The 288,358-nt window shown below is 40.3% G+C and overlaps 7 protein-coding genes and 1 long non-coding RNA gene across 17 annotated transcripts in view; 5 read left to right on the forward strand and 3 right to left on the reverse strand.

The window, feature by feature from the left end:
• Window positions 1-18,058, forward strand: part of fam20b (FAM20B glycosaminoglycan xylosylkinase) — a 21,416-nt gene extending 3,358 nt beyond the window's left edge. For both annotated transcript variants that reach the window (XM_039811395.1, XM_039811394.1), the window contains exons 3-9: window positions 1,534-1,781; window positions 2,463-2,549; window positions 2,668-2,777; window positions 11,150-11,321; window positions 13,231-13,422; window positions 16,742-16,801; window positions 16,918-18,058. In XM_039811395.1, coding sequence (XP_039667329.1) covers window positions 1,534-1,781; window positions 2,463-2,549; window positions 2,668-2,777; window positions 11,150-11,321; window positions 13,231-13,422; window positions 16,742-16,801; window positions 16,918-17,149 — 1,101 coding nt within the window. In that variant the 3' untranslated portion in view covers window positions 17,150-18,058. The remainder of the gene's footprint in view (window positions 1-1,533; window positions 1,782-2,462; window positions 2,550-2,667; window positions 2,778-11,149; window positions 11,322-13,230; window positions 13,423-16,741; window positions 16,802-16,917) is intronic.
• A 66,316-nt stretch (window positions 18,059-84,374) lies between these two features.
• On the forward strand, window positions 84,375-90,096 carry agxta (alanine--glyoxylate and serine--pyruvate aminotransferase a). Its single transcript, XM_039811269.1, has 11 exons — window positions 84,375-84,697; window positions 86,448-86,640; window positions 87,128-87,192; window positions 87,282-87,382; window positions 87,475-87,545; window positions 87,673-87,757; window positions 87,838-87,936; window positions 88,061-88,130; window positions 88,507-88,602; window positions 88,735-88,863; window positions 88,981-90,096. Exons 1-11 carry the CDS (start codon window positions 84,539-84,541, stop codon window positions 89,086-89,088), a joined length of 1,176 nt encoding a protein of 391 aa, XP_039667203.1. The 5' UTR covers window positions 84,375-84,538; the 3' UTR covers window positions 89,089-90,096.
• A 57-nt stretch (window positions 90,097-90,153) lies between these two features.
• dtymk (deoxythymidylate kinase (thymidylate kinase)) lies at window positions 90,154-97,583 on the forward strand. Its single transcript, XM_039811270.1, has 5 exons — window positions 90,154-90,416; window positions 90,571-90,679; window positions 96,463-96,553; window positions 96,675-96,872; window positions 97,124-97,583. The coding sequence occupies exons 1-5, from the start codon at window positions 90,287-90,289 to the stop codon at window positions 97,232-97,234; spliced, it is 639 nt and encodes a 212-aa protein (XP_039667204.1). The 5' UTR covers window positions 90,154-90,286; the 3' UTR covers window positions 97,235-97,583.
• atg4b (autophagy related 4B, cysteine peptidase) lies at window positions 97,406-109,444 on the reverse strand. Of its 4 annotated transcripts, none has more exons than XM_039811266.1 (13): window positions 109,334-109,444; window positions 107,462-107,563; window positions 107,264-107,335; window positions 106,396-106,494; window positions 106,099-106,200; window positions 105,921-105,993; window positions 104,186-104,265; window positions 103,152-103,339; window positions 99,198-99,276; window positions 98,917-99,062; window positions 98,713-98,769; window positions 98,186-98,279; window positions 97,406-98,083 (listed from the first exon to the last, which is right to left on the reverse strand). In XM_039811266.1, exons 1-13 carry the CDS (start codon window positions 109,341-109,343, stop codon window positions 98,010-98,012), a joined length of 1,176 nt encoding a protein of 391 aa, XP_039667200.1. In that variant the 5' UTR covers window positions 109,344-109,444; the 3' UTR covers window positions 97,406-98,009. The 4 variants fall into 4 exon arrangements, 2 of the variants coding, with proteins under 2 accessions (XP_039667200.1, XP_039667199.1); XM_039811265.1 differs by having other exon boundaries at window positions 97,406-98,098; XR_005640256.1 differs by having other exon boundaries at window positions 98,035-98,083; window positions 98,713-98,755.
• Window positions 109,445-110,772: 1,328 nt separating this feature from the next.
• boka (BCL2 family apoptosis regulator BOK a) lies at window positions 110,773-122,591 on the reverse strand. Its single transcript, XM_039811903.1, has 5 exons — window positions 122,407-122,591; window positions 121,810-122,156; window positions 119,348-119,476; window positions 114,884-115,047; window positions 110,773-112,907 (listed from the first exon to the last, which is right to left on the reverse strand). Exons 2-5 carry the CDS (start codon window positions 122,021-122,023, stop codon window positions 112,782-112,784), a joined length of 633 nt encoding a protein of 210 aa, XP_039667837.1. The 5' UTR covers window positions 122,024-122,156; window positions 122,407-122,591; the 3' UTR covers window positions 110,773-112,781.
• Window positions 122,592-123,227: 636 nt separating this feature from the next.
• LOC120566147 lies at window positions 123,228-123,610 on the forward strand. Its single transcript, XR_005640343.1, has 2 exons — window positions 123,228-123,356; window positions 123,445-123,610. It is a non-coding gene; the product is annotated as an uncharacterized LOC120566147 (long non-coding RNA).
• An 8,913-nt stretch (window positions 123,611-132,523) lies between these two features.
• farp2 (FERM, RhoGEF and pleckstrin domain protein 2) lies at window positions 132,524-170,529 on the reverse strand. Of its 5 annotated transcripts, none has more exons than XM_039810848.1 (28): window positions 170,341-170,526; window positions 169,456-169,690; window positions 159,284-159,388; window positions 158,153-158,195; window positions 157,992-158,070; window positions 157,538-157,635; window positions 156,872-156,986; window positions 151,984-152,131; window positions 151,772-151,867; window positions 151,451-151,614; window positions 151,253-151,321; window positions 151,054-151,111; window positions 150,626-150,899; window positions 144,393-144,529; window positions 143,756-143,845; window positions 142,580-142,713; window positions 142,389-142,470; window positions 142,037-142,274; window positions 141,670-141,800; window positions 141,525-141,593; window positions 141,330-141,419; window positions 140,834-140,854; window positions 138,921-139,003; window positions 137,528-137,646; window positions 136,639-136,802; window positions 135,271-135,378; window positions 135,004-135,155; window positions 132,524-134,033 (listed from the first exon to the last, which is right to left on the reverse strand). In XM_039810848.1, the coding sequence occupies exons 2-28, from the start codon at window positions 169,657-169,659 to the stop codon at window positions 133,940-133,942; spliced, it is 3,165 nt and encodes a 1,054-aa protein (XP_039666782.1). In that variant the 5' UTR covers window positions 169,660-169,690; window positions 170,341-170,526; the 3' UTR covers window positions 132,524-133,939. The 5 variants fall into 5 exon arrangements, with proteins under 5 accessions (XP_039666782.1, XP_039666781.1, XP_039666778.1 ...); XM_039810847.1 differs by lacking the exon at window positions 136,639-136,802 and adding an exon at window positions 135,994-136,133 and having other exon boundaries at window positions 144,345-144,529; XM_039810844.1 differs by having other exon boundaries at window positions 144,345-144,529; window positions 170,341-170,525.
• A 3,374-nt stretch (window positions 170,530-173,903) lies between these two features.
• hdlbpa (high density lipoprotein binding protein a) lies at window positions 173,904-196,102 on the forward strand. 2 transcript variants are annotated; one of them, XM_039810900.1, is made up of 28 exons: window positions 173,904-174,004; window positions 176,199-176,270; window positions 181,098-181,212; window positions 181,323-181,489; window positions 183,117-183,332; window positions 183,423-183,629; window positions 183,731-183,946; window positions 184,824-185,030; window positions 185,124-185,231; window positions 185,357-185,461; window positions 185,673-185,751; window positions 185,859-185,998; window positions 186,081-186,185; window positions 187,118-187,231; window positions 187,352-187,438; window positions 187,536-187,667; window positions 187,771-187,989; window positions 188,436-188,657; window positions 188,768-188,986; window positions 189,121-189,259; window positions 189,363-189,514; window positions 190,007-190,111; window positions 190,204-190,338; window positions 192,117-192,260; window positions 192,563-192,742; window positions 194,194-194,310; window positions 194,433-194,573; window positions 194,676-196,102. In XM_039810900.1, exons 3-28 carry the CDS (start codon window positions 181,137-181,139, stop codon window positions 194,763-194,765), a joined length of 3,822 nt encoding a protein of 1,273 aa, XP_039666834.1. In that variant the 5' UTR covers window positions 173,904-174,004; window positions 176,199-176,270; window positions 181,098-181,136; the 3' UTR covers window positions 194,766-196,102. The 2 variants fall into 2 exon arrangements, with proteins under 2 accessions (XP_039666834.1, XP_039666835.1); XM_039810901.1 differs by having other exon boundaries at window positions 189,366-189,514.
• Window positions 196,103-288,358: the final 92,256 nt, after the last annotated feature.

The raw sequence follows: 288,358 nt of genomic DNA on the forward strand, positions 1-288,358 counted from the left end.
CGATTGAGGCACATATTCCGAATGTGCTGTATACATACAGTATACACTCACCTAAAGGATTATTAGGAACACCCTACTAATACCGTGTTTGACCCTCTTTCGCCTTCAGAACTTCCTTAATTCTTCGTGGCATTGATTCAACAAGGTGCTGGAAGCATTCTTTAGAAATGTTGACCCATATTGATAGGATAGCATCTTGCAGTTGATGGAGATTTTTGGGGTGCACATCCAGGGCACGAAGCTCCCGTTCCACCATATCCCAAAGATGTTCTATTGGGTTGAGATCTGGTGACTGTGGGGGCCATTTTAGTACAGTGAACTCATTGTCATATTCAAGAAACCATTTTGAAATGATTGGAGCTTTGTGACATGGTGCATTATCCTGCTGGAAGTAGCCATCAGAGGATGGGTACATGGTGGTCATAAAGGCATGGACATGGTCAGAAACAATGCTCAGGTAGGCTGTGGCATTTAAACAATGCCCATCTGGTACTAAGGGGCCTAAAATGTGCCAAGAAAACATCCCCCACACATTACATCACCACCACCACCAGCCTGCACCGTGGTAACAAGGCATGACGGATCCATGTTCTCATTCTGTTTACGCCAAATTCTGACTCTACCATCTGAATGTCTCAACAGAAATCGAGACTCCTCAGACCAGGCAACATTTTTACAGTCTTCAACTGTCCAATTTTGGTGAGCTCATGCCAATTGTTTCCTCATTTTCCTATTGTTAGTGGAGATGAGTGGTACCCGGTGGGGTCTTCTGCTGGTTTAGCCCATCCGCCTCCAGGTTGTGCGTGTTGTGGCTTCACAAATGCTTTTCTGCATACCTCTGTTGTAACGAGTGGTTATTTGAGTAAAAGTTGATCTTCTATCAACTGGAATCACTCGGCCCATTCTCCTCTGACCTCTAGCTTCAACAAGGCATTTTCGCCCCGCCAGGACTGCCGCATACTTGATGTTTTTTCTTTTTTAGACCATTCTTTGTAAACCCTAGAAATGGTTGTGCGTGAAAATCCCAGTAACTGAGCAGATTGTGAAATACTCAGACTAGCTCGTTTGGCACCAACAACCATGCCACGCTCAAAGTTGCTTAGACCACCTTTCTTTCCCATTCTGACATTCAGTTTGGATATCAGGAGATTGTCTAGACCTGGACCACACCCCTAAATGCATTGAAGCAGCTGCCGTGTGATTGGTTGATTAGATCATTGCATTAACGAGAAATCTTAAAGGTGTTTCTTATAATCCTTTAGGTGAGTGTATATACTGCATAAAACCTGAATAATACCGGCATATCCCTCGTCTTAATTGGAAAAAAATAAATTCGGAAAAAGGCCCTATTCGGAATATCCAAACGGAATATGCTGTTTACATAACCTGATTTGAATTCGGAATATTGTCATATTCTTAATAATAGTGGAATATGAGTGTGCATGTAAACGTACTCCCTGTTAGTGGGCATTTGGCAGACATGTACATATTATCATATATCATTACAGTTCTATTATCACCCACCTCTAACAGATGGAAGCTGGCCTTACTCTGTCCCGGGGAGCTCGCCTTACCCACACTCTCCAGTCTCCGTGGGAGATAGCAAGCCAGTGGGTGGGCCCGAGAGAGGTGTACCCTGAGGAGACCCCAGAGCTGGCTGCTGTGCTCTCATCCCTCAGCACTGCCAGGATAGAACGGGCAGATGTGGGCTATAAGGGCACGCAGCTTAAAGCTCTGCTGGTGCTGGACGGGGGACAGAAAGTGGTCTTCAAACCCAAGAGGTCAGATTTGTGAATAATGGGAGTACACACTTATATTTTGTAGGGGTGTAAATCACACGTTATATATCACGATACGATATTATATTGATTCTTTGGACAACGATACGATACTATGTGACATATGATATCACAAAGTCTGCCATGATAAGATTGCGATTTGATTCAATTCAGGGGCCTGTGACCAATAAGAGACAAAACTATAAGCCCCCTTAACACAATCAGTTACATTTATATACATTTACAAAAATCAACTAAAATATGATTTTACAATTTCATTACTAAGCACTTCCAAACTTTTAAATTAAAAACAAACAACTCTTTTGAATAAAAAGAATGAATATAAAGTGGGAATTTAAAAATAAAGGCGCACCTTAAAGATGGCGATATGTATCGGTATTTTCTAGATGTGTGACGAGATCTCCCGAGAATAAAACGCTACGATATTTCTCGTCGAGCTTAAAAGTTCTCGCTATATCAGTACACAATAAAATAAAAAATAGTGTTAAAATCTCGTCTAGTTCTCGTGAACCCAATCTCGTGTCTCGTCACACCCCTAACATTTTCACTTTGTGTCGATAATATTGGATCGTTACATCGATATATCAATCTAGATCGACCCCTAATATATTGTGCTTAAGAGTAACCCAGCTTTCTTATTTGTGTCCTGTCTACCCTTCGTAGATATAGCAGAGACTACGTGGTCGAAGGCGAGCCATACGCAGGCTATGACAGACACAATGCAGAGGTGGCTGCTTTTCACCTGGACAGGTGTGTAAACATCGTTATTGGAGAGTCTGAAATCCATCCTCTCTGATCTGTTATTGGAGCAGAGCTCCTGTGTAATAATGTTCTGGTATGGTGTCGTGTTGCTCCGTCCTCTCTGCAGGATCCTTGGGTTCAGGAGAGCACCTCTAGTGGTCGGGAGGTACGTCAACGTGCGAACAGAGATTAAACCTGTGGCCACAGACCAGCTGCTTAGTACCTTCCTAATGCAGGGTGAGTATCAGTCGACTCTTTTGTCTTTTCTCACACTTCTTCTCTAACTTTCTAGTAAAGTGTGATTGTTTTCAGACATCCCAGAGTGAGAGTGTGGTCTTACTGTATGAATCAATTGCCTTTCTTTTGACTCATCTGAGCACTTTGTTTCTAATTCTGTCCATCACGTTCACGCGATGTCTCGCTCGCTGTTCCGTTTTTTTTGTTTCAGGCTTACTCTGTCAGCACACTAGACGAGGATATACTCTGCCTAGTCCTGTTTGTGAGGGTGTGGCATCAGACAGTTAATACAGTATAATCAAAAAAGACGGTAGTATTAAAACCATAGATGTTCTTTTTCAGGCCTCTGCAGATTTAAAGAAATTTTAAGGATCCCTTCAGAGATAGACCTTTAAAACCTCTGAGACCTTTCTGTTACCAGAAACAGATCTGAAGTTGCTAGCGCTAAACCCACCTGACTCCGTTTAAAAAAGCAATACTTTTAGCGTGTATAGAACCAACATATTTTAACATGTAAATCGGTAAACTATGTTTATTTCAAAACTAGAGCTGTGATGGTTGGAAAAGTGGAAAGACGACCCAAAACGGCTTTTCATAGTTTTATTTTGTTTGTCGACTTGTTGTGGGTTTAGTGAATGCAATTTTGCGGATGTTTTTACATTTAAAAAAAGATCTTACTCTTTAACAGAAAGGTCGACCTCCTTAGAAATCCTTTCCATAATGTTGTCAGACACTTAGAATATTAATCTGAGCCTGTCAGTGGCAAAATGAGCACTTTTGTGAAGGTAAATACAAGCTGGACAATTGCGCTATTAACTTACATTGTAGCTTGTTTCGCCGCTGCCGACTGCAGCGACCTTGCTTAATACTGGACCAATGTCAAAGATTGTTGTTCCCATCAGCCACTTAGACACAAAAACATAGGAAAATAGGATCCAGGTTGAAAAAAAAACGGTAGTTACCCTTGAAGTGACGAGGTTACATAAACGTGAGTATATTAAAATAAGTGGATTTGGAGCGGTTGGCGTTGTTAGTTTGGCAGGTGTTACCTGAAAAACCAGATCTCTATGTACTCAACAGGTGTCACATATGAATGATGTTGGCATTAGGTTTCTTTTAGCCACTGTCAAAGGTAAATGTGGCCACTGCTCATCTCTGTTTCTGTAGGTGGGCCATTCTGTCCTAACTCCTCGGCATTATGGGTTTCTCTCTGTCACATTGCAGATTTGTCTTTGTGTGGTTGCGACTTATTCACCAGCTGTTCAAGCCACTGACATGTTTTATGTTCTGTAAATTGCCACTTTCACTATTATCACTTACCGCCAATCAACGTTGAACTTAATATGACTCAACCCTGTAACAGCCTTTGCAAATGTGGTTTACAGCAGGTAAACGGATAACACCCACTATCACATTGGCATTGTCAAAAACAGAAAAATCATTTTAACTATTTACTTATACATATTGTTGGAATGTTCAATTTATATAATAAAATGTGTATTTTTATTGGTTAATATGTTAAATCTTCTTGCATTCATGCACTTACTGCTATAACACAATATTTTTCCAGTGCGTCATTTTTCCTTTCATCTTTCTTATTCAAGATAACAGTAAGTTAAATGTAAATGAATGATTTTAAAAATGCATGGTCTGATGCAGGTCAGGTCCTTCAGTTTATCAAAGTCTTTTCAGTAGAAAAGCAAAACGAGTCTTTATTTTGATAGTTTATCAAATACATTTTAAACAACTTAAATGTAAAACTCGTCATACAACATTACACATAGCAATGCTGCTCATTCAGATAAAACTGATCAGAAATGTTTTGCTTATGAAAAAGGTATTTCAAACCCAAGACTGGTTACTTAAAATGGAGCTCATTTGAGATGCTGTTACTTGCAATGAAAATCATTTAATGCAATAAAAATATACATAGTATCACTTGCTATTCACATACATCACATACTATTTACCTATTCAAAAACTAAATCTAACATTAAGGCCGAACAATTATTTCTGTAAAAATTTTGATTTCCAACCCACCGACTCTGTAAACCTTGCACACATACATAGCAAGCAGTTATTCAGTGTAGGCCTACTAATTTTGCTCATTTCTTCATCATAGCATGGTAATACTCTTTATCTGCAAGTGGCGTGAATCTAAACATCAACTCTAAATCATTCATCTTGGCCTCAGACATGGCTCTGTTTTGGAAGCATCCTTGGCTTGGGTAGGGTGCATGTAGCGCCAAGTTTCTCCTGGTTTTACTTGGTCCTCTAAGGTCTACTGCTACCTCTAAAGCCTGTGCATGTGATGTTCTGTGTATATGGGGCACTGATCAAATACAAGCTGACGCACTGCAGAAAATGGCACCTGTTTGTACTTAAACAGTTTGGAACATGAGTAAAAGCCATAGAAATTTGGTTCTCATCTGTATAACTCTGTATGGGTTGTTCCTGTTTACTTTGAGTAACACGCAATAATGACACGGCAGAGTAGAATTGAGATGCCACTGCCTTCTCAATTTGACTGTGCATGTTATCTACCTCTTGTACAGAAGAATGGCCTGGGATAGTGTACTTAATTGTAATTTTGTGAATCTTAGAATTCCTCGTCAAGAATTCTGCCATAGCAAAAGCTATTATGGAGTTTGTTTTGGAGCACACAGCTGTCAACTCCATGTAATTACGGTATGCTCGTGGCATCTGGGGGGTCAAGAATAATTTTGTCTAAAATTTTAACAAGTGCACTTGCAATGTCGTTAGCCCCCCTGCATGACATCCCCTCTGTCCATATTGCACAATAGCCTTTCTTTGATAGAGAGCTATGAGCTGTAAGATTGTACACGTTCAATGAACTGATCACTGCACGTGGACAAGTTATAACATTGTGAAGGTCAAAACACACTATTAATGTGTTTTCAGCATCCCTGCCTGTCGCTCTTGGTGCATTGCAGTTTTGTCGGCAGTGTGTTTCTTCTGTTTGCTCTCAGCAACTTGGCTAAGAAGATTCTGGTTGAGAGATATCTGATAAGATTCACACTGATCACACCTATCTTTTTATTTATTTATTTATTTTTTTAGGAATGTGAAAACTGAGGTTGAACTCAGAGTTGAAAATGAATCTATAGAAAGACTCCTTTACAGGTGTACTGCCCTATTCAAGACATTTATGTTTGTACAGATCATACATTCGAGACACATTGAGCGAGGATTCCAGATACTGCCTCTCTGTCCTAGCCCTGCAGTAATGGGATTCAACAACAGGGAAAGACCTGATGTGATCCCGAACCTACTCCTTTTAGTTGGAGATTTATCACACCTTTTGTACTGTATGTTTCCCTCTAGAATCAGGTTTTGGCATGCCCGTTGTTTTTGTGTGTTGTAAATTGGCTTCTGACTAATTGCCAGTGTGCCCAGGTAAAATGACTTGTGCACTCTAATCCTCTCACCCTCAACATTCAGGTAGTATTTAAATGAGAGTGGCGTTTTCTTTCTTTCATTGCACATTCTTCATTGTTTTGTGTCAATTTGTAGTAGTCCAAGAAAAATTGTTCCCTTTCAGTAGGGGTTACCTTCTGTGCACATTTAAATTTACAAGGGTGGGCACAATTTTTCTGTGATCTTACTTTTTTGGCTGGAACTTTTGTATTGCTTGCATTATTGTATTCTTTGCCTTCTTGATGTAGCCTCTTGCAGATATTTGCTTTACATATAGATGAATTTGATGGTCTTTTTCTGGTCTTTTTCTTTGGTTCTGAGCTGGTAAGTGTGCCCCCCAGCTCCTGTCCTGCCATGCCCAACTCCTCTGCAGCCCCCAGCTCCTCCCCCACAGTCCCAACCACAATGTCTGTAGCCCCCAACTCCTCCTCCACAGTCCCAAACATGATGATAGCACAATAGAAAATAAATGAGACTCAAGTATAAAATTTAAAATCCTTTTAGGCCCGTGTATTCCTTCATTATCAGTTTTAGATTAGATTAGATAGATTCAACTTTATTGTCATTACACAAGTAACCAATACAACAAAATGCAGTTTAACATCTAGGCGCACACACACCATAAATGAAAATCAATTATAAAATTTTAATCCTTTTTATGTTTTCCTCCATTATCAATAGGGCTTGCCTCAAAACGATGGCTAAATTACATGTAGGCTACTAAATTAACATTAGGACACTATCAATAGCCTGGTATTATACAGTGCCTTGCGAAAGTATTCGGCCCCCTTGAACTTTTCGACCTTTTGCCACATTTCAGGCCTCAAACATAAAGATATAAAACTGTAATTTTTTGTGAAGAATCAACAACAAGTGGGACACAATCATGAAGTGGAACGAAATTTATTGGATATTTCAAACCTTTTAAACAAATAAAAAACTGAAATATTGGGCGTGCAAAATTATTCAGCCCCCTTAAGTTAATACTTTGTAGCGCCCTTTTGCCTTTGCGATTACAGCTGTAAGAGTACTGGGGTATGTCTCTATCAGTTTTGCACATCGAGAGACTGACATTTTTGCCCATTCCTCCTTGCAAAACAGCTCGAGCTCAGTGAGGTTGGATGGAGAGCGTTTGTGAACAGCAGTTTTCAGTTCTTTCCACAGATTCTCGATTGGATTCAGGTCTGGACTTTGACTTGGCCATTCTAACACCTGGATATGTTTATTTGTGAACCATTACATTGTAGATTTTGCTTTATGTTTTGGATCATTGTCTTGTTGGAAGTGTTGTTTAATTGGTATCGATGATGCGTTGCTGTGTAGAGAGGAATCTGCCGACACTGTTTCTTGATTATAAAGGTTTATTCACATTCAAAAAATCAGCATCAAATTACAAGCCCTGCAGAGCTCAGAGAGGACAGCTTCCCAGATTCTCAAAAGTCACTCTGAAGTTCTTTGTGTGTGTGCCACATGTGTTTATTCCATGAATTGGGGTGGAATCGATAACTGACCAATGGCTTCATGCCAACTGTCTCTGTCCTGGAGGGCCCCATTGATAATGCTTTTTCCAGATGTGTTTTCTGAAAGTAGCCAAAAGTTCATCTGGGTTTCTTTGTTACTCAAAGCTTAAGTACAAATCATATAGAATATACAGATACAATAAGATGGCCATATACCTCAGAAGACAAATCTCCGTCCCAGTCTCAGGTCTTTTGCAGACTCCATCAGGTTTTCTTCCAGAATGGTCCTGTATTTGGCTCCATCCATCTTCCCATCAATTTTAACCATCTTCCCTGTCCCTGCTGAAGAAAAGCAGGCCCAAACCATGATGCTGCCACCACCATGTTTGACAGTGGGGATGGTGTGTTCAGGGTGATGAGCTGTGTTGCTTTTACGCCAAACATAACGTTTTGCATTGTTGCCAAAAAGTTTGATTTTGGTTTCATCTGACCACAGCACCTTCTTCCACATGTTTGGTGTGTCTCCCAGGTGGCTTTTGGCAAACTTTAAACGACACTTTTTATGGATATCTTTAAGAAATGGCTTTCTTCTTGCCACTCTTCCATAAAGGCCAGATTTGTGCAGTATACGACTGATTGTTGTCCTATGGACAGAGTCTCCCACCTCAGCTGTAGATCTCTGCAGTTCATCCAGAGTGATCATGGGCCTCTTGGCTGCATCTCTGATCAGTCTTCTCATTGTATGAGCTGAAAGTTTAGAGGGACGGCCGGGTCTTCGTAGATTTGTAGTGGTCTGATACTCCTTCCATTTCAATATTATCGCTGCACAGTGCTCCTTGGGATGTTTAAAGCTTGGGAAATCTTTTTGTATCAAATCCGGCTTTAAACTTCTCCCACAACAATATCTCGGACCTGCCTGGTGTGTTCCTTGTTCTTCATGATGCTCTCTGCTTTACACGGACCTCTGAGACTATCACAGAGCAGGTGCATTTATCACGGGAGACTTGATTACACACAGCTGGATTCTATTTATCATCATTAGTCATTTAGGTCAACATTGGATCATTCAGAGATCCTCACTGAACTTCTGGAGAGAGTTTGCTGCACTGAAAGTAAAGGGGCTGAATAATTTTGCACGCCCACTTTTTCAGTTTTTTATTTGTTAAAAAAGTTTGAAATAGCCAATGAATTTCGTTCCACTTCATAATTGGGACCCACTTGTTGTTGATTCTTCACAAAAAATTACAGTTTTGTAGTAATGTTTGAGTATGTTTGAGGCCTGAAATGTGGCAAAAGGTCGAAACGTTCAAGGGGGCCGAATACTTTCGCAAGGCACTGTAGATAGCCTTTTTGGTAGTGATTATCTCCTCAGCGACTACTGCACAGGAATGACAATTTCCTCAACTTGAACTGAAACTAAAGGCCCTGACACACGCAGAAAAGGCAGTCGGACTGATCAGTCGGCTCCCCCAGGTCCAAAAAGTGCCTTGGAACACACCGAAGCGACGCCGACTTGAGCGTACGTTCTGTGCGTGCCCAAAACGTAATACAAAAAATGAAAACCGGAAATGACGAACGCATCATGTGGGTCTGGCTTCTCCAGCTGACCGATAATGGCAGCATGTTCGAAATACGATCTCGTATTTTACAAAAGTTGTTCACTGAAATGTGTTTCTGAAAACGTTTTAATCAAGAAATAGGCCATGCAGTTGCTGAATCTTTCTTCATTTCAGATTGACAAAGGTCAGTTTAAAAGATTTTTGTCAGATTTTGAGAGGCGTTCGTCACTCATCACCCTCGCCATTTCCGGGTTAGCACTCCACTAATCAGATTGGTCTTTGAGTCCAACTACCCGCCCTCCGACCCAGCATGTCAGGTCGGGCCGAAATGAAGGCCAACGGCTCCTCCGACGGCACGGAACACACCAAACGGACTCAAGGTACCAACCTCGCCAGACTATCCGACGGCCGGTTATCGGGTTTGTGTCAGGGCCTGAAAGCGATTTTAAGAAGAGAACTCTGAACGCTTCTGCAAACCAGAACAGTCCGGTGCAACCAGGGCAGGACAAGACAGTGTAGAGTCCTTGTCCTTGAGGACTCTGAAGATGTAACCTTACATCGAAACGTTAGTCACTGTTATGCACCTTTTAAAAAAATAAATAAATAAAATAAACTATAAATTAAGAAGACATCTGTGTTGCACCCGCGATCTTTTTACTCAGAACTCACCTGTTCTTCGTTAGTTCATCGATGAAATCTTAAAATCTTAAATTGCAGGTAAATCTGGCTTTGGTTTTACTAGACATATTTCCATCTTCTAAATACTGGGGTGAAAAAGACAACCTGGCGCCATAAAGAGACAATTGTTCCTTCTGTAAATATTCCAAAAGATGATTGGGCCACAGATAGAACCTTATAACTCCAACTCTGAGTGTAACTTTGTAGATGGAACTTTTTTGTTTTCTGAATAAATCACCCAAAATTAATTTTATTTAAAAAAAAACACCTTAAATAATGTTCACAAGTTATACCAGAGTAAGAATATGTAAATAACTCAATTTTGACAAAAATGTCAGAACCTTATTATTCTAGGGTAGCAATTTCGTCTCGAACCACAATGGAGGTGAAATAAATTTAGTTTTTGCTGCTCTCAATGTCGAAACATGACATTTGAAAATTCAACATAAACTGTGGCCCGGTATCGCTCTGGATTATTCGACAGACCTCGCTGTCAAAAGTTTTCATGTTACTAATGTGAATCAAACCTTTTTAAAGCTGCATTGACTAACAGGAACCGTGTTCACATGTAGACACTCCCCAACACAGCCTAATGGAGTCTTTATGAGATATTTACAGTTTCACAAATGATCTTTATCTTCACTCAACTCCAATGAGAGTCTCACTAACATTCAAAGTTCAAAAGGGAACGTTTGGCGGCATGTTGTTGGTAAGCAGTGAGCTCAGACACTGACGCAAGTAGCGATGACTGGCAACCCTTCTGTTTGCTCAGCTTGCTCGGTTTACGGGTTCAGCTACCATGTGCGTAATGTCTGCTTTCTGTGTTTCAAATGAACAAACAACTTCAAACAGGATCCTAGCCATGTCATTTATTTCATAGCAAGAAAATAAGATGCATTTGGGATAAATAAATTGGGAGTTTGTTAATGAGTTTATGCAAGTGACATAAGAGCCTCCAAATGGTAAAATACTGTTTTAATACCATCAGAATTCTTTCTATTTCTTGACTCCTTTGTCTGTCTTTTGTCTGACTTTGTCTGTCTCAAAGATCTCAGCAGACGGCTTCCTCCTGTACCTGCGTACAGTGCCATGTTTCAATCTCTTTCTTATTTTATCGTTACGACGCCATGGTCAGGTGGATTTATTTTTTTCATGTAAACCGTTTATTTCTCTCTCTCTCTCTCTCTCTCTCTCTCTCTCTCTCTCTCTCTCTCTCTCTCTCTCTCTCTCTCTCCAGGTAATAATACATGCTTTTATGGAAAGTGTTACTACTGTCGGGAGAGCGAGCCAGCGTGTGCAGAGGGGGAGATCATGGAGGGGTCGTTAACCCTTTGGCTGCCGGACGTCTGGCCTTTGCAGAAACACAGACACCCCTGGGGACGCACATATAGAGAGGGGAAATTGGCCAGGTGGGTTTCCAAGAACTAGTTTCAGTCAGGGTAAAATCCTCTGACTTCACTGTTATTGTTATGGACGTTTTCTTTTAGAAGGAAATGGAAATGATGTGCTGTGCTGATGCTGAGCATCAACAGCTTTTCATAAGTGATGGTATTTAAGGTCCGCAGTTAAAAAGAGTCTGACCTGTACTTGTCAGTGTGGGTAGCAGAGTGGATATTTCTGCCAATGCAAATAAAAGCTGTTATAGTTTAAAACCCCTACAGTGGTTTGAAAAAGTGTTTGCCCCCTTCCTGATTTCTTATTTCATGATGATGAAATGATAACACAAGTAAACACAAAATGCAGTTATTAAATGGTTTTTATTATTAAGAAAGAAAACAAAAATCCAAACCTACATGGCCCTGTATGAAAAAGTGTTTGCCCCCTCTGTTAAAACATAACTTCCCAGGAGTGGCCGGCTGACCAAAATTGCCACAAGAGACAGCGTTTCCTTTAGGACTTTTTTTTTATTCATTTATTTTTTGAGATGCTGTGGCATGACCTTAAAAAGGCAGTTCATGCTCGAAAACCCCCCAATGTGGCTGAATTACAACAATTCCACAGCGCTGTAAAAGACTCAATACAAGTTATTGCAAACGCGTGATTGCAGTTGTTTCTGCCAAGGGTGGCCCAACCAGTTATTAGGTTTAGGGGGCAATCACTTTTTCACACAGGGCCATGTGGGTTTGGATTTTGTTTTCCCTTAATAATAACAACATTCATTTAAAAACTGCATTTTGTGTTTACTTGTGTTAACTTTGACTAATATTTAAATTTGTTTGATGATCTGAAACATTTAAGTGTGAGAAACATGCAAAAGAAATCAGGAAGGGTGGGCCAACACTTTTTCACACCACTGTATTTGGGAAATTTGAATACCACTCAGGGTTTTTTCTCGCAAATAACACCATACACACATCATACACTATCATATGCAAATGATACACATAATATGCACATTAGTGACATCATCGTGCTTACTAGTTGTGTCGGAGAGACCACTTAAAGGTCCAATGTGTAGGAATTTCTCCCATCTAGCGTTGAGATCATATATCGCAATCAACTCTCTCGCACCACGCAGTTCAAAGTACGTATTACAGCTACGGTAGCCTTTACGCTTCAAAAAGCCGGTCTCTTGCTTTTTTCAATCTCCTTTTTTGTTTTTTTCTGGGCGAAGAACAAGGCTCCTGTTCCTGAAATTTGGATTTTGAATACGTGCGGTCCTCCATGTTTCCTTCTTCCAACTTGCCAGGGCCGGGAAGCTACGATACCCATTAGCAGAAAGGTTGAGACAGATTTTACTTTTGGAGAAACGCAACCCTGCGATGGCCAATCATGTAACCAGAGATCAGACTCGGCAGTCCGTTTTGAGGCGGTGTGAGAGTCCCGTACAGCCTTTTTTTTTTTTTTTACTGCCACAAGCAACTTTTAAAACACTGGCGTAAAAAATGAAACGCAAGCACTTAACTTGCCAGGAGTTTGTGTAGCAGCTGACTGTCTCCTGCAACAACAAAGCACAGTCCCTCCATCGCTTTTTTCTCACATTCTCCGTGAAATAAAGATGTAAAAGTAATCTATAAAAGATCTAACGGAAAAACAATTATTGTAAAATATAAATAATAAATAATAAAAAATACTAGTGCTACATTTGGGGGTTAAATAACACAAGAGTAGGTCACACACATCAGCCAGTTAAGTGATACTCCCACCAGATTGCTTTTTTCTGGTCTGAACGTGCCCTGTGTGTAGTGTTCATTTCTATTGTAACCTTGAGAGTATTTTCGCACAGCAAGTCAACTGAATATTCACTTCAAAATTCAAATATGTGACATTTGTAGCTGAAACTGAACAGCAGATTAAGTGCGCATGCGTGTGTTCCAGGTGGGAGTACGATGAGAGTTACTGCGAGGCGGTGAAGAAGATGCCTCCCTACGATGCAGGGCCGAGGCTGCTGGACGTCATCGACACGGCCATATTTGATTATCTGATTGGGAACGCTGACCGGCATCACTATGAGAGTTTCCAGGACGACGGCGGCGCCAGCATGCTCATCCTGCTCGACAACGCAAAGAGGCGAGTGATGATGTGGAGGATTTTAACAATCAATCAATTTTGTCCTTTTAAATAAACACAATCAGAATCAATACATGAACAAAAACTAGTAGAAGTAAAAAGACAAAAGCCTAAAATTGTCATTTTCAACTCTTTTTCCAACACGCCTTCTGAGGGTTTTCCATGTAACGGGAGGTCTAAATCATTACAAAATGAATTGGCTTCTTCTTACATAAAACATTGTGTTAGTCTTTCACATTCTGTAACGGCTCAGTAAAGACACATTTTCTCAGGAGCTCAGCAAACTCTCGACTCTGGGTACGTGAAGAAAGTTGGTGGGACAGAAGCATTTGGTGAAATCTCAGGACTAAGCAGTACAGTTGAACCGCAATGTGTTATTGTGGTGTGGTGTGCCATCTCAACTCTGTAGTTTCTGTTTTCCTTAAGGTGTATTTAATCTCGTTAGACATAAAGGTTAGAGATTAACAGATTAGCAGTTAATTCTTCACTCGTGTGAATATGCTATTTGATCAGTTACAAGTCACATTGTAGGCTCCCCCGATCACATGCAGCACATTCATCCGTGCCCCTCTGTGTCAAAGAAGATCTTATCCACTGTTTCTATATGTGCAGTTTCTGTGTTTATTCTGTGCAGTGTTTATTTAAATACTTCACTACTGTACTTTAGTAACATTTTCACGTAACTGTACTTTACTTTGTTATTTATATTTATTATTTATTTTATATAAACTTTTACTTTTACTTCACTATATTTCCCCTAAGCATCTCAGTTACTCGTTACAGAAGAAATTTGTTACACTGCTGGAAAAAAGCAGGTTTGGCGAATCATTGCTCCTATATTGCCAAGATAATGCACGCTCCGTTCCAGTTGGTGACCTGAAAATTTCCCGTCCAGCGCCCGTGTCGTTTCAACACATAGCAAATGCACGTGGGCGTGCTGGTCTTACAGGGAGGTGTGTTCAGGTGCGTTGTTGGCGTATTGCTATCTTGAGGCAGCAGGAAGCGATCGCGCCATTGACCAACAAAAACCTGGTCTAAAGTCGAGCATAGGGCTGGGCGATATGTTTAAAATCAAATATCACGATATTTTTGACCAAATACCTGGATATCGATACCACAACAATATTGTAGTGTTGACTATTGGTGCTTTCACAAAATATTGACACAATGAGATTTTTGATAAATAATCATCATTAATGTGGATATAATGACTAAGTGGGTAAAGGTGAATAATAGAACAGTTACAACAGTCTGGTAAGTTCAGAAAAGTACATCACTTTACTGTAATGCAGCCTTTAAAACAAGTAAAAGACAACACTTATGCCACTGCGCACTAGCGCAGCATTGCATTGTTATTTTAACAGCGAATCAGTAAAATGCGCCTAGGCTCGTGCACAGCGCGCGCACACTATGCTTGTTACGCACACACAGGGAAGCGCAGCAGCACACAGACATGCAAAAGATTACAAATAAAAATATCACGGTGCACAGCCGCCATCATAATAGCAACGCGCCAAGGTACAAACGCACCTGGCTTTTAAAGGGAATGGGAGATGACACTCTGATTTGGTTTATTGCATGTTACGCCCAAAACACACCTATGAATTAATGAAGACCCTAAGAACAACCCTTTGGAACCATGCGCCCGTTGACCGAGCCTTTTTGTTTTCGCCGTTAAATAAGCAAAAGTGGATTTGGATACGCCCTAAACGCTCCTGCGCCAGGCGCTTCACGCCGTGTGCTTACATCGTTAAAATAGGGCCCATAGTGTCATGGAAGCACCTGCTGCAGGCTCCATGGTATGCGTACGATGACCACCTCGACGACAGTGGTGATGAAGATAACGTTGCACACCTCCGGACATTAAGACTTTTGATACTTAAGTGCAGTAAATATCGGATACTTTGAGACTTTCACTCCAGTAATATTCTAAAAGGGGACTTTAACTTCTACCAAAGTCATTTTCTGGTAAGATACTTGTACTTTTACTCAAGCATTGCTTTCAAGTACTTTATACAAGACTGGTTCTGTGTTAACGTCCTCCCCTGACCTTAGCGGGATGGGAGCGCTCAGTACTTGAGTCAGCACTGTTTCATCGTACAGCTGTTACGTCTCCCGTCATCTGTGGGGACATAGAGCTGAACTACCCCTCTGCCTGAGTCAGGTTATGACCTGCTGCTGTTATGTTGGATACTGATCTGATCTGCGTACCGCTATCTAAACTGAAGTGTGATTTGTACTTGTACGCGGTGAAACGTGAAATCCCGGAGATGGTTAAGTTTTCCTGCTACAGATTTCCCACCGTGGTCAGAAAGCACGGGGGATACACTTTGTTTCTCTCACTACACCTCTAGAGTCGGCACTCGCTCTGAAGTTAATCGCCTTGACTCTCTCACTCACTCTACCACACACTCCACCACACACTGTTCATCTACTGCCCGCCCAAGGATGACGCAGCGCTTGTTTGAAATCGGCAAAGTATCCCTTTAAGCCACATTGGTACAGTACAGAAGTACTGTCTGATTTACTGTCTTTCCAACAAACCGCTATTGTCAGTGTAGAAATGAGACAGATTTGCCTACAGCATTTACAGTTCATTGAGGAATTCAGTCTACTTGATATCTGACTCATGGAGAGCAGCCACTTCCATGAAGTGAGGATATCGAGGCTTTAATCCCTCTTTGAAGTTATTTTGTTTGTGATGATGTGAACCAGCAGTGGAAAATGTTTTGCGTTTTTCAAGAATGAATCATAGATGGCGGTATGAGGTTAATTTTGGTATTCAAAGAACCCTTGACTGGGCAAATTGTCTGTGTTTGAGTCATTTCCTAACGGAGCAGACATTCCTGCCCCGTCAGTTTCACATTATACGAGCATCAGGGCTGGACAATAAACCAGAAACGGACCAAAACCAACATCGCCAGTCTCCCACTGACTTAATCTAAGCCATGTCTGTGTGTTCAGGAAGTGAATTCCATCAGACAGGCTGTTGTCCATCAACAAATCACATCCGAGCCAAAGTAACAGCTGATTGTGTCCTTTTATTCCAAACCGAGGAGCTCTCAGGCAAACGGCTGTTTAACAAACCCAATTCTCTTCAAAACTCTCTCTTCTGGTTGACTTTGCTGAGTGGAGCGTGTCATAGATGCATTTGAAAGTGTGTTCTGGAGTGCAATATGCAAGTCAGTGCCTTGGCCAGTCGATGCCTAATGCATTTCGATGGCTTCTCCTAACCGCGGTGCAGACAGTCCTCTGGCTTCAGTTGCCTTACTTGAGTTTTTATTTGTAGTTCTTTTATTAATGTTTTTATTGTGTGCAGCTTTGGGAATGCCGCTCTGGATGAGCGAAGTATCCTCGCGCCACTCTATCAGTGCTGCATGTGAGTATTCAGGAAATTGTCAAATCTCAATTCTTGATTTTTACTATCTTTTTTTTTTTTTTTTTTTTTTTTTTTTTTTTTTTTACACTGACCTCTGTTTTCCCTTTCTCCATCAGGGTTCGTGTGTCCACATGGAACAGGTTAAACCTACTGAAGGGTGGAGCTCTGAGTTCAGCGATGCGCCAGGCCCTGGCATTCGACCCCATCCACCCGGTCCTGGCTGAGCCACAACTCGCAGCCCTGGACCGGCGTCTGTCTGGAATCATAGCAACCGTCAAGCAGTGTATGGAGGCACAGGGCCCCGATAACGCTCTGATAGAGGACCGAATAAACCTCCCACACCCCTAGCTCTAAGGGACAGGAGAAAACGGTGCAACAGGAACAGCCAGGACTTTACCCCACACGTCTGGAGAAGAGGAGAGGGCCCTGGTGTTAAAGAGATGCAGAGTGAGTAAATGGATGGCCAAGGGTGGAACGGAGACTGTGTATTTCTTCCACCCTGGTCTGTTTTTTTTTTTTTTTATTTTATTTGTCACGCTGATGAGAGGTTCTCTTAAAAGGAATCGCTGGATTCAAAGTGGTGTCACCTTCTACTATATAAACTTTTTCTCAGGACTGTTGTACACTATAGGACGGTATCAGCTGTAAGAAGCCCCCCCCCCCTCTACTCCGCCTGCCTTGTGCCAAACGCTCCCTCCCAGTCCAGCTGTTCCCTTCTCGACTAAGCAGGAAGATGCAGACAGTCAGAGGAGCCGGAGGGAAGGTGAAAATGAGCCACCAACGTCTCGATGGAAGACACTGTACAGCCACGTTGCAGGCTGTTCGAAGCTTACAGTCAAAGAAATTGAAAAGTAGATTCCTGTTGAATTAACAGGAAATTGAATCCATTTTTCTTTCTTTTTTTTTTCTCGAAATGAAATTGAACTTTCACTGGAAGGAAAAGAGAATTAACTCAGCCCTTCCTCCATCATTGTGTACATATTTAACTAAGTAGTGACATAGAATTATGAGACGAAAGAATATACATTTGTGGATAATAATATTAAATAAAATTGTGTGCGTGTGTGTGTGTGTGTGTGTGTGTGTGTGCGTGTGCGCGTGTGTGTGTGTGTGTGCGCGCGAGCGTGGGTGTGTGAATGGAAGAGTGCCATATTGTGCCATATATAAGAAAAGCTACTGACATGACAGGCTTGAAGTGAGGGGAAGCAGAGGGTGGTGGTTTATCTTCATCATTAAACTATGATCTATTTAATTGCAGTTCTCTCTGTCTTATCTTTTTCCATGTGTTCACTGAAAAGCACAAAGTCTGTTTTGAAACATGTGCTGTCGTTGCTACAAAAAAAAAACATTTGCTTTGTTCATGTTGGAAGGGACTTTCACTTGAAGTTGTTTGGATATTTTTTTTATTTTAATCAGATATGTTCTGAGATGCTTTACAGGTCATATCTGGAACCTACTGGTTATAGTTGACATTTAATTTATAACCAGTTTTAACTTTCATCTGCCGTTGTCTAACTTTCCATAGAGTAACTCTTTTTAGTCAAATATTACTCGAAGATGTGCTTACAAACGGTGGGGTCGGTGTGATTTTACTGAGATTTTTTTCATTTAATGATTGATTTCTGGCCTGCAACTTTGATTAGAGGTTGGTATCATTTACAGTATGTCATCTGGAGATTTAAACAAATGGAAGCGCTGCAGACCCAACGCTGATGCAGTTTGAACATCGATACAAAATAAAATTTGTGTTATGATGTATTGGGACGCAGACTTTGATGATTGAAGTGGGCCGGTGTTTCTCACTTGTGGTTTGCACACCTGTGAGTAAGTCGGTAACATCCAGCTGTCTTCTGTTCTGATCTTCCAATCTTGTACAGACTTTAAGAGCAGTTGACTCTAAGTCAACTGAACTGTGATCAGGCACAACATGTCCGAAAGGTATTCTGATTTTCAACTGTTCACCTGAAGCAAATTAGAGAACCAAAACATTTTTTTTTTTTTTAACCTCAGCATTGCATTTTTGTTTCACATTATGTTTGCACCCCGTTTGGTTTGTAAAAAGGATGTGTGTGGGCTGATGATTAGTCAGATAACATGTTTGTTTTTTTTTCCACAAACTCAATCTTTCCTTTTTTTTTTTTTTTTTCTCTGTCTACCAGCTGAAATTGAAACATAACAGTCTGTCCAAAAAAAAAACATCCTCTGAATCTAATAACTTTGTATTCCTTGAATCAATATTTGAGGCCTGTGAAGTGTTGTTACAGTACTTCTGCTGATGGATTTCCCCTGTTTCAGCTTTTGCTTCTGTTACAGATCATCGTTCAACACAGGAGTGTATCCTTATCACTTGACATTTACTTAATCTTTGTTTACCCCAACAGTGGTGGTATCATGACTACAAAGCGTATACTCTTACTCTCTGATTTAGGTGAGCTTTGTTGTTTTTTGGCTTCACCCACAGAAGGGGAAACTCAACTGTGAAACCATGTGGCAGGTCCCCCCCTTTCCCACAGGCAGATGTTCTCTCAGCTGCCTGCTTGTCTTGCAGTCACATCCAGCCCTAAGCTCTTTGTGTGTGTGTGTGTTTGTGTGCAACAAGCCAGATGATGTGGGACACCTGTTTCGTTTCAACTAAGCAGGTGTTTTACTTGATACACCTACCAAAACATTGAAACGTTGATGAAAACCACAGTTTATCACGTTGGGATATGTCAGGGCATGATCACCGAGTTTCCTGATATCTTCATGTTGTGGTAACACAGAACTGACTTGGTCTGTAGGCCTATCAGCCGTCAACAGCATTTAGCCTTTATCATTTGACTTTTTTTTTTCCCCTCTTGATCTCTGAATATTTTTTTTGCTGCTTTTGTTAGATACATTTGTGTGCCCCTGGGTGTTAGGATGCAGAAAACACAGCAACAAAGTGGGCAAAAAAAATAAAAATACCACAAGTAATTTTAACTCTATACTATGTACCACAGACACTAGATTTCCCTCTAGGACGATGAATTTATGTTGTAGATACCATCTGGGATGGACAAAGTACCCCTAAGCATCATAATGGCATTGTAAACTCACCACTAAATATGACAGACACCACAGAAGTCCCAACACCTATTACAGGAACATGTGTAGGAGACAGAGATAAACGTCTGATATGATGAAAGTTGACTCACTACAAGTACCACAAAAACACCAACACCAAAGCACTTTTCCTCTTCGGTCCCCCTACAGGTTGGAAGCAGAATTGTCCATTACTGTTATCATTCGAACTACAGATCCGCTTCCTGATCTGGCAAACTTGCATAGTGCGGTTTTAGCAGATAGAGGGCCGCAAAGCGAATGCAGAAGTGCCATTCACCCTGTTACGAGTTGATGAACCACTGGAAATTATTTTAAGGTACAAAATAATCTTTGGTGTTGCTTTTAAAGAGAGACTGTGGCTCCAAATAAAACAGCTGCTACACTATAATCAGCTATCACACTAATGTGGCCAGACAGAAATCACCAGATTTGTTGCAAAGTAAACAAAACTTTCACTCAGCCTGACACATTATAAGGATGTATTGCAATACTTTGGTTTTTAAAGGGGAATTAACTACACTGATGAACCAGCAATACACTGATGCAAGGCTGGGTCAATGTACAGCAGTGTGTTTAGTCATGCACTATAGACAGAATGTAAAGGGCCTGTGTCAAATCCTATTTTAATCATTTGCTTTCTTGCCGAGGACTCTCAGCAAGAAAAGGAATAAGGGTATTTCTCAAAATGTTAAAATATACCTTAATATAAATTTGAGTTCTAAAAGAACGTATAACTTGGGGAACAAAGGGGAACGCTGTGGTATTAAAGGACAAATCCGGCACAAAATGAACCTAGGGGTTAAAGGTCCTGTAGGTAGATCCAGGACTTAGCCAAAAAAAATTGAACATCACTACCTTCTCAGTCCCTCCCCCGTTTCTACTAAAGCCCAAAAAGGTCTCCTAAGCCCCTCCCCCACAAGGGAGAATGAATGTGTGTGCATGAGCAGTGACACACAGTTGATTTACCTTCCTCACACAGGATGGTGCCCTTTATCATAAATTGGATTGTTCTTTGCTTACACAGTTATTAGGCCTATAAACTGGAAACAAAGAACGTTAAAAGTTCATTTAAGTTGACATAACATAAACATTCATTGTAAGCTGATAGAAGTAGCTACACTACATTTCTCTGCTAAACAGTTGGCTGCTTTTATGACTGAGAAACTCCAATTTCTACAGTAAGCAACGTCAGGCTGGTTCATTACTTCAGCTCATTCTATTCCAGAGTGACTACAATGAAGGAATACCTTTAACCCTCAGGTTGTCCTCGGGTCAAATTTGACCCCATTTCAAAGTTTCTACATCCGAACATTTGGGATTCTTTCAACCAAACTGCCCAAAAAGTATTACTATCATTGATAGTGATGTTTTATAGAGGGTGCTTTATTAAATTTTATAGCATTTTTCTGACTAAACTTTGACTTTTGACTGTCTGTGATTATCCATAAACAACCTCTGATCTAAACTATTAGTCAAAATAATTTAAACTTTCTGCTTTTCTTTAACTCAAAAATTAGACATCATTTCATATAGGTGATAGATGAGGTTTATTGGCCATACTGTAAATTCAAAAATGAGTGTAAAAAATAGTGGTAATAAGTTGGTGGTAGTGTTCACAAGTGGTAGCTTCGAAAACATCGGGAAAATGCTACAAAACTGTTTTTTTTTTTTTTAAACCGTTTAAAAGAAAGATGTGACAAAAACATCAAAAGTGTTCAATTTTGACGTGGGAGGACAACACAAGGATTAACGAAGTTATGTTCAGACATTCACTTTTTTTCTTTGGTTTCCTAGAAACAAGTTGTGGCTCGACTTCATCGACGGGTTCACGTCCCTCCCTCCCTACACACACCCCCCCCGATGAATATTATGGGAACATGACAGTGATTGAAGCGAACATGATGTGGGAGGTTTGTGTGCCAGGCAGCATCACTGCGAGTCTCTGAGCAGCAGAGCGCGCCGTCAGCCAATCAGCTCCCGGTGCGCTGGTTTCATTCCTGCCTTTCTTTCACACTTTGTGTGTGTGTGTGTGTGTGTGTGTGCGCGCACGGGCGCGCTGCAACCCCCCCACCCACACACATACACACAAACGCACTGGCAAAAAAAAAAAATATAAAGAGTCGATCACGAGCGGTTTCTTTCCAGTCACTCCCCTCCTTTCACCATACCCACTCGCTTTTTAAAAGCAAAGCTCAACTCCTGTAGGACGCTCAGAGCGCTGATGGACCAGAGAAGGATGGATGCTGACGGAGGCCGCGTGCTCCGCCGGGGCAGGCGCACGAGCAAGCTGGCGGTGGTCGTCGCCGTGCAGAACGTGCTGATAACTGCGTGCCTTGCGGTCACGCTTTACGTTTGCTGGGACGCTCAGGTGAGTAGCGAGCTGTGAGTAGAGTGGAGAGGAGCTGATGTGCACACTGCTGATTTTTCATGTGAACATATAAAAACCATTACTATGTGCAGAATGAATGAAAAACGCTTTAATGGGAAGGCTTCATGTGTCGATTCATGTAAAACACTCTCAATGATGCTGAACCAGTGTACATGTATTTCAAGTAAAAACATTTTAACAAGTTGATCTCGAAATTTGCTCATTTAATAAATACATCCAGATCACTTCATCTGATTGTACACAAAAAAATAATAATTTGAACTTAGCCTACTATTAAACCTTATTAAGCCAAACATATTGAGTGTCCTAAAACCATTGCTTTAATAATCATAAGTGGATTCTAAGTACTAGACTCAAATGTTTTTTTTCCCCCAGACCATCTTTATCAGACATTGTATCTGGCCTTTTCTTTTTTTTTTCTTTTTTTTTTTTGGTACATAGTATGGAAACTTCCCCCTCAGTGTGGCTTTTTTTCATTCATAACGTGTGATGAGATGTCTGTGTTGTGCATGCAATTGCAAATAGGCTGCAGATGCTTAAACAAATGTCACTTTAAAATGAGACCACAAAGAGCGTCCTGCCTTTTGGCTGCATTTTGAAATTCAAAAACCCCACATTACTGTGTTAAAATCCCAAATGACCAATTGATAAGGGCTGAAAGTTTATTGTAAGGGCTGTTGTTACTCTAATAAGTAGTTTTCTTCTTGTGCCTGTTCTTCTATTGAGAGCAGCTATTCTACTTTCACTATGGTAGACTTTTGAGTAAGTATTCAGCTGAACTTGTTTTGGTATTATAAGCTTACAGAGTTACATTCAATTGGTAGATATTACATTTTAAGTTTGCATTGAACCTCTTTTTCTCTTTGAGAGAGCTTTCTCATACGGAAAAGATGGTCATTTGTTAAAGGAGCACCACTTAATTGGAGATGGACTGATTGGTGCAGTACAGTGAGCTCATATTCAAATAGGATGTCACATTTGACCTTTCACTATGACCATATGAGACAATCAAATCGACCTAAATAGAGCTACAGTACTTTTACTGTGGGTTTTCAGTCTTAATCTTAAATTCTAGAGTCATATTAAAATCAAAAGTCTGGTAGAGCAGAGCTACACAAATGCCACTAGAGACAACAGGAATGGGTGTGCCCAGGGCCTCCAGATATTCTATGACCTGGATGACTGATAATCTGCCTGGACATATCACCACAGTTACTGTTTAAAGATCATTTGAATGACTAACATGTGTTCCACATTTAGGCTGTGGTGTTTATAGCTGCGATGCTACTCTCACTACAGTTATTAATCATCCCACTGTGAGACTTTCCCTAGTTTCTGTCAGCCTGCCTATTTTCACACCACGCCACCTAACCACCGTATCAAACAAACAAGTGCTTTGTGCTTCCCAGAGTCGACCAGAGGCACCGAATTTTGTAGACGATGTGCACATACAGTTTGAGCCCATTGCAGGTGAGAAAAATTCCTTTATTTCCTTTTTATCTTTTTGTTTGACACACATAATTTTCTTTTTTTTTTAAACAACAAGCTAAACAAGGTTTTGACCCTTTTTATTTTCTCACTTTCTATCATTCCCCTCTCTGTCTTTTACCCTTCAGGCATCTCAGAAAGTGGGACTCTGCCGTTGCTTCAAGTGAAAAGCAGCTCTATGATGAGTCTGGACGGCGACAAGATCAAAGTCAAATGCAATGGACCCTATGTTTTTTATATGGAAGTGTGTTACCGGACGGATGCAAAGGAGGCCAGTGGGACCCTGCAGCTGAAGGTGATGGGAAGAGAAAGTCCTGTCAGCTCTATCCACCTGAATGATCCACATGAAGTCTGCAGGGGGCTCCAAAGTATAGCCTACCTCAGGAGCAAGGAGGAGGCCTCTCTGTACTTGAGCTGCACAGGTGGGTTCAAGATTGAGAATGCGACTGTGGGCCTGAACTATATGCTGGGGACACGGTGTGAATACTGATGAGGGCGGATGAACGCTCCCCTGAAGAAAAAGACATGAAGATCAGAGCTGACTGGAACGAGGAAGGGAACTCAATATCATGTTCGCCTGCCACAGTGAGAACACACCGACTAAGCAGGACTCTCACTGATGGCATGACTTGTGGTGTGCTAATACCTCGACCAAGGGACCTAACGCTTCTGGCAGTTTGACTGTCAGCAAGAAATCTCAACAACTTGTGCATGGTGCTGGGCGAGAGTAAATCCTATGATTTTGGCGGTGGCAGAGATTTGAAATTCTCATGTCGTAGAAATAAAATAGCTTAAATAACTAAACCTAGTAAAAGAACTAACCCCTGTTTTTTTGTGCACAAGTCCGAAATTTGGCTGCTGTTCTTGAACCATTTCCATTAGCGCTGCACTATTACTTTGCTCGTTGATTCTTTTATTAACTCGATTAATCAATTAATCGTTTGGTTTGTAAAGCAGCAGATAATAGTGAAAAATGCTCATCGCCATTTCCTCATGCCCAAGGTGACATGTTCAAGTTGGTTTTTTATGTCCCAAAGATACTCAGTTGACTATGATTAGACAGCATATCATCACATTTACACACTGTTTTAATTAAATTATATTCGCCTTTTTAACTGTATTTTTGTTTGTTTTAACTGTAAGGTGTCCTTGAGTGCTATGAAAGGTGCCCATAAATAAAATGTATTATTATTATTATTATTATTATTATTTAGAAGAAAGCTGGAACCATTGAATGTTTGATGTTTTTCTTTGACAAATGCTCATGCTCATCAATTATCATAATCGTTGCTAATACTTCTGATTACAGTCATGATCCCTGTCTCTTTTAAAAGGTCTGAGCAATACTAAACCACGTTTACACAGGGCACCTTTTAAATTAAAAAATGAAATCTATTTTGTAAGCACACCTGCTACAAAATGAGCAAGTGGGGGTTAAGAAGCGGTTTGCACTCCCTAGGTGCCTTCTAGTTTTAATATATATACAGTATATAAACCATAATTTCACTTTATGTGTGTAGTACCTATTGAATGTATTTGGTATTGGTGCATTTATTGTCATGTGAAGCTCCAATCTGAGTCGCATAAACCTTCTGTGTGCTGTGTGGCTACCAAACATTGAAACAGTGTTTAACTCGTTTGGATTACCGGACTGGTGGAGTCCTCCACCACCACACCGACATGTTTACCAACAAATCTTAACGGAAGTTTTCAGTTAGGCTAGAGTAGAGCCGATGCTCCTGGAGGGTTAAACACATGTCAGACAGGTTTGATGCTGCAATCGCACTGACACACAGACAGCTCAGGGTAGAGACCAGAGAGGAGGAGGAGGGAGGAGGACGTTCACTTTTTAGATTGTATCTGCACGCACAGTGCTCTTTGAAATGTTTTTGACATGATGTTTGTGCGTGTGTTTTTTTTTTTTTAAATTATGCTTATAGTGATGAAGCAAAAACCGAGTGTTCCTTGTATATACTGTATTAGTGAAGCTATGATATTTTCAATGAAAAGCCATGTTGTAATAATGATGAATAATACTTTTTAAGTATACTGTAAGGCACATTGTACTGTACTCTTTTCAAACCATAATCAGGTTTACCATCTGATCCAAGCTTAAACAATGTCATGTTTAGTTCTGATCTCTGCTATATCCTAAGTAAAATATTTTTGTCAGGGATTATGTGTTTAAAAAGAGGAAATTTTTCATTTTTCAGAAACCCAATGAAAGATAAATATAAGTGATGGTTTAAATTTAGTGGCAACCACAGTTTCATATGCATGTGAAATGATGATGTGATATAAAAAAAGGGATTTTATAAAAAAAAAAATTTTTTTTTTTTTCCCCTTTTTTTTTTTTTTGGACTATTCCCTTTTTTGAATAAAACTTTAATAAAAATGAGTTTTCATTTGGCAATAAGCTTCCTTGTTTTCTCTGTCCTTTCTCTCTCTCTCTTGCTCTCTCTCTCTCTTTCTCTCTCAATTTTTCAATTTCAGTTTGCTTTATTGGCATGACAAAATCAATACATCTTTGTTGCCAAAGCATAAGAACATACATATAAACAACAAGGTGTAAATACATCTAAATATAATAATACAAATAAACAAGATAATTACGATATCATTGCAGATAATAAACAAATTCTGTGCATTTCCCTCAAAGGGTACGTTGAAACACTAATATAAAAAAAAAGAAAGAAAAAAAAGAATAATATAAATGATAATAAATACAATTTGCCTTTATATATTTGCCTTATATTGCAAGTTGCATGGCAGGAGAAGACATATTTAGCTGCTAGCCATGCTGTGTTTTATCTTCCCCTAATAAAAAAGGAAGCTTTTTGTCCTGGTATACAGTACAGGCCAAAAGTTTGGACACAGCTTCTCATTCAATGTGTTTCTTTATTTTCATGACTATTTACATTGTAGATTCTCACTGAAGGCATCAAAACTATGAATGAACACATGTGGAATTATGTACTTAACAAAAAGGTGTGAAATAACTGAAAACATGTCTTATATTTTAAATTCTTCAAAGTAGCCACCCTTTGCTTTTTTGATAACTCTGCAAACCCTTGGTGTTCTCTCAATGAGCTTCATGAGGTAGTCACCTGAAATGGTTTTCACTTCACAGGTGTGCCTTGTCAGGGTTAATTAGTGGAATTTTTTCCCTTATTAATAAAAAAAGCAAAGGGTGGCTACTTTGAAGAATCTAAAATATAAGACATGTTTTCAGTTATTTCACACTTTTTTGTTAAGCACATAATTCTATATGTGTTCATTCATGTCAGACCTGATACTCAGTAAATAGTAAATAGTCATGAAAATAAATAAAAAAACGCATTGAATGAGAAGGTGTGTCCAAACTTTTGGCCTGTACTGTATGTTTTTCAAATTTTTGGAAATATTTGGTTCTTAACTTTTCATATTTGGGACATATACATAGGAAATGCAATTCTGTTTCGATTTCCGGGTGGCAGTGTGTACAGACACGTTCTTCTCTTGGTCTCCACAGTTTTAAATGTCGACCTCTTTCAATTTCCAGCTCATGGTCCCTGACTCTGTATTTTGTTAAAATTTGTTTTCCTTTTGGATTTTTTGTTTTGAGATATTCGGCCAATTGGATATCTCTGTTCAGAGGTGTTTGTGTGTTTCATTTCTCCATTTTTCTGTATATTCGTCTTTTAATTTAGTTTCTCTCTCTCTCTCTCTCTCTCTGCCTGTCTGTCTGCAGTGAGAGTCAGCAGTTTCATCATCATAGCACATAACCAAAAGTGAAAGTAACCAGAAGAAGGAGCCCTCTCACGTCACCATAAGTCCCTTTGTACACTTCCACAGTTGCAGGGCTTAGGAGTGGCTGCATTTTCACACTCACTTCCAGCTGTATCTTTTTTAAAGGAGAGTATTGTCTGTGTTTGAAGATTGGAATCTAGCTTGGCTTTATTTGGGTTTGCTCTTGGCGTTTCTAATAATAGAACAACAGTAATATTTCCAGTGAAAGCCTGTTTAGGCAGATCAGGCTTTTCAGGATGTGTGTGGAAAATCCCTCTGACTTTAGGAAAGTGTTGCACAGTTTATCATCCATTTTGGTATCAGGAACCATGAAGGGTTTATATTTGACAAGAGCGTACATGTAAGCAAATTATGAAAGAGCTATCTTTAACACCCATACACATTTTCAGTGTAACTATAAAATTAAACCAGTTGCATCAAATGCTTCGGGTTATGACAATAATTGTTAAAACGTTTGAGAGCTAAAATTAGACACTTATAGTATGTTGTTTTTGGACAGGACTGTGTCACGCCCTGCATACTTCATGGGAACAGTAGGCTAGGTATTGTTCTTCTGATGACTGAAGAGCGATGTTATTTCTCAAGAACAGATTTTTCCCTTGGGCCACATCCCAATCCACTATGTCTTCATGTCATGTCAGTAAACAGACATGAATCACAGATAAAATGCTTTTAAAAAAATCAGCAGGATGGGTCGTAAAACTAAATTACATGTGACCTAATATGACCTGTAATGTGTTTGATAAACACATATATATGCTCTATAGTATTTATTTGTTAAATCTTCTGTTAAGACAATCATAATGACATGCATGAGTCCAAACACGAAAAATCCATTAGCAAGTGAGAGACAGAATATTTTCTTTACACGCTAAACTAGAGCCTAACATCAGCACATCAGACAGTCTCAACGAGAAGCATTCAAAACTGCAGGCCTTTTGTAGTATAAGGTGTTTCTGCTGTAACGCTGCATGCTTCACCCGTGTTATTTACCAAGGTTTAACACACAGCCATCCAGCCATGATGATCCAACATCATAAACTCTCACTCAGGTCAATTATTACAACGAGCTCAAAGGTCAGCTCTGTGTGTGGGCATGTTGCATGAGATATGCAAATACAATGGAAGAAAAGTATTTGTAACATACAGAAATACAGCAAATTAAGTCTTTATAGTGTGTGTCCTAAAATTAATGAACATCGTCAGCATACACAATAATCACAATATCCTAATTTGTTTTTAACACCAAGTTACATTGTGCTTCAAACAAACCAACACCATTACAAGACAATGACAAAGACAACTGTTGCAGCCTGATTTTATCATCTTTAACGACAGCTAGCGTAACATATTAAAAAAACAATGTTAATTAAGCTAACGTTAGCTCCTGGAGGTGCTGGAAAACGTTCCAGCTGATTTTTTTAAAACAAGAGTCCTGATAAAAGGAGTTTTAAAGCACTTGATGTCTACATACATATCATGCTAAAAGACTGAGGCATATAGCATGATCTCCAGTTGATGAAAAATGGAGAAGACCTAATAAAGAGTAGTTCCTTTTTTGCAGTGTAGACCTAGTGCTAGTGTTAGCATGGTTACTAAAAATGTAGGAGCAACATATCCTTGTGTGGCTTTATTTTTTTAAATTTTCAAACAGTATCAGCGATAGAGGCTAATATTTTTAAGCAATAGTCTCAACACGGACCACCAAGCCCCTCAATTTGTTGGCTAAAGTAAATTTTTGGTGGCCCAAATGTAAACCTATGTAAAAGCAATATAGACAATTAAACTATACTGTGACACTTTAATAAATGAAAAGACATGCCTCGTACACACCCTCTGTCGCTTGCTCCCTCCCAGCATTGTGCCTGTGTCAGTCGTACAGTAGGCTATATGTCTTTCCATGGGTGTATTTTTTAAGGTGATTAAACTGCGAAGTGTGCAGCTATGCACTGTAAGTGTTATCCACTCTCCCCAGGAATTGCGGTGTTTGCTAAAGGCATGGTTTCTGATAATAAACGAGCTAGACTTTTCAGTTAGTTGAGGAAACTGGTGGAACATTGCTTCCTTAAATATGCCATAGTCTAGCACTTACTGTAAATGCCATCCTAAATAGGATTGGGCATTGAGAAACCGGGTCTAAATTAGAAGTGGTTCCAAAATTCTGATTCCAGAAGAAATCATTAAAGAAACTAGAAGGGCACTGGGAGAGCGCAGTCCTCCGCCAAGGCATATCTCACAATGTTGATGCTGTGTAAATTTTCCTAGTTGGGAACTTATTTTGTACAATTATTTTGACACCAAATAAATGCAGCACAAATACCCTATCTCACAATGCTAATGCAAGTGAAAAGTAATTTGTATCCGCCCTGTGTTTCGGATCTGCTCAAAAATGAAATTGGTTCTTTCTTGGCCCATGCTGCACCCTTCTAAAAAGTTTCATGAAAATCGGCCCAGTAGACAAACGGAAAAATGGCTCCTCCTTGGCGGAGGTAAATAAAATATGCATCGGTTCCTAACACTAGTCATAATTCTAAGCCCAGCGTCTTTCTCCAAGATGCACTGATGTTATACAAGTGAACACCTTCAATGAAAAACTTTGTGCATAGGTTGTGTGCATACTGTAATGTAATGTAATGTAACATCCAAAAAGCAGCATGTCATAGGACCTTTAAGGTTAGTGTTAGGTGCCTTGAAGTCAACGGTTGCAGTGCTGCCTGGAAGGAGAAGTTGGGGGCTTAAAACACCATTGAGCAGAAAAAAGCGAGCAAGTGTGTGTGATGGATTTTGATTTGATTTATTTTGGATTTGACAGACAACATAATCCAAAGGATAACATGTTAAAGTGTGAACACTTATTTCCAACATGGTCCTTGGTGTTAGAACATTTAACACATGACAAAGACCCATTGCAGGACAAAGACAATAACATTTAACACAAATCAAGGTTCAAGAGCATTCTACTCTAATTAAAAAGATTGGTTACTCTGTTCCATAAAAAAGCCTTAACCTGATGTCTAAAAGCCCCTCTGGTATTTACAATTTTGAGGGAAAGTGGCAGATTATTCCACAGTGTTATACCTTTATAGAAAAAAGCACTTCTAGCTTCTTTGTTGAGTCTGGGCACTTTACAAGAACGGACATTGGCCCTAGTATTGTGATTATGCTGTGTATGAACCATTTTTATATGCGAGTGTAAATATTTGGGAGCAGAGCCATTTATGACATTATACATATGATTCAACTGAATTACTGTAATTGTTGGGGCTTTGCAAATTATAGTGTGGTCTAGACCTACTCTATCTGTAAAGTGTCTCGAGATAACTCTTGTTATGATTTGATACTATGAATAAAATAAAATTGAATTGAATTGAATCTCTACCAATATGAGTTTGGGGGTGCATTTAACCATAGACAGTATATAAACTGGACCAACAGATCCCGTTGCTCTGGATGGAGACCAGTGAAGGATATTAGAAGCACTTTTCCGGTGAGCGATGAACGTTACGCGCAGCCTCCAACTGAGAGAGATGGCGTTGAAATGTGACGTGAGTGTTTTGTGGGGCTCTCAGTCATTCCCAATCTTGCAGAGACGGAGAGTGTAGGTATATGTAAGGAGAAAGCATAGACATGGGCTAATTATTGCTAACTAAAATGCTAATTAACATTAGTAATTAAACATAAACAGCTAATGTAAGTCAAAACTGCCTGCAAGCTTCTCCTGTACTATACGGTAATTCCTCTACTATGCGACAGTAAGTCGCGTGGTTATGACACAATCGTTAGCCTATTTTTACAAAAACGTCTGCTACAGAGCCGTAACGTGAGATACAAGGTAATGGAGCCGTTTATACATTGTCGTGTTTCTTTAGAAATAAACAATGGACTAAAAAGTCTTTAAACGCTTAAGATGTAAAGTTATTCGCTGTCAAAGTGACATCAAAATGAATGGCAGTCAATGGAATTCTAACGTCGGGTGATCGTTTGGTAGCATCAAAATGGCGCCGTAGGAGGTTTGAGTTCTGAAGCAAAGCTTACCCCCTTGCATTTAACAGGTAGCGGATAACATTATTTTGCATCACTTGCAGTCTGTTTTTAAGTTTAACTGATAATCCACAGTACCAGGCAGAACATGCATAATCAAAATGACATTGAGGCCCTGTTTACATGAAAGGAAGACGCAGATATTTTCCTGCAGTTTGGCCTCTCATTTACACGAAAACCCCGTTTTTATCACAGAAAACAATTATTTCTAAAAACTCCGGCCAAAGTCGAGATTTTTGAAATCTTCGTTTGCACGTTTGCATGTAAACTGAGACAAACGGAGGTTTAGGCAGCCGAGAGAGGGAAAGACGACGTGATTGGTTGCTGTTGTTGCTATTGGCAGGATTCTGATTGGCTAACGTGGGCTTGAGCTTCTCGTTACACTGCCACCTACAGGTCTGGTGTGCTCTTGACTGCATTGACGGCATATATACATGGGTAAATATAAACAAACACTTTTCTGAAAAACGAGAGGTTGAAATGTCCGTTTATGAAAATAGCTGGCCACGTGTAAACGTAGCATGAATCAGTGATACAACCAGTAATTTCAAATAGAAAAATCTAGATGCCTTGTCCTGCAATACAGGAATTTCAGTTCCAAGGAAGTTAAGCAGTAGTTGTGAATGTAGCGGTGCAATGTGTGTAACATTACCTTTTTTGTCTGTAAATAAATGCTACTAACTCCTCACAGGCAGTACATGCAGTTGAATGCCACTTGACCCCCCACCCTGTAACGGTTAACCCTTTTCATCCAAATGTCCATTTGTGACTACCTGCAAAACTAACATTTCCATCAGCTAGCTGTAGCTAATTCTGTGTTTAGTGCTCATCAAAAACAAAATCAAAACTAAACACTAAAGTAAAACTGCCAGTAAACATCATACATTCTTAGTGTCTGTATGTTAGCATTGTCATTGTTAGCATGCTGCCATTAGCATTTAGCCCAAAGCACCACAGAGCCATTAACACTAAGTAGAAACTGGTGTGCAGCCCCCAACCATCACAGGCAGCATGAAGCACATGAGGCAGCTAGATGAGCACAGCTTATACTCAGAGTAAGAATGAGGAATGTCAAAAGTTTCCAATACATTCAAACCTCCTTAAAAGCTTGTTGGTGGAACAGTGTACAGTAAAAAGGGCAGAACCATGAAGTCTCTTGAAGAGAAGCAAAGAGCATCTCGAGGCGAGTGAGGGTTCAGGGTAACTCCGTGTGGGTTTGAACAATAACTCTACTGTGGTTTCAGGTCAACAGCAGTTTCAACTTTAACAGGTTTCTCTCCAGGTAGTGAAATGAAAGATGATGACTGTATATTCTGTAGTTGCATGTAGAACCTAAAAGTGCACAGTGACTATTGGTGAGAGCGCATGTCTCTGTTTCGACATCTGCACTACGGATGCTCGCTGTTGATTGTGCTTGTCTGTGGCCTGTTTAATGACATTTGTATTCATTTTAAAAGTACATTTTAAAAAAAGTCATCTTTATTTACATTATTTCCAAATGAATCGGTACTGCAATAATGTTCTTTGTGAAATTAAAAATATTTTTAATGAGTGTGCTTTAAGTTTTTTTATTATTCTGTACAATTACCCAACAAATGGCCTCTAAATCATGGTGGCAGCTGCCTGGTTGTGCAGTTTCCAGCAAATGAGTGTGGTGTGTATGAAATAATTCCTGTGCTCAGCATGTAAAATCATGCCTGCTGTTTGGTTGAAATATTTAAGAAGCTGCAATTTAATTTCTTGTTGATTGGAAATACTGCAGCTGTTCATAGAGAGATTTCTGTAAGGGACCGTTCGGTATTTATGGAATGGACCACCGGAGGAAAATTGGGGGGGTCATGTCTTTTTATTCTTTGTTGATGGGAGGGTCATCCGGTTTCTTTTAGTCTATGGGGGAGGGTCACCCAACGTTTGAATTCATGGGAACAGCAAAATTTCAAGGTGGCTTGTTTGGTGCATATGTATCCATGTAGCTCCATGTAGCTCTTTCAGTCTCGGCCCCTATCGCTAGCAGATGGGTCCCTCCTTGTTTAGTCAGCTAGACAATTTTAGCTGTAGCTTTAGAGATGAATAAATCCATATATAAACACAAAACTTCTTTGCTAGCTCCATTGTGTTGTAACTAAGAAATCTGCTGAAAAAAATATTTTATTCATTAGCATGATTGTCATACTGTTTAGTTAAAAAACATCCCAAACACCGTACGAAAACATAGCGGACCAGACGCAAGCTTTTATTTTGAAAAGTCGAGCCTCATGCCATGGACAGCACCAAGCTGCACCAAGGAGGGCATGAGACGGGAGGTCTCCAGGCTGCAGCCATACCCGACTCAAATATATTTTCGGTCAAGGTGATTCCTTGTGAAATTGTGCAAACGACAGCCTTTTCTAGGCATTTGAGAAGGAAGGAGTGGTAGCATGCAAGCTCCCAAATTGAAATGGAGTTTTGGATAATGTTCAGCTTTGGCAGCTTTACCTATATGCTAAAATATACAATGACCGAGGAAGCCTAGTGACGAGTCCATAGCAACCAGTGTTGAATTTATAATTACCCAGTGTGCTTTGCTGAATGGTCTCAATGTTTTATTGTTTTATTTCATGTGAATACTAGTGTAAGATGAGATTTATTTTGTGACTATTTAGTTAACAGATGACCTTTTTAGGCTTACTGAAATAAGTCACATATTTTCATTAATTGTAGCTTCATAATGTATTCTGTTCCTTGAGTTAACAAGGGAACTATCTAACCTGTTATGCCCTGCCTGTAATTCAGTAACAGTTATGTTGGCGAAGGGATATGATGTTGAGATGATGAACCAAGTATATATATTTAATAACGACGAGTTAATAGTTAACGCTAACAAGAACTAGCGTTACACTAGTTTACTAGAGGAGTAACTTAGTATTTGAAGAAATGCAGTAATGCAGGAAGTGTGTATTTAGTTTCCATGCTTATTGTGTTTCCACAACAATGTTAGTGAGTAAATCTACTGAAATGGCCAACAGAGGAGTGTGATGTGTAAGATGAGAATGCAGGGTTTAGTCACGTATGTCATGACTGTTAAAAAACAATGGGCATCTGTACATCTTTGCTGAGCTCAAACCAGTTCAGAAGGTATCAATAAATTGTTGGGGAGGGTCATCCTTTTTTTCCCAATCGTTTTGGTGGGCGTAATCCAAAATGTATTGTTGGTGAAAGGAGGGTCAGGTCTATTTTTACTAAAGCTCCCAAAACTCCTCCGGCAGCCCCTTTAATAAATATCGAACATTCCCTAAGAACCAACTGTTAAGATGGGTATATATGTTTTATATATATGTAGTTAGACAGATTTTTGGATTAGATGTCCACTCCTCGTGCTACAGAAGCAAGTTTGGTGATAACAATTTTGCATAGTGCACCCCTTCTGTGATTCCATGGACAGTAGGCATAAATAAAACTGAAGAGGAACGTGTCTGTAATTGTCTGCCTTGATTTTAATGACTCTCTGCCTGCCGTTGGTTCAAAGAACAGTTAACAGTTAACTGGAGTTTTTGGAAACACATTTGTAATTATGGTCATGCATGCCAAGCCCCATAATTTCACAGCCAAGCTACACTTATAATATATTTATTGAGGGGAACAGCTTAAAGAAATCTAGATTAAAACCTGTAGTTCTTATTACTTCACATCTTTTAGGTTCATTTATTTTCCAACAATGTGCTTTATCTTGAGGCTGATGTTCTGTAACATCCATCCACTGCAAGACTATCGCTACAGACCAAGTTCTCACTCTGGAGACAATGAAACTGAACACACACCCAAGTGAGATAAGAAATACGAAGGCCTGGACGGTGCATAGAGACAGATAAGCTCTGAAACGTGTCATATGACCTGCCAGGTAGGACCAAAGCCAAGACGGATATACGGTAGAACAACAATGATGATGCAAGGGTGTTCTGCTCAGGTAGTGTGGGAGGGACAATAACAGTGATGTAACAGCAGGCAGTTTCTCTTGTGGAGGAATATTCGCTAAAGGGGTCAAGGTAAGTGGGTAGACTGTAGGGGTGGTACGGTTCACAAAACCCACGGTTCGGTTCGTATAACGGTTTTAGGGTCACGGTTTACGGTTCTGTACGGTTCTTGTTATTTTTTCTTTTAATCTTTAACACTCCAGAATATACTTCAGCATATGATATATAGCTAAAATTAGCATATTGAATGCATGTTGCACAAAACATGCACACAGTGGCAGTTCTATATATCGTTTTATTTCATCATAGGTACCATGAAATCCAAAATGTTCCCACACACCAGACTATAAACGACGCTGGCGCATCCTACAGCTCTGGGCAGCCTCTCTCCCACTTGACATTTCTGCATGTGACGTGACCTGCAGCGGCACCCCACTCCACTTGAGGAGCGGTCGGCTCGGTGTCTCTCAAAAGCTGACGAAAATCTTTTAAACTGACCTTTGTCGATCTGAAATGAAGACAAAGGTCACGCAACATGTCCGGGCGTTGCACCGAGGTGGGAAGGTCGCTTAAAATGTTTTCAGAAACACGTTTCAGTGAACTATTTTAGTACAATATCAGATCGTATTCTGAACGAGCCGCCATGACAGTCTGTTTTGAAATTAGGGACCAGCCAGACCCATGTGACGCGATCGTCCAATCAGCTGCCATGGGTTGCGTTTGTCACGCCCATCCCGCTCGTCATTTCCAGTTAGTGTTTTAACATAGGTGTATAAAGTGGGCACTACGGCAGTAAGAGGTTAGTGCAGCTTAACAGTGTACTGACGAACCGTGCGGTACACACATGCTCCGAACCGAGACTAGCGAACCGAGCGGTTCGGGTGTTTTTTCATGAACCGTACCATCCCTAGTAGACTGCACAGAGACTGAGAGAGAGGGAGAGAGAGAGGTGCTGTTTGAAATGACACTTGCTTTGTTGGCTGTTTCAGTCAAGCTTGCAGTGTTTTGCCGCCCCTGCATTTGGTGCAGGAAATGCCATTCTGTTTCGATGTCCTGGTGGCAGTGTGTACAGACACGTTCCTCTCTTGGTCTCCACAGTTTTAAATGTCGACCTCTTTCAATTTCCAGCTCATGGTCCCTGACTCTGTATTTTGTTAAAATTTGTTTTCCTTTTGGATTTTTTGTTTTGAGATATTCGGCTAATTTGATATCTCTGTTCAGAGGTGTTTGTTTGTTTCATTTCTCCATTGTTCTGTATATTCGTCTTTTAATTTAGTTTCTCTCTCTCTCTCTCTCTCTCTCTCTCTCTCTCTCTCTCTCTATATATATCTCTCTGCCTGTCTGTCTGCAGTGAGAGTCAGCAGTTTCATCATCATAGCACATAACCAAAAGTGAAAGTAACCAGAAGAAGGAGCCCTCTCACATCACACAATGACATGACATAAGTCCCTTTGTACACTTCCACAGTTGCAGGGCTTAGGAGTGGCTGCATTTTCACACTCACTTCCAGCTGTATCTTTTTTAAAGGAGAGTATTGTCTGTGTTTGAAGATTGGAATCTAGCTTGGCCTTATTTGGGTTTGCTCTTGTTGTTTCTAATAATAGAACAACAGTAATATTTCCAGTGAAAGCCTGTTTAGGCAGATCAGGCTTTTCAGGATGTGTGTGGAAAATCCCTCTGACTTTAGGAAAGTGTTGCACAGTTTAACATCCATTTTGGTATGAGGAACCATGAAGGGTTTATATTTGACAAGAGAGTACATGTAAGCAAATTACGAAAGAGCTATCTTTAACACCCACATATGTACAGGTGTGCACATTTTCAATGTAATGTAGATTGCATCAAATGCTTTGGGTTATGACAATAATTGTTAAAACGTTGGTGGTATGTTATTTCTCAAGAACAGATTTTTCCCTTGGGCCACATCCCAATCCACTATGTCTTCATGTCATGTCAGTAAACAGACATGAATCACAGATAAAATGTTTTTTAAAAAATCAGCAGGATGGGTCGTAAAACTAAATTACATGTGACTTAATATGACCTGTAATAAACACATATATATGCTCTATAGTATTTATTTGTTAAATCTTCTGTTAAGACAATCATAATGACATGCATGAGTCCAAACACGAAAAATCTGTTAGCAAGTGAGAGACAGAATATTTTCTTTACACGCTAAACTAGAGCCTAACATCAGCACATCTGACAGTCTCAACGAGAAGCATTCAAAACTGCAGGCCTTCTGTAGTATAAGGTGTTTCTGCTGTAACGCTGCATGCTTCACCCGTGTTATTTACCAAGGTTTAAAGGAATACGCCCCCGTTTGTTGAAATAGGGCTTATCACGGTCTCCCCTAGCTGTAGATAGGTGGGCCAAAGCATTTTTTGTCTCAGTGCAAGTAATTAGGTTGTTTTTTTGTCTTTTGTTGGCTCATTTTTACTCACAACATGCTAACCGGCAACATAGGATTCCATTCACTACGCTAAGCTAACTAGTGGTGGCGCTGCCGGTGTTGCACCGGACCAAAACAATGCATGCACAAAAAATGCGTTGGCCCACCTATCTACAGCTAGGGGAGACCATGATAAGACCTATTTCAACAAACGGTGGCGTATCCCTTTAACACACAGCCATCCAGCCATGATGATCCAACATCATAAACTCTCACTCAGGTCAATTATTACAACGAGCTCAAAGGTCAGCTCTGTGTGTGGGCATGTTGCATGAGATATGCAAATACAATGGAAGATAAGTATTTGTAACATACAGAAATACAGCAAATTAAGTCTTTATAGTGTGTGTCCTAAAATTAATGAACATTGTCAGCATACACAATAATCACAATATCCTAATTTGTTTTTAACACCAAGTTACATTGTGCTTCAAACAAACCAACACTATTACAAGACAATGACAAAGACAACTGTTGCAGCCTGATTTTGTCATCTTTAACGACAGCTAGCGTAACATATTAAAAAAACAATGTTAATTAAGCTAACGTTAGCTCCAGGAGGTGCTGGAAAACGTTCCAGCTGATTGTTTTAAAACAAGAGTCCTGTTAAAAGGAGTTTTAAAGCACTTGATGTCTACATACATATCATGCTAAAAGACTGAGGCATATAGCATGATCTCCAGTTGATGAAAAATGGAGAAGACCTAATAAAGAGTAGTTCCTTTTTTGCAGTGTAGACCTAGTGCTAGTGTTAGCATGGTTAGTAAAAATGTAGGAGCAACATATCCTTGTGTGGCTTTATTTTTTTTTAAATTTTCAAACAGTATCAGGGATAGAGGCTAATATTTTTAAGCACTTCAAGCCCCTCAATTTGTTGGCTAAAGTAAATTTTTGGTGGCCTAAATGTAAACCTCTGTAAAAGCAATATAGACAATTAAACTATACTGTGACACTTTAATAAATGAAAAGACATGCCTCGTACACACCCTCTGTCGCTTGCTCCCTCCCAGCATTGTGCCTGTGTCAGTCGTACAGTAGGCTATATGTCTTTCCATGGGTGTATTTTTTAAGGTGATTAAACTGCGAAGTGTGCAGCTATGCACTGTAAGTGTTATCCATTCTCCCCAGGAATTGCGGTGTTTGCTAAAGGCATGGTTTCTGATAAAAAACGAGCTAGACTTTTCGGTTAGTTGAGGAAACTGGTGGCACATTGCTTCCTTAAATATGCCATAGTCTAGCACTTACTGTAAATGCCATCCTAAAAAGGATTGGGCATTGAGAAACCGGGTCTAAATTAGAAGTGGTTCCAAAATTCTGATTCCAGAAGAAATCATTAAAGAAACTAGAAGGGCACTCAGAGAGCGCAGTCCTCCGCCAAGGCATATCTCACAATGTTGATGCTGTGTAAATTTTCCTAGTTGGGAACTTATTTTGTACAATTATTTTGACACCAAATAAATGCAGCACAAATACCCTATCTCACAATGCTAAGTGAAAAATAATTTGTATCCGCCCTGTGTTTCGGATCTGCTCAAAAATGAAATTGGTTCTTTCTTGGCCCATGCTGCACCCTTCTAAAAAGTTTCATGAAAATCGGGCCAGTAGACAAACGGAAAAATGGCTCCTCCTTGGCAGAGGTAAATAACATATGCATTGGTTCCTAAACAACTACACATTGGCGCTCTTTCTGGACCAGCGCTAAGTGATGATTTTTGTTTTTGTTTTGGCACTATAGAAAGATTAATATCTTTTGCGAACACACAAGTCTCTTTAAGGTCATGTGACATGGACCAAAGGTTAGGGCTGGGCGATATGGAGAAAATCACATATCCCAATATTTTTGACCAAATACCTGGATATCGATACCGCAACAATATTGTAGTGTTGACTATTGGTGCTTTCACAAAATATTTACACAATGAGATTTTTGATAAATAATCATCAGTAATGTGGATATAATGACTAAGTGGGTAAAGGCAAATAATAGAACAGTTACAACAGTCTTGTAAGTTCAGAAAATGACATCACTTTACTGTAATGCAGCCTTTAAAACACTTATGCTATATTACAATAAATACAATAAAATCTAAGACGATATTTAGTTTAATATCACGATATCGTTATTATATTGATATATTGCCCAGCTCTACCACAGGTTTTCTTCTCTGCTCCACCGCTAACACCTGTTTGCTGTCAATGCAGCCTCCCTATCTCTCTCTCTCTCTCTCTCTCTCTCTCTATCTCTCTCTCTCTTAACCACACACTCTACCAAGCTATGATTTTATAACAGGAGTCATCATTTTCAGCCCAGTCGTCTTTCTCCAAGATGCAGTGGATGTTATACAAGAAGTGAACACCTTTAATGAAAGATTTGGTGCGTAGGTTGTGTGCATAACGTAAGTGAGTGTGTGGTAGAGAGAGAGAGAAAAAAAAGCGAGTGAGTGTGTGTGATGGAAGTTAAGCAGTAGCTGTGAACGTAGCGGTGCAATGTGTGTAACGTTACCTCTTTTTTGTCTGTAAAGAAATGCTACTAACTCTGCTGACATTAGCATTTAGCCCAAAGCACCACAGAGCCATTAACACTTAAGGCCGTTTTATGCTTCTGCGTCGAATCGACGGCGTACCCCCGCAGACCCCTCTATGTCTACGCCGGACCCTACGTCTAACCTGACGTGCACCTCTCGAAAGATTTAACTACACATCGTGGCGATGCACGTCTCTAGCCCGTGGCTTGGTAGCGTTGCATTTCCCCCGACTCATTTCTTGGTTCTTCTTCTCCATAAACAACATGAAATCAAGGAGAGGGTTAACTTTTCCTGCTACAGATGTCTCACCTTGGACAGATAGCACAGGGGAGACACTTTGTTTCTCTCACTATGACTAGTCGGTACTCACTCACTCAGTACTCACTCCGAAGCTAATCGCCGTCACTCTCTCACTTCTCCCTCTACCACGCACTCCCCTCACACACACACACACATGCCGGCTCAACGCGCACACCAGCGCATAAGTATAAACACCATACCACTACATAGGCTACAGTGAAAGCTCTGCGTGGAGCCTGCGCAGAAGAATAAAACGGCCTTAAGTAGAAACTGGTGTGCAGCCACCAACCATCACAGACAGCATGAATCACATGAGGCAGCTAGATGAGCACAGCTTAGACTCAGAGTGAGAATGAGGAATGTCAAAAGTTTCCAATACATCAGCACTGTAACTCATAATCCCTTTCAAACCTCCTTAAAAGCTTGTTGGTGGAACGGTGTACAGTAAAAAGGGCAGAACCATGAAGTCTCTTGAAGAGCAGCAAAGAGCATCTCGAGGCGAGTGAGGGTTTAGGGTAACTCCGTGTGGGTTTGAACAATAACTCTACTGTGGTTTCAGGTCAACAGCAGTTTCAACTTTAACAGGTTTCTCTCCAGGTAGTGAAATGAAAGATGATGACTGTATATTCTGTAGTTGCATGTAGAACCTAAAAGTGCACAGTGACTATTGGTGAGAGCGCATGTCTCTGTTTCGACATCTGCATTACGGATGCTCGCTGTTGATTGTGCTTGTCTGTGGCCTGTTTAATGACATTTGTATTCATTTTAAAAGTACATTTAAAAAAGTCATCTTTATTTACATTATTTCCAATTGAATCAGTACTGCAATGATGTTCTTTGTGAAATAAAAAAATACATTTTTAATGAGTGCACTTTAATTTTTTTATCAACGCGCTTCCGTACAATTACCGAACAAATGGCCTCTAAATCATGGTGGCAGCTGCCTAGTTGTGCAGTTTCCAGCAAATGAGTGTGGTGTGTATGAAATAATTCCTAATAACCCTAACCCTGCAATTTAATTTCTTCTTGATTGGAAATACTGCAGCTCTCCATAGAGAGATTTCTGTAAGAACCAACTGTTATGATGGGTATATATCTTTTAAACAAAATGTACTGTGCAGTTTTCGGCCAAAGAAAATTACACTGATGCTTTTGCAGTAGCAAGTTGTTTTGTTTCCAAAAGCATTGCTCCAAATTTAAAACATCAAATACCAGCATCTGTGTAGTTAGACAGATATTTGGATTAGATGTCCACGCCACGAGCTACAGAAGCAAGTTTGGTGATAACAATTTTGCATAGTGCACCTCTGTGATTCCATGGACAGTAGGCATAAATAAAACTGAAGAGGAACGTGTCTGTAATTGTCTGCCTTGATTTTAATGACTCTCTGCCTGCCGTTGGTTCAAAGAACAGTTAACAGTTAACTGGAGTTTTTGGAAACACATTTGTAATTGTGGTCATGCATGCCAAGCCCCACAATTTCACAGCCAAGCTACACTTATAATATATTTATTGAGGGGGACAGCTTAAATAAATCTAGATTAAAACCTGTAGTTCTAATTACTACACTTATTTTAGGTTAATTTATTTTCCAACAATGTGCTTTATCTTGAGGCTGATGTTCTGTAACATCCATCCACTGCAAGACTATCGCTACAGACCAAGTTCTCACTCTGGAGACAATGAAACTGAACACACACCCAAGTGAGATAAGAAATCCGAAGGCCTGGACGGTGCAAAGAGACAGATAAGCTCTGAAACGTGTCATCTGACCTGCCAGGTAGGACCAAAGCCAAGACGGATATACGGTAGAACAACAATGATGATGCAAGGGTGTTCTGCTCAGGAAGTGTGGGAGGGACAATAACAGTGATGTAACAGCAGGCAGTTTCTCTTGTGGAGGAATTTTAGACTACAGGGGGCACAGACACAAAAAAAAAAAAAAAAAAAAAAAAAAAAAAAAAGAGAGAGAGAGAGAGAGAGAGAGAGAGAGAGAGAGAGAGAGAAAAAAAAAAAAAAAAAAAAAAAAAAAAAAAAAAAAAGAAAAAAAAAGTGTTGTTTGAAATGACACTTTCATGTTGCTTTGTCGACTGTGTTTCAGTCAAGCTTGCAGTGTTTTGCCGCCCCTGCATTTGAGCGAAACAAATAGATCAAGTTGTGCAGGTGAAAGCACCATGTGCACCTTGTGCTAGCCAAGTCTTATCGTAAATACATTGTGCAGCCTCACTTGTGCTGCCATCTTGATAATTTGGCTGTATATAATGCACTTTACATACAATATCTTCCTGTGGAAATAATGAAAAAGCTACAAATCATAACACACACCAGAGATGACAGTGCAGCAGCTTCATATGTTTATTCATGCTCGATTATTGCTCCACTGTAACAGAAACAAAAATACCTAGGAAATATGAGATCTCCCTTCAAGAGCAGAAATGTGCCTGCCCGTGCATGTGCAGCAGAGAGGATATGACGATTACAGAGTCATCATTCGGATGTGTGTGGAAATGATTAAGTAAGGATTAATAATGAATGATTTAGTAATCATCACTCCAGGTACCACTGGAGTGTGTATGAATGGCGAGGACGTCAAGCTGATAAAATCATTCATGTGCCAAGACACTGACTGACGGGCGGAAACAGTTTAGGAGTTTCAATGCAAGATTTAACTTGACTTTCGTGTTACATTCCAGTTTCACCACATATAAATCAATGTTTTTCAGATCTTGATAAACTCTGGCAGAGACTCAGATCAAGCAGAGATCAAAGACAGAAGAGAGGCAGGTGTAATTATTAAACCATGTTGTTGTGTGTGTGTCGAGGGAATCCCTCAGCTCTTTATTGTTGCTTTTTATTGCACAAGGGCGGGAGTTAACCGAACTTGGGATTCCCACTTTCTCTTTATGTGTGTGGGAAGACATGGACTATATTAGGAAGGGCAAAGAGTCAATCTCCACAAGTATCACAGTCTGCATTATGGAGAGACAACAAGCAGGACAGAAGGAGGCACTGGTGGAGGTCAAGGTGGAGATGGACAATTTGGAAGCTGTTCATCGACCCCGAGGCTCACGTGCAGACAGCCGGGGTTGCTTCAAGTGTGCGGTTGCTTCAGCAACAGTGATGGGATTGGTCATTGTGGCTCTGTTGGCAGGTTTTATCCTGCACTGTGTCATGTTCATGCCATCATGCAAACAGGTGAGAAACCCCTCATAGCATTGATTATACAGCATCAGTACTATCACTGATGTATCGTCTCTATGTATACATGCATGTCTGTCTATAATCAATCTGTCTGTCTCTACAGAATGCCCGGCCATTGAATGATGCAGCAAAATACAACATAACCTGTAAACCTAAAAGTAAGCATTACTTATATTTTGATTGCTTCCTACATTCCTATTCAGATGTTCATTTCTCAGTGTGCTAATGGAAAATATTTCCTTTTTTCTCCATAGAGAGTGATGAACAGGGAATATATGAAATCTTCACTGTGAATAAAACGGCAACCTACATAATCTACGGAGAGATGACGCACGTCACCAGCGAAGAGGTTACTCTCATTCATACCTGGAATGGTCAAGACATACACCTCCAAAAGTTAATCAAGAGACGGGATGTGACCTTCTTTTTAGATTGGGTCAAATTGGCCACTGGCAGCAGAATAAGCATTTCTACCTGCACAGACAGCTCGTTCACTGTCTATAAACTTTGAGCAGGCTGAAATCAGACTGTCTGCATATGAGCAACACAAACTGCTGTCACGGTCCATGTTTATATGTGGCATGCTCCTGTATTACAGTAAGCTGTCAAAATGTGTTGCTCTAGATGTTATGCAATTTCTCTGGACCCACATGTGTGCACTTATCAGAAGGTAGTTTCATGAAAAGCGATGGCTGTGTTTGCTGTGGGAGAGAGTGGGTGTGGTGGCTCTCAGGTCCCAGGTCTCAGGTCTTAGGTCTCAGGTCTCAAGTCTCAAGTCTCAAGAGGACTGATGCGATTTTCCTCCGGTAAGTTTATTGTGGACGAGTGCTGACAGCGATGTGGTAGAAATGCCCATATTTGTGACTGCTGTACTAAATTCAAGTAGAAAATCCCATAAGGTCAAGCTGCTCCTTTAATTTGAAATATATATATTGACAAGAAATTACTACAAAGCCGACATATGTCTCATAACTTTAATGGTAACTCATAATGGGCTTTACACCAGTTTAGTGTTAATTGCACTTTCACATGAAAAGTTTCTTGTTAGTCATTTTTCTCTCTCTGATTGAGTACTTATACCAGCAAGAATGACTAACCGAATTTCCAACTCATTGTTTGCCATATTAAAGGTTGTAGTGTTCAAAATATATATAAATCAAAAGTATATAAAACTCATGAAGTCTTCTGTCCACTTTGCCTTCTGTGAATGATGAAATTCTTGAGTGTGGCTGAAAGTTTGCTTTGTATTTAATGGAGTTGTGTTCTGAGTTCACTGGCAGGTGGATGGAAACACACAGTAACCAGTGATTCTCATTCAAAGATTGGAATGCCGTTTTGGTATCAGTTCTGTATTGTATTTTATCCACATAAACACCAACAGATTCAAACGCCCTCTGAAACCAATGTGTGATTTTGTTTGTCATATTTTGTAAAATAAATGATCTTGACTTTAAGGTTTACAATGGTTGTGACTGTCATGTGGTTCTCCGTTTTCTCACAAATTGTTTATTGTTTTATTGGGGAGTTTAAAGTTTCACATATTTCCAAGTGTATCTTATTACAATAACCACAATCCCATATGTGGATTGAAAGAGCTATTGGTTGCTGTAATTGTTCCTCCTGTCCATACTGGCTGCAAAATGACCCCCTCCTAAATCAATTCAACAAAATCCACAGTCATCATACTATGTCTAAATACATATAAAATTCATGTCAGCCTGATTTGAGTCTCTGGCAGTCTGTGTTTGGCAAATGAAGAGGGTATCTTTAAAAGTTACAGTCCTTAGTACAAAATAACCTCTTTGTGCTTTCAGAAAGGTCTTGATACTGTATGGTCATTCTCAGGGGTTAAAATGGGATTTGTTATGTGGGAGGGCTCTCCCTAGGGGGGTCACTGGCACTTTCTGGAGAGAGAAATTGAGAAATCAACTCTTACATGATATGTGCAAAACTGCAAGGTTAAGAGCATATATATTGCATTGTTGTTGTATCAACAGGTATTAAGGCATTTAGCATTTACATTAGTGTTAATCAGTCATCACTTGATTACACATTGTATTGTATTGTTCCGATTGTTCTCATCTCATCTCCGCCGAGACAAAATAGACATGCCATTTCAAAAATCTTTCATTTATTGTCAGAAATATCATGTTTTCAAAAGAATCACTTTAATCAAATTTGATGTGACATATTTCCAGTAGGCAACTGACTGCAAGCAGGCACATCCGGACACAAACGAGCAGGCTTATGTGCCGGGGCTGAGCCCCGGACAGCCCCGGTCCAATTTAACCACTGGTCATTCTTGAGGATGTAGTTCTTGATGCTGTTGAACTGTATTCATAATACAGAGAGATGTTGCTGTTATTTAGTCTACTTTCATAAATGGGGTGGACAAAAGGAACTTCAAATACACTTGGCAACCGATTTTCAGCAAGGTTGTATGAGCTGTTTGACTGTGTGGTCAAAATATTTTTTTTGATATTCGGAATATTGGGCATTCCATCAGAAATCAATCACTCACATTTTTTTATTTTATTTGAACAGTTCTTTTCCTGTTATATGAGCGAGAGAGCATGGTTCACTAACAAGAATGACCAAACATTTAGGAGACAGGGCCCCTCAAAGATGACCCGTATTAGACTCCCACATCTTCATACAAAAACACTGTTCAACACAGTATGATTTTTGGAATACTTACAAACAAGGTTATCTACAATTTCAATACCTTGGGTATAAAATCAATAAACCAGCAGCAACAGCCGACTTCTATATGTAGTATAAATTGGGGAGGTCTTATAACTGAGTTTATCTACAAAAGTATTATTACTTCTATTATGTTTAAGTCAGGGTTTATATCACCAGCTCACAGAGGTGTCAAGTAACCAAGTACAAATACTTCGTTACCTTACTTAAGTAGAAATTTTGGGTATCTATACTTTACTGGAGTAATTATTTTACAGCAGACTTTTTACTTCTACTCCTTACATTTTCACGCAATTATCTGTACTTTCTACTCCTTACATTTTAAAAATAGCCTCGTTACTGCTATTTCAGTTTGCCTTGTTTTCATTCCGGCTTGTCATCGTTCAAAAAACACACACAAAAAAACAACCTATCCAGGTAAATCGTGCCATCCGGATAGAGTGAATTAGATTGTGGTTGGATGAGAAGTATAAACATATACCATTCCGACACCCTATTGGTTTGTGCACCTGCACAGACCCGGTGTTAATACGGCACCGGTGCCTTAACGACCGCTATCTACTGGACCGAATAGCAATGCGGATTTCGGTGCCTTATTTAGGTGCCACTTAAATGCCTGCGCTTCTCTCTGATGCTCCGAAAACGGACGTTAGAGGGAACTGAAACGCTACACTTGGCAGCAGGTAACGTTAGCCTACCGTTAGCTAGCAGCTGGAGTAAACACGGTTAAAATGCTGACAGCTAAACGGTGTAAAAGTGTGTCTGTATTTCACTGGAGAGGATTTTAACACCAGACTGTAGCTGCCATTGTCTGAAAAACAGACTCAGCCTGAAATAAGTTATTATTACATTTTTAATAAATCACTTAAATTTGACCCTGTGGCCGTTCTTTAATGTCGCCTTGTGCTCCTTTTTTTTGATCAACTTTTTATTGTTTTATATTTTTGAACATACAGAACAGACAAATACAATTGAACAAGGTGCTCCTTTTTTGTGGAGGTGGGGTAGTGCACTGTGGGGCGGGCTAAGCTTTTGTCCTTAATGGCATTTTTTCCCCCTTACATTACTTTTACTTTTATACTTTAAGTAGTTTTGAAATCAGTACTTTTACACTTTTACTTGAGTAAAAAGCTTGAGTTGATACTTCAACTTCTACAGAAGTCTTTTCAAACACTAGTATCTATATTATCGATATTGTTGACTTTAATGCAATGGAAAACTAATATGTTTATAGGCACAAAATGAAAGTGGTAGTATGGTTAAATTCTGTAGATAATGGGTTAGGATTGTGTTTTTATTTCCTCTTAATGTCCTGTTATGACATTTAGTCTTATGATGTTGTAATGCCTATGAAGAAAGCCCTTTAAAAAGCCTGATAAGCTGTACGGGCATTGACATTGCAATGATAATTCAGCTGAAAAGCTAACCTGCTCTTAGATATACAGTTACCTGTTTTGTCATGACACTTCATTGTTACATGCCCACATACTGATTGTTTTTGTGAGCTGTACATATCTCTTGATCAAAGAGGAAATGAAAGTTATCACAATGATGCAATGTTTGAAGAACACCTCAAGTGTTCTGTCACAAGCATCCACCCATACACATTCAAGTAGCATTGCTTAATCCAACCAAAACCAAACACAATGGAAAAAATGTTTTTCTTACACTCAAGGGACTTTTTATCAGTGTGATTAGTGCTATATGTTTTCTACCCAGGGTCAGACTGGGAATAAGATATGGCCCTGAGGCAGGGCAATTACTAATACCAACAAGTAAACAAGTCAGTCACGACTGCATCAATAAGTAGTTCTCATGCATGTTATGAGGTAGTAGTAGATGAGACATAAAACAGACACATTCTACCCAGAAACTAAGTTCTTCCTTATTTAAGCATTTACAACAACAAATGATTTAACAAATGGAATTAAAATGATTTTGTGTGAGTGTAGTTTCAACAATAATTTATTTTGGGGGGCAAGTGGCTCAGAAATCTTTTTATCCAAAATAAATTTTTCCTTTCCCCAGTACAAATTGTTTCTTTTATTAGCGGTTTTCAAATAACAACACAGACTAATGCGCACACAAAAAATGTATGAGCACAGTAAATTGACAGAAAACAGATTTATTTTTCAAGTAACACAGGCTACAAATTTGTACTGCGCGTGTGTGTGTGTGCTTCTAGCATCTATCGTTTTCTAACTGACACTTTAGATGAAACCCATAGTACAGAAAGAGAAAAAAAGGCACACAACATTTATAAATAACATGCACACATCACTTCTAGATGGCAAAAGGATACTTTACGAGGTGAACTTGAATGCTTCATGTCCAAAAATGGGCAAAGAGGTGAAGCGTGGATGGAGCTGGGACAGGCTGAATGAAGCCTACAGTATACTCACCTCCTTTTACGGCAGCCCACCTGTCACTCAAGTGGAACACCCTTAATTATGTAGAAGCCTGTATATAATTTAAACGAGTGAGTAATGAACCAGGCTGTAAACATGTTTAATTCTGCTGTAAAGTTGGGCATTTTAACATGGGGGTCAGTGGGTATTGACTGCCTTTGAAATCAGCCTCTAGTGGCCACTCGATTAACTGCAGTTTTTGTTTTTCACAGTAAATGGTGAATGTCAAGCCCATCCACCCACACACATTGAGGCTGTTTACATACTTGAAAAGATGATACTGTTCAGGCTGTCAGTAGTCCTTTCATTTGTACATCTGTTGTTGAGTGTACATAGTCAGAATTTATACGGAGGCTAATGAAGTTAATGAGTAATAGTAAGCAGGGTAGACAGGTAATGAGGTCAGGTGATGGGTGCAGGGGCCACTAAAATTAACACCAGCTGTCGTACCGTGCAGTTCAAGCAAAGTTAAAGGTGCTGTAGGTAGGATTGCGAAGATCCAGGACTTGAACATCGACAACATCTCAGTCCCTCCCCTCTTTCTGCTAAAGCCCAAAACGGTCTCCTAAGCCCCTCCCCCCACAAGGGAGAATGGATGCGTGTGCATGAGCAGTGATTGACACGCAGTTAGACACCCCCCCTGGCCCTGATTGCCGCATCTGAACAGGGAGCTGTGAATTTTTGCAAATCGCACTACAGGCTGTAGGTGGTGCCAGAGGAGCCATATTTTTATTTTTTTAATTACCTGCTTCATGTAGTTCTACTCGAACATAGGGTCAGTTTCAGCAAATATGACAGAAAGTTAGTTTTATAAGTCTTACCTACTGCACCTTTAAAGGAAAGGGGACTAAACACAATTGCTTGCACAGATGTGGACAGGAACCATGCCCTAGGTACGATAAATAAGCAGCATTGCCCTCAGTTTCACAAACAGTCATAGAAAGTTGCTCAGCCAAGTTGATCTATCTCACCATCTCATGTAACTGAGGATGTGAGACTAGGTCAGCTCAAAAAGCAACTTTTCAAAGTTATTTTAGGCAGTGGGTTACACAGAAAGTAATCTGCAACACAAAATGTTGAATGGTTTCATATTGGTACGTGGATTGAACCAAGCTAGCTATCATGTTAATGGTTCTACTTCTGAACACAGTAAATTAAGCAGTATTGTCCTCAGTTTCAGACAGTGGATCAGCACTCAGCAAAGACCTGAACAACCTGAACAGAATAGTCTTATGGTGTTCTCTATTCAGTAAAACTTCACACACACTAAAAAGGACTGAACCCACTATTAGGTCTTCAATCACACCCAAGACAATGGATTGTTCTGAACCAGTTATTAGGGCCCGAGCACCGACAGCGGCAAAGGCCCTATTGAAACTGAAGGAATTATTTAGCCCGGCAAATTAATTGCCTTTTTGAGGGGCTTAACATACTCAAAAACTCACCAAAATTGGCAGTCGCATCAATCCTGGTGAAAATGTATGTATTTTAAGGGTTTCGGGAATAGGCGCACAAAAATGGCTCGTTAGTGCCCCCTACAAAGTTAAAAGAATTGAGCCCCTGCAGTGCGTTTAACTTAGACTAACGAAACGTGGTACACATATGTAGCATGTCAAGACATACAAAAAACGTCATTGGAGCCATACCCTAAACCTAACAGGAAGTCCGCCATTTTGAATTGAAAGCCATTTTGGCCATTTCCACATGTCGTACTTTAACGAACTCCTCCATTTCATCCGGTCAACTTCAAATTTGGTCTGTGCCATCTTAAGACATTAAAGATGAAAAGTTATCAAAAGAAAAAAATTTCGTCATAGGGCATGGCCGTGGCGGGGCGGCCATTTTGTGTGATTCGCCATCGAAACAGGAAGTGTAACTTGAGTGTACATTGTTCCATTGGCTCGAAACTTTTCAGGATTCATAAGAGTCCAACCCTGACGACGTCTACAGGCCGATATTGGCTCAAAGTCATAGCCCCCCCCTAGTGGCAACAGGAAGTAGGCCTAAAAGTCAATGTGCTATACTTTAACGAACTCCTCCTAGAGATTTCATCCAATGGACTTCAAATTTGGTCTGTACCATCTAAACACCTTAAAGATGAAAAGTTATTAAAAGAAAAAACTTTTTGTCAACCGGTGTGGGCATGGCGGCCATTTTGAGCATTTATCGATGAACGAAGAAGTTGTTGTATCTTGAGTGTACATTGTCATATCTGCCCGAAATTTCTCGTAATTGACAAGAGTCCAGGCCTAAGGACATCGCTAGGCCAAAATTGACTTTTGGTCATAGCGCCGCCCGCTGGCAACAGGATATTAGCCTTATATGACAAACCTTACATGAAACTTATAATGTGTGGTCTACATGTGACACTGAGCTGGCCCCTACACTTTAACCACGCCCATGTACTCAGGCCACACCCCCTTATATGCCTTTTGAACCGTTTAATGTACAGTCTTGTCTGAGGTATCATTGAACTCAGCAGAGAGTTCCTTTTTGATTGGTGATGGTTTGACCCGCCCCCTATGTTTTGCCATGCCCCTTTTCATAACTAATGACCCGTTTGATTTAGACTATTGTGTGAGGTATCATTGAACTCAGAAGTGAGTTCCTTTGTCATTGGTCATGGTTTGGCCCACCCTCTATGCTAAAGCCACCCCCCTTTTTTATAACTAATGACCTGTTTGATGTAGACCATTGTGTGAGGTATCATTGAACTCAGTGCGAAGAGGAGCGAGGGCCCGTGCAACGCTGCTTGCAGCTTTAATTTATATATTTACATTGGGTTATTCAGCCATACCAATTGCAACATCAAACAGCTTTGACACTCGGTCGATAATTAATTTGTTAACATTCAAAATGTGGACATAACATCAACACAAACTCCGTGGGGAAAAGTCACGACAAATCAGAAAACACAATCCTCTTCAGCAGTCTTTCACTTAATTGTTCCACTGCAGCATGTGTTCTCGCACATCTGCTTCACTTTCGCTTTTCAGCCCTGTCACTCAAATAAGCCACAACTACCACTCTATGTCTCTTTGCTATGTTTGCACAAATGAAGTTATTAGTCTATAATAATGCAAAATTAAACAGCTTTACAACTTTTTTCTACTCACTCAGTGTGGACAAAACTGGAATGCTCAGAACACAGTCAGAAGTCATTTATCTTATATAGTAGGCCTACATTACAAATAATTTTTCAATTTTCAATTCAATTCAATTTCAATTTATTTATAGTATCAAATCATAACATAAGTTATCTCGAGACACTTTACAGATAGAGTAGGTCTAGACCACACTCTATAATTTACAAAGCCCCAACAATTCCAACAATTCCAGTAATTCCCTCAAGAGCAAGCAGTGCGACAGTGGCGAGGAAAAACTCCCTCTTGGGAAGAAACCTCGGACAGACCCAGGCTCTTGGTAGGCGGTGTCTGACGAGCCGGTTGGGGGTGTGATGAACAGTGGCGATAGTAGTCACATTAATAATGGAACAGTGACTGGATGTAGCGGGAAGCTGCAGGGTTCAGCAGGACGCAGCATGACATTGCAGGGCATCGCTGAGCTCAGCAGGGAGTGCAGCAGGACCACGGCGACAGCTGCAACCAGGGTCTTGGTGCAAACGTTCTCTGACTATAATCTATATATCTATAATCTGACTCAGTATATGAGTTCATGAGTTCAGATTCATAACCAATTGATATATTTACTTAATATACATTAGATCATATCTCCTGTCATGTGAAGCATTTCTTTTCCCTTCCCTTCTCTGCTGATGGGGCTTTTTCAGCTTCTCTGTCATTTATATTATGTGTTTAAACCATTAAGTCTAGATTTATAATGTATTTTTTGTATCAAATGTGTAGGCTTTTTTTCCCAGCAGCCAGGGGTTTGTTTCATTACGACATCAAAGGAGTGAAAAAACAAGCAACAATGTGGAATATCAAACTGCCTTGCCATGTCATCCCCCACCCCTCCTCTGTTAGCTGACATTTGCGGTAAAGTTTAAAGTGTGGTCATGTTTAAAAGGTGAAGGCATGACATCAGTTTCAGTGAGTTTCAGCTAATTCTTCAGTTGTCCTGTCCCTAACTTTACTGTTCTGGTTCACTCTCACCACTCTCATAGCGTTGTTTTTGGCCTCAGCAGGCAACTGTTTTAGTCAAAAAGCTCTAGAAACCCACTGTACTCTACCTGCTAAGCACCAAACAGCAGATAGAAACACAGTTAGTAACTAGTTTTGCAAACATAGTGGAGCATTTTGCTGCTACAGAGACAGATGTTCCCTTAAAAGTTATACCAAAAACAGAGTTAAAAGGACTTACGTTCGCCAGGTTGCCAGAAACACGACTACAAATGAATCATAATAAATAAATGCAAATGTGATGATATGTCAGTGTTGTATTCAATAAGTATCAATTGTTTCTTCCTGCCAATTAGTGAAAAAAAGATAAAAAAAAACTATTATTGCTGGTTTAAAGCTGCTGAGTATACCACTTACTGCCAATATGCTTAAATAAAAGACAATTATTTGAGTGAACTAAAAGTGTAATCTATAAACAATTGATATAAAAAACTAATATGGAATACTTTGATGTAAAACTATTTGAATACTGACTTTGTAAACTTGTCAAACTTGGTAGAGTAAGAGAGAAATGTCATTTATGTCGCTGCTTCAGATGGTGATAAATATTAAAGGGATAAACCCACTAAATAGGATTTAGAGTGGGAAACATTATAAAGCACAAACAATAATTATAGTTTATACCAGCTTTTTTTTTTTTGCCTAAACCATGGCTCAAGAGTCTGTTGCCAAATGTGTGTGTATGTGTGTGTGTGTGTGTGTGTGTGTGTGTGTGTTATGCGCGGGTAATGCGCATATCTCTAGAACCGTTAGTCCGATGGATTTCAAACTTGACAGGTGTCTTGCTATGGGCACGAGTAAGTGCGGTGCCAAGTTTGATGTTGTTTGGATTAGAATTCGGTAAAAGAAGCACACATTGGCTTTTGCCGCTCTAGCCGCTGGCCACTCCCCCTCTCACACTGCACAGCACGACACCTCAGACCCACAAAAATGTGCAAAGTAGCACTACTTTGGACTTGTTACTGCCTTTGACTCTTTTCCTGCTTCCAACGTTAGCTACATGATTGATATACTAAACTAATGTTTCTTCACTTTCCTGGAGCACGAGTGGATAGCTGAAAGGAACATCGCGACTGTTGTGTGGAATAAGGTTAGCTACACTTTTCCGTGTCTATTTTTTCGCTAGGAGGACACTCAACAAAAAGCCATTTGCCAACACTAAATATCAAACAAACGCCAGACCCTGCTGTGAGCTGTAGCCTACATTCACCACTTCTAACCAGAGGGGGAATATAAAGTAATCTCGGAGATTATTCCTTCACAGCGCTGTGCAATGCGAGAAAATCTCAGAGTTGAACGGGGCAGACACAGCACTTTTCATGTCATTTTAATGTGACTACTATTGCCACTGTTCATCACACCCCCAACCGGCTCGTCAGACACCGCCTACCAAGAGCCTGGGTCTTTCCGAGGTTTCTTCCCAAGAGGGAGTTTTTCCTCGCCACTGTCGCACTGCTTGCTCTTGAGGGACTTATTGTAATTGTTGGGGCTTTGTAAATTATAGAGTGTGGTCTAGACCTACTCTATCTGTAAAGTGTCTCGAGATAACCTATGTTATGATTTGATACTATAAATAAAATTGAATTGAATTGAATTAATAACATTACCGTTTCCAGAATAGCCCTGTGAATCAAATCCATACTTCACCGTTAACCGTCAAGCCACTAAACCTGTATGGAAATGAACACGTCCTCTGCTGAAGTGTTAAATTTGTTAATGATCATAAGACACAAGACAACACCGTCTCTCTCTCTCTCTCTCTCTCTCACTCTCTCTGCGCACCACACACACACACACACACACACACACACACACACACGGTTCTGGTGTTTGATGAACGCATATATGTGCTGATTAGCTCTCATAACGGTCTGGGTGTGTGGGGCACTGAGTCCATGACCGAATGTCTGATTTTAATGGTGATATTTTGTGATTAAATTCTGAATCTGCAACATTCTCTGTCAGATAAATCAGTAAGTTAGTAGTAGGGTATACAGGGGAGTTGCATATGAAGTGGTTTGTGGTCCTTCTGTAAGTAATTTTGGGGTATAATTTGGTTTTGAAGAATTCTACAAGCAGCAATACCACAGGCCAAGCAATACCACAGGCCAAGCAATCAGCCCGTTCCAAACAGATACATTTTCAACAGGCACTGCATTAGTTTTATAAAAAGAGACGATCCTCACCATAAAAAACGACAGCATTGTTTGTTAGCCTAGACAACCTTTGTTTGGACTTGTCTGATGATCTCTTAGTTGGTTGTGGCAATATTTAACACCCTCACATTCGCATGCGTTTTACCAGCTAAAAATGTCTGAGGGTGGAGGTTGGGGGGATGGTTATGCAGAGGGGTTGCTTTGACCCCAGAGAATGTGGTTCCACTCTACAAACAGCCTAACCTCAGCCCATACCTTTGTGCTGCCTAAACTTCACCATATGTTTGCAAGGGTGGCAAAGGTTCATTTTGGCAAAGGGAAATGACCTATTTTGTCGCGTAGGTATGAGGTATGTTTAGTCAAGACTTTAATTTCCTGAAAAACAAACCTTAGAGAGAATTGCAGGTGAAAAAGAAAGCTAGACAGAGAAACCACACAGATGTGGACTCAAGATCAGAATCTGTCTTGAGTCCGGTCTCAAATGCCACACTACTACTGTGATAAGCTTTTAAGGACATTTCCAAAAATGTATGGGTGAGGCCACAGGTGAGCTGACTTTGCATTCCTTGTCTTCTTCTGCAATTTCTGTTAACTCTTGATGTATTAGATCTTGATGCCGTTTCATAAAAGCGGATATTGATGAATCATGAGTAGGACTAGACACTACTTGTGAAAAGTTGTGAGCGGAATCTTTAGCGTCTATAATAGAAATAAACTCCTACTTTATAACACTTAACACCTAATGGAACTTGAATGGCTTGGCTTTACTCCATGATTGAGATAATAATTTTCTACCTAAAAGACCCTGAGTGTGGTTAGATTACACCTCAGATGACATTTAAAGTCTTGCTGCATTCACACATTAACAACCAGTTCTTGTGAAGATCAACCTGAGACAAGAACCTATAAGTAGGAGTGAGGAGATTATTTTTCCTTTCATGCGTATTTGGGAAAGTCTGTGGTGTGCTGCTGTACGTCACAAAGCCATTTATTTTTCCATACCACAGTCCATCAGGGTGCCCATCTGATCAGCTTTACATCCCCCCCCTACTTTTGATCTACTGTGGGAGGTTGAAGTTGGAACACAATATGTCGGCCAATATAACTGGTCTGTCTTTCCGCTGTGACACCTAAACATCCCCTTTGTGACAGCAGATCTCTCACCACACAGGTCAGCTGACTTCCTGTGTAACTGCTTGGTGCCGAGGGCAGGTAAACAAATTGTCAATTTTCGCTTCACCCACATATACACAGCTTAGATCTCAGATCTCAGACAGAACAGGTAATGACGCATCTACATTTTGTTACCTCACTATGAGGAGATATTCTTCATATCATTCACTGATACTTAAAACATCTGGGATCCTTGATTCAGTGTCACATGTTGGATAGTTTTCCCTGACTCTTTCCCTGACCCACACATTGCTTAGCCCTTCACCCACTCCGTTTGCAGGAATCCACACTTTTGTTGGCACCATCTCTCAAAATCAGCATATTTGCTAATAATGCAAATGTATTGTACTGTACCAAACTACACTAATACTGTACTGTCAGTGCTGGTTTACATATGTTCACTATTGTGTTGGCTTTTTCCCTTTCCTTTATTGTGTTATATATCTTTTTTTGTGCACGTTGTTGGTTTACAAAGTGAAAAAGCCCAAAGTCCACCCCAAAGGGATTTACCATCTCCAACAGAAAACACTGTTCACCAACTGCTCCAAACAGCTCTACTGTAGTCCAGCCTTTACTTCTGGGCCAAATTTGCGTCACTTTGTAACACATGTTATAATGCTCGCCTGGCTGCTAGTATGGCACGCCCTCATACTCTGCTTCTGACTGGGTAGTAGTCCTTACCTAGCTACTGCGCATGTGCGACTCCCAACAAAGATGGGATAGAAGTGAGATGTCTCACTCTGTAGCTAAAACAGAGAGCTCAATACACAGGGTGAAAAGAGGAGCTGCAGCAATGTGCAGTACAACAAAAATATGGTGTTTTTTGAAAATTAAACCATGTAAACCTATTCTGATATAACCCCTGAATACAGTTATGAACCTGAAAATGAGCATAATATGAGCACTTTAAGTGTTTAACATGGCTATTTATATCCGCAACCCAAAAGGATTTCCTGTATTTATGTCCTCAACTGGGTCACCACAGCTTCCTCAGGTGGCATTACTTCCACTTCTTGCACACAAATGTTGCCATTCTGCAGCACTCTCCGAGCCACTTCATATAAAGGCCCCACAGATGTGGACAGACACTCACAGCAGTAACAACAATTTGTGCAGGAGCTCGCCCCATCAGTCAAGTGCTAACAGCCTTTGAAACAGCACACAGCAACACCTGAGCAATTTTCACAAGTCAATTCAAGGGTAGTCTCGCATTGCCAGACCTATCTCCACAGCGCTGTGACAGTGGTCACAACCAATCACAACCGTTCTGGGCAGCACTAAGCCCTGCTGGATGTCAGGCTTTCTCCCAGCAATGTACATCTGTTGAGCCAGACTAATTCAAGGGCTACTTCAATGGCCTTTCCTGGCAACATTCGTCTGAGCCAGAAGTTCAGCCTGATCCCCTACAAAAACATGTCTTTGAATATCTTGTGGCTAGTCCAAAACTGGTGCAGCCCTTAAACGGATCTTTCCTCATTCTTAAACTGATGAAAAAGTCTCATGGAAAAACAACACATTAGCCTTAATGGGATATGGAAACATCTTTAATTGATTGATCTTGTGTTATCACTGCTGCACAACCAATTGGCCCTCTGGGGACAGATACAGTTCTACTTCACTTCACTTGACCTGCTGTCGGCAGAAACAGTATGAAACATGGCCAAAACTAATCAATTCAATTCAATTTTATTTATAGTTATCTCAAGACACTTTACAGATAGGGTAGGTCTAGACCACACTATCATTTATAAAGACCCAACAATTCCAATAATTCCCCCAAGAGCAAGCATTTAGTGCAACAGTGGCAAGGAAAAACTTCCTTTTAGACAGAAACCTTGAGTGGTGAGGAAAAACTTCCTCAGACCCAGGCTCTTGGTGGGCGGTTGTCTGACTGTTCGCATTTCTTTTTTTCTTTTGTCAACATTTCAAGTTCACTTAAAATTTGCTTGACACTGGAATGGAAACATGGCTATAGTTACCTTCTACTTAACAATGAACTTCACTGACTCACTCTTTCACACTAATATTCTATTCTTCGACTTCTCTGGACAATGACATCAGTGTTATGAAGAGCAAAGTTTTGTACTCTTTCAGATGAGGAATGGCCCTTAACATGATCCACAACAATAACTGATATGTTTCCAGTGTGAATGGTGTTCATGAATTCAGCAAAGTTATTGCATTTGGTATGAAATACTTTTTGTCAATGTTCTTGGTTGCTGTAGTCACTCTACAGCGATAGGCAATTTTATGAATTCTTTAAAAAGAGATGAACAGGATCAGACGCAATTTGTTGGGCTTTTTGCTTTTTGTTTCAACTACTTTTATATATACATCCCTGTTGTTTCTGCTCTGAACTCTGAATCTAACTTACTTAATCTTACTTGTAATAATAAATAAATAAGGGCGCTGTCTTCAAACCACATATGCTCAGTGTATATGGTGAATATATGACAGATTAAATGTGTGTCCCCCTGTCTGCATATATGACCATCTAGCACCAGTATATATATATCATCAGCATATTTATACAAGTGGCAGGTTTAATTCATAACTTTCAAACAAATTTCATTAGTGGAAAGGGAAAGCAAAACAGATGAGAGCACATAGCCTTGGGGTGCTCTTGTATTCAGGATGTGTGTCAGGGGTATTAACCGCTGCACCTCACTCTCTGTGGTCCGTCTGTGAGGAACACTTCTAATCCACTGTATAATGTGTCTGTTGGTGTTAATGTCACAAAGCCTTTTAATCAGAGTATATTTCCGCATATTAAAAGCAATTAAGGTCATCAGCAAAAGACACAGCTTTATTTAGTGGGAACCCACAACCCCTCTCCTTCTATTTTGAAGCTATTACACAACCCCTCACCTCACACACAACCCCTCACCTCACACACAACCCCTCACCTCACACACAACCTCTCACCTCACACACAACCTCTCACCTCACACACAACCCCTCGCCTCATACACAACCCCTCACCTCACACACAACCCCTCACCTCACACACAACCTCTCACCTCACACACAACCCCTCACCTCACACACAACCCCTCACCTCACACACAACCCCTCACCTTACACACAACCCCTCACCTCACACACAACCTCTCACCTCACACACAACCCCTCACCTCACACACAACCTCTCACCTCACACACAACCTCTCACCTCACACACAACCCCTCGCCTCATACACAACCCCCCGCCTCGTATTATGAAGCTATTACACAACCCCTCGTCTCATATTATGAAGCTTTTAAACACCTGAGTGTGCCTAAAATGTCTGCTGTAAATGAGAACACAAACCTTCAACATTGGCCCTCCAGCTTAAGCGTGAATTATACTGGCCGTAGCCAGCACAGAAATGTAAGATTTTTCCCATCCTCACCGACCTTGTCATAAAATTCGTTGAAATGATCATACAACGCCTCCTTGCTGCTTCGTTGCCTCCATGCTGCTTTTTGTTTTGATGACGCATGTGGCTGGTGTTGCCAGATTGGGTGTTTTTTCTTCTACATATTAAGGCCTGTTTACGGTGTGTTTTAGCCAGGTTTTCGCCTGGAAGGCTCTATAGAAATCTGGCACCCTATTGAACGAAGTTAAACTGAGAGAGTGTGCCGTTCACAGACACCAGAATGAACGAGTTCACAGTAACGTTCATTGGGCAGTTATACAGTACGTTCAGTTCACGTTCACCCAAAATATGAACAAGTTCAGGAACTATCGTCCAATTAACGCGTTCAGGCACAACACTGCCATTAAGTTTACAAGAGAGACTTGCAGTCACTTTGAGAGTCCTAGCATCCGGTTACCCTGGAGCTCGTTCAGGCTTACTGTTTCTGCTATTTAAAAAAAAAATTGAGAGCGCCCTCAAAATCCTGGCGCGCCAGCGAGATCTACGTAATTTTTACGTCAAATTGGCGCGTGTTTTTCAAGTGAATGCCAAAGTACTTGTAGGAGCAGACCTGATTGAGTGGTTCATCATGTATGACCACTGGACTATGATCCCCACTGACCTAGAGTCTAGTACCATCTCCTCAGTTTTTCTCACATTTAAAAAAATGAAAAAAATGGCTGGCATCACACCACTGCACAAAACTCTCTATTTCAGTGAAATCATCTGAAAAGAGGTAGGCATGCTGGTCTGATTTGTCTTGGGAAATTTGGAAGAATATAGATAAAAGTGTATATTATATTACTCACTGTGATCGTGCTACAGTGGAAGAGCAGGCTCAAATGTCAAATCAGGTACGGGAAAATTTCATTAACTTCATCAGGACTTAGTAGTTCAGTAATAGGCTTGTCATGCTTATCGTCTGTTCGACTATAGTAGTGAATGTATAAATATTTTCTTGCTGGTGCACATGCTTATTAAAATAATCACTGTACTGTATCCATGTTGTTGATCTGAGGTGATTCTTGCAGGAAAGCAAAACAGATGAGAGCACACAGCCTTGGGGTGCTCTTGTATTCAGGATGTGTGTCATGGGTAAAACCAGTATATTTACACATATTAAAAGCAATTAAGGTTATCAGCAAAAGACACAGCTTTATTCAGTGGAAACCCACAACCCTCTCCTCATATTTTAAGGCTATTACACAACCCCTCACCTCAAACACAACCCCTCGTCTGATAAAGGCTAATTCTGATAATTCAGCATCTCAGGTTTAGGGAGTGTGGGGCATTCACTGTTTTTTTAAGACATAATAGATTGTTATTTTACAGAAAAGCAAATTATATGGTCGGGGGGGGGGAGTCCCGTGGGCTCTGAAGGCACTTTATCCCACCTCCCACCTCTCTGTAAAGTTTCATTTTTCATGAAAATTCAATTTACAAAAGCTTTTTGATGTTTACAGTCATAGTAATAACCTAAGGGTTGTTTTAGCTTGATAGCATGAATACGTTTGTTTGTCAAAGTCTAAATTGAAAGGAGGGATTTTACAAGAACTCTTTGTGATACTGTCGAGTTTGGACCCATATGTTGTACTGATCACGTCAACACACATCTCAATTTAGAATCACCATTTAGTTGATTGATTTACTGTCAAAGACAAACAACAGCAGCATGTGACGTTTGGGAAGGAAGGGTTGCTTCCTGTCAGATTAATTATATGGGTCAGAGAAACTGCTTTCAGAACAGTTTCCAAATTGTGCCGTAGTACAACTGGTGGCATCACTGATGCAGGTAACATACCCCCATATAAGCACATTTACAGTAGATGGAGCAAAATGTTCCTTATAGGCATTAAGACAAAAAAAATTGTACACTGTATGAACTGTAGCAGTAAGACTCCATGAGCCTTGATGCACTGACATAGCAGGTTGCCATGCTTAAAGCCTCTGACAGCTTGGTTTTAAGTATTTCTCTGTATAATATTAAATATTCAAACAATCAAAGTGAATCTTTTAACTTTAACAATCAAAAACTCAGCTGTTCTGTTTGATTACAAACTGTTCGGTTTGTTTAGATTGGTATGACAGTCCTGGCAAGACAAGCAGACAACCCTACAACTGTCGTCACATTTTTATTCACATGTTGCTAAACTCAGAAAAGCCAAGGACAAAAACACAAACAGAAATCTCTCATTTTAAATAACCTAAACTGTTGACATTTAAACATGTCTTCTGTGCAAAGGCCCATGGGGCTATAAATATTAACATTATAGCAGGCTTTGAATAGAGCGATATGTACTGCAGCGGGCGGGGGTAGCAGCAAAATGTATTTTAACCACGTAAAAAAGGACCACAGAAAAATATGGTTCACTCATACAGCACTTAGCGTTCGCCATATCTAACTAAAATGGAAGGAGTCTCTGTCTGTCTGTCTGTCTGTCTGTATTTATGTCTTTCCTTCGATTTGGACTTGGAATGGAATGGACTTTACAATAGCTTATGGGGCCTTTGTGGTGTATTACTGAGGACCCAAGGAAGTTCAGTGCCGAGTGTGAGCTCTTGAGATCGATGGGACCTATTTATTAGTAATAAAGACAAAATGAACAAACAATAAAATGTAGACCAAGTAAAACAATAAGAACAATAGAACAAACAATCCAAATTTACACCAAAAGTATAGAGTAAAACAATAAAACAAAATATCAAATACATCTGATTTAAAAGAAAATGAATTAAAAGCAATGGTAACAGGTTGGTTTTTAGCTTGGATTTGACTGTAGTCAGCATTGTCTCAAGTCTGACATCTTCTGGCAATTGTTTCCACATTCGAGCAGCACAGAAGCTAAAGGCAGCTTCACCATGTTAAGGTTTGACTCTGGGAACAGTGAAGTAGTAGTGAAGACTTGAAGGAATTAAATAAAAGGTATTCAGGTGTATTTTTTGGTGAAACGTGGATGCTTCGCACACATTTTCAACCTGGCAGCACAGAAGATCGATACAATCACCACACTTTTAAAGTGGGCACCCAGAATTAGTGTCATCAATTCAGAATCTGACCAAATGTGAAATATGGTCACAATCTCCCCTTTTGTTCCTGAGTTATGGCGCTGAGTAATGGCCAAAAAAGCATTTTTGCGGTTTGTTCTTATTATGATGTCACAGTGAAGTTTACCTTTGACCATTTGGATAAAAAATATCACCACTTCATCTGATTAGACATTTGTGGAAAATGATGTCTAAATTAGTGTATAAATTCTTATGGTATAGCCAAATATGTGTTTGACCACCACATTCTTATCATCATCCTTGAGTCCAAGTGGATGTTTGTGCCAAATTTGAAGAAATTCTCTCAAAGAATTCCTGAGAATGGGACATGATGGAGGGCACCGTGATCTTTGGCATTTGACCACCAAATTATTATCAGTTCATCTTTGACATTTGAAGGTATTCCCTTCAGGCATTCCTGAAATAGAGAATGGGACCTCTTATGGCGGATAACTTTGAAACATCATGCCTCCAGCTGGCTGTCGCTGGCATAGAGACATATAACTCGTAAAATTAGGACCACATTTTGTCACAAATCCTGTTTTGTCATGTTGCAAAGCTGCACATTTTGCAGAACCTTTACATGATCAGCATGTGTGGCGTGGTTTTTGCACTTCATGGTAAAATTATAGCACAGTCGCAACATTGTGTGGTTAATATATTTTACTGTAATTCTACAATACTGCACGTAACACTGTTAATAATGACAAAAACTTAATATCTATAACATGACATCACATACGAATTTTTGCAGTGATCTTGCCTTGCAATGAGCTTGACCAGAAAGTATAAGTTTTTGCAGAAATGATTGTTTATATAATCTGTTGATCTGCAACCTACATTTCTGGTAAACTCATACTTTCCATTTCATTCACACAGGGAGGATATGGGCACATTTCTTGGACAACACACCCACACTTTGTGATGGCTGTGGGGAGTGGAGAGCACTGTGGAACAGGTTTCGCTGCTGGCTGAGTCATTATGAACCCATTTATGCATCAGAGAGGACAGTTTCAGAGGGACACTGAAGGAGAGAGAGAGAGAGACCTACTTAAACATCTCGCACCTTTCTTTGGAAAATCCAAAAGTATTGTGTGTGCGCATGTGGCTAGGGTGAGATGATCGAAATTTTACAGAGAGAGAGAGAGAGACAGAGAGAGACAGAGAGAGAAAGAAAGAAATAAAGAAAGAGAGAGGGGAGGAAGAAACTCAGAGAAAGAAACAGACAGACAGAAAGAATCAGGGACAGCGAAAGAGAGATTTCCCAATATAAGGACAGGGGAGTCCCCCAGGCTCAGCTACTGCGGGCCTTGTTCGTCCCACCTCCACACAGGCTATAGGCTTCATCTCGCATCATGAGTGGGCTTCTGTCAAAGCTGTTTGTCTACTGCTGGCTGTGTTTGTTGTTGCCTCCCCTAAAGTGGCTCACACAGCTTTAAGATGGCATGGGGAATCCCCCCTGCTGCTCTGCCAGTATCTGTGAACTGCTCCATCTTGCATTAAGCTTCGTAGACATGTTACAGTATAGGCATTTGTGAGCAATTTATAGAGATTTAATGCATACTGCACTATTCCAGGAACCCTTCTGCTGACTAAAATAATAAATACTGGTGGACCCCCTTAGAATTGTTATTGGTACACTGTCAGAAAAAAGGTGCAGTCCCAGCAGCACTTGGATGCTGCTCTGTGCCTTTTATTTGGGAGAAAGTTGTGGTCTCAGTTTCAATTGAGATATCTGACCCAGTCTATGAGTGTTATCTTGATAATGAAGCAGACATTGAAGGAATCAGATTAGATCATATTACATTAAACAATAGAGGTGCAGTAAACCATGGTAAATGCAGGGTTTGAAAAAACAACGGATAGATAATTATAATTTTATAAACAAAATACAATAATACCCTACACATACATGTCTAATGAGGCAGTGGACAGATCTCTACACACAAACCAAACAATTGCAAATTTAAAGTTTTCCTGTTTTCAAACAGCTCAAAGTTTTGTCATCTGGTTTCAAAGTCTCACACTCTCTACCAGATTTATCCGGTGTGAATGGATTTCTTTTACTGCAGGTGAAGGGTAGTCTATGACCAAAAAGGACACACCCCGCTCAGTAGGTAAAGATAACAAAAATGTAATTTTTCATTTTTTATTTTTATTTTATTTATTTGATAGGGACAATGCTCATTGATCAACAGAGAAGTTACTTGCTGTAAACAAGCCAGAGTTAGCTACAAGTGCTAGTTTCCATCTGTTGTCCCTAGCCAGGTCTTAACAGGCACCCTAAAATACAAAAATCAATACAAATACACTATAAATCTAATAAATACAGTAGCAATGCAATAAATACAGCAGGAATTTTAAAACAATATGAATATACCCTCAAACAGACAATATGTTGCTCACATCATCTAATCCTCAAATACAGTATAAATAAAGAAAGAAAATAAAAATAAAAGCAAAGTATGTTCATGGGCTTAAGTATTTGGTGTATGATTACAATTGTAATTGTCCCTAATCCAAGATTTAAGATGTTTTTTAAAAGAGGAGAGACTATTACACTCCCTTAACTCATTGGGCAGACTATATTTATATCATGATCTCAGAGACCACAGGTCCCAACCTAACAAAGCCTTTATTATACTGTGTTTGGTTTGATGTGTTGGGGGGTCAGAGTGTTGTAAGGATCCCTGTCTGCAGAGGTGTCAAGTAACGAAGTACAAATACTTTGTTACCTTACTTAAGTACTGGAGTAATTATTTTACAGTAGACTTTTTACTTCTACTCCTTAAATTTTAAAAATAGCCTCATTACTCCTATTTCAGTTTGGCTTGTTTTCATTCTGGCTTGTCATTGTTAAAAAGAAAAAACAAAAAAACAACAAAAACCTATCCAGATAAATTGCGCCATTCGGATAGAGTGCATTTGATTGTGGTTGGATGAGAAGTATAAACATACATATACCATTCCGACACCCTATTGGTTTGTACGCGATCTATCGCACCTGCACGACACAAATCATGTCACACTACAGCAAGGAAATTGCAGACGTTTGTAGCCTACTACGAAGATATCCGTGGCAGAGACTCAAGAGAACTCAAGCGAAATGTCCCAAACAAGCACCAGCGAGGAGGTTGGTTGCCAGGAAGACTAGCCAACCCTTCTACATCCCTGGCCGTACCTGGAAGAATTTTTGGTTGGATGCAAAAACAACTCCTTTCGAATGCGCTCCAAGCTCTGCGCACCCAAGTACCACGAGCTAATTATAATACTTATAGGCAACTATGAAACACATGTTAATGCTCAGTAGTACACATATATGGTTCTTTAATGTATTTGCATTGTACTAAAATGCGTTCATTTTCAATGGGCATAAATGCGGCTGAAACAGGTGCATCAACATTAACATTTTAATATAACATTATAGTAATTATGGCCTTTAGAAAAACATTTTTTTGTGGAGGTGGGGTAGTGCACCATAGGCCCGTGGTGCGGCCTAAGCTTTTGTCCTTATCCTTATTTTTTTCCCCTTACATTACTTTTACTTTCATACTTTAAGTAGTTTTGAAACCAGTACTTTTGCACTTTTACTTGAGTAAAAAGCTTGAGTTGATACTTCAACTTCTACAGACGTCTTTTTAAACCTTAGTATCTATATTTCTACTTGAGTAATGAATGTGAATACTTTTGACACCTCTGCCTCTCTGTCAGGATTGGAGCTTGACTGAGGGTTTGGTTTCTGAGCAACAGGTGTTCCCCTCTTCTTAACTGTCCGCTTTCTTAACTGTCACAGGTATTGCGGTTTTATCTTTATCTTTTCTTTATCTGCCACTTTGAGTTCCCTAATGGGGAATGAACATTTTAGATTTTAGATGGGAAAGCCTATGCTTCCATGTGTATGATTTGTGTGGTTGTCAGATGAGTCTGCTGACAGTCAAACTGAGAATTAATATGAAAAAAGGACATTGTTCTGAGGAAGGGCTAATGTAACGCAGCTTGCTTTCTCTCTCTCTAGTGCATGCTGTCCAAAGGCAATAAGCAACTATCACTATTGAAACTGATAATTTTGGGTAAAAAAGGCATCACAATGTCCATCACACCAACCCTATAAGAAGCTGATTGATTACGCCTTATTATCAAATGAAAACATAAAAAAACAAATAAAAACGGATTCATTTATTGAAATTTATTGAAAATGTTCTGGTACAGGATATACAATCCTCTATTCCAGCCTCAAACAACACAAAAACAAAAATGATATTAACAAATTTGAAAGCACAATCATTTCAAAAATCACATTTCATGATAATAGTTACATAAATTACCAACCAGCTTTATAAATTGTACATCACATCTTTTGACAGACAAAATGTATCCAACCTATTCTTGAAAGAGTTAACTGAAGGGAAACGCACAACTTCTTCTGGAAGAAAAGTCAAAAAGCAGTACCAGGTGATGTGCATTTGTAGCGGGTCCCGACTAGGTCTCCGCTGGCAGATATATAGATAACCCTCTGATAGGAGTGCTCTGGAAATATTAGAAATATTACAGAGAAATCAGTGACGCAGGACAACAGTTGCTCATTCTCCATTCACTCGGATTATATTTATTTTCAACTTCATTTTAACTTTGTATATGCAATCATGAATTATTTTCTGTTATTTTTGTCTGCTTTGCATTGAAGCAGAGGTTATATCCACATTTGGACAACATGAAGCCATATATCCTTCAAAAGGTCTGTTTTCACATAAATGCATCCTCACATATTTTCCAAACATTAAGTTATCAAAATTTGTATGAAACCAAAAACAAACATTTTCCCTTTAAATCACATTTTTGTGAAAAAAAACCCCTCTTTGTTCCCTAATAAACTTGTGTGGTGACTGGCATGTAATATGTGTAAGGCATGTACATTTGTGGTGCGTAAGGTGTAGGCAGGATAAACTGTCTGGTTATGTGTGGCATGAACGCTAGGGGAGGTGAGGTAATCTGTGAGGAAATAGAATCTACATGGGTTTGTATTGAAGGTTGGCCCAATGACTCATAAGTGAACACCGGCCTCGGCCTCCTCTCTCTGCCTGACTTCCTAACCTCTCTGTGCGTATCTTCTGCGGGCCAAGTCATCATAGAGGGATAACTCAGTCTTCCCTCCTGTACTTGTTCAGCATGTTCATCCTCTCCAGGCTGAGGTAGGTAAGTGACATCAGGTTGTTCACTTGTCTGTGATTCCTCTCCCACTAATTCCACTTCTCCATCCGTTGAGCTTGGTTTATCCTCTTTTTCAGGAATGTTTTGTTTCAATTCAATTCAATTCAATTTTATTAATAGTATCAAATCATAACATAGGTTATCTCGAGACACTTTACAGATAGAGTAGGTCTAGACCACACTCTATAATTTACAAAGCCCCAACAATTACAATAAGTCCCTCAAGAGCAAGCAGTGCGACAGTCGCGAGGAAAAACTCCCTCTTGGGAAGAAACCTTGGACAGACCCAGGCTCTTGGTAGGCGGTGTCTGACGAGCCGGTTGGGGGTGTGATGAACAGTGGCAATAGTAGTCACATTAATAATGGAACAGTGACTTCAATGGTAGTTGTAGTAGTTCATGTCATACCAGGGCGCTGCAGGGCGTTACAGGATGTAGCGTGGCCCAGCAGAGCATGGATGGATGTAGCGGGAAGCTGCAGGGTTCAGCAGGAAGCAGCAGGGTTCCGCCGGAAGCTGCAGGGTTCAGCAGGACGCAGCATGACATTGCAGGGCACCGCTGAGCTCAGCAGGGACTGCAGCAGGACCATGGCGACAGCTGGAACCAGGATCTTGGTGCCAACGTTCTCCAAGGAAATACGCTGGGGGAAAAAACATAAGGACTCCGGGGAGTAAACTCCCCAGAAGCTAGGATTAGTAACAAGCATTTCTGGGACGGGATACACACAAATAGTAATAGTAATAGTAATAGAAAGGGAGAGGAGAGAGCAGCTCAGTGTGTCAAAGGAAGGAAGTCCCCCGGCAGTCTAGAACTATAACAGCGGCATATAACAGCGTAACAAGAGAGACAGGTCATAAGGAGAGGTAGCTTTTTGGGCTTAGAACTCTCCCCCTGCCGGATCGGGCTTGGCTGGCCTGCCTCCCTCTACTTTGTTATGTATTATTAATCTAACAATTATGAAGAGAAGCAGGTGGGCCAGTTAGGTGAACACTGCAACTCCTCACTCCCTAACTATAAGCTTTATCAAATAGAAGAGTTTTAAGTTCATTCTTGAAAGCGATTACAGTTTCTGCCCCCCAAACCCAGATCGGGAGCTGGTTCCATAGGAGAGGAGCCTGATAACTGAAGGCTCTGGCTCCCATTCTACTTTTAGAGACTCTAGGTACCACCAGTAACTCTGCATTCTGGGAGCGCAGTGCTCTAGTGGGACAATAGGGTATTAGGAGCTCTTCTAGATATGATGGTGCTAGACCATTTAGAGCTTTGTAGGTCAAGAGAAGGATTTTAAACTCAATCCTGGATTCAACAGGAAGCCAGTGCAGAGAAGCTAATACAGGTGAAATATGATCTCTTCTCTTAGTTCTTGTGAGAACACGCGCTGCAGCATTCTGGATCAGCTGGAGAGTCTTAAGGGACTTATTTGAGCAACCTGACAGTAGGCAATTACAATAGTCCAGCCTGGACGTAACAAATGCATGGACTAGTTTTTCAGCCGCGTTTGAGACAGGATATTCCTAATTTTGGCAATGTTACGAAGATGAAAAAAGGCTGTTCTTGAGGTTTGTTTTAGATTGGCATTAAAGGATATATCCTGATCAAAAATAACTCCTAAATTTCTGACAGTAGTGCTGGAGGCCAGGGCAATACCATCCAGAGTAGCTATGTCTTTAGATAATGAGGTTCTGAGGTGTTTAGGTCCCAGTACAATAACTTCAGTTTTGTTAGGGTTTAACATCAGAAAATTATAGGTCATCCAGGATTTTATATCTTTAATGCACGCTTGAAATTTAGCTAGCTGACTGGTTTCGTCTGGTTTGATTGAAAAGTATAATTGGGTGTCATCCGCATAACAGTGAAAGTTAATTGAGTGTTTCCTAATAATATTGCCTAGAGGAAGCATATATAAGGAGAATAGAATTGGTCCAAGCACTGAGCCTTGAGGAACACCATGGCTAACTTTAGCGTAGGATTTATCATTAACATTAACAAATTGAGATCGATCAGAGAAATAGGACTTAAACCAGCTTAGAGCAACTCCTTTAATGCCAACCAAGTGTTCCAATCTCTGTAACAGGATTGAATGGTCAATAGTGTCAAATGCAGCACTAAGATCTAGTAAAACAAGCAGTTAAAAGGTCGTTAGTAATTTTCACCAGTGCCGTCTCTGTGCTATGATGCTTTATAAATCCTGATTGAAAGTCATCAAATAAACTATTGCTATGTAGAAAATCACATAACTGATTAGCAACCACCTTCTCAAGGATCTTGGATAGAAAAGGAAGGTTAGATATAGGTCTATAGTTTGCTAAGACCTCAGGATCGAGGATGGATTTTTTCAGAAGAGGTTTTATCACAGCTATTTTAAATGACTGCGGTACATAACCTGTTAATAAGGACATATTGATCATATCTAGTAATGAAGTGTTTACCACGGGTAATGCTTCGTTGAGTAATCTCGTTGGGATGGGGGGGGTTTGTGCTCTTCTTCAGGTAGGTTTGTCTCACCCATGTGTGTATAGTCTCTTTCAGGTGTCCATCTGGTAAGTATGCGTCCATCGGTTTGGTTTCCCTCGTCAGTAATGTATCTGGATATTCTTTGTGGGTCATGGTAGGTTTCTTTTGAGTCGGCCCAGGCACTGATGCAGGAGATGACTTTGACACCGGACTTTGCTCTCTCCCTGAGGCCGCTGATCTGTCATGTCCAACTTGATCATTTTCCATCCTGACTACAGGTGTTCTCAGCCAATAACCTCCTGTCCACTCATCCTCATCATCAGTGTCTGATATTCCATCCTTGTCAGCAGAGTTTACCCTCTGTTGAGGCTGCTTTTGCCTCTGACGGGGGGGTTACAAAAGAGTCAGCTGGCTGTGCTTGGTTCTCAACAGGCAAGTCATTCACTAACAGCAACAAGTTTCTTCGTATGGTTCTATCTCTGGTATTTGGGTCTCCCTCAGGATGAATGATATATACCGGATTGTCTGAGATCTGGTCCCTCACCACATAGATCCTCTTCTCCCAGTATGAGCGTAGCTTACCGGGTCCACCTCGCTCACCCATGTTTCGAACCAGTACTCTATCTCCTGGTTTGAGGACCACGCCCCTCGCCTTTTGATCATAGTAGGACTTGTTCTTTGCACTTGATGACAGGCTGGATTTGTTTGCAATCTTGTACGCTTCCGTAATCCTTTTTGACCATTTATCCACATATCCTTTGTGTGTCACTGATTCTGTGTTTCCCAATAATCCAAAAAAGAGATCCACGGGGAGACGGGGGTGTTGCCCATATAGCAGGTAATGAGGTGAGTATCCGGTGGACTCGTGGCGAGTACAGTTATATGCGTGTATCATTTGTGGCAAATGTTCTTTCCATCTCTCCTTTTCTCTGTCAGTCAGTGTCCGTAACATTTGCAGCAGTGTGCGGTTGAACCGCTCAGCGGGGTTACATTGTGGGTGGTATGGGGATGTTCGGGAGTGTCTGACCCCTGACAGGCGTTCGAGGGTGCGGAAAAGGTTGTTCTCAAACTCGTGTCCTTGATCATGGTGGAGACGATTTGGATAACCCAGACGAGGTATGTAGTCGTTGTATATCTGTTCAGCTGCAGTTTGTCCTGATTTATTTTTGGTTGGGTAAGCCTGAGCAAATCTGGTAAAATGGTCTATTACTACTAGAATGTACTCATAGCCTCCTTTGCTTTTCTCCCAATGTAAGTAGTCTATGCAAACTAAATCGAGAGGGGAAGCAGAAGTCAGGCCACCCATTGGCGCGCGTATGTGTGTGGTGGGTTTCTTTTGTTTTATGCAACTGCATTTTCTTGTGACATACTCCTCTATACATCTCTTCATGTGAGGCCAATAGAAACGTTCTCTGGCGAGATGGAGCACACGTTCTGTGCCAACATGTCCCATGTTGTCATGGAGATGTTTTAGGGCAACTGATCGGTACTTGGTGGGTAGGACTAACTGTTTTCTCTCTGGTGTTTGGTGGTACAGGACTCCATTCTCCAAATGTAGTTGACTCCACTCATGAAGGAGCTTGTGAGTGAGCCCACTCACTGACCTTCTGACCTCGTCAGTAAGAACATTATTTGCCTCTTTCTCTCATTATTTCCCCTATTCCAGGGTCCTCTCGTTGGGCTTTTGCCAGCTCTTCGTGGCTTATTTCGGGCAAGAGTGAATGAGGCTGTGGTATCACATCAGCAGAGGAGGTGTAAAGTGCAGCAATCCATGCTACATCTTTCTTCTGGGCTGCCCTACCCCCTTCCCAAGTCGCATGCAGCACATCCAGAGACAGCTCCGTCTCCATATAGTTGTCAATATCAAGTGGGATGCGTGAGAGCGTGTCGGCGTCTATATTGCTTTTTCCAGGTCTGTATTTAATGTTGAAGCGGAACTCTGACAATTCTCCAACCCAGCGATGTCCAACTGCATTGAGTTTTGCAGTGCTCATGACGTAAGTAAGCGGATTGTTATCAGTGTAGATGGTGAAATGTGGAGCATAGAAGAGATAGTCTCGAAATTTCTCACACACTGCCCACTTCAGAGCAAGGAACTTGAGTTTTCCGTTGTGGAGTTGGTAGTTCCTTTCAGCAGGTGTCAGAGTTTGTGATCCATATCCGATGACTCGCATTTTTCCACACTGTCGCTGATAGAGGATTGCGCCAAGCCCTTTCTCCGATGCATCCGTGTGTAGGACGAATGGCTCCTCGAAGTTGTGGTATGCAAGGACTGGGGGGTTGGTCAGCATATTGACAAGCCTTTCCAAGGTGCTTTGGTGATCAGCCATCTATATGATGGGTGTTTTGGATGGGAGTTGTGGACCCTTGGACTTGCAGTGACGTGGAAGGGGTTGGGGCATGGAGGACTTAACTTGGATCAGCTCATACAGTGGCTTTGCTATTTTAGTATGTAGGAGCGGTAATAACTCAGGAAGCCGAGAACCCGTCGGAGGTCACCAACTGTTTGGGGCATCTTGGTTTTTAAAGCCACCACTGCCTCTAGGTCTTTGGGATCAATTCGAACTCCCTCGGCTGACACCAAGCATCCAACATAGCAAACCTCCTTCTGAAACATCTCACACTTTTCTGCCCGTAGCTTCACCCCATGATGCTGCAGTGCATGGAGGACCTTGCGAATCACCTCCACGTGGTCACTGAAAGATCTGGAGTAGCACAGTAGGTCATCCAGGTACGGGATGCAGTACTCGTCTCTCAGAGAGCCTAACATCTCCTCCGTACTCCTCTGAAAAGCTGCAGGTGCATTAGAAAGTCCAAACGGGATCCTTACCCATTCGTAAAGCCCCCAGGGAGTGATGAAGGCAGTGAGATGGCGTGACCCTTCTGCCATAAACCCCTGGTGGTAAGCTTTACCTTGGTCCAGTATGCTGAACATTGAGTACCCACCTAGCGTGTCTATCAAATCCTGTATTCGTGGCAGTCTGTCGGGCATGGTTTTTTGATTTAGGAGACGATAGTCTATACAGAGACGAAGAGTGCTGTCCTTCTTCCTTACACATACAACTGGGGCAGAATAGGCAGACTTGGATTTCACTATCCAACCCTTTACAAGAAGATCTTGAATGTAATCTTTTACTTCTTTAAACAGTGGTTTGGGAATGGATGTGTACGCTCTCTGCACAGGAACATCGTCGTTGAGGTTGATCACCATTTGCAGATTTGGGATACAGCCGAGGTCATTTCCATCCCTTGCAAAGGCGTTTGACTCCTCATGAAGCAACTTTCTAGCAGCCTCTTGCTGTTCTTCCTCCAGATGGTCGAGGTTTACAGGTGGGTCCCACAGAGGTGGATCTGAGTTGCTGACCTGAGTGGTGGTGACCTGACTGACAGTCGCTGCAGGCTGTGATTTGTCCAGGATATCTGTCTCCACAACATTTTCAACAAGCTGCAGGATCCCTAGAGCTGTTTTACGTGGTATTGTGATGTCATGATTGGTGTTAATACCAATTGGAATGGTGACATAGGGCTTTGTTGGGTTCTGAATTTCAAACAAACCTGGCCCTGTATCCCACTGTCCAGACGGTAGGCTGTCTTCATCCGTTTTGAACAACACTAATCGGGTAGAGGCATCCATGTTTGACGGAACTCAACACCTCACCCACAATACTTGACCAGCTGGGAGCACGATATCCTTGGCACCTGTTCTTAAGCGTCCCTGCTGCATAACTGGCTTTGCTGTCTGAATAAAGTTGACGAGAGCTTTGGCTGTTTCTTTGGGAACAGATATGGCATTGCTAAGAAGGCTAGAAAGTACTGGCATTAGTCTCTCTGGTTTGCCACAAATTAGCACTTCCAAAACATTAAAGCCAATCAATGGTCTATCCATGGGGTAGCTGCTGATGAGAAATGGGACACTAATGGACAAATTCCCTGGCAAGTTCACTGTAATAGCTACCCACCCATCATAGGGAATAAGACTACCATTTGCTGCAATAACCTTCAGTTCCTCCTCCCCTAAGATCTCAGAAACTGAGTGAATACTGAGGTCAGTTAGGTACTCTTCTTTCCAGGCACGACTGACTATACTGACTTGTGACCCAGAGTCCAGCAAAGAAGTGACTGCTAAATCATTTATATAGCTCTGAACTAGGGCCTTTTTGCCAATCAGGCCAGCAACCGCTCTAGCTTTAGCTACACCTGGTGACTGGGGAGGGCGCTGAGATACTTGGTCACAGTGACTTAAAGTGGTTGTCATTACTGGGGTTGAGGGTGAAGAGGGGCGTGTTTTGTCATTGTTGACCTCACTCTCTGGTTGGGACTTATTTCCAGACCCGGCCACTAGATGTCCCTCTCCAGTGCCCGATTGGAGTTTCCCTGTCCCTTTGGTCGCTTTAGACAGCCTGCTGCACGGTGTCGTTCCTCCCCACATGCGAAACAGTGTTTACAGTCTGTCTTGTTCCAAGCAGCTTGGACAACCATAGGGTTTTCCACGTTTAGATTGTGTCCTATTTTGACTGTACTGGCACCCATTGTGAGTTAGCGGTTGTTGATTTTGTTTTTGCATGGTCTCAACCAGTCTGGTCAGCTCCTCTACTTTGGTCGTGAGGTCTCTCAGAGGATCTGGTTTTGTTTGCTTTAACTTGGACTCTACACTCTCTGACTTTTTGCTAGGTGTCTTTACCACATCCGACTCAAGCTGTGCGCTGTGCACATTTGTTACAGTCTGTCAGTGGGACCAAGTCTTTTCATTCTCTTGTTTTCTTCACTAGTTATTTTCATCACATGACGCAAAATCATCTCATCAGTGACCCCACTGTTTGTCAACAAAGGTTTGAGCTCTCTGCGTATGTCAGCGTGTTCAAAGACTTGGTACACTGTATGTAGGAATAGCTCTGTGCTGTTATTTTCTCTTAGGTGGGTTTGGAGAAATCCCTTGAGCTCAGCCACTGCCATGTCGTCTTTGTTTATCAACATCTCTTTGAATATGCCTGGTCTTATGATTTTGAGCACACCACGAACAATCTCTGAGTCGGAGAATCCTTCTTTGATTCCATCATCAATTTGCCTACAGACATTATTGTAGCCGATATCTGAGGATTGATCACCGATCTGCCCGCCTTGCACCCTGAACTCTCTCCGTGACAGGTAACTGAGTTCCCTTAAGGACACCATCCCTTCACGAGCCGACTGAGAGGCAGGGTCACCCGGTGGGTTTCTGTCTGGCTGCCTCAACAGACGTGAGGATGAGGGCATATGTGTCTGTGACGGTGACGCATGTGCTGGTATACACTGTATGAGTTTCTTGCTAAGTTCCTCGTACCTAGCGAGCGCTTTAAGCGGACCCTGAATCTGGTTCGGCAATATCACTAAGCGATGTGGTACTGACTAAAGTAGGTGGGTGTCGACTCTGCGGGTGAGTGTCTGTGGTGGTTTCAGGGGGTGTTTGGATAGTAGTAGAACCCTCAGAAAAATCAACAAGATCATCAAGCTTATCACTTCTCTGCCCAGTATGTAACTCAGAATCACCCTATACATTTAGAAATTACATAACATCACGACATTTTACTATATCATCAATAGCATCTTTCAACATCAGCAACTGAACCATTCCCTCGTCCTCTGTTTCAAGTAACTGCTTACTGTACATGAACGAATTGATGTGATCGTAGCATTCCTCCCGATCTCCCTCCACAAGCTCTGACTGGTCCACGTCCGACACTAGATTCGCCGCCCTGGCGACCCGAAGAAGCTCTTCAGCTGACAAGGTGAGTAGGCTCTTCCTAATGTCCCACACTAGGCTCTTCCTCCCACCACTCGACATGATGGCTCCTCGTCTCCCTCACGGCTGGCAACACAGTTCGGTGATGGTGCAGTCGGCTCTGGATCACAGGCCTCCACTCGTCCACGATCGCAGTCCCCACGGCTGGACAGGGCTAGTTGCTGGTCAGCGTTGTCATCACTCGGCTCCCGATCCAATAGGTGGCGCCGAAGAATCCCGGGCGAGCCCCCAAGAATCTGTAGCGGGTCCCAACTAGGTCTCCGCTGGCAAATATATAGATAACCCTCTGATAGGAGTGCTCTGGAAATATTAGAAATATTACAGAGAAATCAGTGACGCAGGACAACAGTTGCTCATTCTCCATTCACTCGGATTATTTTTATTTTCAACTTCATTTTAACTTTGTATCTGCAATCATGAATTATTTTCTGTTATTTCTGTCTGCTTTGCATTGAAGCACAGGTTATATCCACATTTGGACAACATGAAGCCATATATCCTTCAAAAGGTCTGTTTTAACATAAATGTATCCTCACATATTTTCCAAACATTAACTTATCAAAATTTGTATGAAACCAAAAACAAACATTTTCCCTTTAAATCACATTTTTGGTCTATCATCAATCATATCTGCACTTCTTCCTTTAGACATCTGTCCTCTTTGTTCTCTTACCAAAAGAGTATTTTGTAATAACTGTACATTTTATAAGTGTTCACTTTATTCAACTGAATAATTCTCATTTGCAGTTAAGCTGTATCACATTTACACTAAGAGAACACAAACTTCAATAATATACATATCTGCCTCATAACTTGGCGCTCAATTCTATGAACTGAATCTGTATTATTGTAACATTAACACACGTGCGCCCTTAACAAGGCCGGAGCCTGCGCCCTTAAACAAGGCCGCAGCCGTAACTGGTCTTACGCTGTACATTCACATTTTACCCTTTTAACATTGTAATACACACATAGCTGTTTTCTACACACACTGAAATAACCCACAAATGCCCCGGAGCCGTAAAGAACAAATAAAATAAACAATCTGCGGGCAGCGGCCGCCATTTTCTCAACTGCGTACTGTCTAACTTAATGGTTTACACATTTGACATACTTTTAGCTTACAGAGCACACATCACTGGGGGTTCATATAAGCTTATAAACATCTGTAGTCACATAAAAGGTATGTAACTAACCTTGAAATATTAGAAATATTACAGAGAAATCAGTGACGCAGGACAACAGTTGCTTATGAGCTTATCTTGCTCTGCGTATCGCTATATGTCCCAGTGTAACGCTGCTCGTGCTTACTGCCACCCTGTGTCCATTTTAGAAAATACATGTAATTGGGTGCTTCTTCCGTAATTTCTCATTAGTAATTTTCGAGAGCCTTATTTACTATGAACAAACCATTTATGAGTGTGTATACAAATGCTTAATTCATGAGAATTAACATAGGAGCAGTGCTTTACAAATGATGAACAAAGCATTTAGCAATAGTTAGTAACTGGTTTATAATGGGAAAATTATTTAATTTACAAATGGTTGTTTCATTATTTGTTAAGTATAAATCATGTACTTACAAACATATTTTTCAAGATTGGCTTATTTACTATGAACAAACCATTTATAACTATGTGAACAAATGCTTTACTGATGATGAGTTAAATAAGAACAATTAATTAATAATGATGAACAAACCATTAACTAATAGGCTTGTTTACTATGAACAAACCATTTATAACTGTGTGAACAAATACTTTACTCATGATGAACTATGTATGAACAATTAATAAGTAATAATGAACAAACCATTAACTAATAGTTAACTAATGCTTAATAAATGATGAATTATGGATAGTTATTATAAAGTGCTACCAAATTATTTTGTGGGTGTAACACATTGCGTGATGGTAGATGGCACTTGGTTGTGTCCAAAACCACACCTGTGGTTTCTTACAAACTTCTTGTTGCGCAAAAAGTGTAATAAAATAATAAAGCTCCACAATGAACTTAACTATAGTGTGAATAATACATTATTTTCAGTGTCTGTTTGAACACACCCACTGATGTCGAGCACCAAATAAGTGAGTGTGTAATCAACATGAATGACACTTGACCGTCACATGAAGCACTCTTGTTCTTTTACCAATGCGGAGTGGCTAACAGAACAAAGTGTATCCCACAATTTATCACAGTCTGCTGTCACACAACAGTCTCCTGCTGGTTGTAATTCCCCTAAAAGGTTGTTTGTGGACTAACCATCAACCCCAGCGATGTTTCTGTAATTTGACACATTTCAGAAACATTCAACACATTAACAACATCTATAATGATAAATATAATCACTACAATATATATATATATATAATATCAGCAGGGTTAGGAAATACAAGGCACTTGGTAATTGTGAAAGAGAAACAATAAAATAACTAATCATAGTAATGACAATGATAGCCATTTCTTAATATATAATAATAAACTGGACAGTGACTCCCCAAAGATGAATGTGTGTCTCCAGACAATTAGGAAAGACACTTTAAAAGGTCCCATATTGTAAAAAGTGAGATTTCCATGTTTTTTTTATTATCATAAAGCAGGTCGAGGTTCTATATAAATACTGCGATAGTATCAAAATGCTCAATCCACAGAGAAATGCACACAGCCCGTATTCAGAAACTGTGCCTTTAAACAAGCCATCAGTACTATACACATACATATACATATATATATATATATATATATATATATATATATATATATATATATATATATATATATATATACACACACACACACACACACACACACACACATATACATATATATACACATACATACATACGTACATACATACGTACATACATACATAGGTAGGAAGTGCTGCTAAAGTGCTGTTACAGTCATTCCCCGGCTAAAATGACGATGCAGAGATGCAGAGAGAGTAGATTCGGAAGACATGAAATGCTGATCAATCAGAGCAGACTGGGCTTTCAACTTAAAGTCTTTGAAAATGTCCAATTAAAGCTATATATTAACTCTTTTCCAGGCTGCTCTAAAAATGAAACCTCCTGGTTAGCCAAACTCATTTCACCTCAGAGTGATAGTAAACCACCTCAGACTGTCACTCGGGTGATATCAGAACATTCTGATTTAGGATTTTAAAATGAAAGGGTTTGAAAATGTCCAATTACAGCTATATTTTAATTTTTTAATTTTTTTATTTATAGTTAAAAGTAGGGTAGCACATTCTGATAGGTAGGAAATATCTATCAAAAGGGTCTACCTCAACAATGAATGTAGTTAAAACCAGGGTAACTCAGACTATCTGGTGGGAAATTATCAGAATTGCCTACATCCTCTATAAATATGGTTAAATGCAGGGTAGCTCAATCTGTCAGGTGGGAAATATTTATCAGAATAGCTTACTTCATCTATAAATGTAGTTAAAAGTAGGGTAGCTCATTTTTAATCTTTCAGAATTGCCTACAATCTCTCTAAATATGGTTTAATGTAGGGTAGTTGATTCTGTCAGGTGGGAAATATCAAAATGGCATACCTCCTCTTTAAAGGTAGTTTAAGTAGGGTAGCTCATTCTATCAGGTGGGAAACTATCTTATCAAAATGACCAGTGACAGACTGGGATCAAAAAATGGCCTTGACATTTGCAACACACAGGCTCTATATTCAAACCACACTAACCCATAGAAATAAAATGGACAGAAAGGTAATTTCCATTCAAATCAACGCAGCAAAAAGGTTAGAGCAGCAGCAATTTTAATGTGAACCATTGCCATGGTAACGTATACATTTCAACAAACCGTGGAGTAGTAACGTTATGAGGTAGAGAGCCAGCCGCTAAATGAGTCAAATTAACTTCATGCCATTTTATTTCTACGCACCAACTTCACACAAATGTTGACGTAAAAAGCAAAAATGTACCGACCACAGTTTAACATCTTAAAGCATCTGCAGACCACTAAGTGGCGGTGCTACGTCATGATACGCTCCACTAAAGACACAGCCAGCACAAATACAAAGGCTCAACATTAAAGGGGCGCTAAGCAGTTTTGCTGTTTTTCGCTTTTTGCTCGCAGGTTTCTCTATAGAACATTCTTGCTCTATAGAGAAACAGCTTCAGAATAGATATTTGGCAACACTGTTGTAAAAACTTGTTGGCGACTCGCTCTCCTCCCATCTTCTCCCTCTGGTCATATGCAAGCCGGCAAACGCACGGAGCCATGTCCACTGAGGTAGACAGCTAGTAAGCGATCATAATAAAAACCTTTACAGACAATAGCAAACATCCTGAGGTCACAATTACAAGAAATACAGAGAATGAACAGAGTTTATCCCAAAGATATTTACAAGTGCAACAGCAAGAACGCCAGGTCAGCATCGGATTTGCAGGCTTGTGTTTGTCTCAGTTGTCCCCATTCTGAAAACGCAGGTCCGATGTTTACTCGGTCAGTCTGTCTGTTCCTCCAACAATGCTTTCCTAGCTTTCTGCTTCTTTTTTGCCAGCTCAGCCATGACGATAGTGTGAAAAAAAAAAACTCCATCGCTACGTTGTTGTTATAGTTAGCCGGTTCCTGGATGTGTGCAGTTCCGGGAAGCAATTCGTTACATCGCGAGACTTGATATCACGCGATACTTCTTGACGCTGAGGCTGGCCGCTCGCCGGCCGAAAGTTGCAAGGGTAGTTTTTCCGCTCACAGGCGCTAGGGGGAAGCGAGACGACCACCATTCAACCCGAAAAAAGTCATAACCATTCCCGTGACTCCGAAGTTAAGGTAAATTAAGCTAAAAAAAAAAAAACGGCATAGTTCCCCTTTAAAAGCACTGTACATAATGCAACAGCTCCACCAAAACATGGAAAGAGCAATGCACGGCCACAGTTCAAATTACAACAGTTTCACCAAAATATGAAAAAAAAGCTAGCCACAGTATAATAAAAAATATACAAATATAATGTATAACAAATCAATGTGTCTTACCATCATGTAGTTAACAAGCTACGAAGGAGTTTGCTTTTCTCTGCAACCTTGTCAATCACATCCTCAGAGTCCAGGTTCATTAGAATCTCTTTCTCTGTCGCCATCAGCATTAGAGCCTCCAAATTTTCCTGTGACATTCTGCTCCTCAGGCAATGCTTTACAAACTTCAATATGGAGAAACTTCTTTCACTTACATTTGTGTGCAGGAGAGGGTCAACAAAAATTTGTAGGCCAAGCCTATTTTGTGATAGGCATATGTGAACAAGTTCAACTGCTGGAGGAGCAAATAACAGCAGAGCGCACAATTCTTGCATGTTGCACATTGCTTGAACACCAGATCAGTTTCATCTTTCTCCATTTCATTGTCCACTTCCATCTCTGAGGCGACAGGTTGTGACAGCCTGACTGTATTCACTGAGTGGAGACTTTTTCAGACTGTTCCAGTGTATGGCGAAGTTTGACAACTCCGACTGTAAATTCTCAAACTGTTGCATCTTCATCAAATGTAAGTAGGCATTTACTTACGTTCTGAAGTGCATTTTGGGGTAGTCCGTTGACTTTCATCAGTGGATCCAGACATGCTAGATCAGCATAAAGTTCCCCGTGCTGCAGGAAACGGCGGTGCATACATTCTGATGCTGTATCGAGAATGACGTTGTGGACATTGATTCTATAGGCCGCCAATGAGTCTGTAGATGTGTCCGCGCTGCATCACCAGACTCCCCTGGCATAGCTTTTCTTTTTTGGTGCGTTTTGCTGGTAATGCGCCCTGCACTTCCATTTCAGATTCCTCACTTTGAAATCTTGTGTTTGCCCAGTTCACAAAATTGTATGCGGCCTTTTCACTGTATCAAAATCTCTTACATAGTTTTTCAGTTGCTGATGTGTTTCTTTAACCATCCGATGGGCGCCCAGGAGATCCATCCTGCTGGTTTGGAGGTACTTTGACAAAGTGAAAAAATGCACAAGACCACTTGCGCAGTCAAAACAGTCTTGTACTTTAAAAGTGACTCCATGTAGGCATGTGCTTTAACACGCACAGCTGGTTTAAAGTGTGGTGTATCCTGAATCCTGAACAATGTCTCAACGAGGGCCACATACAAAGCATTGTCTGGCTTGGCAAATGATCTGAATATCTTATTCAGTGTAGCATCCTTGGAAGACCATCTTGTTTTGTGTTGGGGGTCCTGACTCCTGACTGACCCCTTCCCAAACATTCATTCGCTGATATAAGTCACCAATAAACACTGCAATGTCGTTAACCAACCCAAATAATGATGCTGCTTCTATCACGACACCTGTAGTTTCAGCCAGGTTGAGGACATGGGCGTAGCACCACACATGAACGTGGTTTGGGGATTCCTTCGACAGACATGCAGAGAACCCCTTGTATTTTCCCCCATCTGTTGAGTTCCCAATGCAATTCTTCACATCCATTTTGCAAGAGTCCAACGTCTGTTTAAGAAGTTTCTGAAAGTCTTCTCCTGATGACGATTCACATTCAACAACTGCCAGTAGCTTTTCGTTAGTGCTGTCAATGACATAGCGGACTATAACACTGCACTGATCTTTTGATGTTATGTCTTGTGTTGTATCGATTTGTACTGAATACATTCTAGCCTGGATGACTTCAAAAGAAACACACTCTCTTTGATTAGTTGCCAGATAGACTCCACAACCAAATTCACAGTTGCGGCCCATAGAGGGCGGCCCTTCTGGCATTTGCCAAAATTCCAGATGGCCAGTCCGTCACTGAAAATGGACCACCTCTAAAAATGTAGTTAATAGCAGGGTAGCTCATTCTGTCAGGTGGGAAATATATATCAACATGTCCTAGCTTCTCTGTCAATGTATTTAAAAGTAGGGTAGCTCATTCTGACATTTGGGAAATATCCACCAAAAATGGCCTAACTCCTCTATAAATGTAGTTAAAAGTAGGGTAGCTCATCCTGACAGGTAGGAAAGATTTGTCAAAATGGCCTACTTCCTCTATAAATGTAGTTAAAGCAGGGTAGTTCAGTCTGTCAGGTGGGAAATATATATAAGAGTGGCGTACCTCCTTTTTAGATGTAGTTTAAAGTAGGGTAGCTCATTCTGTCAGGTGGGAATTATCTATCAGCATGGCTTACCTCCTCTATGAATGTAGTTAAAAGCAGGGTAGCTCAGTCTGTCTGGAAGTATACTGTATAGGGCAGTGGTGGCCTAAAGGTTAAAGAAGCGAGCTTGTAACCAGGAGGTCGTCAGTTCAATCCACAGAAAGGATAAAATCTGGATGGGGAAAGTGCAGGCACCACAGTGCACTTGGGCAAGGCCCTTAACCCCAACTGCTCCAGTGGAGCTGCTCAGTGGCCAGCAGATCAGACTGTGGTTGTACCAGGCAGCTTCCAGGTATGAATGTGTAACTTTGTGAACGTGATCAAGGCGTTCCTGTAAAAGAGACGCTCAGTGAACTTTTCCTGAATAAATAGTAGTAGTTTAAAGTAGGGTAGCTTATTCTGTCAGGGGGGGGATATCTATCAGAATGGCTTACCTCCTCTATACATGTACTTTAAATCTAGTACACTTTTCCAGAACTTCCAACAGAATTTGATCTTAAACACTTTCCACATATTAATATGTGAAACCTATGAATCTTACAAACTGTAACTAGTCAGAACGTACAATTAACTGATATAAAATGTAGACCAACACATTGTGGTAAACACATTAGACACATAACATCCTGTTCAATAGGGCAAAAGCATAGCAGTGTACTGGTGAAGCATGACGCTCTGGAGAGTCTGTAGTCAATGATTAATATTTGAGGACATGTGGAGTGACTTCCTTATCTTTAAAATGGGAACTTATCTAGCTACCGTACCTGAGTTCATTGTGCACAGACGTCAACACGTGTTGACAGAAGAAGCCAGAGATAAAAGCGGAAAATGTTGTGACAGAGTCCTGACCTGAGGACCTCACTGGTCAGACAGAGAGGGTGTGCTCAGCTTACCTTTTACTTAACCTTCTCCGTAGCTTTTTGTGTTTTTCCTGCGCTTGTCACACTGCTGGGAACATGTCGTCTGTCTCTATACCCCCACCAAAATGCCTGCTGAAATCGTTAGTGGTCCCTTATCGTCACATGTTTGGACCAGGACCTTCCAATGTTCCTTTACGAATCTTGGAGGCCGGGGCCAATCCTGTCATTGGACACATGCATCCAGAGATATTTAAGGTAACTCTAAGCTAAGGGTTTAACACATGATGTAGCTCAAGGAAGAGTGGCATAAGAGAAAAACATAAAGTTAACTTTTTTGAGCAAACTACTGTATACCCCAAACCGTGTAAAGATATACTGTCTATATACATTATAATGGAGGAGTGTGGGAATTATTCTGTTCCCAATCTCCCTGCTTAGCTGAGGTATATTTATAAAAAAATAAATAAAAAAAAACATTGTACATTTTACTATGGTTTTCAACATTTCCATTGTGCACAGAAAAGTGATAATGCTACTCCTTTACAAAGACAGAGAGATCAATGTTATGTTCTACCTAGTCTGAAACAACAAAAGTACATTTCGAGAATAAAGCCTGATATCTTGCGCATGGCCCACACGCAAGATGTCCGCTCTCTATGTATTGCCGTTCTCAAACTCCCTTTGCTACGGAAAACAACCACTTAACGCTAAAGGTCTTGAAGAAAATTTGGATCATGCATTAAGGCAGGCCTGCTTGGTTCTTTCAGGGAATGATGGTAAAGATTTACAAAGAATATGTTTACAACATTTACTATCTAACTGGGATGTTTTGGGACCGATTGGTGGGAATTGCTATGGACGAAATACACATCCCGATATCTTGTGTTAGTTTGTGTACTGGGACAAATAAATAAATAAATCGGCCCTGGCATTTTTGCCCAGACAGGCCCTGACTGCATAAACATTCTGCATAATGAATACTATTTTTGATACTGTAAGTATAATTTGAATGCAGGAGTTTTACTTTTAACTAAGTTATTTCCACACTGTGCTATTGCTACGTTTTCTCAAGTAAAGGATCCACCACTGGAAATTGCTGAACTGCAGCCAAGCCATGCCATTTGGATTAAAAGGTTTTATTCAACAAACTGTTTGTGTGCATGTATTGCTGTCTTCATGAGGACCATTGTAGTTAGGACATTTCTGCATTATGCAGACATTTTGGTCACACCCGAGTTGAATGCTTTCCATTTACAAGTTGGATTTTCATTGTTTTTATTAGCTCCAGCCAGGTTAGCCATTGTATGCAATTGTTTATAACAACGCATCGCTGTTTTTTTTGTGCATACAAACAGGGTAACATGTCCACAGAAGATGGACAGCAATGCGTGTACGACAAATAACACAGAAGTGCTGATAACTGTATGTTACTACAGTTTTCACAACTCTTGATGCACGGGGCAGCCATGTTGGATTTTTAGCTCGGGTACTCGGTGGTGGCCCGAGTTGCAAGCTCGAAAATACAAGGTCAGGGGGCGTGTTTCCGACTTTAAACTCGGAAAATCCGAGTTCGGAGTACAAATATGCACTATAACATTCAGTTTTCTCAATTAATCGGTGTGGTCCATGAAATGTCAGAAATGTGTGAAAAATGGAAATCACAATTTCCAAAAGCCCAGGTTGACATGTTTAAATGTCTTGTTTTGTCATGACTAACAATCAGAAATGCAAATGTAGTCCATTAATGATGATAGAAAACAACAAATAATAATCACATCTGAGAAGCTGGAACCAGTGAAACTGAGGCCTTTTTATTTTTTTATTTAAATGACTCAGAATTTTGCCAATTAATTCACCCTCATGGTTGGACAGATTGAAAGAGTTGCAGATAACCTCTGTGAGGACCTCTCTCAGTCTGCCACTCGTTGAATGCAACAGTAGTATGCTGAGAAAACATATTGGTTTTAAAACTTTTTCACCAACGTTTGCTCATTTTCTGCTATAGATAATGAGTGACATCCAAAGTGGAATCCAGTACATGTTCCAGACTGAGAACAACATGACTTTAGCAGTGAGCGGCACTGGCCACAGTGCTATGGAGTGTGCCATCTTCAATGCAGTGGAGCCCGGGGAGAGCGTACTGACGGCAGTCAACGGCATATGGGGAGAGCGAGCAGCAGAAATGGCTGAGAGGATAGGTAAGGCTTTGTATTTTATATTTTCTACAACAAATCATTATGCATTAGTGCACCTCTCAATATTTTCCTGACTTTCCTTTCCCTTGGTTCCTTCTGAAGATGTAAATCTTTAAAACGGATCCAAATGCATAGTTTTTTCTGAAAAAAGCTCAGTAATGTTCTAAAACAGCTGGGCACTGGCCAAAAACACATAAACAGGAGTAAACGGTGCATTTGTTTGGGACTATTTTCAGCTGCGGATTAATACACATTTGGTGTGCTAGTATTTACAGCAGCAGGATGATGACTCAAAATAAACTACAGCGCCCGTGTTCATCATAATGAAGGAACATTTCACCCAGTGCAATTATGTGGCTAATTTTGTCCAACAATATTAAAAATACATAATATTGCCACTCTTATTATCCTTTAAAATCAGCAGTAATTGATGGAATACAAATGATTCTGATGTAACTCAACCACAGAATATGTGGCATTAACCCAACAGGTGCCAGAGTAAATACCATTGTGACGCCCCCTGGTGGTTTCTTCACTAATGAAGAAATTGAGCAGGTATCACTCTGACTCTCCAGTTACCATGTTACTCAGATTAATTCTGTCAGAGCTATGGTCTCTGTGATCATACTGCTATCTCATCACAGGCTTTATCGAAACACAGGCCAGTGCTGTTCTTCCTTGCACATGGAGAATCTTCTACAGGAGTCTTGCATCCTTTAGAAGGCATCGGACAGCTGTGCCATAAGTAAGATGCAGCACTCACTCCTCATATCATCACATCACATCTGTAATGATAATAAGGACAGATAATAGCTATTTTATAATTTGTGCCTACAGGTATAACTGCTTGTTTCTGGTTGACTCTGTGGCATCATGTGGAGGGACCCCTCTGTACATGGACCAGCTAGGTCTGATATTAAGTCCTGCTCGATGTTCTTCAGTTTCTCTGGGGCAGCTGATTAAGCCATTCACTGTGTTATACTATCTGTTTTGAGGATGCCAAATAAAGATTGTTTTGGTGGTCTGTATTTGCAGAGATAGACATCCTATACACGGGCTCCCAAAAGGTTTTGAATGCTCCTCCGGGTACAGCACCCATCTCCTTCAGTGAGAGAGCATGGTGAGAAATGTTCTGTATATACAAGTTATGGTTTAAAAGATATGTAACATGTACGTATTTAAGGTTTAATCTGTCCGCAGCCAGAAAATATTAAACCGGAGGACAAAGCCTGTGTCATTCTTCTTGGATCTGAGTTGGCTTGCAAACTACTGGGGATGTGATGGCAAGCTGTCAAGAGTGTAAGACTTTTTCCCGTCTGCATACAGGCACTGATTCGATTTTAAACTGCTCTCTCATTTTTAGCCATACAATTTCTGAATATTATATGAGTATTGCTCTGACTGCTTCATTTCCTCTTTAAAGATATCACCACACAGGTCCAGTCACTGCTTTTTACTCTCTGAGGGAGAGTCTGGCTGTCCTTGTTGAAGAGGTGGGATGTGTTAGAATGACATCTTTTAATGTTGTATCTGTTGGAGCTTCAACAGTTCTGTACAGTTAGCCATGATTGAGCAGGTTGTACAGTGACTAAATATATCACTCCACTTATAAAATATTTATAAAATAGTCAGAATATGGCATAAACCATAGCTTTTGCTTTGGGACAGAGCCTATATTCACAAGCTCAACACTGCTGTAGCAACATGTTTAGGGCCTCACAGAGCAGCTAGCATGGCTGTAGACTGTTAGCGCTGTGTACTACGCCCTGAATAATAACATGAATATATTCTAAATTAAAATATGGGTTATGCTTCAGCTATTCTATAAATGTTTTGACTGTCTGTTTTATGCCTTTTTCTGTTATTAAGGGTCTGCAGAATTCATGGGAAAGACACCAAGAAGTGGCTGAGTATTTCCATGCTGGCCTAGAGAGCATGGGTCTCAAACTTTTTGTCAAACCAAAAGTGAGTTTCAAGGTTCAAAACTACAATTTCATTTTTTATTATAACCTGCAGTGGAACCTACACAGAATAATGGTCCCAATATAAAACTCTAAAGTGAGACAATTGACCGTTTCTGTCTTAAATGGTTTACAGAAAGCAAGACTGCCTACAGTTACCACTATTATTGCTCCTCATGGATATGACTGGAAAGAGATCACAGCCTACATCATGAAAACACATAATTTAGAGATTTCTGGAGGGCTCGGACCATCAGTTGGCTTGGTAAGAGAAAAATATGTCAAATACTTTCTATAATAGTTTTTTTCAACTTAATTTAAGTCAACTTAAATCACTTCAGTCCTGTGTAGCCTAAATTCCAGTTGGTTTTGGTCTTTTTAGGTGTTGCGTGTGGGGCTGATGGGATGTAACAGCAGCAAGGCCAATGTTGACATGGTGTTAGCAGCACTGAAAGATGCTCTGAAACACTGCCACAAGAGCAAAGTGTAACATGTTGCTGTTGGATGCTGTAAAGATAATCAAGAAGGAGATTGTAATAAATAAACCATTATTCTCAGTAGTTGTCTTGTGCAGCTTGAATGGGAACAGTGGACTTGTCTGCATAATAGTACCTTTAGTGTGGTGGTGGTGATGATGGCGCAGTGGATATAACACATGCCTTTGGTGTGGGAGATCTGGGTTTGATTCCCACTGCGTTACATCAACCAATGTGTCCCTGAGCAAATCACTTAACTCCTAGTTGCTTTAGAGGCGTACAACCTCTGATATACAGCAATTGTAAGTTGCTTTGGATAAAAGCATCAGCTAAATGAAATGAAATTATTTTTGATTTTCAGTCTAATAAAAACTAATAACTAATTTGACATGATAGTATTCCACTCTTAATGGTATATTAGATACATTTAACACAAGTCATATCCTACCCCCTTTTCTAGCAAATTGTATATTTACATCAATGGGTTTTCTCATGGTGGGCTTCTTTCATCATTCTTACTAATACCTCAAACTGTTCCTGTTGTTTTCTGTCCATATCCGAAGCTAAGTGTACTGATTATAGTAGAACATTAAAACATCATATTGACTAAGGAGAAAAAAAACTATTCTACATATCCCATGAGCTGTAAAATTATTATAGCCTGCTTTTCATCCTGCTACCAGAACAAAAACACACACACACACACACACACACACCTTTCATCGATATCAATACTGGAAGCTGCCTTTTTGTAAATTCAGTGATGTAATGCCTGTGCATTGTGGATTTATTTACCATGTGGATTTATTACTGGACTTACTTACTTTTATTATATCAAAAGTATTAAACAATGTGAATGGAATGTGCAAACACATTTTATAAAAGGAAACAATATTGAAATAAATAAAAAGGAGTTTTTATAATTTTGAATGTAATCAAATGTTTATAATGTTCCGGACTTATGTTATTATTCTGGACTTTGTGCAGAATGTGCAAAACTATGACTACAATTCCCTTTTTCTTGCATTTCAATAAAGTTGATTTAAAAAAGAAACTACAACCGGAAGTGCGTTGTCGTCGTACGTACTTCCTTGTTGACAATTTGCTTCAGTAAAAGGCGGGTAAATAGCTGGTAAATGGTAGCTACAGCTTAACTACAGTAAAACGTTTGTTCCTCAACCACAGGACAGCGCTGGTAAACAGCCGGCAGTAATGGCGTGTAAAAGAGGAGCGCTCATTGTTCTGGAGGGAGTGGACAAAGCCGGGAAAACTACTCAGTGCAAGAAACTAGTTCAGGCGCTGCAACAGAGCGGTCGACCTGTAGAGATGATGAGATTCCCTGGTGAGGCAGGCTATTTTTTGTTAAGGGCTTAATGGTAGCATAACGTTAATTGTTGTTTGGTTTGTTCCTTTCAGTCCCAGTGCAGTGCAAGTGTAACGTTTCACTACTGTGTAACATTAATATAATGTGCCGTGGTGTGGTTTCTTGGCGTCAGACAGGACCACGACAATTGGACAGCTGATAAGCGCCTACCTTGAGAAGAAAAGTGATTTGGAGGACCACACAGTGCACCTGCTGTTCTCTGCAAACCGCTGGGAACTGGTGTAAGACTCTTGCTTTATAGTGTTTAAGTGAAAGTAGAGTTTACGTTAACTGACCCTTTCCACGGCAGACATTTTGACACGTCATAGCAGCAGAATTCAGGCTGCATTCTACTTAGCGTCCTGACCATATAGAATGGACCAACAGATCCCGTTGCTCTGGACGGAGACCAGTGAACATTGACATACATATAATGGACCAATAGACCCCGTTGCTCTGGACGGAGAACAGTGAAGGCTATTAGAAGCACTTTTGCGGTGATCTCTTGCTTTACTGCGCAGCCTCCAACTGACAGAGACAACGTAAATGTGACGTGAGCAACGTGTCTGAAAGTTGTAAGTCTTCTGGTAGCTGTGCCAAGAGAAATCTCAATCATTCCCAATCTTACAGAGACGGAGAGTGTAGGTATATGTAAGGAGATAACATAAGCAAAGGCTAATTATTGCTAACTAACATGCTAGTTAACATTAGTAATTAAACCTAAACAGCTAACGTAAGTCGAAACTGCCTGCGAGCTTCTCCTGTACTATACGGTAATTCCTCTACTGTGCGACAGTAAGTCGCTTGGTTATGACACAATCGTTAGCCTATTTTTACAAAAACGTCAGCTACGGAGCCATAACGTGAGGTACAAGGTAATGGAGCCTTTTATACATTGTCGTGTTTCTTTAGAAATAAACAATGGACAAATAGTCTTTAAACACTTCAGATGTAAAGTTATTCGCTGTCAAGTGACGTAATAAAAAAAAATGGCGGTCAGTGGAATGCTAACGTCGGGTGATCTTTTTGTAGCATCAAAATGGCGCCATAGCAGGTTCGAGTTGTGAAGCGAAGCTTACCCCCTTGGTCCTGGCTCACCAGAATGCACATTTACGAATCCCACTATGGCCACGCCAAGAGCCGCCCTATGAAGCAGCTTGATTGGTTGGGGTTAGGCATTTGACCTCGAGTGATTAAGGTTAGGATAGCCGATTGGTCAGGGGATAGGACCTGTACAAATGCAAGGGGGTAAGCCTCTATTCAGAACTTGAACCTCCTATGGCGCCATTTTGATGCTACCAAACGCTCACCCGCTGTTAGCATCCCATTGACTGCCATTCATTTTGACAGCGAATAACTTTACATCTGAAGCGTTTAAAGACTTTATTTGTTCATTGTTTATTTCTAAAGAAACATGACATGTATAAAAGGCTCCATTACCTTGTATCACACGTTATAGCTCCGTAGCAGGCGTTTTTGTAAAAATAGGCTAACGATTGTGTCATAACCACGCGGCTTACAGTCGCATAGTAGAGGAATTACCGTATAGTACAGGAGAAGCTCGCAGGCAGTTTCGACTTACATTAGCTGTTTAATTACTAATGTTAACTAGCATTTTAGTTAGGAATAATTAACCTGTGCCCATGTTATCTCCTTACATATACCTACACTCTCCGTCTCTGTAAGATTGGGAATGACTGAGATTTCTCTTGGCACAGCTACCAGAAGACTTACAACTTTCAGACACGTTGCTCACGTCACATTTACGTTGTCTCTCTCAGTTGGAGGCTGCGCAGTAACGCTCAGCGCTCACCGGAAAAGTGCTTCTAATAGCCTTCACTGGTCTCCGTCCAGAGCAACGGGATCTGTTGGTCCAGTTTATATACTGTATGTACAAATGAGGTTACGTTACTTTGCGTAAGCATGGACGCCTGGCCAATAAATGCTATTGAAGGGCAGGTCTTGGCGTGGCTATAGTGGGATTCGTAATATCGCCACCGGAATAGCTTACTGGCATATTTCCTGCTATGACAAGTCAAAATGTAAGTTGTAGAAAAACGTCTTCAAAATGGGCTAAGTACTCACCATAAAGGACACAATCGGCTGTCGGCACAACTTTAAAGGGTCAGTTCACGTTTCCGTTTAAGTTTTGACGAAGACTCTGTTTGTAAAGGTTTAGGCCAGTGCTGTTCTGTAAAGGTAAAGACTTCAGACTATTAGGGTATTGAATAGTTGAATTTTAAGCCACTTTTCTGGGTAATCTACAGACCTCGTAGGCACTATACATTTGTACTGAAGAAAAAATCTCATCTGTCAAAGCTGTTGACCGTGAAGTCTTATCTTCAGTAGCTGGAATATTTTTTTTCTGGACAGACACATTGTTTTTTATAAACAAAAAACCTAACCCTTTAATTTAAAAAAACAAACAAAACATCCATGCCATATTTTATTGGGTGCTGTTGTAGTCTACACATGGTTAGGCAGTGTTTCCTAGGATTTATTTTTTAGCAGTGGGGGCAGATCTGTCGGACACCCCCCCCGTCCCCCGTCCCGTCGCCAAATGTTTTCCGTATTAAACGGAACTGACACTTCGCTGCAACACAAACAAATATATTTATTCACCTCTATTCACACACAATGAGGCATATTTTCCTTTCGTTTGGATTGAACTGTATTTTTGAGGAACTGTAGGTCTACAAAATGAATTTTACAAGAAATTCTTCATAGGGAAACCAAAACCCAAAGTGGGCTATAGTATGAAACCATTCATAATGAAACTAATTGCATATTTGCCTCAGTGGCAAAGTTGGCAGCCTTGCAGTGTGCATTTGATTTTTCTTGGATTTTGGAAAAATAACTCCAAGGCTCGGTCATAGGGGAATTCAGAAAGAGGTGGGCCATTGATGCTGAGTAGCATACATGCTGCTAGATGGTCCCCTTGTGGCCTGTTCCTTAACCCTTGTGTGGTCCTTCGGGTCCCAGTGACCCGAAGGACAACACAAGGATTATGTACCTCCCTTTACTTTGTTGAGAATTGCTCTCTAAACCCTGTTTCTTGTTAAGTAAGTAAAGTTTATTTCTAGAACACATTTAAACACAGTTTAAGCTGACCAAAATGCTGTACAAACAAGAACTAAGGTGCTGTATTAACCCTTGTTTAGAGAGCAATTCTCAACAAAGTAAACGGAAGTACATAATCCTTGTGTTGTCCTTTGGGTCACTGGGACCCGAAGGACAACACAAGGGTTAACACTAGAACGGCCAGGACGGTCATTTTGACCGTTTTGAAATTTATGTGTAATAACTTTCCAATCCTGCTGGTACCTGACTTTTCCTAAAAGAGTCTGTATTTTCATTTAAATTTGTTTTTATACTGTACATTACACAAAAGGCAAAGAAAATACAATCACTTTTACCTATTTTGGCCATACACTGTCATATTGACCGCTCGGATTTTCGCGGTTTTGTTTTTAATCTTTTGCGTGGTTGAAGATGCATCTTGGTTGCTTAGTAATAATCATAGTCTCTGTCGAGAGAAACGTAACTAGCGGTCTCGAGTAACAAGTGTGGGCATCACCGATGGTGCACAAATGGCTGAAATAATTGCACACCAGCTGTAAAATGTCCCGGAGGAAGTTCATGCAGCAACAGGCAGAGGAGCTGAGAGCGGAGTTTATGGAGGAAAAAAAGGGCAGCGTTGCACGGTCCAAACAGTGCTGCGCACCACAGCAGACATCAAAACGGAGGCGGTGCCAGGTTAGGTTAGGTTATAAATGTTCAAATAACATACTTTTAATTGTTATTTGGCTGTGAATCATGTTGAATGAATTTCACCCAATATGTTTCATTAATGTATGAAATAATCACGGTTTAGCCTACTATGCCATGATATGATATCAAGGGCGTTGAATTAACCGCCACGTGCAATTAAGCTAGCAGGTGAAGGTGAAACTAAAAAAGTGCAAGAACTATAGAATAATACAGGCTTAAATTAACTGACAACATAAGTTATACTTACAGTTCTCAAGGATGCACACATGCCATCTCAACCCTCCGGACAGCCTGTCTCTTTTTTCTTTCTCACTTTTCTCCAAGTGGCATGCGTGCCCACTGCGTAGAAGCGCTGCGTGTCCGCGTCTTAAGCTCTTGCTACGATTACTGCCTATCATGCTGTTTTTTGTACATTTCTGAAACCGTGGCGGGAGAAATCTAACCGTGGCGGACCGCCACTTGCCAATCAACATAGAGGAAACAATGTTAGGGTTGAGTGATGGGTGAACTGACCCTTTTAATGTTGTAGCCAGATGTCACTAATGTCAGGTGATATGTTATATTTTTCTTATTGTCAACATAATCCATAAAATGACCAAAACCAACAACAAATGTATCCTACTACTAACACTTATTGTTCCTGTGCCACAGATGTGCATTGTTGTAAAAAAACAAACTCATCAATGAGCCATTGTTGCACTGGGTGACATTACCATTACCTTATTACCATAACCAGTCTACATAATTTGGAGGCAGTTTTTCTTTTAATACATATGCCTCTCTATGACTTACATAAGCAAACAAGACCATCAGCGAGAAGATTGACTATATAGTTATTCTTCATGCCTATTCCTGGGTCCGATTCGCCACAAAATCAGTCGATCAGAACGCATGCAGACTGGAAGAGCCTATGTTTACATCTTCCCAGGCAAAGTTTTGCAGTGAGAAGTACATTAGTACGAATTTGATCTTTTAACCAGCGATGCACCCAGTCCAGTATTCGGCTTCATATTCGGCCGAATATTGGGCTTTTTGGCGGGGTTCGGTTTCTGCCGAACCTTATAATTTTTTTCCCACCATATAAAGTGTTTACGTAGGTGGACCGTTCAAAGCAGTAGGTTGGGAGAAAGTGAAAATGGATCTTGTGAACAGAAAAGGTGTTGTTTGGCAGTACTTTCAGTCAAAAGAAGGCCATTCAAGTCGAGCTACATGTTCAATTTGCAATGCCAATTTGTCTTGTGGTAGCGAGGACCCTAAACCATACACAACATCGCCGCTGTTAAAACATTTGCGTATGAAACCTCCGAAAGAATACGTGTTGTGCATGAAGGAATCTACAGACAGCAGCCAAAATGCAGCAACTTCAGGTACGGCAAAGGGCAGCCACAGCTTAAAAACTGGTGTTAACCAGACGACCATTACCAGCTTTGCTAGCCCTACACCGAACAAACGATTGTCTTTCTGGCATAATGTTGCCTTTACTTCATTAATGTGTTTACTGTGTTAAAGCAACACAATGTAACTTTTCCACTTCGGTCCCCCTACAGGTTGGAAGCGGAATTGTTACATTACATTGTCCAGTTCCTTCGAACCACAGATCCGCTACCCGATCTGGCAAACTTGCATAATGTACTGAATGGACAATTCCGCTTCCAACCTGTAGGGGGACCAAAGTGGGAAAAGTTACATAGTGTTGCTCTAATGGACTGAGGATGGGAGTAGGATTTGTTTCGGATTCGGCAGAATCTTAACCAGTGGATTTGGGATTCGGTGATTCCCTACTTTTAACGTTATATTTGATGTAGTCTCGCTTTGCCTAACCATCCTCCACAGCGCTGCGGAGGAGGGTCTGGCTAGTCCACACAGCATTCTGGGATGGGAGAAAAACGTGCACCGGTTCATCGCATTTCTTTAAATGTAACCCTAACCCTACAGGATTGGGGCTTCAAGCCACAGACAGGGTAGGGAAGTCAAAGTACTGAGAGACAGATTGAAAGACGCAGTTGATTTCGGTCTTTTCATGGGATCTGTTGACAATCACAAAAATATAGGATATCAACAGCTTTATCCTTTAAAATACACAGCATTTTGAGTAAATGTACTTTTCTTTCCATTTCTGAAGTTGACTATATTAGCATTGATGCAAACTCCAATCTAAAAAAAATGCATAGTCTTTTGTCATTAGCCTCGACTCTAGCCAGTGCTCATTATAACCTACGTCTTATGCAGCATAATGAAATAATTGTGACCACAGGCCTCTAATAAAGAAGAAGCTGGAGCAAGGCACCACTCTGGTTGTAGATAGGTACGCCTTCTCTGGAGTCGCTTTCACCAGTGCAAAGCCCGTGAGTCCTTTCTCAGCCTTTCTACTCTGCATCTATCAGACATTATTATTATTATTATTATTATTATTATGTGTGTGTCTAAGAGGAGAAACGGATAGTTTGACATGTTCGTCTCCATCAGGGTTTCTGTCTGGACTGGTGCATGAAACCTGACGTGGGACTGCCAAAGCCGGACCTTGTTATGTTTCTACAACTCAGCCCAGCTGAGGCTGCTCTCAGAGGTCAGTTTGGAGAAGAGAGATATGAGACCAGTGTTTTCCAAAAAGCGGTTCAACAGAAATTTGAACACCTGATGAAGGATCCTTCAGTCAACTGGCAGGTATGGATTGTACATTTATTCCCAGGTGTTATTTAAAGGTCCCATGGCATGAACGTTTCAATTTGAGTTTTTTTAACATTAATATGCATTCCCCCAGCCTGCCTCATAGTGGCTGTAATTCTGCACCAAGGCTGAATTTCAGGAAAGATACAGTATTAGGGGACCACTAAGGCCTATACAGAAGCAGCATGTCATAGGACCTTTTAAATCAATAATATTAAACATCTGGTGATCTAAATTGTCTGCTCTAGGTTATTGATGCTTCCCAGAGTGTTGAGGATGTGCACGAGAACATCAGGACCCAGAGCCTCAACACTATCAACACCGCTCAGAACCAGCAACTTGGAGAGCTGTGGAAGTGAAGCCGAACCAGTCTCGCCGAAACTGCTTGTTTGAGACCAAGACAGTCAGTTGGTTCACTAACTAAACGACTCTTCTACACGCTTTTTTCGTAAGCGAATGAGAAATGCCCTGGCTGCGATTCAAATATAATTTTATACCATCTTGAAATTGAAGAGAAATGTACCATTGTCAAATATCAGAGTCTGACTTTATTTGTTTTTTTATCCTCATACATGTGTATTGATCTTTCACCTGTCTATATACCGTGTTGATTAAATAAATACTCTTCAAATTAAAAGTTGGCAAGGATACTTTGCATGAACAATTAATGCAACTTGTCAGCAGATTTGACTTAATTTGGTTTCATTACAGGCTGTTACAGACTTGAGTTATTAGTGACAAACCGCATAAGCCATGGGCATCATGAACCATTGTGTTTCTATACAACATAAAAATGTTATGGCAATTTTACTTATGGAGTCAGGGAAAGGCACCATATCACTTCAGAATAAACATTTAAAGTGTTAAGACTCAAATGGAAACATGTATGTGAAGATGTGCATACAGAATTTATCCTGAGCTCCTGCTACAGCTTCCACCAGGCAGTCTCAATGTAGGAGACAGAGAGCAGTGTTGAGAAGAACGCTGTGTGACACACTGACTACACCATTGGAGCTGGACTGGCTCAAGAAGTCTCCAGTTAATGTTCATCCCCTCAGGCTTCCCTTCAGATACAGAGAAGAGACCGAGAATCTCTCCCAAACTGTCGAGAACAGCAAATCGTTCATAAGTTCCTCAGAGGGAAAGGATCTCAAACTCTTCATCTTCTGAATCGAAGAACCGCTCCAACCTGTCCGAGTCTGAGAAATCTGCGAAGTAAGGGTCAACACGTAAAAGGAAAAACAAACATTAAAATTCATTTTTATTAACTGATGTTTTTGGAATATATTTAGCTTGAATTATACAGTTACCAGGAGTGAGGTTAAGGGCATCCACGCTGACCATGTGTGAGGGCTGACTGTCTACTAGTTCAAACATGGGCAGGCCCCCTCTGTTGCACGACAGCTGGAAGAGAAGGACCATTTTTTAAATGAACCAATTTCTCTAACAAGAAAGTGATGCTTTATTTAAAGGGATACGCCACCGTTTGTTGAAATAGGGCTTATCATGGTCTCCCCTAGCTGTAGATAGGTGGGCCAACGCATTTTTTGTGCATGCATTGTTTTAGTCCGGTGCAACACCGGCAGCACTGCCGCTAGTTAGCTTAGCGTAGTGAATGGAATCCTATGTTGCCGGTTAGCATGTTGTGAGTAAAAGTGAGCCAACAAAAGAAAAAAAAAACCAACCTAATTACTTGCACTGAGACAAAAAAATGCATTGGCCCACCTATCTACAGCTAGGGGAGACCGTGATAAGCCCTATTTCAACAAACGGTGGCGTATTCCTTTAACTGACATATCAAGGGAGCAACAGAAGAGCATTGTTCGCAGAAACGTACCCTTCTTATGCGCATACACCAGTCGTCAAACTCGTCCTCTGTTCTGCAGAAGAAACCCTGGTGGACACACCAGAACACAATAAGCTACAGAACATCTGTTACTGTAAAAAGGTTTTCAGCCCGCTCACATTCACATTTAACAAACGGGCTTTAGTTTGAGATACAAAAGCCCTGTGCTATAAAAACCCTCTCTAGCATTCCTACCGCTGCGATGGATGGGTCCAATTCACAGATGTGCATGCGGCAGGGTGGGTGCTGACAATGGTACGTCTCATCAGGGACCTGGCCATCTTCACATGGATCCACTGCAGGCTGCGTGGTGTGTGGGTCTAAATAGATGAGTTCCTCTCCTGAAAACAAATAAATAAAAAGAAGCATGTTAATAATTAGATTGTTCTCTTGGTGTAAGTAGAATTAATATGGTGAGCATACGTGTGCAGTGCACAGCTGAGTGTTTATTTCACAAACACAGAGACTAGACATACCGACATAACCAATGAAGTAATGGGCACTGTTGGGTTTCCCCCCAATAACACCCAGGGACTGAGGCAGCATGAAGCATTGCTGTGGAAAGAGACAAGAGGGTTTATCTCAACCCAGCTGTAGCTGACCTTGCCTCCGTGGTTAATTTAGGTACCTGTTTTCATAAATCTTTTAGCCAATTTAGTACAAACAACATAAATGACATTGCGACCATTTTCCAAATTTTACAATTTATTTTTGTTTTTTAGATTTGTGGTGAGTTTTAGTTCCTTACGGGACTTACAGCCAGCACACCAGAAAGCCACCCACAAGGTCGACCAATCGCCATAAACCTGTGTGTTTTATGTACAATACATGGCTGCGCTGTGGCCTCTCTGTTATCTGATTGCCTGCCTGGCTTGACACTCGCAGAAACAGAGGAGACGCCGAAATGATCGGTGCAGCGTGCGGGCCAGCGCAGCCTCTCCGCTCCGCATCACAGCTGGTATGAACCATAGACATATATAAACCAGACCAACAGATCCCGTTGCTCTGGACGGAGACCATTGAAGGATATTAGAAGCACTTTTCCGGTGAGTGCTGAGCATTACTGCGCAGCCTCCAACTGAGAGAGACGACGTAAATGTGACGTGAGCAACGTGTCTGAAAGTTGTAAGTCTTCTGGTAGCTGTGCCAAGAGAAATCTCAATCATTCCCAATCTTGCAGAGATGGAGAGTGTAGGTATATGTAAGGAGATAACATAGGCACAGGCTAATTATTGCTAACTAAAATGCTAGTTAACATTAGTAATTAAACAGCTAATGTAAGTCGAAACTGCCTGCGAGCTTCTCCTGTACTATACGGTAATTCATCTACTATGCAACAGTAAGTCGTGTGGTTAGGCTATTTTTACAAAAACGTCTGCTACGGAGCCGTAACGTGAGATACAAGGTAATGGAGCCTTTTATACATTGTCGTGTTTCTTTAGAAATAAACAATGGACAAATAGAGTCTTTAAATGCTTCAGATGTAAAGTTATTCGCTGTCAAAGTGACGTCAAAATGAATGGCAGTCAATGGAATGCTAACGGTGGGTGAGCGTTTGGTAGCATCAAAATGGCGCCGTAGGAGGTTTGAGTTCTGAAGAGAGGCATACCCCCTTGGTGTGAACTGACAAATTGGATAACATGTGCTAGGGCTGCACGATTATGGCCAAAATGACAATCACGATTATTTTGATCAATATTGAGATCACGATTAATTATCACGATAATGTGTTGATTTTAGCCAAAACAAATTTTATTGTCACATAATTATATAATTGTAACTGCTTTTACATCTATATTGTGCTACATTCCTACTAATACATCCATATTGTGCTACCTTCCTCCTTTATTGAAGGATACTGTGAAGGAGTATGCCATTTCAGCTGTTGTGCAACCGCTTTCCAGACATGCATGTTTGCCGTGAAAGATACAGGCAACGCAATTTTCTGTTCACGTTAACGGCGCATGTGGTGCCTGGTATGCCTGGTATCTACCAGACGAAATAGCTACGCGGATTTCTGTGGCTCATTACACTGACACTTACATGACTGCGTTGCGCTCTGATGCTCCGAAACCCACGTTAGAGGCAACATAAACATCGCTGAATGTCACGCTAGTAAACACTAGTAACACGTTACACAGCAGGTAACGTTAGCATACCGTTAGCCACAGTAGTAACTGGATTAAACACGGCTAAAATGCCGACTGCTAAACAGTGTAGTGTGTCTGTGTCAGTACCCGATCCGTTCCACCTGCACAATCCGTTCTGCGCATGTGCAAGATGACACGTATGCCATGACGTAGGCGCAGATGATAATGCTGCGTTCATGCCACCTCGAAATAACAGGCACCGCCCCACTGGTTACGTTGTTTCTGCAGCTAGATTCAGTCTAAAATAACGTTAAGTCAAACTTAATGGGAAAAGCAGGCTACAGCTACATTAAGACATTACAGTAATAACAATAAAGACAAGTATTGAGTGATTGTATTTTAAATGAGCACAAGTAAAGTAGAACTGACGTAACAGCTGTTATATATGTTAACGTTTATTTTCAAGTTTTATTTTGAGGGTCTTTTAAAGTGTACATGCTGTCTCAGCTAGCGGTTAGCCGAATTAGCTGTTAGCTAAACTAACTTTGCTTAACTGTAGGTGCTTACGGCAGACCGCTGCAATCAGCTAGCGGTTAGCCAAATTAACCGTTAGCTAAACTAACGTTAGCTTCCGGTGGAGCTTAACGGCAGACCGCTTATAATCTCCTAGCGGTCCGCCGAATTAACCGTTAGCTAAACTAACGTTAGCTTCCCGGTGGAGGCTAACGGCAGACCGCTATAATCACCTAGCGGTCCGCCGAATTAACCGTTAGCTAAACTAACGTTAGCTTCCCGGGGGAGGCTAACGGCAGACCGCTATAATCACCTAGCGGTCCGCCGAATTAACCGTTAGCTACCGCTATAATCACCTAGCGGTCCGCCGAATTAGCTATTAGCTAACTAACGTTAGCTGGAGGCTAGCGTGTGAACATCTTGCGCATGCGCAGAACGGATCGTGCAGGTGGAAGCGGTAGGTGGTGGTGGAATGAACGCAGCATTATCATCTGCGCCTACGTCATGGCATACGTGTCATCTTGCACATGCGCAGAACGGATTGTGCAGGTGGAACGGATCGGGTACTGACAGTCTGTATTTCACTGTAGGATTCCAACAGCGGGACGTCCAACAGTCTGCTGCTAAAGCTATGAGCTAAAAGACACAAACTAGCACTGGTCACTGCTGTTGTCTGAAAAACAACACAGACGGTACAAAACGTTGCGTTTACTGGTAAACTGGTAAACATTGTGACCGGCTTATGATGACCGACTGTTACCTGTTGTGGAATTTTCCTCACGTTACTCCGTCCTCTGTGACGGTTTACATCTAGAAACTAAGCTGCGCGGTCCAGGCAGGGAACAGCTCTGATTGGCTCATGGAGACATGTGATCAGACAGTGGTTTATGGAGCGCTAGATTGGCTTTGCAAAAACTGTTCTATGAAGAGAATGACGCATTTTAAATATCGCTCGATCACGCAAATTTGATCGTGGGAAGCCAAAATCGTGATCGTGTTTAAAATTTGATTAATTGTGCAGCCCTAACATGTGCTCTGAAATGAAATGTCACTTCTTCGCGGCACTTGTTTTTGGCGTCACACGATACCGCCATTAAACCAGCTTATATCTTGATGTTGATTTTGCATATTGCCTGTACTAGATAGTTGTTTCAAATCGTCATCCATTGAGGAGCAGATGAAATAAGAAATAATGAGATTATGTTCCCTGGACAAAAGAATATTTGCATATTCGCTGCTAACCACAGTAATTGCAGATGTTTGCCGCCATGTGGGAGAGCATGTAGACTGGCGCAAAAAGCACCCTTACAACTTCCTTAAGATGGGTAATCTATTACAGTGAACATCTGGACCTCATTTATTTTTATTAAAGTAACTTTACTATTGCAATACGGCAGTTGAAAGTGCGGACGATTCACCACACAAGAGTAACGCAACTTTGACAACAATGAATTATAAAACACTGGAATTAAAGGGAAAAAGAAAAAGCTAATCTTAAAAACTACAATCTTTGGATAATGTCAAAGTTAATGTTTCTTTAGTCGCTCATTTTATCAAATTAATATTGACTAGAATTGACAGAAGAGATGGAGCAGGTGACCATGTATTACATACATGTAAATACAGAGGTATGTTTGGGGATATCTGAGTCATTAAAATATCAAAGAGGAAATTTTGTCGTCTCATTTTGTATATCAAGTTTCACCATATTTCAGGATATAATGTTATGCCATTATATACCGTAGAAAACTGCTAAGCTTGAGAACATTGTTTTAACACATATTCATATATAAACACAATGGGAACACACATGCTGAAGTACTTCACCTTGAGGGTTTCGATGTAGGCCTCATTTATATCACTCAGGCCCAGCCTGAGGGGGATGAGCAGGACCAGAGGTTTCCAGAGAGCCGTCTCCTCCTCGGCCAGGGCACACGCCCCCTCCAGGCAGCCGTTGAGCTCGCCCGCTCCGCCACAGGCTCCTGCCGCGTCCAGCCAGGGCATACAGAGACGCTCTGCAGTGACAAAAATGCATCACAAAATGACTGAAAAAATGACTATGGTCTATGCTGCAAAAAAAAAGACAAAAAATAAAGAAAAACGTCACTGTACCGGATTAGCATTAGGTCATGTAGTAGACTCAAGTCAGAAAAAGGATTGAAGTGCTCATATTATGCTTTTTCCCTTTCCTTTATTGTGTTATATATCTTTTTTTGTGCACGTTACAGGTTTACAAAGTGAAAAATCCCAAAATCCACCCCAAAGGGACTAACCATCTCCAACAGAAAACACTGTTCACAAATTGCTCCAAACAGCTCTATTGTAGTCCAGCCTTTACTTCTGGGCCAAATTTGCGTCACTTTGTAACACATGTTACAATGCTCGCCTAGCTGCTAGCATGGCACGCCCTCATACTCTGCTTCTGACTGGCTAGTAGTCCTTACCTAGCTACTGCGCATGTGCGACTCCCAACAAAGATGGGATAGAAGTGTGATGCCTCACTCTGTAGCTAAAACAGAGAGCTCAACACACAGGGTGAAAAGAGGAGCTGCAGCAATGTGCAGTACAACAAAAATATGGTGTTTTTTGAAAATTAAACCATGTAAACCTATTCTGATATAACCTCTAAATACAAGTATGAACTTGAAAATGAGCATAATATGAGCACTTTAAAACAGACCTGCTCTACAGTAAAATACTGACCACTCAGCTTTCTGTTTGTAGTCAAATTAAGACAGCAATCCACCTAATGAAAGCTTGGCCAGTACAGCCAATAGTTTAACCTTAGCGAACAAGTAGCGGAGTGACATTTAAACTGCTTATGTTAATGAATGATAAGGGACAAACACCACTGCACTCACTGATCTCCTCGATGACCACAGTGTTGTCCATCGCCACGTGTACGACTAATCTGCTCCACGTGTCAAACACTGCCAGCTTCCTGAAAGCAAGGCAGCACATTGAGACAGTCACACTTGTGTGTCTTGCTACACTGGGAAGACATTTCTTTAAATAGTTATGAACAGTATCTTGTTTTTTTGTGTGTGTGAATTGCTTGACATTGGAATGGATGAACACATGAGAGTGGAAAAGAAAGAAAAAGCAAACAAATGACGCAATACAAACAACTAAATGCCACACAGTGTGTGTGTCTGGATCACACTGATTGAATGTCTACTGTACAGAAAGGACATTCTGACTGGTGATAATGTCAACATGCCGTTCTGCCTCTCCTGACAGCTCCTTGCGTTGGGCATCAAAGTGGCTTTTTTTTTTTAGACCCAAGAAACTTGGCTGTTTATACCGATATGCCTTTTCCAGTTTTCAAGTTACCACAGCAGTTGCAATATTTGTGAAAAATAAAAAATAAAACCAAAGACCTAAAATGATACAAATTAGTGCTAAAGTTATTAGTTCACTCTGTCTCACTTTTGAGAAATAATTAAAAAGGTACCCCATGGAGTTTTTGACCATGAGTAGCGCTATAGAGCAGAAATATTAAATGTATACATAACTTGAATTTGTTTACAAGAAAACTCTAACTTTAACTGTAACTTTAATACACTTTAAGTTATGATGCCAATTATCTAGTGGGTCCAGCTTCTCAAATGAGAGGATTTGCTAAATGTTTCAGTTTTATACCCATTAAAAGTGTAAATATTTTTGGACTTTAACTTTTGAAGATTTGAAGATGTCACCTTGGGCTCTGGGAACTTGTGACGGGCTATTTCATAATTTCTTTACATTAATTGAAAAAAATAATCAATACAGTAATTGATTATAACAATAATCACTAGTTGCAGCCGTAAAATATAAAATCTGGAAACTGAAACTAAGCTACAGTGCTCAGCATAAGTGAATACACCCATGCTAAAGTTGACTAAAAAGAGAAAAAAAAAAAAATCATCTTTTGGAAATTTATCTTAATGCCTTAATTAAAAAAATTAGGAAAAATCCAACCTTTAAGGACACCAATTTTCTTTGTGAATGAATAATGTATCATAAATAAATAAATGTTATTCCTTAAAATACAGGGGGCATACGTATACACACCCCTATGTTAAATTCCCATAGAGGCAGGCAGATTTTTATTTTTAAAGGCCAGTTATTTCATGGATCCAGGATACTATGCATCCTGATAAAGTCCCCTTGGCCTTTGGAATTAAAATAGCCCCACATCATCACATACCCTTCACCATACCTAGAGATTGGCATGGGGTACTTTCTATAAAATCATCTCTCACTGCAAATCAAAGCCAAGGGAACTTTATCAGGATGCATAGTATCCTGGATCCATGAAATAACTGGCCTTTAAAAATAAAAATCTGGGAATTTAACATAGGGGTGTACGTACTTATGCCCCCTGTATTTTAAGTTAGAACATTTATTTATTTACGATACATTGTTCACTCACAAAGAAAATTGGTGTCCTTAAAGGTTGGATTTTTCCTCTTTTTTTTTTTATTAAAGGCATTAAGATCAATTTCCAAAAGATGATTTTTTTTTATTCCTCTTTTTAGTCAACTTTAGCATGGGTGTATTCACTTATGCTGAGCACTGAAGCTTAGTAACCTGTAGTTTCTCTACAGTACTTACTTTAAAACCTGGGCAACTGTGTTCGGTCCATACCACTGGCCTATAGGCTTTCCCTCTCCAACTCCCATTTGGGCTGCAGCATTTAGGAACAAAAAAGAAACAATGTAATGCAAACTCTTTCAGGGCAGCATGAGGAAGTCCTTGATTAAATTGGAAAGGTCTGACACTCACTACGTACCAATTTGATGGATGGAATAATAGCTGTCTTTTTTGTCAATGAAGGCGTTGAGAATGCTGATGTACTCTTCTCTTTGTTTCTGGCCTCTGGCCCATCTCCAGTCTGAGAACAACAAGGCAGTTATCAAGCCTGTTTCAAACAAGCTCTGTTTGGTATAGTCTACTCACTGGAGAAAAGCTGTTAGTGCCACACAGTGATACAACTGGGTTTCATCTCCATAATTCTTTATCTATCTACAATCAAGGAAGATATTTTTTTTCTTTGTTTGTGCATTTAAAAAAAGAAAAGTTGTCTTACCTCTGCCTACATGTCTACACACCAAGGCCTCGCCTAGGATCATCTGGCCGCACCGTAACATGCATCCCCATCCTGTATCTGATGTTGGTCCTGTCCCACCTGTAACACATGACTCATGCATGGGATCCCTTATTGTAATTAGATAAGAAAACCCAGATTAGTTTAGGAGCTCAACTAAAACTAGGGATGCAGCGAATCCAGATTTTTGGGGGTCGGCCGAATACCGAATCCACTGGTTAAGATTCTGCCGAAACCGAATACCAAATCCTATCTAGCATTTTCCCAATTGCTGCATGAATGGCTTTGGCTCGTGGGTGATCTGAGGCCCACTGTTTGTTCGGTGTAGGGCTAGCAAAGCTGGTAATGGTCGTCTGGTTAACACCAGTTCTTAAGCTGCGGCTGCCCTTCCTTTGCCGTACCTGAAGTTGCTGTATTTTGGCTGCTGTCTGTAGATTCCTTCATGCACAACTTGTATTCTTTCGGATGTTTCATTCGCAAATGTTTTAACAGCGGCGATGTTGTGTATTGTTTAGGGTCCTCGTCACCACGAGACAAATCAGCATTGCAAATTGAACATGTAGCTCGACTTGAATCCCCTTCTTTTGACTGAAAGTACTTCCAAACAACACTTTTTCAGCTCACGAGTTCCATTTTCATTTTCTCACAGCCTACTGCATTGAACGGTCCACCTACGTAAACACTTTCCCGTAATCAACAGCGGCGTTACATCGACCAGCATAGCGCAAGCGTAGGGTTCGGTTCAGTGGAAAAAATTTTTATCGAGAAACCGAACCCCGTCAAAAAGCCCAATATTCCGCCGAATCCTGGATTCGGTGCATCCCTAACTAAAACACATCGCTTCACTTACCAATTGGTGGGAAGTTTTTTCTGTATGTGAACCACAGTCGTGAAGTGACATCTGATAAAATCTCATCTCTCTCTACATGAAGACCAGAAATCACCATATTACAATACAGCCTCAGAGAAAAGTGTGCTTGCTATTATAACTTAAATACTTCTTTCTCACCATCTCATATACAGTACACATTATATTGCACAGTCCTACCTGTGAGTGCATTGTATTCTTTCCCCAAGATCCACACAGGCTCTGAGGTCTCAGGGAAGTCTTCAAACTCTCCAAAGCGAAGTGTGTCGTATGTCAAGGTTGCTGCAAAAGAGGTCAAGCGTCAACTGTAAGTGTTTGAAATTACAGGAGAGAAACAGATAGTGGTCATGTTGTTGACCACTAACCACTTGTTGCAGCTATTAAAAGCGAGGCTATTTGTCATGGAGTAAAGGTGTGGTATCCATTAGTTGCTTAAGAAGAATTTGAATCACTTTTAGGAAGGATGTTCTATATACAGCCATCTTTTAAAAAGAATGTATTTAGGATTTTTAATCTTTGGTTCTGTAGATGAATATGCTAGGGAGGAAGTAAAGAAGGAATCTCTCTGTGGGATAAATAGAGTATTAAGTTTCAAGTTTCTACCAAATGCATTTCATAGTAAAATAAAGACTTTACAAACAATCTTGACACATTTAGGAATCATTTCTATTGTATCTAAAGGGGTACTCCAGTAATTTAGTATTGTTAAAGCTAAAAACTAATTCTACATTTCCCATAATGCAACTGGACAGGGTTATTTTTCTTGTACCCTGACACTTACTGCTTTCTGGCACAGGCCGAGATAACCCTGACTACATAACTATATGGCATCATTAGGGTTATTTTCTCAGACTTCAAAAAGCTCCTCCAGGGCCACAGATGACATCTTACAACTGTTTTCACAAGCTGAGGGATACCCTTCATGACAAGTAAACTGAACTTCATGTGTAAAATCACCCTTTAATATCAGGGGAAACATAAATGACAACATGCATAAAAAAAACTGACAAAATCAAACAACTATATCCCATTTATCAATACCTGAAAATATGTATGCCTTTTGTAATTATATGGTAATAATAAGTAGGCTACGTAAATAAGTGGTGGATGCTTTTAATAAAGTGTGATGGCAAAAAGCAATCACAGTAACAGTCTGCAGACTTGTCACTGCAGTTGGAAATACTGGGCTCAAAGCCAGAATTGGGCAAAACAGTAATGGACACCATTAAAGGGTACACTTGCTCTTATAAAAAAAAGAAAATATGATTTGGGATGGACTGGTGCCTGTTAGTATTCAATGGAAATGTATTTACCCTATTGATGCAAAGTAAAAACAACCAACACATAACGTTTTCCACATAACCAACAACAGACAGGAAAAGTTGACTAACGTTAGTTAGCTTGGACAGAAAGCTGAGATTTACAGCCTCATCGATAAAGAATGGAGGGATGCATTTGCAGTCGAAGGAAATGCATTAAGTGAATACTATTAAGTTACTACACTATGTAGCTATGTGTTGTTGCATATCATATAACTTAACCTCTTTCATAGCTAATAGCATTCCGGTGCTAACAGTAGCCGAATAACTGATGTGATGGTGACAGTGCATCGACTGGGATGTTCATCTTGGGCGTAACATAACGTTAGCATAAACAGTCAAACCAAGGACGGACGGAACGCAAATTATTAAGAGTGAAACTTAACAACAACGCATGACATTAACACAGATGACACCTGGAGGCCGTCCAGTAAGTTATACGGCTAGGCAGAGAGCTGTCAAAGCGGGGAATCCCCCACATTTAGCAATAACAGCGGGCTAACGTTAGTTAGCGGTTAGCTTTAGTCATCATTTTAGCAGGCTAACGTCACCGAGGCTAACGTTACAAAGGTCTGTGTTGGATTGGCAGCTGGAGTTGGCAATCCTGTCATGGCAGAGAAGTAAATTGTTTCCAGGTATGACATGACGTTGTTGTGATTATTTTATGGCAGTATTAGCTTGCTATGGGAAAGAAAGAAATGTTATTTTACTATAAAATCTCGCTTAACGTTACCTGCATCCATCCCGACGGTCTTCACCCTATCTTGTTTGTTGTTCTCTGTATTCCAACCCGGTGGACCAATGGGAAGAGAGTCCTGCTGTGGAATTCGGAGAGAGGCGGGACAGTTTTTACGACAACCAATAAGATTTGGGAGAGGGGTCACGTTGCCCTAACCAATGTGTGTGTGGCTGACGTTTCCGTGTTGTTGTCACAGACTATTGTTGCGTTCATGCCACCTCGGAATAACAGGCACCGCCCCCTGGTTACGTTGTTTTTCCGACTGGCAGCGTTCACATGGTCGGGATGCGTGTTCTTCTTCTTCTGTTATATTGGCGTTTGGCATATCAACTTTTTGCATGACTGCGACCAACGGTTGGCCGTAGCCTAGAGCATCAGGTGTGTAAAAACATGGAGGCCACAATAACAAGATTTTTTTTAAGGTTTTCTTATGCAAGCATCCAAACAGCACATCGCCAGGTGTTTTTTGTGTTATATGCAGGACAACGAACGGGAAAAGACACGGATAATGTGTTGTTGTTTTTTATACACAGGCCTATTTATGAATACTTTTAAACATATTATGTCTGTGTATGTTTATTGGCAGAGGCATTTGTCCACAATAAACAGTTTATTATCATTGAAATATGTTCAGTGAACCAAAGTCGCCTCCATCAAACGTCAGTTGTCAACAACGCGTCACCAACTGGGGAACTCGGTTATCAAAATCCAGCCCGAGTTTCCCACCTCTGATTCCCACAGGACGTTACGTGAATGGTGACGTTTTCACTCAGAAAAACGTTTTTCCGATGTCCATGAACGCACGGTATGGTCAAAGACAGTATGGTGCGTTCACGTTACAGATTTAAAGAGGCTTGATATCCACGCTGCTCCCTTATCTGACCATGAAGCAGTTGCGACTTTTCTTCTTCTTCCATTCAACAAATTCTAGAGCCTTTAGTTAGACAGTTAATAAAAGCCTAATTCGACATGACAGTGAAAATTGTAAATAAATATAATTTGGTCATCTGTAAGTGCCTCTAATCGATTTGAAATGGGCAAATAGGCTATAGGAGATCCTACGGCAGCACTGGAAAGTATCAAGGAAGATAGCTACTAAAAACCTTTGAGAGGAAGAATAACTGCAGTTGAGTGATGCCAGAACAAGTTAGATGACTTATATTTACAACGTATAACGTTATAACGTTCTGGGCTTTCCTGAGAAGGAAACGGATAGAGGAAGGCGAGCAAAATAAAAAGAACTCTTCAACAGACATTTCTACATTTCCCAAAACCAAAAAACACCACAACAAAATTCCAGAGTTATATATATTTAAATAAGGTGTGAGGGGGAGGTAATGACTAAAATTGCATAGCCTACAGTGAGACCAGTGGAAAGTTGAAATGGAACACGGGATGGTTTGAGATCCAGTTTTAAACACCTGGCACTTTGCTGCAGGTCAAAATTGTTTATTGGCATTTCATCATTCCATTTACAGTTCTCCTGGTTAAATGTGATTCAACCACTAGGTGGTAACACATAGCCATCAATGTTTCTACCGTCTATAGTCTTTTTAAGTCTGTAAATACCTCATTCATATCTGACATTAGAGGTAAACACAAACCCACACAGGAAAAAAACAATAAGCAAAGCGCTTATACTAGAATTAAATCAGTATGCATTCTAAAATAATCAAATTAAAGTTTGTAAGATTTTCACAAAAACACATAAAAAAAAAGTCAGACCACAAATGTATTGGGACAGATAAACTTTAAGAATAACTGTAAATCATCGTTTTGGTTTAGTACCAGGGCCTCATTTTTTTTAATCCATTACAATTTTACAGTAAAGCCAGCCAATAATTATTCATAGTATATGGTATTTCAGTTACAGTAATTTTTCAATGATGACAATGAAGGTAGGTTCCAGCTCCCTATGACTAAGACTGAGGCCAGTTAAATGAATAAAATAATATTCATCTACTTCCACAAAAAAAAAAAACACTTGGCAGATATCCAAAAAGGTTTCCTTTTTTTCTGTCATAGATGTTGGACAAAGACTAATCCCCTGTCATTATTTGAGTCTACAGACAGCTATTAGAAAAACTGTAACTTTTTAGGTTTGTTGTCTGCTTGAAAATAGTCTGGACACTTCACACACCAAGCTAACTTCACAACTTGCTTGGCTAAATTCTCAATCTAAAGACAGCTGCAAAGCAAAATCTGTTCATTACCAATTTGTTAACACGTACAACTGCTGACTTGATTGTAATTGTTGTAAGAACCATTTATTATTGTTAATATTTACAGTTGCAGATGACAAACATTTGTTTATTTTCTTACACTTACTGCTGCATGCCGTATAAAAGTAAATCTTTTTCATGGAATAAATTCTACTTACAAAATGAAATGTTATCAAAGTGCTCTAACTCAGAGAAAATACTGTAACTTGCATTACTGCAATTACAGCAATATACACAGCCTTACAGTGACCAATGAAGAGAAAGAAACGTTGCATGAAATGTATAGTGCTGCCTGAAATGCATGTAATTGTACATATTTGGAGGCTCAATTCCTCCGATTCATTAGGGACTGTACAACAATTATTGGGGTAGGAAAGGGGGCTGAATCTTATATTTGACTTTAAAAAGGCATAAATCTTTTTTTCTTTTCTTCTTTTGATTTGGGAAAAAAATGCAAAACTCTCCCCCCGATATCTAAACATACTCAGAGTACTAAGTGGATAGAACTCGTTTCATTAGAGGAAAAGCATAAATAATTCAAGATGTTGTGCCCCGTTTTAAACATTAATACATTAATAGGACCCAGTTAAAATGTTTCATTTCACTTCGCCAATTAGTAGAACAAGTTGGAAATGTTTGAATCTGAACTTCAATTGTATTACAGGATAACACATTGTGATGGGACTACCATCTCTTCAGCAAAAATATGTTTTCATACAGTCCCTTAATTATAGGAAAACATGTTGTATTTTGCAGTTATCTAGCATGCACTATAGTCTGTTGGGCCATATGTGCCAACCAGGTGAGAAGTGGAGATTTATTTTCAAAACCAAGACCTCAGAAATGGCCTCAGGACTCCAAAGTAATATTTTACAGTAGTTGCCATTTTCTACCACTAGGGGCAGCCAAATCACTGCCCAACAGGCAGCAAAATGTGTATTTCTTCGGTTTGTGAAAAAAAAATGAAGCTAAAAACACGGGTTATTTTAGACATTTACAACAAATGTGTGCCATAACCTAACAATTGACAATAAATAGTCAATCTAGCATATGAAGCAGAAGAAAAATGTAAAGTCTGTGAAGGGATAGGTGTTCATCCATGAAGGTTCAGTGCAAATGAGTGTAAACATAATCCAAAGCAGCAGATGCCTTGGTGGTGGTGGTCGTGGTGGTGTGCAGTGCTGGTCAGTCTGCTAAAATCCAGTGTCTGGCTTTGTCTTTCACTTCTCCCTGAGGAGGTATAACACGGTGGCCTTCAGATAGTGTCCAAAGGCACAGACAGCAGACACCAGCCAGTGAGAGTGAAAGCTGGGATCAGTGTTCACCACACATTTTGTTACATCCACCTGTAACAACACAGAGGACACAGAGCTCACCAAATCAATCCAGACTGTGGAATGGAAGGAAACAAGACAAAAAGTACGAAAAGCCCTTATAAATCCCACATGTGTTCTTGATTTGTAAATATTCTCGGAATCTGTATTGACAAGATGTGCAACTTGTCCCACAAATATGTTATTTCAAAGCCAAAACCTACTCTGTAATCCCAGCAATGCTTACTTCAATAATCTACTTTAACTAGATAACTAGAACACTTTCACAGACAATGAGATTTCACAGAGAGCACAGTTAAGTGTCCGTCCTGACACTAAACACTTCTCCCTCTTCAGATCCTTCATATCACAGAATGTTATTTAGGTTTCCAACACGCTGACATCATCTTCCACTGTAGAAATATTACAGTTTTAGTTTAGACTGCGACAGGTCCGTCATTTGTGTTTATGAGGTCAGTTATACAATGCATTGCTATTCATTTTGTCACACTCCACTTCTCTTCAAAACAAACCTTACTTGGGTGCCATGTCTCTGAGTGCATGGGCACATTTGTTCACTTGTTATGCTCTTTCCAGCAGAGCAGAACCCAGGCAGAGGCACGTTGCCAGGCCTTGTTCCTTCGTGTGCTCTTAATTGTTTCTGCAGGATTTTGTCAGACAGACTTTTCCCATTAACGGGATTCTACAGAAGACACATCCAACATTCTGTCTGAAGCTGTGGAATGGATTTGTTGGGAAATTGTCAATGCACAGTGTATTAATCCTCATACGACCAACTGTAATCATACAACCTTCTCAATGATGTGAACGCTCGCAAGTCACTAACATGGGAATCTTTCCCATCTCTACCATTCATCCCATCCCAATATCATAAAATGATATAAAAAAATATGACATTTATCTTTAATCAGTATTTTATTTATACCTTGTGATCCACATTTATCTTGTATCATAGGGTAATACATTTTCTGTTGTAGCTATTGTTAAGTATCAGTATAATATCAAAGGGACCTGCATCTGTACGTCATATCCAGCTAATCTTCAGATAACAGGGGGAGAGCTGGCCCAAAATTCATAAGAGCCGAAACGATCAGTCGATTAATTGATTTGTCAATTGACAGAAAAATTTACTTTTCTTTTAAAGATATTGTTGTGGCATTTCTGCTTTATTGGATAGTGTTAGCTTGGAGGGAGACTGGAAAATCAGGGGAGAGAGAGAGAGGGGGGGGACGACATGCAGCAAAGGTAAGTCTTCCAAACCATACGACCACATAGGTCATTTAGACTACGACCAGTAGGAGCATTTCAGAAACGAGTGCCCCACAGGGGTGGTAACGTAAGGGCCCAGGTTTTAAACACGTCGTTAACATTGTGAAACGGTCGCAGTTTGCTTAGTTTTAGGCAACAAAACTCCTTAGTTAAGTTTAGAAAAAAAGATCATCGTTTGAGTTCAAATCAGTGCATTTGTTACGTTACTTCACTTGCCTGCATGCGTACATGACGTCATTACGTAGATGATGTAACTACGCATTCGACGCAGAATGTGACGTTCCGTTTGTCAAGTAAACCTTTGTCTCTGGAATGTCTATGTTTCGCTATCTTTTTATGGTTTTAGAACTAACGACTAATTGATTAATCAAGAAAATATTTAGTAGATTGCAGCCTCTAATATTCATAACACACCCACCCACCTACCCACCCAGAAATTTGAAGAAAAAATAAAATCTGTGGCACTAGTTCACTTACTTTATCACTTCAAGCCCAATATAATATTTCTATAATAGCAATGCTGGAACTTAGAACAGGCATATGTGGTAAGTTTAGTGATTTTACAGTGATTTTATTTTGCCACATCCAGCATGTAGCAAACGGGACAAATTACACCACCTTCAGTTTACCACTGTGAAACTAGAGGCCTTAGAGTTATTTCATCATTAACACTCACACAAACAAGTGATCAGGTTTAAAAAAAAAAAAATGTTCCTTACCCAGCCCCCTCTCCTTTTTAACCAGGAGGTCAGGCTCTTGCGGACAAACTCCCCCATGCAGTCGACAATGGTATGGACCATAGCTGGATGACCGTGGCGAACGCAGTCCACTGCCAAGGCTCCTGCCACGGCATACAAAGAAACCACCTTTCCCCATGTCACACCTGAAAGGAGACGCACAAGTTGTGGAGCAAAATAAACTAACATCCTCACTCAAAGCTTTATGCACAGAGTCATGTATTGCTGCTATCTGTTGTAGGAACACACTGCCAAATTTTTGCAAACAATGATTATTTGATGATTTGAGGGTTCTTGGAAAATGGTAAATCAAAGTGGAGCGACTCTGCTCTTTTTAAGGAGTTTTTAGTGCAGCAAACATCTGTCAGCAGCTCTCCTCAAAGATGGATGAACAAACTATAAAACCTCAGCAGAAGCCAGGCATTAGGCCGCCATGCCTGTCTGTCCCACAGAGAAGAAAACCCAAACAGCAGGAAGGCAGTACGCCTCGCTAGATTAGTGAGCAGATCATTTTTCCAACTTAGTTCCAATGTTGAGTAAAGCTTTCTGCCACCGCACCATTTACAGTCAAAACTTCAGACTATTTTTGCAGTGTTTACATGTCAGATTCAAACTGAGCCTCAACTCCATCCATCTTCTGCAACTGTCATCCGATTCATTCCTAGGATCTCACAAACGGAGAGTTCATGTTTCTCTTTAACTGTGAAATCTGGAATTTGCAGAATGATATTCTACATTGTGTGCACTTGCAACAGAAATTGAAGATCTGAGAAGTCTGACAGCTACATCAAGCTCTAGCAATTCTGGATCCTACACATACCCATAATGCAACTCAACTGTGTCTTTGGTTACAACCTCCCTGGCTGTTAAATGCCTGTGTCTTTTAAACTCCACACCCCGAGTTTGTAACACAAATTTTCCCTCAAAATAACTGAATTCTCGGGGCGCCCTGGTAGCTCACCTGGTAGAGCATGCGCCCCATTTACCAAGGCTCAGTCCTTCGCTGCATGTCATCCCCCTCTATCTCCCACTTTCCTGTCTTAATCTGTCCTATCAAATAAAGGCCATAAAAGCCCAAACAATTCTCAAAGACCAAGCGGAGATAACCCTGATGACATCATCGGGAGGGTATTTCTCGTACTTTATAAAACACCTTAAAAGCCACAGACTAACTGTTTTCACAGACTAAGTAGTACTCTTCAGGACTAACTGACCATTATATGTAACCGCCCCCACTTTCACTGCAGCCTTACATGGAGTTCCCCCCCAGGAGCTAGCTTGGCTGATACTGCATACAGACTAACATGGCCCACCACTTGTGCTACAATGAAGCTATCAAGGTGCCCCTATAGAAAAAAATACATGCTTCACTTAATGTAAGGGCAAAAAGGAAACATACAAGTGTCCCATTAGGATGCCCCCTCAGATGTGGCACTACAGCACCCCTTGTGGTAAAAATGATCACTTTTATTAGTTACTTTAGTAAAAGGGGTACTCCAGTGGTTTAGTATTTCACTTTAACTTTTTAAGTTTAAATTTGGAGCCGTTCGCCAAACGAGCGACCAATCAGCGTTGGTTTTGAGTCGGGTTTAGGTGTGACGCAACGAGAAGTGTTCAGTCTAAACAACATGGCAGCTTCCACGGATGAGATAAATGTAGCTATCGCGCAAGTTTTATCCGAATTAGAAAGTATTCTTTCATTGAAAGAAGAGCAAAAAACGGCACTGGTGTGATGTGAGAGCAGGGGATGTGGACCCAAACGCAGATAGAGGCAGGCAAGCAGGCAGGAGAAGGTTCAAACAGAGGATTTATTGGGCAAAAATGAGGGAGGCAAACAACAAAGGAAGTCCTGAAGAAAACAGGCAAAAATGTCCAAAGTGCAAAAAGCCAAAACAGGGAATCCAGGGAGCAGAGATAGACGACAGACACGGGGAAAACACGAACTGACTGGGAGCACAAGTACAAAACACTCTGACAACACACAAAGGGAAACACAGGGGCTAAATACACTGGGTAAGGAACAAACAAGGAACAGGTGGTAACATCAGGTGAAACACATTAGGAATGACAAGGTAATCAAAAAGGGCGGGAAAACACAGGAAGTAGAATCAGACAAGACAAGACAGAAAACTAGACTTTCACAATAAAACAGTAAACAAGAAAAACCGAGAACATGACATCATCCAAACACAGAAACTTGACACAAGGGAGAACACAGGAATTAACCAAAAGATACACAATTCAGAATAAGCAACAAAACAGGAAATGTACAGAAAACTACAAAGGAGCAACAGAAACAGGACAAAGGACAAGGCAACAAACAGAAACCATAACAACTGGAGGCTTTTCTCGGAGGAAAAGATGTTTTTGCTCTTCTCCCGACTGGTTTCGGCAAGAGTTTGCTCTAATTGGTTGATTTGGCCCGTCTATCCCCAACATAGGTGGTGATAGACATATGGTTTATCCAATCAGCTAACCAGTATTTTCGCCCCTTCCCAAAAGTTCTCCACTGGAAAGTTCCCAGATGGATATGCCGAGCAAATGCGAAGCAATCCATCTGGCGGAGTCAGGTTAGCAGAAACATGCCATAAACCCAACAACACTGATATACAGTATTATCTCCTTTTAAGATGAGATGATGATTGACATGGTGATACTTAGCAAACAGTTGGGGTTAAATTGGAATGGTTATTGGGCGAGGGGTGGGGGTGTTCTGGTTTCAGGGTTGCTAGCTACCAGAGATTGGAAGCAACCTGCCACAAACTAGCTTGCATCATTTTGTAAAAGCAGAATATTAGAGTTTCTGACCTATTTTTCTCCCTATACCTTGCCATCCACCTATAACTCTCTGCCATCTGTGATGTCTGACTGACTGAGGTCACTTCTTTTTTACGTTTTATGGCAGTTGGCAACCAGCGTTAAGGTGCATTACCGCCACCTAAACTGAGGTCGCTAATCTGCTAGCTAGCTTTTAAGGAAACCCTTTTGACAAAAACGTGTTTAAGTCATTGTTTCAAATATTAAGACTGAGAAAAGTGTAACAATATATACATTGTTAAAGTCAACCATAGGCCTATGCACCCCTGGCCCCATTTACCACTGACTATAAACACATCCAGCGACTGCAGTCAAATATTTACTCTCCTCTTTCCTCTGGTCTGGTCTTTACCAACTCCTGAGGGAAATATCTGGCTCTTAAGCTGCTCAATGCTCCACTATCTTTGCTAGCCAGTCACTAACTTTGTCTGTCTGCTGTTTGGCACTGGAAAGGAAGTTTACTGCAAGTTTATCAGAGCTGTTTTCAAGCCTGTGCTTGGAAACAGCACTGGTGAAAGTGATGAGACTGAACCACAACGATACAGTTGATGGCTATGAAACCAAAACAATAAGCTAAAAGACACTAAAAGCTCCGTATAGATAAGGGGCACTGAGAGTCGGGTGAGAATTCTCTGTGGGTTTGACACAACGAGTGACAACTTACACATTACAATTGGTGATTAATATAAAATATACTGATCAGAGCAGATCGAAATAAAAGTTTCAAAAACAGGCAATGGTGTAACATGTTTTAGCGGTAGTTTATCTGTGCCTTGTGACAAGCAGCATGACGTTTGTGAAGCTCATGCACATTAGACAAGTCTATGGTCATAATCTCCTGCTGTCCATGACTTCCTCTTCACACAGTGACATGTCTAGACTGACAGTTTTACGCCATGTCCAAATTTACACTGTAATCATTGAGGGCTACATTTTCAACCTGTAAATTGAAACTAAAGCCTACATGCTATTTATTTCTCCCCCTGTAAATCTCAGAGCATTCTTGGATTAAGATAGATATTCTTTAAATTAATTGTTTGAAGTAGTCAGTGGTATTTCTTAGTAACACTGCACATACTAAGGACCACACTAACCTGATTTTCTTCAGTGTGCAGTTGATTCCTAATTAGTTTTGCAGCAGATTGCTTTGTTACAGTCCCTAAGGTATAAACCAACTAGGGCTCATGACTGAACTCCCTGGGTGGCGTCCAAACTGTCCGTAACAATCCCTTGCTCTGGCAACATGTTAACCTAATATGGACTGAATGTTTTCCCTACAGTTTCTTTCCTGTAAGGAAGTAATGACTGCAATAAAAGCTATCTGACTAAATCCTCCATTTACCCTGCAACAGAGGTGTTTACATGAAAAAGTAGGCTGGAATTTGTTGAGGGGGGACATAAGTTCTCCAAACCTTTGAATATCTTTATTGTATTTGTCTCAAGCTCTGAAGTTCCTCCTTCCCAATGACAACCAAATGAAGAACTTCCCTAAAAGGACAAACGCTCTGTAATCTTTCTTTGTTTTTGTTTGTTAGTTTCTGATAACAAAGCACTACAGTTAGTTCCCATCATGCAGGCCTGTATGCATGGCTTGATTTCCAATACAACCAGATTCTGATGTGGACCTACCTGTGGAGAAAATCTCTGCCGCCACAGCCAGGAAAGCATCGGACACAATACTCTCCGACGCCACTGTGATGTTGAGCTGTCGCGCTACGTTGCGGTAAACGTTGGGTCGAAGGTACTCCAACTCATCACCTGGCCACAACATAAGAGACTAAACTCAATCAAAAACATCTCTAATTGAATGTTTGGAGTGCCTCTGACTTTAAGCAAAACTATGTAACTTTTGAAAGAAGCAATAACACATTCTTCCTCCTACAAATGAATAGTTTATAATACTTCATTTGCAGTAAAATGCAGCCTTGCTTGATTCAATAACCTCAATGGTCTTGCTGCTACAGCCTTACTTGGTCTGGTTCAGCATTTATCCCAAAATAGTCATTCATAGCTGCAATGGTCAGCTACATGTCTCATGTCATTCAAAAACTACATGTCTCACTTTCAATTTAAAAGTGGTAATGACTCTAGGTTGAATATGTTGCTGGAGCCAGTTAGGTTAGCTTGATATAAAGACTGGATGTAGGGGGAAACCATAGACAGTATGGGGGAAACTAGCATGGCTATGTCCAAAGGTACAAATAACTTCCTGGAGTCCCCATTGGTTGCCTGGCAACTGGTCCCGGCCAAGATATAGTCAAGGGGGTAAGCCTCTCCCCAGAATGCGTGGCTCCTATGGCGCTATAGCATTTTGATGCTACCAAGCCATCACCTCCCGTTAGCATTCCATTGACTGCCATTGAAGCGTTTAAAGACTCTATTTGTCCAATGTTTATTTCTAAAGAAACACAACAATGTATAAAATGCTCCATTACCTTGTATCTCACGTTATGGATCCGTAATAGACGTTTTCGTAAAAATAGGCTAACGATTGTGTCATAACCACGCGACTTACTGTTACATAGTAGAGCAATTACCGTATAGTACAGGAGAAGCTCGCAGGCAGTTTCGACTTACATTAGCTGTTTAATTACTAATGTTAACTAGCATTTTAGTTAGCAATAATTAGCCTGTGCCCATGTTATCTCCTTACATATACCTACGCTCTCCATCTCTGCAAGATTGGGAATGATTGAGATTTCTCTTGGCACAGCAACCAGAAGACTTACAACTTTCAGACACGTTGCTCACGTCACATCTACGTCGTCTCTCTCAGTTGGAGGCTGCGCAGTAACGTTCAGCGCTCACCGGAAAAGTGCTTCTAATATCCTTCACTGGTCTCCGTCCAGAGCAACGGGATCTGTTGGTCCAGTTTATATACTGTCTATGGATATAGTCCGGCACATAGCGTAATTGTTGTTTTTACACTACAGAGTTTTTGAACGGATTAAACAAGATATAACGTGTTAATTAGTGAGCTTTAGAGGTGCTGGTATAGGATTTTGTTACTTTTGGACAGAGCGAGGCTAGCTGTTTTCTCATGTTTCCTGTCCTTGTGTTAAGCTAAGCTAACAGGCTGCAGCTACATATTTACTGTACAGACATGAGAGTGGTATCGATCTACTCATCTAACTTTTTAAATTTAATTTATGAGCTGTATATGCTTTGTTGAATGACTTCAAATCCAGTTGATTTTAAAGGAAACAAAGTCCAAAAGAAAGCTAATTGATGTAATCAGCTCAGACAACTGGGTTTTGACCAAAGTTTTTAACTCATTTGGGACACTCTGTCCTACTGCCTGAAAGTGTTCCCAAACATTCCCCGTTTTTATATATAGACAGTCTCTGTTAAATCCGAGTTTCCAGTAAATTGCATAACTAAACTGGAGGTGGGGTGATAACCACAAATGGTAAAGTGAAACCTCAGACAGGAGGAGCCATCTTTAGTCTATCAGTTTTCATACTGAGCAAACATCCAAATGCCACCTAGCCTAAATAAAACTGTGTCTCTCGTTTGTCTGAGGATTCCCAGGAATCACTTCAGGGTGTTCCAGTAAAAATGAAAGGTAATCCCACAACACATTTCTGAATGACGTCAGGACTGTCACGTTATCGAGGTCATAGGCCCCAGCAGCGCCCTCGCTTTTTTTTTTATTATTACTGTTGTATGTCCTAGAGTTTGTCTAAATTAGCTTCCAAAAGCTATTTTTTTTTTTTAATAATTTTTCTCTTCTCTTTATTGTTAAAACTATATATGTGGCCTATTCATATGTATTTTTCATTTTCCTTGGCCTAAAAGTGGTCAGATTTAAGCACACTGAGTCTACAAATATTGCTGTCTGTCTAAGCCCACTTTGTGTAACTGTAAATTATCAAATGTAAAATGCAGTTCAGGGCCCCAAATTCCCTGGAAAAATACTTATGACATGACATCTGTGTCCTCCATGGTATAAATATCAGTGTAAATATTATGGGAATATATGCCTTTGAATGCTGACATCATTGAACTCACATGTGAGGATGACCATGAGTCTCTATATAAATGTCTAACATCAAGTTTACAGTGTTTGGTAGACCATCACATAAACGTACCCAGCCACAGCAGAACCGACGATATCTCTCCCAGTGCCCCACCTGATGCAGCCAGTCCATGTTCAGGTTTAGACCAGCCTATCCCGGCACGGTTCAGCCTGGAATGAATGTAGTCCCTGCACAGTGCTTTGGCCTGGGACACCAGCTCCTTGTCGGTATGCGAGCGGTCAAACACTTCAGAAGCAAACACAGAAGAGCGGCGCAACATCTCCATGCCCGTGTCATCCGCCGCGGACTGCGCTGCTCACCTCCCCGCCTCCAGCGCCTCTCACAGCGGCAACTTCTCCCCGGCACTTGTCCCCCTCCGTTCCTTTCTAGTAGGTAGAATTAGGCTTGAGGAGATTATCCTGCATAACAAACATGCGGATTAGTTTGAAGACATCTTTTGATAGCCTGATTAAAGCTGTCCGACACAAACTCAATCACTGAAGCTGCAAGTTAGCTATATATCAGACTGGAGAGCAGGAACATTTTTAGGCGAGGACAAGTTTGACACTAGACCAGTAAAGTTAGGCTATGCATGAATCCACAAAGTTACTGTTAGTGCGCCCATCGCTTGTAGTGAAGGTAAGGACAATTAAATTAGGCTACACTTACCCGATACTTAATAAATAGGCTTAATACGCCCTTACTCAAATCCTATCCTGCATCCTACTGAGCAAAAAAGTGGTTTTGATCACTGACTTGTATAAACTGAAGATTTGCTGCCACTCAAACCGTAAAAAATCTCTCCAGTTTATAGTCTGACAGGCTTTCCTTCTAAGGGCACTTATTGTGAAGTCCAAAGGCGGAGATAAGCAGACCAACACAAGCCCCGCCCCCATCCCATCCCAACTCTCTCTCTCACACACACACACACACACACACACACACACACACACACACACACACACACACACACACACACACACACACACACACACACACGGGGACTGACTCTATTATGTAATGCCTGCAACAAATTTACTAAATGTCAACTGAAACTATAATAATAATAATAATAATAATAATAATAATAATAATAATAATAATAACAATAATTATTATGTGTGTGCGTGCGTGCGTGTGTGCGCAACAATAATATTGTTATTATTATTATTATTGTATTTATATAGCACTTTTCAAGCAATAAGCACATTAGCATATCCTCTTTTCAACAGGAAACCCACAGGTGGCTTACCAAAATAAAACATTTATTTGTGTCTAAATTGTCACAGCCCTGTCTGTGACCTCTGGATTCCTCTGTGTTTTCTGTTTGTTTCCCTGTCTGTCTTTGCCTGTGTCTCCTCCCCTGTGTGTGTGGTGTGGTGTGTGTGGTGTGTGTGTGTGTGTGTGTGTGTGTGTGTGTGTGTGTGTGTGTGTGTGTGTGTGTGTGTGTGTGTGTGTGTGTGTGTGTGTGTGTGTGTGTGTGTGTGTTTGTTCATCAGCAGGGACGTGGCTCTACAGGCATTACCAGGCACACCTGACATCCATTTACAATCAAGCTCAGTACAAGAAACCTGGCTCTCCACTCACTCATCGCCCGGCTGTTTTCCGCTCTCCATGTGGTAACTATTCAGGCCTAAAAACTCCAGTGAAGAATTTTACTTTGATGCGTTGTTGAAATAACCTCACCTGTTTCTCCTCCGTCTCCAGCACCTGCCAGAACTGAGTCTGCCTTCCTGCTGATCCTGTGCCACTGCCTGCCACAAACTGCTCACCACCAGACCCCACCTGCTTTCACCGGGATTGTCTCCTCACCACCTTGATTAACTCTCTCTTACTTGAAAGTACTGCGATAAAATAAAACTTCTAACTACAATCCATTGTGCCAGTGTCTGAATCTGCTACTGCTTCCAAACTGGGAGCTAATCGTAACATAAATTGTCCTGAATGTGTGAGAGGTAGCCTACTTATTGATCAAGTGCAGGCTTTAAAGCAGAGATAATAAATTGTTAGTTGGCATGTTGCCCACAGTGAGTATATAGCCTACTAAGAAATTACTCCACAAGAGACATTTATAAAAGATAAAAAAAGGATTTGGCAGGATATAAAAGCCTTAAATGTTTTTGCTTTAACTCTTAAAGGGAACCTCCAACGATTCGGTATTGCACTTTCATAAAGTTAGGGGACTTAAAGGACAAATCAGGCGCAAAATGAACCTAGGGGTTAATAACACGTGTACGAGTTTGATCGTTCTCTGGGAGTTGTTTTCATGCTAATCGAATGTGACCAGTTTTATCGCAAACCGCTAATTAGCTTATAACGCTAGTCGTCTGGGCACAGCTAAAGTAAAAACAAATCGCTATTTCTATACTACTAACAAGGCTCAAAATAGCACCACACTTCCATGGTAGCATAACGAGGGACCCTACATGTAAACCGAAGCATTGAGAACTTTGTAACTTTTGACAGTTTATTAAAAAGATAGTTTTGAAAGACAATACCTTTCACTTATACAGGCGGCTGCCATCTTGGGAAAATAGTTACAACCAGCCGAACAACAAACGCTGTGCATATATTTTAAAGCGCCCCTATTATGCTCATTTTCAGGTTCATTATTGTATTTTAAGGTTGTACCAGAATAGGTTTACATGGTTTAATTTTCAGAAAACATCATATTTTTGTTGTAGCCTACTGCACAGCTCTCTCTCATTGATGTAGCTCCTCTTTTCACCTTGTGTTCAGGTCTCTGTTTTAGCTACAGAGTGAGACATCTTTTTTCTGTACTATCTTTGATTGCGCTCGCACATGTGCAGTAGCTCAGATCGTAGATCGTGTCAGCTAGCTCCATAGACAGTAAAAGAGGTTATTTCCTCAACTTCGGTCAGTTACAAGGCAGGATTAGCTGGGAGACTTCTTCTAAATGAGGGCGCACATGTAAATACTTCTTTTGTAGATTATGGTGAACTTGTGTGTGTTGTAGCAGTGCTTTGCCATTGAGAACGAGGTAGCATGCTAACGGTTGCGGTTAGCCAGCTCGTTTCGGCTAGTGACGTAGAAAGCCGTGCAGATTTTGACCAGCTCACCAAGAGACTGAAGGCAGGATACATTCAGAAACCGTATCTCACTCAAAACAGCATAGATGGATTTTTTTCAAAGTTTGTACACGTGTGGAAGCACCAGAGACACAAAATAACACCCCAAATTCCAGTAAAAGTGTTTTTTTCATAATATGGGCACTTTAATAAACATATATAATTCATGCATTTCCATGTAATTACATTTCACAAACGTAATTCCTATCGACCCATTGGGAAACCACGAACCATGGGAGAGTTCAAGTGACGGCTATCTTTTTAATAAGTCTGTACACTTACAAATTTCTCATGTAGGGACCCTCATTATGCTACCCTGGAAGTGCGGTGCTATTTTGAGCCTTGTTAGTGGTATAGAAATAGCGTTTTATTTTTACTTTACCTGTGCCCCGACGACTAGCGTTATAAGCTAATTAGCGGTTTGCGCTAAAACTGGTCACATTCGATTAGCATGAAAACAAATCCCAGAGAACGGTTGACTCGGTACACATGTTATTAACCCCTAGGTTCATTTTGCGCCGGATTTGTCTTTTAACAACATCACCAGGGGCGATTTTAGCCCGTTTTAAACTTGATTTAAAAAAAAAAGGCTGTGTTTGACGAGCTCCCGCAAGATCAGTTTGCGAGCCACAGCAGAGGTCCTGGTATAGCCTGAAGCTGCACATCCAGCTGAACAGGTAGGTGTCAACCACATTTAGCTAGCATGTTGGGAAATGGTCGTAACATGCCTTCAAAGTCGGCAAAGCTGTTTAAATCCTAAATGGGCATGATTATTTTCAAACGGCTCCATTAAACTCTCTCATCAAGATATCTGAATGAGCTGTATTTGGCTTTGGTGAGTACATTTACAGCCAGGTCTGACACATGTCAGCTACCTATAGCCTAGGTAAGTTAGGTTCAGAGTTCTGCATAAAGTGAAAATATTAATGATTGAAATAGTGAAACTATGTTAATGTTATTATCACCTTTTTTTTCCCCCTTCCCTGTTTCTGCATACAGGCAGCCTATTTATGGCACTGTAGAAATAGGATGTGACTAAATACTGATCCTAAGAGCACAATTTATTCAATATTTGCATAATACCATTTAATTTGTAATACCACCTCACCTTTGTAGTAATGGCCCTGGGGCTCAGCATTAAAGTAAGTTTTATCAGAATTATTGGTGTCTTTCTAGTTATAAAATTCAGTGTTTCAGTGTTATAAGGTGAAAGCTCACACTCACCTGGTGTCATCCTATACTCGTTACATTGTTATTCAAACGAGGAAGGTCAGATATTATGTGTTCCCTCTATGACACTGAGTTCTGTCACATGAAATGCAACATATTTTAAGTGCTTATCAAATAGTTGTAAATTGTCTATTAACTAGACCTGTTAGATGAAGGCGGTGGAGTAAATATATTGTGTAAGTAAGTTTGAGTCTTTAAGTATTGGTCATACTTTTTGGCTACCATGATGCCCTAGTTGATGTGGTGGTACTGTGTAGCCATGTTATTTCTCATTTTGAACGCCAAACACTATGAGAGCAAGCAGCTACACACCTTCTTCACTCCCTAACAGAAAATCGTTTCGATAATTTTGCTTGGCAGACGAGCAATATTGTCATTTCTGGGGAAGCCACCCCGCCCTCTGTTCATGCTGTTTGGACATGCCTGAGGAATGCCCTGCTTTGTTTAGGACTGCTCAGCAGATTTGCAGAACTCATAAAACTGTGACAGACATTTTGATCACGAAAAAAGGCTCAGTGAGACATTTTCTTTTTCTTGTTACCTTCATTTCACAATATCTTTGCAGCAACATACCATTTCCCCATGTGTCAGCTGAGGTGTTGATACAGTATTTTACTAACTGCTTTGGCTCAGTTTCAAACTCTAAATCACACGTTCAGTCCTCAGAATACCGACACCTCATATCAGCACAACTTTGAATGTGTATTGTGCATATCATTGCAGCATGTATTTCTCCCCATTTTCACAGCAATTAAAGAATTGCCAGCTGCGATAAAGTGATTAGTCGATTGACATTGATACATCAATTATTCTTTCCAGCTTCTCCTATATAAGAATTTTCAGATTTTCCTTTTAATAATTATGAGGTTTATACACTGTTGGTTGGACAAAACAAGCATTGTAAAGGTGTCACTTTGAGCTCTGGGTAATTGTGATGGACATTCTCACCATTTTCAGAATGTATACAAAACAATCAATCGTTTAATGGAGAGAGTAATCAGCAGATGAATCCATAATGAAAATGATTAATTGCAGCCTTATATAAAAAAAAGTTAAAAATACACTTCACCTCATCCAACTAAAACAGCAAAATCCTGCTTTTATATTAATGCACGGGTAAAATAATTTAATGATATAATATCAGTCAGAGGGGACATTCTTCTGCATAAAGTTAGTACTTTTAGTTATTAATATTTTCAATGCATGTCTTTTACTTTTTTCTTTTACAGTGTGGTATTAATACTCTTACTTAACCCTTGTGTTGTCCTCGGGTCAAATTTGACCCATTTTCAAAGTTTTTATTACAGAAATATGGATTTCTTTCCAAAATGAACTTGGATGCATGGATGTACTACGTTGTATAGAAACCATGAAACATTCTTCGCAGGCAGAGCTGTATAGTAACGAAGTAGTACTACTTCACTACTCTACTTAAGTACTAAAAGGCTGTATCTGTACTCTACTGGAGTATTATTTTTTTCTCCTACTTCCACTTTTACTTGAGTACATATTTTCAATGAGTTTAATACTTTTACTCCAATAGATTTTTTATGTGCTGCATCGTTACTCGTTACTGTTGTGAATTCCTCATGCTACGGAGACTGTGTAGGTTACAGTGTGTCTAATTACATAAGAAATTTACGTAAGAAATCCCCGAGATTGCGTCGTGTTTCTTTTCATTACGTTTGCCCGTTCAGAAGTCGGAGACGATGTAAGTTTGTACTCTTTCTATTTAGCTGTTACCGTTTTAACCTGTAATGTGAAGCTGCTAGTTTATCTGTATTTTGCTAGCTTGCTAACTTTCCTGTTCATCACGTTACTAGCTAGTGTGTGATACGCTTTTTGGGGCTTTAGTCGTTACTGTGCTGGAGAGGATGTTCATTTTACTTGCACAGTGTGATAATTGTACATTTTATTTCAGTATGTTAATATTTGTTATTTTTAATATAATTAATATTTGTTAAGTCCTTTGGCTACAGCCTTAGGCTAAACATTTGACATAATATAAACAATATTTTATATATATTTCTTTAATAACTAAATAACACATTACTTGTACTTTTACTTTCAGTACTTGAGTAGTACATTTTAAAATAAACTACTTGCAATACTTGAGTACAAGAAATGTTGAATAAAGAGTACTTCAACTTCTACTCAAGTCACTTTTTTGATAGAGCACTTGTACTTTTACTCAAGTATGGGTCTCTAGTACTTTATACACCTCTGTTCGCAGGTAAACTTAATGATTACTTTCATTGCATTTTGGGTGTTTTATTCAAGTTTATATTAGGTTTATTCATCATGTACAAAGAAAGTGTTAAAACAAGTGACAAAAAAAAAACAAAAACACAAGCATCAAAAGCACTGAAAAAGCACCATAAACCAAGTCAAGCTTATGGTGGACGGGAAGACAACACAAGGGTTAAAGGGGTGATAGAATGATTATATAGGGTATTTCACACTGTTCCTTATGGTCTCCTAATGGGGTATGTAACATTGGTTGGGCTGAAAATGGCCTGGTTGATATTTTATGGGCCCTTATGCATCCCTGTGTTTTGGCCCTATTTGTAACAAGAGCTTTTCTTCCAAATATGGTATGGTCATGAATATTTAGATGAGCTGGCGGTGATTGGTTGAGCGACTTGCCATACGCAGACATTAGAGACGGCAGCTGATTGGTTGGCAACATCCCCAATACACATACATTAGAGAGGCGACAGAATCTCATATTCCAGACACTGCAATGTTTCATTACCAAATTCACTTCTGAGACTTTTTTAAGCGAGAAATCAACTATATATAGCTCAAATATGGGCCGTTTTACAAAAATTGATGGCTAATTGCAAATTTGGTAAGACGTGTCGGACTTTAGGAGCTCCACACAGTCTGACGAGAAAGCGACAGCCTGCTGGGCTCCATACCCAGGGCAAAGTCACCCTTTGTGGATACTGCATACGGGGCTCCGCGGCCAGCTGCCGGTGTTGCACCGTAAGCTGTGACCCATCAGGAAGTGTGACCGCAGAGGGCGCTGTTGCACATCGTCTGCTCGTGTGTGAGAACAATGGAGGGGCGACGCAGCGTGCATTAAACGGAGTAAACATTAATACATTACGTCCACGGATGCGAGCTGTATGATTATTCGCGATTTGTTATTGCTTCCTAAGGAGAAAAAGTAAACCGCTGTTTATCTGAAAGTAAATAAAATATATTCAGGTACATTTTCTCTGAAATTTAACATTTATTTCTTTGTGACTGCATGCACATGCATGCACAATTACATTTGTAATAAGCACATTGGCTAAGTTGTCATAATGTGTGACCCCACTGTAACTGCTTAATAAAGGAGTTAAACTTAAAAATATAGTTTGGGGTAGTTATGTCATGTCTTCACACTAATCTGGACCCATGTTTTCTTATTTGGAGTCATCACAGAGCCAGTATCTCAGAGGTCACCATATATGACAAGTAGCAGCTGTCAGAATGTGTGACCCCACTGTAACTGCTGAATTAATGAGTCAAACTTCAAAATATTGTTTGGGGTTGTTATGTCATGTCTTCACACTAATCTGGACCCATATTTTCTTATTTGGAGTCATCACAGAGCCAGTATCTCAGAGGTCACCATATATGACAAGTAGCAGCCGTCAGAATGTGTGACCTCACTGTAACTGCTTAATTAAGGAGTCAAACTTCATAATATTTTCTGGTGTTGTTATATCATGTCTTCACACTAATCTGGACCCATGTTTTCTTATTTGGAGTCATCACAGAGCCAGTATCTCAGAGGTCACCATATATGACAAGTAGCAGCCGTCAGAATGTGTGACCCCACTGTAACTGCTGAATTGATGACTCCAAATAAGAAAATATGTGTCCAGAGTAATGTGAAGACATGACATAACTACCCCAAACAATATTTTGAAGTTTAACTCCTTTATTAAGCAGTTACAGTGGGGTCACACATTATACACTTTGCCATAATGTGCTTTTACAATAAATGTTATGCGGCATGCGGGTGCATGCGTCAACAAATAAATGTTAAATTTTCAGAGAAAATGTACCTTAATATATTTTATTTACTTTCAGATAAACAGCGGTTTACTTTTTCTCCTTAGGAAGCAATAACAAATCGCGAATAATCATACAGCTCGCATCCGTGGACGTAATGTATTAATGTTCACTCCGTTTGCGTACGCGCTCTTCTTCGCCCTCCATTGTCTAGCACACACGAGCAGACGATGTGCAACAGCGCCCTCTGCGGTCACACTTCCTGATGGGTCACAGCTTACGGTGTAACACCTGCATAACTATATCTATAAATAATACATTTACGGTTTTGAATGTCCCAATGTCTTATAAAGCTAACCGTTGTGTCCGATTTGATTTTAAGGCATTTTTATGAACGCGAGGAGTCTTTGTAGGACAAGCAGCTGCTTGCTATATGTCCCATTCATTACAATGGGGAAATACCGCAGCTAGCTAGCTACACTTTCGCCATAACTAAATTATATTTACTGTTTGAATTTCGTCACGCCACTTATACAACACATTCCCCAATGTCTTATAAAGCTAACCGTTGTGTCCGATTTGATTTTAAGGCATTTTTATGAACGCGAGGCGTCTTTGTAGGACGAGCAGCTGCTTGCTATATGTCCCATTCATTACAATGGGGAAATACCGCAGCTAGCTAGCTACATTGTCGTCATAACTAAATTATATTTACAGTTTGAATTTCGTCACGCCACTTATACAACATCATTCCCCAATGTCTTATAAAGCTAACCGTTGTGTCCGATTTGATTTTAAGGCATTTTTATGAACGCGAGGCGTCTTTGTAGGACGAACAGCTGCTTGCTATATGTCCCATTCATTACAATGGGGAAATACCGCAGCTTGCTCACTTTCGCATAACTAAAGTATATTTACAGTTTGAATTTCGTCACGGCATGAATATTACAGGTTCCTCAAGGTCTTACAAAGCTTAGCTAACACTTGTCCGATTTCGGATTTCAATTGAATGTATTTTTGTGAATGTCAGAGTTAGGAGGAGGCTAGCTAGCTCTCATTGATGGACTCCATCTCACCGCGGATCTATCAATGAGACTCGCGGACAAGAGGCGTTTATTTTCCCGATTGTTTGTTTAAATAACTCAACACACATACCCATTATAAGATTAACTGGAACCTGCGGGCTGCGGTAAAAGATTGCGGGCGTAACAAGCTCGCTGACACTGCGGTCAGGGCGGCGATGTAGCAACCCAGGCAGCACCAACACCGGCACTAAACTCCGACACACAGTCGGAGAAAATTTGCAATTAGCCATCCTTTTTCGTAAAGCGGCCCATATTCGAGCTTTATATGGTTGATTTCTCGCATTAAAAAGTTTCAGAAGGGAATTTTGTAATGGAATAGCAGAGATCTGCGTGACCTAGCTAGATTCAGAAGACTACCTGATCTCAGGTCAGTTGTGTAGCCTATGTAAATGTTGGGGCGTGACTGTTCTCTTAAGGTTCCGGATTTTGACATGCTTGCGCAAGCAACTCAGCTTTGTTGGGATTCGCCCGTTTTCAGCGGCAGTTTCAAAATATGAGATTTTCATAGTAAAGGGGTGTCAGTGGGATTTTGAGCTTCTATGTATGTCCTATTTACCCACCAAACTGTCGTTATTCAACTATGACAGGGTAAAATCGGTTTTGCATTCTATCACCCCTTTAAGTAAAACATCATCCTCCACCACTGCTTGACAGTTCCAATATTGATTAGAACATGATTTTACTCGTCTTTAAAGCACTGCATGGTCTTCTCACCAGCCCACTTGTCTGAAATGCTTCAGGTCCTCTGGCACTAGTCTTTTAGTAGTTTCAAAGAGTAGGACAAAAATGTTTGGCGAGGCAGCTTTTAGTTTCTTATGCTCCGAGCCACTGGAACGGTTTACTTGTGTAAATGTTAAGATCTTAAAATTACATTTAAAACCCACCTCTTTAACCTGGTTTTTGATTAGAATGTTTTATGGCCGCTTTATTTAAATCTAAAATGTTTATCTAGTTTTCAATTAATTTTAACATTGTATTGGGTTTATTAACACATTTTCATCATTTATAAGTACATTTGGCCCAAAACAGTTTGGTTTACCTACCATATCAGCTTGCGAGTCATCTGTAAAGCACTCTGTACTTTAGTAAATGCAGGTTGTCTTTAAAGGTCAAGACAGGATTTGGAAATGGCTCAATTTAAAATGATGGTGCAAACCGGTGGCTAAAAAATGATCTGTCATTGTTGCGTAAACAGTCATAATCTAGCAACTTCAGCCTTTCATACAGTTAAATGTAGAGGAACTTTGAATACTACATAAATGTAAAAGTCTACAACTAAACATTTGGTGGATATCTGCAGACAAGATGTTTTTTGATAAATCTGCAACACACTATGTAAAACAACACTAAGTATCTACACAAAGCCACAGAAAGTGTGACTGCAACAATCTTTTATTTGTTAGGGTTTCAACAAAATAACATGAAGACTACATGGGGGCATTCAGGAGCATGGCCCTGATGACATGCTAATAAATAGGAGAAACATTCTGTATGTTAAACAGTCAGTCTCTTACACATACACAGAGAATGTCAGATGGTTTGGAGATCGTCTCCAGTGGCAGGCAGAGACACACGTACGCACGCACAGACACACGCAGACAAAAAAACAAAAAGATTCCAGTCTTCGTACAAAAATTATACCAAATAATACCATGTGTGCATGTAGCGCACTAAATAACTGACAATAAGCATCGCTGGTGTTTCCCAAAAGTCAGCTCCCATTTGTCTAAAACAGTTCGACACACAGCAAGACATCACCAAGTACAATGACTTCAAAATATGTTCTTCTGGTTTGCTTTTAGAAGGAAAATCTGTAACTTTTACAAAGAGTACACACTAGAGTAACCACTGCACAATATTTCCTCAAATTGTTATCCCTATGCAAAAAACAAAAACAAAAAACAAAACAGGATACATTGGATTACATTTGATATTAAAGAGAAATGTAGCACCAAACTGGCCATAACGCTGCCTACCTACAGATGTAAGCAGAACCGCTCCCTTTTAAACATTCAAAACATCCCTTCATTCACAGGAAAATAAAGCCTCATATAGAATACTGCTTATACCGACAGTCCATACAGGTTTATTTTTAAAAACGCTCAGAAATGTTGCCAAATGTTTGAAACCAAAATTGCTTGTGTGTGTCACTGTCCTAAGAGCTGCACAACTTCCTCAAAACTCCCTATGCATATCCAAAATTGAATGACTTCTACTCATGAACTCGTTTCAACATCCCGTGAACTTTCTGCTCGCCTACATCTCTGACACACTCACACCTGACTCTTTCAAAGTACAATGTATCAAGCACATACTATCACGTACCTTCATTTTCAACATGCTGTGTCATCTGTGCCCCAGTCCTAGCACAGTGCTGTGCCCAACAAAGCTTCAGTCATGTGCAAAATAGAAAAGTCCTTCAAAAAGCCTGAAGTGAAGCCCTTTGCGTTGGAGTTGGTCCCATAGAACATAATTTCCCATCAGTGTGTGTGAACAGCAATACACACGCAAAAAAACTGATCAAAAATGTACACGTCTCCCTTTTCATTATATCCTGTATACTGAAACAAATGTTATCATTTACATCATTAATCAAGAAACATGCACAGACCATTAGAATTAAATCCTTGGGCTGAGAACCGTTAACACTCAAACTGGCAGTATATATATTTCAGTCTCCAGTTGTTATTGTCTTCCCTTCACATAAAAAAAAAAAATGACACAGAGAACAAGACTGGATTGTCTTTCTGATGTCCCAGAGGCCCAGCCTCCAGATACATGATGTTTGATTCAGTTTCCGTTTATCTCCATGGGACCTCCTTTGGGTATGAGCAGGCTCATCCGGCCCGTAGTGCTGGCTGCGCTCTTAATCACCTCCATCCATCTGTGAAGACAAGACAGCAGACGCAGGTTTGAAACCGTTACTACGAGACTTTTAGGCCGACCTGTGGAATGTACTACAGTGCTCTGGGGATTAGAAACTAGAGGATGCACCGAATCCAGGATTCGGCTGAATATTTGGCATTTTGACGGGGTTCGAACCCTACGCTTGCGCTACGCTGGTCGACGTTATGATGCCGCCGTTGATTACGGGAAGGTGTTTACGTAATAGGTGGACCGTTCAATGCAGTAGGCTGGGAGAAAGTGAAAATGGAACTCGTGAGCAGAAAAGGTGTAGTTTGGCAGTATTTTCAGTCAAAAGAAGGGGATTCAAGTCGAGCTACATGTTCAATTTGAAATGCAAAGGTACGGCAAAGGAAGGGCAGTCACAGCTAAAAACTGGTGTTAACCATTTGTTTACTTCATTAATGGGTTTACTAGAGATGGTCCGATACCATTTTTTTGCTGATACAGATACCTGAACTTGCGTATCGGCCGACACCGAGTACTGATCGGATACCAGTGTGTCATATATTTTATTATGTTTACTAACTGTATACTACTATCCCTGTATGGATGTGATATGATTTCTATCTTTGTTGTTGGTCTGGCTCAGGTTAAACTCTTTCTGAAACCTGAACAAACACAAACAATGAATGCCACAGAACTTTTTTATTATCCAGTTTGACAGGCAGTTATAACGGAAAAAGAACATAAATAAATTACTTTAACGTAGATTTTCTTTAGGGCTTTATTACGTGGTATCGGATCGGTGCATAAACTCCAGTACTTCCCGATACCGATACCAGCGTTTTAGGCAGTATCGGAGGCACATCTCTAGTGGTTACTGTGTTAATGGACTGAGGATGGGAGTAGGATTTGGTATTCGGTTTCGGCAGAATCTTAACCAGTGTATTCGTCCGAACCCCAAAAATCTGGATTCAGTGCATCCCTATTAGAAACAAGTCATATACCTTTCAAAGGTGTACTCGCTTTCTGCCCGGAAAAAGTAAACATGGGACTTGAACTGCAGCTTGAAGACGTACTCCTTGTGAATGCTGTCCGACTCTTCGGGGGTGCTGACCGTGTAACCGAGCAGGGGGAGGCTAGCCAGCGGGAAGTCATCCTGCAAACCGAGACAGACACGATTTCTGAATACAGACACACGCTCACCTCACTTGCACGTTTTTAATGGCTTGTACTCCCGCAGAAATAATTCATCTCCGCTTGTGTCTGCTGACCTGGTGAGTCTTGTAGAAGAACAAGCAGAAGTTGGTGAAAACAACCCAGAGTTTCTGCCAGCCATTACTGTTCTTGAACTTCCTCAGGAGGTAACCTGACAGCTGGTTCTACACAGAAAATATCAAGGTTAGACAGTGATACGTGCATGATCGTAGCTGATGTTTCATCATGAACTCCAAATAAAGGGCAGTGATTTGGGTCTGTGTGTAAGCGCTTGCTTGTGACATATTGCACTGATTACATAGAAAACGGTTGTGCATTAAGTTAGGGCTGTGTAGAGGCATACTCTAACCCTAATTAACCATATTTTCTGCTCATCTCAGTGGACGGCTCACATCTGTCTCAAACCTGAGAGCTGTGGTCAGTGGGGTGTGTGTGTGTGTGTGTGTGTGGTTATCTTCCATTACTCCATGTTATTATTGTTCTATTGAGTCGTTAGTATGTGACTGGATAAACTGGAATGGATTTTTTGATTTGTGTGCGGCTGCAACAATCAGTGTGTTTTGTATCTTCTGAGATATGAAGGACATAAGATGTGATATATCAATAAATAAACCAGTGTGAAATCAATAGAACACTTAGAATCACAGTTTTTGACTGAATTTCAACATGTGATGAAATGACAAATAGCCGCTTTTTACTCCGTTATGCTTTCTACTGAGACCTGAGGGAGTAAGTACAATAACCGCACTTCTTCTAATAATCTACCGTGGCTCTAGTACCTGGTTCATGCGCAGATAATCAGTGAGAGAGAGGTTCTGGTTTCGGTACCAGCAAACGTGCGTGATGGTGTTTGGTCTTTGGCCCTGACCGAGGAGATAGCGGGGAGGAAGCTCTGGTGAGATAGCCGGAGAGCCGTAGACTGAGAGGGTGAAGAGACACAAAAGGAAGAAAAGGGTGCAGAGAAAGTGTTACCATGTTAGCTTTGAGAGGAAGAAAAGGGGGGAAAGAAAGAGCAGTTAGGAAGTCCTCCAGGTCTGTGGAGTAAGAATGTGTCAGAGAAGTTATTTCATTGAAAATGATTAATATCCTATAATGGCATAAGGGATCAAGAGCAATGAGCCTTCCAGAACATGCATCAGTCAAACAGTAGAGACAGTAGAAACACAGGCTAGTAACAGTCACCAAGGGGTGGGGGATGGGGACATTAAAAGGAAACTGAAAAAAAGGTTAGAAAGAAAAGGTGAGACGCAGAAATGGACCCAGGAGCGACGACAGCCGTTTGTCTCAAATCCACCGATGCAGCGATGAATTTCATTTACATGCGAGTTAAACTACTTATTGTCTGTGTTTTTGGAAACTTATTCGGAGTGTGCATGTGTAAATGGGCGTGTACGTGTGTCTAAATGTGGGCAGAGGAGGAGTACCTCCACCGCCTGGCTGTGATCAGACATAGACACACTGGTGTTGCGATGCCAGCACACATGCATGGTGGTGTTGGCGCGGTGGTGTGTCTGCTTGTCCAGAGATGTGCGGGAAGAGTTCATGTCGTCCTCCGACTCCTGCTCCAGAGAAACCTCATCAGACGATCCTGAGGGGGGGGGGAGGAAGTTGTTTGAAGGGAAGGAAGGGATTAACTCTACATTTGAATGTGTGCTACATCCATAGACCGTTAATATTAATGGACAAAGCATCCGGTTCGGCGAAGTGCCGCAAATGTCGAAGTGCCTTAAACCTGCATTCTATCTGAACTCCAGCAGGGGAGACACGTGCGGTTGCAAAAAGAGGTTGGTTTCTGTAGAAGTCTATGAGAAAGTGACCGACTTCTCACTTGATTTATTACCTCGGTAAACATTTTCATAATGAGTTTATGGTCTCAATCGCTAGTTTTAAGTCTTCTGCAACACAGAATGATGTTCATTTGTCTCGTTGATTTTAAAAATCGCCGATAAAGCAGGGGGTGTTTTAGGGCGTGGCTATGATGCGATTGCCAGTGAAAGTGTGGAACGTAACGTAGAGTGTAAGCAGCTCCTCCCTCACGTCTTAAATCGTCACATCCGCAACCAGGATGGCTGCGCCCGTAACGGCAAACTCGACGACTCATAGCAGAGCTCCACAAACCAATGGGTGACGTCACACATGCTCTGTCCATTAATATTAACAGCCTATGGCTATATCCCAAGGAAAAAAGCTTTTTTTTAAAAGTTATTCAGCTGAGGAAAGTATATAATAAATAAAAAAATAAAAAACTCCACTCAATAAGTCCTGCAGTTGTTGCACACCTTCAGGTAACATGGAGGCAATAGAAACTCTTACGGTTTGAGTGATCGCCGAGTCCAGCATCAAAAAAGATGCTGGATTTCTCTTGGGATTTCTTGGCCATGTCAATAGCCATGTTTAGGTCCTCAATCCACTTCCCCATCTCCACCTGAGAGCTGAAATCACAAGTGATGACAAGTGGTGTTCAATGATAGTATAGATATAGGAGATACAAGGACAATGTTATTAAGTAGTTTTTCATAAACTTGCAGTTAAGTATTGATTTCTAATTTCTATCATTCTTAAATCTGCCTTACATGATATAACAACATGACATCATGACTTCGAGTAAACATACACGCCACTCGTTATCTGTACGCAGTTTGAGCTATCCGCATGTATGTCTACGCCCTTTTGACAATCAGGACGTACATCATGGTAGCTTGCTGTCACGTGATGATTTGGGAGGTGTCTGAGCCCGCCCACCATTTTGGGATCCCAAGCTATCGGTTGCAAGGGTCAACAGTGTAAGAGCGACACAGAGACCGAGCAGGAAGAGATATTACAAACCCCACTATGGCCACGCCAAGACCCTCCCTTCAATAGCATTTATTGGCCAGGAGTCCATGAGAACGAAAGGTAACGTAACCCCATCTGTTCAGGTCCTATACCCTGACCAATCGGCTATCCTAACCCCAACCAATCGAGCTGCTTCGTAGGGTGGGTCTTGGCGTGGCCATAGTGGGATTCGTAATTTCACGAGCAGGAAAGACTGCTCGAGGAATTAGCATAACGGTGAACGGTTTGGGTTTAGGAAACCAATAACAGGGTTAGGTTTAGTAAAAGAAGAAAGCGTCAGTTGACTTTAGGAAACGTGACACGCGGGACACGATCCCCGGTCTCCTGGGTGAAAGTCCTATGTTTGCCCCATCCACCACCCCGACCAACCTCCCTATGCGGATTTTTGCCCTTTCATACTACGCACTACGGCGTGAATTCACACGCAATCGCAAGGTAATGTAAGTCAATGGAAGCCAAACGGCGTTGATAAACACGCTAACAAGTCTTGATAACGCCGCAATAATGGCATACGAATTGACGTGTCATACATACGCCACTTGATGAGATCAGTCTGGATATAACCAGCTTCTTATAATATGAGATTCTCTGTATACTATTTAGAGTAACACTATAGTGTAAGCCTGCGTTCACATACAGTCAGGCAGTCGGGGGGAGCCGAAAAATACCTGCAGCGGCCTGTGGCGAAAAATTGAGACGGATTCAACTTTTGGAGAAACGCAACCCAACAAATGGGCTATTTAAGTGACACTCCCACCGCCGCCCAACCCTGCAGCTAATCGCTGGATTGCTTTCTTTGGTCCGAACGCGCCCCAACTTGTAGAACAATAGAAAAAAATTTCACTTCACTCTCCCCCAGTTACTTTCTCACCTGGCAGCCACAACAATGGTCCTCTGAGCAGAGTAGATGGTGAAGCAGTGGGGGACTGACCACTCATTTTCACTTTCCTCAACCTACAAACAAAAAGAGAAACCCAGACCAACATAAGCCAAACATTGGAACACATTTTTTTAGGAATAAAAAGGGGGAAACACAGTCGGAAAATGTCTGACTCAAGTCCCTGACGGACCGGCCAGAGAGCCTCTACTGAAACATCTGTATGCATCGGTGTGGAGGTCAACCGTCATCAGTTCATGTCCTTTTCATTTAGCCTCCTATCAGCAGCCACGGTAAAGTCCAAAACACACATCAGTTTGGCAAGAAACCACGTCCTGCTTACATTTGATCATTTGAGATGTCCATGGTTCAGTTTTGGCTTGATATACAGTGGCTTGCATAAGTTTACACACCCATGCTAAAGTTGACTAAAAAGAGGAATAAAAAAATAATTTTCTGGAAATTGATCTTAATGTCTTAATAAAAAAAAAGAGGGGAAAATCCAACCTTTAAGGACACAAATTTTCTTTGTGAATGAATAATGTATCGTAAATAAATGTTCTTCCTTAAAATACAGGGGGCATAAGTAAGTACACTCCTATGCTAAATGCCAAGATTTTTATTTTTAAAGGTTATTTCATGGATCCAGGATACTATGCATCCTGATAAAGTCCCCTTGGCCTTTGGAATTAAAATCACCACATCATCACATACCCTTCACCATACCTAGAGATTGGCATGGGGTACTTTCCATAAGATCATCTATCAATGCAAATCAAACCAGCTATTAGGCTAACTGAAATAAAACCATGCCAATCTCTAGGTATGGTGAAGGGTATGTGATGATGTGGGGCTATTTCACTTCCAAAGGCCAAGGGAACTTAATCAGGATGCATAGTATCCTGGATCTATGAAATAAATAGCCTTTAAAAAATAAAAATATGCCTGCCTATATGGGAATTTAACATAGGGGTGTACTTACTTATGCCCCTTGTATTTTAAGGAAGAACATTTATTTATTTACGATACATTATTCATTCACAAAGAAAATTGGTGTCCTTTTTCCTAATTATTTTAATTAAGGCATTAAGATAAATTTCCAAAAGATGGTTTTGTATTCCTCTTTTTAGTCAACTTTAGCATGGGTGTGTAAACTTATGCAAGCTACTGTACAACTACAAATAGTTGCAAGGACTGACATGATTCTGCATCTTGAGCAATCTAAAGTTTTTGGTCATTTGTCTACACAAGCATGGGAGAAGAAGGGTAGGGTTTGGGCATCCATAGGGCTGTACCGAATATTCCGAAGCTCCATTCATAACGTTGACATTCAAATTCCAAATCAACATTTGAATGTTGCGCTGCTTCTTTTTTTTTTGCCAGTCCATTCGTTATGTTTAAACCCAGTATTACTGCACAGCTGCAGATAAAGATTAAGCTAAACTAATACTATTTAGTATTCTACTATTTGGAGAATTACATTCCCGTTGTGGCTGTGTAGAATTGTTTCAGACTTGTGTAATACAAACATTTCCAATAACTCCAAAAGTTGTTTTTGTTATAGCATAATGTTGCCATAAGCCTAATGGCCCTATAATTACACCATCATTAAGTTCTGCCCTTATTAGATTAGCCTGCTGCCTACGTGTATTTATGTTCATGAGTTATATTCATTAAAGAAAGTTGATTTCATAAAAAAAGAGAACAACTAATTTAATCCGATCAACCACTTTATTTAAGTGTGTAAGGGGATGATGTCATAAAATGTGACTACAGACATTAAAAGCTGCATTCGTAAACCTCTATAGAAGCTTTGAATGTAAAAAAAACCAAAACAAAAATAAAACAAGACATTCGAAATCGGCACAGCCCTGGGCATCCCAGCTGGCAGAGCTCAGAGGACTTACCGGTGTATCCAGCACTATGAGCTGCAGCCAGGAGTAAAGCAGAGACATGCAAAGTTAGGAGACCTAGGCCCTCCCTTCTCAACACTCTGACACACTGATCACATCACACGGAATACTGAAAACCGACACCTCTCCCATCAGGTATCACTATTCGGTTACACTTTACTTGAAAAAGGTATCTACATAAGAGTGACATGACACTGTCATGAAGGGGTCATAAACATTACAAACAAGTCATAAACATTCATGACATAACGCTTCTTTTAGTAAGTGTCATTCGGTTTTTGTCATGACAAGTTATGGTTAGGGTTCGTGTCATGACTGTGTCATAACAGCGTCATGTGTTCATGACAGTGTCATGTCACTCTTATGTAGATACCTTCAAGTGTTACCCACTATTCTTCTAACAGTGTACCTGGAGCTGGCTCTCTATGGGACTGATGAAGGCAACAAGGGCCAAAAGTTACAAGAGGTGAACTAGAGCGTATATACTCACGATCATGCCGTGAAGGGGCAGCTGGCCATGCACTTTGAACTGATTGGTCGCTGTAACACCTTTGCTTGTGTAGAGGAGCATGTCTGAGAACTGAGGAGACAACGGAACAAACATTTAGAGTGATTTCTAAATACATTGATTTGTAAGTGTTGGACGCTTTAATTACAGTTTAAGGAGTAGTGGATTTGTACTTACCAGGAAAAACATCCTTTGCTGCAGTCCTTTCTTGGTAAGCTTGTACAGACATCCCTCTCGTATGAACTCCTAAAAAAAACAGCAGGCTGTCAGTTAGCCAGTTTCCCAGCACCCCCTACCCTCTGCTCCGTGTCGGTGCACTCACCCTGCCTGGCGCGGTTAAGTTCTCTATACCAATCAGGTCTCTCTGCAGCTCTGTTAGCTTCTGGAAATTCTCCAGCCGGATGAGACTGCTCTGGAGCTGAGTGGCTATCTCAGCCACTTCCTTCAGAGCCTCTGGAAGGAAATAAAAATGATGTGTATCCAAAATACTCTCATCGGTGTCTTCTAACCATCTCAACAGAGCCAAGAGAAGTTTATTTTAGAAACTCACTCAGTCCATTTTAAGAAACAATTTGTTTTTTTAATCTCCAATTTGTAGATTTTTGTACTAATAGGTTATAAATACTCATATTTCTTTTATATTAGTCGACTAATCGGCCGCTTTGGTCTTAGCCTTATGGGAAACTCACCCTTGCAGGCGTCATGATCACGGTGGGTGGGAGCATAATGCTTGCACAGTCGCTCCAGGATGAGTTTGTAGTGCATGAGGCGTTGGATGGGCTTGAGCAGGAATGTGTTGAGGGGCAAGTAGCAGACTTTCTGCAGCTCAAACTCTTTGTAGACCGTCTCAAGCTTCTTCAGCCTCTTGGTGGCTTTCTCCAGCTCTGTTAACACCTCATCATGTTTCTGCAGGAAGCTGGTGAATTCCTAAGAATAAAGAAATTGCATACAGCATGAAATTACAGGACAGTCTGTGTGTCAGTCAAACATGTGAAGGAGAGGCGATGTTAATTAATTAGAGAACTAACAATGCATTCTTACTTTTAGAGCACACATGTTCCTCAGCATCACATCACCAATCCTCTGGTAGTCCCCTTTGACGTGAGCATTAGAGCGTCCCTCCCTGAGGAAACGGACAGATTTGGTCTTTATTAGCATCTCATAAGAGGCTTCCACACCATCATCATCATTACCATCATCATCACACCGGGAAACCCTGTAGGAGCACCTACCAGAGAGCCAGCCTCTGGTCTAACTCCTTGAGAAAGCCTCGATGGAACTCATAGATTGGGTCGATGTTGGAGAAGAGGAGGGTCATCAGGCCTTCGGGCATGGCGTTTTCTTTGATCACAGCGCTGCGAAACCACTGGGAACAGGAGAGGGACAGCACACTATTAATGCATATACTCTCCTTATAGATCGACTGGTTATGTACACGGGATGATGCAGGACAATGGCAAGTCAGGTTTACGAGTTGTGGCTCAAACAGGACAAGCCTATCGTCCCTTTCCTCATCAGGGGACAGTAACGTTTTCAAAAACTAATAAGCCCGACATTTTTTGTGGTTTAGTCTCCAACAAACAACTAACACACTGTATATAAAACAGAAATAGAAGAGCAACCAAAGTTTACCCAAGGAAAACAAAAGAATTTGTGAGTTACAATGTTCAAACGTGGGAGTTTTGGTGGAAGAAACTGAAGTTGCTGTTCAAAAGACTCCTTAAACAAAAACCCTACAGCTGTTCACGACACTGTTGTTCACGCAAAGCAAATCGTTACCATGTGTTCTGGTTTCTGCCATTATTAAGTCCTTTCTGGCTAGAGGATGCTTCTGAAAGATTGGCTGTAAGTACTTTAAGTAGAAATTACATTTAAATTGTAGATATTTAGGGCGCCCGGATAGCTCAGTTGGTAGAGCGGGCGCCCATATATGGAGGTTTACTCCTCGACGCCCGGGTCTGAGTCCGACCCGCGGCCCTTTGCTGCATGTTGTTCCCTGGGCTGTCTACAGAGACCACGTTTTTTTTTAACAGTGTGTTCAGGGGACCGGCAGCTCACGGATAGTGAGGAGAGGTTTGTTGTATGTGACAAAAAATTTTGTAGCCTGAAAAATTTTTTAAAAAAAACGCGCGACATTGCTTAGAGTACCTTTAAATACCTGTTTCTGATGAAGTCCTGCAGGCAAATAGCCCATTTCTAGAAATACCTTCAACTGATAAATGGATTGACATCATCAACAATATTTATGATGGAGAGAAGAATTTTCATGATGGGAAGGTGAATCTTATCTTAAAAAAAAAAAACATATACAGTCCAAGTTTCTACATTTGTATTTTAATGATATTTGTATATTGCCTTGGTAAATCCACCCAAAAAAGTAAAATAAATGAATAAAATAAAATACTCACCACAGTGATAACCTCGAGGTCTTTCAGGTACGTCCGCTCTGTGGTCAGAATCTCTTTGGCAACGAAGTAGGCCTTGTCGGTGGGATATCGCTGAGGGAGAAGAGGGACAAGACGTTTTAAAATTGAGTGTTGGACAACATACCCACCGTAAGAAAATTAAAATCTTACTTACTTTCCCTCCATTATACTAACAAACTTTTATAACATTATAAATTAAAGGGGTTCCCCGATTTCTACTCCAGGGTTTTCTCCAGTGTATTGCAAGCCCGGTGGCTCACTGACACTAAGCCACTGGGAATTATTTTGTTATGTATTTTTTTGAAGTTTCTTTACTGTGGGGCGACTCTGTTGGAAACTTAAGACGTAGTCATATTTTTTAATTTCCAGTTAGCTTTTAGCAATGACTTAATGTAGGGCCCTGTGGAATCTGTCTTATAGCTTTATAAAATTCTTAATTTTCGTGATTCCATTCATGATTTTGTTATCACGGAAACTATTGGGCTCTACCAGCCGGGCTCTCAAAAAATTTTTTTTTAAAAAAAACACTTGTGAGGTTAGGGGGTGGAAGGGTGGCATGTAAGCAGTGTACCTTCCTCCTGCCCTCTTCCTCCTCCTCTAGCTTGGCATTGCTGCCCACCTCGTTTAGGATGGGGCTTTGCAGGGGCGACGGGGCCTGGCCTGGCAGGCTGAGGGTCGACATCTGGAAGGAGGGCGACAGGCAGAGGGCATCTTTGGAGTTGAAGGGTGAGAGCTGAGGGCTGTCCACGACTGAATCTGTGGAAGAGGGGAAACAGCAATTCAAAAAATTGTATAAATTAAGTTTTAAATCATTCAAGTGAAATAAATAGCACCCTTAAAATTACATTACAAGCGCAAGGGGGTTGTGGGGGGGGGGAGTGAAAAAAATAAGAGAATCATGAAGGGAAAGGACTCTTCCCAAACACGACAAGCATGATCTTTTGAAAAGGGTTTAAATCAATGCGGTCATACTCTCCACAATAAGTGCAACTTAACACAATAGCACATTTGTAACAATGCTATAATATGTTGCATACAGTCAAATATACATCTTAATATGAACCAGATTTTCCAGAATTATGTAATTTCCTCACACACTTGCTGCATATTTTAACAAAAACAAGTGGGATGGTTCATCACACACATTGACCACAAATGAAAGGGAAGACGACAGAGTAGACCAAAGCAAGTAATGGTTCGCACATCTTTTCCCCCTGCCATTGTTTTCAGAGCCCTCTACAAGAAGGACAAATGGTGCATTACAAACTTCTACGAGCCCGGCTCCATTTCAGAGAACTGGCTCTTCTGCTTTTGTTCTGCCTGCGAGCTTCGCTACACAACAAATCAGAAGACAAAACAAGCAGATGAAATGTTAGGCTAGCCTCTTGACTGAAACACAGGTCACCACAGCTGTTCTTCCACTTCTATTAGGAGAGAAGAAGAAAAAAAAAAAAAAAAAAAAAAAAAAAAAAAAAATTTTTATAAAAAAAGTAAAAAAAAAAAAAAAAAAAAAAAAAAAAAAAAAAAAAGGGGGGGGGGAAGGCCCAAAAAAAAAAAAAAAAAAATAAAAAGTCCTGCTCGACCCGGAAATAATTGCTCACGCAAAGACTTATCAGGAATGTGGTTTGTCTGGAGGGCAAATGGTTGTTTAAAGTTTATCTGAAGTGCCTCACAGGGAACGACACGAGAGGGGAAGAGAGTATACGTCAGGCTCCACAGCAGGAGGACGAGGGTTTGCTGTGGAATGACTTGGCACAAAGCCTGTACAAACAAGGAGCACACAGACTCAGCTGGAACAAGGCTGAGGAATCTTGTTGACGAGTCCGACCCAACCCCCCCAACACCATACAAGTTTGTTGCACTTAAATATAAACGGCAATGTGCATTGACTTGTTCCATGTAGGCTTCTTTTTCTAATGTTACACTGAAGAGGACGCCATACTAATAGTATAATTGACTTTTCTACAAGGACACTCCACATGCCGAAAATAATAATAAAAAAAAAATAAATAAAAAAAAAAAAAAGGGACTGGCTAATGTGAGGAGCAGTCAAAGACCATTTGGAGTATGTTGCTTCTGCATGTGAAAGCACAAGAGTTTCACACACAATATCTCCAGTCTGGTGTCTGGAGACAGCCTCCAACCCCCTAAAGGGGATTCTTTCTTTCCTCACATGTGAACACTGCAATAGGACCGTCATGATCTGGACTGTGCACTGTCTCTCATTCATCAGTCATTACATGCATGTCTAACACCACGGGGCTTTCTGTTAAAGCAGTTAAAGGAATAACATCACCATTGCGTCTTTGATTTCGGTCTGCATCTGAAAAAGAATTTTAAGTCTGACATTCATGGTACCCAAAAGTGATTACTTTATTCTTGAGAGTAAAACATACACACATTAAGTACAGGTTGTTGATAATAAGTCAGTATACATGTTCAGGATTAAGTGATGATGATTACTTGATGCAGTTAGTGCAGTTAGCTTAGCTGGTTATAATCATCAGCCCGACATTGATTCAATCTTTAGTTGAGATGTGGGAGGAATCACATGGCAGAAAAAAAGAACCAAGGCAAAAATAAGAAAAAAGCCATGAAACTAAATACTGTTCCACACTCTCCAAGGTGACACAGGAACAACTGTTCAAACTGAAACAGTGTTTGTTATTAGGAAGAATAAAAATGGCTATTTGCTACCCTTCAAAATGACAATGAGAACTGGTGAGTATTTAACAATGGCCTCTTAATTACTATAAAAGGAAAACTTAATTTAGATAGCCCCTTTCTCATATAGATGTTTACTGGAAACATCCTAATGCTATTGAAAAGTGAACAGGAACGTACACCTGAGACACGTGTGAAAGCATGTTGCATGAAAAAAAAAAAGTAAGTGCTTTAAGGCACCGCGGTGCAAGACAAAAAGAAGACTTAAAATGTAAAAAAGCCAAGTGAAGTCTGCCTTCAGACAGATTAAAGTGAGCTAAAATAAAAAAAAAATTGTTTTTGGCAAGTCAAGACCGTTGTGAGGAGGAATTGACAACCGGAAATGAACAAAATACTACAGATTAGTTTGATATCAACACAGTATTAGCTTTTTTGTTCTATGGCACAAGTAACAGTAAATGGTTTTTAAGACAGATTTGACAAGCCCAGGAACTGCAGACATCTCTCTGAGGCCGGGTGGCTGGACAGAAAAAAATAAAAATAAAAAAAACTATGCGCATGCTGTGTTTTAGCAACTAACTACATGACAGCAAACCATTGTTCCTATAAAAGTAATTAAAAAACTTTTTTTTTTAAATCCAGCTATTATAAAAGTACTGAGAAATTCATAGCTAATGTGCAAAAGACCCCTGTTTCCTTCCAATAAACAGAATACCACCTGTTGGTACCCTGAAGATAGCTTCAGCCAAAACAGGCCAGAAATGAAAAGCAACATCAACCTCTAGGCGTGTCCTGAATGCTTCAATAAAGGCCTTCTCTACTATATCCAAAGGGTTTCCTAGAAGTTACGTTGATACGTTTGAATTATTAGGAAGTACTACTGTATCAGACACTATTATACATGGTTCACTAACTGTTGCAAGTGTGCAACAGAAGCACAGTCACTTACATACATGCAAGATGATACATTCATTCTGTAGAAAGTGGTGGTAACAGTGTACTCAATGGCTCATTAGTACAATGCTTACATTCTTTAACTTTGCTCAGCATGAGGCAAAAAATGTTAGTTGGTGTCTATTTTGGTGACATAGTTTTTTGTAGTAATCCTTCAGACATCATGAACCTAACAAAGGTTTAAGTACATGCTGACAACTACTTCAGCCAGCAGATGTCAGTGAGGCACAGAAGTGCAAATGGAAAAGTGGCTCCATGGCATGTCTTGTCTTTTACTACATACAGGAGGCCTGTAAGGATCACTGAACCTGGGCGACTTGGAGTTTTATTTTAACCCTGAGATAACAAATCAATGATTACCATCTACTGGAAAACTGTACACATGTAGTACCATCTAAGAAATGAGATTTAAGACTCAGATGAGGATTATTACTTGTAATAACAATAGTAGTTAAGTATTTGTTTTTAAGTTTTAAGAAAATTAGAATATACATTTTTTAAGCTTACTTGTTAGTCAAGTTATTGTAAATATATATATATAAAAAACTAAAAATACATTACTAGGTGCAAAAATATTTTTTTATCTTGAGTTAAATGTTAACCTGGTTGACACCAGACCCTTCTCAGTTGTAACAGAGTGGGTCTGGGCAAGGTTCATTCACAGCTCATTTCCAAAGGGGCGTCACCAACGGACGGCGCTCAAAAGCCTCTGGGCGCAATGTGATAGTCCTTTAACCAATCAGACCAACGAGCCGGGTGACGTAGCAGCAACAGCGGCATCAACAAGTTGCTGCTCTTCGGTGGCAGTCATGTTGAACGTAAAGGCCGTGACACACCAACCCGATAACCGGCCGTCGGACAGTCTGGCGAGATCAGTGACTCGAGTCTGTTTGGTGCGTTCCATGCCGTTGTCCGTCGGAGGAGCTGTCGGCCTTCATTTGGGCCGATTGAACATGTTGAATCGGAAGGCGGGCAGTCGGACTCAATGACTAATCTGATTGGTGGAGTGCTAAGCCGGAAACGATGAGCCTGACTAACGCCTCTCAAAATCTGACGAAAATCTTTTAAACTGACCTTCGTCGATCTGAAATGAAGACAGATTCAGCAACCGATGGCCTATTTCTCGCTTAAAATGTTTTCAGAAACACGTTTCGGTGAACTATTTTCGTAAAAAATATGAGATCGTATTCCCAAATTATGGTCGCCAGACCCACGTGACGCGTTCGTCCAATCAGCTGCCGGTTTTCATATTTTGGGCAACAATACAGATTAGCGTCGCCTGCTATTATGAAGACGTGTAACGTCTCTTGCACGCGCAGACCGTACTCTCAAGTCAGCGTCGCTTTGGTGGGTTCCGAGGTACTTTTTTTTTTTACCTCGGGGAGTCAGACTGCCTTTTCTGCCGAAGGTCGGCAGTCGGGTTGGTGTGTCAGAGCCTTAAACAAAAAGCTGCTTGCTATCGCTGCGCTATCGTCATCGTGTAAAGCGGTTGCGATTGGTGATTGGTGCCTCGATTTGGAAAAATTGGAAATTGGCTCGAATGGGCTCTTGGCCAGACTGACTTGCAGAGCAAATCTCAAATTTGCCGGAAGTTCGTCAGGGTTTTCCCAGGCTAGTTAAATGTGCATGTATTCAGCAAATGGGAGGCAAATCTAACAATACATTCCTACGCCAATGTGGACATTAGTGTTTTTAAAAAATAGGACTTCAAAACAAAGCTTCTAAAAAGCACAAAATGTTTAGCATTTTCTGAAACCCCTGAGGGATTCACTCAAAATGCATAATCAACATTTGCTCTAAATAGGCTGAATGTTGAATATAAGACAACTGAAAAAGACTAAGAAAGAATTCGATTCAAGAATCTCATGAAATATAAGGCCAACACGTTTCATGAGAAGACAGGAGTGATTAAAAAAAAAAAAGCACCATAAATGGCCATGGCAGATGGACACCAGGTCAAACCACGGATACAAACTAAAATAAAAGTGCTGCTGTAGAAAACCAACATATGGAAAAGTAGAGGTTTCCCGCCACTTAATCAGTACAGAGAGCTACAAAATTAACGCATGGGACATTTAACAAGTGTACACCACAAAGATGTGCATCAACGCTGATGGGAGCACAGGCTCTTGGAAATTAACTCTGACACCAGCTGTACATTTATCAGCTTCACAGTTACACATCTTTGCCATCTTATGTACCTAAAAGCTTTCTGAATGTCAAAAGGGTTGTTGAGACTAAGGTTAAACTGTATTATATTAGAGATTGCTGTCGCTGCTTATCATCATTATTAAGTGCTGTAACAATATGGGATTTACATTTTAATATGAGGGGATCCAGAGGGGTCTGAGAGTGCCATGGCCTGCAGGTTGTGACACTGTAGGAGGAAACCCTCTAGTCCACTGCTCCCCGTCAGCGGATTACTGTAAAACAGGTTCTGCTCAGGGGGAAGGACGCTGTCAGAGCCCCAGTCGGAGTCTGAATCTGAGCTGCCGTTCCCAGAGCCCTCAGTGGCCGTGGGTGGGTAGCTGAGCTGCTCAAGCTGCTCTACCAGGTCATTGAACTGCACAGCGGAGCTGCTCTCCGATCGCTCCGAGTACGCTGGGAAGTTGACCATTGAGCTGGCCTCTGACTGGATGTCAGAGCCTGGCAGGCGAAGCGAGGAGGAGTCGGTGCCTCCATAACCCGCCGACATGGACTCACCTGCAGAGCTGAGCCCCAGGTTGTCCAGGGAGCTGCACTCGGAGCGGTTATTAACCAAAGAGCTGGTCTCAGAATTACCAACAATGCTATGAGGGAAAGGATTGGTATTCCCATTCAGGTCCTCAATGCCCACACTAAAGATCCTGTTTTTGCTGAGGTCAGATTCATGCACATAATCAAACTGATCTACTTTATCATCAAGCCCAAAAGAGTAGGCCTCGGCCCCCCCACCATAAAAGGAAATTTCAGTGGGATCATCATCTATGAACTCCTCTGTGACATGCAGAGGCGAGTTGGACATTGAGAACATGGGATTCTGTTTTGTACGCAAAAGCTCTGCCTCAAAAGCCTCCGGTGTAAGAACCCCCTTTCTCTTCCCAACACCCCCTCCCACAGAACACCCAGTTCCCCTCCTCCCACCATGCCCATTATCCTCATTGCCATTTTTGGAGGGCTGTGATTGGGAAGTGCCACTCTCTACACACACAAACAAGGGGCTGCAGTCTCCTGCTGCCTGATTGCTAGGGGCACCTTGAAAAGTGTAGTGAGATGGGGAAGCAGCCTTGACGGGTTCTTCCTTCGGAGGGCTGGGGGGTCTGGTAGCTTGCAGAGGGGACTGAAGCTGCTGCTGCTGCTGCTGCTGGTGCTGGGGAGGTGCGGGAGACCGGCTCAGTGTGGGAAAAGGCTGTGGCTGAGTTTGGAGTTCTGTTCGCGGGGGGACGCTGGAGATGTGCGCTGGGTAGAAGGACACAGTAGCGGAGTAGGGGGAGCCTGGGGCCCTGAGGCTGTCATTGAATGACAAGCTCTGAAACAATGTAACAGACAGGACAAGGAAAAACAGAGTGAGGGAGGAAAAAGAAAGCGGAATGTAGTGAAGGACAGGATAATTGTATTTGTGTATGCATTGTAGTACAAAATGTGGAAAGTTTTAGTTTGTTGGACCCTGTGGCGCCACTGACCTGTTTTGGCACATCTGTGGCTAGGGAGCGAGCAGACATTCGTATTTTACTGTTCCTCCTGAGCAAGAAACAATTTAATGACAGAATTATTATTATGAACGCAGTGTGCAAGCATTTCTCAGCCGATACTAAGAAAGAATTATAAGGGGAAACAACTTGTCTTTCTGATAAACAGTGACGACACTGTATATACACACACCTCTGGTATGGAGTTCTCTTTGCTCCATTTTCCCGGGCATAGTCCACAAGTTGCTTCTGGGTCCTTCCACTGACAGAAAGAGATCTGAATTAAAACACTGACTACTGACACAACAGAAACATTTGTTTTCGTTTCATTGCACAAGAAAACAAATAAGCATTCAAGATGACATATGCCTTTGTTTATAGTGTGTAATACCTGTATCTGAAGGAAGAGCCTCTGGTGAAGAGGATAGTTTTGGATTTGGGTTGGGGTTGGTCAAACAAACGGAAGAATGAGTGGTATTCCACACAGATCTTCCAAAAGATTTTACATTGGTCTCGACTGGCCATCATAAACTCAAGAGTGTCCTGATGGGGGCCCTAAAACCAAACATACAGAAAGAAAGACAATGAAGTCACACAAGCAAACTGATCCCCTTTACAGTGGATGTGGATTCTGAGACCTACAGATAAAATAACAGACATTCAACATTGGCATTTCCTGAATAAAGACATCCATCTCTTCCTTATTACGTACATGAACCTCTGGGTGGAGCTTGATCAGGAACCGTTTTCTCTTGAAGCTCAGTTTGCGAATCTTGGACCAATTGAAAGTATTTATTTTTGTGTTGCCCTGGGAGAAAAAAAAATTGTTAAGGAAATGTTAAAAGAAAGAAATAACCTTTGGCAACATTGTTACGGATCACATCAAACAAAACACAGCATGCATGGTATGAGAGCAGCGGTCACCTGAAAAACCTGAAGGCCCATATGAGCAACAGCCAGATTAATTTTGGTGCCTTCTCGGTCAGCTGCCGGGTGGAAGCGGACGCCATACATCTCCAGTTTACGGGCAATCTCCAGGATTTGGAAGTCTGATTCGGCTGGAGTCTGGCCCCTGGGGTAGACGATATGTAAAACACATCAACACTTGTTCAACAGTAGGTCCTCTTTTATGTCAAGCCCTTTGAATTGCGTTGTTGCTGAAATGTGCTATATAAATAAAGCTGCCTTGCCTTCATACAAAAGAAATTATTTTCTCTTATGAATATCTACTATATATCCAAATAGACCAAGATGGCAGAGTTTTACATGGCTCAATCCTTAGGCCTCTTTTATTTAACCTTTATAATGTTCTATTAAACCAAATTATACAAAACAATTATATTACCCATTAGAATTCAACTAAATTAGTACACCACACAAAATAATGATCAATGATTTTCGATTAAAAAAAAAAAAAAAAAAAAAAAAATCCAGACGAAGGAAGAAAGGCAAAGGCTCTGCTCATCTCAACCCTCTGAAAACCAAGTATGGTAATGCCTTGGCCCATGGGTAATTTGACCTGAATTTGAACAGCAACATCTAAATAACAAAAAAAAAAGTCACTACAATGGTTTCCAGTGTGTCATAGAATAAAGTTTAAAATATTGTTGCTTAATATAAAATCCTAAGCTCCCCGCTACAAACGTTGCACTTACAGTCGGAACTCCCTTCTATTCCTTTTAATATCATTTAAACATGCTTTAACATAAACCAACTAGGTTGGTAAAGTCTTGTGCTTCAATCCCTATTTAACATGCTTGATGCTATGTGTAACTCACTTTGAATTGACATTGTGTACGTTAACAATTGTATTCCTTAAACCTATAAGGTTGATAAATACAGCTGACCAGGCTTTCGAAGCAAAAAGCATAGTTTGGAGCCTTGTGTCCATCCTGCAATCTGTATTTTTTTAAGTACCACATACCATTTAAAACAAAGATCGTATCATGACTCATTTGCAGAGTAGTGTGTACTTAAATCCCTTAGAACTTCGAGGATTTGAAAGGCATTATTTGAAACCATGTGATTACAACCAAACAGCATGTTAGAAAGACATATCCATCCAATCATCACCACATTCTAATTTTGTTCATCCGTTAAGCGTTGAAATCTCCTTAGGGCCCTCCTGCCCCACTGGCCTTATGGCTAATAGACCGGCCAGAGCAGGGGATTAGGCCAGGGAACTTGCTGCTTGTGCTTCCACACTGGCAACCAACGGAAGAGATTAGCAAAGGTCTTTAGAGACGCCCAATACACTTGGTTGAAAAGAGCCCCTATTGGGCCAATGGATAGTACTGAGCTAACAAGGAGGCTGGTGGAGGGGAAAGTACAGCGAGTGGTTTTGCGAGACTCTGGACTGTGAAATGGGGCAAACCCTGTCATTATGGTTGTTTAGCAAGAACACAGTTGTCTCAGTTCATCATAGGTAACACTAAACATTTGTGTTTAAAGCCACATAAAAAAGGGACATAGACAATGTGCCACTGTTTACAAGTTTAAAAAATAAAATAAAAAAAATAAATTGTAATTCATACGATACCCTGTGGTATAACAAATTTGAGATGGTCCAAATGGTTGGAAGCAGCAATGTCTAGTGAAAACTCAAAATGTGTGGTTTGTTCAACATTTCGCAGATAACGTTCAGGAAATAGTGGCATCAATTTGTAGTATACCCCAAACATTCAGCTTGTGTTCTGGTGTGCTGTGATGATGTTATCATTTGTAACTTCCACTGTATTCTCAGAGCAGGGAACAAAAACACTAACCCATAATATTATGACCGTAACAGTCCTGAGGCCTGTACTACGAAGCAAGATTTGGCATTAATGAGGCAACTTTTGGGTTGAACCCAGGGTTTTGTGTGTCACGACGGTGGATCACTTGTTACTGGGTTAAATCGAAGTGGTAAACACCTATCAGCGCCGTTAACAGTCCCCGATGGGTATTTTTATGAAAGATATAGATTTTCAGCGTTAGGCCTGTCACGATAGTCAATAAATTAAAAAAAATGAGCTCGCTAATTTTTCCAGCCGCGATAATTTCCATTTGCATGCTTGTTTGTTTTCCTTGTCTCTCTCTACCAAAGACACTGGAGGACCACTCTCGGTTCCTTAGCGTAACGAGGAGTAAACCCTCTTGTCAGTCGCATGGTCTTGGGGTGGGCGGGACTCCGGAGAAAAAAAAAAAAAAAAAATGAAAAAAAAAAAAAAAAATTCGGTAGCGATGCTGTAATGCTATGTGGAGAGGAATCCGCCGACACTGTTTCTTGATTATAAAGATTTATTCACATCGAAGAAATCAGCATCATGTACAAGCTCTGCAGAGCTCGGAGAGGACCTGTTTTCCCAATTCTCCAGTGGTCCTCTGACTTTCTTTGTTTGAACATGGTATATATATTCTTCACAACTTCGGTTGGGATCGATAACTGACCAATGGCTTCAAGCCAACTGGCTCTATCTCGGAAGGCCATTGATAATGCATCCCAGATGTTTCCAAAGAGGTGTCTTCTGAAAGTAGAGTAAAGTTCATACGAGGTCTCCTGTCGAATCTTAGATACCAGTCCTAAATATTCAGATAAAGCTCAAATACATGTTATATAGAATGATCAGATAAAATAGGATGACCATACACCTCAAGAGAGAGAGAGAGAACGCTAGTTGAGAGTTGGCGCAGGGTTTCCCGCAGCACTTTGCAGTTAAGGCGCCATCAAAAAACAAAAAAAGTACGAGTGATATCAACCGTGTTACTCGGCGTCCCGTTTTCTCCCTTTCATTCCAAACCACACAGTTGACAACCTGCAGGTGGAGGCGGTGGAGACAGGCTCGGACATACACGCCGTTGTGGACTTGTCAGTCAGTCTCGGTTTCAGGAAAGTGGCTGCATGTGTCCGACAATGCACAGAACATTAACCGGTACAAGGCAAGCCTACAGCTGTCCGCGGACACGGAGTGTGGAAAGTATGTCAGAGTTGCACCAGTGTTTGTGTGTGTGTGTGTGTGTGTGTGTGTGTGTGTGTGTGTGTGTGTGTGTGTGTGTGTGTGTGTGTGTGTGTGTGTGTGTGTGTGTGTGTCTGTGCGTGTCTGTGTGTTCGTGTGTCGGCCCGCCCCCACGAAGCGGCGACCTGCAGAGGAGCAGAAGCCGCACCTTTGCCAAAATGAAGACTGAAAAACAGAACTATTTTGGTATTAACATTTACTCGCCATGTGGCAGATAGCCATATAGATAGATTTAATTTATTAATTATATATTATTTCAATTTAATATTTAGTGTTAAATAATTGTCTGTAGTCTATCGCACAAACACTCAAGGAATGCTGCAAACATTTGACAGCCAGTAGGCTATGAATTGCCTGGGAGAACATACGTGTCACAAACGGCAATTCCACAACTGTACATCCGAGTGAAAGACGACATAATAAAAAGGAGATCAAAGACATATTGTGGATATTTAAAATATCTTCCAGTTCCAGTGTTAAATATTATTTAGAAATAAAAGTGTATTGATCTTTGAAAAGGTGTACCTGCATTATTATGCCATTATCATTAGATGAAAATGGTCTGTCAACGACAATATTATCGTTTATCGCATTCATTTCTGGGACAAGTTATTGTCCAGCAAAATTTGTTATCGTGACAGGCCTATTCAGCGGAGGGAATTACGTATAGGCAATTTGTCATCTTCTTGAGCAGTGTGTTGCCAATGCGCACATCGGTTTGAATTATTATTTTTTGCTCTCACGATTGCTTACCACTGCCAGGGTTGCAACTGAAATAATAGGCTAAAGCAAGGACCGTTTATGGAAAGCACACATGTAATTATGGTCAGATCTTGTTCCTGAAGTGATATTGATAAGCGCTGTGATTTACGCATTTCCTTCCTGTTTTAGGAAGCAGCGACTGTATTGCGTTTTACCTGTAAAATAGTGTCTGTGTTCTTCATATTTATGTAGAATTATAGTTTGCTCTTCGTATGTAAAATGGTAAATGTTTGCAATTGGTCATGCTGTTTGAACACCGCCTCTCATATATGAACGCACGCGTCGCTGGATTGGGAAACGCTGGGTTGATTGAACTAGTTGTTAACCACCGTCGTGACACAGCTTATGCAGGACCGCGGTTGTTAGGTTAGGTATAGCCATGTAACTGAAATATATCCAGGGCATGTTGATCTTGCTTCGTAGTACAGGCCTCTGATCTTGAACTGAGCTGTGTCCAAGTCACAGTAAACTGGCTTAACGTGTGGCCAGGAGTCAAAAGTAACAAATCACATACTCTTGTCACGCTAAAGAAGTTGATAAACCAATTAATTATAGTACCTGGTACTATACTATTTATTTTAAGTTTGGACTTCATCTCATCTTTTAGAGAGTAAAAAAAAAAAAAAAAAAAAAAAAGGAAAAAAATATGATGAACTGTGCACAAGAGAGTTGAGTAGAAATGCCCAGTCTGTGACAGAACAATCTACTGGCAGTCTGGCAGTCTGGCACTCAGCTGGTCTATTTTGTGGTAGCAATGTAAAAACTGCAGCAATAAATGTGTACTTAGTGGCATTAACAGCAACTGGAAGAGGTGTTCACTTTGTTACTGAGGTTAGGGAAAGACTGATACCTCTTTGTTTAACTGAAACTTTTACTTTATGTAAACATAACTTTGTTAAGAATGTCTTAGATTCAAATATTAAGAGTGTAACGGAAGAAAAGATGCAGCCACAACCAAACTGGCGCGAGCAGGTAATGGAAAGGCAGATCGATAAGGCAATGCAGAAATACAAAAATAACGTCACACAGCTTTAGCTCAACATTAAACAACTTACAGGTGCCTGCGGTGGAGCTCCATGATCCTCTCTTGCACCTTCTCTTGGTAAGGCAACAGCTTGGTCATCCTCAGGAAGTCCCTGTCTGCTACGTCATCATAGTCGCCAATCTCCGCTGTGGTTTAAAGAAGAGCAAAACATCATTTTTTAAACGTGTACATCATGGTAAACTTCTATAAAGCAAGATCCAATGGCTTTATTTTGAATGTTGCACATTGGTTTTGACAGGGTTTTATATCAATACCAGTGATTAAATCGTTTTTTATAATTAAAGCTGCAGTGGGGTAGAAAGTAAAAAAACACCAGAAATTGAAGTACAGTGAGATCTCTTCCTGCAGCTTTCCCTCTATTTTAGGACTACAAGACTTACACTTTTCTCTTCGTTCAATTTCTAAAACTGTTGTAATGAGGTATTGATTCAACTGTATGGTCATTTTGGAGGCTGCAGTTTGTAGTGCGGTTGAATTGTATTGTGTTATACTGACAGATGTTTCAATTATTTTGTCAACCCCATTTATATCATGTGAGGGTAGACTAAATAACAGAAACAACAACAACAACAACAACAACCACCACATCTTCCAAATCAAAGAAACAAACAAATGAATACAATCTTGATTACAGGACAACCAAATACTGAAGTACAAAATACCAGCTTGAACATACACTGGACGAGGTGAGAGGCCAGCAGGGCTCCAGTATTTTCTGTGCAGATCAACCTGCCCTCCATCAGATCTCGTTTCATCTGCAGCGAGAATAAGTACCTATATAAAAAAATAAATAAATAAATAAAAAAAAATAAGAATGTCCCATCTGTTTATGTTCATGAGAAGTAACTAAATGTCATGCAGGCCTTCACAAAATAACTCCTCAAGTCTTAAATGTGATGTTGTATTTCTTAAATTAAAACAAATACATGCATTGATTATTTCTTACTGACTGCAGCAAAGCATTCAACGAATTTCACAAACATTATTGGGAGAACAAATATTATAATGCCCTGAAAAGCCATAATCGTGAGGTTCTGGAAAAACAAAAATAAATCTGTGTATTTTCTAAAGCCCCTCTACACGGGCAGGAGATAAAAAGTAATATCCAGTAGGAAATTACAGTCACTGACCTTGTGTACTCCTCCTGCAGCTGACCGGGGTCTGGAGGAAAGAATTTCACTGACAGTCTAAAAAGCGTATTTGCTGGTCCTAAAAAACATGAAACCAGATCATCAGCACACAAGCACATTTTCATTAGGTGGAACTTGAGCTAATATTTCAGCTCACTTACTTCGAGCTTGTCTCGTAACGGGTTTTGTGGGTTCAAGCCAAACCTGAAGAAAAAAAAAAGAAGAAATAGTTGTATCTTCACAATATTATGAGAACCTTTGACAAAATTTTACAGATGTTCACAGCTCTACTGCAAATGAATCCATTACTACAAAATGATTGTACGTTATATCAGATTCTAGATGGTACTGTAGTAGAGTGATGTGGCAACGCTGTGGGCAAAAACTGGCTTTGCAGCCTCACTGTAGGAGCCTGCTTGCCCGGTTACATCTGGGCCTGATTGAGGGAGGAATGTGCTCGATCCAGACAGATATATTGAGCAATTGGTATCAGCTGACATTTGCCTGAATATTTCACTCAGTTTATGGTTACAAATGTGTTGATGGTCAATGTTCCAAACGGTGTGGCAAAGGCACCATTAAAGAAAAAAAACAGAGCTGCCACAGTTAAATGTATTTGAACTTTGACCTAGATTGGCATTTACCTTTTTTGGTTAGAGGCATTTAGCCCTTTTTAGTTGTAGTTGCTACTTTAAACATAGTGCCCAACTCTTGTCATATAAAAGCGCCTTTGAAAACAACACTGCAGAGCAATAAATGTACTGTATATACACAGTATGGCTTTTCAATGCTCTCGCAGTTGAATGTATGAGCTAAAAAGCCAGTGGGTCAACACCGGCTCCACTCTCTTTGAAGATAAACAGTGTGTTCAATATCTCTTCTCTGTTGCTTCACAAAAAGCCTGTAGGTGGTCTGGAATTCCACTTATGTTTCTGGAAGAATAAAACATTGGAAAGTCTGACATTTGTGTATGGGCACTTGAGCCAGAGGAGTTAAAAATGTTCCTAGATTATATGCTGCTCAAGTCCAGTAAAAATAATACTTCATCACTGTTTACACTGCTGTAGAAAGCTAAAGAAGAGCAACTGACCGTCTCAGGGCAAAAGATTTCTAAATTAGTCATTTCTCAGCCAGTCATGTTGTCAATAAGCTGTGACCTTTGAGCATTAAAACGCTGTCTGCCTTTGCTGGTGAGTTACTAACTGTGCAATCAACTTGCACGTCTGTTCCTGGATATTCTATGCGTCGGTCTCAAACAGGAAACAAAAAGAAACAGTTGCTGGTGTACGTACCCAGTTCAGCTGCATGTTCTGAAACTCGAGGCCAAAGTAATCACTCTCTATGAGGTTGCCTCTCCGGAAAACCTCAGAGAGGAGGACCTGTCCAATAGCTTTTGGCTGAAAGACAAACACAACAACAACGTTTTCATCACTATGCCAATACAAAATACCCTAAAAGCCCACCGATGATGGGATACATCTTATAATCTCAATGGACAGAAAAATTGCATTGCTTTGACAAAAAAAAATAAAAAGGTTTGAAGAATAATATAGCTTAGCAACATCATAGTTGATGAACAAACATCACTCGGAAAAACACCTCTTTGTTTGGGCGTGAGGGGAGGATAGCCATGCTTGTGTGAGCACAGAAGAAGAAACGCCGTCCGTCTGTGTGGTGTCGAAAATATTTGGCATCTGTAAATGATCCACCTCATGTTGTTTTATCACTGCCATCTGTCAATTCAAATGGCCTCCTTGACCTGGATGAGTAAGTAAACTGCAAAAAGTGTGTCCTACTGTACATTTAAAAAGTTATCTGGCCCTGAACAAGAGTGCAGCAAAAATCACAAGCAGGAAATCTGCAGAAGTTTACCTTGTCAATGCTCTAGGGTTTGTTTTCACTAAATGAAGAACTAATTACTATGTACTAAGCACACACTGCACTTGAGGTTTGGGAGCCTAGCCTGTGACTTTTGGAGAAAATTATAGCCTGAAACATCTGGTTGTAATGTAACATAGTATTTTTAAAAGCCTTATAAAAAGAACTGCTTTGCATTGGCTAAAGTAAAACATTACAACTCAAAGAGCAGCGGGAGATTTACTGTAGTTAGTCTTTTCATTACTTTGATACAATCACATGTTCTGCACTCACACAATCTATAAATTGCAGGTGAAGCCTCCTGACACAACATCCATAAATTTAGGAATCCACTGCAAAATGCCCGTTTTCCATGCATTTACAGTGTCTGATTACAGCTGATCTCAACCAGAGAGCAAAAAATGGTGCGTTAAAATACTTTGTCTGGGTTGTCTTTGAGTGCAGGCCAAACAACATACATAAAGTATTCAAAATGTAACAGCGGCCAAATGTAAAGAACATTTTGAGGGGATTCTTTCTCAGTTTGACTGGTTCAGTGGGGTCCAGAGTGAATGCAAATTCAACAAAGACTAGAGTCAATGCAATCACATAATGAGCTCAAAGCACACTGAATCAATGTCTGATATAGTCTGGCTATCACCAGACCAAGGGCAATCTTTTAAGATTGACCATTAGTCTGGGGAGTCTGCTCTGTATTTTCTAACGCACAAGAGGCGTGATCTACGGGCATAGTTCAAACGGCTCTGTACGCAATTGGATAATCCTTCAACCAATCAGACCAACGATCCGGGTGACGTACTTTCATCAACGGGTTGCTGCGCTTCGGTGGCCGCCATGTTGAATGTAAACAAAAAGCTGCTTGCCGTCACTTCTCTATTGTCATCGCGTTAAACCCGCCAATAGCGCACCAGGTGGATAAGCCGGTTTCTGATTGGTCCCCGCAGATTTGTAATGGAAGCAGGATAGATAAATGTACAGGTTTCCAGCCTGAGCTGCAGGGCAAAATCAAATCACCGGCAGATGGGGCTGGGTTTACCCAGTCTAGGTCTGAAGTGCTGTGTAAACTAAAGTTCTTAGATTAAAACCACATCTTCCCTGTGGATTAAGAAATGTCCATCCAATAATCCCTATTTTCCTGTAAATCTTTACAATGTTCACCTCTCTCAGTTGTAATTTAAGGTAAAGCCAGAGAGTAAAGGCTAACCAGTGTTTTAACTGCAGATTTAAAGCATAAAGAGCTATGTTAAAGTGATGGTTCGGAGTAATTTCACCCTAGGGTCCTTTGCACCATGACCTCGAGCCAAACACCCCCCCAGAAGCTTTTTTCACCTGGGTCTAACATTGGGAGAGTTAGAGTAGAGTAGCATTATCAGCTGAATAGCTTAGCTCAGGGGCTAATGGACCCACGTTTGTATCTCGTAAATGACCCCACTAATAATGCCCGAAATGATACCAAACTTCTACACTTGTACAAATAGGTTATGCACTCATAAAACGATGGATTGGAAAGTTTGTAAGTACACCAGAAGTTTATGAACACTTGCCTGCTCTCTTCTGCTCTCTGTTGTTGCTGCTGCTGCTACCTGCAGTTAGACGAGTGCTTAGGGCCATCTACAAATTACTACACCGAAAAGAGATACAACAAAAATATTTATTAATTGAATGATTAAATAAGGTAATGTCTCCAAACTTACCTCAATTATTACTTGTCTCCTGCTAGTCATACTACAGCACTTACTTTAAAAAAAAAAAAGTTAAATTAAAAAATATTTTTGTTGCATCTCTTTTCGGTGTTGTAATTTGTAGACGGTCCTAAGCACTCGTCTTATAGCAGCAACAACAACAGCAGAGAGCAGAAGCCAGCAGGCAAGTGTTATTTACATAAACTTCTGGTGTACTTACAAACTTTACAATCCATCGTTTTATGAATGCATAACCTATATGTACTAGTGTAGACGTTTGGTATCATTTTGGGCATTATTAGTGAAGTCATTACAGATTCAAGCGTGCGTCGCTAAGCTATGCTTCTTAACGCTTACTCTATGCTAACTCTCCCAATGTTCGACCCAGGTGAAAAAAGCTTCTGGGGGGTTTTGGCTCGAGGTCATGGTGCAAAGGACCCTAGGGTGAAATTACTCCGAACCATCACTTTAAAAGGTGCTCTAAGTCAGTGGTTCCCAACCTTTTTCCTTGGTGCCCCCCCTACCTATGTCTAAGAAAAGCTGACCCCCCCCAAAACCGAAGTTGAGGTAACTCTCGAGATAGAGCCTTACTTTCTTTTTGATACAGAGCAGTTATCAGCACTTTTACGTTTCACCGCCATGTTTTATTCATAAAATAGTGATGCCGTGGCAGCAGGAAAAATGAGGATGATAGCAGCTAGCAGCTGACCTGATGACAGCAAGGGTCACAGGTTAAGAGGTCCCGGAGGTTTGGCCTACTAACTAGCCTGCCTACAATTTTAAGCGAGAACAAAAATATATAGTTTTCATACAGACTTTTGTATACATTATATATTCTAGTGTATTATCATAATTTGTTTAACGTGCAAATATTTTTTTTTACCTCAACCTCAAACCAGATAAAGACTTGCGCACCCCCTGTGATCTTTGCCGCCCCAGGTTGGGAACCACTGCTCTAAGTGATGGGACGCGTTTTTTAGGCTACAACATTTTTTGTCACATACAGCAAACATCTCCTCACTATCCACTAGCTGCCTGTCCCCTGAACACACTGTACAAAAAACGCGGTCTCTATAGACAGCACAGGCTCCACAAACGGCAACAAAAACAAACTGCGCCAACCTGCCCCACGAATCATAACAAACAGTGTTCCAGCCAATAACCGACAAGGAGTTGGTCGAGTCATGAATATGCATTGTGGAAGTAGCCTACGTGTTAACGCTGCTGCAGTGTTGGCGCAGTTTGTTTTTGTTGCCGTTTGTGGAGCCTGTGCTGTCTTCAGAGACAGTGTTTTTTTTTTTTTACAATGTGTTCAGGGGACAGGCAGCTAGCGGGGAGAGGTCTGCTGTATGGGACGAAAAATGCTGTAGCCTAAAACATGCGTCACATCACTTAGAGCACCTTTAAACCAGTAAACTAATCCTCGTGAGCAATGCTCAGAGATGGGGTTCAAAATATATCCAGCTCTTCTCTATCTTAAAATGTTTCAATTACCAAACTGAAAAAGGTGACCGGTTTGACACGAAAACCAGAAACCAAAAGGTAGATTAGAATAAACTGATTTCTTTCCTCAGTGTAGTAGTCATAAGCAAAACTACTCTGACTGGTGTGGAGTCAGAAGCCCCTCCTTTGCGTTACTCATTAACCCTATGCAGGAAAGTACAGTAACTTTGTTCACAGCACTATAGTCTGGAGGGAGAGTAAAATCCTCCGCTAATACATTCAGCTTTATCTTCCGCAATCTGAGAGAGGGGGATGACATTTTCACAGAGATTGCTGCCAGACAGCTGGCAAAAAAGGACAAGGTACACTACTGTAAATCCCCCTCATATCCTCTCGCATGAATGTACAAAAAGTAAGCAGTGTAGTGGCTGCAGACAATTATACACTGAAGCCCCCTGATTTCATATCCTGAATAGTTTCTACATGGAGTTTTTTTTTTTTTTTTTTTTAAAACCGCGATTTCGATTCACCCCTGTTCGCGATTTAATTATTAAATGACTGATTTTTTTTTCTCCTTCAATTAATTTACTGAAAGCATTTGACATTAACATGTTTTAATTATGTAAAGACATGTTCAAGGAGTTCAGATAGAGCCTGTATCTGGGCCATATTTAGTTCAATGGGTTATAGGTCACTATTTTTGGTAGCCTATTGTACTTAAAGGAACACGCCAACTTATTGGGAATTTAGCTTATTCACCGTAACCCCCAGAGTAAGACAAGTCGATACATACCCTTCTCATCTCCGTGCGTGCTGTAAAGCTGTCTGACGGCTCCAGCGGCATCAGCCCATCACAGAACAGGCAGGTGAATGGTTCCAGTAATCCTACTGCTCCGAATAAGTGACAAAATAACGCCAACCTGTTCCTATTTACATGTTGTGATTTGTAGAGTCACAGCGTGTACAAAAAACAACGTAACATGAGACACAGCCATCTTCTAACTGTAAACAAACCGGGAACTATATTCTCAGGCGGAAGAATATAGTACTTGGGCGGAGTGATATGCTCGCAGCAAGCCTGTCTGAGAATATAGTTTCCGGTTTGTTTACGGATAGAAGACGGCTGTGTCTCATGTTACGTTTGTTTTTTGTACACGCTGTGACTCTACAAATCACAACATGTAAACAGGAACATGTTGGCGTGATTTTGTCACTTTGTCACAATTCGGAGCAGTAGGCTAGTTGGAACCAGTTACCTGCAGGATCTGTGCTGGGCTAAGCTAATGCTGGAGCCGTCGAACAACAGCGACCCAGCAGGCGAAGGGTTATGTGCCGTTCTTATCTTACTCTGGGGTCTGGTGAATAAGCTGAATTCCCAATAAGTCGGCGTGTTCCTTTAAATGGCCAGTATGTACATTTTTTTTTTTTTTTTTTAATTCATTGAAGTCTCTATGTTTACAGGCTTGTAGTGATGCGCAATGTGCTATAGCCTGTGCCCACAAAAAAAATAAATAAAAAATCTATGTTTGGTACTGCCAATTTGTTTTGTTATGATTCATGTGTGCAATAAACATTACACTTAATGATTAAGTCATGGCAGAGAATCGTGATATCAATTCTAAGCAAAAAAAAAAAAATCATGATTCATATTTTCCCCCAAATCGTGCCTGTCTACAATGCAGACCTGTGCAGATAATTTCCCTTCAAACAACTTCCTCTTACCGCTGACCACGTTGGCTTATCGGTGCGTGTGCAATCAGGTATTAAACCACCCTTTAAATATGCTTGGCATTTCTGCATTCAAGAGCAGTAACAAAAAGAGAAATAATGCCATGCGACAAAGGCAATGAGCCAAACCTGAATTTGATCTAATTGATTGAACAGAATGACAGCACATGTAAACCTCATATACATGTCAAATGTATTTGATCTGTGGAGCTAGTGAGCTCCTGGCCCGGCAGAGAAGCCTATCCAGAGAGGTCCAGAGATAGGACATAAACACTGACATGTAAGTAAATATCATCTGGGATATTTGTTAATGTTATCTTTTTTACTGTCCATTAATTAAATGACAGAAACTTTGATAGTGAAATAGTTGGGTTCGGACGGGTTGGTCAGACACAAGAATCATAAAATGTGGTACCTTGGGCTTTGGGAAATTGTGAAGAGCAATTTCATAAATCTGATGTTTTATAGACTATAAGATTAATACATTTTAAAAGATTAATACATCTAAAAAATAAATTGAAAGCTCAAATGATAATGAAAATAATGGTTAGTAGCAGCCCCTCATGGTGCATTAGAGAAAAGTCAAATGTGAATCACTCTAGTTTAATTAACATTACCAATGGTAATTTTTTGAGGTGTGTACATGTTTTCTGAAAGTCATCCCCACAAATAGTGGGGGAAAAAAAGATCTGTGAGATCATTTGCAGTTTGTTCACACTAAACTTGTGGTATGGACCACAGGCTCGTCGCTGAGCTCTAACATTACGGCGGGTCACTCAATCAAGCTCAAGCAGCAGGGATTATAACTAACAGATGTTTCTCTGGGAGACAAATCTTCCCCTGTGTGTACACACACACACACACACACACACACACACACACACACACACACACACACACACACACACACACACACACACACACACACACACACACACACACACACACACACACACACACACACACACACACACACACACACACACACACACACACAACGGGGGAGGACTGCCCTTCTCATGCAAAGAGAATGAAGAAAACACACAAAAACACAGGTAACCAAAAAAACCATCATCCAGCCTAATTTAAATCAACGGCTTGGGTGTACCTCGCATGACAGGTTAAGCGTGGTTCACCAAACAGCAGTTGATACTCTCCAGCTCTAGCAGAACCTCCTACTGACAGCAGGGGTGTGTTTGGGCTTGTATTTGGCACAGTGGGATGCACATTGTTAAGGCCTTGCCACAAGGAGATTTCCTGCTGACATACATTTTAAAGCTCTGCACACCAGTGGCCACTTTTACAAGTCTGTGGGAAGACATTTCAAAAGATCAACAGGTTCTTTGATGCTTTTTGTAGCTTATTGGCAACATCTTCAATCATTAGTGCTGATTTATTTTCACTACCTGGCTTCAGGACACATCTGTGGCCAGAGCATTTGTTGGCAGATAAAAAACGCCAAACAGTGGTAATCAGGATCAGGTGTTCCAAGTGCCTTCCGCTCAGGTCACATGTGTAACCCAGATACTTTCCAAAAGTAATCTTGGCCTCAAAAGTACAGAAAAATAAATAGGTGGGACCTGCTTGAGTGGCGGCCAATTACTCCCAGCGGCAAAATAAAATATCAGAACTGTAACAGGAGATCAGTAATGTGCAGAGCACATGAAACAAGTCCTTCTATGCACAGCTTTTAGATTGTTTGGCTACTTCAGTACACAGTGGGATAGTGAGAGTGCTTTGTAGAGATGAGAGTTGAGTGCTCAGCTGTAGTGGTTGTAATGAAGGGTAAGCGCACTCTCCTCCTTTGAGCGTGCACACGAAACGGATGCCCAATTCCACTCCCTCTGTTACAGACATAATTATACTTTGATCATCCCCAACTATACTAGTCTTACAGGATACTCAAAACATTAAAAAAAAAAAAAAGACCAGTATCTTTCTATGAAACACCAGTATCTTTTTTTCTTCCACATCTTACCAAACAAGTAGCACGAGTTTGATCATTCAACTGACAAAAATCAAACCTTCTGCTACAGGCCAGTGGTTGAAATTCCAAACTTTCGGCAGGGCTTCACTTCTGTGTGTGTCCCCTCCCCCACCAACCCGACTCAAACTTTGTACTGGCCATGACTGCTCCCTCTAAACTGCTCTTTTAACACCAGAGGCTGCCCCTCTGTCTCCCCCAACCCCACTTGGTTGTCAACCTTGCTATTTATGTGCTTGTTTGCTAACACTAAAAGCAAAGCCTGCCCGGATCCCCTCCCACCAATGCCCCGACTGTAGTGCATTTTCACACAACTAGGTTCTACATCCCACCCTCAGCCTTTTTTTGCGAGTTTTGAGCTGGAAGTTAAGGCCAGCAAAGGGGCTGGCTGTGCTGGACAAAAGAGGCCTGTGTTTCCCTGCCCTGCCGGCCCTGCCTCCCTGTCCAGAAACCACAAGGCTGAGCTTTCTCCTGTGCTGGCTGCAGGAGGGGCCTGTGGACATGAGCCATGCGAGCAAATGTCTGCTGCTGCTGATGATGACCATGCTAGGTACCTGCATCAGATGAAGGCCAAAGATCAAAGCACACAAGCTCTGATTTGATTTGTCTGTTGTAGTTGCACACTACAGACATTACATGACCCTAAATACATGTATTCAAATTACACCATATGTCCATTCTCATGAGATTATATCTGTAATGTAAATTAGGTTCAAACGGTATAAAAGCAAGACAAAGCCAGGACCAAGAGTGCCCTACTTGCGTGTAAGAGAGCAACACATTTCTTGACGCGTGTGTATTTGTGTACAGTAAACAGTGAGAGCGGCAGGTTATGGCAGATGATAAAGACTTCACACAAAATGTATAAGGCAGCTGAGCAATCAAAATGCCACAATGAGGGGAGCCAGTACTTGAAGGCCACAACCATTTCAAACATTCAACACTGCAATTGTGTATCTATTTTTGCATACAGTTTGCATTAGACAAAAACTAAAATTACAAAGAAGGAAAAGTTATGCTGCTTCATTCATTTTCTTCCTTTAAAAGGGATTGTGGTCACATAGACATACAACTAATGATGATATAGCACACTGGCAGTTATTTTTAGGTGAAGATTAAAAAGTCATGTAGTGGAAGTACAGCTCCTCTGCAGCCACTCTGCATAAACATGCATACTATTCTCCCACCAGCCCACTACTCTTCAGTATGAATGAACAGAAATATTAAGAAATGTTGGGCAGTGGTGAATAAAAAGGGAGCCTCTCAGAAGCCATCTTGTTGTTGGCAAACTGCAGTCTGCTTGACAACAGGATTGCCGTCCTTCCCCTTTTGCAGCCATGTATTTCTGTCTGCCACCTCCTATCAACACCATATCCAGAACTTATTTTGAACTCTCCAGACAAAGTTCAGTTGTCTCTTAATATGTAAGGCTGGATATCTTAAAACTAAAACTGCCCAAAAAAATTGAAATTTTCTTTTCCTCTGAACTGAGCAGCTCAGGGATCCACTTCCATACAAATAAAACGGCTGTCTGTCACATTCTATTAGCTTAAGACTTTGAGACAACATATGGTGCATAAGATTTTGAAAGGTCTGTCTCAGCAGTGCCCCCAAACTACATCTGCCAGAACAGTTACTGTTGTGGCTACACAAGGATTTAGGACAGAGTATTTACACAAGTTAAATACACTAACATATTCTGAGAGAATTAGTAGCCCATAAGTCTAGTTATACTACAGTACAAATTAAAACTCCTCCCATCAATCATTGACTTGAGTGTTCATTCATTGCGGAGACTGCACTTTGATATTTCCCCTCCACAGAAAAGACAGGAAACTTGCTCTGATATAGGGGCTTCCTTATTGCTTCCTATTGGTCTTCTGAATGACTCCAGCAGCAATTTGGCAAGTAAACACGGGAAAGCACTTTAACAGTGTGCATCTAAAAGTGTGCTCAAACAAACTGCCAGTCTTTAAAAAGGGATTAACTTCTCTGTGAAGTAGTTACGATAAAAAGGAAACTCAAAAGCTATCATTCTTGGCTACAGATTCACTCATGTTAAATTGTAGCTCACGACTTCAAAATGTCCAGGCACTGTATGCTTTAGATCATTTTAAAATGGCTAGTTAATAAAAAATAAATAAAATGCATTTAGCTACTGCGGTTTCAGTGATGATGGCAGAACAAGAAAATCCCCATTTTAGAAACCTTGTGCTGTCATCACTCCTTTAGCGTAAGTTAAATGAGAAAGCCAAATTTTCCCCAGACTAAAAAGAGGATAGAAAATGTTATTGTGATGCTATTCCAGCATGCTCCACACTGAGGAATACACAGGTTGCTCATTCAAAAGGTTTGCTTCCTTTGAACACAGAAAAATAACTCAATTTAATTGAATGCTAAATGTAAACATGTTCAAGATTCCTGGATGCACACATTATTTACCTCCTTGTTGGCTTTGGAACAGAAAGTATTAAATACTGCTTAGGCTTTGAGCAGAAAACACAGCCAATAAACCAAAAAAGTGCCCTGGTGAGTTACACTAACATTACCCGAATAAGAAGCCTTAAGGAGGAAGGGATTTCAGCACCAAAGCCATGTGGCAGCTGTCACCAACCCAAGCCACACGCAAGCAGGGTAGCCCAGGACTATAAGGTCAGATGTAGCCTGCTGTGTAACACACTGCAGACTTATCACAGTGTAAATAAAGCAGGATGTAAGAAACACAATGAGATGTTGTGCTGAAACTTACGTCAATATCAAAGAACTCCTGAGAGTCGTCCAGCCCCTGCACACGGATTTGTAGTTCTCCTCGCCCATGACTTTTTCTCCCGCTGGTCATGTTGCCACTGAGGCTCTGGCCCGGCTCCAAAGTGCTGATACCAGCATTGAACTGGGCTCCCAGCCTTATGCCAGGGGTCTGCAGGACCCGGTATGAACCCTCAATATCCCCCATTACTGCTCAAAGCAGCTCCCCCACCTCACTCCTGCAAAACACAGGGAGGACAGCAATCATTAAGATGCTTTAAATGCAAAACATGATTCACTTTTGTGGTTAAAGTTATGTCTTAGTTGGTCTGGGGTATTCAAATATAGCATGAAACTTTCAATGTTGTAGGTTCACTTGAATTCAGGTGATGGCATACAGTTTCTGCACGTTTCATTCTAAAAAGTAGTCTGAAGCTGTGTGTAGACAGGTGAGGCTCATTTCTAATACGCGTAACACACAGACTTAATATACTTTATCTATGTAGCATTCAACAAGAGTGTAGGTTGAAGGACGTCTACTAGAAAAGACGACCTAAAAAAGGTACAAAAAGAAACGACGGCAGACCGACTTTGCGTTTATTAGCGTACGTTGCATGCATGTGGGCCTAGGTGGGTCAGCAAGACTTGAATGTTGCGGTTACCAACATTTTAAAGCGCGAAAAAAAACAACCGAACGACGTTCACAAACCACACATACCTCAAGAGACATTAAAGTGCGGTTTATTTTCTTTTTGAAAAATGGAGCCCAGTGGATAACGTTAACGTTTACCGACGAGAAGCGAAACGAAGTAGGCTATTGATAACCGAGTTTTCGTCATACTAGTTTCCAAATGGGACAGATATGCCCATAAAGCAGCATTAAACTTACCGTGTTGTCCGTATCGAAACTAAATGCTAAAAGTTTGTTACACCGAAAAGGACACTACTCCAGTCCATGACCGTCGTCGTCCAACGGAGTGCGTACTCAGACTAGTTTGTCATTGGCTAAAGCAGTCCCATTCGTCCTACCATTGGCTCAAATGTGGCCGAGGATTGTAGGCTGAGAAGCGAAGATTTACCTTCCTCAACTTTAAATAGCCTTGATGGATGGAGAATATACTCGTGACACGTTTTAAAAGTGTATTATGTCATGGCTACGTGTGTTTAATCTAAAGACCGGTGGTTGTCAAAATCCAGAGGGGGGAAAAATGATTGTTTTATCTGATTAGTTTTATCTGAGTTGACTCACAAAGCGAAACAGCCTTTATTTAAGTTTGGTCTAAAGTCTGACCCGTAGATAAAATGAAATCGATGCGGGGTTTCTCTGTAACCCTCCAAATATTAAATAAATAAATTAAAACAAATACATTGTGTGTGTGTGTGTGTGTGTGTGTGTGTGTGTGTGTGTGTGTGTGTGTGTGTGTGTGTGTGTGTGTGTGTGTGTGTGTGTGTGTGCGTTTGTGTGTCCCCATGTCGTCAAACGTTTCATAGCTTGATTAGTCCTACATCAATCATGATGGATTTTTTGTTGTTGTGTAGTTTGCACTCCGGTCCGTTGCTTTGCAGGATAAGATAAGAGTCAGATTGAAGTAATATCACGAGGAAAGAAAGAAGTCATTTCTGACATTGTAATGGAGCGCCCCCTACTGTGTTCTCTAAAATAAAGAACAAAGTTGCATTGAATTTATAAAATCCCATACATCAATCTCATATCATATCATACGTTGTTCATGTATGGGCAAAAATGTAGCAGACATATTTGTTTTGTAGCCTACATATCATACAAGTTATATAGGCATACATTACATATACAGCATTTCTAATATATGTTGTTAGATAGATAGATCGATAGATAGATAGATAGATAGATAGATAGATAGATAGATAGATAGATAGATAGATAGATAGATAGATAGATAGATAGATACTTTATTGATCCCCAAGGGAAAATTCAAGTTTGAATATACTGTACAGTGAAAAGCATGTGAAACTGTAAATTCAATTAGCCTACTATAGATGTTTTTGGTGCTAAGAAAAGGGATGTTTTTTTTTGTTATCCTTGCTTCATAAAGGATATTATAAGATTATTATCACAAGTGTTAACACATGTAATAACATAACATGCAGACATATAATACTGCAACAATGCATTGCAACACCACAGAAAATGTTAGAAGATCTTTAGTGTAATCTGCAGAAAGGGGACAGTATTGTCTATTAATTCATTATATCCTGTAGATTCTACTTATACATTCATGAATGTATTGCCATACCTGGTAATTATTTTCAGGGCCAAGGAGTGGAGCATATCCCAGCATGCAGTGGGATGAAAGTAGGGCATCAGCTAGGTCATAGGTCCATCACAGGGCTGCTTATCTGCTTAATTTCTACATAGAAAGCGCTCATCCCTTTTTTGCCATGTTGACAGATGATCATATGATGCACTTCTCAAAACGTGCTTATGTCTCATGCACTTTTTGTCTTCACCTGGTTTGTGTTGTTTTCCTCTTTTAATTTTTCTGTTTTATTCTCATTCTTTAATCTGCTGTTGCTATAAAGCACCCAGGAGGAAGAACAAGATGGTACCTCCTAGACCTTTCTATGTTTTCATGCTGTCTTTTGATCTGTGTACATTATCTTCAAAGAACCCTGGACCTCCTCATAGTGCCATGTGTGCCAGAATTAGTCTGGTAGATATGTGTTTCAGTCATGATATCAATGTTTTCGGGTGGACACAATAACAGCAACACATGTGCAGTGTAATGCACGCCAGTACAATGGTCTTGTAACAAACACTTGACACAAATGTTTATTTTTTTGCTGACACAAGTGTTTTTTTGTGGGGATCAACATGGTAAGTTTTGAGGCCGTAGACTGTGGTGCTACTATATCCATTATATCATAATAACCACTGGGTAAAAATAAGTTGCTTATACCTCTCTAAAACGGTTTTACCTAAGATGATGATAAGCTCGAGTATTTTTAAGGCTGTTATTGTGGATTTTCTTCACCCTCTGTGTATCTCCTCTCCAGTTTCACTATACTGATGCCCCCTAAGACCTTTCATTAATAAAGTTGTAAAATTGCTGGTTTGCAGTATGTCCATATGTTTTTGCAAAATTGGGGGACTTTGAGAAAGTTTAGGGTAATGGCCAGAAGTGATTGACAGTCTCTTAGTCAGTGTCATAATAAATGTGTAACAAATGTATAAAGCTTCTAGAACAAATAATTGTATTTCAGCTGTAAGGTTCATTCTTGACTTTACCTTACTAGATTTCTTCTGGAGCTTTCAGCTTCATCTCATGGGCCTCATCACCTTTCAAACTGAGCAAACTCCACGTGCTGATGAACTTTTCAAAGTTCTAGAATCTACGGAGTGGAAATTTGCAATTTCATGAAATGAACTACAAATTTTAAACAATAATTATAATTGGAATTTGCACAAGCCTAAAGAGAGTTGGTGTATAGCCATCTCCACAGTGATGTGTAGTTGCAGGCTAATATTATGTTACACATATTACTGCATAACAATCAGTTCCATACAGTGGTATACAGGTATTAAATTGAGAAAAAACAGTAGGGCACATTCAGTATTGGTCAGTAATCTGTAATCAGAATCGATATTGGGAGGGTAAAAAATGAATGCTATAGTCTTATTTTTGTTTGAGAACCAGGGGCTTCATATTTGCATTCTGATCAAAAGGATTTCTGAAGGATTTCCTTCTGCTCTGTGACAACAAATGGAACTGTATTATCTAGCAGTGTTGAGAGTTCGTTAGCAATGATTATGACCGTTTTTGGAGACATTTCTGATTAGAATGGACTGACCTTAAGCCCTAAAAGGATATTTGAGCTCAATTACAAAGGTGTATTTAGTTTTACTCTGTTTTAACAGTCCACTGGCAGTAAACTATTGACTCTGTGACCTTGTGTTATATCCATAAACAACTAGCTGGGGAATGACAAGGACCTGAGAATGAAGGTTCTCTGAACTTGTATCAGGGGAAGTATTTCTGCATATGTTGTCCTCGACGAAAACTGCAGGATTGTTTGGTATATTCATCAACAACATTGTGAGCCTGACTCATAACCTTAAAATGGACTGGCATGGGCTCATGTTTTATCTGATCTCACTAAAGTCTAAAAAAAGACACTGTTGATAATGTATCCCATATTGAAATGTGTGATTAATAACAAATTAAATCAGAATTTGCCACCTCAACTGTTTTTTGTGTGTATGAATACTCTCCTCTCGACGTGATTTGAACACATCCTTGATTCAAGTTTTAAATGTCTAGGGATACAACATGAACCACATTTTATCTTACATCTTCTCTTCACACGCAATCCTAATCAAAGTTTTGAAGTTGTAAAGTCTGTCGCTCTTGGAAATGAAAATAAATTAAATGTAATCGGACTCTTTGACGTGACGTTGGAGGATATGATTGGTGGGCGGCAGTGGTATATATCCGTCAGGCTACAATCCCACCTTCTCGCCAGTGGAATTTCATCTCAGCTTCTGCACCTTCAGGGCAGACGAGAACATAAAATAAGTAAGTACTGCACCGTTTTTTTCACCGTGTATGACAGTATTGCAATTACATATGACATCTACCTGTCTTATACAGTGGAGTGGTACTTGCTGGGAAGACAGCTTGTTGGTGAACCTTGAACGTTACAGTATGTTCTGGCCTGACTCCGTGTCAGTTCTCCCCTGCTCAGCTGTATGCCTACGTGGACTTAGCGAGCTAGTCGAACAAACTGTAAGCTAACATGAGCTCGCTAGCTTAGGCTATCAACCTGTACTTTTTACGACCGTGTTTGTGCCGGCGAATTTATATAAAAATGACACGACCTCAGTGTATAAGTGTCTTTTATTAAGGTGTTTTTTTAAGGTTTTAGGATTTCCAATCCATCGTTAGCTTAATGTCATTAGCTAGCTGTTGGCTAAGGTACAGCTTGAAGTTCTGTGTTGGGTTGTTTGAGTGAGCCAAGCTAGCGGAGGAGCTACGTGTCACAGTCGCACACACCACCGTCAAAGTTTTTAGCAAGTTTGCTAACTAGCTAGCTAGCGTTAGCTAGCTTGGGGTTCGGAGCTAGTAATCCATGCGACAGGGATTTAGCTACTGAAGATCCAACTTCTACTAAGATGCACACATATTTGCTAAACCTCCAACTTATCTTAGTGTCCCTGACAGTGAAGATCACGTTACTTTGTCTCGATCTTACATTTCTATGGTTGATAAACGTTAGCCAACATGACGACAGCTAGCATTAACTGTAATGTGTCTTTGGCAACTGTCAGCTAGCTAGTTGACTTGATATCGTGTTAGCTAGCACTACCACTAACCAGCTACTTAAATCCTTAAGCTGGGATTTGTGTACTTTTCTGCTTCTACAAACGTTATCTATATAGGCTCGAAGGTTGTCATGCTGTGGCTAACGTGAATGCAAATCTAACTAGCTAGCTAACGTTAGACGAGCACGTAAGCGTAACGCAAGTTAACAGCTCATTTATAACATGAACGACCTCGCAAGTTAGATAATATGACGCTACATTTTTATTAAGATAGGTTGTCAACCTCTTTGTTTGGTTGGGCTTCATGAGTTTGGAACTCGTGAGTAATGTAGTTATTATCTTGGTCACCAGTTTAAACGCAAAACTGCATTTATGACAAGGTAGTTTAAGCAAAACAACCTGGCGTCACTGTGTTGTAATTCACACGTAGCTATGTCATTTAACTCCATGGAGTTATTCTCTATTAACTGACTGAGTATTAAGGGGCATTAACATGATTAGTTTGTTTAATAAGTGTGGGGGGGGGGGGGGTAGGGTGTGTGAAAAACAAAAACAATTTATAAAATAAATAATATTAATATATAATTTTTTTTTTTTTTTTTTTTTTTTTTTTTTTGCATATTTTTTAATAAATAATTTTTAAAAAAAAGGGGCTTTAACCCCCTACCAACCAGGGGCCCCCGTGCCCACCTTAGTGGTCATTTAAACCCATGTCTATTAACATTCTGGAGGGACAGGAAATTGGTGACGCCAGTGGCAAACTAGCCTTTTAATAATCACACCCTTATAATAAGAGTCATTCATTGTGTGTTTTTTCCTGCTCTTGTATAAGAGAGCAATGGCCTATTTACCTGGTTCACCCACAGCAGCTTAATTAGTTGCCAGGTCTGTCCTTCTGTCTGACAGGGCAGTATCCAATTATAGAAGCCAGATGCTTGTCAAGGAGAGTGAGCTCGAATGGCACCTATACTTTACAGGAGTTCAGTGATGTGCTTCTTGGCATCAACTTTATCTGCATACTTCTCAGTTTCTGGATGTTTCAGTTGTCTGTTGTGGCAGTATTTTTACTACTGGTCTCACTAGAAGCACTACTATCAAAAATATACAAGTTAGGCCTTAGTAAAAGCTGCTTTTGTTTAACACTCTGTTGACTGTAAAAATATCCATTATTGGTATTGGTCATTAACCATTTTTTAGTAGTTTTAGTTAATGGGACATGATACACATCTTATTACACATAATTACATTAAATTGATCATACAGATGTTTTTGAGAATACAATTTCTTCTTTATGCACACATAACTTATAGTAGCCAGTCTGTGCAAATGTTTTAAAATGAGGCCTGAAATAATAATGTCTTTGTCTATCTTTGAAACTAATAAAAATACTATCCTGGTCATTTTGTTACAGCTCATCATTTATTTTTTATTTTTTTTGTGGTCTTCAGGCAAAAGCTGGCAGGCTGACGGGAAATTGCATCTTTACAGGACGGATTATCTGGTAACTGACCATTTAGCTGGTAAGTTCTTAAAACATTTAGCATGGTAGGCACTGACACTAATAAAATAAAAAAAATTTGCCCTGTAAAAATGAAGCATAATTAGGATTGTGGAGTACAAAGCTTCAACACTTTGGCTGAGCAAGTTTTCAAAGATGTTAACGCTTTCCTACTGACATTTTGGGCAACCGGGGGCATTCTATCTCCAAAGCAAGCTGAAAAACACAGTAATGACATGGAAAAAGCCAATATGTATTTTGTCCCACAGTAGTAAGCTTGATGTCCTGGAGACTTGTTGAAACATCATATTCATAGTATCTGACCTCCCTTCCACTTTGCGGGGATATTTTATCCAAGTTAAAGCAGGCTGCAAAGGATAGTGTTTTATGTTCAGTCTCTCTTCAGTCTATTCTGTAAAGGGGGGGGAAAAAAACTTGAAATAATCCTAAATCCTCACTATGAAAAACCACTGAAACCGACACATTGAATTTAAATATAAAGTCCCCCATCCTGGATGACTTTGACATGCTATGCACCTTCTCTTGCTACAAAAAATGTCAACAAGAGAAGGCCAAAAATGTAATTACTTTTGCCTCAAAGTTGTTCACATGTCAAGATAATGATATCCATATTAAATGTTTCCCTTAATGTTTTAAATGAAGGATTGTATTGGCAACAGGGCTCGCAAACCGTAATGAGTGCTGGGCAGGGCAGCCTTAAGTTTATGAAGCCTGACAAGGAAGAGGCCACTAAAAGGGGGTCTGAAACATGTAGGGGAAAAACTGCCTGCTCAACTGACGACTACATTGTTGAAGCTCGAAGTGAGTTTTCTTCAATTGCCTGCTCTGTGGGGGAAAAATCAGTCCCTCCAGGATTTTGCAGCCCTTTCTTTTTTTTTTTTAAGATTGTTGCAGCCCAAAATGCTAGATTTTTGCGGGAGCTTTCGTAAAAAAATTGCCATAAAAGTTGCAATATCTTTTGTATTTTTGTTGCGAGATATGGTGAAAATTGCAACAAAAAAAGTAGCTGTTTTTCTTTTTGGGGTGGGGGGGTAGGTATACTTTTTTAAATGTAAAAGGAAACTTTTTTTCGGGCAGAATAAAACTACTCTGGGCTGAGTTTTCCCTAGTAACTTCACCAAAAAGGCTCAGGATGCTGCAAATGTTGGTATGATATGAAAATGGCTGGTGGATTTAAGACAAAAAATAATTTATTGAGTGAATCAAATGCAAACATATGTGTCAGTGGCTTGTTGATCTTTACATTGTTAGTTAATTTCCTATCCTGGCCTGGGACACACATTCATACGGTTTGATAAAGGACTTATTGGACTTTTAAGTTATCATTGCACTTACAATAACGAGCGTAGCTGTCCTCAATTTACTGTGTGTGTGTGTGTGTGTGTGTGTGTGTTTGTGTGTGTGTGTGTGTGTGTGTGTGTGTGTGTGTGTGTGTGTGTGTGTGTGTGTGTGTGTGTGTGTGTGTTTGTGTGTGTGTGTGTGTGTGTGTGTGTGTGTGTGTGTGTGTGTGTGTGTGTGTGTGTGTGTGTGTGTGTGTGTTGTGTGTGTGTGTGTGTGTGTGTGTGTGTGTGTGTGTGTGTGTGTGTGTGTGTGTGTGTTTTAAAGCCTTGATGATGAAATGTATACACGTTAGCAGGACGGTCTGTATGTTTTGCACGGACTTTCGCTGTACGTTTTGTTGGTAAGTGTGAGATGTTCGAGTCACGTACGTCTCGTCTTCATATCAGAAACAAGGAAATGAATTTGGTACGTGTGTTACATCAACCCGTTTTCTCTCTCTCGCTTGGTCGGTGGCTCTCAGTCACCTACTGACACAAAGTCTGGCACGTGGGACTACTGTGATTGGTTGAAGTCGCGGGAATTTCCGGTTATTGGTCAAATTTGGGTGAAGTTGCGGTGATTGGTTGAATTCGCGACATCGCAAATTCCTGGAGGGACTGAATAATAAGTTATTTGTGACATCTGGGAGTCTCTTTATGCTTTCAGATACATTTTGGCCATGCTTCGGGGCAAAATCAACCCTTAAAACTCATCCCTCTGCTTTTGTTGGCCCACAAAGTTCCTCTGCCGGCCAGAAAAACACAACAGCATTGGCTCCTAATGATGTATTGAGTTTCATCGACAGTGAAGTGGAATCGAGCTTGAGTTGGAGCACTCATTTGTTTATTTGCTGCTTTGCAGAGGAACCTAATTATTGTTAATAACTCAAGCAACACTTCCAGCTTTATATAAGTCAGAAATCCAAATAGCTGTAGGTAGGGCTGCATGATATGAGGAAAATGTCTAATTGCGATTATTTTTGAATGATATTGCGATATGATTCTCGATATTGGAGGGAATGAGCATTTTTGTATGATTTTCATTTTTTTATTAACATTGAAAGGAACTAAAATGATTAGTGTGATTTGTTTTTGTGTGTGTATAAAAACACACACAAATGATATCTATCTATCTATCTATCTATCTATCTATCTATCTATCTATAGAGATCTAGATAGATCTAGATATATAAAAAAAAAAAGGCCATGACATCTCTGCAGCACCACAATACAGAAAATTCAGAATGGTTTGACACATTTTGCCATTAACAAATATTGCACTTTCGATACAATTGCGATTAATTGTGCAGCCCTACCTGTAGGGTCTTTTTTATTTTTTATATTAATGGCCCAGATTAGAGGTCTGGCTTTGTGCTTTATTTCTTGGAAATAGTTATTCATGTTGAAAGACCTTGGGTAGGACATCACAGTATTCTCTTAGTGGATCTTTGCTTTAATCCTATCTAACATGGACCTACAAAGGCGTCAGTGGGGGAAAATCCTCTTAACCCTGGAGCCTGCTCACTAGGTTAAACTTCTTAGAATAGCACTTGAGTGCCGTACAGAAGACAAACTGGTTTCTTCTAGAAAGACAACATGTACTGTTCCTGTAGCCCTACCCACACCAGTGCTTTCTTTGTGGTTAAGGCCTAATCCCGTCACTCGCCACTCAGTCTCAGCATACATTAACACAGTGCTGACATGGTAATGTGACAATAAGTGATTATTATATGAGAGACATGCCTTCTGTTGATAAAAGTAGATTAGATAATGGGGAAAATCCCAAAGTCCACCTATGATAAGCTTGTATTGTGTGCTAAACCTGTGCATGTGACACTTCAGATAATTCCCTTTTTTCCATCATTCAAACAGGAGCCTTGTTTATCTCGTTCTAGCCATCATGATGAATGCAAAACTTAATTTATTCATTAAATATGGAGCCTATCATATCCCTTCGTCACTGGTTGTGTGGTTGTGCTGATGTGCAAAACCTATACACAGGGTGGCAATAACTGCTAAATCCAAAAGGCGGCTTTTTCATATTACGAACAAGACGCCATTACTATTGGCTGGATAAGCCAGGCCCATGTGACGTGTTGTCATTTCCGGTTTTCATTTTTTGTATTGCGTCACGCGCAGACTGTACGCTCAAGACGGCGTCTCTTCGGTGTGTTCCGAGGCACTTTTTGGACCTCAGAGAGCCAACTGATCAGTCCGACTGCCTTTTCTGCCGACGGTCAGCTGTCGGGTTGGTGTGTCAGGGGCTTAAGATGATTAAGTGTTAACCGATTACTGGTGTGGATTTTAGAGTTGTTCCGATACTAGTATTAGAAATGCCTTTTTGATACTGTCTTAAAGGTGCTCTAAGCGATGTTGGGAGACGTTATTCTTGTTGACGTCAAAAGCATTTTCAAACAAAACGAGACTAGCTCGCCCCTCCCCCCCCACACACACACACCTCCTTCTTATTGGTTATTGGCTGGAACACTATTTGTGTATCTTTCGTGGAGCAGGTTGGAGCAGTTTGTTTTTGTTGCCGTTTGTGGAGCCTGGGCTGTCTACAGAGGCCGTGTTTTTGTACAGTGTGTTCAGGGGACAGGCATCTAGCGGATAGTGAGGAGATGTTTGCTGTATGTGACAAAAAAATGTTGTAGCCTAAAAAAACGCGTGACATCGCTTAGAGCACTTATTTATTTAATTTTTTTAAAAGGTTATAAGTCAATACACCTATCCGATACCACTTAATTTAGCCCCGAGGAGAAAAGAGAAAAAAAAGTTAGACTGACACTAAACGTGTGTGTGTGTGTGTGTGTGTGTGTGTGTGTGTGTGTGTGTGTGTGTGTGTGTGTGTGTGTGTGTGTGTGTGTGTGTGTGTGTGTGTGTGTGTGTGTGTGTGTGTGTGTGTGTGTGTGTGTGTGTGTGTGTGTGTGTGTGTGTGTGTGTGTGTGTGTGTGTCCCAAAATCTTGCTGACTTATTAAAGGCCCTGAAACCTTGGTGTCAAATTTGAGTATTTCTCTGTGACATTGCATTTTTACAACTAAATGGGCAACAATCAAGCCTTCCGTGCTGCCCATACATGGAATACCATACCCACAGAATTAAGGAACATAACATCTATCAAATCCTTCTCCACATCCATAAAATATTGGCTGATCAAATATGTTCCCATAAAACAGAATAATGTGTTTGTGTTCATTGCTACAGTATTGTCTCTGTATGTGTTGATGTATCTATGTAGTATCAGATATGTTTTTACCTATCTAAGCATATGTTGTTATCTTATGTGTACTTGTTGGTATTGTTTTTTTAAGTCATCAACCTGCTAGGGACTACAGATGAAAATTAGCCTGTATGGCTAAATCTGGCACATTTACATGTTGGACATTGTACTCATGTTGATTAATGTGCACTGTCCCTTTTTAAATAAAGAAATCAAAAAAAAAGTATTGGTTTATTCTGCACTTTCTGTTGCCAAACCTTTTGAAAATAATGCAAACTTTCCTTCCAGTGGCACACTCGGACTCTGTGTAAACGTGGGATTTTGACCATGAGCTCAGTCGCTGTACTTACGCAGGAAAGCTTCAATGAGCACCGCAGTGGGCTCTTGCAAGAGCAGAGTGGTGGTAAGTATTTTTTTTTTTTTTACATTTGATTTGTAAAATGCAAACCGAGCCATAAGTGGCCTCATCTGTTTTATTTATTTATTTATTTATTTATTTTTTTCTTCGTTCAGCTGCTGGGGCAGGACCCAGTGCTGGAGAGGAGGAGGATGCTCTTCCAACCTACAAGGACGCCTTCCCACCTCTGCCCGAGAAGGCGGCCTCACCTGAGGGGACCCAGGAAACTGCCAACGCCTGGACATCCAAGATCCGTCCTCTGAAGTCTTCTGTTATCACCCAGGTATAACCTTTTCAAAGTTACTAATACATGGATGAAAAGGTTTGCTGGTTGTGTATTGTAATTCAATTGGATTGTACTTCCACATACACCTTTTTCTATTCATCACTTGGTCTTTTTAAGGCTAATTTAATGCCCTGATTATCCACTAGGTCTGTACCAAATACCACTTTTTGAGCTTTGAAGCTTCAGTACTTAACAGCGAATATTGGAGGCTTCAGCGGTGGGGGAGGGGTGTCAAAATTGTCTGCCGCATGTGAAGACAGCTGAGAGAGAGAGAGAAAAGAGATTAAGCGAGAGTTGAAGTGAAGGTTGCTTCTCTTCAAAAGTTGAATCGGTCTTAACTTTTTGCCACAGGCATTCAAAATAAATGGAAAGACCGGAGTTTTTGCTGGACTCTCTTGACAAGTGACGACCAGCTGGTGTCACACACGCATTAGTGTTATGAACGGTCGTACTAACTAAGGCCCCGTCCACACTTACCAAAACAATCTTTTTTTTTTTTACCCGTCTTCCCTGGATTCGTTTCAAGAAACGTTGCGTCCAAACGAATCCACTTGTAAATTACGCTACTTCATATGCCAGGCCTATAGGCGGCGCTGTTTCGGCTACAGAAATTCACCAAAAAACGGAGAAGAAGAGCATAGTCCCTTGCACTTCCCATCATAACATGACTAGCTAGATTATCATTTTCTCTTAATACATCCATGGACTATAATAACTTTCACCACTGCTCATTTTATAAAGGCCGCCGCAAGAAAACGTGTCTTTGTTTACGTTGTATAATGTGCTGTTGGTTTGCTTTTTATTTTGCATGATTGCAGTGCGCTAGCAGCGAGCTAACGTTAGCGCGCATACGTTCGCTAGCTCTAACATCGGCAGTCAAACAAACATCAATGATCCATGAATGATGTCTTTTTAATAATCTATACGTTTTTCTTGCAGTAGCCTTTCTACAATAAGCCGTGGTAAAAGATACTATAATCCGTTCAAGGAGTTGATAAGCAGACAGATTAGCTAGCTAGTTGATAAGTTATCTACTTCCACTTTATAAACAGATAGCCATAGCAGCTAACGTTAACGTTACTTCGCTGCTGGAGCGGTCAGCTACTTTAGCGGTCAGCTACTTTAGCGATGTTTAACGTTGGCTACATAACGTCAGCAATATATCTTGTGTAGAATCCAGAGGGAAGGGTCAGGGAGCAGAGACCCAGTATTTAGATGAAGTGAGTTGGTTTGACCATGGAGATGGGACATGCTCGCTTAGCTTCACCGCAGTTGTGTGCGTCAGCGGCCGTGGGAGAGGGTGTAAAAAAGTGGTGTGGCGATGACATCATCGATACGGATCCGTATTCACCATCCATACGAAGCCAAACGAGAGCCGTTTTTGGATTTTTTTCACCCTGAGACCTGGTTTCAAAAAAGTGCGTTTTCAGGCAGTGCGTTTTCAGGCAGTGCGTTTGCAGGATTCGTCTGGACGGTCGGCCCAAACGATGCAAAACGTGCATTTGCACAAAAAAACATTTCCGTGTGGACGGCCCCTAAGGGTCTCATTTCATTTTGAAAGTTCTATCAAAGCAATGATGTAACAATTGGTCGTTATCACATCGAATTGTTTTTCCACAACTAGGTTTTCCATGTGCCGCTAGAGGAGCGCAAGTACAAGGACCTCAACCAGTTTGGGGAAGGAGACCAAGCGAAGGTCTGTGTGGACATCATGCACAAGACCGGAGCCCACCTGGAACTCTCCTTGGCAAAAGATCAGGGTCTCTCCATCATGGTTTCTGGAAAGCTGGATGCCGTGATGAAGGCCCGTAAGGAGATTGTGTCCCGACTGCAGACTCAGGTCAGGAGATCCTTCATTGTTGGTGGTAACTGTATAAGTTAGAACTCATTGAAGAACCAAAGTGCCAACTGTGCATTTGAACCCTAACAGGCCTCAGCTACTGTCGCCATCCCCAAGGAGCACCATCGTTTTGTCATCGGCAAAAATGGGGAGAAGCTTCAGGAGCTCGAGCTCAAGACTGCCACCAAAATCCAGATCCCACGACCCGACGACCCCAGTAACCAGATCAAGATCTCTGGTACCAAGGAGGGCTTGGAGAAGGCAAAGCATGAGATCCTGTTGATCTCTGCTGAGCAGGTAACGAGTCCCCCGAGACGGTTAACTGACATACGTCCCAGAAATCGTAGCTTTAGGATAGATTATCATCTTACCCCACCTGCCCCTCCTCCTCTTTTTAGGACAAGCGTGCTGTAGAGAGGGTGAACATTGACAAGGTGTACCACCCCTTCATCACCGGCGCCTACAATAAGCTGGTAGGAGAGATGATGCAGGAGACCGGTGCCCGTGTTAATGTCCCCCCTCCGAGCGTGAACAAGACGGAGATTGTCATCACCGGGGAAAAGGAGCAGGTGGCCCTTGCTGTGACCATGATCAAGAAGATTTATGAAGACAAGGTATGGTAAAATCAAAACCATTACAAGGAAAGTTTGCGTTGATGGCAGATCTAGGGATGTAACGATACACTCAACACTTTCTGAGTTCACTATACGATTTTTCTCACGATTTTATTTATTTATTTATTTTTTAACCGAATGAAATGACTGAAAATGATTCCTTTTTATTTATATAAATTGTGCAAAACCGCAGATGTGTCCTCTTATTAAAAGTGCAACTGAAATAGTATTTCATTTTAAATAACAAATTTATAAATAAAAAAAGAAATTATAGAAAGGCTTGTTTATTGCTGATGGTCAAATTTAAATGATTTTATTTAAAATGTAATGATAACTTAGGACAACTTTTTTTTCACCAGTTATTTGCTGTTAAACGACAAAAAGAAGAAACACTAGATGGCAGAAGGGTATTTTTACAGTAACGTTGAACGCAACACAACCTTAAGGAGCCGGACCCAAATGCAACCCTATGTCCAGTCACTGTTGTTTATCCGACAGCAGCAGTGTCCACGCTGTCTCAAAGTGCAGCTAGTCTCCTCTGTGGCTTTAGCTGCAGACTGTTGTGCGTCCCGGTGTTGGGATCTTTTCCAGTGAAATACAATCCCATTTTACAATGTTTAGCTGTCAGAATTTTAACCGCGTTTAAGCCAGCTAACGTTACCTGCTATGTTAACTAGCGTCATTCCCTAGACTGTTTTAAAAATTGCATCTTCATATATATTTTTTTTTTTTATCTGAACCGGTTGTAATCTTTTAGAGATTTAAATTAAATTAAAATTGCATTGTTACGTCCCTATACAGATCACACTGGTATGAGTAATCTAATTTAAGGTTGAATGTTGCAAGTCCCTGATCAAATAACCTTTTTGTATTGCAGAAGAAGAATGCCACCACCATTGCCGTGGAGGTGAGGAAGTCTCAGCATAAGTATGTGATTGGCCCCAAGGGAAACACTCTGCAGGAGATCCTGGAGAAAACTGGTGTCTCAGTCGAGATCCCACCTTCCGACAGCAGCTCAGAAACTGTCATCCTCCGTGGGGAGCCGGACCGTCTGGGTCAGGCCCTCACTGAAGTTTATGCCAAGGTGTGCAACGTTTGACAATGATCTAGTGATGACCTTTTGACATAGGAAAAAAAGAAATGAGGAGTAACTTGAAGAACCTGTTTCCTTTCGCAGGCAAACAGCTACACGGTTTCCTCAGTCACAGCTCCTTCTTGGCTTCATCGTTTCATCATTGGCAAGAAGGGGCAGAACTTGGCCAAGATTACCCAACAAATGCCCAAGGTCTGCTTTTTAAAATTATGAATTTCTTACCGATAGCATTTGAAATACTCATTTAAAAAAAAAAAAAAATAAATAAATAAAAAATTTGATTTTGTAACTTATTATTTCATGTATTTTGCATTCAGGTGCACATTGAGTTCACCGAGGGAGAGGATAAGATCACCCTGGAGGGTCCCACCAAAGACGTGCAGATGGTGCAGGGCCAGATTGAAGTCATTGTTACAGATTTGGTGAGTATTGAGTTATTATCCAATTTTTAAGTTTTGGACGTAGACCCAAAGCCAATCGAAAGGGTTCTTCCGAGATGTCCGAGTCATGGGCTAGAAAGTAAGATAAAAGGACCTAAAAGTGGCATTTCATCGAGAGTAAAGCACCTTAACAACACTTACAAGCTGCAGTTGATGTTTTCCAGTGATATTCATGCTTTTGTCTACCGAAAAGATAAGCCGTATGGACTACACAGAGATCAGCGTGGATCCCAAATTCCACAGACACCTGATTGGAAAAGGAGGTGTTAACAGTAAGTACGGTGTTGCTGTCCAAAGGCTGGTGTATTGAATTGCAACAGGGCAACACAAACTGGATCAGCAATGCTCAAAGGCATTCATTTGTCCATTTTATTTGTAGTCAACCGCATCAAAGAGCTGCACAAGGTGACTGTCCGTATCCCCCCCGACAACGAGAAAAGCAACCTGATCCGTATTGAGGGGGATCCCCAGGGTGTACAGGAAGCCAAGAAGGAGCTGCTCGAGCTGGCGTCGCGCATGGTGAGTTCAAACTGGGGTTCACAGGCAATACGCTGCAAATTGGATCCCGATGTGCCGTTACTAAATATGATGTCTCTAACAGGAGAATGAGCGTACAAAGGACCTGATCATTGAACAGCGTTTTCATAGAGCCATCATTGGCCAAAAAGGGGAGAAGATAAAAGAAGTGCGCGACAAATTCCCTGAGGTGAGTTGGTAACTGTTGGTGTGGGTTGGTATATATGGTGGTGGTTTGTCTGTACTGAATAGGATTTTTTTTTTTTTTTTTTTATATAAATCGCCATCGCAACATCATAGACATTACGGGATTGTTTTTGTGTTAGTTGAAAGAAAATATCAGTAAAAAAACTGCTAATTAAAATGTAATTCATTCTTTTTTTAAGTAGTGCCTTTTATGTTCAGTTCAATCTTCAGTTTGTTCAATAAAATGTTAGAAATCCTTTTATTTGTTTTAAATTCAACAAGCAATTTGTTGTATGTTAAAAGAATACTAAAAGCAACAGAAAGTCAGAACTGAGTACACTTTAAAGGTGCAGTAGGTAAGACTTCATCGTCATATTTGCTGAAACTGACCCTATGTTCCAGTAGAACTACATGAAGCAGGTAATAAAGTAGGCACCACTTACATACCGCCTGTAGTGCGATTTGCAAAAATCCACAGCTCCCTGTTCAGATGCACCAATCAGGGCCGGGGGGGGTGTCTAACTGCGTGTCAGTCACTACTCATGCACACGGATTCATTCTCCCTTGTGGGGGGAGGGGCTTAGGAGACTGTTTTGGGTTTTAGCAGAAAGGGGGAGGGACTGAGGAGTTGTTGATATTCAAATTTTTTGGCTAAGTCCCTGGATCTTCCCAATCCTACCTACAGCACCTTTTTAATATCTGTTTATATATTGCAAGAAATATCATTATCATGATATTCAACAACATTGTCGCATATGGCATATTTTCCAGCCCTAGTACCGAACCCATTAAATGTACCTTAATAACTCTTAATTTAAGCAAGTGGTGATGACGAGTGGGGAGGGATTCAGGGGGCGAGGGGATGTCTTCAGGTTGTGAGCTGTGTGTTCTGTCTTTAGTTAGAAATAAAAATAACTCTAATCAAATTTCTTCCAGGTCATCATCAATTTCCCCGACCCAGCACAAAAAAGCGACATCGTTCAACTTAGAGGCCCGCGAAACGAGGTGGAAAAGTGTGCAAAGTTCATGCAGAAGATAGTGGCTGAAATGGTAAATCTTTACTCTTGTGTTACCTGGTCAGGGTGGTATTTTAAAAGATGGTTTTAATTTGGCATCCATACCTGCTTTGGTGTAGTTGGGTGGTAACTTTCAGGGATTCCTTTTTGTCAGGTGGAGAACAGCTTTTCCCTCTCAGTCCCCATCTTCAAGCAGTTCCACAGAAACATAATTGGAAAAGGAGGATCAAATATCAAGAAGGTACTGTATATTTTAAAAGAGATATGTACGCGGTTCAATGAGGCCTTTTTAAAGGTGTCCATGTTCGACTTGACTATTGTTTTCTTTTGCTTTCTAGATTCGGGAGGAAACGACAACAAGAATTGACCTGCCTGCTGAGAACAGCAACTCCGAGATGATTGTCATCACAGGCAAGAAGGCAAACTGTGAGGTTGCACGAAATCGCATCCTGGCCATTCAGAAGGAGCTGGTAAGCGCGTGCATGCATGGAATATTGGTCTCATCAAAGCTTTGGCAGATGGGTTTAAATCTAGTACATACAGTGTGCCTAATTAGCGTCTTGTTGTGTTCAGGCAAACATCACAGAGATCGAGGTGTCCATTCCCTCCAAGCTGCACAACTCCTTGATTGGGTCGAAGGGCCGTTTTGTGCGCTCCATCATGGAGGAGTGTGGAGGCGTGCACATCCACTTTCCCACTGAGGGCTCAGGGATTGATAAGGTCACCATCCGAGGCCCTGCGGAGGAGGTGGAGAAAGCCAAGCAGCAACTGCTTGCCTTGGCAGAGGAGAAGGTTTGTATAAATGTCTCGAAATGATAAAAAGTTTGAACTTCTGTCGACCTCTCTAAACTGGCGGCCATTAGACGGGGGGTGGGGGGGCGTAGAGAGCAGGGTAAAAAAGAGCTGCTTCTGTGCCTCGGTTGGCCGTACATTACCACATGCCGAGAACTACTTTAAGTGTCCTTTCAGCTGTCGGAATGAAAACGGCAAAGTTGTCACAAAATACAGGCTGACATTTGTTTTGACTGCTGGCGTTTTGCTCCCTCAAGATGAAATTGAGTTTAGCAAATTAAAATCAGGGTTTTTTGCCTGAAGGAATTTTCCATCGGTTCTTACTCTGAAGTCAATAAGATCTTTTGTGCTGACCTATTTTATAAGTTCAGGTTGACTTATAATAGGTTTCTTGTTTGTAGAAAATCATTTTGTAAATGTTTTTATTTTATTTTTTTCTTCTTCAGCAAACGAAGAGTCACACCGCCGAGCTGCGTGCAAAGCCAGAATATCACAAGTTCCTCATTGGCAAAGGTGGCGGAAACATCCGTAAGGTTCGCGACAGCACCGGGGCCAGGATCATTTTCCCCACCGCCGACGACAAAGACCAGGAGCTCATCACTGTGGTTGGCACTGAAGAAGCCGTGCGGGATGCCCAGAAGGAGCTGGAGGAACTCATCAAGAGTTTGGTAGGGCTCCAAACTGAGTTTTGAACACGGCAGGACAAGGGAGAACGAGGCTGTGGTTCTCTCACCGTACCTGAATTTTTTTTTTAACTACATTTACTCTTTGGTTACAGGACAACGTCGTCGAGGACACTATGAACGTCGATCCAAAGCACCATCGCTACTTTGTGGCTCGCCGTGGCCAAGTCCTTAGGGACCTTGCCGATGAGTATGGTGGCGTGATGGTGAGCTTCCCTCGCACGGCTACACAGAGCGATAAGGTCACCCTCAAAGGAGCCAAAGAATGCGTGGAAGCAGCCAAAAAGCGCATGCTGGAGATTGTTGAGGACTTGGTTAGTAGAGTACAGTCTTGTTTTGCTTAGATGGTCTTCAGAGTGTGTGTTTCTTCCCCCCCCCCCACTCTTCTGTTAATTTAACTAATTTACTTTCTTTTTTTTCCCTCCCATTTGAATATTCTCTTTCCCAGGAGGCTCAAGTTACCATTGAGTGTGTGATCACTCAGAAGTTCCACCGTTCTATCATGGGTCCCAAGGGCTCACGCATCCAGCAGATCACTAGAGATCACAATGTACAGATTAAGTTCCCAGAGCGCGAGGACCAACAAGGTAAACGCATGATCGGTGCGAAGACTTAAGAATCGCATCCATTTATTTATTTATTTTTTTTATGAAAATGTTCTCCTCAAACTTTGATTCCCTCCGTTTTTAGCAGCACCTCCTGCAGAGGCCCCTATTCAGGAGAACGGCGAGGCCAATGGAGAGGTGAAGGAGCCCGTCGATCCCAACGCACCCAAAAGGTGCGACGTGATCGTAATTTCCGGTCGCAAAGAGCGGTGCGAGGCTGCTGTGGAAGCACTGAAGGTTAGCATTCATAACGGAGGTTCAATTTATTATGTATGTATGTATGTATGTATGTATGTATATAATAATAATAATAATAATAATAATAATAATAATAATAATAATAATAAATTGAATTTATATAGCGCTTTTCATGGACTCAAAGTCGCTGTATGTATGTATGTACACACACACACATATATATACACATACACACACACACACACATATATATACACATACACACACACACACATATATATACACATACACACACACACACACACACATATATATATATATATATATATATATATATATATACACATACAACACACATATATATATATATATACACACACATATATATACACATACACACACATATATATATATACACACACACACACACACACACACACACACACACACACACACACACACACACACACACACACACACACAGAGAGAGAGATTTGTTCCCTCACAAACACACCTGTCTCCTTTCCTTAGGCCTTGGTTCCTGTCACTATTGAGGTGGAAGTGCCTTTTGAGCTTCATCGTTACATCATTGGACAGAAAGGAAGCGGAATTCGCAAGATGATGGATGAATTTGAGGTGTGTGTTACAGACTTTGTGTTGACACATGGGGGATGCACAATATTGAATTTTTCTTCTAATTTAGAGTGACCTCACTTTCTGCCTCCCAGGTTAATATTCAAGTGCCTGCTCCTGAGCAGCAGTCTGATAAAATCTCCATCACCGGCTTGGCCAATCACCTCGACCGCGCCAAAGAGGGCCTCTTGGAGCGCGTCAAAGAGCTGCAGGCCGACCAGGAGGATCGGGTTAGTATTGTGTAGAGAACTTGAATGTGTATTCAAAGTGTTTTTTTTTGTTTTGTTTTTTTTTACAGCCAGTGTATTCAGAATTTATGCCTGGTTTGTAGTAACCACAGTTCAGACCAAAGATTTGCGTCGAGACAAAACCGTTTTTACAAACGTTGCAGAGAGAAGTTGCAGTGGTCTGAAACGGCCCGTCTCAGCACGATTCCGATACGCTGATGGTGTCGCTGCAACTCAGCTTGTCAAGTCTCCAGAGGTTGGTTTTAGAACGTAAGGGACGTCCCCAGCCAATAGAGAAGTCGGCTACAAACTTTTAATAGAAATGAAATGATCCCTAAGCCAAGTGAATTACTAAATTCACTTCTGAGACTTTTTTTATGCGAGAGATCAACTATGTAGAGCTCAAATGGGCTGTTTTTTTTTTTTTTACGAAAATTCATGGCTAATTGCAAATGTGGTCAGACTGTCGGAGTTCACGAGCTCCACAGTCTGACGTGACAGCCGGCCGGTGCCTGCCGGGTTCGCTGACCAGCAGCCCGGCCTGTCCTCCTTCCCAGACCCCGCTGTGAGCTGGCTGCAGCTCTATATCAGGAGACTCGCGGACAAGAGGCGTTTAGTTCCCCGATCGTTTGTTTAAATAACTCAACACACACATCCCATTATAAGATTAACTGGAACCTGTGGTTTTTCAAAGTTAAAATGCTCCACAAGAGATTGCGGGGCGTAACAAGCTCGCAGATCGCACACGCGCCATTTAGCAGGAAGAGGGGAGGGAGATCAGCGAGCTGCCGGCTGTGGAGCTCCGTCAGGGCAGCGGCATTTGGTAGTCCAGTAACCCAGAAACGGTGACTTTGCGCTGGGTATGGAGCACCGCGGGCTGCTGGCCGTGACGGAGCTCCAGCCAGCTCACAGCGGGACAGGCAGGCACCGGCCGCTGTCGCATCCGACTGTGCAGCTCCTGAACTCCGACACAGTCTGACCAAATTTGCAATTAGCCATCAATTTTCGTAAAACGGCACATATTTGAGCTCTACATAGTTTGATTTCTCGCATACTACTACTACTTTTTGACTTAAAGCCAAAGTTTTTCCAAGCTGCCGAGGAGGCATTATTTTTGGCCACTAAAGTTTCCTCTTCAGTCTGTTATTTTGTCTTTTCCCTGAGCAACACTCATTTTCTTACTTTTGTGTTTTTTCTTTTGCTCCACTGACTCCCTTCGCTCTCTCTTTAGGTCCTTTCTTTTTTTTTTTTTTTTTGCTTCTCTGATTTGTTCCGTTTTGTTGTCTCCATTCTACACTTACGCTGTCCCTCTGTCGAAATATGCACATACGTCACGTGGTACGCTCCATAGGGTTTGTCACGTAGTGGATCTGTGCGCTGACGTGCACTAATGTGCAAGTGGCACGGTAACTGGCCACTGAAACACTATAAATCATTATAGTGTTTCAAACGGGCTCTGAATCGAACACGACTAAGCCACACCGGCCAACGGACGGGACGCATCGCTCCACAAAATTAACAAAATATTGCATACTTTTCGATATAATATTGCGCAACGTGATATCGCGATAACAATATTGAGTTGATATATCATGCAGCCCTACTTTGAAGGCCTTATAAGGCCGCCCTCATGATAACACTAAATAAGGAAAGTGCTTAATTATTAACTTATTTTATCGTGGTAGGTGACCATCAGTTCTACAAGAAGTAGAAATGAGTCCCGTGTTAAACTCCCTGGAGTTCTAACCCAGAGTGTTTACGTCAACCCCCCCCCTCTACAGGCACTCAGGAGCTTCAAGCTGACCATCACTGTGGACCCCAAGTATCACCCCAAAATCATCGGCCGCAAGGGTGCCATTATAACGACCATCCGCACTGAGCATGACGTTAACATCCAATTCCCAGAGAAGAACGATGAAAACCAGGTATTGCTTTCTTGCAGAACTTGTATTTCCTTTTTATTTACATATCAAATATGATGGAGGTAAAAGGTGAACTGTATGTACTCCATCAGCACATTAAGCAGTGCTAAATTACCAGGTCATATCATTGCTACATTAAAAACACGAATAGAGCTACCAATAACTTCAGTTACTATGGTGTGTTTGAATAGTTCACAAACACCTTCAGGTTGGCCTTGCATAGGAATAAGTTATTTTTTTTTTTTTTTTTTTTTTACTCCCCATATCTCCATGTCATGTTGAATTTGCTGCCGTTTCCCCCACAGGATCAAATTACTATTACAGGGTATGAGCAAAAAGCCATAGCAGCACGCGATGCCATCCAGGCTATAGTGGACGAGCTAGAGGAGATGATCTCGGAGGACATCACCCTGGACAGCAGGGTCCATGCCCGCATTATTGGAGCCCGTGGCAAGGGCATCCGCAAGATCATGGATGAGTTTAAGGTGAGGCTACTGAGAGGACAGGACATTTTCCTCGTCAGTGGAATAAACCAACATAAAAATTGAAGAGTCAGAAGTAGCACCCTTGATAGCGGTGCACTTTTGGGCAAAATCCGAACTTTGGAACCGCCATAGCCCCACGCCATTGGACGTTGTGATTTAAAAAGATGGAATTATTCCGTCATTGTTCCTTCTTATGTTTCCCTCCTGGCCTGTCGTTCCCTCAATACCTATTCTGCACATTCTTATATTGTCATAACGATAGAATAATGTTTAGAAAACCAAATAGAGGGGGTTTTGGTGTCGTTGTTCCCAAAAAAGAAACTCGCCAGGAGCAGCGCTGTTAACGTTGGTACTCTCCTCCGTAGCCAAATTGACGCATTTGCCTGATGGCTGTACAGCACATTGAGACTGAATGGAACAAAGCAACTTATTTGCGCAACACAATTTACTCACATGCACTTATGACACTAAGGTATGTAGGCCCACAATATTCTTTCATCATGTGTAAATTTCAGAAATGTCACTGCAACTTGTCTCCAAGTCGCAAAATGCTCTTTTCCCCAGTGTGGTGTCTCTCACTTATCCCATATATTTAAGGCCATTTGACTCCCTGCGGTCTGTACATGAAGAATCTTACAGGTGTTTGTAAAGGCGAACCTTCTCAGCCAGTCTTCCCGGACATCCATGTAGAAATGGAACGCACGGTTACAAAAATTCAGAAGTGTGCAACCACTTGGAACTTGCAGAGCCTTCGCGCTGGACGCGAACGACGGGTAATGTGCTTGCGCAGCTCGTGCAGGGGATACCACAGTGACCATAAACCGATGGCCCATCAGCGATAACAAAAGAATACAGACGCTCTTTGGCGTTGGACTTGGCCGTTACCCTAATATGCCTAAATTGATGTAATCATTTACTTTTCTCACCTGTGAACAACCACTTTTTTTGCCCATCAAAGCAAAAAGACTTGGATTTGATCTAATCACATTAATGCTCACACTCCGACGATCGATGATCTACTGTAGATGATGATGATGATGATGATGATGATGGTGTCATGGCTCTGACTTTGGCCTGGGTGTTTTTCCCCACTGGGGTGGGCTGGTTTAGGGAAGGTGGATTTGCTACTCTTGTAATCCCTACTCTTAACAGCTAAACATGAACAAGCTTAGCAACATGCTTCTTCCTACAGGTCTGGAGGGGGTTCAAGGTGGAAAACAGGGTAAGACCCATGACGAGCCAGCTCTGTGTAATAATGGTGTCCTAGGTGTGGGATTCCCGAGAGAGCAACATAAATATATTTTTAGAAAAGAAAATTTCAGGAATGCCTCTTGGGCATTTGGATGTCTTTGACCCATTTAAAAAAAAAAAAAAATTCAGTCCCTGTTTTTTATCATTTTAAAAAGTATCCAGTCTTTGAATAGGCTCATCCATTTATTTTTTTCCCCCAGGTTGATCTCAGGTTTCCCCAGAATGGCGCTTCAGACCCAAACCTCGTGACAGTCACAGGTCGCCCTGAGCTTGTGGATGAAGCCATCGACCACCTTCTTAACCTGGAAGAGGAATATGTAAGCTTTTTCACATGCATGACAACTGTTAGTAAACATTAGAGGTAAATGTATACCATCCACTGTAAAAATAAATAAATAATAAGTTTCCTTATTAACACGGTTACATTTTGTTGTGCCAGTTGGCAGATGTTGTGGAGAATGAGGCAAAAATGGCTTACATGAGGCCTCCTGGGGGAAGCGCTGCTGCCATGGATGAACAACGTGGGCCATCCAAGGGCTTTGTGGTGAGGGAGGCTCCCTGGACCACTGGCAATGAGAAGGTGAGCATTTCCCTGCAAGCCTGACACTGTTTGAAATTAGAATTGGTCACACCTTCCTCTCTTAATCCTGAATTATATTTTTATTTTTTTGTTGACTTATAGGCCCCTGATATGAGCAGCTCTGAAGATTTCCCCAGCTTTGGAGCCCCAGTGGCAACCAAAACCTCCCCCTGGGGACCCAAGCGCTTCTAAGCCATGCTGCTACAGATGGGCCTGAACTAAACCGGACACAATCTTCCCCTTCATCGTCCCCCACCCTCTTGACCTGGACTGACCGCTGACCCTAGAAGTCTTCAGTTCTGAGAATGTCATCCTTCTCTGTGTATTTATCCTGGTCTGCCCTCACAGATTCATCAGTCTAAAAGTGCTTTCAGATACTGTAATTGACTTGTGAGCTTTGTATCTGCATTAAATAATGCTGTCTTGCGCTAAAAAGAAAAAAAAATACGACAGATGTTGCGGTTAAGTCTACACAGTCTGCACAAGACTGGCATTTAAGTGTTAATTAGACTTGACATTTCATTGTGGTTTGAACTTATACCAAATTCAATGGTGGCCAGACAGAATTTTTTTTTTTTAAATTTTTTTTTCTGAGCTGCCCTTAGTTGCCTTCGCAGGGTGGGATAAAGGGATTGAATAACTGCTGGTGACATGTTCAGACAGGGGCCAGCTGTTTCAGTTACTCACCCCCCGCCTGCTTTACTCGTGTAGCTGAGTGAAAATTGTCCGTTGTGAGCCCTCAAGCACACTGTAGTTGTTGTCCTCTGTCACATCTTTACATTTGCTTGTTAACTGTGCTTCTGTGAATATGGTCAAGTAGTGGCACGTACCTTGTAGCCTTATGAATTGGTAAACTTTACTAAGGGGAGGGGGGAGGGGTGGTGGTGTCAGCCACCGCAGTGGCACTCATTCAAACTGCCAGATGCTCGGAGATCATGCCAGAACTAAACTTCTTACAACACTAGGCCTAGAGCTCCAACGTATCAAACCTCACACTAACCGTTGAATGAACGTTTTTTGACATTCAAAAGTAAATCACTATTCAAAATATGACTGTTTGTGAGCAAAACAGCAGACCATCTCGTGCCAACTATCTGTCTAGTGATGTCCTGTTACTCATCCTCTGTATTGGGTCAGTGTCCAGTCCCTTTGTCTTCCAGTTGCTATGCAGATTGTTCTGTTAAATAGCAATTGCCCTTTTTTATCAGCCTTACAACTAGAAAGATACAAACCAGGTAGAGATGATGTCTAGGTGCATTTTTAATGGACCACTGGAAGGTATGTTTATTGTTCCGTTTGAAAGCTCTTGGAACATTTCCACCCCAGTTATTGTAATTAGTTTAAATTTGCCGGAGGAGTGCAGATTTAGCTTGCTAGCTGCTAATTCAACATCTTGCATCAGCCTACCTTGGTTTGTATCCTCCTAGCATTGAATGAAAGATTATGCAAATACCATTGAAGTGAACGGTTACGGATGACACTGGAAAAGAAATTGTCCAAAAAGTCAATAAAAATCGAAAATCTCTGCATCCTTCTGATTCTTTTGTGAAGGGCAAAGTTACTCATGGAATATAACAAGACCTAAAATCAACAACACTGGTGAAGCTGGCACATTACAAAGCTGATGCATCTGTTGCATGATACTGTTAATGCGGATACTTAAAACTGTGGGTTTGCATGTCCGTCTTTGTTACATTTTGGCCCGAGGGTGGTGCTAGAGGAGAGGTCCTTATTATTATCCACTCATTAGATTTTGAGTTTACTCGGGTGTCCCAATCTCTGTACCTGCACCACATCTGGGGAATTTAAACATACAATGGCAACATTTTCAATTATATCCCTATACTGCATTTAGATCAATGGAGACAAGTGAAAAAAAATCTCAGACAAAGGAAATGAAGTCCCTGAGACCCACACGCACACAAATGAGGGAAAGTCTTCCACTTTGCAGTCAAAATATTTATCTTGAACTAAGGGTATAGCTTTCTACCTGCCACGAATCTAACGTTAGCAGTTTCACAGAACATTTGTCATTAGTTTTGGGGTATCCTGTAATGAATGTACCATGGTGTCCCTCAATGAACAGTTTGGATTTCACCAAAGGCTTAGCTAAGTCATCATCGGACACACCATCGATGTCTGTATTAACAAATGTAATTCCAAATGCCGGCCTGAATCATCTGTCCACATTAGCCATCGACGTCATTTTAATAGATTGTATTAAGTGAAATGACGGCAGCAAGACAGTCCGTGTGTGTGGACAAACGTGGCGACGACGAGCCTCACTAGTCTAGAATAGAAAGTTCCGTTAGGTGTCGAGTTTGTGTTTGATTAAAAATAAAGCGCCAACTGTCCTGCCAACGCGTAGTGGACAGGTCTCTGGAAAATAAACTTTTAAGGTAATTGTGAAGCATGTCACTTCGAAAGAGAAAGTCGACATTTAATTGAAACAACTCTGTCACAGTTTAATGTAGCTAATACTTGGCTAACTAACGTTATTTTCCCAGTGTTGCTAATGCTATCGCATAGCTAGATAGCTTACTGACTAGCTAGCTAGCTAGTTGGCTAGCTCGCTAGCAGTCATGGAGTGAATTGAGTTCTTTCCAACAAAATGACTAACACAGCAACATTATATGGATATTTCACGTTCATCAAAAAGAAAGGACAATGGACTTCTAACATCAAATAAGGTGAGTCAGATACAGCGTATGTTTATCCGTTTATTCGCTTGCTGGTTTCTGGTTAACGTTAATTTTCCAATTTTGCAGTCAAGCCAGCCTCCACTTCAAAATGAGCGGTCAAACTAGCCACCCCTATATTTCGCGGTGCGCGTATACACTTGCTATTACGGTGAAACTAAAAACAGGGAATTTTCTGAAGAAGGCAATTTCCCATTCATTTATTCTGTCTGCCTGTCTGTCTATCTGCCTGCCTGTCTGTCAGAAAGAAAGAAGGAAAGAAAGATTTTAGCACACCTCACAACCTCTGTGACAACTGCATGATATGCTGAATTCCAAAATAAGAGCCCCCCCAAAACTCATATATTAGCTGTATTGTCTACACATTCAGAAAATCATAAAAAATAAAAGTCCTAGCTTCCACAGACCAATTTCACCTCAGATGGAGAGGACACCTTCTCAAGGTGTGATCTACAATGTTTCAGGACATTCTGATGTTTTCCAAAATAAGAGCCCCCCAAAGCTCAAATATTAGCTGTTTTGTCTACACATTAAGAAAATCATAAAAATAAAAGTCCTAGCTTCCACAGACCAATTTCACATCAGATGGAGAGGACACCTTCTCAAGGTGTCAACTACAATGTTTCAGGACATTCTGATGTTGTTTTCCAAAATAAGAGCCCCCCAAAACTCATATAGCTGTTTTGTCCATACATTCAGAAAATCATAAATATAAAAGTCCTAGCTTCCACAGACCACTTTCACATCAGATGGAGAGGACACCTTCTCAAGGTGTGATCTACAATGTTTCAAGACATTCTGATGTTGTTTTCCAAAATAAGAGCCCCCCAAAACTCATATATACGCTATTTTGTCTACACATTCAGAAAGTTATAAATATAAAAGTCCTAGCTTCCACAGACCAATTTCACCTCAGATGGAGAGGACTCCTTCTCAATGTGTGATCTACAATGTTTCAGGACATTCTGATGTTGTTTTCCAAAATAAGAGCCCCCCAAAACTCATATATACACTGTTTTGTCTACACATTCAGAAAGTTATAAAAATAAAAGTCCTAGCTTCCACAGACCAATTTCACCTCAGATGGAGAGGACTCCTTCTCAATGTGTGATCTACAATGTTTCAGGACATTCTGATGTTGTTTTCCAAAATAAGAGCCCCCCAAAGCTCAAATATTAGCTGTTTTGTCTACACATTAAGAAAATCATAAAAATAAAAGTCCTAGCTTCCACAGACCAATTTCACATCAGATGGAGAGGACACCTTCTCAAGGTGTCAACTACAATGTTTCAGGACATTCTGATGTTGTTTTCCAAAAATAAGAGCCCCCCAAAACTCATATATTAGCTGTTTTGTCCATACATTCAGAAAATCATAAAAATAAAAGTCCTAGCTTCCACAGACCAATTTCACATTAGATGGAGAGGACACCTCATCTCAAGGTTTTTTTTTTTTTTTTTTTTTTTTTTTTTAAGGACGGAGGTTCACCTTCCAGCAGGACAATGACCCCAAACACACCTCAATCCAATATTAAATCTGTGGTCAGACTTAAAGATTGCTGTTCACAACCCAAACCATCCAACTTGCAGGAGCTGGAGCAGTTTTGCAAGGAGGAATGGGATGATGTAGATGTGGCAAGCTCATAGAGACTTATCCAAAGCGACTTAGAGCTGTGATTCCCGCAAAAGGTGGCTCTACAAAGTATTGACTTTAGGGGGGTGAATAGTTATGCACATTGACTTTTTCTGTTTTTTATTTCTAAAAAATAATTTTATGTATATTTTTCTCATTTCACTTCACCAACTTAGACTATTGTGTTTTGATTCATCACATAAAATTCAGATAAAAAAAACAACATTGAACTAAAGCCTGTAATGTAACAAAATAGGTAAAAAGCCAAGGGGGGTGAATACTTTTGCAAGGCACTGTACATGCAATACACCTTGCACAGTCACATTCTTGTCTAATTGTTGAATGTGATGATACAGATGTACTAGTTTTGCTGCTATACTATTCAAGCAAAGGGATGTTTGGATCCTCAGCAGTGTTTATGCACTCGGGACATGGCCTTGAGGAAAGATTTGTCCCTAGCTGATCGCTCAGAAGCTTGGAGCAGTGCTTTGTGATTGTTTACCTGCATGACACGCCCTCACAGGTTGTAACACCACAAGCAGTTTGTACAGAACTGGGAAGGCCACTGCCCTCACTGAAGACCCATCTTTGTAAGTTACAGGCAATTACTAAATGTGGACTCTTTGGTAGCCTGGAAGAGGCTTTGCCTGTGGCAAGAAGGTATGCCCTCCTTCTGTATGGCCAAAAGAAAAAGTTGGTTGGACATCCAACCTGGATGTGCTGAGGTACAGATTAGCATCTACCAGAGATTCGTCAGCAGCAAATCTACCCCCAACAGAAGATGCTTTCCAGCATGTCTTCATGCTTTCCAGCTTTCCAGAATGTCTTGATACTTACTGGGTCACACTATGGGGTCGTGTACTATAACCCTCAAGTGGAACTATTCTTTGATAACAGGGCGTTTCCTTTTAAAGTGAATCCAACATCATATGTAATTAGTCTCATATTTGACATTTTGACAGGCTTTTTTTTTGAAACACACACATCAGAATGTCTTGATACTTAATGGGTGACACCACCAAGGGGGTAGTGTACTATAACCCTCAAGTGGAAATAGTCTGTGATAACGGGCCTCTTTTAAATTGAATCCAAAATCATATGTTCTATGCCTCATATTTGAGACTTTGACAGGCTTTTATTTTGAAACTATACATCAGAATGTCTTGATACTTACTGGGTCAAACTATGGGGTCGTGTACTATAACCCTCAAGTGGAATTATTCTTTGATAATAGGGCGCTTCCTTTTAAATTGAATCCAAAATCATATCTAATTTGTCTCATATTTGACTTTGACAGGCTTTTATTTTGAAGCTGTAAATCAGAATGTTCTGAAACATTGTAGTTGACACCTTGAGAAGGAGTCCTCTCCATCTGAGGTGAAATTGGTCTGTGGAAGCTAGGACTTTTTTTTTATAATTTTTCGAATGTGTAGCACAAAAAAAACATCTATATTTGAGTTTGGGGGGGGGCTCTTATTTTTGGAAAACAACATTTTGCAAAATGTCCTGAAACATTGTAGTTGAAACCTTTAGAAGGTGTCCTCTCCATTAAAATTGGTCTGTGGAAGCTCGACTTTTATGGTTTTTTATGATTTTCGTATTAATTGTAAAAGCGATATATGAGTTTTGGGGGCCTCTTATTTTGGAAAACAACATCAGAATGTCCTGAAACATTGTAGTTGAAACCTTGAGAAGGAGTCATCTCCATCTGAGGTGAAATTGGTCTGTGGAAGCTAGGACTTTTTTTTTTATGATTTTCTGAATGTGTAGACAAAACGATATATATGAGTTTTGGGGGGCTCTTATTTTGTAAAACAAAATCAGAATGTCCTGAAACATTGTAGATCACACATTGAGAAGGTGTCCTCTCCATCTGAGGTGAAATTGGTCTGTGGAAGCTAGGACTTTTATTTTTTATAATTTTCTGAATGTATGGACAAAACAGCTAATATATGAGCTTTGGGGGGCTCTTATTTTGGAAAACAACATCAGAATGTCCTGAAACATTGTAGTTGAAACCTTGAGATGGTGTCCTCTCCATCTGATGTGAAATTGGTCTGTGGAAGCTAGGACTTTTATTTTTATAATTTTCTGAATGTATGGACAAAACAGCTAATATATGAGTTTTGGGGGGCTCTTATTTTGGAAAACAACATCAGAATGTCCTGAAACAGTGTAGATCACACATTGAGAATGTGTCCTCTCCATCTGAGGTGAAATTGGTCTGTGGAAGCTAGGACTTTTATTTTTATAATTTTCTGAATGTGTAGACAAAACAGCGTATATATGAGTTTTGGGGGGCTCTTATTTTGGAATTCAGCATATCATGCAATGACAGGTTGTGATGTGTGCTAAAATCTTTCTTTCTCTCTTTCTGACAGACAGACAGACAGGCAGGCAGACAGAATAAATGAATGGGAAATTGCTAAATTGTTTTTAGTTTTGACGGTCTCACCGTAATAGCAAGTGTATACGCGCACCGTGAAATATAGGGGTGGCTAGTTTGACCGCTCATTTTGAAGTGGAGGCTGGCTTGACTGCAGTAAATTCCGTTCTCAATGTAACACTATGAAGTTTATATGCATCTTTTTAATGTTTCTGAAACAGTGTAATTTTTCTTCTAATGATCATAAATGACCTGTAACAGCAAACGAGACTAAGGGGAAAGAACAATATATTTATGCACGTCCGATTTTTCCCTGGAAGTGTTATGTAGTTGGTCACAGATTTCTTTGTAACACAGGAAAAGGTAGGATTTTTCTTTATATATATATAGGCCTAATTGTATTTTAATTTAATTTTAGAATATATCAGTTGTAGTTATGGCTGATACTGGGGCAGGGCCATCACAGAAAAAAAGGAAATTAAAGGAAGAACATCTAAAAGCTAAAAGGGAAAGTGACAGACAAAAACGTCTGCTACGGAGCCATAACGTGAGGTACAAGGTAATGGAGCCTTTTATACGTTGTTGTGTTTATTTAGAACTAAACAATGGACAAATGTATGATGTAAAGTTATTCGCTGTCAAGTGACGTCAAAATGAATGCTAGTCAGTGGAATGCTAACAGAAGGTGATAAAATCAAAATTACCCCCTTGGTAACTTGTATGAACTTCGCAGCACCTGTATCCCAACATTCATTTCGGCATTCAATGATGGTTGGATTTCCAGTACATAGACAGCCCAAAAACAAATTTTGCCATCTTATTCATCACTAAATTCACTTCTGAGAACAATTTAGGCGAGAAATGAACGGTTTACAATTCGAATATAGACAGTCTTGCGAAAATCTTTGCCGAATTGACAATTTGCTCCAAAGTTTTCTGAGTTTTTGGAGCTCCATAAAGTGACGCGACCGCCAGCTTGCTCCTGCCGGGGCTGCTAGCTTGGCGCTTGGACAGTCACACTCGGAGACCCCGCTGTAAGCCGGAGGTCTTTTAGACCGCCCCCTAAATAAGAGACTTTTATTTTGCCTTTGACGGATCGTTTGTTTAAATATCACAACACATGTCCATTATAAGATTAACGGGAATCTTTGATTAACTGTCTTTTCGGAGTTAAACTCCACAAGTGTGCACGCACACACACACACACACACACACACACACACACACACACACACACACACACACACACACACACACACACAGCGCAGCAGGCAGAGGAGAGAGATATACCCGTTTATTTTCGGGAGACTTGTTTACATTATGCCATAGGCTATAGCCTACATTATATTTTGTATTTAGTTCATATTTTTGGTGTATTTGTTTTCTGATTTATTAGAAGTTGAGTTTCAGTCTGTATGAAAAATGAACAGTTGTACATAAAGTGGTAACATGTTATGACATGTTATGTAGACTAAAGGGGAGACACCAACCTTTTATAATTTGAATTTCTAATTTCCATCTCCCTGGGCATATACAGTGCATATAGTTCCCCCCGGCCTTTTTTTTTCGCTTAGTATAATAATAGTAGGGATCGGGTTCCACTCTTTTGAATAAGTAAGGGGTGTTTGAGCTAAACCATAAACAATAAAATTAAAGCTCAATTAGTTTTATTTTTCAATATTATTGCAATAGTTGTAGCATTATGAGGTTTTGTTGTCCGGAGATTGTTTTAATACAAAGTGGTTATATTGTTGTGGTTTTTATTTCTAGCTGGTATTTTGGAGCCCTGCAGGTAGTCTCTGTGCTGGGGGTGTTGAGCAATAACAGGAAGAACGCATCGTCTCAAACAGCGTTTTCTGTGCTTGTGAACTTGCGAGTTCATTCTTCCAAGAACAACCAGCAAGAACGTTCTCCCCAAGAACACAAGTCCGTACTTAGCATTCTTGAGATTGAGAAACACCCCCTGTCTTTCTGCTTGAGCAGCACTGGTTGAAGCCTGAAAATATTGTAAACAAATTAATAACATAACTAATTACGCTGGTCGGACTGTTCAGCTCTGTTTCAGACTGATACCTCCGGTTCAGACTGGTCCTCATCCTCAACACGTGTCTTTTTCAGTCACGGAAAGTACTTTTCAATAGATTGAAGCAGCAAACATTCAGTGTAAGAGTAAAAAAATGACATAACATTATTTATAATAAGTTTATTTGATTCAAAGCTGCTACATATAGTGTTTTGACCTCGACAAAGAAACAACCTTTACGACAGCAGGTGTGGTAAAAACATTACCGCTTTTGTCCAAAGCGGCCGCTAGAATCAGCACAAACTGAAAGTTACATATAGCCACTGTAACATCACTTCCAGCAAACTTTATGTGAGGGCAAAAGAGCATCGCCGATCTGCATTTACTGGACTGATCAGTCTCTCACCTGTTGATTGTCTGTATGGCAGCATGTGATCTGCTAGTTGCTTTTGTTTATGGTTATCGGTGGAGCTAATATGAGTAACCACAATACTGTAACGTTAAGCCTGTAGGGTATTTGTTTGCCAAGCAAAAAGCCTACAACAGAAATGACTATGAAAGTCATGTATTTGATACATGCATTGATACTTATTGATGTGACTTAATAAGCTTTTAAATATCTTGAAGTATTCGGCACTGACCTGTGCCTGTATCCAATGTTTTAGACACAGATATGGTAATATGGTAATGGTCCATAATGATGTTAAATTGCATTTTTCTTTTTGAAGAACGTAACATTTTCTGAGGGAGGACCCCTAAACCCCATGTCAAATATGTGCGCCTAATTCTTGCAGAAACCTAGGGAAAACACTGGAATGTTATTTGGGTTTATATAACAACGATACTCCCAATCTGAATTTACTTTAATTAACTTGCTTGGTCAATAAACATCAGAAAATAGTGATAAATGCCTGTTTCCTAGAGCTCAAGGCTTCAAATCAACCCGTTCAACAGCCGGCCCCAGTCTGGCCCCTTGTGGTTTAAGTGGTGGTTTAAGACCACTGATAACTCACTAACTCTCTTAACAGAACATAACATGTGATTTACCCAATCTCAGATGGCAGCAAGCTGTAAATGCAATTGTTCCTCCAAACTAAATACTTAACCACATTTCATACCCCACCACCACGACCCAAAGGGCAATTTGTAATCCCTGTTAAAAAACAAAAAGTCCTTTGGTTAGCTCTTTCAATATCATGAATTCAAGAAATCTCCCTTTTGTGGCTTACATGTGAACCTGTTTGTGAAATACTTGAACAGACGGAAAAGAGTGGAGATGAATTTATTTCCATCATCCTCTCTTCCCTTGAAAGCCGACAGAGGTGCATGCTCAACACTCATGAAGTGCTTCTGTGTATTTGAAAGGAGCAATGTAAAGCTCTCACCAGAGCTTTGAGGCATAATCATGACACAATTAAGATAATTTCCCTAACACTGCTGGTGGCGAGAAAAGCAATTTTTACGCCTTGTAATCGAGTCTGGCTGTCAGATTAAGATAGCAGGTGATTTGAGGGAAATTGTCTTGGCTAACTCTTTGGAGTGGGATCCAGGTGGCCTCAGGTATCTCCTTGCCCGTTGAGGTTGCCCGTAAGGTAATATAGTTTTGATTTTGAAAATGAAAGAAACATTTGAGCGGTGGATTTTGTGTCTCTGGGCATTTGTCATCTTATTACCTGCCTCTGCTGCCATCTTCTTCTGCATCTTGTGACTTAAAAGAGCCAAGTGGTCCGTTATCTGTGTCTCACTTTCTGTGTCTCCTTTTTTCTCTCTTTCACTTGCCATCCAATGACTCAAAATTCAACACATACAAAAAAATAAAAAATAAATCAGTGCAGGATCTAAGTTTCTCGCAGCCAATACATTCAAAAAGATTTAATTAATTTAATGAAATGCTTGACGTTAGTTCAAGGCGAGTCAAGTGTATTTGAACGGCACCTTCCAACAACAAAGCTTTGCCTTAAATGAATAAACTTGGCTTATGTCTTTCCTTGACCCTACGTGCTTTACAGAAGACATACATAGGATTTTAGAGAAACATAAAATAGAAGATTAACATAAGCTAAAATTGAATAAAAACAGGAGAATAAAAGTACAGTGCAGTGAGAGAAAGGTGTGTTTTTTAAGCCTTGATTCAAAAGAATGGAGTCAGATCTCTATAGATACATTTTCTACATGTTTTATTGTATTTATTTTGGTGGAAAACATTTCTTTTTTTGCATGATGTACTGTATTGCATTGTAGCCCATGTTTCTTTCATCACACATTTCATAAAAAGTAAAATCACATTGTACATTTTTGAAAACAACACATTTAATATTGTGATCAGGGTACATTGGCTTTGCAAACTATTCAGACAGTCTTTAGAACCTTTGTTGTGGCACTCCAAATTAAGATCAGGTTGCTTTCATAATCGAGTTAAGACATGTAACTTGATTGCACTCCCCCCTGGTGGCAAATTCAATTGATTAGACATAATTTACAGGCACATGCCTTTTGTATACCAGGTCCCACAATTCACAGTGTTCCACCAGACCAAAAACCAAGCCATGAAGTCCAAGGGATTCTCTGTACACCTCTAGACCTTTTTGGACAGCAGACATTTTCACTTGTCATTGCAGAAAAAACATGGGCTACTAATAATATTAAAGGACAAATCCTGCGCAAAATGAACCTAGGGGTTAATAACACATGTGTACCGAGTCGACCGTTCTCTGGGATTTGTTTTCATGCTAATAGAATGTGACCAGTTTTAGCGCAAACCGCTAATTGGCTTATACCGCTAGTCGTCGGGGCACAGGTAAAGTAAAAAGAAATCGCTATTTCTATACCACTAACAAGGCTCCAAATAGCACTACAGACAGTTTATTAAAAAGTTTGTAAAGACAGTACCGTTCACGTATACAGGCAGGCGCCATCTTGGGAAAACCAACATGGCATCATGACTAGAGGTCGACCAATTAATCGGTAGGCCGATTAATTGACTTTTTTTACATAATCGGCATCGGCCAATATCAAGCCGATTAATAGGCAGGCGCATCTGCGGGCAGCCTGGTGTTGTTGTTGTTGTGGAACACGTGTTCGACGCACGCTGCCCCTTGAGTCAGTTACCAGCAGAGTGAGCAGACCTCATCCAGTGCCTAAGGAAGGAGCTGTTCCTCGGAGAAAAACGGTAAGGATTAAATTCTTATAAGTCGTATATATTTAATGAAAAACGTATGACATGTTACTGCCAACTTCGAGAAAAAACATTAACAGGCGACATGACGTTCGGCTACTTTGGATATTGATAGCTGTCGTGTCATGCTGTCATGTCACAATAATTAAGCTAGAATTTTGCAATCACAGACAGTGGATCTGAGACTTTTATTATTTGTTCTGTGTGTTTATATTTGAGAGGGTTGTCAACTCAATGCAGAGAAAGAAGTTGTAGTTAAAAGAGACCACCGCACCATGTAGGCTAGTGAAGGACTGGCTTTGCTTTGCTAGTGTCGTTGCTAGGGTTGGTACAGAGTAGACCCGCTGCTGATATGGCACCTTTGCCATAACGACCCGTATCTACCGGACCGAATAGCAACGCGGATTTCTGTACCTCATTTCGGCGCCACTGATATGCCTGCGTTGCTCTCTGATGCTCCGAAAACGAATGTTAGAATAACAGAAACATCGCAGCATGTGACGCTAGTTTACATTACACTCGTCAGCAGCTAACGTTAGCCTACCATTAGCTAGCAGATGGATTAAACACGATTAAAATGCTGACAGCTAAACGGTGTAAAGTAATCCAACAGCAGTATGTTAAGCAGTGTGCTGCTGCCGTTGTTTAGCTACTTGTCTGAAGAACAACACAGACGGTGCGTCGCGGTGCATTCAAAGTTGTTGTAAAATACCCTTTTGCCATGGTGGTTGTTTTTGTCGTTCAACAGCAATTTACTAGTGAAATACGTTATTGTTATAAGTAGGGCTGGGCGATATATCGATATAAACAAATATATCGATATATTTTTAAATGAGATATGGAATTAGACCATATCGCATATATCGATATAGTTCAAATGTGATCCTTGCTCCCATAGATATGTCGGCGTGAGGTTCTAAACATACGTCAAAACCCGCCGCCATCTTGGAACAGGGGTCCGAAGCATTCAGATCAACGCTAAAGATGCCGGACTTTTGTACTGCTTAATTATGTTCGATAGAGGAAATGAAAAGAACAAACCGCAATGGATAACATTTAACAGGTGACAATGTGTTTTATGATTATATATGCCGCCCGACCAGCAATCTGAGCGCTGGCCCAGCGCGGAGGCGGGAGAGCCCCGTGCGGCCGCAGCGTCTCTTCCCCGGGCAAAAACACAGCTTCGCCTGCTGCTGCGCCGGTCCCCGCTGATCCAGATCGGACCAGCCAAAGACAGAGTGGTGACCGATAGGATCTTACACGTAGTCCAGGACGAACTGTATGTCGATATCGGCGGAAAGTTCCACTAGCTACGTGTGCAGGCGGACGGAAAGAAGCTACAGCGGGGCGCGACCGTCCGCGGCTGCAGGATCTGGAGCTCAGTGCCCGTTAAAATTACATGTAACGCATAAATACATACAGAAATAAATAGTGGAGGAATGAGCCTGGACATTTCAGTCTGTTTAAACTTCACCTTGAAGCAGAAACTCTTAGTTCAGAAGGGTGAAGTTTCCGTTTGGACTCAGATCTGTGAACCGATCATAATAAATATTCTTTGTATTAACACATTAATTAGTTTCTTTGTTTTGTAGTCGATAGTTCATCTTTTAGTTTACTTAAGTGGAAGCAGTATCAAGTGGAAGAATGGGACTATAACCTAGGCTTACAGGCATAAGGGCATTACATTTTGAACAAAGTAGATTATATTAATATCAAAAGCTTAATTGACCTTGGAACGAATCACAAATAGCCTATGGAGCTTTGATTTCAAAAATTATTACCCCTTGTTATACAGTATTTAGGTTTACATTTTATTGTTATTTGAACAGCTGAGCATTTAATCATGAACCAGGTGAAGAAACCGGTTTATTATTTATTTGATTTTGCAACTGTTTCTATGAAACTACTTGTGACATGTCATATTTGATTTGGGCTTTGACTGAACATTTGCTCTCAATTCGCGGAAAAAAATATCGGGATATATATCGTATATCGATATTCAGCCAAAATATATCGGGATATGACTTTTGGTCCATATCGCCCAGCCCTAGTTATAAGTTATAGTTATTACATTATTATTAAATCATTTAATTTGGACCATATGGCCTAAAGTTGTTTTCCCCCCTTAATTAGGTTTTGTCCATTTGGCTTTGTCTGTCAACAAACAAAACAAACCAAAAATACATGTTTTAGGACAGTTTTTGGGAAGATGATAGAAACTTTTTAGCCTTGTATCACTTACAATGCACTGAATTATTAGCTGATTTATAAAACAAATGACTTGAAGAAGATACTATACAAAAATACTAACTTAACCTTGTATTTTCCCCCTTTTTTAGTCATTAAGTCTGATGGCTGAAAAGAAAACCACCCCCTTATGGCAGCGCTTCACCCAGCCAACACCAAAACAAAGAAATGCTGCTGTTGCTACTTTGTGTCAGCACTACTATTGTTAAAATGGTCAATTTATTTTATTGTTCTCAGCTGTTTGATAAATGCTGCTAAGTGCACTAAACTTTATCTTTTAATTGAAAAGTTTATTTGACAAAGTTAAATTTATTTTCTTTCTTTCTTCTTACCTGTTTTGTTTATTTATACAATATATGTTTTTACATTGTACATGTTTAAAGTGCCCATATTATGAAAAAAACACTTTTTCTGGAATTTGGGGTGTTCTTTTGTGTCTCTGGTGCTTCCACACACATACAAACTTTGAAAAAAAAACATCCATGCTGTTTTGAGTGAGATACGGTTTCTGAATGTGTCTTGCTTTCAGTCTCCTGGTGAGCTGTTCAAAATCGGCCTCGGACTGTGACGTCACAGTCCGAAATGAGCTGGCTAACCACAACCGTTAGCTCATGTAGTTAAGCGTTAGCGCTAATGCTACCGGCTACCTAACGCACGGAGTACGTAACGCAAACGCAAGCGTACCGTCGTTATCAATAGCAAAGCACTGCTACAACACACACAAGTTCACCATAATCTACAAAAGAACTACTTACATGTGTGCCCTCATTTAGAAGTCTCCCAGGTAATCCTGCCTTGTAACTGACCAAAGTTGGAGAAACAGGCTTTCTTTTACTGTCTCTAGAGTTAGCTAGCTGACATGCTCTACATCTGAGCTACTGCACATGTGCGAGTGCAATCAAAGATAGTACAGAAGAAGAAGATGAAAAGAGGTCTCACTCTGTAGCTAAAACAGAAACCAGGTGAAAAGAGGATCTGCAGCAGTGAGAGAGAGCTGTGCAGTACAACAAAAATATGGTGTTTTTTGAAAATTAAACCATGTAAACCTATTCTGGTACAACCTTAAAATACAGTTATGAACCTGAAAATGAGCATAATATGGGCGCTTTAATGTAAGTATACAAGTGCAGATTGGTGTTCAAGTGTTCAATAAATGTTTTTGTTGAGAAATTTTGTGTATCTTAAGTACTTATTAGTGTTAAATTTTATCTTTCAAATAGAGGTTAAAAACAAGCAAATATCGGCCAAAAATAATCTGCAGCATATATCGGTCATCGGCCGACCCTGATTTCAAAAGATCGGCATCGGCCTGAGAAAACCCATATCGGTCGACCTCTAATCATGACTTTGCGTAAACATACACGCCACTTTCCTAAAGCCAAATGGCGTGTTATCTGTACGCATTTTGAGCTATCTGCGTGTATGTCTACGCTGTATACAGCGGTGATAAACATACTTTCATACTACTCACTACAGCGAAAATTTACATGTAATATAGGTCAATGGAGGCCAAACGGCGTCGATAAACACGCAAAAAAACGATTATGCGTCTGATAACATGCCAAAATGGCATACGAATTGGCGTATCATACATACTTTATGAGTTCAGTCTGGGGAAAACAGTCAGGACCAGTCGAACGACGAACGCAGTGTAACCAGTAACCAGTAACATAGCTCGAGCACGGCGTTCGACTGGTCATGACTGTTTACCCAAGATGGCGCCTGCCTGTATACGTGAAAGGTACTATGTTTTCAATAAACTGTCTGTACACTAACAAAGTTCTCAATGCTTCGGTTTACATGTAGGGACCCTCATTATGCTACCGTGGAAGCGTGGTGCTATTAGTGGTATAGAAATAGCGATTTCTTTTTACTTTACCTGTGCCCCGACGACTAGCGTTATAAGCTAATTAGCGGTTTGCGCTAAAACTGGTCTCATTCGATTAGCATGAAAACATATCGCAGAGAACGGTTGACTCGGTACACGTGTGTTATTAACCTCGAGGTTCATTTAGCGCCGGATTTGTCCTTTAACGACGACTATATTCTATTCAGGGTCCGTTTTTTTGTGCTGAATGCACGTTCACGACAGGACGTTTTGGTAACACCAGCTGGTAAAAGGCAAAGTCTTTTGACTGCTGCTTCTTAGTAACTTTTTTTTGTTTGTTTGTTGTTTGTCCTTGTCCTTTCGGGTGCCGGCGTTTTTTCATGCAGGTTAGGGTTAGGGTTAGGGTTAGGTTAGGGTCCGGGCAGTCGTCCCACATTCCTCACATAATTCACATAAAGATTTGCGGTAATCGATTACATTATGTGCAATACCCAATCCCATACTGAAATTCAGGCCCTAGATATGTTGACCATATTTTATTACTTCTTTTACTGCGTGTACATCTAAACAGGTTATATGTGAACAGGCTAACATTAGTTAGTTGGTTCAGTTCTAGTAACATATTAGTTAGACCTTGCAATTACTGTGTGTAAATATTTAGTAAAAATTTGTCTCTTTGTAAGAACTGTGTCTGTGTGGTGCAACTTGTTTTAACTTAGTGATGTGGAAATCTCCATTTAGTAAACACTTGCATTATAAGAAGGCTACGTTTATATTTAAACACAGCTCTAGCAACCGGGCCCAGGACTCTTCCTAAAGCTGGCATGCAGCCACACTCAGTTTCCAGATCTAGGAGGTAACCAAGAACCAAATATCCACTCTATCAGTACTTATGAAAATGGAGAACGTGTTGCTTTTTCATAATGTCTGTTGCTTTATCATTATGGGTTATTGTGTATTGAATAAAATGCCCCCAAAAAGTACATTTATTCTATTTTGAATTGAATCTTTTAACACAAGAACAGGTGCAAAAAAAGTGAAAGGGTCTGAATTTTATATATATTTTCCCCTGAGGGGATCAATTAAGTATTCTGATTCTGATACTGTTCAGTCACTGTTATCTACCCATTTCTTAAAGGATCCTACTGTGTTGTATAGCATCAAGTCAATAGCCAAAGTCTCTCTGTTTTACAGAGAGTGGAAAGGCAGAGCAAGCGAGTTAAAATTCCTCCCTCCACTAGATGGCATCGACGGACTAGAATTTAATATTCTCTCAGCCAGGACCAGCCTTCCCACCCAACATCAGCTCGCTCAGTGTGTATAAATCCCTCATCTTTGACTGGTATCTACTATTCATTTGGCAAGTTGTTAAATGATGAAAGGAAAAGATAGATTATTTGATGTATTTATTGAACATTACTTTTTAAAACACAGCTGAGATCAAGTACCATTATGATGATTATTTTGTGCAGACATTTCAATACCAATTTCCTCTTCTCACTGGCTGTCTCTTGATAAATCTTTTTTTTTTTTCCTGTAGCTTTAACAAAAATGAAATTATATTCAGCACTAGAGGTACTTCAGTTCAGTAATGTGCACCTTATAATAATAATAATAATAAAAAACACATTTATTACTAAACAGGGAAATAGATACCTCTGCAGCAGCTTCTGCTGAAGGGTTATATTTTACATTCTATATTACCATTTCAACAGATTTATCAAATTAATTAGTTGCATTACAGTGTCATGCAGCAGTAATGAGGGCGATTGCTTATATCTTGTGGGTTTGAATTCCTCCATGAAGAGTTGAGTAGTATGGCTGTGGCATTCGTCTTAAACTTTCTGCAGTTTTGACACAGAAAAAAGAAAAGAAAAGTGTCTTCTGACTTGACTCTCTAATTTTCATATTTTATTTGCTAAAAAAAGACTCCCATTTGTGTGTCTGTCGAGGTCAATTTGGATTGTAGGGCCCTGGCAGTAAATGGCACAGGCAGACTGTGGAATCCCCTGCGATCGAGACTGGCAGGGTTCAATCAAATGATGAGAGGAAACACATTTGCATGCAAGTGGATACAATGTTCCCTGAAACCCCACCCAAGAAAAGGCTTGGTTGTGTGAAATTTTGCTGAACTTAAAGACTTCAATATATATTTATATATATATAAAAAAAAAATCAACAACAAAAAAGCACCCAATTTGCCTTCTGATTTGTCCTGCATTGGGTTTGGCTCGCTCAATGTGAAAATCGGCGACCACAGTTGAGTGCATTCTTGAATGCGTTGACAGGACATGAGTACTATATGTTAAGTTTATTTGCATATCGCATCATGATTGGGTGCCATGATTGCCACAAAATCAGGCTCGTAGGTATAAGGGTTGCATCGGTTCATCAAGCCCACGGTTCGGTTGTGGTTTTTGGGTCACGGTTTTGGTTCAGTTTGTTTTGCACATTGGGGAGAAGGAAAACATGACCATTTCCAGTTTTCTCTCTGTATTTTGTCGTTTGCAGGAATAACATTTTCTTCCACCAAGAGATTTGATAAAATATGAAATCAACAAATAGCCTATTCCTGACTTATGCTGGTGTATCCTAAAAGATTACAGTTTCACCTCCACATGCCATTTCCACCAATCTCCACGTTTGGGAGCGTTTTTTGTTGTTGTTGTTTTTGTTTTTGACGTCCGTCACTCGCATGTCTAATGAAAACAGATATGCCTCCATTTTATTAAACGTATCACTCCGCACTGGCGTGTCTCACGGAGATCCCCACATTTTTTTTTTTTACGCTTCAAGTCTATTCTTGTCGCGTTTAGAGAAGTGTAATCTGCATAGACAGCTGTTTAAATGACACAAATATCCCGCTGTATACTGTGTGTGTGTGTTCTGAATTTATTAACCGTATCTCCAACTATTGATCAACGTTTCCTGTCAGTTTGTGAGCTTGCCTGTTTCACCACAGGCAGATTGCCCTCACCCGCCACGGTGGGCGGGGAAATAAAATCCAAGAATCTATACATAAACACTGTTTTTTTGCATGGAGCCTACATGAAAACTATTTTGGCAGTGTAGATTGGATGACAGAACTTGTACGCGCCGCTGCCGTCTTGCTGCCGTCTCGCTCCCATCTCGCTCATGCCTCGCTTCCAGTGATAATTCCCATTCATGGAACCTAAAAACTTGCAGCTCACATGTGCAAACTTGGCTGTGGTTTATGGACTGAACTGTTACGGTTTGGTTTTGTAGTAGCGCTACACGATATATCGTATTTCTATCGTCATCGCAATATCAACAGGGGCAATATACACATCGCGAAAGGCTGCGACATATCGCAATAGACACCAAACATATTTTTGTTAGTTGAAAGAAAATATGCACTTTAAAATGTAACTGTCAGTTCTTTTTTTAGTGGTGCCTTTTATACTCAATATAATGTTCAATTTGTCCATAAAAGAATGTTTTAAATACAACAAGCAATTTGTATGTATCTATGAGTAATGTCGTTACCGCGATATTCACCAACAATATCGCATATTTTCCTTATGTCATGCAGCCCTAATCCCTAGGGTACAGGTCTTAAACGCTGATATAAGTGCAAATAAGTTCAGCAGATGAATTTGAAAACAGTTTTCTAGTGTCAAACACTTTTTTGAGGGAAGAGGGGCTTTAATATATTTTTTAATGCTGTTAAATTGTTTGTTTGTAAGTAATGTTTTTTTTATGATCAGTTTATAAACCCACAAAATACTCCTTTTTTATCAAATCCCTCAATGATACACATAAATATACAGTGCCTATGATTTATGTGGTTCAAAAGTTACTGAATTGGCCTCAATCAGTGCTAAATAAATAATTAATAATAACAATAAATGCCCATTTTTCAGCTAAACTCACAGGAGCTGAAGTGTTTTACCGCTGCTTGTTTGAAAGGAACTGAACAGGATCTTGTTAGTGAGCCGGTGCAACCCAGACCACCATAGGTTGACAACTGCCTACAGATAAACATCAACCAAAAGTGAAAATATAAGAACACAGAAGGTGTTTGTGGTTTTAAGGATTATAATTTTAAACATTTGTTATTATACTCAGAATACCATTCTTATAAAGCAGACATTTTATATAAAAGTAACTCCCAATCAGGTCAATCCTTCTGTACCTAAACACACCCAGGTGCTAGTCACCCGCATGGTTTCAAGTTGTGTTTTAATACTAAAACAAAAAAAAACAACAACTTCCAGGTGAGTTCCCACCTAAAGAGGTGTTAGATAGCACAAACAGCCTCATGTTCCTGCACGCTCCAGCCCACAGCTGCTGCTATCTCTCGTTGCTCGGCCTTGTTTTTAAGTCAACCTCACCACAACACAACCGTTGTGCAGACGAGATGGCACAGCACTTTGCTGGTTGTTGTTGAATCTCTAGCGTGTAATTTAAATTCCCTTTGTCTCATATTAACATTAAAGAAAATGCCATTGCCAATGTAAATACCTATATTTTATTAAAGTTTTTTCTGTTGTGCATAGTTCTGTGGATTCGACTGCGCAACAACAGCACCGCATTAGAAAGCAAGTTATAGGTGTAACAATATTTCCCTATTATACACAGTATAAATGAATATTAGCCAATGTTTTTTTTTTTATATTTTAATTTCCATTTATTTTTGTATTGTATGAAAATATTTTATTAGACTCTTGTGTAATTTATCACAGTGGACATCAAGTCAGATTTTATTTGTCAGTGTGACAGTATTGTGTGGGTTCAGTTTAGTTGAAAAAGCCTACCCTGTATTATCTCAAAACAGTTATGTAACTTAATGTTGATAACAAAAGATTATGCACACTGACTTTAAGTGATTACATAAACTCAAGCGAGTTTCTGTAACACGCAAACGTGGAAGGAAGGGGAAAAGTAGAGCTGGGTATCGGAAGGCTACTCAATACCTTTTTAAGGTATCGACCGAAATAACCCAGTACCAAAGAATATCACAACTTCTCCAGTCAAACTATACCTGCAAAAAAAAAAAAAAGACTACTTGTATGTTTTTTTTTCTTGCAGAAAATCACCACAAGCGTTCTTCGATTTATTGCGACCGGTGATAGGCCCAGCTAGTGGTGGAGTGGTGGTGACATTTTATGAAACTGAATGCTTCCATGGACCTTTTTTCACAGCAGACATGTTGACGTGTCCTAGTAGGAGAAGCACAGGTGTATTCAAACCCATTAATGATGGCTGCATTCCACTTAGGAGAGGCCCTGGTATTGGACTCTCTGAAATAGCTTACTGGGACACTTGATGGAACTGAGCCATCGTTAAGGTCACGTGTCAAACTCAAGGCCCGCGGGCCAAATCCGGCCCCTTGTAGATTTAGATCTGGCCCGTATATCAATTTGGGTTCACAATACATTTTGGCCCACCTAGTTGTGTGCCAAACCAAAAACACAGGAAAGTGTTTTTTTAAACTGCAATGACGTGACATTCAAAGCAGAATATGGCAGATATGCCAACTCTGAGACTCAGAAATTCCCCCAGAAGGAACTCTTTTGATGACTTTTGTAGGGCTTTGTGTCAACAAAAATGCGCCAAAAAGTGTACAAAAATCGGGAAAAAGCAACAAATTTACCAAAAGGTGACAAATGTCTGACAAAGCCACAAAAACGTCGGAAAAAAACATCAAAAATGAGGAAAAAAAGCTATCAAAATGTAAAAAAAAAAAAAGTGACATGCAGTAACAAAAGCACGTCAATAAACTCTACATGTCCAGCCCTTGGTGCTATTCTCTTTTTCCAGTGTGGCCCCTAGTGAAAATGAGTTTGACACTGGTTAAGATTATCAATCTCAGCTGTGCTTTTCCTACTATGACAAGTCAAAAATGTCTGCCGTGAAAAAGGCCCATTCACATGATGGGTCTCAATTGAAGTAGGAAAAAAACTCCATTGGTATCGGTATCACTTTAAGTGCTCTGGTATTGTAATTGTTTTAACGATACCGAGCCATTGAAGAAGGTGACTGCAAGCTAGCAAACAACCTATGTAGACAATGCATGATTTCAAAAAATGTCTTGAGGAAAGAAAAGCATTCGACACGCTTGTCAGACCTCAAGGGTACACAGCTTTTGGTGCGTAACAACGTAAACATAACTTTGTTTTCAAGAAAACTTGACATGACACCTTTAATCTACCTGGGACATAATACTGCATCAGATCACCGCTCCGATGTGTATCATAGCCGTCGCAACTCATGGCGTTCTGGGATAACAGCCAGCTCCCCTGTCCTGCAGAAGGTTCATGGTAGATGGTGATGAAAAATGACTGCAGGAAAGGGGATTTGGCGAGGCACTTTCGCACAATGACATTGTCTGAACTACAGCCTCCTCGGCGTGCCGTGCCTCAGCGACAGGCAGCCCTTTAGTATTTCCTGTCAAACAGAGCATTGTTGCTTTTAGTTCACCTTAAGTGTCTAGACAGTGGTTTTCCTGCTCCGTTGGTTCTCTTGGATTGAGGCCAAATCTTCACTCTTGGAGGTGATAAGAGTCTTATCTTGCTGTTAGAGGGGCTAGAGACTGGAGCAGAGCTCAAGTGAGTGTCACTCAGGTGGCAGTGTGGGCACCTTTTAAGAGCAGCAGGGATAGTCAGCCGGCTTACTGTACTGACATTGAACGAAACTCCCAAACAGCCAAGACCTGCATATTCACTTTGACTCATTTATTTGAAATCAGAAGCGGAAACTTTTACAACCTCTCCTGTGTGGCTGATAAGCATTTTGAGTTGTCAGCTGTACAGAGAGAGAGAGTTCAGGTATTATTTATGCCTTGCTCATCATTGTTTTCTTTCTGTATTAGAAACCATTGTACAACACATGTGAAGGGCATGTGAAGGTGGGCGCCTATCCAATAAAACGAGAAAACTTCCCCGAGTTATAAACAACACTGAATAGCTTGGTAACAAAGGCAAACAGCCGTTTCCAAACAGAGCTTTTTTTACTTTCCCGCACCACAATGATAAATTATGAGATTGAGGTCATCCATTGACGTACAATGAACAGCCTACATTCTTCCTGACAAAGTGCAGGAGGGTTATACAACGACTATTCAAATGCTTCCCTTTATGCTCGTCTTTGCTGGAAAATGGTTGTTGCGAAAAGTCCAAGGTCCCTCAAGTAAAAATCAATCCGTGGATTGTGCGCTGGTCCTTGTTTGAGGTCCATTGTGGCTAAATTCCCCAGCCAGGTAACACAAGAATGCTGCTTTTATTCTCAGCATAGTTGATCCACAATATTGGCAAATGGTCCTTAATTCCTCTCTGTGCAAGGTAACTCTCCAGCTTGAAGTAATTCAGACTCTTTTCTTCACACTTTGAATAGTGGGCCTGTGTTGCGAAATGAAAAGGAGTCAATAGATGTGGATGATTTATTCAGGGGAAAAGCATTAAGACTTTGCAATGAGAAGCATGACTGTATTCTTTTGCGAAGGACACGTTCTTTTCTACAACACAAGGCAAAATCTATGGCTGCTCAATTCATTCTGCACTCACAAAAGAAATTGAATTGATAAAAGGGAGGGAGGGAGGGAGGGGAGTGGAGGAAAAAAAGTTTGCCTGAATTGATAGATAGGCCCCATGTTTGATTGGTTACCGCGGTGATGCAAATTTTAAAGCTGATAGCCATGTGGTCTGTTTAGGCCATTTAAGACATGACCTTGCATATGAGTTTTGACTCAAACTTACTTTTTTTAATGGTTTTATATGACAGTGAATGTTTTATTGAAAGACTTTTTTTTATTTTTTTGCCTGAATACAGAAAAAAAAAAAAATTCAATTTCTCTATTTAGTGCCAAGAATAATCAAAAAGTTGCTCGGGATGAGAGTTCATTTAGATTTCACTCAACATTGTATCCATAAATTGTATTTTCCTGAATGCGTGCTGTTTTTATTTTGGCCATATGTGTTGTGTAATCATACTGTTTTGATGCTTCAGTCGCTCTGACATTTGATGGTGCAGGCTGTCAGGCCTTGTCTTGGATTAAGGGCAGCATCAGGCAGACATATGTCCTTTCTGCTTTTGTATTGGCTTTTTTTTTTTATCTGGGCGAAATATAATTTTTATCTCACTTCATTCAGAATGACAGTTCCTCAAAATCCCTCCACACCAAGGGATATTCATTACTTTTTGTAGACCTGCCTGGGTAGCCCGTCAACTTTTCATCTCCCTTCATCTCTCATCTATTTCACTCTCTCAGAAAGAGTTTTTTATTTTATTTTTTCCCGGGCAATTTTCCTGCTTTACTTTGCTATGACCTTCCTGCTTAAATTGCTTGGCTTGTGTTATTCACAGTTTGAGATTTGCAGAGAATAATATTGCACCATAGGATTTCCCACACTCTTAGGTGCCCAATAACTTGTGACAGAATTTCTGTGACCTGGTTGTCTGTATTTTCTCAGCTTAGGTCGAGGTGATGGGGGCTGTAGTTCTCATCCAGCTGCGCTGAACAAAACGCTCAGCCTTTCATGTGTAGCCGAAACTGCACACACAGTTCACAGGAGCTGTTTCATTCAAGGAAGTGCAATGAAAAATAGAACTAATAAAGCATATTTTCCAGTTTTTAGAAGAAAATCAGGGGTGTCAACAAAACTGAATGAGCGGGCCACATGCATGTTTGTGTTGGCAGAACATATTGCAGGGGGACAGAGGGATAAGGGGTCAGGATGACTAGCTGCTGCACTTGCAAAGGTGGAGTATAATCACAGGCAAAATGGGTGAAGTAAAAGCCTCTTTGCACTTCTTTACTTCATTTAAGACAGTGAGCGCTTATGTCTTGTCTTGTCACCACAACACAAAATGTATTAAAGGGGATGTGCACAAGTAGACCTCATTCAAGTTTCTTTCCCTCTATCTTGCAAAAAGGCTTTCACATTGTCACTCCCTCATTTGTGGGCACATAATAGTGTCTGGAACTCTCTGTGGCCCATTGTCAACTACAGGACTAGTTGTCCATTTGGAACATCTAAAATACTGGGAGGGCTTTAATCTTTCTTCATTATTTTCCAATTTTGGATAAATGTGACCATAATACCGCCCACCTCTTATAAATGAAACTCTTTGACTCTCTCCCCATCCCTCATTTTTCCTTGCCACACTTTTCACTTGCTTTCATCTTTGCTGGACAAATAAGTAGTGTGTACGGTCCAAATGTGGAGATAGAAGGATAATTGAGTCGACAAACATTAGGGTCAGGGTGAGATCATTGTTCAGGCTTCTTCAGGAGGTGCTTAGTCCAATATCAATACGCATATTACCATATTTCTGTTATTTGCCTAACAGTGAGAATTGACCCAGGAAGGGCTACTTTGCAAAACTGTGATTGTGTGATTAGCTAACAGGACACTGAGGGTCACACTGTGACTGCCTGCTATAGCATTTTCTAAATAGAGCTGCATCTTATAATGCAACTTGCAACCACTGTGCAATTTATTTTCATATCTGAGATGAAAAATTTAGGAAGTATGACAGGTCTAATTCTGCAGCAGACTACATTTATGATGTGAAAATTTGTATAATTTGCGACATGCTCGGTAGAAACGGGCCGCATGAAATATCAATGTGCCTTGATCTGACCCCGGAGAATGTTGTGACTGTGACAGATGTGATTGGTTACGAATATGCACATCAGCCCGAATACGAATGCTCTTGCTGCTGGTCACCAGCACTTAGCAGCTGGCCAGAACAGCAAACATATGAAGCCCTGAGTGACACTGCCAACACAGCCATTGTACCTTGGTTTCACATAGTTATAGGTCAGGGATTCATCAGCGAACAAGAAAATGATTACGTTGATGGAACCTCGGTGACAGTATTTATACATGCTTCAATATATTGAAATGCATGAATGAACGGTTGCAATGATGAGTTAATTGAATCCAAGTGAAAAAAACTGCTACAAGCTCCACCTCCTGGAAGTATGTTTGTGGAAATAGACTGCATACCAACCACCAGACGCCCATACAATGGCTATGTCAGCCATGTAGATTAAACGTCTGTGTTAAATGAAGAGTTTCACTGTGACATGGCCAAAATGTTACATTATCATGCCAATTCGTATTATGAAAGCTAATTTTCTGACAACCCCAAACATCCTTTTCACTCAGTATGATGAAAATATCTATTAGAAAACTGGAACTGTTTTTTTTTAACAGAAAAAGTTAAACAGAAAACTAAAAACTGCTACTAAATTCACAGATCGCTTTAAAAGGAGACTATGAAATAACACATTCTTCCTCTAACAAACAAAAAAAGTGGAATTTATTGGCAATAGATTGAACCCTTGTTCAGTTGAATACACACAAGGGTTTTACTTCTACAGCCTTACTCAGTCTGGTATGACCCAGTGGTTGCATTCGACTTTCTCATTGTCCGTCATTTTGATGGATAGGGTCGTAAAAAGTCCTCATCTGTTAGTACCCATCATTTTCATTGTTTAAAGATAATAATAATAATAATAATAATAATAAATAATAATAATAATATAATAATAATAATAATGGACTAACATGATCATACTGCATTCTGTTTTGTGTCTTTTTTAAGCACTGCTATAAAGAAAAGCACTTTTTAATGATTGCATTACTGGTTAGATGTTAAACTGCATTTTGTCGTTGGTTGTCCTTACTTGTGCAATGACAATAAAGTTGAATCTGATCTAATAAGACATATTTATTAGGGCTGTCAATCGATTAAAAAAAATTAACTATTTAATCGCACAATTTGCTGTAGTTAATCGCGATTAATCGCGTTTTTAAATTGAGAAGCTTGTAGTAATGGATATTTAAATGCTAAATCACTTAACTTTGCAAATATGAAGAGAAAACAAACAAGGAAAGGTTCTGCTAAGTTCAGAATGTTTAATATCTTTCAGAACAACAGCAGCAACAATTTGGCTTATTTAGTCCTGCTGAACGCTGCTGAAACGGCTAGAAACTGTCCGACTTGAGAGCAGATTTTTGTCACCACCCCCAATATTAGCCACATACCTAATATACCATATTCTGAATAATATACAAATGTGTATATATATATATATATATATATATATATATATATATATATATATATATAGTATTATATGTATATGTGTATAAAAATTACAATCTAGGCAGTACTTAATATCATAAATATTATAATATACATAGTGTTTAATCTGAATGACTAATCAAAGCACATATATCTAAACACAGAAATGCACATCAATATCAATATCAAGGTTACACATGAAACCAGTAACCCAAAACCACAAAAGGTGTATGTTGGCCTAAAGTGAAAACATTGAGTGTAGTTTTAGATAGCGACGCTGTGCACAGCAATCCATTACCAATGTAAAGCGATTGACTACATTTCCCTTCCAGCACCGCAACCAGGAAGTAGCTTGTGTGACAGTGAGACGCACCAATTTCAAACATTTACTGGAATATAGTCACGGATACTATCGAGTCGACAGCGTTAAACATCAGACTGCAAATAAGGTTTTACCAGCGTAACCAACGTAACAGTTATCAAGCAAACAAATCGCGCACGTACATATCGGCAGCACAGCAGTAGCGCAACAGACAAATCAAACTTAAACCGCAGCTCTATGTAGCGAAACTGCAGCTTACCGGTGGCGCATCTCTCCTGACGAGACAACATGTCGGAACTAGTACTCGGTCCCGTTTATAGCCCGTGCTCATTCATTTCTGGATTCTAACACATCATCTTTTTTCTCTTTTGGGATCTTACTGGTCCATGTTTCAACTCTTGACTGGCCCGTAGGCCTACTTCAATCAGGTAAGTCCCTCCTAGAGTAGCGCCGCCTGCTCTTATGGAGACGTATTACGTTTCTCAGCCGCCACATGAAGTAAACAAACACAGCTGCGTTAATTTCGTTAATTTTTTTTAACGAGTTAAATATTAAAAAATTAACGCAAATATTAACGCGTTAATTTTGACAGCCCTAATATTTATCTTATCTTACTAAAAAAAAGAAATATTTAAACACAATAAGCGCGTAGCAACCAAGGTTATTATAGTTTTGCATTTTTCATTAGTTTTTTTTATTTTGTTTTGACTTTTTGTTTTAAATTCAGTTTAGTTTTAATTAGTTTATAAAGCGGGTTTGCTAGTTTAGTTTGAATTTTTTGAAAATGCTTAGTTTTGGTTTAGTTTTTATTAGTTTTAGTGTTAGTTTTAGTCTTTTTTCGTAATATGGGTTATTTGTCAGGGGCAAGATTCATTTATTGTAATAATAACTCAACAAAAACATCATACAATTTATAATATATATGTATATATGTATTCACAATGTATTCAACAATAACACCAGTACATGTACATATGATGAGCACAAAAATGTAAACAGTCTACACAAGACGCCGCAGTAAAAAACCTAAATAGCCAATAGACCAAAGAAGCAGACAGATCTCATGAAGTGGTGTATGTATGACACGCCAATTCGTATGCCATTATTGGCGTGTTATCAAGACGCATACTCGGTTTTTAGCGTGTTTATCAACGCCGTTTGGCCTCCATTAACTTACATTACCTTGCGATTGCGTGTTAATTGATGCCGTAGCGAGTTGTATGAAAGTGCGAAAATCCACGTAGGGGAGAGCGGGGATCACGTCCCGCGTGTGACGTTTCCTTTGTGTCCCGCGTATGATGTTTCCTTTCCACGTTTGTTCTTTTCCTAAATGCAATCCCGTTCTTTTCTAATCCAAACCATTTCTTCTTTTCAACCGTTTCTTCTTTTCCTAAACCCAACCGTAGCGTACTGATAACACGTAACCTCGCGATAACATGCCACGTGGCTACACTGTGACGTTGAATACACCTGTGTTTTTCCTACTGTGACACGTCAACATGTCTGCCGTGAAAAAGATCTACTAGGTTTGCAAAATTCCGGGAATTTTCAAAGTTGGAAACTTTCCATGGGAATTAACGGGAATAAACGGGAATAAATGGAAATACACTGGATATTTGTAATATTGCTTGTTATAATATTGTTAGTCTATAACAGGAAACTTAAATGTAGTTGGAAAAAAAAAACATATCTTGCAGCATAATCTTGGTTAAAACAACCTGATTTAAAGCAACTTCAGTTGAATGTCCTCCCTATCTTCGTCAATGACATGCACGCTCGCAGTAATCAGCATAGGCTACCACATACTTGCCAACATTTAGTTTTTAAAATACGGGAGTTTTTTTGAGTGGGGGGGGTAATACATAACCCATTGCTATTATTAACCTATGTGTGTTAATTGTATAGCCCACTAACCATAGTAAATCAAAATTGGAATGTTTCCAAAATTCCCCAGCTAAACTTTCCATGGAAAGCAATATTAAAAATACCCAGTTTATTCCGTTAATTCCCATGAAAGTTTCCAAATTGGAATGTTTCCAAAATTCCCCAGCCAAACTTTCCATGGAAAGTTTCCGGAAATTTCCCGGAAAATTTTCGCCCCTTTGCAACCCTAGTAGCAACACACCAAAAGGAAAAGCAATATGAAATAATATGTTCAATCTGTCCGAAAAGGAGCGGGATGAAGCCGTTATTTTTCCCACCCCTCATTCATCCGTAAATAGTTATAGTATTATATATTTTGTAAAACAAGATAACAAATATACACAAAAAACATATAATTTGAAACACATACCAAACATTTTTACATACCTGCAAACTAGTAGCCTGGGTAAACCCTGACAAACTTCCGGCAAATTTGAGATTTGCTCTGCAAGTCAGTCTGGTGAAGAGGCCAATTGTAACCCATTTCCAATGTCCCCAAAATCGAGGCACCAATCTATCACAACCGCTGAGGCGGGCTTTACACCAATCACAACCACTGAGGCGGGCTTTACACCAATCACAACCATTGAGGCGGGCTTTATGCGATGACGATAGCGCAGCGATGGCGAGCAGCTTTTTGTTTACATTCAACATGACGGCTACCGAAGTGCAGCGTCACCCGGATCGTTGGTCTGATTGGTTGGACTATCCAATGCGCCCAGAGGCATTTGAGCGGCGTCTGTTGGTGACGCCCCTTTGGAAATGAGCTGTCAATGAACCTTTCCTAGACCCACTCTCAGTTACAACTGAGAAGGGTCTGGTGTCAGCCAGGCTAGCAAACTAGTCGCTTTTCGGCAATAATCGCCGTTTTTGAATGGGAAAATATCATCCACGTGAATTGTGTAGATCCAAAGAGTTTTTATTTGGGGAGGGGGGGGGTCCGAGACCCGGTGCTAATATGGCCGCATTGCAATTCGGTCTGATAGATAACGGTCGTTAAGGCCGGTCAATTTCGGTGCCATATTTAGATGCCACTGAAACATTTTGCACCAACCATTTTGCACCAAACAACCCATTTCCCCAATCACCCACCCTCACAATCAGTATACTAACACACCCTCACAATAATCTCTCTTCATCCTCATATCCTTTTACGTAATATTGTTTTTTAAATTCAATATACAGAACAAGCTTATAGATTATGCATTTATAAGGGCATGTTCTAAATGTCTAGGTGACCAGTCAGATTGCCTGTTTGAATCAAATTGTTGTGTAATTGGTCATCAGGACTTCGTGAGTGGGAGAAAGAGCGGATGGCCGTATGTTTGAGTTGAGTGGAGCGGACAGCTTGGCAGAGTCGCGTAATTGTGACTTCATGACATCTCATAAAATTCTGAAGCAGTGGTGGCAATAATTCTGCAGCGGCAGGTCGCAGCTCCAGAATGTACAGAGTGGAAACACTGTAATATGCATAGTAACTACAGCTGGGCGATATGGAGAAATCAAATATCGCAATATTTTTGACCAAATACCTCGATATTGATATTGCGGCGACATTGTTGGGTTGACAATTGGTGCTTTAAATTTTTTATGAATAATCATCAGTCAGTCGGGTTCAGTCGGGTAAGTTCAGAAAAACTGGCACCTCTCCAGCTACCAGTCCACCACCATACAGCAACGGTTCCCAAACCAACTCCCTACTGACTGAGCTACTGCCACCCACCCTGTTTCTGTAGTCTATTAGTGTTTTGTGTTTCTGTGTTAGTGTGTTTTGTGCATAGGTTTTGTGAGTGCATACTGTAGAAAACACCTAGCTGTATACACTGTCAGTAGCTGTGTATTTAGCCTTTTGTTCCACTAATAATCAGAAAAAACAGCTCTAACACAAATGCCATTTGTCACTTAAACACAAATCTAAAGTGTAGTCTTCCTGAGCATTCTTGCTCACACCTTTTCAAACCCAAGATGATGTCCTCAAACTCAAAGATATTCGGTTAACGGCATAGAGGAGTGCGGAAACCAGAAAATATTCACATTTAAGAAGCTGGAATTAAAAAACTATTAAAATAGTTGACGATTATTTTAGTAGCTGACAACTAATCGATTAATCTTTGCAGTTCTACTAAACACTATACTGAATAATTATATTAACACTTAACATTTTAAAAGCAATTTCATGTATTTCACTATTATAGCTGCTAGTTACTTTGCAGAATTTTCATACACAACTTCTAAAATATGATACAATGTTCAGTGCATCAAACGCCTTATCCTGTCATTTAAGTCTGTAGTTGAGTCCTTAAAGTATTATTTTCTTGAAAAGTGAAAAACTGCCGGTGCTGTGAGAATATTCTAACCCATTTTCAATGCTGTTTTTAAGTTTTATTTTTCATAATTCTAGTGCAGAAACCTATTCTTATTGTGTCAGGCAACAGTAACTTATTTTGAAATATTTTTCATTTTTTAAACAAGTGGATTGAAGTAAACGACAGGCTGTTATATTCTTACTGAACTGACATATTTTTTGACTTGTTTAAGAAGATTTTAGGACTCAATTAATTATAGAGTAGAGATGAGAGGTTTTGCTAATAAAACTTTCCACCGGTATATAACTGGTTAAAATCAGCCCTACAACAGTAGCTGGTCAAGGTGGGGCAGTAAAATGCTGCTTACACATTAATACATTGGTAATGATAATCCCATAATATAAGCTCTCTATACATAACATAACCAAAAGAGACATTTGCCTGCAGAACAAGTAATTTCACATTTGATAGTTAAAGTACATGTTGCTGTTACATTCGTACTTTTACTTTACTGGAAAAGGTACTAAAATATTGTACTCAAGTAAAAGTGCCAATACTTACTCAAGTACAAGTGAAATGACCTATCTGAAAAAGTTACTCAAGTAGAAGTAATGAGTAGTTCATGGGGAGATCTCTCCCATGTAGTGAAAATAGGACAAGGGGTCATAAATCCCAAACTATTTTATTTTTAATTAAAGAAAAATCTATACAAATGTATAAACCTCTATACAAATGTATACACATGTAATAACAACCTAACACATGTCACACATGATATTAGATGTATGTGAATTACTTTAGCCAGTGTCCTACATATGTTGTCCTACAGGTTGCTAGTGCTAGACAAAAATTAGCAATGCCACGAAACATGTTGTTTTGCTAATTGGCAATTAGTCATGAAAACTTTGTTTGAAGTACCAATACACAAGTACTTACCAAAACACGCCTCCGCAGATTACATGGTGGAGTTATTGAATGCTGCCAGTTCAGTCACCTTTGGGAGGCACATCTGGCATTGCATGATGATACTATTGGCCCTCTTGAATTTAAATGAAAAACAGTTGCCAAGGATTGTTGTCGTTTTGGGCAGCAGAATTCAGTGTTACAGCTAGCATTTCTACTGAAACAGTCTCTGAAACACAGGACTTTCACCCAGGAGAGCCAGGTTCACGTCCCGCGTGTGCCAATTTTCAGCTGAATTATTTTTTTAAGCCTTCCCCAATATTTCTTTCCTAAACCCAACCGTTTATTGTTTTCATAAGCGTGTTTTTGTCGTTTTCTTCCGTGTTTTTGTCGCTTTTTTTGTGTTACTAAAGCCTTTCCCTGTGTTCTTTTCCTAAACCCAACCATTTTTAATTTTTTTTAATTTTTTTTTTTACACACGTGACGTTCCCGCAATAGTATGTCACATTCTCGCGATAACAAGCAATGTGGCGACGCCACGTGGTGGGTATCTTTACATTTGCTGTATACAGCGTAGACATACACGTGGATAGCTGAAAATGCGTACAGATAACACGCCATTTGGCTTTAGGAAAGTGGCGTGTATGTTTACGCAAAGTCATGATGCCATGTTGCTCTGAACCGTCGTGGCTCGCCTGATCTCCTACAGAAAGACTTGGCGCCTGGGAGGCAGCCCAGATGCTGATCATTCCTCACTGTGGTGGTTCTGGGCGCCACTCTTTTTTCTTCCTTTCGTTTTTCGTTAGTCAAAGTTTTTTTTGTTTTGTTTTTAACTCAGTAACAGATGGGATTTGTAATGTAGCAAAATACAATACTTCACTCAAAACGTAATCAAGTACATTTTAAATGACCGATTTTGAAAAATACTTGAAAAATACAAAATACACAACAAAACCACTCAATACAGTAACGTGAGTAAATGTATTTCATTACTTTCCACCTCTGCTTTTACTTTAGTAAACTTTTAAATGCAAGACTTTTTAACTTGAAGTATTTTTTTTGAATGTGGTATATGATTGCTACTTTTACTTCAGTAAAAGATCTGAATACATCTTCCAAAACAAAATAATAACTTAAGTTTAATAGCAACCATCATTTGGACTGATACCATTGGAATTGGTGCACAGACATTTTCATTATTGTTGTTTGGATATAATTGTGAGGCTTTCACACCTGTCTGCATGTTATTCTGTATACCTCTTGCTACCACTTTAAGCTGCTGATGTAAGTCTGATGCAACAAAGGCAGTATGTAGAGCTGGGCGATATGAGGAAAAACAAATATCAAGATATTCTTTTTTTTTTTAAGATAATTTTTTGGGCATTTTAGGCCTTTAATTGACAGGACAGCTGAAGACATGGACGGGGAGAGAGAGGGGGAATGACCTGCAGCAAAGGGCCACACGTCAGAGTCGAACAAGGGCCCGCTGTTTCGAGGAGTAAACCTCTATATATGGGCGCCCGCTCTACCAACTGAGCTATCTGGGCGCCCAAATATAAAGATATTCTTAAACCAAATACCTCACTCGTCGTTAATTGCGCAAATATTGTAGAGTTGGCAATTGGTGCTTTCACAAAATACTTTCACAGTGAGATTATTGATAAATAATCGTCAGTAATGTGGATTTTTATGACTATGGGGGTGAAGGCAAATAGAACAGCTAGAACAGTCTGGTAAGTTTTCAATGCAATTTTTAAGTTTTATTTTTCATAATTCTAGTGCCGAAACCTATTCTTTATTGTGTCAGGCAACAGAAACTTATTTTGAAATATTTTTCATTTTTAAACAAGCTGATTATATTTTAACAACAGGCTGTAATATTCTTATTGCACTGACATATTTTGACTTGTTTAAGAAGATTTTAGGACTCGATTAATATCAAGATAATCTCTAATCCAAATACCTCACTGTCGTTTATTGCTTAAATATTGTAGAGTTGGCAATTGGTGCTTTCACAAAATACTTTCACAATGAGGTTATTGATTAATAATCATCAGTAATGTGGATTTTTATGACTATGTGGGTGAAGGCAAATAGAACAGCTTGAACAGTCTGGTAAATTCAGAAAAGTAAATCACCTTACTGTAATGCAGCCTTTAAAACCAGGAAAGGACAACACTTACCATATTACGATATTATGATAGCCAAAATCCAAGACAGTATCTAGTCTCATATCACGATATCACTATAAAATGGATTTAAACTTCATCAGCAGCTTGGTGACCTGCAGCACTGATTGAACTGATTACCTCCTACACAAATCGTCGGTCCTCACATCTGTCATGCACCCTGATCCTTAGGAGCCAAACGATGAAGTTGTGTAACCGCAGTAGAGATGAGTGAGCTTAACAATCAGAGCTATAAGAAACATCAAGTGTAGTCATAGTAAAAATATCAAAGTGTATGTAATATTTGTATCACTAAGCAGTACAAAATGCAAACAATAGGTTGGCGGAGAGACGTAAAGGGTATTTTCTTTCCTGTATTGGCTTGAAAGAGAGTTCGGAAAACCACAAATCTCTCATCAGGTCATTGGTATTGATCAATAATCCTACCAATCCATCACAGATATAGTCTGAGCTCTGGGGCAGTCAATCTGACTCATTGCTCCTTAAAGCCCCACGAAGGGATATGAATACATTTTTCAATGAATTGAATGATTTCCTTTTAACTTCAAATAATTGTCTCTGTGCATTTTAAGACTTCATAGAAACCCAAATATAGTCTGAATGCCCTGGTAATAATAATGATTGATTTTAGTTGAAGATTTTGTTTCAGTTGTGTTCACATTCATGCAATCCAACCGGAAACAACCTTTGACCCACCGCCCTTCATGCTCGACTGCTCAGCAGCTTCATGGAGCACTTGGGAGCCTTGTTAAAGACCGCCTAAACTAAAGAAAGAAGAACTGTTATGTATTACATTTCCGTGCCCTAATTTCCCCATTTTTCCATTCCTCGGATTTGTGCTGACAAGTCCTGCAATCACAAACCCAAAGCAAGTCACGTAATACAATGAAGTATCGAGAGTTAAACCCTGGCCCGCCTAATTAGATGTGTCAGCGTTCATAGGATCTGTGCCTGATGTACCTCAAAGGATCATGTTCTTCTGTTCTCTAAGCTTGGGTCACGAGAAAGACCTAATACAGTTATACAGATCAGTGTTCATTTGTAATATGTTGCATCTCCCAACAAAGCAGGAGAAAGAGTGCACGGACTCGTATTTTCACTGGTGCACATGGTTGTGTTTGTCATGAACATTTGTACTTAAAAATGTCAGCATGACAGAAGCGGATAAAGCCACTGTGAGACATGAGAGACAAGGCAGAAACGATCAATATATTATGAAGGTAAAGATGAGTAAAATAGAATGAAAGACGATGTGAGGCAAGCAGAAGGAACTAGGGGGGAAAAAAAACTGTTTTGAATTAAGCATTCATTGAAGAAAAAAAAAAAAAAGAAGAAGAAAAATCTAAATTCCTGGGTCCTAATCTTTCGCTCCAAGCACTGCACTGCTAAGCTCTGGTTTGGGATGACAGGTCCCCCACCTGGACAAGCTTGGACAATGTCTCTGCTATGTCTCATTTCTGTGGGAACAGTGCTGCACAGACGGCTAATCACGTCCGGAACCAAAGGCACCTGCCCTATCTGCCTCTACATTTGGTCGGGAATCTTTAAAGAGGCTAAACCTCACTTTCATGCTTGTCTTTTATTCACGGTAAGTGCTTATCGAAACCGAGCTGTTGCCACTGCCCCATCTTCCCTCCCACAAGCTCTGAGAATGCTTGACGTAAGTACAGCCAATCTGGGTAAATACGAATCTCTCCTTACTGTCACTGCTGGCATATTATGCCCCTGAGGGAACATTCTTTTCATAATATCATAAGCTGCTTAGCGGTGTGCTTCTATTTAAGGCATACATATTAATAGCTATAAGGAAATCATATTTGAACTGTTCCCTGCAATCAATGTCTTTGGGTTTGCTGTTATACTTTGTATAAGAAGGTGCTAATAACTTGAAGGCACTTACACTGGGCAATCTAATCCCTTTGTATGATAAAGACTCGTCTTGGCAGGAGAGTGTGCCAGATCATAGGACAAGGTGCTGCAGAGGTTTAGTCCCTCAAATCACAACCCGGCTCATTCCCCCCGGCCCCGTCTTTTCACTGGGATATACTAGCAATATAGGACCCAGCAGCCAAAGTTATTGCACTAATACAAAAAGTTGCGTGACGCACTTCACAACAGCTGGTTTAACTCTTTCCAGTCACATTTAGGCTGTGTTTATGCACAGAAAAGGTTGGTAATGCGGCCTTGCCGTGGCCTCTCAAATGACAGCGAATTTGAGTGAGAACATTTGTTTTTTTAAGGTCAGTGTGGGTTTGAAATAAGGATGCAACCAACAGACTATTATTTTTATTAGCAATTCATCTGCCGATACATTTCTCAATTCATTGCTCTGTGCATCAAAATTTCAGACTCCAAGGTAACGTCTTTACATTTCTAATTTTGTCCGACCAACAGTCCAAACCCCAAATATATTCAGTTGATGATATAAAACGGAGGAAAAGCAGAACATCCTCACACCGGAGAAACTGGAACCAAAGAATAATTGGGAGTTTTGGCTTTAAAATTGATTCATTGGTAATCGAAATAGATTTATTTCATCTCCCTTGCTCTGCAAAATTTTTGTTTATCTGAGGCACATATCTTAAACTGAGGAAGTGTTTTCTTGTCCAAGCTATTGCCCTTTTTAGAGAAAATCATACGTATGAAGACGTTTAAAAATAAGGAATATTCTGTAATATCTGAACTGTATGTACTGAATGTCTTTTTCATTATACATGACAAAAGTATTCTTTTCTAGTGACAGATTAGACTCATGTTCTTTCTCAGTCACAATTAGTACAGGGTGAGGGTGAAGACTGACTTATCAGCAATTAAGTCCTCACAGCAAGCACTCGGAGAAGTTATCACACTGATTAAAGTGAGTGGATTGTAATAGTTTTCCTTTTACAAATATTAGAGTTCAGTTTTTTTCGTGCTTGCAGAATCAATGACTTCTCAGTAAATCTCAGTAGAGTTTCGTAGGCTGCAGGAAGCGAAAGACTCGAAAGACTGGAATCTGAAAGCTTCCTGGGATCTTAAATTAAAATGATATTCTTAGCTGTTTTTTTCTGTGTAGAAATTCTGATAATAGTGTCCTCTCTAATCCATATATTAACTCTAAGAACAAAAGAGGAATGATGAATGAAAACACAAGTATTTATAAAAATCTATTTATTTAAAAAAATGAGCTCAAATGCTTGTATTACATGACTCTCAATATTTTATTAGAATAGCTGGTATATACTGTATCATTAAGCAACGCAATAGCACCAACATCCTTGACAATATAGCCACTTTATAACGTGGCAGAGGAAGGTGGAAGTTTACTGCTGTAGTCAACGCCAACGGAGGCTCACGTGGCTCCGCTTTGGCCATCGGAGTGGATCGAGGCCGGTTTAATTTTGACACAAAATAGTTCCAATAAACGCTCGTGGCTAGAGTTTCAAACAAAGAGGTGCACACCAGGATAAAAATACAAAATGAAGAATTGACACACATTCATCTACGGCAAGAAAAAAAAACCCAACACATGGAGATTTCTGAGGTAAAGAAAGGACTTGACGTGACACCTGACACCATTTTTGTTGATGCTGTTTTAAAATAATAATGTTAGAAGGCCAATTTAACCATGCCGATGCAAAGAACGTATAGGAGCATCTTTGACTCTGGCAGTGCATCCTCAGTCCAGCAGGGGGTGCTGGCTCACAGGGCTGAGAGTCGGCTACGTGGAGGAAGAATTTGGCGCCCGTTGCTGGGGCACAGCTCTCTGAGCCCAGATGAGTGCTTCAATTGTGGGGATATTTTCCTCTAAGCCTGTGGTTGACAGCAACACAGTGCACTTATTTAAAGCAATTTCAAACATGTCTTGTCTGACAAGTTTTAAATCCTACTTAACACCCCGTAACAGCCACGAGTTTACTGTCAGAATTAAAGAAGAGAATTCTCAAAGGGAGAGAAATTATCACTTTCATTTTGTTCACCGCCGTTGTTTATAAAGGACATGGCAGGGATGTTTACCTAGGGATGAATATATTATTACCATTTTGCTACACAGTGTTTTTCATGCCGGAGAAAAGACTGTTTAAAAGTTTACCTTATATTTTTTAATTGCTGCCATTACAGCTAAAGGAATAAAGGCGAGCCTGAGCCTCAGTGGCTTTCAGACTAAAAGCTCACAGAAATTTTTTTTTTTTTGAAAATAAAAGCCCTTTTATGCTTTATATGAAATACCTCTTGCAATAAGTAAAGAAAGACACATATGTATCTCCGTGAGATGTTATTTTTCTTCCTTTTAAAAAGCAGAATTATGCAACATACAAGCAGACAATTCTTTTAAAAGGCATTTTTATTTAATCTGATTTCCAACCTTTTCTTTGTGCTGTATCTGCTCTGGGTTGCACCTTTTTGTGTTTATTTCAGTTACCACCCCAACAAAGCATTTTATTTACATTAAGACATAGGGGAACAAATCTAGGCCTGCCTCAGCAGCGGCTCATGTCGTGCCTGCAGAGATGGGCTTTTCCTGCTCAGATTCCACATTCTTTATCAGTCCCCAAAAGCAAAAAAGAAAAAAAAAACAAATCACCAAATGTAACAATCTTCCCCCTGTCCTCCTTGTGATTGCATGTTAGGCACTGAGGTGATAAGCACACTGGTACGTGTTGTTGCTGTGTGAAAGACACCCTTTATCGGCTCATACCTCTGACTTGTGCTTAGTCTAGTCAGACGGAGAAATATGACGGAAATCTGATAGGGGAATGGTCCCATCTCAACATCAGCGCAAGTGCACGCCTAGCAAGCCAATGTTTATGCTGCCCGGGCCTTGTGTTCTCCAGGGAAAAATGTCAATAGAGTGGCACTGGGAGCATCTTGCCAATGAGAGGGTGTCTTCTGACCCAAACGGCAAATATATCGGCGTGTGTAGCCTCATAAAATCCTGTCTCAGACATTGTTATTTGAAGATTAAAATGTAAGGAAAGAGAAAACTCCTTATGTGATTTTCTGTGCATGTTGAAATATTTGTCTGTTTTGCTATGTAAACCATGCATGCGCAGGGGAGAATGTGATCGTTTGTGGCCAGTTAACATGCGTGGCTGCACATGTGGGTGTAAAGGATTTTTCTTCCTCAGCAGTTGTGTTACACGGTGGGACGACAGCGGGGCGGCGAGCTCAGGACGGAGTGTCTCTAATTACCGCTGCGAGAGAGGTCACCTCTCGCCTTTACGGCTTTCTCACAGAAACCACTTTATGATGAAGTGTGTCGTCAGAACGCAGGAGAAGCTTGATTTTGCAGATCTAAACACTTCAGACCCTTTTTTTCTTTTCTTAAGACTTAAGACTCTTGTATGTGAAGGTTTGCGTAATTGTATAATTTAGAACAAATACCGGTGTGTCTTGATTCTCACATGAGACTGCACACTTTAAAATCTGGGATTGCTGTGTCCTGATGCCATTTTTAAAAGATCACTGCCGGATATATTTGCGACTTATTGTCTTTCCCTTCGCCGATAACTTCTCAAAAGGTCAGTCTCAACTTATCTCGTCACCGTACCGGCCGGTGGTCTTTTGAAAATCTTCCCACCTGACTATCTATCGTCTGTTTGAGCACCTTTGATTCCCTGGCTCTTTCGAGGTTTGTCACAAACGACCGGGGGGGTCTCGGAGAAAGACTGAACAAAGACATTTGTTTCCAGCTATATTGCCACCATCAATGGCAAAATCTTGCTTGTTAGCTGTTGCAGAGCGAATGGAAATGTGGATAGGGGTATTTGGAGGTGGAAGAAAGGAGATGCTATCCCTGCTAAATGAGGGAGGATTCACACAGTATAATGAAGGCTGGACCCATGGCTTCACAGCTGATGTGTATCTAAAAAGGCCTGGTAAATACTGTTTCGGAACAGAAGGCTTTATCTGCAGATATACATATCCCCTGCAACCACCGGCCCCCACATGAGGGCCAGAGCTATCTCTTGGATCACTTTTATTCTTTTTTTTATTTTTTTATTTTTTATCTGAAAGGGTGGAAAAATGTGAGACTTCATCAGTTTAACTCTTTGGGAGTTTGTATGAAATCCTTGTAGATAGAGTAAGATTCAACAAACTGGAAATGTAAAGGAAATGTGGAGTCAAAGTCAAAATAGAAACAGGAACTGAAACATGGAGAATCGTCCCTAAACATTTTATTATGATACACGGTTCTTTACGACAACGTCTTTGTTGTCTCTTTATAGAATAGGAAGCCGTTGTTGAAGCTACATTATCGTGAGGTTGCTTTAGAAAGCACACCCGGTCAAACATGGCGTTCCTTGGTGTTAAAGCTGACATAGTGTGGGGTTAAGAGTTGTAAGTTGTAGAAACCAAGATTCCAGGCATTTTACTCTATGGGGGTTTGTAAAATCCCATAGCTCTCCCCAAATTGAGCGTTGGTGATATCGTGTGTATGTGCTGATCTGCAAAATGGCATGAGAGCTACTTTGGTACATATTTCAGATACTGGGTGTTATTGATGACCTGTGCAAACCATTTCGGGCATCAGCTAGACCAGTTTTTCTCAACTTTCCTGATTTAACAGATAACTAAGTATTTTGCGACAGCTCCATTCTAAGAATGAACAAGTTCAGAAGAAATTGAAGAAGAATTTGCTTTTAATGACTTCATCGCATCGAGTTCACCTCAATAGAAATTCCTAAATCGCCTAAATGAATAAGACGAAATAATTTTATTCAGCAGAATGACTCTCAGAATGACAGAATTTAAATTGAAGTTGGCAGTGGGTCTGGATCAAGTCAAGTGTGCAGTTCTTCAGTGCTAGTCTTGTAATGACGCTTTAAAACAGCTTTAGCTTTATAAACAGCTTTAGCTTTATAAACCTGTAGATTTATACAGAATTTCTATTCTATTTCTCTTCATATTATGAAGCATGTTGTTTTTTTTTAAAAGAATATTTCTCTGCTTTATTATATAGTGATAGCTTGAAGTGAGACAGGAAAGGCATGGGAGAGAGGGGCTGACATGCAAGGTAGGACAGACCCTAAGTCATGGAGGGGGTACTGGCATTTACACCCAGCACCTTTTGAAAAGACGCATCAAAATTATTTCAGAACTGTATATTCTGTAGCTTCCATAGCTTCCCTGTGCAGTCCAATGTCATGTGAAAAGACGTGGCTGAACATGGCACCACCCTTTTCCAGGTCAACAGTGGCGTAAACAGTGACAGATTGCAGTACGAGGCTACTTGGCCATTTTTTTATATTATTATTTTTTTGTATGATAAGGTTTTGTAAATTCCTATTACATATAGTTAGTGAATTTCTTCATTTCATCCTGAGCCCCCACGCAAGCTAATAAAATTGTTGTCATAATGTGTTGTATTCAATTATCTGATGTCTGTACTGCTGTACTAAACCGATAAGTTTTACTCCAATTTCACAGGACATTTGTGTTGTACAGTAGACATTCATACAGTAAACGATATGTAAGGCCCTACTTTACTTGTAACCCTAACCGTTACACTGTGTATTCCTTTTTAAAGGTCCAATATGTAATATTCGTACTTTAATAAATCCAAAAATGACACCATTGCCTCATCAGATATTAAGGAAACATGTTAAACTGAAATACTATCTTTTCTGACAACAATGCTAATGTCAGTATTTTTTCTTTTTGAAATTTACATTCCGTTACAGAATATATGTTTATGTTTTGGTCTGTGGTTGTTATCAACGGCCCAGTTTGACAGCCAGGCCGGGTTGCCAGATATACCTGTAAAAACGTAAACCCAGCGCGCTACAGCTGTAACGTTGTTAAAGCCATGAAAGCAGCTAACAAACGAACAGGATCAACGGAGATAGATTCTACCGGACCTAAAAAAAAAAAAGTAAACGGCATGTTTCTAACAGTTGCGTGACCAGAGACGTAACAACCCCCTGGTAAATATTGGAGATGTATTTGAAAGATGGAGACAGCTTAGATCCCAAAAGGACGCAGAATTGGCTTATTTCCTCCTGAACAGGTAAGCATAGCTTCAGGCTAATTTATCACAGCCACTAGGGATGGGCATTTTATGTCATTTCAACATTTGTGTACTCGCATTGAATTATATAGCTAGAGTACCCGAGTTGGTTACTCGCAAAAACAATTGAGACACAGCCAGTAAAGTGATCCCGACTGGTCCTGGCTAACGCCGCCATGCTAACCCTGTTAACTGCTAACGTTACCGGGAGGACCAGGCAAGCGGGCCATGGCTGTTTACAACGTGTAGTTCAGCGGCTGGAGCCGACAACGGTGAGTTATTTTAAGCCACGAGAGGGGGGCTGTAAATCGGAAAGAGAGGACTATGAGTTTGCAGTGTGTTTAGCGATTGTTGCCGTAATTCTAAGCCAATGAAGTGTGTTCCGTCGGCAAGGCAGTGGTATTTTTAGCGTTTCGTATTGTAATTCTAAGCCGAGGAAGTGTGCATGACTGGCGTGTGGAGAGGACGGTGAGGTTGTTGTGTTTTTAGCGGTTCATACTGTAATTTTAAGCCGAAAAAGTGTGTCTGTCAGTTGGTTACAGAGCTCCGCGTTGTGTATCTGTGGCTCCGCGTGAGCACGGGCTTTTATGACTGTCGATATAGCCAGCATAACGTTAGCTACTCTGCTGTGCTGTGGAGTAATGTCTGGCTATGTGAGACTAGCATCTAACGTTAGCTACTCTGCTGTGCTGTGGAGTAATGTCTGGCTATGTGAGACTAGCATCTAACGTTAGCTACTCTGCTGTGCTGTGCAGTAATGTCTGGCTATGTGAAAAAAGCGTCTAGCAACATTGTTGTGAATGCTGCGGTCTCAGCCTGGCAACCCCCGTGAACTTCGAGTCTGGGCAGGAGGGGGCGGGGGAAACGACTGTCCAGTATTTTGAATTGGTAGTGCAGTAACTATTTTAACCGCTAGCTGCCAGTATTACATACAATATTACATATTGCACCTTTAAACTTACATAATACATAATACAAAACATGCCGTAAACAAAGTGTACATTAGCACCTTGTTGAATATTCTGGCTGGTGAGTTATGACTGCCGTCTGCTGGAATTTAAAAGTACCCTGTGGAATTGTCTTGTAAATAAAAAAGTGGACGTTTAGTGTTTCTCACCAAAATCTTGGATGCATGTCCTTCCCCATAAAACATTTGGAAAGCTGATTTTGAAATACTTTAAAACCTTCATTGTTTACATTCATGTTGGACAGTCTTTTTTGCCAGGATTTACTGGCTCCTTGCTTTGTTTTTGTTTTTTGGCTCATTACAGCTACTAACTGCCAATCTGGGCAATAGTGTGAAACCATTGGCAGCCGTGTGTCACATTTACTGTGTTTACTTGGACCCTAATATTCCAATAATAATCAGAATATTAGCCCAATCAGAACAAAATAAAAAAAAACAGCCTCATGTAACCACCTCAATCAGAAGAGACTGGCCCGATCGGAAGGGATTTTCAACCGGGTTGAGAGTAGGGATGCTAATTTAGATGTTTTTTTACTGACCGATAGAAGACCATCGTTAACCAATCATTAACGTTAACCAACAAGTAGGCAACAGAGTCCCAGTTCACCCGGACGAGACGTGCTCCGTGGACAGCCGCAGACTTGTACCGGTCGCACAGCCATGATTTTCCGTGCATTGTCTTGGAAACGTGCGGCCACTTTCCTGAGAACCACCTGAGAGGTTGTCAGCTGTGTGTCTGCCAGCCAGGCATACTTTGTGTATAGTACGGCTGATTTAACCCTCCAGTCCTTACCGATACAGTGGCATAGTTGGAATAAATATGTTTTTTTTCTGCGCATGTTTGCCCCACTTGCTTCCGGAAGGGACAGAAACGTGGCGGTAGCAAAACAAAACAAAACCTGTCTGATACAACTTTTTAGTTGGAGACCTTGAAGGTGCTCTAAGCGATGTTGGGTGACGGCACTTCTTGGTGACGTTCAAAGTATTTTTAAAGAAAACAAGACTAGCTCGCCCCTCCCTCTTCCTCATCCCGTCCCTTCCGTGCTTCAGCGAACTAACCCCCCCCCAACCCCCTCCCCAAATCCTTCTTGTCGGTTATTGGCTGAACGCTGGAACACGGTTCGTTATGTTTTTGTGGTCCAGGTTGGCCACTTTGTTTTTGTTGGCGTTTGTGGACCCTGGGCTGTCGACAGAGACCGCGTTTCTTTTTTACAGTGTGTTCATGGGACCGGCAGCTCGCGGATAGTGAGGAGAGGTTTGCTGTATGTGACAAAAAATGTTGTAGCCTAAAAAAACGTGTGACATCGCTTAGAGTACCTTTAAATGATTTAAGGATTGTTGAAATGCCTCAATGGTCGAAAGGCCTCAAAACAATGTAATCCCTTAAACCATTGGAAAAAAGTCTGGACAAAAACATCTTTATTTGTTATATTTACGGCAGATTAGATACTTCACAGCAGGCAGAACCACTTTGCGCAAGTCAAAAAAGTTATATTTTGATTAAATGCTTCGTTGCATGTAAACGCACATCTTATCAAATCACTTTATTTAGCATCCACGTTAACAGTTAAGTTAAAATCTATCAATCGGGTTGAAGAAATATTGTCCATGTAACGGGCTTGTGTATGTATGAGCTATACTGCAGCAGAGGTGGGTAGAGTAGCCAAAAATGTTACTCACGTAAAAGTACTGTTACTTCAGAATAATATGACTCAAGTAAAAGTAAAAAGTAGTCATCCAAATAATTACTTGAGTAAGATTAAAAAAGTACTGAGTAACTGATTTATTTTTTAACACAAGCATTCAATCAGACGGACAAAAATACAAAATAATCATCTTTAGGCAAATTATAGTTTATCCATTCAATAAAATAAATTAAAATGAATTAAGTAATTACAAAATAGCTTAAATTAAAAGAATCCAGGTAAATTCAAGTACTTAAAAAATAAAATCAATAAAATAATAATAAATAATATAAATAAATAAGCACATGTAACACAAATGTCCAGACCTTTCTACTTGTTTACCAGGCTCTGCAGGCAGAACTAGAACAAGGTAATGTAGCCGCTGTTTCGCACTTTTACTAAGGTAAACATGCTTTCAATATGAGGCCAGGGGTGGTCCTCCTCGTCTGTGTATTGCCGACGGTTGATTCTGGCGTTTTAGTTTTGCTACGACTGTAAAGCAGTCCCGCCTCTGAGATTGAGTACGGTCACGTGACGAGACTGCACAACTACGTTTGGTTGGTGAAACACAGTCACGCGGTAGAGCCTTTAGCGGAAGTCTCTCTCTCTGTCAAAATAAAACATTAAAATGAGGCGTACGCGGGTGGGATAAAAACAATGACGCGTAGAATAGAAGAGGTAAAAAGAAAAGTAACAAGCTCATTGTAGCCTAATGTAGCGGAGTAAGAGTGCAGTTTCTTCTTCACAAATCTACTCAAGTAAAAGTAAAAAGTATAGTGATTTAAAACTACTCATAGAAGTATAATTTTTTTTTTAACTTACTCGAGTAAATGTAACTCGTTACTACCCACCTCTGTACTGCAGCTATACTGCATTTGCAATTTGTGTTCAGTTCAGTGTTTGGTGCTAATGCAGGAATTAATGTGGTGCTTCTGCAGTTCAGTAAAAAGTAAAGGAAGGAATGTTGGGTGGTGGAAGAGTACAAAGGATGTTGTCTCGACATTAGCAGACTGATTTCCTGTCCTGTGTCACATTTAACCCTGACCACAAACTCTATGTAATCATGCAGATAATTTTGGTATTATTTGCAGAGTTTTTGAAGTATCTGTTTTGCCTTGACCCCAATAAAATGAAGGTCAATTTGAGACTAAATAAAAAAATTACAATATAACGTAGCATTCAAATGACTCTGGATAATCTAATGGATGTTTTTTTTTATGCAACTTGGATGAACTGACCTTTTAATCAAAAGCTTTTAGTCGCTAAGGCCTTAACCATACTTTACCCATCTTTGTCCTACAAAACGTTGGCAGTTAAGGTTTTACAAATACTATAAGATGTTGGCAATAATGTTTAGCAGATTTGTTCAATAACTTTGTCTGAATATGCTTTCCCCAAAAAACATATGGGGGGGGGGAATATTACATTTATCTAGGTAACAGTAGAGTATGAATGCCTGACTTTGTGTACAGCTTTGCAGTCATTGCAATATTTTTGTAACTCTGCCTATAAAGTTGTATTCATATGTAGTACAAAGGGCAGATAAAATTGAGGATTTTCGGATATTTCGCTGCCTCGTGGCAAACAGCCCGTGGCCAACTGCAGGTCCAGGACCTGATGGTCTGGAATCCCAGCTGTAGGCAACAAGATGCAAGGAGATGTGGAAATTGACAGACATAAATAATGAGTAAGCCTGGGCAATCCTTTTTAGGTCTCGTGAAAATCACAGTATTGCTTGCAAGGAGCCAAGACCTTGCCATTCAGTGCCAAGGCCTTGGCTTAGATGGTGCAGGTTGTGTGTCCTCTACGGAACAGATTGTTTCCTTTTCTCCTGTCACTGCAATTGAGCTATTGCGAAGGAGGAAAAGAGAGTAGGAAAAAGGTCAACTGGATGTGAAGCTCCTATTATCAGCAATCTTCCCCTGGCTTCCATAAGCAGCTTGTTTCTAAGCTGCAGCCTAGCCGAGCATGAAAAGAATATAATTTCAGCCAATCTCCTGGTAGCATAGGTGCACAGAAAGCCATTGTAAGGCCAGCAAAACAGTCACAATAGAGTCACTGGCCTTCCTGATAAAGATCTGCATAGGTAATGCCAGGCCAGCAATGAAGGCAATTTTTGCTTCCTCACATTTAACTCCACTCCCTGAGTCTGACCACTGTCCCTTGTCACAGAAAGAGATTGATAGCAGTTTTTGTTGTATATAATTAGGAGCGGCACAGCACAGTGAACTGCCAGCCTCTTCACACTTTATCTGCCAGCTTAACCCTGAGCTTTGTTTGCTTCTTAAACTTCTGAAACTCTCTTCTCTATAAATAGCTATGTTGACATAAGAGATAAATGTTTTAATCGGTTTTGTTTTAGTGTAGTAAGGAGCTGATCAAGGTTCAAACAACAATTTCAGTACAGCTTCCAGTCTTAAAGGCAGTGTTAGGAGTGCGCCATATCTTATCGTTATACATGATTATACCGGTATCAATTTTAATATAAAGAAAAATTCATATCGTGATAATGGCCTTGTTTCCACTGATGAATGATGTATTATGCACAACAAAAGTACCAAAACTATAAAAAACAACACACACACAGACACAGTGTGATTTACTGACCAGAAACAATAGAACTGGATAATCCACCTGCTTCACTGAAGTCACCAGTGTGGCAACATTTTGCCTTCTTCCCCGTGAGTTATGTAAACAAACAACGAATGGTAAAGCGCGTGGGCATCAACGGGACCTCAAGGTGCATTTACGTGCACTTCATAATCTCATAGTACATTCAGGTGCACCTCGTAAACTCTAAGAAACTTCTTCTGCCATCTATAAGTGACTTTTTCTACCAACACTGTGTGCAGGTTGCTTAAGGAGCCAGTGTTTCCCACAGGATTTTGTGAGGCTATGGTGGGTGGAACTCGGACCCTCTACGGGGGTCTGGTGGCATGCTTCCCTGGAATCTTGTACATTTTAAAGTTAAATGCAACAATCTGGTGCACTTCGAAAGCAAAATGACGAGGCTAGATCTATAAATGACTTTGTGCTCTTAAATTTAATCCGAAACATATTGATTGTATAGATATGTGTGGTGTTAAGCCTGTTTCCTGTTTTATTTTGTATCATGTCCATAGACTGTAAAACTAATGGACATAGCATAGGTGACATAAACCATTGGTTTGTGGACTGCCGTTGTGAAACCGCTGCATTTTGGCTGTCGCCATCTTGGCATTTTTTAGCCAGAAGTGACCATATTTGGACAAAAGGGCGGAGCTAGGGAGGATGATGTGGCTAAGCCAGTGTTGTGCATGGTTTCATGGCGCTAAGCTAAACGCTAAAGAGGGAAAGTTGCCAATTTTCAACCCTTCTGACGCGAATCATCCAACGGAGTTTTGCAGGTGGGTAAACGCGGTCCCATGGGCATAAATCTCATCTAACAGTTGGGGGGGGGGGGGTGACAAAAAACATAACATTTCTGAAGAGCAATTTTTGAAGGGGACACAAATAATACAGCCACAATTATACTTGTAGAGGACATATGTACACAGAGGAAAGCCTTAATACTATCATTAGTGTAGCATGGAGACTGTACCATTATCCTTCTTTTCAGTGTTTCTCTGACTAAGCTGACTAAATTGACCAAAAATATTCTTCTTTAAAACCATTTATTTATTTTTTAAGTTGTTTACAATCAAGCCACAAAAATACCTTAAAACATATGACTTATTTGGAAAAAGTATCCCCATATAAAAGAAATACAATGCTTTTGTACACTTGTTAAATTAGCTGATCATAATGTAAATTAGTGAGCCACTGGTAAAGCTCATCTGCTAACCATGACAGCCACACACCTCCAAAAATATTAACTAAGCTTAACACACTTACCTGAGACTCTACACCTGACCTGTCCCTGGTTTCCCTGTTCCTCAGTTATTTCTGTCTACTTTGCCTGTGACATAGTGACGTTAGTATTTCCGTAAGCAACCTTCCTATAAAGATGTTACCAAATTGTCTTGATATGAGGACTTATTGTACTCACTTGGCGTTTTGGTGTACTGAAAAAGGATCTTAAGTCTGTTTTTCTTTTCTCTGTCATTTTATCTGGGCAACAACACAAATCTTTAACGTCAGATGTCTAAATATGAGTTAGATTCACCACGCGGTCATATTGATTATAAAATGATCTTGCGTCCTCCACATAAATAGTAGGTTTTGTCTGGGACAGAGGATATATATTTAACTGATCAGCCACTTAACTTCATATTGAGCAAAACACAACTGTAGATCTTCAATATTAACCCTAATATCAGTTCACACACATAATGTTAGGCTTCTCGCCATTGTTAACGTTAGTTGTAGTGGGTGCATTTCTATCCAACAAGCTATTAAACAAGCTAGTGGGAGGGTTAGAAAGTTTTAAGATGAAAACATGGGCGACACCCAAAAACAAATTTACAGCTATTTTATTGTACAGGGCCATGGATAAACATCTCTCATGATTGACAGGTCAGTGTTTAGCCACGCCCCTAAAGCATCCCCTGCTTTATCCTCTTTCTTAAAATAAATGGGGCCATAATTTCAGGAATGAATATCATAATGTATTGAAGAAGACTTGAAGAAGAATGGCGAAACTAGCGATTGATGCCATAGACTTGAAGTTAAGGAAAATGTTTATTGAGGTAATAAATGAAGGCAGAAGTAGGGTCATTTCCCCGTAGACTTCCATTGAAACTTCTTTTTGTGGCCAGTGGAGTCACCCCTTGCTGGAAGAATGCATGTTTAAGGCACTCCCACATTTACTACACTGTTTAGGCACGATAGTTGCCGCTTGGCCCTTGGGTATTTAGTGTGGGGCTGCGGTCAAATAGTTCCTAACAGAGTAAAATGACCAGAAAGTAGTTAAAGAGCAGCCATGATAAGAGCTGGTCACATTGTCTAAGTGATAAGGAAGGTGCTTCAATGCTTCCTTTTTTATCTCATTTAGCATAGAACAGAGTGGACCATCCTTTACCAAAGAAAATGAGATAATGCTGTCCCACAAATCCTTGCGCCAGGAACCATAAAAACATACTACCGGGTGTGTCATGTGACTCCACCCTTATCCAGTCCGCGGCATGGAATCAACATGAAGGAGAACTCAAACACTGAGTCAACTGAGCAACAGGAGCAGCTTGAACCAAAGAAAAGTGCAATGTCCGTCATTTGGACACATTTTGGTAAAGAAATAAATGTTTTAATAAAGACGACACCGAAGTAGTAAGTTTAGCCATCAGAAGGTGACTGTGTGCCAGTTGCATCATCATGAGGTCCCGGTCATTTCTGCGGCCGTTGCACTTCCGTTTAGCCGACAAAACGTGACCATCATGCGGCGACGACAGGAAGATTACAACAGCCGTTTCCTGGGTGAAAGTCTTGTTAACGTTTCCTGGACACGAACTCCGCTCCCCCACTTGAAAGCACTGTGTTTTACTTTTGATATGGCAATATTTGTAATTTAATATTTGTTTCATTATTTATTATTTATTTATTTTCTACTTTTTTAGGAAACTTTAAAAAATTAAGTATCCTAACTTTAAAGGTCCCATGGCATGAAAATTTCACTTCATGAGTTTTTTTTTTAACATTAATATGCGTTCCCCCAGCCTGCCTATGGTCCCCCAGTGGCTAGAAATGGCTATAGGTGTAAACCGAGCCCTGGGTATCCTGCTCTGCCTTTGAGAAAATGAAAGCTCAGATGGGCCGATCTGGAATCTTGCTCCTTATGAGGTCATAAGGAGCAAGGTTACCTCCCCTTTCTCTGCTTTGCCCGCCCAGAGAATTTGGCCCACCCATGAGAGAGAGACATCATGGCTTTCAAACGAGCAAAGTGGCAGTTGGTCAAGGCCACACCCCCACCCTCCACCTTGCCCCCCCTCTCTCCTCCTCAATAGCTATGGACACAGAAATGGCGCATCCTAAGGAAAGCTCATTGTGGGACTGGCTCTAGTGGCTGTAATTCTGCACCAAGGCTGAATTTCAGGAAAGAGACTTCAGATACAGTATTAGGGGACCACTAAGGTCTTTTGATCGTAATCAAGGTAAAATGTTCAATTAGTCGTGATTTTGATTTTAGGTCATATCGTCCAGCTCTATGAAATAGACAAATGTACTTCCCACAATTATTTGGTAAAACTTGTCAAAACGGCAGTAAACACTGAACCTGCTCAGCTTTTGTTTTTAACAGTTTAGACTTTCAATCTACAGCAACCATTGTCTGGTAAGCATTTCCCAGAGTCAATACTCTTCCAGCAACAGCAGCAGTGGTTTACCATAAGATTTTCAACTTTCTTGCGCAGCCTCCAGTATAGGCCAAGATGAGAAGGAGGAGTCATATTACAATATATGGTGTATTAATGCTCCTCTGCGGTCAATCAAGGCCACATTAAATTACCACATTTTTGAACAGTTTGGTGTGACATTGTCTTCAGACACGTGAATGGCAGGTATCTGTTCTACTATGAGATAAGCAATGCTTATTGTTTCACAGGATGAATTGAGTGCTGCAGATTCCCTCCACACAGTAAGGATGATCATACCTTGTGAAAGCAGGATAAAGAACCTCTGTGCAAATTGATGACAATTAATTCTATTGCCTCTCTCCAACAGCGTTTTTTCTCAGATTAGCTGTGTAAAGAGTGTTGTAATTAAAATGTATCTGAAGTACCTTGGCCCAGTCGCAATCCAACAATAGAGAAGATACCCACAGAAAGCTGATGTGCAATCACTGCATTCTTTTCAATGTCAAGGAGTAGCTGAGAACTATAGACCAGCGACATTTCTTTTTTTCTTTTGTGATCAACTTTTTTTATTGCCACCTTCAAACATACAAAACAAATTCCACACCGTGTGACAGGTAATAGCAGATGGTGCACCGAACAGATCAACACAAATTGAACAAGAACAAAAACCCTCTCCCACTCCCAAACAAACAAACAGAAATCACACCTTGCCTAATCACTCTCCTCTAGTTCTTGTGGGGTTGAGGTCATTAAGTCTGCGCATTCCCATAGGCTGATAGTTGATGATCTGGCTTTGTTAATCCTTGCTGTAGAGAGCTCAAGCATAACTATGTCCAGAAAATACGCCAACCACTGTTTTATACAAAGCGAGTGTGTGGGGGGGGGGGCAGCATTGAGCTATCATTTTCTTGGTTGCAGTTGAGCCAGCTAGCCAAATTTTCTCCCAATTGTCTCCCAAGCAGGTGTAATTTAGAGTCGTCATTAAGTAACAAAATAATCGGGTCAGTAGGAATTCAACATCCTATCACATCAGATATTATTGATGTTTTTTTATTCCAGAACTCATGCAGCTGTTCACACTCCCAGACCATATGCAGAACGTACAATAGGGAGCGGGAATGACTTTAGAGACGTATCTCTTCTGAGGAGGGCCAGCGACATTTCTGATAACCAGAATAACAAGGAGGAAAACAAAGCTTGCTGAAATTTCCTGCAGTCTTGTCAGCGTGTGACCAAATTCAGGTGTTGGAAGTTCGGGTCACATTGTGAAAAAACAGAACTAGCAATACAGTCTTAGTTTTATGTTGGGTACATGCATACAATTTAGATGCTGCAGTTTTTTTTACTGCTGTTTGTCAAGTGAACACTCTCAACAATCAACATCTTGTTATGTCATTTAGTCCATTATGGAATCCTTGAATCTCATTTTAACCAGTGTCTGAGCAGCTGTGAGATAGAACTAGATCTGCATGATACGAGGGAATACTCGATATGCGATAACGTTGTTGAATATCGTGATAACGATATTACTTGCAATAAATAAACAGATATTAAAGTGTACTCAGTTCTGCTTTTCTGCTGCTTTCAGTATTCTGCTAAAATACAACAAATTGCTTGTTGAATTAAAAAACAAATTGAACATTGAATATAAAAGGCACCACTAAAAAAGAATGACAGGTACATTTTAAAGGTGCCCTGCCACACGTATTTCATTACTTTGTGGTAATGTCTGAAGTTCTACCATGGACTCTTAAAACATTTTTTGTGGAAAAAATGCCTTGGTTACCTTGTTTAAAGCTATTCTAGCATGGTATAGAAAGCCTCAGGAAGACTCAGCTTGATTTCTGCTAGTTCTCATTAATATTCAGAGCCTGGCTGTCAGAATCCTTTACCCAGCCCAACTGGGCGAGCTAATGAATAGTAATGAGTTCAGGCAATATGATGTCAGACTGACCAGCTTTTGTAATTGGCCTGATTTCTCTGCTTATTTCTTTTCAGTGGCTAGAGCTGACAGAGGAGGTAGCAGTTCATTTTCACATTCACAACATAACACAAACACATATGGACCTAACATATTTCAAAAAATGCAAGTAAAAACGGTTTTGTATGGCAGGGCACATTTTTAAAGTGCAATTTTCTTCCAACTAATACAAAAAATCTCGCAGCCTTTTGGGATGTTTATATTGCGAGACGATGAAAAAAAAAACAATATACTGTGCAGCCCCAGCTCGAAGCCAAAGCTAAGCCTCCACCTGCGCCTCCTGTGTGCTGTAGCTCTTTGGCCACAATTATCTTTAGCCATTTTTTTTAGTGGCATGATGCAATGGATGTCAAAGTCATTCTGTTGGATGGTTCACCAGTCGATCCACCACTTTGCTCCAGACCGCAAAGTCTCAACTGTTGGATGGATTGCCGTGAACCTTTTTGCAGACATTTATGTCCCCCAGATGATGAATTCTAATGACTTTGGTAATCCCCTGATTTATCATTTAGTGCCACCAACTGGTCAAAATTTCACTTATGCAGTGAATTATCTCAACATCTCATGGGTGGATTTTGTGTAGACATTCATGGTTTCCAGATTATGTATCTAACTGACTTTGGTGATGAGCCCACAACTATGAGGTTGGCATTTGTGATTTTGAGTAATCATCCAATGATGGATTGCCATGAAATATGGTAGCCAAATGCATGCCATCCTCAGGATGAATTGTAATAACTAGTGATCCTCATCAGGTCAAAATATCCATATACCTCGATTTCTAATGACCTAACCTAATGGTTAATGACCAAAGATCTGCAAAGTGGACCCCAGGATGAGCCTTAGCACTTTGTTTTTAGTGCTAATTAACAAAAGTTAGCATTCTATCATGCAAAACTAAGATTGTGACAAAGGTAAATGTTACCTGCTAAACATCAGCATGCTAGCATTGTCATAGTGAGCATGTTAGCATCCCGTTGTTAGCTCAAAGCAGAGCTGTGTCTAAGTACAGCCTGACAGAGTGTGGCTGTAGACCAGGGGTCATCAACTACATTTTTCCAAGGGCCAGAATTTTTCTAAGCAGACACTCTGGGGGCCGGACTTTCAAATAAAGAAAATAAAATGTATTTATACCTACACGCCTATTCTTGTTTGAAATTTTCACTTTCTTACTGAATTAATGCTATTTCTTTTACATGTATTTAGTGTGAGCAAACTCCTAAAAAACATGGAAACTCCATAATGATAACTGGCTCTTTAACTAGAAAAAGATCTCAGACTAGGAGGCAGTTCACTGAGGAGTGATGGTTAAAGTCTGTGATTATGGAAACATTACTGTAGTAGGCAGTAATTCCACCTGATTGGTGGAAAATGCTTGCAGAAAGAAAGGCTGTTGTCAGGTAAACATGTCACTGTCAAAGAGGCTGAAGCGAAAAGTTGACATGGAAAAGCCAAAAGCCCAGCTTTAATGATGAATGGACTGATAAGCAGGCTATGCACTCATCATGTATGCCTCATTTGCAATGAAAGATGCTGTTGCAAAATAATACAACCAGCATCATCATCATCATCAAGAATAAAGAACTCGAACATAACGATCTCGTCATTCACGTGCATATTAAGTAACCACATGTATCTGTTTTGGTCTCCATAGATTTACCGCTCCAGCGGGGAGTTTGGTTTGTTCAGAATTTGTCAAAATTTCCAGATTCCCGGCAAACTAAGATAAACAGTTAGACTACAAACCGACAACTTTTGTTTCAGCTTGTTTGTAAAAATGTACTATTTGCAGAGTAGAGCTGTGTTTGCGTAAAACAGCGCGGTGGACTGAGCAGATTGAAATATCGCTTTCTACATGTTTATGCCGGTCTACACAGGTGAGTGCATTGATAAGTATTGACTTTTTACTTTTTACTTTTACGAAGGTTTTATTGTAGCCTATTTACAGAAAAGAGACTAGCGTGAGTTCATCTGCCTCAGCGGCCGTTGGTAACTCTCTCTGTATCCTTCCCAGTCAGGTGCTGCGTGTTTTAACGCACACACATCTCGGCTCAGCTGTGTGTGTGTTTTAACGCACACACATCTCGGCTCAGCGGTGTGTGTGGAGCTCGGGCATCGATGTATAGTAATGCAAATACAGGAGGCTGGGTTTTTGCTCTAAATGCTTGAAATGATAAATAACAGAACACATTTTTTCCTCTTAACATTTTGTGAATTCGTGATTATTCTGCCAGTTGACGATCCCTGCTAGACTCTCAGTATTGGTAGTTTATTCTTTGTTCAAAGTTTTTATCTGGCGGACTAGGTTGCAGATTACATCGCACCTGGTCAAAAAAAACATCCAGAAGTGCCTTTACAGCCAATTAAATTACATTTCTCCCATGTGCAGCATCTTATTTTCTAATACTTTGTCCTGAGTATGAACATATGAATAGTGAGCTGGAAGAAAACTTTTGTATTTGGGAGAGTGATGTAACACTATGACAGGGTGCAAATTTAACACACCCTAACCATCCTGGAGAGCACCGATTGTTCTTATCATATTTGTTTACACCTTTGGAATGGACAGTGTTACATACTTTTAATTAGTTTTATCTGATCTTCAAAATATCATACACACTTTGTGAACTTCATTTACATATATTTACATGTAGGATGTCACTCTTTTCGGCCAGATGTCCATTACCTTCCGCTTTCTATGTGTTGTAATTCTAAACTCCGGTGGATTTATGAGGACTATGGTTAGCTGCTCCTCAGATTTCTGCAGTGTAAATCCAGACAGCTAGCTAGACTACCTGTCCAATCTGAGTTTTCTGTTGGACAACCACCAAAACAAGTTCCTTCCCGAGGCTATTTTGCAGCGGCACCGTGGCTCTGTCGGTTGCTTAGCACCACCCCACGACGATGCGATTGGTTTAAAGAAATGCCACTAAACCAGAGCCCGTTTTTTTCTCCCATCCAATGCTGTGTGGACTAGCCAGACCCTCCTCCACAGTGCTGTGGACAAATGTCTGGCAATGCGAGACTACATATAACTTAATAATTTACCAATTGTGATATTCATGGTATATACTTTATGTGCAGATGATTACAAAGACTAAGTTAGCTTTTGAAGATAACTCACAGACAAAACACTGAGAGGTTGTTGTGAAATTCCAGCAGCAGGTACGGAGAAGATAAAATTCTCCGGATCTGTAAAGTATCACTTCCAGCTGTTGTAAAATCCATCAGAGCTGTCTACAGTTAAAACGCTGTATTGTCTGATGCAAAGGTGGTTAGAATAGTGCGCTGTGATTGTAGCCACAATACAGATTCCATCTTGTCTCTAATCTACCGCAAAATCTTAACAGCACCAGGAAGGTGAAGTTGCAGGGTGGAGAAGAATGTTGAGATTACATTTTTTTCAGTGATTGGCTGCTTTGAAAAGGAATACATATCTTTACGTTTCATAGTAGTATTTGATATAAAGTAAATGTTTGTATATTTAAAGGAAAATGTCTTGCAGTGAGGTATAGAAAAACCTTGTTCTTACTAAACCTGAACATGTTCATACCATAAGACTGTAAAGGCATGTTTGTTTTACATCATTTCAAGGACAAACCAAAGTGAAAATAAGGCTAATTTCCTACAGAGTGCTGCTGAATTAAAAGCTAATTATTTGAAATAAGTTTTATGATGGTAAGTCTTGACCCTTTCTGCAAACCGTAATAGGAAAGAAAGGCATAAACATACAGTATCTGGATGGTTTAGAATTATCTCTGAAGCACTCTAAAACGATTTGTCCTTAACGCCAGACACAGAGGTGCTATCTCACTGCTTTTGTTTCCTTAGTTTTACTGTGTTGCAGGGTTCACAGGAAGAGGCCACAGTTCTGTATCAGCATTGTGCAAAATAATTTATTTTTGTTGTTGAGATAAACCATTTTTTTCCCCTTTTAGTACAGAAAAAAAAAATAGCTGTGCGCTGACTGCGCTCACACATATTGTGCAGCATGAAAAAAAAAAGCCACATTCTCTCACATTGGCCTGTCTGGGATAGAAGAATGCTGATTTGCTTGAGGTAAGGAGAAGCAATGGCCATTTAATTAACCTTTCCTGCCTCAATCTGCTCACAACAATTTTGCCTGTGACTCCCTTTAATAGTTTAATGACCTTGCTGTCAGAAAGACTGAGAGGAGGACTGAGTCAAGGTATGATTTAATTAAAGGAGTCCATATGTTTAAGACTGTACCTACGGAGATGCAGAAACATTGGGGTTCCTGGGAGTGACAGAACTGACCTTGCTATTGAGTTCCAAAATGACAGCAAGCGGCATATTGTAAATAATTAGAAGGGAAAAGCGAAAGAATAAGGCGGCTGTGTGTTTGTCAGTTTTGTAGTTTTTGTATTCATTGTCCAGTAGTGCTGACTTTATCCACAATATGGTGCTAGTGTCCCTCTCAGAAAAGAAACTGTTTCTATATGCAAACCCAATTGTATTAAAGAATAAGTACACTCCCTTACAAGCTTTATGCTCACAGTGTTTGAACCAGGATTGTCAGGGAGGTGGTCAAATGGGCCCATAGTACTTTTCTAAAGGGAACACTACTTCATCCAAGGTAGACAATAAACAAGACCGTGAAATCTGCTACAAAATAATGTCAAAATGATAAAAGAATTGATGTTAGAACTTATTATATTAGACATTTGACTAATCTATGAGTACTCCCCCTTCATCAGGACTTAATTGCCACTGAAATATTTGATCAATATTTTACTTGAAGTCAACTTTAAAGTTCATCTGTTTCTTTAAAGGTCCAGTGTGTAACGTGTTTAGTTTTTCATTATCAAAATCTGTGTTGCCCGTTCACAAACTTGTCCTTTTTCTTGAATATTTACCACCATCATCAATTCCAAGTATTCCTTTTGGCTTGAAATTTTACATTTGCATTCGCATGAACTGGGGTAGACGCTCCATATTCATGCGCCATCTTGAAATACGTTAGCCGGTAAGGGAAATACAGGACATACTGCTCCGCCTTTCGTGTTTTCGCTGTCACATGATAAACTCACAGGTGCTGCTAATGCTGCTAATGGGTATCGTAGCTTCCTGGCCCCGCCAAGTTTGAAGAAGGAAACACGGAGGACCACACGTATTCAAAATCCATATTTCAGGAACAGGAGTCTTCTTCTTCGCCCAGAAAAAGAAAAAAGGATGTTGAAAAGAGCAAGAGACCGGCTTTTTGAAGCGTGAATTCATACACATTGGACCTTTAAAAAAAACAAAAAAACAGACCAATCTGCAGTTCACATTCATTGATAATAACTAGATTACTAGGATTACTAGGACCTAAAATAACTTTTTTGTGACTGCTATCTAGCTACAACGTACGAATAATTACTTGCGCAGGCAGCCAAGGCCAGATGGTGTAAGGACTGAGTGACAGACTCATCATCCTGATGCACTTCTACAACAGAAAAAAAACAAGCAATCTGCAATTTGTTTAAACATTTCCAAATGATAGATAGTGGCCAACGGTTTCATTTTTTATGTTTCACAAAACGAATAACAGCCGTAGAGAAACTCTCAGTCCACTCTGACTGTCCAGTGCTGTCACAGAGTGGAAGGTCTTCCCACACAAACAACCTTTGGCTGAGTACAGAGACCAAACAACAGACAAGTGAAATGTTGGCCTATTACCAGGTTACTTACAGAATTAACATGAAACTGTTGCTACAGTTTATACACACATCTAAAAATGAGAAGCCTGCTTACAGCATTGATCATGCTCTGGGGACATAGATGCAGGGAGGTTATGATCACAGCAGTTTATGTTTTTACTGGCGTGCTCTGGCTCACACCCTATGTCTTAAATAGTACACCGCCACTGTACATTTTTGTTATCTGTGCATATTAACACATTCCTACAACTGCTCAAGTCTTTTTTTCTCAGTTAAGCAATGTTACACGAGAGGGTTTAATTTAACGTCATTATTGGCACGATGTGGCTAGGACCGAGGTGCTTGCGCCCAGGTTCGTAAGGGTCAATGAAGTGCCAAATATATGACGTTAAATCAAACCCTCTCGTGTAATATTGTGATTATACAACAACGGTAACCAACAAAATAAAAGTTATAATCAAACTGTATTCACATTGTGGTGCAATTCGTTCTCAAAATAAAAAAATAAAAAAACAGAGACGATTTCTTGTCCCTCCCTGTCAGCCAGTCGATTTAAGCTAACGTTAGCTTTGTAGAGATCGTTGGCTTTCCCAAACTGAATAATTTCCGCAAATATAAACACCAAACTGCTTTTCTAGCTCTATCCTGTTTTAACTAAGATATCTGCTGAAAAATATTTTTTTTTCCAATGGATAGTTTTAGATACTAAAAGTCTGCGAACTTCAAACAACAGAGACGATTTCCTGTCCCTGTAAAACGTTAGTCAGCAGCTAACATAAGCTAACGTTAGCTTTGCAGAGATAGTGGGACTTCCCAAACTGAATAACTACTGCACATATAAACACAAAACTGCATTGCTAGCTCAATCTTGTTGTAACTAAGTATATCTAATATCTAATCTTTTTTTTTATTTCATCGACAGATATAGCTCCTGTACGTCCATGAAAATCACATTTAGCAGCTATTTTCATTTCACCGGCACAGCTGATCCAAACATATCCAGTGAAAGTTGTAACAAATAAGTTGTTTAATCTGATGAATCGCTTTATATACTAGTTGGAGAGCTTTTGTGTGTTCCACTGTGGTTCCTGAATTACTGACATTAATACAAATGTTTTTAAACAGTTTTTTAAATTCAACTCCGTAATGTGGACAGAGAAATGGCCGAGTGATATTTTTAGTGATGAGCCAGGTGTGCTCAAATGGCTCTGGATGTGCTGTCATGCTGATTTGAGCATGTTCTAAATGTCTAGTTGACCAATCAGTTTGTCTGGTTGGATCTACTTACTCACTATGGAGTAGAAGCAGCCAATATGGCACAATCATCATTTATAAAATGACTGTCTACCGACAAGTTTGGACACCATTTTTTTTAAATAATGACTTCCGCTTATCTTTTTCATTTTGTGGTTCAAATGAGCCAATGCCTCTCTGTCCTCCATCACAGCAGACTCGGAGAATGATGGAAGACTGCCATGGTCACCTGTGACAGCTCAGCTGACTGTCATACACAGTATTGGTCCACTGATGAGAGTGAAATTACTTCATAATAGTAGGGGTGTTCCTGGGTTTATATAACGTTATGATAATCCTCTTTTCACACAATGATGATAATGATCATTATTATGGCAGGGGAATAGGGGGGCAAGGAAACCGCTCAGAATGGAGACTTTGCTGCATAATCCTCCTGCCTTGAAAGGTTAAATACGGATTTGAATACTATGATCCCCCACTCCGAAAATGATAGTACCGTATTTGAAGCAAATGTGCTCATTGTGCACTTTACCTTGCGGAGCAGCATGAGTGCCACACTCCACCAGAGAAGACATGCTTACAGCGCTGTATTTGCACAAGTGGTAGCAGAAAAAGCATTATGAAGAATGACTGACTTGAGAAATCCACTGTTGGAGGAGTTGTTGTTATACTTAAGTTTAATTGGGGCTGTCGTAGCCTAAAGGTTGGCAGAGCAGGCTTTGGACCAGAATCACTAGAGCGGAATAATGTGGGTAGGGAAGTAAATGTGTAATGCTTTCTGCTCCCTTAATGTTGCCCTACAGTACCATCATGTTTTCCTCAACCTCTCACTTAACCCCAGCTGCTGTAGTGGAATACAGTAGCTCAATTGCTAACAACAGAAGAGTGTGATGGGCAAATATTTTTAACTGGGTATGCTATTTCTACATACCCAGTTACATACACTTCTCTCCCAGTGTAGCTGTATGGATGCGACGGATAAAAAAATAGTATGCATACTATCTAAATGTACATAAAGTTTTTTTTTTTAAATAGATAAAATCAAACATTTAACTGATTAACCATTGATTTAACCGTTACTAAAGACAATAACATACTGTATCTTATATGAATCTTTTTTCAATTAATGTACTGTATTTGTTGTTGTATGTGCAAGTCGGACACATTAGAACAATAGTCTACTAAAAAAATCTGTTTTTAGAATTAACAATAGTCTACAACTGATCTAGCAGTTCTGTGAGGCACAGTGGTGCTTTGGGCAAAATGCTAATGACTGCATGCTAACATGTTCACGTTGACATACTCACAATACTCGCAATGACAATGTTAACATGCTTATTTTAGCGTGTAGAATCACCATAGTCATTAGGATTTATCCTCTGGGTACCATGAATGTCTGTACAAAATGTCATGGCAAGCCTATCCAATGGATTCCAACAGCGGCTCTGATTTCTGGCGAAAAATATGTTTCAAAATGTCCATAACTTTTTAAACCATTTCTCTTCTTCTGTCCAAGCAGTAGGGCTGAAGTAAACAAAGAAAAATCTCGGTTGACTTAAATTCTACCTATACTCTTCAACAAATCGATAGGTTGATGTTGGAAAAAAATCTCTATGTTATCTCTAGATTAACTAAATATGCCACAGCTCACTGAGTGCTCTCTACCTGGTAGCTGAGGCCAGGGTATATTTTAAAATTCTTTGCAATTGGGGCATTATTTACACCATGCAGCAGCATGACAAGGCGTTGAGCGTCTATTCTGCGCTGAGCGCTGCACGTTTGGCCAATGAGAATAGTCCGACGAGAGCATATCGACCAACCAATTGTCATATTTTCATCAGAATATCCTAATATATTCCTAAACAGCTTGTTCATTGCTACTACTTGCTTAGACTGGTTGTAGTTCCACCTTTTAAAACCTCATCTTAGTTTACAAAGAAACGCCAGCAGATTGGTGCACTACACAAAAATGCAGCACAAAGGTAACTAATCTTTAAAAGCATTTAAAGAGGCTAAAAAGTGTGTTTCACTGTCTCCTTTGACTGTTTTACCTCTGACCACAGCCAACAACACTGAATGGTATGGTTTGGTTTAGTCAGAAGTGTGCTGTGCTGCACCCGTAACCTCACCCAGCAGTGATGTCACAGTGTACTGACATTCCCTGGAGTCCACTTATACATCACTGTGGCAAAGTGAGAAGTTAAACCTCTAGAGGTCTTTAAAAACACGATTTTCAGTTCTTGTTAAACCGATTTTACCTTGTCATAGTTGAATAATGACAGTTTAGTGGGTAACTAGGACATACATAGAACCTTTAAATCCCATTGACACCTCTTTTCTCTGCAAATCTCACAATTTGAAACTGCCTCTGAAAACGGGCGAATCTCAACAAGCCCCATAGACGTCAACTATGGGGCTCCTCCTCATTTGGCTCTAGTCTCTCTCTTTGTCACGCCCCAACATTTGCATAGGCTACACAACTGACCTGAGATCAGTTAGTCTTCTGACTCTAGGTCGGGCAGATCTCAGAAATTGTATACATTGTTCATCGGCTATTTTACCATTCAATTCACTCTGAGACTTTTTTATGCAAGAAATCAACAATGTAGAGGTCAAATATGGGCCATTTTACAAAAATGTATGTCTAATTGCAAATTTTGTCCGACTGTGTGTCGGAGTTCAGCGGCCAGTGTTGCCTGTGTAGCTGCCTCGCCGCCTGGCCTGCCTTCCTTAACAGACCCCGGCCTACTGTGAGCTCGATTGAGCTCCGTCCGAGGCCCGCGCCCATGGCACTTCATACCCGCGCAAAGTCACTGCTTTGTGGGCTAATGGACTACTAAACGCCGCTGCCCTGACAGAGCTCCAGGGCCTGCAGTTCTCCTCTTCCTAATGCCAGGTGTGTGTGAGTGAGAGTGCGGTCAGCGAGCTTGTTACGCCAGCAATCTCTTACCACAGATTCCAGTTAATCTTAAAATGTGTGTAATTATAATGTGTTGAGTTATTTAAACAAACGATTGGGGAAATAAACGGAATGGAGCTCTATCAATGAGAGCTAGTTAGCCTCCTCTTAGAATTCCTCTGAAATTCACAAAAAATCATTAACTTAAATCGGACACCATTGTTAGTTTTATAAGACCCTTAGGTAGATGTTGTATACGTGGCTAAATTCAAACTGTAAATATACTCGAATTACGCCGAAAATGAAGCTAACTATCCGTGATTTGTAGCTAGGATTGAAGGGACAGTCACAGCTAACGAAACACCTAGTCTTCACAAATATTCATTAACTTGAAATCGGACACTGTTGTTAGCTTTATAAGACATTTAGTTAGATTTTGTATAAGTGGCGTGACATGTGTGTAACATGTGGTAAGAGATTGCTGGTGTAACAAGCTCGCTGACTGAGCTCTCACTCTCACACAACGGGCCATTTAGCTAGCAGGAAGAGGGGAGTTGCAGGCCCTGGAGCTCTGTCAGGGCAGCGGTGTTGGTAGTCCATGCTGTGGGCTGCCAGCCGTGACGGAGCTCCAAGTACATCATAGAAGGGCGGGGTCTGTGAAGGAAGGCAGACCGGGCGGCGAGGCGGCGAGGCTGCACCGGCGGCTGAACTCCGATACACAGTCTAACCAAATTTGCAATTAGCCATCAATTTTCGTAAAACGGCCCATATTTGAGCTTTATATAGTTGATTTCTCGCTTAAAAAAGTCTCAGAAATGAATTTAATAACGAAATAGCCCGACAAACAATGTATAACTTTGCAGTGTCTGAAATATGAGGCCTGCTGCCGAGTCTCCCATATGTTTCTATGTAGTTTGCTCAAACCAATCAGCCCGTAGCTCATTCGGAATATTCATGAGCATACGATATTTGGAAGAAAAGCTCTTATTCCAAATAGAGCCATATTCACAGGGTAGTTAAGGGCCTAATAAAATAGCATTTGGGCAATTTTCAGCCCAACCAATGTTACATACCCCATTAGGAGACCTTAAGGACCAGTGTAAAATACCCTATATAATCATTCTATCACCCCTTTAAGGGGTTGTTGTTGTTAAGAATGAATGCAGTAATAGACCTCAACAATGTGGAAATGAAAATCCAATTCATTTTCTCCATAAGGATTTTGATTATTAGCCATAATCCATCCATGGTAGACTTACCATGAACTACGAGATTGTGAAACGATGGTTTATAGTCCATGTGATCGCAACCTTGTTTAAGCAAAACATGTTTTATTTGCGATGTCATGAAGAAGTACTACAATACCCACAATCCCAAGTGACATATATCCTTTATGTCACGAGAAGAAATCACGAGAGGAGAGAGGAAACGAGCAAATGTGTTTTTAGCGGGATGAGACGTCCCTTCCTCTGAAGCGTCACATGAATTCGTCAGCTGTTTGGGCGGAGTTAGCAACAGCTGCACGGCTTCCGGGAGTGATGCTCTGGTGTATAGCTCCTCGATGATCCCTCCTCGATGCTCGCTCCTCGGTCCTCTGGGCAGAAATAAGAGCTTTGAGACGGCCTTCACCTAGGAAGGACAGAACAACTTCCCAGTTCAGCCGAGCACCGAGGAGTCGAGGAGCTATCAAATATGGGCTGTTAGATGCGGCCAAATTCTCACTCCCACAGCGCCAAAAAGCTCTGGGTTGGGACGCATGTTTAACTAACATGCACAAGAACGGGACAGTTAGGTTTAGGAAAAGATTTTGGGTGGGGTTACAAAATGTATGTTTCAGTGACACGCGGGACAAGAACAGGATACAAACCCCAGTCTCCTGGGTGAAAGTCCTGTGTTGTTTGACCCATCCACCACCCCAACCAACCTCCTGACCCAGATTTTCAGTCTTTCGTACTACTCGCTACCATTGTCGCTCTTAATGCTACGTCATCAGGGCGTTCCTGCAGAAGAGAGGCCTCCTCAGTGAAACTTACCTGAGTTACCTAAGGTAAAAGAAAAGTTGTTCTTGTATTTAATTTCATAATGTTGAGGTAAGTGCTAATTAGGTAGTGCTTATTAAAAAAAATCACAAAAAAATGCCATTTTTTTTTCTGTAACCAAGTTGCAGAACTGTTGCCCATGAAAGAAAATCCAACTGTTAGGGACGTTTGTGTCTGTTGATTGTTTACGACCGCTGCAAGTTCCACCGCTCTCTACAGCAGAAAATTGTTTGGGTTTTGTCATCTGACAAACTTGTTGAACATCCACTCATTTTCCAAAGTGCCCTCTGGTCACTAAGCTCAACAGGAACTAAATTGAACTTTGGATGATCTGTTTTTACGCGTGAATGCAGTGTTTTCGCTGCATCCTTTCTATTCAAAACACATGTGCTTCATCTCAAAAGTTAACAATAACCTTACCTTCTTTTTTTCTCACTTCTACTGTAAGAAACAAGGTCAACTGTCTGGCTGCAGTAGAAACTTCCACAACACTTCAAATGGAAAGGTTAGACACCACTTCAGTCGAAAGTGTGAAAACAAATTACTTAGTGGCTGCATATTATTGTATTTTAGGAATTACCAAACTAATAGAAAGTAATACATTGTAAAGACAGAATGCTAATTGTGTAAGGGCTTTTACCGAGGTAATATATTGACAAAACTAAGGAGACTATCTTCTAATTTTTGTAATGGGGTAATATTGGGGTTATGTATTTTTATGATTTTTATGCATGTGAGATACTGTATATGTGTGTATGTGTGTTTGTTGTGTTATATTTGTCTAAGCTACAGGATGCCTAAAATTTCCCTCGGGATGAGAAAACTATCTATCTATCTATCTATCTATCTATCTATCTATCTATCTATCTATCTATCTATCTATCTATCTATCTATCTATCTATCTATCTATCTATCTATATAAGTAAGTATAAAATTATATATAAAATCCCAACCTTTCATATTGGGTATCTAGTGATCAATCAACCAATCTGATATTTCTATTTATCTAAATGTTGATTGTTGAAATAACAGCCGTAGAGAAACACTCAGCCCACTCTGAGTGTCCAGTGCTGTCACAGAGTGGAGGTTCCTACCTAACAAACAACCTTTGGCTGATTATAGAGACAGGCTCGCAGAGAGCACCAACCAAACAACAGACAAGTTAAGAGGTGACCTGTTACCAGGTTACTTACAGACTGAACATGAATTGATGCGAGCTGATGACCTGCATCCAGCCGTGTTTGACATTTTAGCCTGCTGTATGTTTTGTACACTGCTCTGTCCTAATAATTGTGTAATTATGTATTTTGCCAAGCTCAATGTCTGAAAATATTTTTCACAATCGCACACACACACTAATTTTCATTCTCAGTGAAATGCTCACGCTGTCAAACCCAGCTGTGCTGCAACACTAGCAGTCTGATAGAGACAAAACACCGTAGTTTAGTAAAAAAAAAAAAAAAAAAGGACTGGATTTTGATCAGATCTATTTTATCCGATACCGATCCATCACATTTTAGCCAGATGGGCCCCAATCCTGATCCTTAGGATCGGCCTGGGACATCTCTAGTTATAATGGGGCAAAACCACGGGGGTCATAATGGGGAAAGAAAATGCTAATAACATGGTAATAATAATGGTAGCAATAGGCTAATGTGATTCCACTTATCAGGGTATGTCATGGTAGTATTCTCTTAATAATTATGGGGTAATTGTGTAAAATCTTTGCAACTGCAGGCTAATAATGGGGTAATAATTTGATGAAACACAAAGGTAATAGTGGGACAGCAATATGGTAATGTTTTTTATTAGGAATGTTTAACGTATTCCAAATTTTACACATAATGTACGCATTTGTATCTCGCATTTTTTCAATCTAATCCTAATTGTGCTACAGGTCTAAGGCTGCACAATTAAGTTGTCATTTTATTGAAATTGCAATATGGACTAGTGCAATATCCAAATCGCAGGGGGGGGGCTTGCAATATTGGTTAAAGGCAAAATATGTGTCAAACCATTCTGAATTAAGTATTGTGGTGCTGCAGGGATGTCCCGGCCTACAAATTCTATCCTACAGACTAAAGAAAAAAAAATGGTTGTTTGGTACTGATCCTCACAAAAATCACACTTAAATCATTTAAAAAAAAATTATTTGAATATTTTTCAATTCAAATGAGAATAATGATACAAAAATTATAATTCCCTCCAATATCGTGAATCATATCGCAATCGCAATATCAGTCAAAATAATTGCAATTAGAAATTTTACTCATATTGTGCAGCCTTATACAGGTCATGAAAATCAGTGATGTCATAGCAGTGACAGTGACGTTTGTCTATTCACGCTGCTTGAAAACAAACACAGCTATTGCCTGTGAAAATGTGAGCCAGATTCTGATTCATATTTCATTGCTGACTCACTATATTTACTACATACTACATTGGCCACTTTGTTTTCTGAATATAGCTGGATGATAATTAAGAGAAACGATAATCCTTGCTTGATTTTAATGCAAAATCCCAACATATTTGGTTTCTATTAAATAATCTGAATTTATAAAACAGCAAAGGGCCAATAAGGGATGTTCTGCCTGCAGAGCCCTGGCTACAGCATGCATGTTTGTATGATGCATACATGTGTGCACATGGTACCCTGTGCGCTCTGCATGTGTGTGTAATGAGAGACTAGTATGTGAGAGTGAGTGCAGTGGGGCTGTGCAGTTTGTGCCAAATTTCAAACATGATTTACATTCTCGATGTAATGTATTAAAACGTTGACAGGGCAAAAGGGATTCACAAGATGCTGCATTAGAAACTCAATTTCTGTGATGAATTGCCTGAAGCCACTGAATTACAAACTGCTCCCTACCACCTTCCCCGACTCACCCCCTCCCATGGCTCAGAAGTTTTTTTTGTGCGTGTCAAAATCTTCTTAAACCTCTCTCTTAATCTGATCTGCTGAATGTGAGAGGGTGAAAGGATTTCCAGACTAAAAAGCATTCATTTTTCGTCTTGTTGTGCATTGCCTTTTCCAACTGCTGGGTCAGTAATATTCAAAACTTGCTGCTTTGCTCTTCCGTCTCCCCTGCACCACTCCGCTTGTCTCGGGCTTATGGATGTCCTTTCCACACCTACTCTTTCGTCATTATGTGTGACTGGTGAAAAGCTGCCACCATACTAAACTAAGTGTAAGCATTATTAACTAAGTAGAAGAGATTGATGGTGACAAATATGTATATAGGGTACTAGCTCTAGGTTATGTACAGCTAAATATACCCTACATACACAGAGTGACGTACTGGACTGCATACGATGACATGGACTTGGAAGTGTCAGATGAAAACATTGTTTCAATGTTAAATTTACTTTGACAACATTAAGTTGTGAAATGTGTAAAGATCTGTTCTAAATATTCTCAAGCTTGATAAATAAGAATATAGTCCGGGCATGTTTTGATATGTTTTATTTAGCCTAGAGTTGATGTTTTGCAAAATTCATTCAATTCACATGTGTTATTCAGTATGTACAAAATATGATTATCCTAGAAAATTGTTAAACACAGATCACATCCACATCGGTAAATAATCGGTTATCGGCCAAAATCTTCTCATCAGTGCATCATTCAAGTCCTCATTAGTCCAGCTATAGCTGCTGTTCTCTAAAGGGGAAATTACAAAAACATTCAGCACGCGGTGTAGAGCATCATGTGGAGAAGTGAGTCAACATTTAGAACTCATCCACCAGAAAGTGTGAGATCTCCACAAATAGAAAGGATTTTCTGCCTTAAATCAGAGCTCGGATAAATGACAAAATGTCATAAAAGTTTTGATTTAGACAATAATGTGTCCAATGGATAAGTCATAACAGTTCAGTAGATTGTTTTACCATGCAGAAAATGAAAATGTATGTTTCACTATTATGTTTTCTTGTAGAAACAACAGCCTGCGACGATTCAGCATGTCATGGAACCATGGTACAGGACACTGAGCAAGTTAAGAATTGAATAGTTGAAATGGGTGTGATATATAATGGAGTCTGGTCCTGAGCCATTGCTGTGTTTAGCCGTTTGTACTAGGTGGTTCTACTGTATACAGCTGTACTGTATTATTGGTATAGTAGTCACACATAAAGATTGAACTTCATAGTGGTGTTAAAAAATGTGTATTTAGCTTTTGGTTTTGCACTCATTGCAAATTGCTCTGGTACAGAAATCATAAAACATTTTTTACAATATGGGCCTCTCCATGAAATAAGAAGGCTTAAATTAGGAATAGACCGATTATCGGCCCTGGCCCTGCAGATTATCTGTATCAGCGTTTTATAACCAAAAAAAGTGAATTCATTACAAAGTGCGCTACTTTGGCTCCGCTACAGCTCTGTGTCTGTCCCTCTGCTTCGGTTTCACTCACCACTGAATCTGACTTAATGTCCAACGCTATCCGACTATCTTTTACTGTTTATTATGTTGAATGTTTCTAATTTATTAAAAAGTTGCTTAAAGCAGCATAACAAACATTCCAAAATCTTAATTTTGACTTAAAGATTTTCCTTTTCACTATACATGCATATCGGTTCCAAATATCTGTTATCAGTTTCATTAACTACTAATAATCAGTATTGGTATGGGCCTTGAAAAAACAGAATCGGTCGATCCCTAGCTTAAATGTGGTGTATTAGATCAGTTCCCAAACATTTTCACGTTAAGGACCCCTAAACTGACACAAGTTAGACCACAGAGCGATAAGATAGTCATACATTATGTCATTGTTTCACTTATGGATGGAATTATAGTGAAACTAAATCATTCCCCTATTTGCTGGGGACCCCCTGGAACCCCTTCAGGGACCCCTGGGAGTCCCCAGACCCCACTTTGGGAACCAGTGTACTAGATCACCCTGCCAAACCTACATCAGTGAATTAAGACTGGCAGCTACACCTTTTTATTTGATCATACTATCACAATGTTAAAACAGACACTTTCATCTTACTGTAGATATTAATCTCAGCTAAATCTATATGCTAATACTTAATTTCCTACGTACTGTTATCCTGATACCTCATAACAGTCAGCAGTTCATAATGTCACCAGGTTCAAAGCAGATGTATAATATATGAAAGTCTTCACAATGTGTCTGATGTGTGCTTTGCAGATCAGTCGTCAGTGCAGACTGCTACACCTAATGGTCATGAAGGGTACCCGCTCGAAAAAAAAAAAAAACAACAAAAAAAAACTATACGTCTGCCTTCTGGATTTACTTAGCATTGAGTCTGGTTTGTCAGAAATAGGATAATAAAAATATAAACGTTGAATAGAGAGCTAGAAGATAAACACAATAAATAACTGGAGGAGGAAAAGTACTTTTTCACACGCGTCTGATTCATTGTTCTTTGGGTTCATGTTTTATATGGATGATGGAGCCGGCCTGTGTGATTGTGCCTCTCCTTATTGTTCTTGTTGATTTACAGCACCAGTACAATGGTGTAATAGGAGTTTGGCTTTGGTGCTTGAGAAGAGGTTTTGAGTAATGCAAGCCCGCTCTTTTGTTTGTGAGCTTGATTGCGAGGAGTGGGGAAGCCTTGGAGCTGTCATCCCAATAAAGAAAGCTCCTCTGTACAGCGTTAACACTGACATCCAATCAAAAGAGGGGGAAAAACAGATTTAGTTCACTGCTGTTTGCTTTTCACACAGAGAGGCCATGCATTAATGGAAATCCAAATATTCCAGCATTACCAGAGGATGATAATGTAAATTCAAGTTAATATTGGTACAATGTGTGTGTTGCCATAATGCGCTCTTCCTGGATTAGTCATTCATTAGACAGGTTTGCCATGCAAAGCCACTGTCAGATTTTTGTCAAGGAGGACAGAAAAAGGGAGAAAACAGTGCCAGCAGAAGCTCTTACAATTAAATTCTGCAGCCTGATTATGGTGACCAGTTTAATCTGGAGCATGTGAGTTCCTCTGTAGATTTGGAGCAACAATTCTTTGCAATAATAGAACAGAAAGACAGCCGAAACAAAAGGCTGTATTAAAGCGCTCTGTTTGGTTTAAAAGAAGCTGGGTAGCATTGTCAGGAAAATGATGTTGTTTCACATTAGATGGTTTAGAATAACAACATCTATTTATACCTCTATTTTACTCCTTCAATGAGGCGTCTATTTGCTTTGCAGCGTTCCATAATATGAGATATGAGAAAAGGATCAAGGGCCATTGTGTTTAGTGTGCAGAGATCTCGCAGAGATTTATAGCTTTTGTCTTGAGTGTGCATTTATTGTGTTCAAATATTTAGGAGTCCGTGCAATTTAAATTTTCAGTATACTGCTAACATTCATCAAAGTGTTGCTCTTTCTCTCTCATATCATGTAGTGACCACTTCCTACTGAACATATTTTAATAGAGGCTAAATGTTTTTTTTTTCTCTTCAATTTAGGTCATTTGTTTTCTTGATGACTGTGATTAAATCTGGATGAAGTTCATGTATGTTGACTAGAAATATTTCTCAAAATGCCACATGAAGGACTACTAGTTCCAGACTCCCTTCCTTTTTTGGCAAACATGTTTTTTTGTCCTATGTACATATGCTCATGTATCATTCTGGTCTTTATATATTCGTGGGTCTTGTCCTAACATTATAAAATCACCATATCTCATACCTTCTAATATTACTGATATATTTTTGTTAAATTTTAAAAATGGGAAACACACGCATGCACGCATGCACACACATCAATATTTTGTTTTTTTTATCTTACTTCTCCATATTCCATGTTAATTTATTTCCTCTACAGAAGTTATGCCAAAATGTAACTCTGCTCTGTTCGAATGTAATACTAATACTGCACTCTGTAGACTCAGCTCCCTCTGGAGTCAGCAATGCATTTGGGCTTGAATGCTGGTCTTCCCAAGAACTTTAATTTTGATACAAAGCATGGTCAGTGTAATCTTCAAACTGTCACATTAGTCTGGATCCACAAACCCTTCACACACCATGAAACATTTAAATCAAGTATTTTCCCCCCAAACCAGATTACAAATCTGATTTCAGGCTCTTTATCTGACTACTGTACCCACAGCAGCATAGCAGTCACACACACACACACACACACACACACACACACACACACACACACACACACACACACACACACACACACACACACACACACACACACACACACACACACACACAATTATGTGGGTACACACAATGACACAAACATTTAAAAACTTTTAATTATTGAAAAAATATGCTTTTATATCGCCCGATGTCACAGGAGCTCTAAGAATGAAGAATACCCTGTGTGATGTGGCTGAAGTTTAACTTGTTTTCTTAACCATTTTATACAACATTTATTATTTTATGTCATCAGGTATGGCACATTGTGGAAAAGGTCCTCCTGTCCAAGAAAAACGAAAATAAGACATGTCCCTGCAGATGTTTGCACCCTCAGCATCACATGCAGTAAGTAAACTTGGCTTTGAAAAGAAACTACAACAGAGGTGGAAACTACAATTATGAGGTACCATTACTTTTGTTGAATATTTCCCTATTCCATATTTATGAAACTTTAAACATCACCACATTCCCAAGGGGAAACATTGTACCTTTTACACCACAACATTTATTTGACAGCTGTAAGGGGCCATTATACTCCGTCAGAACAGCTTGTCGGACGGGTGAATAGCTTCGGAAACTCCCTCCCCCACACTCCTGTCAGAGGCGGGATTGGGGGGGAGGGGAGGGTGTCCTTGTCCAACTATTTCTGTAACTTTTCAAATCCACCGATTCGGCATTCACACCCATTTCACGCTGTGATTGGTCAGTTGTGCAGAGGTGAGAAAGTAGCCAGGGTTTGAACTTTTCCCCCTAGCTCTTTTTTCTCATGTTACACAACTATGTGCAACACTACTGAGTGCAAAACTATAAATGTATTCCAGGAGAGAGTGTCTGAAAATGTGCACTGTTATCCCCATAATAAAATGATATTGTGTTTCCTCCTGCTCTTGCTACGGACTTTCTCTCCCAACTCTAAATATATTTGATTTCTGACGTGGTCGTACACGTCTTACAAACTACTACTGACCAATCAAACTACCCAACAGCATATAAGGTGAAGTTAAATATACGGGTAACTTAAGTATATTAGCGCCAACTCAACTAGCCACAACATTAAAACGCTACCTGAGTACACCACCTGTTTAGCACTTCTATAACATTGTAGGGCTCACAATGGACTGTTAAAAAAGGATCGAAATTGATGCCCAGAACCCGAGGTATCGTCTTTTTTATTCCATGCATTCTTCCTTCTTGTCAAAATCTGCTGCCTACATTACCCACAATATAGTCTCACATTGTCTGACCGTACTCCACAGCGCTGTGGAGTCTGACTACACCACAGATGCATTTTGGGATAGGAAAAAAAAACGATCTGGGTTGTTTGCATGTCTTTAAACCAATCACAATCGTCTTGGGCGGCGCTGAGTTCCAGACGCAGAGGCAGTGGCTCTGCAAAATAGTCTCGGGAAGGAACTTGTTTTGGTGGAACATTTGCACCCCACAAAAGAAAACGCCACGTGCATTATTAAATGGGGCGACGCCTGCGAGCTAATTCAGACAGGCAACTGGAGCTGCACCGCTGCATACACATGTGACACGCTTCAAACTCCGTATAATTTACCAAACATACCCCATTAATTTGGCGGTCTATTTAAGCTGCTCATCAATGGCGCTGCCGCCCTGCTCCCGTATTGCTGACTGCTCTGTTAGCCCCACCACCACCCCGGCATCCACCTGCAGGCTCCGACCAGGGGGAAGCTACTTTATCACCTCTCCCCAATATCTCATGTAAACACAAACCGCGGGGAGTGATGAGGTCGGAGAATGGCCGCCAAACACAAATATTCTGCTGTTATAATAAACATTTCAACCGTGAGTTTTCAGACTGAAATGAAGTTAACTGTTGACATAATACAGTAACGTGAGCTATTTAAGTTAGCTGGACACATGGTTAAATGCAATTTATTCTTACCAGTGTATCGCCGTGTGTACTTCATCGGTCCCAAAATGTCCATGTATTCTTTGTAAATCTTTACAATCATCCCCCGAAAGAACCAAGCAGGCCTGTCTTGTTGCACAATCCCAATTTTCTTCAAAAACCTTCCATTTTCAGCGTGTAGCTTGCTAGCTCGATGTTTGTTGTCGTACGGCAACGAAGGGATTTTGAGAACGGCAACACACAGAGAGCAGAGGGTGAGGGACCTCCGGTGTGTGTGAGACGTTGATCCAGACTACCCACGATACAACTCAATGCTAATGTAGAGCTGCCAGTCTCAAGAAGAGATGAGTAACAGAGCTACAGAGTTCTGTGAAGTTCACCTCTTCAAACCTCCACACTGCCAGATTTCTTTCACTTTTTGAAACTTGTAGCAGCACCAACCGACTCTGACCTAAGTGACATCACTTGAGGCAATTTATCAGATATCGCGCAGCTCCCGCTGGAGCCTGGAAATCTAGTAGTGCTCCACATGACCTGTAAACCGACTTCCCCTTTAATGCATAAATACAAATACTCCCTTAATATAAAATATAAAATCATGTAACTGAAAATGGTGATTCTGCACAATGAATACATTTACTTTTGATACTGTAATATTTTTCTGACCATACTTACCAGAACCAAAACAGTAAAGTTGCGTGCGGTGTATAACCAAAACAATGAGCTGAAAAAGAAGCTAAAGTTCTCTGTAAAGCTGAGAAACTACAGTTTGGATGCTTATGTTGTATGGGTTCATCACTAAGAGATCTCTTTCACAGTACAGATATGCATTTGATCCATTGCTGATATAAAAATATGCATTATAGCTGCTTTAAGCAACATTTAATGCATTACTTACTACTTACCAACTTGTATTTTTACAATGTGGTGATACTTTTTTACTCAAGTAAAGGATCTGTGTACTACTTGCTGAATTCTTGTTTCCCTTCTGAAAGTGGAATGACTTTTATTTATTTTTTTGTCAGTTCTTAAATATTCAAGGAATATGAAAACCAAAGCATACTGCAGGCTTAAGCCATATTATTATAATGCCTGGCCCAAATACCACTTTCCATAATTCTTCTTCATATCTGATTCATGCATATTATTATTATTTTTTCTACAGTCACATTTGTTCAAGGATTTCCTGTATGGTACAGCTAGTGCCTCATTCATTTTGAAAGAAATAATGAGCTCCAATGTACCTGTTTGGATAAAAAAAAAAAAAAGGCAGATAGTAATATAAGTTTGTTTTACTGCTTTTGTCATCATTGCCTTCAGGACACACAAGCATCATAAATATTCCATACATCCTCTCCTACAATTCTGGCTTTGGGTGTGTGATGTTTATCACTCTTTGGAATTGATAAAAAAAAGATTGGTCTCTGGAGAATGTGTTGTTACTGTCATAAAGGGAAGGCCATGTCCACATTATTATTTTTCTCATTGCGGGCAGCAGCGTGTGGCTTTTCAGAGCACTTTAATCTGCTCTCCAGCCGGACACGTGGGACTTGGCCTTGCCCCCTCGTCACCCCCAGCAGACTCGCGGTGGTAAATATCAGATGGGGCCTCCGCCGCCGCACAGGAACGATACAATCAGCATTCAGAACAATACTCGACATAATAGGAGTTTTTCAACTGGTGGTTACGGCCCGAAAGTAGTTTGAAGGACCGTTTTGACTCATAGTCGTGACCGATAAAAAAAAAAAAAAAAATCCTTTCTGACTTTTATATCCACGATAGAAACCAGAATGTAAATCAACTTTATCTGTGATTTTGTAAAACTTCTGTCACACATGCATGCTTTGAGTCTTTTAATCCGAGCCATTGCCAAAAAATAGCAAAAATAAAGGATAGGTTTACTTCTTCATGTCTGATTTGCTTAATTATTTAAGTCAAGGAACAAGTGTAAATATTTAAGCGTTTAAATTTATTAAATGTAAGCTTTGCTGCTTTTCTCAGTTTTATATAATTGTACATGGAATATCTTTGGGTTTTGAAATGATGGTCGGACAAAATCTACGGACATTCTTCCCTTTTTCTATAACATTTTGAAGACTAAAGTATTGATCAATTAGTCGAGAAAACAAATCTTGCTTTTAAGTTATAAAATGAAAAGAAAAAAAGCTACAAAAACAATACAAATGCAGCTGATGCAGCTGAATAATTGTTTTCCTTTCAGACTGACTGGCACTTATTGTTATTCCTATTTGAGCACCGTTTTGTTATTAATCAGTCAGGTCATGTGGTGAGTGCTGTCACTGCTGAAATAGCTTTAATATGGACTACCCCTCTGGGACAAACTTGGTCATTAACTCTAATGCCATTTTCTGCTACAGAAACCTTCCACCCTCCCTTTTCAACCCCTTCATTGATTCCAAAATCAAGAGGCAAACGACTCCCAAGACATTTAAGCACACTCCATTCCTCTCCTTGGAAACTAAAGGGGCTGGATCAAGTCTTTTGTCTGAACTCAGACCTGCTATTCTTTTGCATATGATCTCAGTCTGCCTGAGGACATGGGACTCACTTCACCTAGACTGACTGTCTTAAGCAATTTTTGCCTTGTCAAGAGCATGTGGGTACATCATTTAGGGGGTAAGGAGGGAGGGGTGAAGGGTATTGAGGGAGAAAGGCAAAAGCCTGTGATGAAGACAAGAGGAGGACAGTTCAGATGGCGAGCTACATCTTTAACATAGCTGCTATTGATTTTAGATTCTCCCCATGGGAGAGACAAAATGTCAGATGCACAGTGTAGGTAGTTAGCACCTCTGTGTGTGTGTGTGTGTGTGTGTGTGTGTGTGGGGGGGGGGCGGCGTTGGTTGTAAGCAACAGAATTAATGCATCAGGTACACACGATACACATTACTTGTCATTTTACATCAAATGAAACCTCTCACAGGAAGCTGACAGCAGGCATATATGCTGCTCTTCATATGACGTTATTCCATTTGGGAGGAGTTGAGGTCTGAGGTATGCCAACACATTTTCGTGAACGGGTCCGTACGAAAATGTATGCACACCAAAACGTATGATATGCTACGAAATTAGGAGACCGCCGGCTGGTCATGTGACGGCGGGTGCTCACGAGACGCCGGCTGGTCACGTGATGCCGGTTGGCTTCGAGTTCAACAACAACAAGTAGCTTTTAACATTGTCGAAAAAGTAATTTGTTGAGTCAGTGGTAACAGCATGAGTCAGTGGTAACAGCAAGCTAGGTTAGCTTCCTCTTACTGATTGGACGCTAGTTAGCCTAGCTTGCAACTGTCCATTGCAACTGTCCAACAGAAACAAACAGACCCCCCAAATATTGAAAGAATGTTGATGGTTGATAGACAATGCTATGCAAACTATGAAAAAATGTCTTGTATGGTCTCTTGTCAGTAGCAGTATGTTTCTCAACACCAAAATTATATTAAATTTCACTTTCAACTTTAAACCAGACAGACTTGTGGATACAGGAAGTGGTTTTAGGGATATTCTTTAGGACATCTGTACAGATGTTCCTGTTTGGTTGGATAGCATTAAAGACTCATGTTAATACCAGGTGTAAACACGGTATACATGCGTAGGTCATAGTGTTTGGACATCATGATCTGGTTGATGCTGGCATCCTAGGCCCTCTAGCATCCTAATATTCACTCCACTCTAAAGAGTCTTGTTGTCTATTTTGAAAGTGTTTTTCTGAGAAATATAGTTAAGGTAAAGGCCTATCTCCGTCCTAATGACTTAGAGAGGTTGATCAATGCCTTCATAACTTCACGACTTGACTATTGTAATTCTTTGTAGATGGGTTTAGACAAGTCATCTATTCAACGCCTGCAGCTAGTCCAAAATGCTGCTGCCCGCCTCCTGACAGGGAAAAAAAGAGGGACCACATTACACCTGTGTTGCGCTCCCTCCACTGGCTACCTGTTCGTTACAGGATTGATTTTAAAATCTTACTGTTAAAGGGGTGGTTCAGAATTTTGGACATTTCCAAGTTAGCCAGTGTGTTATTTATCAGTGGAGACCGTTTTCAACACTTTTCATCCAGTCCTTCCAGTTTCAGAGTTCGCTGGTGCTAGGCTAGCGCAAGTCAACAGTATCTGCTAGCCTGCCAGACTATCGATGTAAATGTCCGTTGATAGAATGTTAGAAATAAAACTACTTGGAAATGAGGTCCTATGTCCAAAGTTCTGAACCACACCTTTAACTTTGAAATCTGTCCAAGGATTGGCGCTGCCCGAGCTCCTTCATGCTCACATTCCAGCAAGAGTGCTGAGATCAGCCAATCTGCTCGTCCTGGATGTGCCAAAAACCAGGCTCATAACCAGAGGTGATTGAGCCTTTGCTGTAGCCGCCCCTAACTTGTTGAACAGTTTACCATTTCATACTAGAACCGTCCCCACTCTCGAACACTTCAAATCACTGTTGAAAACACATATTTTTTCCTTTGGCCTTTCTTTCCAGTTAAGGAAATATATAATTACCTTTTATTATTTTTCTTTGTGATATACTCTGTATTTCAATTATTGTGTTTTTGTTGTATTTTACCTTGTAAAGCATTTTGGTCAACCTCAGGTGTTTTGAATGTGCTATATAAATAAATTGACATTGACATTACACTAGTATTTTCTGTAAAAAAGTAATGCACTTGTCAGAAGAATTTTCTAAACCGAAAACATCAATACACTTGTTCTTGTATATATGAACTTCTGGCTATCAAGTTATCTGCTTTAATCAAGCTGCATTTTGGACAAATTAGACCTCATCGAAACAGTGTGAAAGTAGTTCATTGAAATGCTTACCTTTCATAAACTACCAATTCACTATTGTATATTGAAGAGGTCAGAGAGAAATGCCTGTACAACACCAACAAAATATAGAGTGTAGTAAATAAAGAATGAAAACCCTCTCTGGAAAAAGAAAAATCTACCAATGTCTGTTGAAGTAAACAATGAGCCATTGAAAATGCATTTAAGAGAAAATATATTACCATTTGAAATGGACTCAGCTGTTGTCTGTTAATTAGATGTCCTTGGGAGATAGGGGTTGCCTTCAAAAGCAACAATAGATCTTTTCATCATTTTTCTATGGCTTTGCTATTTAGGCTTTCCCTTCCAGACTGTTCAAGGCAACCGCTAGCCCATCTTTGGGCCGTGCATTTTTTTTTTGTCTTCATCATTTTATATCATTTAGAGTCACTGTTATCCTTATCTAGATATTTCAATTACATGGCTTCTTTGCCACTATGTAATTTATTGAATCACTGGTTTGCACAGTATTATTGGTCCACTGTGAATAAGTAATGGTTTTGCAGACCACAAAAGCCACCACTTATGTGTCTATATAGTATGTGGTCCTCCTCATGGGAGGAGATGTAGCCTAGTCGTGGATTATTTTTGTGGTTATTTCAATCATTATAATGTAAGTTTATTCACCATTCATATTGTTTCTTGATCCGTGCATTTACCATGCAGTATATTAGCACTAAAGCCAAAAGGCTACAGTGCATAGTAATGAAAACTGGAACCCCATTGCATCCTGGTTGAGAGAAGCAGGCAGGAGGACGCTAAGCAATGTTCTGCTGTGGACGGGGGCAGCAGCTAAATATAATTTAGCCACCTGTTTTTGATACTATTTATGGGCGAACTCCGCCGGATTCAACTTGCCTAACTATGCACAAGGAATTCACAGGAAATGATGCAGCATGTAATCCAGTGTTACTGCTACTTTTTAATTTTATCTCACTGATATCAGCCTCACTGTTTACTATTTACTCTTTTAACACCATACTGTACGTACATTACTGCTAATGCAAACCAGACCTTTCCTACTGCTGCTGCTTCACACTAAAAGAAGACATTTACTAATTACTTAATTATTTTGTATCATTTGATTATTATACTTATATACATTAAATTGTTCACATAACTAATTTGAACTATTCTGATGCTGGGCAGTTAAATCTATAGCAATGCATCAAATCCTATGTGTACTGATTTTATGATTTGAATCTGCAATGTAACAGTTAAAGTAAAAAGTACAGTATTCACCTCTGAAATGTAGTGGAGAGGAAGTATAAGGTAGCACACAGTTAAAATACTCATACATCATAACTGTATGACTACACTTAAGTACAGTACTTATTATACTTTATTATAATAGATTCCACCACTGGTGACATATCCTTACTTTTAATGGTACAAAATACACGACAGACTGGACGACATTTTACTTAGAAATGTATCTTGTGTCCTTGATCATTTAATATTTAGTTTGATTGTGAGTCCCTGGACTTACTTTGATAGAAATATGCATTAGATTGTGATGATGATGGGAGTTACCAGTACCATCCTAGCAACTGGACACAATGGTACTCCCTGTGTGATATTTGCAGTGACACCTCCTTATGTAAAATCATAAATATTGTAATTTCACATTTGCAATCTATATTTGCAGTCCATATGATATCGTACGAAAATGTAAGCACACCAAAACGTATGATATCCTATGAAATTAGGAGATAGGCTGGTAATGTGATGCCGGGTGGTCATGTGACGCCAGCTGGCTACGAGCTCCATGACGTCGAGCGGCAGTTGCTAGTTGTTTTACTGTACGTACACACCGCTGCCGACTTGAGATCCAAAGTTACAGGAAGTCATTCATTTTCAATGGAAGCCGGCTTCTCTCAGCTGCAAGAAGCAGCAAATCCGTCGGCGTCTCGTTTTGGGCGTGTTGAGTGACCAGAGCGTCAAGCAAAAAGTTGAAGTTTGGTCAACTTTATGGTACTGAGCTATGACGCGGTTCAACGGCAAACGACCGGCAACCAATCGGAATATAGATTTCCTTTGCGCTGGCTGATTCCAGAGAACATACGATGTAAACTTTCTTTCCTACCAAAACATTAGTTCCGAGAAAATGGAGGAAAAGCTCATCGCTGTTACTGGGTTCCCTATATGACTTTGTTTGCGTATAGGGACCAGTTAAAAAAAAAAACGAGGCATGGGATAAAATAGCTGGGTTAGTTGGTGTCTCCGGTGAGTTGGTGAAGTGCGTGATGTTTTTATTATTTAAGTATGTATGCTAGTCTTCCTTGCTTGATGTGAATGTCCTGCCACGTCAGAGTGGCCAAAGCGCCAAAAGCTTCCCAGTACTTTTTGACAAGCGTCCTTGACAGGGCGGCCAGAGCTTCTTTTGCAGCGGCGGCAGTGTGTACGTAGCCGCTAGAGAGCTTCGTGGCGCCGGCTACGGAGCTCTGTTGTATCAGCGGTAGTTGGTGGAAATAACATCTGCACCAAAATGAAATGAGTTAAGATTAGGAAAAAGATCGTGTTTCCTAAGGAACACACATTTCCTGGGTGAAAGGCTTTAGTTTTCCCCCGGGAAGTTAACTTCGCTGCCTGGCTTGAAAGTTCTGTATGTTAACGCCCACCCATCCATCCCCGACCTCCTCCCTACGCGGCCGTAGGGAGGAAGGGAGGAAAACAGAAAAAAAAAAAAAAAAACTGGAATGTTTACGAATTACAGTGCTTAACTATTCGTAGCTTTTTGAACGGATGGTTCATGAGAACAGGCTGTTAGTTGGGTGCATCAGAAACCAACTTTCTAATGTTGCAGTGAGAGGGGAGACTTGACACAGCAGTCTGGTGTTCATAAGAGGTTTCCCTTCCCTGAATCAGTAGTGCACAGAGCAGGTTAACAGTCCTGCGCCCAGGGAGATGAAAAAGCATAAATTAAAGCGCTCCCTCAAGGAGAAGAGGGGGTGCTGGGTTACCAAGGCATTATCAGCGCCGGGTGAGAAGCACACAGAGCTCAGTTTCATCCTCATGTTCTTTGTTAACACAAAGGGGGTCACCTCCATATGAAAGGCAATATAATAACACAGAGACCCTCACACAATGGCTGACTGCTGACAAATTCTCACCTAATTCTGCCCTTATATTCACCATTCTAAACTTGGGCTCTTTCACTGGGAAGCATCAAGGCTACGATGCAATGTCGAATACAATATGTTTGCTGATGAAAAATATAGCACAAAAATAAAACAAGCACACACATGCTCACTTGAGAAATGTTTTAATTATATACAAAAGAATGTAGCTAATAAAGGAGGGAATTAAGGCAAATGCTCTGAGCGATTGCGGGAATTTGGCCAAAAGGAAATGAGTTGCCTCACAACCTCTCTCCCTCTCCCTCTCACTGCCTCCCTGTCTTTCTCTCTCTCCCTCTCTCTCTCTGCCTCTCTCTCTGTCTCCCTGTCTCTTTCTCCCTCTCTCTCCCCACCATTAAAAAGCCTGCAACTTCAAGCAGTTTTTTAATCAGCTAAAAAACATATGTGGCTTTGCAGCTAAGACAGCTTGCCCAGGCGCTGATAAATGCCTATCACTAATTTGCATACGGTAGAAGCTACCCTTTAATCAGAACCTCTAATCCCTGACGGTATTAATGATTTTTTTTCTCCTCGTATAGTATCATGTTTGCTAATTCCAAAGTGATCAGCTTCTTGTATGCGTCTCTTTTTTTGTGCTGGCATAATGGCCGAGTTGAGAACTTCTGTTATCCTACTTTGGCACATAATTAGGACTACAAAGGGGGACAAATCACACTGAATGGGACTCACAAAGAAGAGCTCCTTTTTTCAACCCCTTCTTTTTCTGCTGAGCTCTCGTTAACAGTTGTGTCACTTCATATATAGCCGCAGAAATGGGGAGAATGTAATGCCAAATCTGGAGTACACGACAGCGCTTAAGAGTTCTTCCCGGGCACAGAGAAAAATATCAAAATTTACCATGTAATTAAAATGTCTATCACCCCTCGGCTGGTTTAGAGGTTGCATTTTCTCCCTAAAGTGGCACTCTAGGCTATAAACCACTCCTCTTAATTTCTTCACTAAGCACCTTGCAGAATGCTTGTATATGACCTTATTTTCTGTTTTCATAAAAAATGAAATCCGCTCTCACTTTACTGGATTAAAGAAAGACCAAAGTTATAATATGTTGAACAAAACTGAAAATATCATTAGTGCGATGAGGATCATTGTAATATTAGCATAAGAGGGAGTCAAGTATTCCTGATGTTTACTGGAAAAAAAAATAGCTCAAAAGGGGTCTGGCCTGTGGTTTTGGGTCATAATACAGTACGTGTAAGGACTGGATTAAAAATGAAAGGGAAAAAGAAACAGAATGTCAACTAGGTGCACACGACAGCTGATTTATACAATTCATTTGGGCCATTACTTTTCATTAAAGATCAAATGAAATGGGTACTTACTTACTAAGAGGCCTTTGGGGAGCTGAATTGCAGAGAAGAAAGAAGATTAAACTTTACATTCAGCCCCAAATTTAATTCAGAAGTAATCAATCGCATAATGGGCTAGCAACTGTAGCCGGGGTGATTGAAATGAAATTACCATATTTTTAATCTTAATTTTCCACACTGTTTATCTGACACTGTCAATATAAAATACAAACAGATAATGAAATAGCATTATATTGACACTACAATCATCTCTCGAGCAGCCCTCTGTGATTAAACCGCTGGAATGTTTGATTACATTTTGTTGGCTGACATTACAAATGACACGGATGCTTCGCCGAGACTTGCTGCCGACTGGAAAATGAGCCTATCCATCAAGGACTCCTGGCAGCTTCTCCCTTCCAGTCGATGGCTACTGCCAACGGTCTGGGCACCCTTCTGTCAAGCCGTTTAGCACCCTCGAAGAGGGAGGGGGGACGACGGGGTGGGGGGTGGGGGGGCTGTTAGGGGGTGGAAGGAGGTTGAAAAAGATGGGGGGAACAAGGGGGTGAGACGAGTGATTCACGGCTCCCTTGCTCTGCTAATGATACAAAAGCAAAGGAGTCACAGAGTGGGAGAGAGAAAAATGTCCCAGGCAACATATCGCCCATGCAGGTGTCTCTTGGCGTACCATAAAGGGACCATAAAGCCCTCACAATGCAAGGCCCACAGTCTGCAAATCAACAGCTCAGCTGCTGCCCTGGATTAGGACTGCACTGCAGCCATCAAGCCCTGTCCACTGCTAGACCTAACACCATGGATAGCCTAATTACTTTTTAAGGGGCTCATCAATTTGCTCTTTAGAAAATTTGGAGAGACCTTCAATAGCAACATGAACAATGTGAATAGTTTATAATATTCGCACATGGGCTAATCACTTTTTAGTCTTTAAAGTTTATTTAACAACTTTTTCTCTCCGGTTTGAAGTGACCTATAATGCCCCTTTATTTCGTCATTCCACTGGACATTTAGCGCCAGGCATTCTTGTGAGTAATCATCTCAAATGTGCGTACGTATCGTCGCTGCCGGGTGAAAACATTTTGGGCCCTATCTTGCACTCAGCGCAATTGCCTTTGTACACCGACGCATGGATCATTCCTATTTTGCACCCGACGAACAGCGGACTTTTCCCTCCACAGACGCACGTCGGTAAATTAGGGAATGTATTTGCGCTCCTGGGGGCGGTTCAGCGAAAAGAGGAGGCGTGTTCCGGCGCAAACGTTACTTTGTGCTATTCTGCAGTTTCAGAAAACAATTCCACCACTGACCAGGAAAAACCTGGTCTAAAGTCAGTAGCGCCTTATTCAGATGCTATTTTAGGGGCGCATGCTTGGCCATAATGTAGCGTGTGCACAACGCGCATACACTTCTCTCATCTAAATGGATGCAGCAGTTCCCATTTTTGAAAACCATACATAATTACAAAGGAAAATATTACTGAAAATGCGCTTCAGGTGTTTGGATAGATCAGGAGGCACTTTACAGTACCGTCCTCAAAAAGTCGCAGCATTCTTTGTGGCTTGTTGTGTTTTACACAACATTTCCATGAATCATGGATGTGTTGATGACATAAATGAGGAAATATTAGAGGACTTAAGGAGACGTGATGTTGAACTACGGCGGGATCTTGTCCGGGAGTAATGCGCGATGCGCTCCTGATGGAGTGGGTGGACGGAGATGGAGTGGGGGGAAGAGGAAGGGGCACAACAGGTGCAGGTGGTGCGTTTGGAGGCCCACGCTCCATGGCTGCAGCAATCCTCTCCAGACTTGAGGAGATGCGCCCGAATGGCCGCAGCAACATCGCCACCAAGACAAGAGGGCATTTATTACTTTGCCGCATCTCGCATCGGCAGCTCCCGCTGGCGTGCGCCAGGCAAATCCGCCATCATAATAGCAATCCGCCATGGAACAAGTGCCCTGCTCTTAAAGGGAATGTGAGATGACGCTCTGATTGGTTTATTGCACGTTACGCCCAAACCACACCTAGCTACTTCAGACCAACCCATTTTAGATTTGCGTCGGGCGCAAGAGTCATTTATCCCGCCGGTAAAATAGCAACAGCGGCCGAGATCCGCCCACAAAGCTACTTGCGTTTTGCGTTTCATACTTGCGTTTCAGATCGTTAAAATAGGGCCCTTTATGTCCAAGACCAAAAAGCATTGAAAACATTTGACCAAACTATTTACCTCGAACGAAATTGCCTCGTCACTGTTTAAATATATCTGGGAAAAAAATGTAAATGGCGAAATATGGAGATACGAGGTTACTGCCCAACAACGACGATATTTTAAGTCTTCTTTGAAAACACATTGGTGTCTCCTAATCATTTAGTTTTTGCATACCTTACATATATATTGATATAATTAAATGTGTTTGTTAGGTTGTGGCACTGCTCTCTGCCAAATTACAACTAATTATGACAATTTTAAACACTGGACTGACCTTGAAAATATTCTTAAATTAATTACGTCCCAGTGTGGGAAAGATTTATGTAACCACATTGTCAGTGCAACAATTCACCATATTGGATTAAAAACCAGAATATGAATGCATTCATGCAACACATGGCTATGTGCTAAATAATATTTCACCCACGGATATTGACAATCACTACAAAAATACTGAATTATCTAAAGATTAATGGAATACAATATAAGCAGGGAACAGAGATGTTCTTCACTTTAACTTTATTTATTTAGGGACAACTCACATTCATTAACATTAATATGATGTACACCTTTTAGATTTAGCCAAAATGCTTATTTTTATCTGCAGTCCCTGGGCAGTGTGATGTTATACCTTAAAAAGAAACAAACAAGACATTCAAAAAGCAGACAAACAACATCATGGAAGTTGTCGTTTCCTGATGTGCGTAGGCTGGATGATTGATTGCACATTCACGAAGGTCCGTCAATTACAAATTATGAAAACAAGCCAACAAACTATTAGGTGTTTAATTAATTTCATCAATTCATCAGCTACATGCGTTAGTTAATCAATTGATTCAATTCTTATGCAATACCCAGAGTGCATTCTTTGACTCCATCACGTCACAAGTGTAATCGATCAAAGATCCTCAAAAGGAGCTCATTAACTCTGTCATTTGGTCTTTTATTATTTTTTTTTATCTGGGGTCATCAAAACCAAAATGAACACTGAATACTGTTGCTGCATTTCACAAATGAGCAATTGCAGAAAAAGAGGCCATCCAACATCCAACAAAGCTCATCTTCAAACTATGGCTGCGTTTTGCTTCCAAATGACACACAGATTAGTAAACCGTGTGCATTGTGCTGCGGGAACACCACTAATCTATCCAACCACCTGTTGAGGTGACACAGCACTTTCACTGACGCTGATGTGGCAAACTCAGGTAGTGTTCTCAACTGTGCTAGAGTTGGTGTAAGTAGAGTGTAAGCCTTTGAAATGTCTCTTCCGTGACTCATTTGCACTTGTGTAAAGCCCTTACAGTGTAGTCAGAAATGTTGGATTGACACTGAAGCCAGCACTTCTTCAGTGACAAGCTATTGTTCTTGCAGTATGACAAAGTTATACTAAGATTGTAAAAACGAGGCTTAGCAGTCGCTCTGCTGCTATCACAGCTGATGGATGGAGCAGCTGTTTGACAGAGGGGTATGTTACCATAGCGGCACTCTTCTCAAAAGAATGGACTTTCACTGCTAATACTGCTACTACTACTGTTGCTATTACCAATAACAACTCTGCTGAGAATGAAATGTGAGGACAACACTGTTTAAAATAATAATAATGAAAAGAAAACACTTACAAATGTGGGAAATTATTTAAATATATTTCATTACATTTTGTAGTTCAAGATATACTCAATATTCAGAATATACAAGTTGTCCTCCAGTTTAAGAACCCTGCTTTAGGGAAACAGTTTGAAGTCTTTATTGTTATGATGGGATTATGGTATATTTCCCTTTACAGTATAATAGTAGCCCGTGAAATAATTAAAAACTTTTGTCTCTATTTTTAGAATGTGAAATGGATGCAGCCTCATTTTTAGTGCAACTGTAAAGCATATATATTATAATATATACAATACAGAAGGACTTCGAAATGTCTAAAAGAATATTTATTACTACAATTAAACTGCAACTTTTTTTTTGTCTAGCATCAAAAGCACCGTTGGATCAAAATCGACACTTTTTATCAATCCAAACAGCATTTTTGAAAGACGTTGCAAATCAAATGAAGCTAAATCCTGCACTGACAGACAAACCTTCAAAGTAAGAGTGAAAAAAGAGGCCTCATTTCATTAGTCATGACTGTGTTCTCTTGTTCCACGGAATTCCTACAGAAAAAGCCACAGTGGCACTGTTTTGGAAGCAATGGATTGTAGTATTGGTGGAATCAGTAGTATCAGCAGTCCTGAAGGTCCCACTGATAAGACCTAGGATTTCCACCTCAGAATTGCATTGTGCTCCGACCTCGAGGCCTCCTGAAGTCGATCAAACCGGCACAACGGCGGCTTCACCACAGGACAGCCAAGTTCACAGAGATGTGAAATAACTGAGGATCAGTGCTTAGTCCGAGACCTGGTGGGGCAGAGCCTACCAACGCACTGGAATTATTCAGCTCCGAAAAAAAAGAAAACATACTTGCTTTCCATGTAACTTTGTACTATATTCCTGTAATGTCTGATTATCGCACAGACATCCTTTTAGTGATTATAACACTTTGTTTTAACTCCCCTTATTTAGCATTTATAAGCACTATATGTGGTATATGTATTAATAATTAGTTTATAGCACATTTTTTATTATTATTTAAAAATGTTGATTAATTTAAAGGTGCAGTAAGTAAGACTTATAAAACTAACTTCCTGTCACATTTGCTGAAACTGACCCTATGTTCGAGTAGAACTACATGAAGCAGGTAATTTAAAAAACAAATCCGGCTCCTCTGGCACCACCTACATACAGCCTGTAGTGCGATTTGCAAAAATCCACCGCTCCCTGTTCAGATGCACCAATCAGGGCCAGGGGGGGTGTCTAACTGTGTGTCAATCACTGCTCATGCACACGGATTCATTCTCCCTTGTGGGGGGAGGGGCTTAGGAGACCGTTTTGGCCTTTAGCTGAAAGGGGCGAGGGACTGTGAAGTTGTCGATGTTCACATTTTTGGCTAAGTCCTGGATCTTCGCAATCCTACCTACAGCACCTTTAATTTGTCAACAATTGTAAATAACTCACTTTTTAGTTAGTAGTATTGGTAGTTTAGAGTTTAAACACATTTATCACATCTGTGAATGATTTGTACATGTACATGATTTGTACAATAGCTGATAAACTAATGTTTGGTCATATATCATTAAAGATGATTTTAGCTATGTTTTACTGTTACAAATTCATTTCCTGTACCTATACAACAGTTGCAGATGCTAACATAGACGTTATGTGGACACATTTTAATAAACTCTTCAAATGTGCTTATATCTCCTTACAACCACATTACAGTGAGTTCTAAACCATTTACTAAGCATGTAGCTTATAAATGCTAAGTAGAGGATTTAAAGTAAAGTGCTACCTATGCATTTCTTTTTACGTAATTCAAATAATAAAGCCTGTCATCTGTCATATATGCTAGGCTAATATTGTAGATCTACCGTTGTGTTGGGTTTGCTAAATATGTTATGTTGCAGATTAGTGGGCTTGCTGCAGTACAATACCTGTCCCAGACCAAACATAATCAGTATGTGGAGGATGCTTATCCTGAAGATAATTTAATAATAATAATATGACCGTGTGGTGAACTTATGAACCTACCTCATATTTAAACAACTATCGATTTGTGTTGTTGCCCAGATAAAATGACAGAGAAAAAAAGGGGCATAAGATAATTTTTCAGTGCACCAAAACAGGGACTCATTTATTAATGCCTCAGCATCATATATACATCTTATATATATATATATATATATACTGTATATTAGGGCTGTCAGCATTAACACGTTAATCGCGATGTGATTAAGGGCCGAGCATAATGCCTTAATTTACCCTTAACCCTAACCCTTAGCAATAAACAAGTCGTTCTTAAATGTCGCCAACTGTTGTTTAGTACCCTTCTTTTTTTTAACTTTCTTAAAAAGTATTGGTTCAGGCAACGTTTTATAAGTACCACTTTAGCACCGGTATCCAAACCAAACAATACCCAACCCTAATATTGACTCTAGATTAAAATGTGTGACTAGATTTACACATTTTTCTTTTGTTTACAGTAAATAAATAAATAATAAACAAATACCAATCTTAAAATCAAGTTCATAAGTCACTTTCTTTGCATTCATTTGATTCCAAATCAATATACACTGGTAATAATTGCTTTCCATTGTTAATATGTACTTAAAAACAGTTCTGAAATGCAAAATAATAGAATTTTAATCATGTGAGAAAACATGCGATTAATCGCGATTAACTATAGAAATTCAGCGATTAATCACAATAATAACAATTAATCGTTTGACAGCCCCTTTATCAATATCTATATGCATAAAGTTGACGTGTAATGTAAATCAAACCACCTTATCTGTTTATCGTCACTTTAAATGTAACATTATAAATCAGGGTCTTGTCCCCAGTTACTCCCAATAAACATTCTCATGGCCCACAGTGCAGTCACTCTCACTGATAAAACAGCGCTTTCTCTTCTGCCATCATGGTACTTTAGGAATGATTAACAGAACTCTTAATGCAAAAAATATATATATATAAAATATATTGTAAAATATACTGTATAATAGCTAATATGCAAATGTATAATTCATTAATAGAAACACAACTACAGTTTACATATAATGCCTACAATACACTAGAAGACTTTGAACAGACTTTGAAAAGACTACAGTCTGACACTATGTCACATCTAAAGACAATCATCAAACATCTAACGTTAAAGACTCATAATATGTAAAGATTGGGGATCTTGCAGGGTCACACATTCAGACCTGCCATCCTTGAAAAACCTTTTTGAATAGCAACTTACGGATTTATTGTCGAAGTTCTGGTTGATGAACACGGCGGCACACACGCGGAAAAAATGTGCCATTAAATGTCAAATCTGTATACATTTTAAACCCTAGAAAATAATTATGTTCAAGTAGGCTACTATAATAATAATTATTTCATTCCGATATTGGAAATTAGTCTGCGACAGTGGAATCGCTTGAAAAGTAGTTTGGTGTAAGGTTGGCATAACTGAACAATACATTTGTGAGAACAGTCAAACTAATGAGCATCCTCTTGCTAACCACTATTGCTAGCTGTTAGCAGATAACATTGTTTGCGTTAGTTTTACATCTATAACCATTGTAAATTACATTTCTTGTTATAATAAAACAAATGTATAGAGACACTGGTCGAATAAGTTGTAAATTAACATTGTAGTATATATGTTTTAAATTTTAAATGTGAGGATGTATGAAATACAGCCATTGCCCTTGATCTATGTGAACGTTCGCTGCTAGCTAGCTAACAAGATGGCAGGATGACTTCTTGGTTGTCTAATTTTGTAGATGTTTGTGGCTCCCTTCACTTATAGAGGTGGCTCCACTTGATTTGAGCAAATGCACGGCAGAGTGAGTCAGTGGAGGTGAGCTCTTCAGATTCAGAATGGAGAGATATTTTGTGTCAGATTTAACGTCCACATTAGTGGTTCAAAATAACCAACATGACCTTTTAGTCGTAATTCTGTAACTGCAGTTTTAGGAAATTCTGTAAACAAAGCAGCATTTTAAAGGGGTGATAGAATGCAAATCGATTTTACCCTGTCATAGTTGAATAACGACAGTTCGGTGGGTAAATAGGACATACATAGAAGCTCAAAATCCCATTGACACCCTTTTACTATGAAAATTTCATATTTTGAAACTGCCGCTGAAAACGGGCGAATCCCAACAAAGCTGGAAGTTGACGTCAACCTCCCAAAAACCGGAACCTTTGTCAGCCCATGGGTGTATTAAGAGAACGGTCACGCCCCAACATTTACATAGGCTACACAACTGACCTGAGATCAGTTAGTCTTCTGAATCTAGGTCGTGCAGATCTCAGAAAATGTATACATTGTTCATATGCTATTTTACCATTAAATTCACTTCTGAGACTTTTTTATGCGAGAAATCAACTACTTAGAGGTCAAATATGGGCCGTTTTACGAAAATTGATGTCTAATTGCAAATTTTGTCGACTGTGTTGTCGGACTTCAGAGGCTGGTGCTGCCTGTGTTGCTGCCTCGCCGCCTGGCCTGCCTTCCTCCACAGACCCCGGCTTGCTGTGAGCCCGATTGAGCTCCAGCCCACGTGCACCGCACCTCATACCCAGCCCACTAAAGTCACCGTTTGGGCTGGTGAACTACTACCAAACACGCGTGCTCTGACAGAGCTCCAGGGCCTGCAACTCCCCTCTTCCTGCTAGCTAGCTAAATGCCCGGTGTATGTGAGTGAAAGCGCGGTCAGCGAGCTTGTTACGCCAGCATTCTCTTACCACAGATTCTAGTTAATCTTATAATGTGTGTAATTATAATGTGTTGAGTTATTAAACAAACGATTGGGAAAATAAACGCCGCTTGTCCATGAGTCTCATTGATGGAGCCTGCGGCTGGATGGAGCTCTATCAATGAGAGCTAGCTAGACTCCTCTTAAACTTCCTCGGAATTCACAAAATATTCATTAACTTGAAATCGGACACCGTTGTTAGCTTTATAAAACATTTAGTTAGATGTTGTATAAATGGCGTGCGAAATTCAAACTGTAAATATACTCGAATTACGACCAAAAATGAAGCTAACTAGCCGCAATCTGTACACATAGGATTGCAGGGACAGTCGCGCGCTAACGAAACCCGTACAGCTCACAAATATTCATTAACTTGAAATCGGACACCATTGTTAGCTTTATAAAACATATAGTTAGATGTTGTATAAGTGGCGTGACGAAATTCAAACTGTAAATATACTCGAATTACGACCAAAAATGAAGCTAACTAGCCGGCAATCTGTACACATAGGATTGCAGGGACAGTCGCAACTACCGAAACCCGTACAGCTCACAAATATTCATTAACTTGAAATCGGACACCGTTGTTAGCTTTATAAAACATATAGTTAGATGTTGTATAAGCTGACGGCGAAATTCAAACTGTAAATATACTCGAATTCGACCAAAAATGAAGCTAACTAGCCGCAATCTGTACACATAGGATTGCAGGGACAGTCGCAGCAAACTTAACCCTTACACAGCTCACAAATATTCATTAACTTGAAATCGGACACCGTTGTTAGCTTTATAAAACATATAGTTGGTTGTTGTATAAGTGGCGTGACGAAATTCAAACTGTAAATATACTCAAATTACGACCAAAAATGAAGCTAACTAGCCGCAATCTGTACACATAGGATTGAAGGGACAGTCGCAGCTAACGAAACCCTTACAGCTCACAAATATTCATTAACTTGAAATCGGACACCGTTGTTAGCTTTATAAAACATATAGTTAGATGTTGTATAAGTGGTGTGACGAAATTCAAACTGTAAATATACTCAAATTACGACCAAAAATGAAGCTAACTAGCCGCAATCTGTACACATAGGATTGCAGGGACAGTCGCAGCTAACGAAACCCGTACAGCTCACAAACATTCATTAACTTGAAATCGGACACCGTTGTTAGCTTTATAAAACATATAGTTAGATGTTGTATAAGTGGCGTGACGAAATTCAAACTGTAAATATACTCGAATTACGACCAAAAATGAAGCTAACTAGCCGCATCTGTACACCATAGGATTGCAGGGACAGTCGCGCACGCAACAAAACCCTTACAGCTCACAAATATTCATTAACTTGAAATCGGCACGCGTTGTTAGCTTTATAAAACATATAGTTAGTTGTTGTATAAGTGGCGGACAAAATTCAAACTGTAAATATACCGAATTACGACCAAAAATGAAGCTAACTAGCCGCAATCTGTACACATAGGATTGAAGGGACAGTCGCAGCTAACGAAACCCTTACAGCTCA

This window comes from Perca fluviatilis, chromosome 9 (genome assembly GCF_010015445.1).
Source record: "Perca fluviatilis chromosome 9, GENO_Pfluv_1.0, whole genome shotgun sequence".
Classification (NCBI taxonomy): domain Eukaryota; kingdom Metazoa; phylum Chordata; class Actinopteri; order Perciformes; family Percidae; genus Perca; species Perca fluviatilis.

Bases quoted from the DNA above. Each gene is read 5' to 3' on its own strand.
- agxta (XM_039811269.1), top strand. From the start codon at position 84,539: ATGTCGTCTGTCTCTATACCCCCACCAAAATGCCTGCTGAAATCGTTA. The intron at 86,641-87,127 runs GTAAGGCTTTGT...TTAACCCAACAG, and splicing joins AGAAATGGCTGAGAGGATAG to GTGCCAGAGTAAATACCATT. The intron at 87,193-87,281 runs GTATCACTCTGA...ATCTCATCACAG, and splicing joins CTAATGAAGAAATTGAGCAG to GCTTTATCGAAACACAGGCC.
- dtymk (XM_039811270.1), top strand. From the start codon at position 90,287: ATGGCGTGTAAAAGAGGAGCGCTCATTGTTCTGGAGGGAGTGGACAAA. The intron at 90,417-90,570 runs GTGAGGCAGGCT...TCTTGGCGTCAG, and splicing joins AGAGATGATGAGATTCCCTG to ACAGGACCACGACAATTGGA. The intron at 90,680-96,462 runs GTAAGACTCTTG...TTGTGACCACAG, and splicing joins GCAAACCGCTGGGAACTGGT to GCCTCTAATAAAGAAGAAGC.
- atg4b (XM_039811265.1), bottom strand. The intron at 106,201-106,395 runs GTAAGACAACTT...TGTTGTTCTCAG, and splicing joins GTGTAGACATGTAGGCAGAG to ACTGGAGATGGGCCAGAGGC. The intron at 98,099-98,185 runs GTAACTGTATAA...TTTTACGTGTTG, and splicing joins TGCCCTTAACCTCACTCCTG to ACCCTTACTTCGCAGATTTC.
- boka (XM_039811903.1), bottom strand. From the start codon at position 122,023: ATGGAGATGTTGCGCCGCTCTTCTGTGTTTGCTTCTGAAGTGTTTGAC. The intron at 119,477-121,809 runs GTACGTTTATGT...TGTTGTGGCCAG, and splicing joins GTCGGTTCTGCTGTGGCTGG to GTGATGAGTTGGAGTACCTT. The intron at 115,048-119,347 runs GTAGGTCCACAT...GTCTCCTTTCAG, and splicing joins GGCAGAGATTTTCTCCACAG to GTGTGACATGGGGAAAGGTG.
- farp2 (XM_039810844.1), bottom strand. From the start codon at position 169,659: ATGGGGGATATTGAGGGTTCATACCGGGTCCTGCAGACCCCTGGCATA. The intron at 158,196-159,283 runs GTACGTACACCA...TTTTTTCTTCAG, and splicing joins AGAACATGCAGCTGAACTGG to GTTTGGCTTGAACCCACAAA. The intron at 142,714-143,755 runs GTGAGTATTTTA...TCCTGTTCCCAG, and splicing joins ACCTCGAGGTTATCACTGTG to TGGTTTCGCAGCGCTGTGAT.
- hdlbpa (XM_039810900.1), top strand. From the start codon at position 181,137: ATGAGCTCAGTCGCTGTACTTACGCAGGAAAGCTTCAATGAGCACCGC. The intron at 183,947-184,823 runs GTATGGTAAAAT...TTTGTATTGCAG, and splicing joins AGAAGATTTATGAAGACAAG to AAGAAGAATGCCACCACCAT. The intron at 186,186-187,117 runs GTGAGTTGGTAA...AATTTCTTCCAG, and splicing joins TGCGCGACAAATTCCCTGAG to GTCATCATCAATTTCCCCGA.